This window comes from Lissotriton vulgaris, chromosome 6, assembly GCF_964263255.1.
Source record: "Lissotriton vulgaris chromosome 6, aLisVul1.2, whole genome shotgun sequence".
Taxonomy (NCBI): domain Eukaryota; kingdom Metazoa; phylum Chordata; class Amphibia; order Caudata; family Salamandridae; genus Lissotriton; species Lissotriton vulgaris.
The window spans coordinates 896,124,566-896,412,923 of NC_141694.1; the positions used below are offsets into that span (position 1 = coordinate 896,124,566).

Genomic DNA, 288,358 nt, shown 5'->3' on the forward strand with positions numbered 1-288,358 from the left:
TTATCTATTCAGAATACATATGGCCTATTTGCAGATGGCCTTAGTGATTTGAAAGTCAAGTTCCTTCTAACTAGCTCCTAGTACCGCCATAAATCTGTTAAATTTTCAGGGGGGCAAACATAGTCCGAAAGGCACGGACCTTCCTTGCTAAAGTGACTGTCAAGTGATACCTAAATGAAAGGTGACTTTGCCAGACTAGCATGGCAATTATAGCAATAAGGAGGGTCTCTAACAAAGGTAATGAAAAATGGCAAGAAGAGCCTGGTGATTAGAATTGCCTTCCCCTATGAAACTTACGTTTGAACCAACGAGCATGCTATTCTTATTCATGTCCTGCAATAAGGCAGGAGATTCCCAACCACACAACAAAGAAGGTAAAATCTTGGATATGGTAGAAGAACTGTAAGCACAGCAAGCAAATAACAGGTGACTTTCATGGTGAAAAAAGGAGTCAGGCGGGGGAGAGTGGGGGCGGGGGGTGGTATAGAGTGTCATGCTCCAGCAAGCTGGGGAAATAAATCCATCATTTTCAAATTTTCCTACCAAAGAATCTTACTGTAGACCAGAATGACAAATCAAATTATCTGCATGGAATTGCACTCTGAACAGTAAAGATACAAAGAAAGAATGAAAATTCAAGCTAGTCATCCACTGAAGCCTACACCTTGCCCAATAAAGCAAAAACAGAGTTGCCACAAAAATACAATTAGCCAATTGCTTTGATAACGAAAACCTGGTTAATACAGTGCTTCCCTAACTTTTTACAACCAAGACCCATTTTTTTGAATGCCAAACATTTGCGAACTACCTAGCTTTAATGGACATGAGGCTGTGGCTTTTTTTATGTATTACAAACAATTGTTTGTAAAACGTGACAACACTAACCATAGGATTCGGTATCGGACTGTGGCCAAGATTTTAATCTTCCCATAAACGTGGCAAATGGTAAACTGCACTGAAGTCTGGAGCTGGAACACTTTTTAGAGTGGGGTGCTGATCTGTGACACCCATTCACTATAATCACAAGGCTTATGGAACATCTTGGTGTTGATATCAGTGATTTTAGCAAACTTGAAAAACCTCATCTGCATCAGGATTTGGAGGGTCGGGGGAGGGGTGAGAGGCTTAATGGCTTTGTGAAGTAGAAAATATACCAATACCAACAACACTGGAAGGATCTACCAGATTCTTGTTTGGGAATACTTGAAAGGGTTTCTTTTTAAAACGAACTTATAGGCACTGTTCAACACCTTGCACTGGTGCACCAACAGAGCTAATTGTTTTAAATAGTACTTACATATCGATCAGGACATTAGCGACCTACCAAAAATCGGCTCCCAACCCAGTCTGGGAAATGCTGGGTTAATACCCTTTCAGTGATGGAGTTCACCACTATCAAAAGTCTCAATGGGCCAGTGTGTGTCTTGCATATCCGGTTACTAAAAAAACTGAACTGCATTCAAATAAGAGCAAAAATGCCCTGTTCTGCATATATGCGCAAAGGCAAGCAGTGATTCTCAGCTCGCACCACAGAAACAATAAACATACACTTCACTAAGCTGGGTGGTCCTTGTACAGGAGACAAAAGCTAAGGAGTGTAGCAAAGGTAAAGTGAGACAGCAAACATTAATGCAGTAGCAAGATAATGAATCCACAATCAAGCAAAGCATGAATCAAAAGAAAAACACATGAAAAGTAATCTCTTGCATATATATTAGTTGAACCAAGAAATGTTCTTTGGTATGATTGGAGAATAGTCCAAAACACTTCTATACCCGATGGTGTTGAGTATGGCAGAAGCTTAGATGAATATATATTTCCTAGTTCATACAAATGCCTACTCACTGTGTATGTTAGGGAAGCCTTAGAGTAATAAAAAGGTTAATACCAGCTTGTCTTCAATGAGGTATGATCCCTTCGGAACTATAGGCAAGCATTTGCAATGCAATAGGTCTCGCATTTGAGAGAGTTTAAGCTACTTGCATTGTAAATTCAATACACATACGTAAAAGGCATTGTCATTTACAATTACATCAGTTCAAACTCATATAAATGCAAGACCTATTTCATTACAAAGAAAGCGGCCGCCATTGTCACAAACTACTTGGAAAGTGAAAGCGCGCATGGTGCGCTGAATGTTGCAGGAAAGCATATTGTGCCTGAGGTAGGAGACACTCATTAAAGAAAATAGTGCTTACAGACTAAATAAGACATACTGTGTAACAACAGAAGTAAAAGAGCCAGTCCTCATGGGAGGTTACAAATGAAGACAAGGCAGGGCTAAGGAGGGACTAACAAGCCTAATAACGAATCATAAGCCAGCATTTACCAAGGACAATGACACAAGACAATGACAAATATGGGCGGAGAGTGGGCGGGCTTCTAGACCATACTCGAATACAGCATGCCTCGCAGAGCAGCGTATGCGCTGCACTGCCTAGACCTAAAAATGTTGTATCCCAAAAGCAAGTCATGAAGATTTTTTCAGAGCACTGTTTAGACATTGAACTTTGCGCATTTTCAAACTTAAATCTCAGTCTGTTGTTGAGACTGCATGGGACAAGTCTTGCACGCAGCAGGTGACTGTGGTGCCTTTAAGGTCTTGAAAGTATGCTTCTCAACCGATGTAATAGCAAGTGTTAGTACCAAACTTTAATATCTATAAAGCAGAAAATTAATAATTAAGTGTGCATTTTGATTAAAGAAAATATTTTGGTGCACGGGTAATCCTGGATGCCATTAATTTTAGCAATGACAAAGGCGTTGAGATGCATACGCTTTTCGTGGGTATTTGTGGAATGCACCCTAGAAAAGTTCAACCAATACTTCCTGCACATGGTAATAGCAGCTGCTTATATGAAGAATATCTCAAATGTTGCCCAGATTTAGGAAACGTTCTTCACTTGCTTGCCAGCACGGCAAAAAAGGAATAGAGGGTAGGCGTGTTTTTTTTCTATTTTAGAAGATAAGCTGAGACCCCCAATAGCTAGCTTTGTTGGTGCAACTCGATAAAAGGCACATTTTTGTGGCACCTTGCGCAATGTTCTCGTCACTTCTATAGGAGGCTTCCGATTCGCCATCTAGCAGACGGGCTAATCAAATGCCACTGCTGTATGTTAAAGGATGTGAAAATATCTGTTAACAAATTTCGCCCATGCCATAGATGAGACACAATGTCAGGAATAACCCTTCCCTTCACCTCCAATTGTAACTACCTGAACCCGTGCCAGGCAGGGATACCTGGAATGTGAGGAAATTCAGATCCTGAACACTACAGATCAACAGAGGTTCAGTCACAAAGTTATTTTCAAAAAAGAAATAACACAGATAGGCATCCTCTGGTAACCGCTTGCTCTGGTATTGACTGAAGGAAAAAAAAGAAGCTTTGTGGCATGACTGTGTCAAGATGGGTTCAAGTAGCAAAATGTATATAAGAATGAAAATCTATTCTGAAAGCTTGTCTGCCCAATCCAATATTTATTGGGTACCGCTTGCTGGCTGGCTCACATGAAACATAAGTACTTTGATGCTTAGAATTAAAGGGAAGCACTTATTGTGTACACAATTTACACTTGAACCAATAAGAGATCTGATAAACAGAGGAATATAAGAAAGGTCTAGAGAATCAATGTATTGTATTGTAATTGCATTTATAAAGAGCTTACGACCCCTGACGAGGCGTAGAAGCGCTTAATATTAAATCGTGAACTATGGGCCAGATGTAGGTAATCCTAATTTACCGATACTAAAATACAGAATTTTACCAATTCGGTATTTTAGAATCGGTAAATGCTATGTAGGAAAAAATTCGGTAAGTATCGATTTGGTATTTACCGATTCGGTAATTCCCATTCATTCCTATGGGCCTGGAGGCCCATAGGAATGAATGGGATTTACCGAATTAGTAAATACCGATTCGGTAATGGGGGAACACATTCAAGGGTGGCAGGGTGTCACATTGACACCCTGTTGCACCCCTGAATCGTGCATGTGTGCACATGTGGCACACATGCATGCCCTAAGGGCATGTATTTCTGCCACATGGCACTTTTGGAAATGCATAAAAATGCTTTTCCAAAGGTTTTCGATATTTACCACCAACTTTAGTATTCGGTAATTTCGGCCGTTACCGACCGGTATTAGGCTACCTACATCTGGCCCTATATCTCTTAACCCCTTTTTTTTTTTTACATGAGACTATACCGTTTCAGAAGCTGAAAGAGGAATTTTCCTTGTAGTGATCATTAACCAGTTCAGCCAGATTTAAAACAGGCTGCCAGCACAAAATGGGATAGATGGTCATTGGAAGCTATCCTATACTAGTAGCCCTTTAACCCTTTCACTGCGGCGGCTATTCCGCCGCAGTGCTAAGGGGCGTGGGGGCCGCACGGCGCTCCCACGCTGGTGACGGAACCGCTCCGTCATGCCCCTCAGGTGAGCTGTGCTTGTGACGGAACCGTTCCGTCACTGCCCCGCCCGCTCAATAGAACGCACCGCGCAGGCGCGAAATCAGCGCTGCGCAGGCGCGGCGAGTGGGCCGTGACGGAACCGTTCCGTCACCAGCACAGCCCACTCGAGGGGCGTGACAGAACGGTTCCGTCACCAGCGTGGGGGGGGGGGGGGTTAATAGACGATGAACAAAGGCAACAACAAAAGAATGAATGCCTGCTAACCTCTGGAATACTCAAATAGATGAACACGTAAAACATGCTAGGCTAGAGCTTCTGGCCAGTACGCAACTGTGTACAACAAACAGTATTTTTTCTTAGTGGCTAAAGCAATGATAGTCAGAGTTTCAGAAAGTCTAGGTCACATATTGCTTCACATTTAAGAGCTATGATTGTCCAGGTGTTGGGTTTAGCAGAATTAAGGCAAGTGAATCTTCAGGCACCCGAACAGTGCATGTGTGCATAGGCTACATATTCTCTGTAGATTAGGGATAAGAGGCCTTTGGGTCAACACCAGGGCGCAGTTGCATACTTGAAGTCTGGTACAAACGTAGTATGGTAAAGACAGAATGTGGAGTCAAAATATCTGTATATAAAAGACAAAATACTTTGAAAAATGGGAAACCTGGCGATCCAGTCAAAAAACAACATTGTTCTAGTCCTTATTCCACAAACCAAATGGAAAACATGAAAAAAAGCAGAGAATGAATAAGTAGAAGTCCTTTGATAATGCGCTACACCTGCAATCACACAATAACATAACCGCCAAATCAGTTCTATAAGCACAACTTAAGGCGAAAACTGCTAAACTCATCAGAAATATGAAAAAGTTTGTTCTTGGACCTGGCACCGTCATAATTTGCCCATCGAAGATTACAATTTTAATTGTATTTGCAGCTACAAACGTAAACTATAAACATTGCGGACACCAACTACTCCAAAATGTTGCAAATGGTACAGTGCCATAACAATCAGTGGCACTTTTATTAAGAAAAAAAGCTAATAGTTGACAAAATAATGCAATTAAGTAGTGTTGGTAATTGAAGGGTATGACTGGACGTGTGCAAACCTCAACAGTTTTTGGTCCCTCCCTCTCTCTGGGAAAGCAAACACCCACATAGTGCCAGTGAGTCCGTAAAAGAGCTTTGAGTGTGCTATTCACAAAAATAGCATTTACCTAATTACACTTCAGTTGTCAAATACCTCTAAAAGTACACAGGCATAGATAGGTGTGCATTCCTGTGCACTTCTAATCTAAATTGGCACTTCATGGATCAACAACAGCTACGTTATTTACCTCCTGACACATGAGCTAAAATGCTCATTCCAACAGAAATCATTGTCTCTGAGCAAGCAACATGACGCACCATGTAAATGGTGCACAAAATGTCCTGAGTATTCATCTGCCAATGGCAAAAAGTCAAGATATTGTTTTCAAATTATCAGGTCCACAACTGCACCAATCAAAGCCACTGGAAGACTATCCCTAAAAAATATAATTTGGGATTTTGCAAGATTGGCCTCAGCATTTGTTTGATTTTAAAGTAATCCCTAGAGGGCATCCTCTGCTAATCTTACTTAGTTCTTGGAGACTGACTGAGAACACTGATGAGCCTTGACCAAAGAGGCAGGGTAGGTTCACAGAGATGGTTTTGAAGGCACATGGATAATTCAAAGATAAACTATGCAGTGCCCGATCTTTGTGCTGTGCACTATTTGCTGCTCGTCGATCATAGTTTATTCCTAAACTCAGTGGAAAAGCAAAAGTAGACAGAATTTAACTAAAAGGGACAATGTCAGATAACAGAAAGATAAGAAAGTATGCCAGTGATGAAGACACTGCACTTGCGTGGTACAGTGTTGCAAACTGATCTACGATAAAGTCATCAATAAAAAAAACATAACTCAAGAGTTAAATAAGCTGAAAATAAATATAGACAATTCGATAAGAGATACAGCATCAAAGAACAGTAGACTGCATTAATTACAGAATTTAAAAATGTACAGTATTTACAGCCTATAAACTTTACAAATTGTTGAAAAAAACAGTGATTCTTATTTGTATACAAAACTTACAATAAAAACAGTTAAAGATGAAAAGGCGAGCAAAAATGCACAGAGATATTTGGCTCAGTTCATATAAAGAAAATGGACTAAACTAATAAATATGCATATCTACAATTGCTGAAAATAGCCCCTTGATAAAACTCCTGGAATTCATTCTCTTTTATTTAGAGCATCGATATTGTTTCTTAATTACCCAAATAAGATACTACATAAACATAGTTTTGGCTTTAAACTGGAAAAACAAATGTACAATTATTAAGATAGTCTTGCAGACTATAGCTGAAGACTAGCTCTGGCTTGTTTGTGTGCCTTAATGCTCATCTGTTTAATCACAACCTAAAACCCTAACCCAATCTCTTTCACATAAATAAGGAAGGCACTTACGTGCAGAAAGAAGCTAGTATGATGCCTAGTTTAGAATTCCCAAAGGAAGTGGTTGGTTATTTTGTTTCCGAGTGGTCAATATCTAGATTCTATGATCAACATGTTTTTGTTTGAAAAAAAGGATGTGAGGAACTAGGCGGAAAATATTACGGTGGGCATGCTCATCTCACTAATGGGGACAGTCCTGATCGCTTTAAGTCAAGTATTGAGACTTTAGTTTTTTAGCAAGCTGCTACAAATAAGACAGTTTACTAGCAGAGTCCAAAACAAGTTGGAACAAGCAGTGACTAAGTCAAATCGGTCTGACCTTAATGTGTGAAAGCATGCAAAGAGCATTTGTGCATGTCTGGACATATTGGTTTTGCCAATGCTGATTCATCCTGTACAGGAAGTGCTCCAGCAAGCAAAACAAATAACGAGGTCTGGCTAAAGCATTAAAAAATTAAGCACAAGGATTGCTTTCTCAAACATAGCATATATGACAGAATTAGGTGGATGGGTGGAACTGTACTTTTGAGATGTAAAATAGTCCCTTATGCACTCTAATAAAAAGTACTGAATAGTGAGTGGAATGATCCAACAAACAGTCAGGTATGGGGTGCGGGACAAATACTCTTCTGAACAGACTCAGAGCCCACCCAAAGAATATTTTAAAGCATTTGTAAAAGTAGATCAAAATACAACTGGGTCAGATCTAAAAATAGTTCTGGGGAGGATAGGAAGGTTCCACAACAGAGAATGTTTTCTTTGGTGGAAGTACCTCTTTAAATGAAAGTGTGTATACTCAATTAATGAGTCACACATGTTTAATTTCTCCCTTACTGGCTGTGATATACCTAGCACAAATATTCCATAAACCTCAAACTTAAGTCCGAAGTACTGCTCTGGTGAGTGGTGTATACTAGCAACATAAGCAAATCGCTTGGAAGGAACCTAAATGAATAGTGTACCCACTTTACAGTGAGAAGATTACAGGTTTTTAACAGTGTGTGCACCCACACATTCCGGTAAACCTGCTTTTCCAGCCTACCTGTAATTAAGAGAATGTAATTCCAGAAAATTTATGCTGACACACTGATCTGTAGGACTACTGGCAGGCCCAAGGGTGGGACAACCCGTGCCGACCAAGGGAAAGTGCATACATGCAAAAGTGTAGAGTAAACAATGGCAAAAGAAGAGTGCAAGTGCATCAATGCCAAATCTCAGATTTGGGAAAAGAAGCACATGAAAGACAAGAGGAACATTACAAACTACAATCCAAATCCACTCCACCACCCTCCCCACCAAACAAATATACTCTCATCCAATGTACATGCTCAGAAAAAAAGTTTCATATGAAAAGCTACAAAACACTTTTTTCCATGATTGCAGTCGGCAGAGTCTTTGTTTGAGATCTAGATCTTTCTGTTGGGGATCTACCTGCAACACCAGAGAACTCTTTAAAGTGCAACCTTTCTCTGGATTTGCCACAGATTTCACATTCCACAGTCTGAGAACAGGAGAAGGAAGAGATACATGAATCCTCTGCAGTATTGGGAAAGCCAAGCTCGGGGGGTGCATGGAATCAAGTGCATTTTAGTGAATTAAAACTTACTCCAACCGTTCGACAAGAAAGATTGTTCTGTGGGCGTGTGTCGGGAAAAGATGGTTGCGCACACCACATACCCATCGTAGTATAACATAAAATTCCACCGTTGGTGGGGCATATTATGCAATCCAATCAATTTGTACCTTTGAAAGAAGAGCATATGAAAGCTGTAGGGTTTGCTAAAGATTCCACAGCACAGAAAACACTGTTGGCATTGTGACAAGTAGCAAAGTATGCCCACAGACTGGACAGGAGCATCCATGAAGGATGTCAAGGTGAGGAATTTGTTCAATGCAACATAGCCCTAGTAATGAAAAACTAAATTAAAGATATTCGGAAGTCAGTAACAATCCAAGAGTGGAAAAACTCCAGTAGACTTCATCCATAACAATGTTCCTCTCTGGCTTAATACCGGTGATGAATATTAAAATAGACGAGTACCACGACCCAATGGCCATGTGAGGAAAAATGACGATTTCTATGTTTTGACTGTAAAAGCAAAGGCAGCTTGCAGAACAGTTGGCTCAGTTTACACTGCGAGAGACGCTCTGTCCCTGTGATTCTCCTACAGGTGTTTTCCTTTTCCAAAAAACGCATGCTTTTTAACATCTTTTTTACAATTTTAGTTTCAACATGTTTTTTTTTAAAAATACAGCTTTTGAAAATCCAATAGTAAAAGAATTTCTATTAACAAAAAAAAAATATTTTGCAAAACCATTTGTGGTGCCAAGTTTCGGGAGATGAACTATGGCTTACAGACTGCACTGTCTCATGGCGACATTCAAAGTTCAAGTCTGTTCAGAGGCTTGGTGATTTGTCATCCCTGCAATCCTTTCCATGTCTTGATTGAAAGAAAAAGTCCATCTGTTGCATAGGTAACTTTAAGGCTGCTCCTCGTCTGGAGGCTTCCACTAAAGTCAGTATCAAAAGTTCCCTTTGCGAGGGCACCCAGTCACTGCATCCTCCACACTAGGCGAAGGATATATCGAAGCATGTGAAGAAGCGCAACTTGGTAGACTGCGACTCCAGGCTGTCCACCCAAGATTCCCTGCAACAAAAGAACAGAAGTTGAACTAAAATTCTCAGTAGTAAAGAATATAAAAGTTTATATAAACAATAAAACCGGCAGTGGATTAGCATGTCATGCTAGATCGGTGGGGTAGGGAAAGAAGAGCCAAAGACTTGCAGTGTCTTTTATGCCTGGGGGAAAAAGTGATTTCAAAAGCCTAATAATTAAATCATTTTCTGGTGTTGCTGTGTTTAACCCAGGCCTGGGCGGAGTTCGCTGGGTTCCGCACAGAGTGCAGTTCGAACTGCCGTTCATGCTGATCTTCATGTCGCTTGAGTAGAAATTCTACCCGAGAGGTAGCTCGCGCTCGCCAACTTACCGCTGGCAAACGCGAGCAGGGAAAAAACTCCGCTATACTATGTTGAGCGGAGTTTTCTGCACTCCACGAGCTCTGCGGAGCGCAGGAAAACTCTGCCAACGGAGCGGAGTTCACTGCCCAGGCCTAGTTTAATGCTTTCACTGCCAGGATGTTTTTAGAAATTTACGCCAGCACATTCCCAAAATGTTGCTTTAAATATTTCATATAGGCATACCTCTCTTGTCTGCTTGCGCAAACAATGCAATTGTTGTCCCTGGCAACGTCAAGGCTATACAGCTCAAACACCAATATATACTCGCAGGCTGAAGATCTAAGGTTAATGTGAACTGAATTTGTCATATTTATCAAACAGACACACATAGGTCCCTACACAGTAACTAAAGAAATGCTATTTCTCTCAATACCGTGAGTCCACCCTGTGTGGGTTTTCGTAGGGGTTATTGTATGGTACAATAATCATCTTAACATTAATGAACCGGCCACCAGAATTCTTAATCTGTAAAACCTCTGGAATCAACTGGTAAAAATCACCACTCCATCACCCTCACTGACTGGTCAAGAGTGGGGAACAAGCATATTATGGAGTAGAATTTATCCAGCTACCCTGCAAAAATTATTTTACGTAAAGAACATTTTTCCTCATGTTTATTCATTTGGATCTTCTACTTCTGGAAACATCAGACATGTATGGGTTTTCAATGAATATCGATTTGTGGAACTCCATGCTTCAGTTGCAGATTTCAGAAACCTACCAAACCCATATTTTCAACACTAGCAGACCTGAAAGGAATTATTTATTATTCAACGGGTTGCTGATTTTTATAGCCCTGATTGGCTGGCTGCCTGTCGGACTAGACTTTGCAGTAAATGACATTTTTAGATTATTTTACATAACATTAAAAGTTTTCTTTAGCCGTCTTCCCACAACAGAACATCGATGACAAAAGGTGAACGATATAACTGGTGCCCTAGATCCACTCAGATCAGGTATAACAGCTCTATATGGGGTTTGAATGGTTACAGGTGCTCACAGACAAACTGGGTGCTGTTCTAGTGGTCAATCTCAGAATCCACTGAAGCCCAATTGTCTTATCTGAGGCACTACTCCTTCGGTCCTACATGCTAACCCTGGGTACTAAATGAACCATATTTTCAACATCCTCACTCTCAAGAAATCAGCGTGCAACAGGCCTATATTTTCCTAAATGGTTAGAGTGGAGCCCTTAAAGAAAATTAGCATTTTGTCTTTCCAATAAATTTCACAAACTATAGGTTTTTATCCTCTGCCTCCATTACACCACACCATCATGCTAGTGGGGAGAAAGGCCCATATTTGGATTTTCCTTCATCAACCAGACACGTACAGGTGCCCCAAGGAGGTTTGGTGTGTATTACACATGACTGGCTCTCCTGAAAATTCTTCAGGACACTACGTAAGCCCTACATCTTATCCGATTGATGGGATATTACACCCCTGACCTAGAGAATCAACAGGTTATCTGGCTGGGCACACCAAAAGGATGTGGGTGAATATCAGTCCATAGTCAGATTCAGCATTAGCTAGACAGGAGCCAATGCTGAATCTGTCGTTGTTATGGCCTTTTGTCTAGAATTTCTGCAAAGCAATTATTTCTATTAGGGAACCCTCCTGCCAGAAAATGTTAGCACTGTAGGTTAGGCCAGAACTTGAGCCCACTTGGCATGTCACATACAGTGCAGCACAAGGAAATAAATGCCCCAGTGGACCACAGACTTAAAGATCAAAAGCAAATAGAGCAGTTTCTCCTGGAAATGCTATCCACAGAAGGGACGGAGTTTCGGTCGGCAGAACAAGTGCCAATGGGGCCACCAGCCCAAATTAACTTCTGCAGCTCTATATTCTCTGGTCAGTGTTCTGTCTCGCTGATGCATCTTATAGTTTCTTTCCACCATCTCATTCATATTATGGATTGGTCCTCTCATCACCTTCATGTTGTAGCTGCCTTCTTTCAGATATCTTCTTCCTTGTGTCCTAGTCCTCTTGTATCTTGCCACACACTCCCCTCCAGCTTCTATGTCGCTCTCCTCTCAATCTGAGTTTATCTAGAGATTATCTCTATCATCAGTCTGTGCATTGTCAACACATCGAGTGCTCTTGCCTTCTCCCATTGGCTTATCACCCTACTCACCTCTGATTCAGCTTCTGTGTTATTGTACTCTTAGTCTAGTGCCTTAGACCCTTCTATCATCTATTGTGTGCTTTGGTTCACACATTCATCTGTCTTGTATCTTGCGCCCCCCCCCCCTCACCTGCCTCAGACTCCCTCCTCCTGCTTAGTCTCCTTCCCAAGTATTTTGCCTTGCTTACCTCTTTCATGCCCTGCATGACTCGATGTCTCTCTCATCCGTATTATATCTCACTCACCTCTCAACCAGTGTACCTCCACTTACCCCTTTCAGAGACTATACATTCTCCCCTTCAACTGTCCATGCAGCTCTGTTCTTTCATCCCACTTGTCTGGATTTCATCACTCGCCTGCCTTGCTGCTTGCTGTCCTCTCTTGTACCTTGGTAGCCTCTCATCTTTCTTGTACCTCTTACCTCTTGCTTACCCATCATATGCCGGTCTAATTTTCCACTTTGTTAAATTCTCTCATCCATAAAGTGCCTTAGTTTCCCTTTCCATTGGGTGCCTTGCACCTGCCATATATCAGTCATGTGCTTCTTCAACTAATCCACCTCATGTCTTAAACCCCTTTTTATCCATTATGTGTTTACTCCATCTGGTGACCTGCTTGCCTTTCCTCACTGGTGCCATGACCGCTCACTCACTGGAGTCTTGTCCCGCTACTATCTTTCAGGCACCTTGTCCATTTTTGTCCTTGCTCCCTATCCCTGCCACTCTGTTGTCAATTTCGCAGTTGGGTTTGTCTTGTCAACAGTAAAATGATCAACAGGATGGTAGTGTACACAGCATAAAAAACATGTCTGTCTCGTTCTTCAATGGATTGGGGGTTCTAGGGCCAATGAAGTTGCATGTTCCCTCTAACACCCATACAAGCATATTTGACCCCATCAAAGAAATAGCCTATTAGGACGTAATGGTACTACTTGTAAGGGGTAAGAGGGTGTGGTGGGCTGCCCAGTCCCTCTTAACTCTGGCCTTCTCTATTTGTTTCATCAACAAGGATCCGAATCAGCAAATGGGAACAGGAAACGAAGAGGGAGTGGGAACTATCCTAAATTGTTCCAAACCAACTTTACACCTCCCCTCCCATTGTATTACATCAGTGGATGCAGTGAGACGGAATGTGGGAAGGAATAGATAGCCCATCCCTCCTCCTCCTTTTTTACTTCCTTCCCATGTCAATAATCGAAGAAACGCTATGGGCCAGTGGTGGCAGCTAGGCAAAAGCTGGGAGCAGTAAGGAGCGATTATAACCATTGCTATCAAGGTTAATTCTGGTGTAGTTGTTGCATTGAACGGGAATAGAAAATCCCTCACTGGTACTCCTAAAACATGAGAAATATCTGGATAGTTGTGTGGCCCAGAAGAGGGCATATAGCAGCATCATTAAGACATTTACCCACAACCAAAAATAATTGCCCAACCCCCCTCCACTAGGCTGCAAAGTGGATCTAAGTAATGAGTATTTTGCTTGAGGGGGAATACCAAGATATATATAAACAATGAAACTGGGAGTCTTGGAGACATTTTTTCATAACACGGACAGCCCTGCCAAGCACCACGCATCAGGCGTTAGTCTAACACATTTTAGTGTGGTGGTCCGCATAACTGCACTGAAATGCAAAATCACTCATTATAGCACCTCCTCAGCTGGTAAGCGGGCTCTGCTATAACGCATGACTGAACTACAGTCTGGCAGAGCACGGTGCTCCCGGCAGGCTAGGTGCCTAGCTTAAGATCTGCTCGTAGCCGAACTCTGCCTGCTACAATGTATCTAGTAGTAGTCAGACACACCCCTGGGCCCGAGTTGGCACACGCATAACTGTCAACCTCACTGGAGTCAGTGCCTATTGGCTTGACTGCTAATGAGTGAGTGACTTAGAGACACAGTTAGGTGGGGTGTGAGTCACAGGTTCCGTTGTCCTGCTGAGCTCCGCTGCTGCCAGCGGTGCGAGCAGGTGGCATATTCATAAAGTTTGGACTGCACTTTAGCCAGCGCTGAAACTTAAGAGTGCATGGCAACCTGGGAGCTAGCTTAGAATTATTCACACCTTGCCACGGTGGGGATCGTGAGGAATGGATCAATTCCGGCTGACTCCTGCCACCCAGGGCCCAGGCAATGCTGCCCGCAGTTGACTCTCATTATCAACAAACTTCTAAGTGCAGGGCAAGGTTGGGAGCTGCTCACAGTGGCATAATGGAATCATGGATGGGATCCCAGGGACTTGACCCACCCCAAGTCCACCTGCGACTGACTCAGTGAGGCAGGCCTCCTGAATCGCAAAACATGTGCAAAAATATAAAAGTAGCTGAGCTGCTCGCGTCTCACGCCACAGTACAGGTGCAGTGGAGGTATCAGTCACATCCACGCAGGACCCGGTCACAACCCAGCACAGGCAGCCGGGCTCAGCTGCCGCAAGTCATTCATAATAACCAGAGATTAAGTAAGTACCTGAGAGAGAGTAAGAGCAGGTATGTCCTAAAGTAAATGCTTCTGTGCCATATGTGTTTTTTAGACTACTCTTAGAGCCTGCTGCATGATACACACTGGTGCAAGTACTCTCACGTTATAGCACGGACAACACACCAGACCCCAGCCAGAGGCAGTCGGCCACTAAGCTATGTATGATTATTACTGCTCAGTGTCTCAGAAAGTGTCTTTTTGAAATAATACAGCTTAGAGCCGGGCTGTGACCTAAGCTATGGATGCCTTGGTCAGCCTCCTCTCCAGAAGTTTGCCCTGACCCTTGACCCCCAATCAGGTCTTATTCAGCCGTAATGTTAGTTGCTTAGACTATAATAACCACACAAAAGAGGGGTGGAGACAACAAACAAAACAAGCATAGACTCAACACCCAGGTGCAAATGTTGGCACACTTTTGGGTGGTGAAAAACTGCCCTCACTCACACACAATGTGTGTGACATGCTTCATCATCGGGTCTGCTGCGACGTCCGAGCGTAGCCACACAACGGACGGAGCATAGGGAGGGGGGAACAAACAAAATGTAAAGACACACACACAGACACTGGACGTGACCCTCAGGTCCACATACAATGACTCGAGACTGGATACAACACAAGACAACTCAAAGTGCAATAGGTGATATTAAAACTGACTCATGGATACCAAAACCATCTTTATTATTAGGTTCCACGGACAGGATTAAAAAATGGTAGGGTGGTGGTGTTATAAAGGGTTATTAAGACCCACTAACACCCCACTCGCACTACTTGCGTCAACATGTTTCGACCCTTAAATTGCCCTTAATCAATGGGTCACCTGGGTCTTCGTCAGGACGTCTAGTTGTCCCAGTCTAACACACTACCCCTCTTACCTCAATTAGGTGTTGAGAAGGGTGTATGTCACTCTTACCCATCAATAATGAGCTATGTGGAGGGAGTTCCGCCAACACGGTGACATTACGAGTTTACTAGAAAAAGTCACTTGACCTGGCACATGGTGGGAGGAATCCCAAAGAACACAACTGTTCCGGAGGGAACGTCCTGCCCAGTAGCCCCTTCTACAATGTGCCTGCTTAGACTAGCCATGCAACTTACTCTCAGCCTCAGGTTGATAAATGGCCGGGTTGTGACCCCTAGGCTATGTGTGTGACCTTCCATTTCTGGTGCTTTGCAGCAGTTTTAATATCTTCTTAGAGTTTCTCGTTGCTCAAATTATTATAATTTCTGATATTTATAGGTTTCCCTCATCTTCATTGCATGGTTTTGCTTACGAGAAAGTGTCACTTATAGTTCTTGAAATGACACTCTGATACCTTCGGGTCAAGTTCGCCCTATATAAAACGCACAAATAAATGAATACAAATTACAGTGAAATTATGTAAATGTCACACATAGCAATCTCAAACTTTGGCAGCTATGCATGTACACCACTCACTGGACAGCAAAGGGGCTAAATTGGGTACTTGCCAAACATTCTAAAAACTATCAGACAATATGCAAGACTGACGCAGCATTCTTGCAGCAAAAACCATTGCAGGAATGTTGCAAATTATTTTTAAGAAATGATGTTGAAATCACTAGGATTCATCAAGCGAATATTTACGCTTCAATAAAATTAAATAGCTTCCTTAGAAACAGAAGCTTGAACTTTCACCGACATAAGCAACTTCCTCTTCCTATTGACTAAAATGAAGTTTGCTTGTTGTGGTGGTGTGTACCCTGCAAGAGTTGAAAAGGGAACGCTAGGGAGCAATAATCCAGGAGGTTAGGCAGACAATGAGTGGAATCTCAGAATGCATGCACTCAAGAGAATAGAGTATTGTGAAGGTCAACAAGTATTGATGAAGAATATATTTTTGCGAAATACAGTCTGTGGTTAAGCAGGAATCCTTAATGTGCACACGTGTTTTGGTTTCTTTGGTACCTATCATATGAACTGCAGTAAATTAGAACAGATTAGGAGCATCGTCACCCCCTTTCTAGCGGGCTTCAAGGAAGTGGCCGGTCACCCGCTGCGGTTGTTGTACATTTGTAAAATGCCTTCTGGCTTGAAGTAATATTGAACTTGCACCACTGATTGGAACAAATGTAAATGAACAAGTGGAGTCCAAAAGTGAGCTTAGAAGACTTTTCTCAAACTCCAGGACAGACAGCAGAGTGATACTTCTCTTACCATCGATTTAACATTGGTCAGAGACTCATACTACGAATAGTGTATGAGAGAACATCGGTGCACCTATTAATCATCCAAACCACATGACTTAATTTCCGAAACATATTTTCAAATTTCATTGGTTGCAGACAATTTGTTTAACTTTTTTGTTTATCCTCAAACACCTTGTCCACGTCACTTCAGAGTGATTTTTGGAACATACAATAAATATAGTACAAAACATTAACACAACAAACAGGAGTTGCCAGCATTATGAGCACTATGAGGCAGACATCTGTGAGGAGTGGAGATGCTGAAGGATCCCAACCAGCTTTTTGTGTCAAAGGACTCAATGGCTCCTCAGTCAAATATTGCAAACACTTATCGAAATTACAAGCTACTAATTTAAGGACAGAACATTAAAACAAAACTGCAATGCTCTCCCTCTCACACATACGTATAAATAACATATACACACACACATTCATATAGAAACAAATAGGAACCTGCTTTGTTCCGCATTCATGTGCAGTCACCATAGTTTAACCAGGATCACAACTGAATAACCAACACTGCACTCACTTTCAGTGCCTACTCACACCCCCAGCTCAGTTTTCTCAACCTAATCCTCTTAGGTCCCCACATTTACACTCACTCCCCAGTTAAGTAATCTCGCACCTCACATCCACATTAGCAGCCTGCATTTACTTGATTTGCATCATCATCGGAAAAAAAAATCGCCGACCGACACTTTATAAAAAAAAACAATTATAATATTACAACACCAGGGTAAAAAAATGCCTTGTAGAATTACTTCAAAGGAAATGGCTTATAACTTCCTCCTCTCTCTCTCCTGCATGTCATAAGACTGAAAAAAATCTCACACACAGGTCAAAATGAACTACAACATCCTATTTATATCATTTTAATCATTATCTTAATCTGTGTACTGTTGCTTTTGCTGGCTGTCCGTCACAGCAGTTCTTCAGAGAAAATGTCTATAATCTAAGAGTTTTATGGCCTTCCTCAATTGTTCCAGAGTAGGTCAAACGATAAACTTAACTATGTTTGCTAGCAAAGATTTCAGGGGCGCTCATCATTGTTTCTGGACTAAAATAAATCAGTTATCAGCTTAAACTAGAAATACATAAATCCGCCTCAAGCAGAATATGTAGACTACAAAAAGAAACATGACTATTTCTGATAATATGTTTTGGCAAAGCCAGCAGTTCTCAGCATGACATCAACTGGCTTTGCCAATGCCCCAGTGGCGTCCACCTTAGAGTAAATATTCTTAAAGTTAAAAAAATAAACAAAAAACAAACATTCTACAATGGCCACCGTTAATGTGCCAACATGAAATGTTTTTGTTATGTTTTAAGAAAATGATCCACCATTGCTCTTAATACGCTAAAATATGCATAATTAACAGTTAACATTTGTGGTATTACAGTTTTTAAACTTTATTCCCAGATTATGAAACAGTAGGAATCAAGTATGTGTGCCAAATGTTTCATACAAGAGGGTATAAAGCTCCTGGGCGAATGCGAATGGTGCATGTTTAACCAGTAATGCTACAGTTGTAGATGGTGCATGATTGTACATAAAATGGGAGATACGTGTGAGATTTCAAGATCTGAATTAGTGGCTCAATGTTTAACACAAGGAGAGCTCATACCGCATGCTCACAGCATGAATCACACACTAACCATTTTTATCTGCAACACATCCAGAGGAACTCCCTCCTGCCAGCAATTCCAACACTTGAGTGAAGAACAATGAGCGGGACACACAGAATATCAGACCATTCCACGGTTTCCTGACCTTCAGATGTTTCTCCTATGATAGATGGTCTCTGGTGACAGAGTAATGTTCACCAGGTTTTATTCTGTAGATATGAAAGAACCCTCTACTGTTTTTTATATTCATTAAAACTTCTCTCATTCTTCGTGATGAGACAGATGAGCAATGTGATCTTTCCTTACATTATTGCAGCCTATATTCCATGACCACAATCAATCTTGGGACTGTGCAACTCATTTCCTTCACCACCACATTCGCTCCATTTCTCTCATTGACTTATTATTCATTAAAGAACGCTTTTCCCCACACTCTCCCATCCTCGATCCTTCCAGACAGGCTTCCTGTGGATCCATTCAGATGTCCTGGGGATAGGTTAAGAAGCAAAACTCTTCTTCAGACAGTATCTTTATTTTCGCCTGAAAGAATAACGTCCCTGATTCTCTTAACCCTTTCAAATAATGTACGCTACCTAGGGTTTTTAATTCGGAAATATCACAATCAATGCATTCAATAAGGTGTTGGACCAAGGTTACAACAGCTGACTTGCCCCCATATCTAGATGACTGGATCAGGCCACAGAGCTCCCATAACAGAACTCAGACCAGCCCAACCAACTTCAGCACCGTCATCCTGAACAGATCACAATGCTCACCTTCGCAAGGATATTATAACGATGACCATGAGTCACGTAGACCCTTATCCAGTTTCCTATCCCATTTTCCAACTATCCAAGCAATGTCAGCACCATTTTAAGACTGCTACTCCCTCAACTGTCACATCTGCATTCCTCGTCTATGAATCACGTTCTACAGTAAGCATTCACCCTTACGAAACCCCAGAACCATCACTACTTTATACATCACTATTACACATCTTCTGGCTGTACTAATTAGCCATCACATACCTGCACTTCACATTGACCACTTTTGGTTGCTTGCGTCTCACTGATCCTTACTCCCTCATCAAACTATCTACTTTACCATTTTAGGAACTGGTGAAATTAGAACACCACAAATCATCTCAGCCTAATTACACTGGATGGCCGCCAATAAAACCTACATTGTGACCATTTAAAACTCGCAATTCTACTCTCTATGTCCAAGCCAAAATACAGAGAACGTTTTAACCACATCCAGAGATCTTCACATCAGCTGACTAACAGACTAACTTAACAGTTTGACTAACACACTGAAGGTCAAATGCTGAGACAGTGTAGTTAAGTACTTAATTAACAAACCGTATTGCTCCAAAGCAAGGAACAACACAAACCACAATTATTCTTCAAACACATCTCTCTCCTCCACCTCCCTCTCACCTTCCAAACTCCACATCATCGTCTACAGTCTCTGTTCCTGGAAGAATGCTCTCCTGAATCTAATACAGGACCGGAGGCTTCGTATTATGCTTTCTCTTTCATTTATTGCTACACACAGCAGCCAAAGAAATTTTGTATGACATATCAAAAACTACATTTCCCATGATGCAAACAACACATCACATCCTGTCATAGCCCATAAGAGCCAGCCAATACCGGGGGAAGCAGCACATGGAGAGAGTAAACAAACACATGTCCTCCTCCCACGGACTGCTCAAAGACAAAGAAAAAATAGTTCCCTTATGTGAGGAGTGGAAGGAAACAAGCCATTTAATCAAAACCTGGTAAAGAAGCAGAGCGCCAGGGGAGGAACAAACACAAGAAAGGGAAGGAAAGCCTAGATTTTGTTTTAAAACTCTGCCAGAGAGCTGCCTTCTCTACAAGTTTTTATGCTTGCTCGGATTTCACCACCTCTTCAGCTTCCTCTTTCACCACCTCGTCAACTTCTTCTAACATAAATGGCATCATCAGAGCTTGGGCCTTTGTCCTAACGTAGCTCATGGTTGAGAGAGCAAACAAACACATGCCCTCCTCCCACGGACTGCTCAAAAATAAAGAAAAAATAGTTCCCTTATATGAGGAGTGGAAGGAAACAAGCCATCCAATCAAAGCATGGTAAAGAACCAGAGCGCCAGGGGAGGAACAAACACAAGAAAGGGAAGGAAAGCCTAGATTTTGTTTGAAAACTCTGCCAGAGGGCTGCCTTCTCTACAAATTTTTATGCTTTCTGGGATTTCACCACCTCTTCAGCTTCCTCTTTCACCACCTCGTCAACTTCTTCTAACATAAATGGCATAATCAGAGCTTGGGCCTTTGTCCTAACGTAGTTATAGTTGAAACTAAAGATTTATTTTATAATGCTGCAGAATCATATTGTGAATGATTTTAGCATCTGTAATACGGGCTTTTGTTTCTGCCTGAAAGTTACTTAATTGTATTCTTTACTGTTTTCTCCAGTGCCTGCCGAACTAAAAACCTTACCGAATATTCACTCTCTTCATACAATTTCTGCATATAAGCTTAACCCAACACAAATCTGCTCATACTAGCTGCATCGCCTCTGCCTCTTTGCTTGCCTAAGATCCAGATAATTAGTATTTTATGTTGTAGATAGGTATCACACATTTTTTTCAACCAACGCTCCAGGTCTCTCTTTCTATGTCTGCAATTCCTCTTATCTGATATATTTCATGGGGTTATATATTGCTCTAATAGAAGCATTGAAAGCATCTCATATCACCTCCAGGCTTGTGGAGTGGAGTCTTCATTCTGTTGAAAAAACAGCGATCTCTCTATCTCGATTTCTGAAACTCAGGATTCTTCTTTTAATTTCAATTTATTAAAAAAAATATACGTGCTGATCGAGTGTTTCTAATACCTGGAATATGCTACTCAATTAATTTTTGATCTGAGAACTCATTTGCATGATGGCTGTATTGTCTTATGTTAAAATCAGAGGATATCAATTAATAATCCATACCTGCTGCTGATTTATATCTAAAGGAAAACACAAGTCTTCCGAAGCGACAGTCGCGCTTTATAAATACCGATTCCAATTCCAATTCCAATTCCAAGTGTATTTTCGCTGATTTGGGAATTTATCCCTCCAAGGACTAAATAAATGTAAACTTCTCTGGTATGTCTGCAATACTTTAGCCGTTCATGGTTTGTTTTGTCAACAGGTGGCTTCTGAGGTATCTAACCACAGACACTGATAGAAGTTAAAATCACCTCCTAAAATCACTTTACCATGAAAAATCATAATAGACAAACAGATCAATTAGAGACTGTGGCTGTTCTTACATAGGGGCATATACTGTAGCTATTGTAATTCATACTCCATCTATTTGTCCATTATTCCTCGCCCATTTACCCTCCTTATCTGTTTAACAACCACAAATATCCCACTTCCATTACTTACTAATACATTTTGCCACAGCCCTATGAGCTTCTCTTGAACAAAAAAGACATTTTAAAAAGTCCAGCATCTTATCTTGTTTGATATGGGTATCGTGATTTTAAACTATATCTGGTGAATAGCTCCTTATCCATTCATCAATGGCTTTAGCCTTGCGCTTATTATTTAGATTATAATTGAGCTATTTGATTTTCAATTTATCCATTTCTATCTTTTGTCATCATCTTCCTGCCTAGAACGCAGTTAAACTGTACAAATTATAGGGACTGCTGTGTAACCAACTAGCTTTCGGATATTAAATATATGATGTGTATGTGCAAGTTTTCTCATAAAGATACATGAAAACAATATCCATAAAGTGCCTACCCATCTAAAGTGCATAAAATAATGAAGTGCATAAATGCTTATAGAAAACGTACAATGAAAAGTAATCCATATTTCCTTCTCCCACAACATACATATATATATATTTACTGAAAAAAAACATAGGTTTCAGGGACGTTCTAGTTAGTTGGACATTTCACTCGTACAAAATCATGGAAATTCCCCAGTGATGTCATCAGTGATGTCACTGACCATGCCATGAATGATGTAATATGTCATGTCATCAGCAGTGCATTGCGGGGGCGCAAGTTATAGTTAGCTGAACTAACTATAACAGGAATTTCTATGGTTTTGTACGAGTGAAATGTCCAACTAACTATAACGTCCCTGAAACCTATGCTTTTTTCAGTGAATTTCTAAGGTTTTTTAAATGCTACTTTCTAACTATAACATGCCTGAAACCTTTGTTTTTTTCAGTGAATTTCAGTAGATTTTTAAATGCTTATTTTTAAGTATGCCTACAAAGGTAGGACATGTGAAGAAAGAGGAGGAAAAGCGCAGAAAGAAGCAAGACAAATGCTGAAAGAGTCAACAGAAGTCCATAAAGACGAACAAAAGTGCAGGAAGAAGCAAGAGATGTGCAGAAAGAACCAACAGAGGAGCAGAAAGTCCTCCTCCTGTGGCCTCAACTTTTTTACTGACAGGTACTGGTGGTAACTGACTCAGACTAACCAGGACCGGAGCCAGTGCTATGGTAATTATTATTATTATTAAATTACACTTGTATAGCGCTATCTACCCGGAGGCCTCGTAGCGCTCATTACGCGGTAATAGACAGTTAGAATACAGTGAAAATACCTACATACACTAGAGAACACTATGCGTTGGGGTACCCCTGTGATTAGCATGACCTCCTCTGTATTTGCCATGAGTTAGTGCCTGGGTCATTGCATAAGTACATGGGTACTGATTGGATGATTAGAGTACTACAAGGACAGTGCATGGGGAATTTATAAGTGCCTGGGTTTTGGCGGAGTGATTGGATAAGTACATGGTGCTCGCTGGGTGATTGGAGGAGTGCATGGGTAGTGACAGGGCGATGGCTGGACTGCATGGGTACTGCTCAGGGTATTGTAGCAGTGCATGAGTTAGTGCATGAGTGCATAGGTAGTGACTGGATGATTAAAGAGCTGCAAGGAGAGTGCATGGTGAATTTATAAGTGCTTGGGTTTTGGCGGAGTGATTGCATAAGTCACATCAGGCCCGCCCCCTCTCTTCACCACTATGCAAGCACGCCCCCTGGCGGGTTTTAAGTTGGGGAATTAATTCCCCTTGAATCCTGAGGGTCCCTGGGGGGCAACTACCCACCAGGTACGTCTTGCGTTGCAGAGAGGTGTCAAAAGGGGTGTGGCCCCGGACCACCTCTCTGCAACGCAGCTCTGTGGCATTTACTGGAGGTACCTGGTGGGCTAGTTGACCCCCAGTATTGAAGGGGAATTAATTCCCCATCTTAAAACGTGCAACATGGTGCGTTTGCAGAGAGATGCTGGGAGGGCGCAGGGCCTCCGGCACAATGCCGGTCTTTTTATTTAAAACATTTTTAGGAGTGGGGCTGTGTGGCCCCCCTTCTTTTTTGAGGTCTGGGGACCCCATCCCCCCGGGATCAAATCCCCTTGAGTCCTGAGGGTCCAACTAGCCCACCAGGTAGCTCCAGTAAGTGCCACAGAGCTGTATTGCTGAGAGGTGTAAAAAGGGGCGTGACCTTGGACCAACTCTCTACAAAGCAGCCCTGTGGCGCATATTGGAGGGACCTGGTGGGCTAGTTGACCCCGAGTATTGAAGGGGAATTAATTCCCCATCTTAAAACGTGCAACATGGTGCGTTTGCAGAGAGCTGCTGGGAGGGGGCAGGGCCTCCGGCACGATGCCGGTCTTTTTATTTATTTATTTATTTATTTAGAAGGGGGGCTGTGTCGCCCCCCTTCTTTTTTTGAGGCCTGGGAACCCCATCCCCCCGGGACATGGCCACATTTTTCTTTTTATTCAAGGAGGGGGCTACGAGCCCCCCCTCCTGAGGCCTCCATTGGCCCTGGGGACCCCATCCCCGGGGGCCGGCCTTTATTTTTTTTGGGGGGCGAGGGGGGCAGCGTGGCCCCCTCCTGGGCCACTTCTGGGCCCGGGGACCCCATCCCCCGGGGCCAGCCCTATCCGTTGGGGACTTTAGGGGGAGCCCCAATGCCCCCACGGTCCCGCCAGCTCCTCGCCTCCTCTGGGAGCCGGCAATGCTTTTCCACACGGGGAGCTGCTGGCATGCATCTCCCCATGTGGAAAAGCAATCTGGTTTGGATTTTGGAAGCGAGAGCAGGAAACCTGCTCTCGCTTCCAAAATCCAAACCAGTGTTTGCTACGGCTGGACGGGAGCCGGACGGCTCCAGTCCGGCCATAGAAAACACCAGTGTCTCGGGGTTGGGCATCCTGGGACACTGCACACAGGCCCCCCCACACAGGATTATTCTTTATTTAGAAAACTAGCCCGGGGGGTGGCGGTCCCCGGGGCCGAGGGGGGGCCATGTGCCCTCGCAAATAATAAATAAAAGCCCCAGGGGTGTTGGTCCCCAGGCCTTCGGGGGGGGGGGGCTTGGAGGCCCCCACACATATAAAAAGAAGCCCCGGGGGTGGTGGTCCCCGAGGCTACGGGAGGGCCGAGTGCCCTCTAAGGAAATGATTCAAAAACCTGCAGACTACTTTTCACGAGTACCACTACAGCCTACAGCATTATTGCACAACGTTCAAAGTGGCTGAAGCCTACCTCAATTTCATAGTAAAGTCATGTACTCCTGCAGCTCTTTCTATTGAACAGATTCTAGCAGCTACTAATACTCACAAAGAAATGCTTAAACTCAATCTAATAATTATGACACAATCATGGAGGAAGCATACTTGTCCTATCACAAGTGGTGTTGAATACCAGAAATACAAAAATGCTAGTGAAGAACTTTGTTACACATGATGGTGTCATGATGGAGGGGCAAGAATAGTTATCCCTGCAAGCCTGAGGCAACAAGTTATTGAACTGGCCCACGAAAGACATTGTGGGATTGCTGCAACTAAAAGAGCCCTCAGGGATCGAGTGTGGTTACTGCATCTTGAAGAATGAGTTAAAAGGAAGCTTAAAGCTTGTCATCAATGCAAGTGCCTGCCTCCCAAAATGACTTAGCATCCATTGAACATGTGCGATCTGCTTAAGCAAGCTTGGGAGAGAACTGCTGTTGATTTCTTCAGACCTCTCAACAGCGGACATCATCTCATGGTAGTTGTCGATGAGCACTCACGTTTTCCTCTCATGGAAAACTTATCATCAACCACACATGACCGAGTCATCGAAAGGTTGAATGAAATTTTAACAACATGAGGTGTTCCCTCCAGTCTCAAATCTGACAACAATCCGCCCTTCAATAGCAGATAATCCAATTACTTTCTTAATCCTTTGAACATCAAACATAAAAAAAAATACACTCCTCTGGCCACAGGCAAATGGCGTTAGGGAATGATTTAGGAGAACTTTGAAAAGGGTGGTTCAACGTGCTGCAATGGAGGGCATCAACCTCAAATCTGCTCTGCACCCAGCCCTTCGTGCCTACGGTTTCACTTCTCATTCCACGACAGGAGAAAGTCCTGCCACCTTGCTCTTCAGGAGAGATCTTGGAAGAAAGAAATCTCAAAGGACTGCTAGTCGATCAATAGACCCTGATGAGAATAGTACCACAGATACATTTAGCAAATGTGAAATGAAGGCCTACACCGAAATGGGAGACACGGTTTTCAAGTAAGGAGACCAAGTTCTTGTTAAGCAAAAGAGGACATCCAAGACATATACACCGTTTGCTCATCACAGCTCTTAGCAATCCAGCATCAAAGGACATATCGTAACTGCCCAGAGACCTAGAAAATCCATAACCATAGACTCACCATACTTTAAGCCTTTGCCTCGATGTTCATCAGCTTCAGACCTCACAAGTGAGATAAGTACACCTGAGTGCCCAAGTCAAACATCTGGCTCTTCCCTGGAGATGCCAGATGAAGATGCCCCTTTATCTCGTACAACTAGACCGGAAGGCTGGTGCAAGCATGTCGGCGACTCATCGAGGAGTTGTAATGTGTATATGAATATATTTGTTCATACTTTATTTAACAAAGTGGGAGAAGTTGTGTCCTGTCTTTAAGTGCCTGAAGATTCTAGTGGTCCTCAGCAGACTACTTAAATGTGTTACGTTATCTGATGGGTGCGGTTAATAAAGTTTATGACGCAGTGCATTCAGTTAAAGGTTGCATGCTGAAGAATGAAGACGTGCAAACCAGAGCTCGGTGTGTGGTGTGGTCTGCTATATGCTCCGGGCTGAGGAGGACCCTACAGGTGTCTCCTATGCCACCTACTCTGCCAGTATTTATATTCCCTTGACCTCACCGCTCGCTATAGTCGGTCATCTCCTGGTTTGCATCCTGAGCCTTCTACAAAGCTCCAAATCGTAGAACTCAGCCTCCAAATTGCTGCCTTGAGCGGCTGTGCTGCTATTCACAATGAGAGATTTTGGCTACTCTGAGGTACAGTCTCCATCTCCAGCAAACAGTTACAATGCCACTTCCGAGTTTCCTCATGAGCAGCGCTTTGCTCTGCGTCATCCCAGTGCACATAGCATCAGGAAGCTGGAGGAGTAGGAGATTGAAAGCAGGAAGTTACAACTGTCTCTTCTGGACCTTTGATTCAACACATATTGAGACTTGCAAAGCATATACGGTGTGAGGTGGTTAAGGGGTGTGATCGCTGCCCACCATGCACAGTGGTGTCAATGATGTCAGTTCAGTTGTCATCAGTAATATTGTACGGTAAGGTAAATTTGTAAAGCACTGCTTGTCACCCATGAGATTAGCAAGGCTCTGAATTATTATCAATGATGATATTATCATAATGTCACAGAACATGTCAGAGTGTTGTAATATGTGAGGTCGTAAGCAGTGCATGGTGAGGGCGTGAGTTATAGTTACTTTGAAGTATGATTTATAGTTATTTAGATAACTATAACTGGAGAATTTCAGTGGTTTGTCAGTTTAAAACAGTAATTTTTAACTGACATTTTCACTAAACTATAAAAGTAAAATATAATTACAATTCCTGATTATAATGTCACTTTAACCTTTGTTTTTTTCAGTCAATTTATAGGGATTTTGTTTTAACATTAAGTAATATTTTATTACCATCTGTAAAGCCAACCTCTCGCCAAGCTCGGCATTTGGCCATGCACGGCATGGGGTTGGCTGCAGGGCTTGACCTCTGTTGGGGGGCTTGTGCTGGTGAGGGGTTAATCGCAGTGCCTGTCACACAAACCCCTGCAAGTGTGCATGAATGACTATGTGATGTTACAATATAACCTATGTCACTTTAAGTATGGTGCACATACTGACTTTGTCAATTTATCAGAACACCAAAATCTAAAAGGCTGGGCCTATTGGCTTAAACAAAGGGGTAGTATATCAACATATATACAGCACACCAATTGTTTTTGTTAACAAAATGACCAAAAATATAACCAAATGTATGTTTCATTCATTCACATAGTGTAATAGGTATTAAAGAATGTATAATCACAAAAGATAATAAAACTTTATGGAAAATTTTAAAAAACAAGTCCTAGTCTTTTTTAAAAAAAATTCCAATCTACAAGATGCAGCTATCCAGCCAAATACAAGGGGGCTCTGCACTCCAACTGAAGAGCATAGTGCTCAAGGCTAGACAAGCTTCATAAAATATACCCAATCTCCTGGAATCCTGGATTTAAAGACCCAGAAGACTTACTTTTTTTTTTTTACTATTGCCGCGGGGCTATGGCACTTCCTGTCGCTCCCCCCACAGCAATAAAAAGAAATGATTGGAGGCGAAAGGGATAGCAACCACAATGCAACAACAACTTTGATTAGGAAGTGGTATTGGATATGAGATGGCACATAAGATGGCCTATATGAAATGTGGAGTGCAGTAAACTTGCCACAATCTGGGGAAACCTCCCTGGGAAAGAAATCATGAAAGGTGACTAAGTACGAGGAGCATACAGTTACCAGTCACTGCACTGGAGCAGCAGCGACACTGCGAGACCAATGCATGGTCACGCAGCAGCACAGTCTAATGAAGGACAGACCAGAAAAAGAGATGAGTCCTCTAATACACACTTAGGCCATCAGACTGAGAAGTCATATGAACTGTTACCCAAGTTCCCTATGAGGCAGCGCGAGAGCAGAAAATACAAGGGGGCTTGAAACACATACAGCAAAGCTAGCGGAAGACTCTGGCCAGACTCCTCCCCCCGTTTCTTGCATCATCACTTCCCCTACCACATTCCTACCTCTCCCCTCAGCAATTTCAGCCCACCCCACTACATAGATAAAGAACCCAACCCCTGTACTAACCTTAAGGTGTACCGGTCCAGGGGTCTCCTCTCACCAAGTGCACCCTCCTCTCTCTTCTTCTTATAAGTTCTCCTGATAAGTTAACCCCACTCTTACTGCACATAAATGGTTGTCCAAATCAATCCTCCTTTTAATACTCACCTAACTAATGTAACTCAAGACTCAACTCGAACCCCGGCGACATGTCTACATGTGCCCCCACCCCTCCATCCTTTTTGTGGGGAGAACAGGCCCAATAACGTGACAAGTCGTGGATGCCTCTGATTTAATATGTATTGGGTCGCTCTACTGGAGCACTAAATGTTCAGTAGGAGTAGTTTTTCAAATGTTTTTAAAGTCTTATGTTTTGCTTTATTTGTTCTGGTCATTCCAAGGCCAGTTTCAGGAGAATGGTAGTACTGTGAGAAATACTTGAATATAAAGCTAAAAAGTTAAGTTGTTTTAAGAATCTTCCATCAAATCTGCGATCTTTGGAGATGCCTTTCTGCAGCATAGGGTAAGAGCTACTTTTGGTTTCTGTCAAACCCATATTCCTTCACTCTAGTTTCCGATTCAATTATTCCATAAGACACCAGTTGCTTGCTTGATTGTTCTAAATCACTAAATGTATAAACCCAAATGTGGAATGCCCTTGGCTGAACTGGCCAGCTGAGACCCGAGATACCTCAAAGGGCATAGGGGCCGGGGAGGGCTGACAGATCAATCCATGTCACAACTTGTGACACTGCTACTCGGCAGTCTAGAAAGTCGGATATTTAACCTGCACTGGGGGAGATAAGGGACACAAGATAGGGGTTTCACATTTCAGATCAATTATTACGCTGCACAGCTGCAACATGTTGTCCCTTGGTTCGTTCGGGGTCTGCAAACTGGCAAGATATTTCTCTTAATGCATTTCAAAATGTTTCACGTCTGAAGAAGGCTGACTGCGCGAGGAAGCCGCTCTGAGGGCCTCATTTATGAGAAATGACGCATCGCTACGTGAAAGCAGCGATGCGTCACTTCACAGTGCGCACTCCCTGCGACATTCCTGATGCGTCATATTTAATGTATGACGCATCATGTCGCAAGGAGTTACAGCTACGTCAGTATTTCTGACGTATCTGTAAGCGCAAAAGTGACGCATTGCTGGAGTGTGTCACAAAAGTGACGCAACTCCAGCAATGCGTCCTTTCACATGGGGCAAGCCCCATGTGAAAGGGCCTGCGTCAGTCTTACGCCTGCTGTGAGGCAGGCGCAAGATTTTGACGCAACGGCATCCTAAAAGTGACGCAGTGAAATCTCATAGATTTCACTGCGTCACTTCTACGACCCTTCTTTGCGTCAATACGCCCCCCTTGCATACATTATATCTGGCGCAGGTATAATGTGGCGCAATAATGTGGTGCAGGGGTTTACAAAGTGACGCATCTGCTTAGATGCGTCACTTTGTAAATAGTGCGCAACAGGAGGCATGTTTTACGCCGCCGATGCATCACAAAAAGTGACGCATCAGAAGCGCAAAACTGACGCAAGGGCTCATAAATGAGGCCCTCAGTGTGAATGTTGAAATGAATCTTAAGTTTACCATAAAAAAATGGTATAATGCAATATTTGTCCTTGCTCAGTCCTGAGATGCAATTTGTACATTTCAGAAAACACTTAACTTTAGTAATGCAATACTAAAAAGAGCTGGGATAAGCCCCACAAGAAAGCTGTAATTAGAGGGGTGTTTTGAGCGTCGAACCACTGAGACCCAGAGGAAAAATAGGAAGGACCCTTTGGGTTGCTCTGCGTTGTTTCCGCCGTTCTGTCAAATGCAAGGATCGGATTTAGCAGAAGCTTAAAGGAGGAGGAAGACACCAACAACACAGCAAGCGGTCGACTATAACAAGCACTGTTTAAATTACTGACTCCGACTACCATTCTCCAGGGAGAAACATGGGAGCTGTAATTTATGTAAGAAAGCAGTAATTCGGTACAATTTGTGGTTAAAATGGCAACACGCAGACCAACGCCAGAGAGGGATGAAATTTGAACCTCTGCAAAGGGGACGTCACTTCGGAGCCATCAAACACAGGTCAACACTTGGTGCAAACAATTGTAGCAGCAGAGGTATTAAATTCACACGTGTCAAAAACCCTCTTTAGATTAATATCAGCCAGCTGTTTTTGGAGAGTGAAGGTACGTACTTAACGTCTGTTTTGTTAACATACCGGTCATATCTACCTTCCTGGTTTCGCTTCACAACTATTGCAGCCTCCAGAATGCGGGTAAGCGAAGTGTACTTTGTAAAGCAAGTGCCCGGATGCTTTCCGGAAGCCACAGGTTGGTTCATTAAAATCGAAACCCTGTATGAATTGGTCAAGGTGGAGCTAAGCCAAAACAAACATGAATACAAACGCCAGGACCTTTATGCAGGCTTAAGTTCCTGGTAAAAAGAAACACACCTCGGAGGGCAAACTGGTCGCATATTCGCTGATGGACTATATATATATACCCTAATGTATCGGACTCCAGGTTCTGATCTGGAAGTCTTGAAGCTGTCAGGGGCAGGTGGGGCTCAAACAAGAAATAAGATGCGTTTTGCTGAGAGCACACCTGCAACGTTAATTTTGTCCCCGACCAAAGGTTACCGCCCTCTTTCTACAAAACAAAGAAGTTGACCAGTTACAAATGGTTTCTACAGGGTTGAGCTACTTGCATATGGGTTCTGTATATCTAATGGCCGGCTTTGGAAAAAAAACAAGTTGATTCCAGCTGCACCATGTTAACAAATGTTTCATGTCTAATGGTTTCTTGGCACTTTTTTTTTTACAAATAATCAAATGGGGAAGGATCACTTGTCCTGCATGCACCAGGGTATTCAGGAGATAAACAGTGTCTCCGATAAAAAAACCTCATGCACGTGTTGGGAAGTATGGGTAGCAGTATATCTTGGTTCTCCACACTTCATACATGTGTGTGCATAATAATAGGGTTAGTTTTGGTATGCAGCCTCCACCAGGAGGATCTTACCCATGGTTAAAAACAGTAGTGACCCAGTGATGTGGACAGTGTTCAGTTAAAAATACCCGTACAGCCAGATAATTATCTTAATTAGGTCTGGGTTCGGGTAGCCCCTGTAGGGGAATGCTCAAAAATAGTGCGTTCTATTGAAAAAATTAGGATTTCAGAACGCTCTAGCATTTTAGTGAATAATAAAAAATGGCCGACATGTTTCAGCCCTATCTGCCGGGATTCGGACTTAAGGGATTTCTTCAGGACCAATCGTGGTAAGTGAAAGTGGTGCAAGTTTACTAAACTATTGCAAACAAGTGATAGAAAAAGGGAAATGTTCAACCTGTTTCTTCTTAAAGGTCTCAATGTACCTGAAGTGTAGACAACTTACACCTCCTTCGGGTGTTACAAGGGCTTCAAGGGGGCTAATGCTCCGCTCCTCACGCTCGCATTACGCTGAAGCTGCCTCATTAGCCCCCTCAAAGCCCTTGTACCACCCGGTTCATGCAGGACAAGTGATCCTTCCCCATTTGGTGACTTGGATTAAAATTAGGAAACTGAAGGATCAGGATTTCCTCCTCCCCCTTTTGATTAGTAGACTTTTTTTTTACTACATGTTGAACTGCCTTTCTTTTTTCCAGTGGACACAGTCTAATATCTAAAACCTCATCTGTATCCTAGGGACAGCCAGCAGGGGATTTTGGAATGACAGTCACATGGGTACATTTTAGCTGGGCACAAGGTGGCAATGACTTTAAAAGTTATTATATCTGCTCAGGGTCTCAAAAGCATGTGTAAAGGCCTGAAGAACTTTGGTTTGTGGGGTGGATGCTTCAAGGTGCATGCCTTTATGGATGCAGCTCCCCTGTGAAATCTGTATATAACTTATATTTGCATCACACCAAGGTGTGCCGCTGAGGAAGCCTTTGAGCGTTTAGTCTCTAAGACCTATCTCCCGCTCCCCTTTAGGGGGCATTGAGAATTAAGATGGATTCTTACACTGCTTTATGTGCACTAGTAAAAGGCATCCAATTGGGAGCGAGGACACTTGAAGCAAACTTACACCATTCCCTGAGATAATTCCTCCCACTCTTATTGACAGAGGTAAAAGGTAATAGTGGTGTTGCGGAGGCCTGCAGAGTCAATTATATAAGAAACCTATGGCACGGAACTCTCTACTCTCATACCGGAGTTTTCACCCACAGTCACTACGTGACAACTTGCCTGTGGGTCAGTTTCTGAGGGTACGGCGAAATTGTTCCTCGAATCACCTGTACGAACAACATGCGAGAGAATTATCATTGAACCTGAAGGAACGTCACTACCCTAATCATTTGATACGTCGGGCGCACAAAAGAGCCTTTAATAACAATCGAGAGGCACTGATTGAACATCGTCAAAGCAAGACACCGTCTGATAGGATTACGATGGTGCACACGTTCAGTACCCTATCCAATATGGTTAAGAAAACAGTACTGAAACATTGGAAAATCCTCAACACAGCTTCTGGTGCAATACCCAGGCCGTTGTTCGCCTTCAGAAGAGGGCCCAATATCAGAGATAGCCTGGTCCACACAAGACCTAAGACACAGAGGAGAGAATCCATCACTACTCTCGATACCATCTGGAATACCACTCCGGTCCAGGGGCACCACCCATGTGGCAGCTGCACTGTATGCCCACAGACTTGTAAGACCCTCTCCATTGACATCGGCACATCTAGACCTTGGAAATTGATCAAGCATACGAACTGTAACTCGGAGAGATTGATCTATATGATCACATGCCCTTGCGGTCTGGCATACATTGGACACACCACCAGAAAAGTCAAATTGCGTATCAGTGAACATAAGAGCACGATACGATGTAACAAACAGTCCACCTGCCTGACGAACCACTTTTTGATTAAGAAACACAAAGCAGATGATTTGAGGTGGGTGGTCCTAGAACAACCCTTCATTCCAGCACACATAACAGATGTCTCACGGTTTCTATTTATCAAGGAACAACGTTGGATCTTTAAATTGAAAACGGATGTGTCAGGGTTGAACGACAACATCCCATGGGTATCCATCTGACCATCTGGGATTCACCATGGAAGAATATCCTCCATCTAGTGTCAACTCTGTACATTCTAAGCCTCTATATAAGAAGGTTCTTTCTCTGTACATTATACCATTCAGGTTCCCTCAAATTACCACACACTGTGTAGCACACACAGGAACTATTTAATATCACTCCATCATTTGAATGGACACAGTGAGTTAGCACATTCATTTTTGATGGTGTCACCTACCTCTTGCCTAGTGTAACGTTCGCCCAGTTTATTAAGGACCACTATCCTACATTTCATGTTAGCAAACACACATTGTTTGTTGTTTTTCCTTAGTATCGGTAACTTGATCAACACCCTCTTAGTGTATGTGTGTTGTACATCCCTTATACATTACCTCTACACTTGATTGACGACATGGTAATCTCCTGGGAAATACTGCAAACTGTGGCGCATAATGCGCTACATAGCGCTTGTGTTTTTATGTTCCACGCTTTGCACTCCGTGTCATGAGAACGAGGATGTGCTCCGTTCCTGCTTAAATATTATCTTGCCATTTGTAGGTCTGCAGAAAACTAAGCATGCGCTGTGTTCATCATGTATGCCACAGTTTTTCGCTGTCCCACGCCCCGTATACTTTATATATTTTTATTGCAAGAACGAGGCGTGCACTATTTACACAGGACTAGCGTCTTGTCAGAAATGAAATGACTGAGCATGCGCCACGACGTAATGTATTCCAGGAACCGGAGGCATGCCCTCATCTCCTTGGCGCATGCCCCGGTTATCGACCACAGTACAACTGAAAGCGACTCACCGGCGCGCATGCGCAATGATGTTGACACGCGCACACCTTTAATGGCGAAAAGACCACAGCTGTTCGTCATTGCATACAACGTCTACCAATCAGGTAGGGTATATAGCGCGTGCCTCGCCTCTCCCCGTTGCCTCCCCTTCGGCTTTGGTTTTAGCCGAGAGGTACCGACGGAGAGGTGAGTGTTTACGCCGCGTTATGCTTTAACTAGTTCTATTCTTTTATGCACATTGTTGGACAAGTGTAGCCTTCCCTGGACAAAGCAGTAATCCCAATAACAGTTACAGGAGTAAACATTGAATTATTGCCTCACTGTGCTAGTGGGGCTGTAGACATTGTGGGTGTTTTTTCTTTCTTTTGTAGCCAGACTTCTGGCTGTATTCCCACTCAGCTACACCATCCCTGCAATTTTATTGCTTGAGCGCTACAGCACATCTCCAACCAACAGCTGTATGCGTATTTGAGTGTTTACATATAAGAATCAGTGCTAATGGCAAGCAGGGGTAATTGTTAAGGGTGTACCCTGGCAGTCAGTATTTTTTACTAGTTCCAACTAGCACCTATGCCTTTCCCCTTCTCTAGTTCTCCACGGGATCGTGATCACAGTGGGCAATCAAAAACCAGTTGTTTATATGCACACACTTTAGAAACATAGTATTGACTTAGGATACTTTCTAGATCCTTTTAGTCGCCCAGGCTTACATGTTTACCTCTATTTTTGTGCATAGAGCGGGGCCTCAATCTCCGAGCCGTTGCCGGGTGAGGTGAGGCTTGACTCCCACATATTGTTGGGTAAGTCTTCTTTACAGCTTTCAATTTTTGAATTCAGCAATACCTGTGGTTTATTTTAAATGCAACCTTTATTTAATTGAGTGGCCGTCCTAATCGGGACTGGCATGGCTGAGTTTTGTAATGGTCCTCATAACATAATAATCTTGCAATGTTATAAGAACACAAAGTAGTTTTTGTTTTTCTGTTTTTGTTTACAGGACTGTATCCTATATCAACAAATGGTTCAAGAGGATACGGTAGGATGGTCCGTGTGACCACTCCATTATTCTGACAGTCCTTTATTTTATTTTTGGTCTGTCATCTTCACTGTACATATTATTACTTGAGTGTACCTTTGCAGTAGCAACATCTCATACAAGTGGCCCTGAAGAATGCCGGTGTAGTTTCACCTTTTGGCAGAAACATGTTGGCCTATTTAACAACACAGCAAAGCAGACAGTGATTTTGTCACACTGTCCTACATTTCTTTTTAATCTGGCGTCTTGGTGAATATTATTAAAGTTTTTCTTTTGCCTCGACCGTCATTTTAACATCACTCTTTCACTTTCTTTGTTTGCACTGCACTTTACCAGCACCGCCCAGTGGCATGGACACTTTGACTGTATGAACCAAATTTGTGTGCTGTCTAGCCAATTCATCTAGGCTTGGACACACCATCCTGGTTCTAGACGTCCTACATGACGAGGCTCCGCCAAATGGGTGGTCTGATAGGATATCTATCATGCGTTTAGTGTCTTATGACCACTTTGGTCTGGTTCAGTGCAATCCAAAAGTGTAGTTTTCTAATGAGGACTTTGTAGACTCGGCCTTTTTTTCACAGACCCTCCAACTCCTCTTGTTCTTCACAATAGTGGTGTTGCCCCAACATTTTGAGGCTTTGTGACAAACAATTAAGGATGACGTTTTTGCTCTAACAATTATGCCCTCTGACCAGATACTGCCTGATCCAATGGCTTTCTTGCTTACAGCAGCTTCCACTCAATGACTGGGATGAAAGGAGAAGCAACCTCTCCCTGGCCACCTGTTCCAAGAAACTGAACAATCTGAAGAATGCTGGCACAAAAATCATTGCACTTTTCAGGATACAAATATATTATTGGGGCTGTGAGTCTTTTTCACGTTCTTTATTAACAGACACTTAAAAAACTTGGACAAACCTACTTTTAAGGAAAACATCATACTTTGTAAAGGTACATAATCCGAAACGTATTAGGAGTGCAATGCAGTTGGGCTACTTTAAATCATGTAGGAAAAGACACTGAAACAGGAGGACATTTATTGGAAACATGTTAACTATATATATGAAAGCAATCAAGGCAGCAAAAAGCGGCCCTTAATATCGAATTCAGTGGAACGATCAAGATAAAAGGTTAGCAAGTCATAATCGAAGCCCTGCAAACGTACAGGTTAACAAGCATTAGAAATGCAATAGGTCTCGCAGCATTAGAGTTAGTGCTTTTAGAATTGTTTATGGGTTTTTTTGTAAATCTTTAGCATGAGGTTGAGGGTGAGTGAGGGTGAGTGAGGGTGAGGGGTTGAGGGTGAGTGAGGGTGAGGCTGAGGGGTTGAGGGTGAGTGAGGGTGAGTGAGGGGTTGAGGGTGAGTGAGGGGTTGAGGGTGAGTGAGGGTGAGTGAGGGGTTGAGGGTGAGTGAGGGTGAGTGAGGGGTTGAGGGTGAGTGAGGGTGAGGGGTTGAGGGTGGGTGAGGGGTTGAGGGTGGGTGAGGGTGAGGGGTTGAGGGTGAGTGAGGGTGAGGGTGAGTGAGGGTGAGTGAGGGGTTGAGGGTGAGGGTGAGTGAGGGTGAGGGTGAGTGAGGGTGAGTGAGGGGTTGAGGGTGAGTGAGGGTGAGTGAGGGGTTGAGGGTGAGTGAGGGTGAGTGAGGGGTTGAGGGTGAGTGAGGGTGAGTGAGGGGTTGAGGGTGAGTGAGGGTGAGGGGTTGAGGGTGGGTGAGGGGTTGAGGGTGGGTGAGGGTGAGGGGTTGAGGGTGAGTGAGGGTGAGGGTGAGTGAGGGTGAGTGAGGGGTTGAGGGTGAGGGTGAGTGAGGGTGAGGGTGAGTGAGGGTGAGTGAGGGTGAGTGAGGGTGAGTGAGGGTGGGTGAGTGTGAGTGAGGGTGAGTGGGGGTGAGTGTGGGTGAGTGTGGGTGAGGGATTGAGGGTGAGGGGTTGAGGGTGAGGGGTTGAGGGTGAGGGGTTGAGGGTGAGTGAGGGTGAGGGGTTGAGGGTGAGTGAGGGTGAGGGAGGGTGAGGGGTTGAGGGTGAGGGGGGGTGAGTGAGGGTGAGGGGTTGAGGGTGAAGGTGAGTGAGGGTGAGTGAGGGTGGGTGAGTGTGAGTGTGGGTGAGTGTGGGTGAGTGAGGGTGAGGGATTGAGGGTGAGGGGTTGAGGGTGGGTGAGGGGTTGAGGGTGAGTGAGGGTGAGGGGTTGAGGGTGAGTGGGGGTGAGTGAGGGTGAGGGGTTGAGGGTGAGTGAGGGTGAGGGGTTGAGGGTGAGTGAGGATGAGGGGTTGAGGGTGGGTGAGGGTGAGTGAGGGTGAGGGTGAGTGAAGGTGGGTGAGGGGTTGAGGGTGATTGAGGGTGAGGCGTTGAGGGTGAGTGAGGGTGAGGGGTTGAGGGTGAGTGAAGAATTACAATACAATACAATACAATATACCAAGCCAGCTTCTCACACTAACTTTGAGGAATGTTTACAGTCTATAAAATACACAGAGTGAAGATAATGTATTCCAAATACTCTAAATCTGCTGTTCTGTAAACTATTAATGTATGATTTTGCCAGCATAACCAGTTAGAAGCCAGGAATGGCATTACAAGCAGGCAACGCACACATGCAGTACAGAGGCAAAACTCAGCCATTGCACAACCTGCACTAGCTAGAATCCAGCCAGCAGTTAACCAACCAACAACCTACGTGCAGCGCGGGCCCGCGTGCACACAAACACACCCACATAACACATAGAGTCAACCAACACACAAACAGACATCCAGCAAAGACTAAACACACAAGCCAACACACCCGGCACAGAACCGGCAACAGACCAGTAGTTTTAAATACAGTCGGCGTTTGGTGAGTGATTGGGGCACCATTTGGAAATGGTAATCTAAAATGGGGTACCAGCGTTTAATAATTAACGGCGCACTGCGTATGTGGGTGTGGAGGGGTGCTACCACGGAAAGTGGGCACATTCAGTTGCTTTCTCTCATAACGACATATTCGAAGGGGTGGTGAGCTTTTAGAATTTCACATGAAACATTTTTTTCCTGCAGCTCTCAATTAATTGGAGGAGCAAGGGAGAATCCCTGCAGCTTTCCAGTCCAAAATCAATACCAATAATTCACTCAGATCAAAGAGAGATGGGAGCGATGGCTGAGGGAGGAGGGGGAGGGCGAGGGGAAAACGAGAAGAGGTGGGGTGATCCGCGGGGGAGGGTAGGGGAGGGGAAGGCACACGTCAGAGGACATGGTGGGGAGCTTTTAGAATTTCACATGAAACATTTTTTTCCTGCAGCTCTCAATTAATTGGAGGAGCAAGGGAGAATCCCTGCAGCTTTCCAGTCCAAAATCAATACCAATAATTCACTCAGATCAAAGAGAGATGGGAGCGATGGCTGAGAAGGGAGAGGTGCGACACGGCAGGATGTGACCGTTGCAGGTTTAAGACAGATTTGCATATAGCTGGGTCCAAACTGGAATGGCACGGTGAGCAAAAAAACGATGGATTTAGGTCCAGATGTAGGACATTGTTCTGCATTTTGTCCATCAATTGTTCTTTTTGCATAGTGGCATTATAAGGCAAGCTAATCTCAGAAGAATCTCTAGTGATGAACCCCTTTTAATCTTAAGTCAAAGAATTGGAGGTGCCAATTCTTGAGAAGGCTGCTGCCGGCAGATTTTCCAGAAAGAGCTGAATGCAACTCTCTCCAATACTCAGGCATTCAGGGTTCAGTACTTCAAGCTGGAATCTTCTCTTTTGCTTTAAGACCTTCTCTCCTTTGAGTTATAGGTTGCAACCTTCTAGCTTACAAGTGTATACCAATGTTATGTAAGTCTTTCCTAGGGCATGTACAACAAAACTATCCAAGTTACATGTACCCATAAATCAAAATTACTGCCCGTGTCAACTGCACAAAGTTCTTGTTTCTCCTAGCTACTGCCACTCTCAAAACTGTGACCTTCTGGTTTGTGCTCATTTGAGAACCTGAGTGCCACACCAACAGCTTATTCCATACTCACGAGTCAGATATAGGGGCATCAACAAGCATCATGGACAACACATGTACAAAGATTCCACTGCTAATGTCCGTATTGCTAGTGGAAGCTGGGTAGCATCAGCGCAGGGAAAGCATGAGGTACAGCCAACCAACACGCAGGGCGAACTACAACTCCCAGCTCGTCCCACTTCCTGCAGCTATTTGTAGCTCATCAGAAACTAACAGATGTATTCTATTAGTGAGCTCACAGTGCAGACATCAGATACCTACTCAACAAGAGATTTGTTACAAAGAGACCCTACCAGTATACAACTTGATGAATTTTGGTGTACAATTTAAAATATACTGCTGCCAGAGAATCCTGTGCATTTCTTTAAGAGACCCCATTAATAGTTTCACTCAGATCAAAGAGAGATGGGAGCGATGGCTGAGGGAGGAGGGGGAGGGCGAGGGGAAAACGAGAAGAGGTGGGGTGAGCCGCGGGGGAGGGGAGGGGAGGGGAAGGCACACGTCAGAGGACATGGTGGGGAAGCAAAGCAAATGAGAGGAGCAAGGGAGAGAGTGGGGTGACAAGGGAAGAGTGAGGCGAGTGATGGAATGGGGTTACAAGTAGAAAGACATTGGCGAGGAGAGGCAGGAGAGAAAGAAAACAAGACGGACGGACGGAAGAGAGGGGAGGGGGGAGGAGAAATGCGACACGGAGGGAAGGGGAGGGGGCGGAGCGGGTTAAAATATACAAACCAAAAACAAGCCTTTCACCGTAACACGGCGGGCAGGGGAGGGGGCGGGCAGGGGAGGGGGCGGAGAGGGGAGAGGTGCGACACGGCAGGATGTGACCGTTGCGGCGGTGTTACGCGGAAGGAAGTTAGACGGCGTTAGACGGAAGGAAGAGAGGGGAGGGGGAGGAGAAATGTGACACGGCGGGAGGGGGCGGAGCGGGTAAACAAAGACGGACGTGCACGCGCACGCGCTTTTAAGGTCAATGCGCATGCGCATAAGCTCAATGCGCATGCGCATTGACTTTAAAAGTCACGGGCACTGCAAGGAATCGCCACGATTCCTTGCAGTGTAGATAAAGAGTGGATAAGTCGCAATACTCTCGCTTGCTCGATGCGCATGCGCATCGACAGGCGAGACCTAAAAAACAACTAACCACAATATAAACTCAACCATTTGCCATCTGACCAGAAGATGGCACACTTCCAACCATTGCCCAAGTCCAGCATTGGAAAAAGAAAACAAATACTTCCCAAGTGCCACGTTGCCACTAAAGGTTTGTACACCTGGGTTCCTCTGTGTCAGGTTCAAGAAACCCTATACTAACATACACACACGCCTTGGAAGCAAAATTAAGCAGATTCCAGAATGATAGTTACATCCCAACACAGATATCAAACTGTAGGTGCCTGGAGGGACCCTTTCCTCGCTTGGCTTAAAAGGGCAGGGTTCTTAAAATATCTGAATGGCTGTGCACTGCATCCTATACGACAGTTTTAGGAAGATGGTGATAGGCAGGTTTAGCAGGAATGGGAAACTTGTAGTGAGCACAACCACCCCCTAAAACGCCTCACAGTTTATCCTCAGCTCTAGAGATCATTTGGGTCGTCTGTTTTACTGCAGTAATCGTCCTCTCTTAGGTCAGGACTAAAGGCTGTGGAGCATGTCTTAAACATTAGAGAGAAAGAGTTATATCCTGTTTTCTACAATGTGACAGTCCTCTTTTTCAATTTACTGGGAGGAACTAACATTCATCAGAAAGACGAATGGCAAAGCATTCTGCAACTGTGTGGGGGCAGTTGTGTCAATATCAGTAAATGTCAACAAAGATCAGCATAAATTCCCCGCCTCTGCCTGTCTAGGATGTGTAGATGAGACCTAGCTGTATGCTAATTACCACTGGTCCTGCATCTGGGCAAGATGGCTCCTAATGGAGCTTGATCAAGGTTGGTTTACATATAGCTCGGTGCAATCTGAGGTGGCATTGTGTGAAAAAAAACCCGATGTACTTAGATGTGACCACGAGTAATTTTCACTGGATGTAAATAATTCACGCATCCACCGCCCATCACTTTTTTGTTCACTTCAGGGATCTGAATAAGAGCAGTGCTCCTTTACTGGGGAATAACACTTCTTTGGGCCTACACTGACGAAAAGGGGCGTATTTGAAGGACATTTCCTCCAAGACATATTTGCTGGCAAATTCCTATTTAAAAGAATTGAAGTGCAAACATAGCTAGATTAAGAAGATGGCATTGTAGCGTCTCGTCCTGCCATGTTCCACTTATAAAAGCTGTTCTACCAAAATTCATAAATGTCCCCAAAGGTCTTGACGTCCTTGAAACTATTCATACACTGTGCTGAAAGACTCGTGGCCATACAGTAGGTATTCTGGAGCTGTGAAGTCAAGCTCAAAGATGGTAAACCACAATGCTTAAGCCCTTCGCTGTGGGGGGTAATTCCCCCGCTGTGCTGGGTGGCGGGCGCGCACAGCACCCCCATGCGCGCTGGTGCTCATGACGAGCTCAGCTCGTCACAGCTACACCCGTTCCCGTGGAATGCTCAGCACAGCAGGGGAATTATCCCCGTGTGTGAGCGTTCCACGGCTCATGACGAGCTGAGCTCGTCATGAGCACTGGAGCACTGTGCCTCATGACGAGCTCAGCTCGTCATAAGTATGGAAGGCGTTAATGCTTACGTTCGTAATAGACAAAATAAGCATTCTAGACAGCAACCTCAAGTTCACATATACTCACAGAAGAACTGGAAACCATCACTGATAAGGCCACTATGGGTCTATGAAGCTCAACTTTACTTCGAATTCCTTTAAAAGAAGCAGAACCATCAAAAAGTGAAAGCAGAAAAAGGCTTAAAAAAAAACATACAAATTAATCAACAGAATATTCCTCTAGCAGTTTTGCTGTTGGTGCAGAAATCTTGCCTTTTTTCTTTTCTTTTTTAAAATCCAACTGCCAAGAGGCATGTCGGCGGAGTCTATCAGACTCAAGCTTTCGACTAAAATATCAAGAATGTGTATAACCCGTCTGGTATCTTCTGGAAAGTGGCATGTTTAGCATGACTGCTGTTGTGTTTTGCACAACCAGTACATGTTTGCCAGAGAGAGCTAAGGACTAGACAATGAGAAGTATTTAAGAAAAAAATTATTTTGGGATTTGTTATAAATATGTAGATACCCATATTTTTATGTAATATGAAAATGAAACTGGTGGTAAAAAAGACTCCACTCTAGACTGGAACACGCATTATCTTGTACTTAAATGCTAACATCTTACCTATTATGTTGCTTATAGCAGAGTATAATACACTTTATAGAAAATATAAGTGAATAATACATGCACTCATGTACAGCACAACATATTAAATGGTGTGGCGTATCACCAAAAAACATGTCCGTCTAGATTATCAGTGCTGCAAGTATGAAAGCAGGGCTCGAGTCGGGGTACCAACCAGTGGACGGCATCCCCCCACTTATTTTAACGGGAGCTCAATAACTATAAACTGCAACTGAGTGCAAGCCATCTTTTGTGACGTCACTTCCTGTTGTGACGTCAGCGCCCCCCCACTTCTTTTTTTAGGACTTGTGCCCTGTATGAAAGGTATTGTATGATTGGCCAAAAATGGTACTGGCGAACTGAGCAAAACTATTTTTTTTTGCCAAAAATCAACAGTAAGCTAATTTCAAAATAGGAGAATGGAGGGATGTGTCCTGGATAAATCTCTGAATTTCTAATAGGGAGGTAAAATGGTGGCGCAAAATTTACTCTTTAAGAAAAATAAAGCTGTTTTTTGTGATTTTAACGTGTTATCTTTTTATCTGTTCATGTGGAGGAAAAGACTGAGCCAGATTAAACTTTTGACTTTTAACAGCTCTCTCGGCCGAAAACATGCCCAAGGTCCTACCCATTGACAGAAATACTCCATGCTCTTTAATATCATGAAGATTCCAGGATGATAAAAGTCCCCTTCCCCAAATGCACTACCGGATATGGCTGATCATTAAGCAGAGTGCCATGGGTAATCACTAAGCAGAATAGGAAGAAACTTCAGAATGTGATGAATTTATATTTGTTTAATAGCTCGTCTTCTTTTTCGTCAGGGGCTACTATTGGATATTTGTAGCTACTTCTCACTGAATCATGATGTACGATAATCGACCCAAGTGCACGATTTCCATTTGTTTAGGGCCATCATAACACAGGATACTGTGTCAGGGGCGGATCCTCTTCAGAGGCTTCCTGGCATAGTGCCGCCACTGAGGCCAAGTAATTCACAGAGCTGCTGCACAAACTTGCAATAATTTAATTTAGCAGTGTTCGTATACACAACTTTCGTGGAACTCTGCAGTGCGCAGGAAAGACTTCTCAGTCTCTCCACCAAGCTTCTAATGACAAGAGGGGTAGTGGTAGGGGTGTTATTTAAAAACACAGCACTCTTTCGATGGAGGTCTGGATTGTACATATGGGTCGCAGACTCGCAGTTGAACTATGATCCCCTACCTGACATAATCCATTTTATTTAGCAGACGTACTGTGCATGCCTCAGGCAGCACTACATAAATGCTAAAATGGGCCTGTCAGAGTGCACATCAGTGCATCCCTGAGGCCAATGAGTAGCCACATAGCAGACAGGATCCCCAGAACTGTTCCAGCTTCTCATGGGGCTGTGCTTCGCTTTCCGTTCTCTCGGGAAGCTGCGAGAGGGCGGAGGGGGGGGGGCAGGGTGGAGTCTTCCTCCTAAATCTGGGTATGCTGCTCTGTCTGGCTCCCCTAGGAATCAGGGCTTGCTGGATCCAGTGTCCAGCACCCACTTCCTTTTCTGCTGCTGTCACGGAGTGTCTGAGTTGCCGGCAAAGGTAACAAGTAAGTACAAAAATAAACTGCTGCTTCTCTGTGCATGTGTGAATGAAAGGAGGGTGTTGGTGATTAACTGAGAGAGGATGACATTGAGTGAAAGGGCGTGTTGGTTTCGAGTGTTTGAGATTGTCAATGAGAGCGATAGTGAGAATCAATTAATATGAATAAGTGAAATTAAGTGACTAAAGCAGTGTGAGCGAGTTAAAATGAGTGAGGGGGGACTGTGAGGGAGTGGAGTGAGCCAGTGGTGCCTCTGTCAATGATGTGTGCTACATAAACAAATGATGGACAGAATGCTGAATAAATCATGCATTCACCCCCCAGTCAAGAGATCTGGGTTAAATCAATCATTCTTGTCTCACAACGCCACCCCAGTTTAGACCCACCCATATGCAAATCAGTCTTGACCCTGTTCCCCATGGGAATTGTCCAGCCCGAACAGCCAGGGCAGGTCCTCCCTGGACCGGAAAAAAGCATCCTGGCGCCAGTTTTGGGGTATCACCCCTCACCAGCTAGTGGCACAGCTAGCAGGGGGCCCACATCTGGGCATACCCATCTCACTTAGGGCGTAAACTACTTTGCAAAACCGGAACATCACAAATGGAGCCAACTAATTACCCAGAGTTGTTTGATTTAAAGCTAACTTTTATCCCCGAATATGTAACTAGGGGGCCACAGGATTTCTTAAATCGAGGCAACTTGTTAAAATTGCTTAGCGAACTACCGGCTTTAAAAGAAATCAGTTCCCAGGATCTCAACTCTGTTGAATTTCAACAAAATGCTAACAATGGGGCGATTGAGGAAACAATTACAACTTGGGCCTCAAAGGATCTGGTAGAAAGAATATATCTTGAAAAATCGCAGTTTGAATCATGGGGAATATCTATAATGAGACACAAGCGCCCAAGGTACCCCCATCCCCTACAATCAAATAAAACTGTTCAAGACAAGGGACAGGGGAGCAGAGGTCAAAACATCTCTTGTCTACGTGGCGCCAGGGCCTCCACGATAGAGCCATCAAGCGAAAGTTGTAAAGCGCAAAGAAACGGTTTTCACCACGCTGATAGAACGGATTGGTCATGGATACCTAATGTCCTCGGCAATAAAGCTACCTAACCCAGATCCAAACTTCCCCGTAAACCAGCAGAACGAATTGCTCCCCCAGAACCTAACAAAGAACTCATCAGTTTCAATTTGTTCATGGAACGTGCATGGTTTTCGAGAAATGGCCCATGATAGTGAAACCAGAGGCTTTTTCCAACAACAAGACATAATTCTGATTCAGGAATCTTGGAAACTGCAATCAACCCCAGTCCAAGGTTTCCATGAACATCAAATATATGCAGAAAGACTCTCCATGCACGGCCATCCCCGTGGTGGACTATCAACTTACGTAACCCATAAATATAATTGGGTATCTGAGGAAATAGACGTTAGCCTGAAGTGGGCCCAAGTGATCAAAATCACCGAAGTATCGCCACCGGGGACTGAACCATGGAAATTGTTAATATTTAACGTCTATATCCATCCAGACAAAAAGGTACAAAAAGAAAAACACGCAACGTTATTGTCACTTATCAAGTCCATGCAAAGAACCTACTCGCAATACCCAATGGTAATTTCCGGGGACTTCAACAACGCCCTTATTGATCAAAACAAGGCGAAGGTGAAGATGACGGGAAATGATAGCGTAAAAAAATTTGCATCCAGATTAAAAGACTATGGTCTGGCGATTATGAATGGCAATACTAAGGGGGACATGCCGGCAGCAGTTACATACCTGAGCGGCAGGGTACACTCAATAATCGACTACTCCTTAGTAAGTGACGAATTAACTCCTAACATCAAATCATTCCATATAGAACATCGGGTAGAAAGCGACCACTTCCCACAAATACTAACCTTGAATATTGCACCAAGTATGGCGCTAACAACGACCGCCCTTCTGTATCAGGCATCAAAGTTCAACTTGAAAAAATTGAAATGGCACGGAGAGGGGTTGGGCAAAATTACGGACACAGTAAAATCACATATAGCCAATTTTGGAATTCAAAATGAAGAGGACCTCGTAATAAGCTGGGAGCAAATGATTCGAGTTCTGCAGCAAAAGTTCCCAGCAAGGGAAGGGAAGTACAGTAACTTTAACATCAAGAAGGAGCCCTGGTTCAATATGGACTTAAGAGCCAAAAAAAGAAAGGTCGCTAAGGAGGTTCGGGCCGTCGCAAACCAAAAAATGTCGGGGCTAGTGGTAAACAAATCCAACCTGAGGGGAGCAAGGAACATCTACAGGAAGGCATTGAGAGCCGCAAAGTATTCATACAAAGAATCTGTTTGGAATAAACTGCTAATTGCGGGAAAACAACCTAATAGCAGGGTCTTCTGGGGCATCATAAACGAGCTTAACCAAGGGGCAAAAATCTTACAAGAAGCCGGGGTTGGAGCAGAAACCTGGATCAGACATGTGCAAACCCTATATAGCAATACAAATACAGGTCTCGTTAAAGATTCAGGGGCAGTTAAAGCCAACATGGAGGAACCAAAAGGAGTGACGAAGAAGGACAATTGGAAATCCAACCAGGAAAAACCCCTTAAGGGGTCAACAGACCCGGCTGACTTAATCACCAAAACTGAATTAAGAGGTATAATTTCAAGACTAAAGTCAGAGGGTGCAGCAGGACCAAACGGTCTACCGAATGCGATATTTAAGCATGACCCGGATCTGTGGGCAGAAATTCTAACGCCACTGTTCAATCGAATATACAATCTCGCAGAGATACCCGCCTCTTGGGAGGGAAGTATCATCCACCCAATTTTTAAGCATGGCGATCATCGCAATCCTGCAAATTTTAGACTGATATCCTTACTAGATGTAGAGGCCAAACTCTACGCCTCTTGCATTCTACGTGAATTACAAGTCTGGATATCAGAAACAAAGATCATGCCAAAATTTCAAACAGGCTTCAGGCAAGGAATGGGAACAACAACTAACCTAACCTGCCTGTCTATCCTAACGGACCAAGCAATAGCAAATGGCACTCGCTTGTATGCCTGTTTCATAGACATCAAGTCTGCCTTCGATCGGGTAAACAGAGTGCGCTTGTGGAGCAAACTAGAGAGTTGGGGGATGCCTTACCAACTCCTAAGAGCCATCAAAGCTCTTCATTACCATACTTGGGTAAGAGTAAAGTTGGGAAATGGTGGCAGTACCACCAGTAGCATCCAAACGCCCCAAGGCTTAAAGCAAGGCTGTGTACTAGCCCCTACCCTTTTTAACCTTTTTCTCTCTGACCTCACAAGCGCGATCGAATCAGCAGACAACCATCCTCCATTTTTGGCAAACAATCCAATATACTATTTACAATATGCCGACGATATTGTATTATTGAGCAAGACACCTATTGGCTTACAAAGAGCTATTAATAAATTAACTCTGTACCTAGAACGGGAAGGCCTAGCACTTAACAAAGAGAAAACTAAAGTGGTCCGCCTAGTTGACCGGCAAAACCTAAAGTACAAATGGATGGCCCAAGGGGCACCAGTGAAAGAACAAGAACACTATAAGTACTTGGGCATTACAATAACAAAAGGAGCAAATTATAAGGACCACAAAATAGCTATCAAAGCGAAAGTACAATCTTTAATCTTCGCGTATCGCTCTCTAAAGGAAAAAATGGACTGCCCCAACTACAATCATTTATTAAAAACAATGGCTGCACAGATTATGCCCACTTTATCTTATGGCTTAGTCACGTGGTGCGGTAAGGAGGTGGACCTTTTGAATGAACTACAAATTAAAATTTATAAAGCGGTCTTCAATCTTCCCAAATCTGCTTCAGCCGCACAAGTCAGGCTCAAATTTGGACTGCAAAATCAGAAGTTCCGGAGCATGAGCGGCTTCGTGAACTTCTGCCACAAACTTAGATCTGCAGATCCAGACTCCTTGGACTGGCTAAGCTGGGAGGAAATTAAAAAACGAGGGGAAACTGAATCCATGAACAATTGGGGAAAGTATTTGACATTCTGCGTGGAAAAGTTAGAGCTAGCAGTCGCTTGGAAATCAGGGACAGATAAAGTAAGTCTAAAAAAATCAGCCAATACGGCAGCAAAATGGAAATCTTTTTTTTGAGGACAAAGAGTTATTGGCAAAACGGCGGCATGCCTGAACCATCCTGAACAGCTTCACAACCCCAAAAACACACACATATCTAACATCCCACTTCAGTGGTCACCTAAAAAAGTCTTTTACAGCCTATCGGATGGGGATGCATGTCACAAAGGATTTACTACCGTCCTGGAAATCATCACACCAGACGAATCAATGTCGCCTTTGTGGGTACAACACCGAAACACTTGTCCACCTTTTCTGCTTATGTCCGGCCCTGATAAGTCAGAGACGACTCTTATTGAAACCCATCTTTAATGCTCTCAACATTCGATCCTGCAGACACGCAGTCACAAGCTGGCTCGGTGGTTCCAACATAATCCTAGTATGCCGTGGAGTCAAATTCTTGGCAGAAGCAAGAAAACTTTTAGACCTAATAGAATATGAGGACCATCCAGTTCGTGGGCAAACAGGGCAAGCTCAACCCTAGGACCTCACAAGCCCCGCCCCCAAACAAAACAATAGCCGAGAGACAACAATTTTAGTAATTTTTTTAATAAATTTTGTATCGTTATTTTATTATGCGAATTTTGTAATAATTTTAACTAATTATGCAAATAAAAAACCTTTGAACCTTAGGGCGTAAAGTGCTACAGCAACAAATGATGGACGGAATGCTAAATAAATAAAGCATTCACCCTCAGTCAATGAGGCAGCAAGTCAAGTCAAACTATTGCTACATATAGTTTAAAACAGCTCTGTAGAGGGGGCGTGGCCAAGATGGCGGCAGCGTAGGACGTCTTTCTCGGTCCCTCCGCTGTCGCTCCTACAAAGCTTTGATTTGGCACCGCAGGGGACCTGGCTGCTGTCTCCTCAGCGACACCGGCAGCCTTGGTGACGATCTGGTAGCCGCGGGTGCGGTTCCTGGTGCTCCAGCCCCGGAGAGGCAGACGCGACGCTGGGTGGCGGAGGAGCCAGCGCGGCACCTGGAGATTGTGGTTCGCGCGGCCGGCGCGCTGTCCACTGTGGGCCCCGGCTCAGCGGCCTGCACTGGTGCCGCATCGCGCGGGCCGCCATTGCTGTGGTGCCGCGCCGCAACGGAGGGCCGCCGGAGGCTGCAGAGACACCCGCCGAGGTACTCAGCGCTGCAGCTGGTGGGGCAGACCCGACGAGGAGAGGGCGGGAGTGTGCCTGAGGCCCGGCCAGAGTGAGAAGGCCCACGCGGCTCCGTCCTTCATCCCCTCCCCCCTCCCGCCTGGGTCGGCGGGGCACGGCAACCGACGGAGACGCCCAGCAGGGGGCACAGCGCTGGTCCCGGGGAGACAATAGCGGCACTAAGGGGGCATTGACGTGCCTAGGTCCTGGCCGGTGAAGTGAGGCCCGCGTGGCGCCATCCAGCGTCCCCTTCCCCCCCCCGCCTGGGCCGGCGGTGGAAGGCACCCCACAGAGACACGCACCCAGCAGGGGGCACAGAGCTGGGCCCCGCGAGACAGAGGCGGCACTACAGGGGCATTGACGTGCCTGGGTCCTGGCCGGTGAGGAGAGGCCTGCGTGACACCGTCCAGCATCCCCTCCCCCCTCCCGCCTGGGCCGGCGGTGGTGAGCGACTGGCGGAGACATTCAGCGTGGTGCACCGTGCTGCGCCTGATGACACAGAACCGGCGCTGTGGAAACGCTTGTGTACCTGGGCCCTGACCGGGGAGAGGAGACCCGCGTGGCGCCATTCGACACCCCCTCCCCCCTCCCGTCTGGACCGGCGGTGGAAGAGGCGCAAACTCTGCTTGTGGGGGCGGTAGTCCCTCCCCTCACCCCCGGCTCCATCAGCCTGGCCAGAGCCTCTGGGTGGTGAGCCCCTACTGAGGACGGCGGAATTGACGTTTGCTGGCCCCTGGACTGCACTGTTGCCCGGGCGCACTACGCCTGCGGAACCTACTACACGCCCGGCGACTGCACGGAGGCGCGCTTTTGGCGCCTGGGAGCCCACCGCCGCCATGGCGGCCAACAGAACCAAAAAGGACAAGGAGAAGGAGAAAGCCCTGAAGGAGGCTTCGCTGAAAAGCTCTCCGCCGCGGTCGTCGACGGCGCCTGACAAAGCGGCGGCGCCAGAGGAGGGGGAGGCGCCGGCCACCAAGGCTTTTATGCGTGACCTCTTTGCGGCCATCAAGGAGGACATACCGGAACTCCGGACGCAGCTAGCCTCGGACCTCCGGGAAGTACGCCGAGACGTCGACGCCATCGGGGAGAGGGTGGCGACCCTCGAGGAGCACGACGTGGACACGGCGGGGGACATCCATGGGCTCCAGCAGGAGATCCTTCGCCTTAACACTCAGCACCTCGACCTGCAATTACATACAGAGGATCTGGAGAACAGATCCAGGCGCAATAACATTCGTATTCGTGCGGTCCCTTGGAAAGGCGAGGGGCCGGACCTGCGCGAGTACATCGACGGCTTGTTCCGCCACATCTTACAAGACGAGGAGCTCGGCGAGATCCAGCTGGACAGAGTCCACAGAGTCGGCTTACCCCGAGGCTCCAACGCACCCCCCCCCGGACATCCTGGTGTGCGTCCACAACTTCCAACTCAAAGAGAGGATCCTGAAGAAAGCCCGTGACCATGACCCCCTCCTGTTCCGTGACCATCGCCCTGTGCTCTACCAGGACTTGGCGGCCACCACCCTGGCCAAGCGACGGGGCTTCCGGGAGGTCACGGCTTTTCTGAAGGAACAGGGTGTCCCCTACTCCTGGGGGCACCCCTTCAGGCTAGTCTTCCGATGGAAAGGGAAGCTGATACAGGTGCGCTCAGTGGAGGTGGCCCGTGACCTGTTGGGAATGGAGCAGGCCGACCCAGCCGCGGAGCACCCATCGCCCTCTTCGAGGTCTCGCCGCCGCTCCGAGGAATGGCACACCGTGGGCAGGTCGTCCAAGCCAGTGGGTCCGGACTTGTCTGTCAGCCTACAGGAGCGTGACGCCGCAGTGGCCTCGGTGTCGAAGGTGACTGTTTCGCCCGAGGGGCCCTGAATGGTTCGGCTGAGCTGCTTCCCCTGGGCATCTTCGCTGGCTGGCAGTGGAGGGACCGAACTACTGGACACTGATGGGTAATGTACTGACACGTTCCCCGTGTATATTGTCCTGTATCAGGATCTGGGTGGCTGGTGGGAGTAAGTCCATGCCCCCAGCCCTTGGGACTTCACTGACAGACTCTTGTTCCCCATTGGTAGTTCTCTCCTGGGGTCCATGTCGGGGGTTGTTGTTGTTGGGGTGGGTATGTTTTGGGGGGGTTGACTTGGAAGGTTTCGGGGTGGTTGAGGGTCCGGGGAGGGGGGGGGGGAGGGAGGGTGGGTTCTCCGCATCAGCCGCTAGTTTCTCTCAGCAGAGTGCTTCTCTGGCTTGCTAGATGGGGAGGGATTTGAAGGTTGTTAGCTTAAACGTGCGAGGTCTCAACAGCCCTGTCAAGAGAGCGGCGATCCTCTCCCTGTTGGAGGGGTCAGGTGGCGACATCTGTCTCCTGCAAGAGACACACCTACTCGCCAAAGACACGAGGCGGATGAAGGACAGACGCTTCCCCACCCAGTTATGGTCCTCCTGTGGCACTAAGAGACAGGGGGTGGCGATCTTGATCAGTGCGAAAGCCCATTGTAAAGTGCTGTCCCAGGTGGTTGATATTAGAGGGCGCTTTCTGGCGGTTAGGATCCAATGGGGGGACTCCCAACTCACAGTAGGCTCCATCTACGCCCCCAATGTGCAACAGGAGACCTTTTTGACCTCAGCGCTCGCGGATGTGTTGGCTTCTCCTGATCCCGGGATCCTGGTGGGTGGTGACTTGAATGTGGTGATGGACCCGGCGCTCGATAGGTCTGAGGCGCGCTCCCACGCGTCTGGCGCGCTCTCCAAAGGGGGTCTGCTTTGGTTGCAAGAGGGGGGGCTCCATGATGTGTGGCGGCATTTGCACCCGGCTGAGCGCGATTTCACCTATTACTCTGCTGCGCACAAGTCTTATGCGCGCCTTGATCACTTCCTTGCCTCCTCTTCCCTGCTTTCCCAACTCTCTTCTGCGGAGATAGCGCCGCGCTCCCTCTCTGACCATGCGCTTATCTCGGTTATGTTGTCGGGCGGGTCCGGGACACGAGCACGCGGGAGCTGGCGGTTGCGCGACTCTCTGCTTAACGCCGCCTCGGTAGTGGAGCGTTTGCAGGACACGATCAAACACTACTTTGACACCAACGACACCGGCGGGATGCCGCTTAGTTCGGTTTGGGAAGCTCTTAAACTGGTGGTGCGAGGGGAATGCATCGCGATTTCGGCCTCGTTGGGGAAGGCGCGCAAAGAGAAGCGCGAGGAGCTCGAGAGGGACGTTCGCGGACTGGAGGCGATACATAAGCGGACCGGGGCGCAAAGGGTCTGGAGGGAACTGGAGACGAGGCGGCGCATGCTGAAACACCTTGACCTTGACAGGGCCGAGTACGCACTCCTCCGACTGCGGCATAAATTTTATCTTAGTGGCGACAAAGGGGGTAAGATGCTGGCGCACCGCCTGAGGGCGCAAACGCAACAGACGATGGTGTCAGCCGTCAGGGACGAACATGGGGTAATACAGGTGGCTGACGCACACGTGGCGAACAGCTTCCAGCGCTTCTACCAAGCTCTCTACTCTGCTGACCCCCCGGACCCGGACAAGGTGCGAGCATACTTGGAGTCTTGTGACATCACTCCCCTGTCGCAGACCTCGGCTGCGTCACTAGACGCCGAGATACGCATTGAGGAGGTCATCTCAGCGATTGCGCGCCTGAAGGTGGCGAAGTCGCCTGGCCCTGACGGCTTTACGGCCGCCTTCTACAAAAAGTTTTGTCCCGCGCTGGCCCCCTTCCTGACGCGCCTCTTCAACTCCTTCCGAGACTCGGGGAACGTGACGCCGTCCATGGCCGAGGTCGTGGTCACTGTTATTCATAAGGCAGGCAAGGATGCCCAGGAGTGTGGCTCCTACCGCCCCATTTCGCTCCTGAATATAGATATGAAGTTATTTTCGGGCATCCTCGCCGCTCGCCTCAGCCCGTTTATGGACGGTATCATTGAACCCGACCAGGTAGGCTTTGTTCCGACGCGTCAGGGCGGAGAGAACACCAAACGCCTCCTGCATCTGATGGACTTGATTCGCCGGTCGCGTACGCAAGCATGCTTCCTCTCCATCGACGCCGAGAAGGCTTTCGACCGTGTTGACTGGTCGTACATGTTTGCGGTCCTGCGTAAGTTCGGGCTGGGGGACTCGTTTGTTAGCTGGGTCCGCTGCCTCTACGCCTCCCCCCGAGCCGCTGTTCGAGTGAACGGCTGTCGGTCGGATTATTTTCCGATTACCCGGGGGACGAGGCAGGGGTGCCCTCTCTCGCCCCTCTTGTTCGCGCTCTATATGGAGCCTTTTGCGACGATCCTTCCCCGCATCCTCTATCTCTTCCAGATGCTGCCTTTGCGCCCCCCCCGGGAACTCTACGGAAGCTCCAGCGGTTGCTGACCACTTTTTTGTGGAACCATAAGCGCCCTCGCATTGCTATTGACCGCCTCATGGCGCCGCGCGAAGACGGCGGCCTTAACTTCCCGTGCGTAGAGGCGTACTACCAGGCGGCGTGCCTACGTTTCATTCTGGAATGGAATAGACCGCTGTCCAGCAAGCACTGGCTCTTCATGGACCAGACTGTGGCCGGGCGCAATATCTGGCGCGAGCTATGGCTCCCACGTAGGCACAGGTCCTGGGGCCTTTACTCCTCCCCGGTGACCTCCCCGACCCTGGCGGTGTGGGATCGTCTAGCTCTCAGGCGTGGCTGGACCACTTTCCCATCCCCACTGACGCCCATCGTTGACAACCCGGACTTCCCCCCCGGGTGCGCCTCGCCGGTCTTCCAGCGTTGGAGGGAGTTGGGCTGTAAGAGAGTGGGTCACCTCTTTCAGCCGGAGGGGCTGATACCGTTCACCACTTTGCGCCGGGAGTACTTTGAGCTGACCGTGGCTGACGCCTTTCACTACTCGCGGGTAGCGCACTGGGTGACGCTTCCTGATAACATCGCGGACATGTCTCGTCCATTGACACCTCTGGAACGCTGGGTGGTCTTCAAGAAAGACGATCGCAAGCTTATCTCCGAGCTGTACGCCTTCATTATGAAACGCCACCACCCGCAGCGCTCCAAGGCACAGGTTCGTTGGGAGACGGAGTTGGGCCGCCCCCTAACGAGTAAGGAATGGGGAAAAATTTTCTATCGCGCGCACCACACAGCGGCGAATGTGGCGGGAGCGGAAGCGGCCTTCAAAATCGTGACTTATTGGTACCACACACCGGCGAGGCTCCATGGGTGGGATCCCAAGTGCTCGAAGCTTTGCTGGAGGGGCTGCGGCGCTACAGGCACTCTTTCCCATTTGCTCTGGCACTGTCCCAAGCTGGTGCGCTACTGGCAAGCAGTTTTAGATGACATAGACAATGCTTTCGGTATCATCTTTCCCAGGGCTCCGGAATATGTACTACTGGGCCTCCCTCACCCTAAGGCGTTTCCCTTGCGCTCCCCTCGAGGTAGACAGATTGCGCTGGCGCTCCTGGCGGCTCGCCTGGTGATCCTCTCGAAGTGGCGCTCACTGGACGCCCCTGACCCCAGGGACTGGATTAGGCGCCTATGGCTGCTTCTGGGGATGGAGAGGCTTTCCCTGTGTGTGGATGGTAAAGGGGACACGTATGCTAAGCTTTGGGCACCCTTCATACACCTGTTGTCCCGGGACTTGCGGGAGGTCACGTGCCCCAAATTCCTCCAGATTTTACAACTTATTCCCTTGGAACCGCCTGGGGCTGTGGCATGATGGCATGATTGCTGCTAGGTCGTCTTAGGACAACAACGGGGTCTCTGACCCTGGGATTCTGAGGGTTTTCTGAACTATGCTGATGCGGAGAGGGTGGGAGGGGTGGGGGGGGGGAAGCTAGAGTTGGTTGGGTATTGGGGGGGCGGGAGGGGTCGGTTTCTTTCGGGTTGTTTTCCTTTCTGGTTTTGACAAAAAGCAGCCTCGCTTACCTACATGGACTCACCGCCTGGCTGTTAGCCCACCTTCGCCGGGTCGCCCTCCGGGCTGTAGACCCTATGGCTGTGTTACTGTGTTCTGTGCAACTTGACTCCGCTCTGCCGGCCTGTGGATGTAGGCAGCCCAGCTGTGTTCACTGCTACGTGCCTGCTGAATAAAATTGTTTGATTCTAAAACAGCTCTGTATTAATCCATCACCCACTACAAGTACACGGACGTCAGGTAAGGCACCCTCAACCCACATTTCAGTCAACCCCTTATTAATACCGCAAGGATGATGTGCAAAGTTCCTTTGAGTTTCACCAACTCTCAACTGGGTGTCCTTTGCCATGCCCAGCTAAGTTGATAAGACCTTCCGGTCACCCTTGTAGGAGTACCAGGTTATTTTTAGTTCCCCATCAGTTGTGTGCAAACCCTTCACCAAGGTCAGTCATTTTTATTTTTTTTAAAGAGTTTTATATAACGCAAACTCGACTCAAAGATATCAGGTATCAGAGCGCACCAGTTTCGTTACAGAGGGACACATTCATTTTTGTTAGGCGCCGGGAGATTAAGGGATTCGCCCAGAATCACAGGATGTTGAGCGTCCCTGCCGAAACTCGAACCCGATTCCTAAGCTTCGAGGTTGACCACTGTAGCCGTAATGCCACATCCTCTCCACTAAGTGGTAAAGCCGGAGAGTGAATCCTTCCAACACTATTATCAGACCCTGGAATTATTTCACTTCTACTAAGTACAGTATATTGCCCTTACCATTTCAGCGCACTCTCGCTGATTCTTACGAAGATACTGTGCGTGGTCAGCTGACTTTATGGGTTACTAACTTTTAGAGCTATAAAGTTTAGCTAAAGACTGGCGTACAAACTGATACAACAGAAAACAGATACCAGGTTTTTTTAAGTACTGTAATCACTTCTGTCCACTTCCTCGTATTCAGCCAAGAAGGTGGCAGAATATAGTTACTGTGTTTTAAGGAACTCCATGCTCTATTAATCCCCTCCCGTCTGGCGGCCAAGGGCATGACCTTTCCAATGCAATCCAGCAGTCCATGCCAAGACGCGCGTTTGTCTCCACAAGGCAGGTTAACTGGGGTCATCCGGACAGCAGCCGCTGAATGAGACGGGATAGGGGAGGGGGAGGCTGGCGGCTGGGTGTAATCAAAGAAATCGCCCTTTTCTCAGCTATTCTGGTCCATGTTCTGAGTAATGTGCTGGATTTAACGACCTCGGACTTTACCCCGAGGCGCTATTTCCAGAGTAAGAGGGGGCGCTTTTGTTTTCTGCTGGTTTAGTGTGCATGAGCACCCCTCCAGGACCCCGACAGTTAACAGAATGATTTAACATGTCCTTACGTCACACATAAATTACATTACACAGAATATAGCTGGTTCAGTGTACAACAAAGACCAGTTATTTTTCTGCCGCGTATTTTACTCTACACAACCAATATGGGCAGAGCAGATACAAACAGATATTTTACACATTGACGTCTCATTGCAGATTTGCAAATACTGCAGACAAGCCACACAAAAATACGGCGAAGCAAGGCAAAATAGATGGAGGGCAAAGAAATGTGTGCATTTCAAAAGCGCTAACAAAGTCAATCACTTTGGCTTTTGAATAACAATCAACTTTTCTGGGTTTGCCAAATGAGCAGAGGAGGGCGTACTTGAGGAGAGCGAACGATGGAACAGTGTGCGGCGAGCAGCCAGGATAGCTAAAGCGGCACTACAACACTCACGGTGCTCAAAAACCGCGCTGCACCACTCTTGAAGCACTTCCATTTTGGAAGGCAACGCTATGTAGGGCGTAAAAAGATGAAGAGATTAGTCAAGGATGAATATCATCGAAATCCATGCATGTGGAAGGCCCAGAACGCTACTACGCCAATACACTATCATGCAATCCGTCACAAAGTCATCGGTTGCACTGTTTCTTTAGTGGCAGGGTTTTCTAGCTTTACAAAAACACAGAATGTGCATGGCATCATACATGGCAACACTGTAGAAGAATGTGGCAGATTAAAAAAATATATAATCGTAAGAATCTACTTCTATTGAAGCAGAAGTTATTTCAGGGGGGAGACAGACAAAATAAAGCCAGTTGCCGATAAGTGGTGCTGTGTGGCTCAGTGCTGGTTCCATACCGCTGCATAAATTACAGTGCAGAGCTGCATAAAGGTGCAACCCCTGCGCAGTAATGTCAGTTTATTTCTTGACATTTTCTGCAACCTCATACGGGGAGTGTGAACGAATGCGAGTACTGGTGAACTAAGTACTTGTAGCATTTTCAATGGTAACAATAGGCCACTACACCGAACAAGGAGGTGGGAGCAGCAGTAAGGGATCTGTGTCACAGTAACCATTAGAAATTGCATTACTTAAGGTGACCAATTGCTGGATACATCTAACTGCGGATTCCTCACCTTAGAATAGACACAAATGCAGCACCTCCCCAGTTGAAGGGTCCGTGGAGTGGACTCCGACCAAAAAGTCCTCCAGGACACAGAGAGCAAAATGCCCTTTCAGCTGCACCTAGCAGTCAAGACAGTAGTGCTTTGTGAATGTATGCGCGGACACACACGTCGCAGCCTGGCAGATGTTAGAGACGGGCACTCAATGAGCCAATGCAGTGGCAGCAGCCTTAGCCATGATGGAATGACACGGTTCATGTTGGGGCTGCTTCTTGGCCAGAGCATTGCAGATTTTCATGCAGAGGTACAATGCTTTGTACAATCAATGTAAAAGCTGAAAGCCCTTTAGGGTCCAGTCAAAGGAGCCTCTCATTCTTTTATGAGGGATGAGGGGAAGCAAAGAATTCTGACAGAATGATAGACAGCAAAACGTGACAGGGAGAAACTACTTTTGGCAAGAATGCCGCCCAAGCCCTCAACACAAACTTGTCTGGGAAAAAGGTGGTAGATGGCAGATACACTAAAAGTGCCTTCAGCTCACTCACCTGACAATCCAACATAATTACGATGAGGAAGACAGTCTTCAAAGTTAGGAGATGAAGCTAGCAACTATGCAGCAGCTCACAGTGCATACACATAAGAAATGTCAAGACCAACTTAAGGCCCCCCTGTGGCATCAAAAACGACTTAAAGGGGAACATGTGTGCCAATCCTTTCACAGAACTCATCACAATAGCTCATTTAAAGAGACAGTTTGACTGGTAAATGTAAAAAGGCTAAAAGGTTGACAAATAACCTTTACTAGTGCACACTGCAAGGGCCTCCCAAGCCAAAGATAAAATATGCAAAACATCAGAAAGTTTTGCCTGCAAGGGATCAGTCTTATGAGTGCCAGGTCACAAATATGTCCCAGTGCATGGCATAAATGGATTTTGCAACAGGGTGCCTAGTGGCAGGGATGACATCCACTACCTCGGGCAGCAGATCAAAAGCAGTCAGTTGCTGCCATTTAATCTCCACGCTTGTAGGTGGGCTGGGATGCGGACTGGGTAATTACCAGTGGCTGAGATTATTTTAAGCATTTTATCCATCACGTTTCTGTATACTTTAGTTTGTCACCCTAAGTCAAACGGTTATGCTCAGACGTGGGTACCATGCACACAGTCACTGGAACCAAACTATCCCATCTGATAAGCCCATTAGAGGAGTGAAACCAGTCCTGGGTTGCTTGTGTTCTGGTTCTGGCCGGGCAGTTCGGTCTGGGCTGTTCCCACTGGAGCCTGGTTCAGACTGCTTTGCACATGACTGGGGTCCAAACTGAGGTGACATGGTGAGTCCATGACCAGACCAAACCGGCCCGTGGTAGCTTTTGTTCAAGAGGTTAATTCAAGCATGTCAAGTATCCGTTTTTTTGCATACAAGTCTGTCACCTTAAGTAGGAACGGGAATGCCAAGACGTGAGTCCCATGCACACTGTGTCACCAGAATCTAGCTGTATCCGGCTGATAAGCCCTAACTACAGCAAAACCGGTCCTGGGTTGCTTGTATTCCGGTTCAGGGAGGACCTGGCTTGGCAGTTTGGGCTGGACTGTTCCATCAGGAACAGGGTTAAGACTGATTTGCATATGGCTGGGTCCAAACTGAGATGACATAGTGTGCAAAATAACGATGGACTGGGATGCGGCCTAGCGCAATTACCAGTAACTGAGATTAATTCAAGCATCCCTTCCATCACTTTTTGTATGCTTCTATTTCTTTGATTAAGAATCAATCTGCCTAATGGCTTACAAAGCTCTTTTGTGCTATTAAATCTACAATAATGAATTGTAAATCAGTGGTCAAACTCTTGTTTCAAAGCATCGAGGCATGGGTCAGGCTCTGCGTTAGCAATACTGTCCTGTATAATTCAGTTTCAATATGCAGCATAAGACCATTAAGGAACAAACTAAACAAGTACTTACAACACAGACATCCATAAAGACTAAGGGCCAGATGTAGGTAATCCCAGATTACCGATTCTTAAATACCGAATCATACCGATTCGGTATTTAAGAACAGGTAAATGGGATATAGGTAATTTTTCCGAAAAAATTACCGAATCGGTAAGTTTCAGAAATTACCGAATCGGTATTTACCGATTCGGTAATTGCCATTCATTCCTATGGGCCTGGAGGCCCATAGGAATGAATGTTAATTACCGAATCGGTAAATACCGATTCGGTAATTGGGGGAAACATTGAAGGGTGGAAGGGTGTCACTTTGACACCCTGTTGCACCCCTCAATTGTGTATGGGTGCACATGTTGCAGACATACATGCCCTAAGGGCATGTATGTCTGCAACATGGCACTGTTGGAAAAGCAAAAAAAAATGCTTTTTTAATGGTTTTCATTATTTACCACCAACTTCTAGTTGGTGGTAAATAACGAATCCTTAACTGAGGAATGCACTAACTTGAGTGCTTCCTACATCCTGGATTCGGTATTTTACCGAATCGGTATGTTAAGAATTCGTATTTTACCGAATCCTTAAATTACCGATTCGGAAAAATACCGAATTCTTAAGAAATGCCACCTACATCTGGAAAGCCCAATACCGATCGGTAATTTCGGCCGTAACCGACCTGTATTGGGCGACCTACATCTGGCCCTAAATATCTATGACTCCTGTAACACGCTCTCCTACTTCCCTCTTACCCTTCTCACAAGGGTACAACAATGAATAGACCCTCACATCTCCACAAAGGAAACACTGTCATGACCTCCATCTTGCCTAATTTAATGGCCATAAGATATTTTTCCAATTTAGTTTTTTGAGATTGTCTGCTTTCTGTTTCATGCCTTTTAACGAGATATTAACATCACTGTTGATGCAGGCATTTCTGGATGCGGCTGCATCAACAACAGAGACACGTTATTTGTTGACGTTGATGTACATCCATCGATGTTGGTTCTTACAAGCTTGAAAAAGCGTTTTAAAAAAAATTAACCAAGCAGTGTAATTTTTATAGATTTGTATTACTACGACTGTTGTGTATGTCTTATAGTACTCATAGGTATGAAATTAAAAAATAGAAACTGGCAACAGAAAAGCACCTCGCCTAATTATAACAGTACTGAATAACCTGGTTTTCACGTCGCACTTCATAACGCACTTCTGCCATGTAAATCACAAGTTACTATTTTTCCAATGAGATAGCACTGAAATTAGCTAACTCTGAAGGGTAAATTGGGCCATACTAGGATTTAAACTCGTCAAGAGCAGCTCAGCGCATGTCTTGCTATCCAAGGACCCCTACTCTGAGGGAGCCTTTATTCGCTTGTCGCAGCACCCTCTTTTCTATGTGGTCCAATAGCTTTAGGCACTCGTTTACTTCTCATTGAGTCTCCCTGTAGGCAAAACACTTCGTAGGAAAGTGGGTTGAGTGGGCGGAAAGGGAGAAACCACAGGGCTCTGGGCAAACCAAAGTACTCCTGAAAAGCAAAATCATGCAACTCCAACGATTTCTTCAGTAGACAGTGGCAAGTTCGCGTTCTCGAAAAAAAGTCAGAGCTTGTCGCTTTTGCATGTCTCTAAGCTTTAACGCCTGGAACATCATTGGTGCCACGGTCAGAAGGCAATTCGACATTGCAAAGTGAGTCACTATCATGCTGTCTGAATAAGTGCTGCTTGAGGGTACACATGAGGTAAGGGGCAGGTCTTAAAACCACAGCTCATTAAATGTGCATGTCCTAAACCCCAGGAAAATGAGGGATACAAATGATTCAGCAGAAAAGGAATAAAGAAAATAAACCATAACCTACAGAGAGACAAACACATATGGGCTGTAGAAGGGACATTCCAAAACTGGGACTTTGGAGCAGGGTCCTGCCCTCATCAGAAAGCAAAATAATTGGAACTAAAAGTATGGTTTTTAGCAGGCGTGGAAAGACATCTTTGGAAACAATGGTTTTAATCGTTACCCTGTGGGTCACGGCAAAACAGGTCCTTTTTTGCATTCTTACGGCACAACCATGCGGATGGAAGCAGAAGCTGGGAGGTTAACAAATGTTGCAGCTACCTTTTAATTATGGTACAACAGCATCAGTATGTTAACCAACGACTAACGTCTGCACAAAGACGTCACAGAGCAGAAGACAAGACTGGTAAAAACTAAATAACGTAATTTTCGATAGGAGAGAGAATAAATCTAGGGACAGATGCATCGGGGTTCTTGGGCTGAAGCACAGTGATGCAGGAAAGCCCACTGAAATGTGGGGTACCAATATTACACACAATATTCACCCTTTCTGAAACAGGTTAGATTTCCCAAAACCTACTTTTAGAAACATTTGTACTTTCAGTCTCTGAAATACCTACTTCCCTTTATGTTAACAGGACATTTCAATGTGAACGTGAAATGCTAAGACAAGCTCACTCTCGACACTTACACAAAAACTGACCGATAAACCCACCCACAACGAGCTTGGGTAGGACAGGGAATTACTCAAGTGTTTCCACGCACCTCACATCCTCAAAAGTGTCGAGAACACCCGTGCAACATTTGGCCCGTGCCTACTCCAGCTGTATCCTACTAACAAGGCTTGTATTCCTGTTCAGAGAGGGCCAGGCCTGGTAGTTTGAGGTTAACTGTCCCAATTGGAGAAGGACCATGGCTGATTTTCATACTGATGGTTCTTATCTGAGGTGGCATGGTGGGCAAAACACAAGAATGACTGATTTGCAGCCCAGAGTAATTACCAGTGGTTGAAAGTAATTCAAGAAATCCACCCATCACTTTTGTAGTCCTCAAATCATCCCAGTGACGATCTGGGTATCCAGCATCGTTACCCACCGCCCTGCTGCTGCAATTATTAGGCATGTTAATTTAGTAGTACCCAATGAACACCCTCACACCCCTCCCCAAAACACAGCACGGTCTATGCATCGGGTGTTTGTAAGTGTAGTTTCTGATTTAACAGATTCTTGCAAGATGGTGGTGAGGTGAGAATGAAGCAACAAAAAGGAAAGAAAAAAGTCGGCAAATAGGAAACAGTGAAGCACTCAAGTAAAAAAATAAATAGAGGATAATGTAACAAACAAAACAACTTTTTATTGCACTCAAGACTAAACCAAATGTCTACCATTGCATCAAAAATTGTTTTCTCAATCTAACAATCAATTCAGTGACAATCAGTAAACAAAGAGAAACTTTACCTTTGCAAAAAAAAATCTGGCGCGGTGACAATGCTAGACTAGAAGGGGCCAGCTCCTGAAGCCTGTTTTAAGTTGTGTACAATTACATCTTGGCTACAGTCACTTGAGGAAGCAATTACCGTGAAACAGGAGTCAGACAGGCACAGAAAACTCAGATGACACTGCCGGTGCTCTGCTGAACTTCTATAAAGTTTTGGATCACCGACTGTTGAAAAAACCTCAAAATTGAAGTCTGCTGGGAACAGGGCATCAGGTCGCAGCAGAGACCATGATTCAGTTAGCATATAATTTCAAATTCAGACGAGTTGTTTCGGGATTTCAAAACCACACACAAAACAGTATGATTTTAGAAAGACTTAAATAACATAACTTCAAACTGTAAACAGTCATCTTTCGAGCCAAAACATTCTCTACTCCAAAGTGGCAGCCTGGATACACAGCAACTACGATTAATGAGAGAAGCGGGGCAGAAAACACATCACAGCATAGAAAAAAAACATAGCAGGTAAATCATTTAAAAATACCCTCTACTTTCAGAGACCACACTGATCAGAAACAAGCAACTCGTGCATCTTAGTGCATAAAAAGGGAGCAAGCACCCTATAACTGCAGAAAATAGATAAAGATAATAAAAATAGGCCACAAAGTGTGCTTTGAGAGACTTGACCAATGTGTTAATATTTAGAAATCAGGGCAAGGACTGTTGCTTACTCTTGCAAAGGGATGGGAAAGTTATGGTTTTCGAAATCATCATGTTCAATAGTAAATGGAAAAAACCCCGACATTTTAAAGTGTTGATGGAGAGCTTCCAACTGAGCCAGAGGAACTAAATTTAGTTCACACAGAAGAATAATGAGGTACAGCCTAAGGCCTTTGGGATGATAAGTGCTTCTCGAAGAACACATCTGGATGAAACAAGAGAAAAACCTGGATCGCTGCCTCGAAACACTGCTGTGGCAGCAATCTGTTTAACAGTCGGCCTTCAATCCCATGCTTAAGTCTTGCTGTGAGAGTGTTTAAACAACTACAGATGAACAGTGTTCAGGCAAGTGCGCTTTTTAGGACTTAACCCTTTCTTGCGAATATCAGCAGGATAAACTAAACTAGGAACAAAAGGGAAAATGCCATTGGTTGCTTTATATCATCTAAGACTATTTCAGCATTTGACTTTGTTGAGAAAGCACGTCCGTTTTGGAGCTTGAATCATGGGATAAATAACTAAAGTCATGTTGACACAACTCAAGGGACGAAGAAAAAAAAATTCAAATTTATCTTTCAGCGTATCCAGAAGTACTTCCAAGATGCTATTTCTCCAATGCAACAAAAGGGGGAAAAGTGTGTGATCCCCTTCTCAGTGGTGTCAGAACCTGGTGGTTTGTGTACCAAAGGCAAATAAGGTGAAAACAATAAACACATCATAGACAAAGTAAGATGTATGAGAAGAAATAGCAAGTGTAGCAATTGTTCTACCCTCAAGTGTGCTTTCATGGGGGATCGAAGTCTTAACTTTTGCCATCCACATGTAGGGACTTGGGGCACCCCTTCAAAAAGGGTTGTTAAAACCAGGTTATCTCGCCCCTCCCCTTATAACTCTGCCATGTTGCTGATAACGTTTCACAGTTCCTTTTCTGTGCATCCATTTCAGGACTGTAACCACAGAGGAGAATCAATCTAGACAGAGGCCCAAGATGTGAGGGCACCGGTCCATGAAGTTTGCTGTGAAATTCTACATGGTGCTTAAAACACAAAATAGAAATAGATGGATCTGTGATCTTCTATCGTTCAATTTCCCGCACTTCTACACTAGCTGAAATGGGCGAAAGGTGTCGTATGATGAAAGATAAAAGGAAAACACTGGATTAATTGGGCCAATCGTTTTCCCTAAACCTCAATTTGGTGGGTCCGTTCCCTTGATGATCAAAGGAAGGATGCTTGAAAGCTGGAGTCACTGACTAAACGCTCTCCTCAAAAGCGTGACCTTTTGGTGAATCTCAAAAAGTGTGTCTCAGTCCGAGCGAGAGATTGCTTTAACCAACTTTTTTGCATGCTTTAGTCACAAAGCTTGCTTGACCAACTGGACCTCTGGAATTGAGCACGGTGGGAGACCGATTCTGAAGATAGCTTCCCCAGAAGGCGTTATGTATGGTAAAAGTGCTCACTTCTTTGGTCTAATGGGAAATAATGTGGAGTTTTTAGGACAGGTTCTGTGTTTATCTAGTGTAAACCACCTTTGCTGGTGTGTTTTCTATCCCCTAGAGTTTTGTTATCTTTTTTTTTGGGAAGGCCTGCTTAAAAAGTGCTCTAATACTCCTAACATGGAACATTTGCACCCTGATTAGCTCCACACAAATTTAATATGGAGCTTGTTAGTATAATTCTCGCTTTGATTTGATGGTTGAAGAATGACAAGTAGTCAAAGGTAATTCCTGGATTCCCTACCCCCCCTGTTTCGGAAAGAAGAATGTCAAAGTGCTTGGGCCAAGAGGATGACAATGGGGCCTACAGTCTGCCCTCGGCAACGTTACAGTAAGTCTAACCATCCAAATACACGCATTTTATCTCTGAATATTTGTCAACAAGAAAACCTGAATGGATGTGCTTCTATGCCACAAATGCTCATCTAGCATCAATAGACCTTTTGATTTAACCAACATTACATGCATTATAAACTTACTTATATGGGCTTAGGGCTAGCTCACTTTATCCACTGGTCTGTTATTGTGTCATTCACATTTTTCTTCCGTGTACTACAGCATCTAACATGGAACAATGGGTCAGCCCACTTCAGTCATTGGCTTTCTGCACTATTAAGTGATGACATTCTACCCTTTCACAAGGAGTACTTTCACACACAAAGTAGTTTTGTGTGTGCCAGGGACCCTTATAGCAATGTGGGCCTGTTAAGGTAAAAAAATGAATAAACAAATTGCTTTTACCCAATATTTTTTTCTTTTTTGTGTGATTAACGATGGTCTGGCAGCTTTGCTAACAAGCAAGTTTTACAAAAAATATGACAAAGCAAAATAAGCCAACAATTGAGAAAACCGAAAGGATGATAAGGAGCCGAAGAAGAAAGCTCCCCTCTCATACACCATTCATAGTCCTCTAACAAGATCATAAAGAGCCTCTTCACTTGAATTAAGCGTCGTAGTGCTATTCCAGATTACACTTTCTCAACAACAGATATTTAACTTGGGGAAGGTTAAAAAAAAAAGACTACGTTTGGACTATGTCTGCTACAATTTACCACAAGGGGTGAAAATTGCAAAAAACACAGTTGATGGACAGAATGTAGAACAATGTCATACATTCACCCCAGTACAAGAATCTGGGCCTAAATCCATCGTTTTTTTGCACTCCACACCACCCTGGGTTAGACACTGGCTACATGCAAATCAGCTCTGACCCTGTGCCTCATGGGAACAGTCCAGTCCGAACTACCAAGCCATGTCTTTCCCAGACCGGAATCAAGCATCCAAGGACCGGTTTCTGGCTATCAGCCTTCATCAGCCTGGATAGCTTGACTCCAGTGGTGTGGAGAGCCTGGGACTCACGTCTGAGTATACCCAGCACACTCGGGGTGAAAATTGTAAACAACACAGTTTATGGACAGAATGTAGAACAATGTCATACATTCACCCCAGTACAAGGATCTGGGCCTAAATCCATCGTTTTTTTGCACTCCACACCACCCTGGGTTAGACACTGGCTATATGCAAATCAGCTCTGACCCTGTGCCTCATGGGAACAGTCCAGTCCGAACTACCAAGCCATGTCTTTCCCAGACCGGAATCAAGCATCCAAGGACCGGTTTCTGGCTATCAGCCTTCATCAGCCTGGATAGCTTGACTCCAGTGGTGTGGAGAGCCTGGGACTCACGTCTGAGTATACCCAGCACACTCGGGGTGAAAATTGCAAAAAACACAGTTGATGGACAGAATGTAGAACAATGTCATACATTCATCCCAGTACAAGGATCTGGGCCTAAATCCATCGTTTTTTGCACTCCACACCACCCTGGGTTAGACACTGGCTATATGCAAATCAGCTCTGTCCCTGTGCCTCATGGGAACAGTCCAGTCCGAACTACCAAGCCATGTCTTTCCCAGACCGAGTGTGCTGGGGATACTCAGACGTGAGTCCCAGGCTCTCCACACCACTGGAGTCCAGCTATCCAGGCTGATGAAGGCTGATAGCCAGAAACCGGTCCTTGGATGCTTGATTCCAGTCTGGGAAAGACATGGCTTGGTAGTTCGGACTGGACTGTTCCCATGAGGCATAGGGTCAGAGCTGATTTGCATATAGCCAGTGTCTAACCCAGAGTGGTGTGGAGTGCAAAAAAACGATGGATTTAGGCCCAGATCATTGTACTGGGGTGAATGTATGACATTGTTCTACATTCTGTCCATCAACTGTGTTTTTTGCAATTTTCACCCCGAGTCTGCTGGGGATACTCAGGCGTGAGTCCAAGGCTCTCCACACCACTGGAGTTAAGCTATCCAGGCTGATGAAGGCTGATAGCCAGAAACCGGACCTTGGATGCTTGATTCCGGTCTGGGAAAGACATGGCTTGGTAGTTCGGACTGGACTGTTCCCATGAGGCGCAGGGTCAGAGCTGATTTGCATATAGCCAGTGTCTAACCCAGGGTGGTGTGGAGTGCACAAAAACGATGGATTTAGGCCCAGATCCTTGTACTGGGGTGAATGTATGACATTGTGCTACATTCTGTCCATCAACTGTGTTTTTTTACAATTTACCACAAAGCAGAGTTGCTATGTACCATGAGGCAAACTGTTGCGCAGCACTATAATACATTTACTGCAGTCGTCTGCCTTTTGCTTCCGATGCACATGGGATCATAACTGTGAACGGAAGAATTAAGGAGAAGTTCTTGACTTGGTATGTTTGCTGCCTCCATTGGGCTCTTCTGTAGCTCCTTGCAGTGTTACTGGCTTCTGCAACCCAAAGTTCATTTTCAGCATGACTAGTAAATCTCTAAGTGTTGTAAAAGCCTTAGGGGCCAAGTTTGCTAGTATATTTACCAACTGCAGTGCTGTTACCCTACGCCCAAGAGGAACCTCGCACTACCCAAACAGCGAGGTCCCTCAAAGTGAAGGACAGAACATCTTTATTGAGGCTTCCACCAGACTCTAATATGTGCTAATCACCATACACTAAAAGTTAGGCAGTCCTCCAGTCTGCCTTCAGCAGACAGGCCCTGGGGCAGAATGACTACACTAACTGTACTAGTCATCTGGGAAAACGAGACGGGTGCAGCGGATCCACCCAGCCAAGCCTGTGATTAATCCGAGGCGGGGATTCATCTGGTTCAGACTCTTTGTAAAACAAATTAAGTGCATACCTTGCAAAAACTTCATAATAGGCTTTGTGCTATTTGACCCTACTCTCACACTGGACCCATTAACAAATGCACTTGTTTTAACGGAATGATGGCTGGAGACTGTTCCCATGCCGAAATTTACCATGGTTTTCAAGCAAGGGTGCACAATTATTCGAACTAAGCGACCCATTTGTGCAAGGGGGTGGTGTTACTCTGGCCTTTAAGGCTGAACTCTTTGTGAAGACCCTTCCACCCCCTACTAAAGAAACTATTTGTGATTATTTCCTTTTTGGCTTTGAGCTCCCTTTGCATCCTTAATTCACCCCACGAGCTTCGCCCAATGCCTGCATCGCCTAAACATTCAGAAACGGTACATCATGTACTAAATAGTATAACGAGATACATTGAGATAAGTATATAAACAAGCAAAATTTGAAGAAAGTAATCCCCCTCCCTCCACGCTCTGTTTTAGTATCATTGTGTGCAGCACCGCATCCACGTGCCACAGTATCAAGGCTATAAAGAAGAGAGCCCTTTACCCCACCATCAGTGCACCCAGCCCCTGCCAGAGTGCATATAGTGTGGTCACTGTGTTTGTGTTCAAGCAATAGCAGTGGGTTCCTCCTACGTCACTTCTCCTGTAGCTAAGGAGGCATCAGCGTAGTTGTTGGTCAAGTCACGAACCATGGCGCCCCCCCATGCAATTAAATCAGCAACCAGCAGCCTATCTTCACGTCTCACCTGTTTCATTTGGGTTTCTTCCGCCCCAGCCCATTCCGTGTTAGGTCTCTCAGCCTTTTAACCAGAAGGGGGGGAAGGGGGGGGGGGGGGGGCAGCTATCTAATGGTTATGCGTCGCTCAGCCAGAGTCAGCCCAAACATTACAAAACTTATGCTTAGTTTCTTTTGTTCTTTACAGGCCCAGCAGAAATTGTTTCAGTTCTCTTGGGATCGTCCAGCCGGTGGCCCTGTGTAAGTGTTGCAAGATCTCCTCCCAGAAAGGTGTATATTCGGTATCACTGTATACCGTTGAAAGGACAACAAAAACCAAAGAGCCGGTCAACATAAAATGATGATGTGCAAATATTTCCGTTGCCTTGACTCTCTAGGAAGAGCTGGCAAATTATTTTTCTACTAAAATCCATGTAATTTTAATATTTTTTCCAACAAAAGATGTGCATGCCTGTGTTGAAACACACAGAAACACCTCCTTCAGTTTTTCTGAACGAAAACTAGGGGACAGCTGGCTGTGCACACCTTCATTTTCCCAATATATTTGTGCTCAGATGGAAGTCTTGGTTTGACGTAGACGCCATCCTTGAGTTCCCGCCGATTCCATGGCCCCTGACCTATGATGCCTGTGCACAAAGCTTGACAAACTGTTTGCGGAGGGACAGTGTCTGCTTTAACTAATGTGACTACTGGGTGTTACCCAACTCAATAGTGCCAAACTCCACCCTGTGACTAAACGCTCTCCAGGTACTTGGACCACATTGTTCGCTGGATTTAGAGACAGACCACAGGGCTTTAGACTGCAGCTCGAGATTCTCACGCAATAGACTTTTTAGTCTATTAGATTCAGTGCTAGGTCGACTGGCTTTTGAAGACATCTAAGAGCAAACTCTTCCTTTATTTTTCTAGCGTACTGAAAGTCTTATATGTCTGCAGCCTCAAATGCTTACTTTTGCATATATGTATTAAAATCGGTCATTTTATAACTTTCAGAGTCAATTTTCACCTTTCAAATCTATTGAGAATTCCTTCATTTTGCCAATTTTCCTTAAAGCAATGGAGTTATTTCTACTGCTAAATGAATAAGGAACTGGTGATATTCAAGTTATGCCCACATCTAGCAGAAGGCCTGTGATTCATGCTAACACAGAGCCAGGTTACTTGCGGCCCTGTATGCTGCAGTCTTGATGTAACATTCGCCAAGTAAGCATCTCCAACAGACACAGAAACAAAAATCGAAGGTTCCATTAAATCTCTTGCCTTTCTGCTAAAAGCCAATACATCTATTGTTTTGCTAAAGATTTTGTTAAACGTTAAACCACGGAGGTAAAAGAAACATTGATAAATGTAATTTCTAGGTGACAGCGTGAAAGAAACCCCGTAGGAAAGGGTATTTACCAGTGTCTGAGGCCAGGGATATTCAAAGAACGGGGGGAGAAGAAACATCGTTGCAACTTTTCTGTGATTTGTTCCTCTCAATGTACAAGAGAGCAATCTACCAAAATCACGGCAGCTTCTGACAGTCACTTATTAAGATCTGGCTTTACAGAGCAGCTGTCATGAGACCTTTTGTTAGCAATTCTTCAAAATAAACACAGAATCGGATTCGGCTCTGCATTGAGAGCTATTCCTCCCCAAACCTATGCTAATGGCTGTGTATGTATATCTTTCCACCTTCTAGGCAGTGTTTCAAGTGGAATGGATGAATACTCCGAAAAGTACTCTCAATAATCACACTGTAGCTGTAGCACATTCAATTATTTATTTCCTATTCGCATTCTTTGCAAAAAAGCAGTCTTTTTGCTCTTTTTTCCCCAGCACTAGCAAAGATAACGAATCTGGTTGGCATGAACCAAACAAAATGTGTGCATACTACACATGCAAATAGCATTTGTACATACCTGTGTTTACATACTTTTTAGCACATTGATGCCAATGCGTGTGATTTTACAATGTGGGTAATTACTTTTATTGTGCATGAAAAGTAAAAGCTGGGTTTTAACAGCAAGCACATTTTAAATGTTTATTTTTTAGTATTTTCTCTTATGTGGTATCCCTGCACGCGCTGAACTCCCATTTTGTAATTCTACGACAAGTATAAACAGTTCACCACTAAAGAAAATGAAAATATGCACTTTTTTAGGATAACACTGCAGGTCTGACCACAGCCATAAGCTTAATCACAACGCCTCAATGTCTTCAAATAAGGAGGGTAAATGTTCCCAGCATGCTCGAACCGTCCAGTGAGGATCGGTGGGAATCAGTATGAGCTCAATTCTGACCTCATGGCAAGGTTTCTACAGCTAACCAATCAGTAAGAAGGGCAATCGGCGTGCCCTGTCAAAATATTGATTCATTGATGAGAGTAGAGTTCAAATGTTATGCTTCATTGATTTTAGCCGGCCTCCAGGATAGGGTAACAACACATCATAACATGATTCCTTTGTGTCAACGAAATGAAATGCACATTTATAAAGCGCACTACTGCCAGGAGGCACCTAAGCACTAACCAAAACCGGAGAAAAAAAAAACAAAGCAGGAAGAATTAGAACAATACGTCGACCTATTGGTTGAAAAGCTAAACAAATTTTGAAACAAACAGCTGTTCGCTGGACAATATTATGGCCCTTTCTCACCTTGCCGAAGATGCACTAAAAACATGAAAATGAGTGCATGTCTGTTTTACTGATTTTGAAAAAGCATCCGATAGCATCGAACGAGGCCTCCTGTGGGCCAAACTGGTTAAGTGGGGTGACACCGATAAAATATTAAATACAATTATTCCTCTGTATCCCAACAACTGGGTGCAACTGAAATTAGACAGAGAAGAAACACAGAAAACGCAGGTCAATAAAGGCCTCAAGCAAGGCTGTGTACTTGCTGCCCTCTGTATTTAGTTTATTTGTTGGGGACATGGGGGCAGCAGTTGCTTATCCCAGAGCATGCCCTCCCAAGATTAACCATAATCAGCTAAGGATTCTGCAATTTGAGGGCAATATTGCCATGTTAGATTTCACAACCATAGGGCTTTAACACTCACCAAGTCACTTGTATAGCTATTTTCAGTGTAATAATCTTGACATTACAATAAAACAAAAAAGTCCTAGCTTTCACAAAGAAAAATAAAGCTAAAAGTAAATGGTCGCTGGAGGGTAATCATATTTCAAACACCTAATCATGCAAATATTCCAAGACGGAATCTGAACTAACATGCCAATACAACGCTCACATGCAAGAGGTAAGAGAGACACAGGTGTTTTGCATTTTCAAAAATAGCACATCATTTGAGCGGTCCAACAGGGCAACAGATACATTTGTACTACATGCAAAATTCTTGATCTCATTAACCTACGGACTGATTGATTTTCCACTTAAATTCGATAATTGGCTAAACAAGGTACAGACCCAATTATATTGCATTATTTTTAAGTAACCTAATTCCATCAGTCAAGCTCAATCTGACTTGATTTCAATTACAAGGAGCAATCCCTAAACCAATAATCTGTGTTATTGAAATTTTTAATTCAAACAAGTGGATAAAGATATATTGAAAGCTAAGGAGTCAATACGGGCCTCATCTATAAAATTAATTGAGTACACTCCAGATGACACCACTCTGGGATTCCAATATATCCTACAAGACATACAAAACATTCCACCTGCCGAATTAGGACTGTGGCGATTGGACTGCCACGCAACCGCTGCTGCCGCCAGGGATCCACGATTGCCTTTCAGTGGGACTGCCAAAGAACTGCCCGTCAGAGAGAAAATAAGCTGTGCTCCGACAGGTGGTCTTTAGTGGCTTTAGCGGTCTTGAGCGGGGCAACAGCCCCCCTCCAAGACCAACAAAGTCATAACAAAACCCTTAAAGACCAAACTAGGCATCAGGGTAAATTTGTGGCGGAGACTTACAGCAATAAGGCTACATCAGGCTACTTGAATCTCTCACTGCCATGGGCAGCAAAAATTACTTTTTTGAGACTACAGTGCAAGCTAGTCAATTTGGGTTAAATTCATCAAATTTGGAAATATTTTAGAGTCAAGCATGCATGTTGGTTCCGCACGTCTCAGAGAGTCATTAGCCCATGCCATTTGTATTTGTCACATGTTTGAAGTAGAAAGAAGACAGCTTCTACTACTGAAGTTTCATGAGCAAATGGTAGAACATGTTCCAAAGCAATTACTGTGTGCTTTGTTAGCAAATATGGTTTATCAGCAGATTCATAAGGTTTATGAATATTTTTTCAAAACACATTGGCAGCCTACCGAAAATAGTGTAAAGAATGGAAGCATCCACCGCGGCCATACACCACAGCAGGTGTCTACAAACAAACAATCGCAAGCTACCAGTAGCTCGTTCGCACCCTCAAAGTAGTTTACAGCCTTAAGTTACATTTTTTTTAACGCACAGGGTCACATTTTTCATATAGAGTTAAGGGAAGGCTGAGCTTATTTTACATTATTTTCTTGAGGCTGCAATTAGCAGGGCCTGATAAAGAGCAGTGCTGGAGTCAGATTCATGACCCAGTGCACACAGGTGAAAACCTGAAGCACTGATGTATTTAACTCCTAAATAAGTCCTTGTTAACTCAATATAGGAGTGTGAGAACAAAATTATTTTTGAACGCTTTTAAATGGTAGAAAATGACAATGAAAAGTTACCTTAATGATTGAATTAACTCTTCATTAACATTTTCTCCCAAAAGAAAGTGTCACATTTACAAACAGCATGCCTCAAGCTCTCAGTAGCCACTGTGTAATATTTATAACTGAAAAATACAGTCTTCTTTTTTTAAAAGGGGAAATTTAATGTGAAGAAAAATATTTCTATGAAACATAAGTCTTAATGTTCTTCTCCACTTTCAATTCAACCAATTACATCTTAATGTTTTATGAAGCAAGTTTCTTCACTTTAAATTCCTCCTATTTAAACAAATTGCTGTATCTTTCTGTTATAAATGTAGCACTGTGTCTACAGGCCATTAGGAGCAAGATGTCTGGGGTTTGTAAATGTGACACTTGGAATTGGGATCAAAATTAATTGATAGTTTTATGGAATCCATACAAACAAAGTTAACTCTTCAGTTAAATTTTCTCCCATTACAAAGTGTCAACTTTACACACAGCAGGCATCTTGCTTCCAGTGGCTGGTAGACACTGTGCTGCTTTTACACACAGCAGGCAACTTGCTTTCAGTGGCTGGTAGACACAGTGACATATTTACAACAGAAAAATACACCCACTACTTTAAGTCTGAGAAACTTACAGTGCAGAAAAATGTTCCACTTCATGAACATTTTTGCAGAACGTTTTCTGCACTTTAAATTTCTTCCATTTGAAAAAATGGTTATAAGTTTGTATTATACATGTAACTGTGCCACATATGACTAAAGGTATTCCAGTTCCACAAGTACATACGCCAAAGGCTCTGTCACCCACACACATGTATTCCATTCATACCCACACATGTTCATACATCCCTAAAGACCACACTTTCACTGACACACATGGTAGTCCTGTCATAGTGTAGTGCCCCTAGTCAAAATATTTTGTTTAAACTACAGTATCTGGTTCTATTGACATTATGCTTAAAGTCAATGGAGCTCGGTGTGGGGGTGTGTGGTAACAACGCGTGTGAGTTGCTCAGCCTTCAGCAGCTCACAATGATTTTCACTGATCCGAAGTAGCTCTCACTACAGAAAAGGTTGGAGACCCCTGCACTACAGAGACGGATTTGCATTACGTTAAATATATATATATATATATATATAGTGTCAGCTTAGAGCATCATAATGTTTGATACAAGAATGTGCTGGCCTGTAGGGCAACGAACTGAACTAAGCCCATTGTTTTAGAGCCCTCCGTCACTTCCCGGTCAAAGGTTCAAATGACTGCAAGAACAAGGCAGTCTTTCATGCTTTAGAGGTCGAAATAGCATGCACATGATAGTATGTTAACAATAGAATGTACATGTCAATCCCATGTAGTTTAAAAATGTTAAGTGTAAGACACCTTATTTATAAACCCCAGAGAAGCACAGGAAGCCACAATAGATCGAACAAGAGGAAGCTTTACTTTCAACACGAGTGTACTCTGAAGCCATAAAAAGTATTTTCCGTTATTTATTCATCATAATTATATAGTGCGTTTGCACAACTAAAGGTAAAAAGTACAATATTGTGGCTATTCTGGTTTACAAGTAGCGAACCTTTCAGAATTGTCTTCAGTCAAACTGTCTACCGAGATGAAAAAAAAACTTTAGCAGGAAAGCAAGACTGGCACAATATACTTTTAGAGACCACCTCTCCACACAGTGCATGTGCCCTGCTCAAGAGGAGACCAAGGAACGGTGCCAGAGGAGATGTTAGATTTGGGGTATGAAAGGAAGGGTAGCACTGACACTTTTCCCAGCAGTCCGCGATCATCTGTACTAGCTTACTAAAATTCTATTTTAAAAACAAGCTCTGCGGGTTTTACAGCAAGTGGCTCCGACTGATTGCCCAATCTATGACACTGCTGTGATGACATGAACTTTACAAGATTCAGTGTGGAGAAAAATAAAGCAAGCATAATGACTCAGATAGGAGACAATTATTTGTGGTCACGAAACTGAGTACGAAACAGTAAATACACTGCAGTAATACAAGCTGTGGAGAGTACACAGCTGTTAACCAATCCAACAGAAAAACAAAAAAATAAAAATAAAAAAGAGAACACGGACTAGTTGACTTAGTCGGTAAAGTCAGTTTCTCCCACAACTATAGCGTTCAGTGATTCCACGCCCTTCTAGGGTGTACTTTAGAGCCTTTAAGGGAAAAAAAAACGTTCAACTCGATGTCCATATAGGTTTTAATTAGAAACTGTATCTGAAGGTTGAGAATAAATATTTCAGCCAAAATCCTGCTCAAGTTAACTCTCCTTTATTCTTACAATGTCCTTACGAGGGGAAGTTCTTGTACGGCCTTTGTAACACTTGTAGGAATCATAAAATCATATATACAGTACATTTATAAAAAGTAGATGCTTGGAAACTAAAGAGACCTAAAGTTTAGGGTCACGTTGAAGACTACCCATTGAACTGGCCTACCCTCTAAACCGGTCCCTAAACCAGTCTTCACCAGAAAGTTTGTGCTCGAGTTATTGCCACGGGAAAAAAAGATGAAAATGAAGTCCTTTGGTGGAAGCTTGTCCTTGTTGGTCGTAACAAGTCGGTCTCACTGAGTTTTCCACATTAATTACAGTGGCCTGGACTTTGCGTTGGATTTCTGCAAAGCTAGGAGCCACAAATGTACAATCTGCAGCATTAATAATATGCAAGCTCACCAGTCAGGATTTGTGAAAACAACTAAACTGGATTTGGTGAAAACTGTACACTTTTTGAAACCAGGAGCCTGCATGAAAACTTAAAAGTTAACAAGTATTTGGAAAGCCAGATGGTCTCATCAATGCGGACCTTTTGGTTTTGGCAAGGCTCTTTAGAATCAGCAGAAAAAACGAAAACAAGGATGCATACACAGATATTCATCATCACGGAAGGGGAAACAAGGGAGAGGGGGTCAGTGGTGTGTGTGTGTGTGTGTGTGCATGTAGTAACAAATATAAAGAGACAAAAGACTGTAAGACCGGAGGAAGGGAAAGCAGCGGACATACAGGGGGCAGAACAGCAACATGGATACCATGGGGGAGCCGAGGCAAATAGCACATGAGAAAGAGAACAAGAAAACACATATACCACTAAAAAAGAAAAAATGTAGTTCCCTGAAAGTAAATAGTGGAAATCTATAAGTCGTCCAATCAAAAGGATGGTAAAGCTATGCTCCAGGGGAATGATAAACACAAGAGAAAGGACAGACATCTAATAAGAAGCAATCAAATAAGATTGACAAGAAAGGCAACCAATGGCATATGAGGGGCTGACCCAAAGCCCACTAAGTATGGTATTGTCCACAATATGTCTTAGACAACAATAGTTCAAAGCTGTCTGCGTGCAAGACCTAAAAAGTAGGAGCAATATTCGAACAATCGCTCATGGCATTTAAATGAGTAGACATTCCTTAAAATAGACCACCATGTAAGTACTGATGTAGAGCCCCAAAAAACACATCCAGTGAACCAGTGTCCTAAAGCACAATGTTGGTATGATGCTAGGAAGCAAGGGACAAATTCTGTGACAGTCTTCTGAAAGGGCCCTTGGGTTTTGCCACTGCCCTGCAATATTTGAGAATAATATCCAGAGTGAGAATATAACAGAACAGAAATATGGACTCTGTGCAACAGAATCTAAATATTTCGGAAAAAAGAAGGAATAAATATGCAACACTGCCTCAAGTCAAAATTAAAGAAGGTACTCAAAGGAGAACTCACTCACCACAATAACATTGCTCCTTTTCCTTAAAGGATACAGAAAAAAAAGAAAACACAAGTATTTTTTTAATACAAAATCTCATTTTGCATTCTGAGAACCCAAAAAACATTTCAAGATGCAAGAGTGTCAAATCAGAGTTCTCACACACTACAAACTTGTTGGGGGAAATGCATACCAGAACGCACCTCGAAGAAAAAGGCAAACCAATGACAACACTAGATGAATCTGATCGGTGATTGAAAATCTATGAACTGAAAACTAGTGAGATGGCACCTGCTAAAGTCAGAACCATCTCAATAACACAGAGGCTACAAAAGTGGGGTCAACCTTTCAACATAAACACTTGTCAACCTTCTCATGCAAAGTAGCTGCATTATTAAAATCAAAGTGTGGCCCCAAATCAATATGTTAAAATGTACAAGTTACAAGTGTAAACGACAGGTAATCCGCATTGCCAGCACAGTGACAGCAGCCTCAGTCTTGGTGGAACTGGCCCTCAGTCCTACTGGAAGTTGCTTCTTGGTTAATGCACAGCAGTCCTTAATGCATCATACTACTCACCTTGACAGTGTCTTTTTCTGCACTGGTTTGCCTTAATTCCTGAGAACCCCACGAAAAGCTGATCGTCGCCCTGATAGTTTTCCGTGTGATTGATAATGAAGCTCACATCTCTTTTTGGGTCCAACTGTTGGAGTCTCTCCTTCGAGGCATAAGGGAAAGCTGAGAACTTTGGGAGAGTGATGGATTACCCAAAGTGATAAGTAGCCACAACTTTTTGCAAAAAGGCACCCTGGTTCTCAACACCACTTTATCTGGATAAAAGGTGGTGCAAGGCAGTTGCATCAAAAGCACTTGGAGTACACTAACACAACAAGCTGAAGTTACCAGGACTAGGAACACTGTCTTTATATGTAATGGACAGCTGTGCATTTGTTTGAAGGGAGTGCACATGAGTGAACCAAACTATGCCATCATATAGGGTTGGGGAGAAACCTATGTGTCAAACCTTGGAGAAATCTCATCAGGCGACTTGAACAGGAATGGCTGGTCCAGCAACCAAAAAATGCCAAAAGGGCTGACAAACAATGTTTAACCATCCCCAATGCAATTCCTTGCTGCACCAGAGACAAAAACAAACATCAAGACACCTCTCACTTTTGCCTGAAAAGGGTCCACATTATGTATGCAACATCAGGTCATAAACCTGTTCCAGTGCCCAGCATGAACAGACTTTGTAGAAGGATGCTGAGCAGCAAGGATGAGGTCCACAACTTTGGAATGAAAGTCAAACGCAGTCAACTGCTGTCGCTCAATCTCCATGCATGGAACTGCAGATTGTGACGGTTTGGGTGCAGAACACTGCCCTGCTGCTGTGACAGAAACCCCTCCTCAAGTGGTAGCTTGATTGGAGGACAGATGCTAATTCCCAAAAGGTCCAGGAATCACAATTTTCTTGCCCAATCTGGAGCCAATCGGATGACGTTGCCTGGTCATTACTGATCTTCCTCAGAACTTTCTGCAGGAGAGAGAGCAGCACAAAGGCATACAGGAGTCTTGTGCATGACTATCTGAAATAGAATGAGAGAGAGAGAAAGCCTTCTTGGAAACTCCAATGCGCAAACAGTTTGATACTGTGTATTTTAGACAGTGGTAAAGAGATCTATCCAGGGTTCTCCCCTTTGCTGGGAGACTCCCTGTGCCAACTTGGGATGTAATCACCATTCCCGATCCAACAGCTAGTTTTTCCACCCTGGCTTCAAATATACCACCAGGTTGTTCACAACACGCCTCATTACAAGACGGTGGAAATCGCCTGAACCCCCAACACTAGTGGCTTGAAGTGCTTCTTTACTCCTATGCATCCAGACAGAAAGTGTAGCGTTACACTGGGCTTTCGCAAGTATCCAATAGCCTCTTACTGGGGCACTATCTCATCTGTGTTTACATCTGACTTGCAAGTACACACCTCTGATTAATTATGATCGCATTATAACATTATGTACAATGCAGCAGCATTTCTCATACAACACCTGAGACACACAACTCCCCTTATTGTAAATCTCGGTCTAAACACTGAAACAACTTTACAACAGTAGCGTAACTCAGTCTGTAGACATGACAGGTGGGGGACATCAATGGGTCTCTTCAAGGGGATGTATTGCAGTTGTTTTTCTTCACTGTTGTAGTTTTGTTTTCTTTAAAATTCGATGAAAAAATGTCACTGTTTATTAACATCACCCTGATTTCTATCAGACAGTGGACTAGTTGATATATTGTAGTTGTATTGCACCAACTTCACTGTTGATTTTGCAGATGAATGATGACTTGCTGTAACTATACTCGACTTTCTATTTTTGTTGTAGTGTTATTAAGATGTAAAATGTGAAACTCAAACAGATTCAAACAAAAAAAAAGGGTCTCTGTCATTTGGAGGTGATCTGCAACTGAATGCGGTGAGCCCGCATTTAATAGCCGGTCGTCGAGTCAGGGAAAAACTGTGATTTCCATCCTTTGAGGTTGTGCAGTGACAATCGCTTGTGGGAATATCCAAGGGGCAATAGGGAGGCCAGAGAGGTGCATGGCAAATTGAAAATGCTCTTTGCCCACCATAAACCACAAGTAGAGTCTGTGGGAATGCAGGACAAGCACATTTAAGTCGGTGTTTTATAGGCCCAAAGCCATCATCTAGTTGCCTGGATCCTGTGCAAACAGGACCTGGACCAGTATGAGCATCTTGAATTTGTTTATCTACAAGAAGACATTCAGAGGGTGGAGATCTAAATTTGGATGAAGGCCTCTGTACTTAGTCATGAGGAAATAACTGGAGTTACAACCAGTCCTGATTTCGGAGGAAGGGACCTTATCTATGGCTACAATGGCTGAAAGAACCTGCACTTCTTGGCACAAGATAGACAGGTGGTACCCTGAAAGAGGCTCTGACGTAGGTGAAAGATGCAGCAGGTCAAAAAAGAATAAGAGGGCATGGGTTTGTTGGTTGATCTGTAGGATCCACCTGTCTGATGTCATATTTTCCCCACCCTCGGAACAACTGTATAATCCTGCATTCCACCAGGTGGTTGTGTGTTGCTAGAGGAAAACTAAAGCGGCTTGGTGGTTGATGTCAGCAGGACTGGGGACAGGAAAGTCCACAAACCTGGTGGTCTGAACATTGTCTGCTCCAGAAAGTACTGGGGTGCCTGTTGTGAGAGCAGTGGGCAATGGCATTGCTGGTCGTCAATCCTCTTGAGTAGCCCCAAAAGGAGCAACATTGTTGAGGGCACTGACTCTCAGGGGTAGAAAGGCCTTTGGAACGTGCCGTGGCCCAGCTCTTCTTGAAGTGTTCCAATGCTGAACCTGTTTTCTCTCCAAACAGGCGAGATCTGTCGAATGGCATGCCCATTAAAGAGGACTGCACATCCCTGAGAAACCCATGGATCTCACCCAAGCTTGACGCTGAAGCACCATGCTAGTACAGATTGTCCTGCCCAAGCTGTCCGTGATGTCCAGTCATGAACAAATGATGCGTTTGGCCGCATCCTAACCACCCTGGAATGGGCTGAGCTAGGTTGACCTGGAAATTCCTAAGAGACTTCTAGCACGATCTTATCAACCATGTCCCATAAAGCATGATAATATTCCACCCAGCAACCAGCTGGCACTGACTGTCCACAGGGCTAGATCAGCTGAGGAACATGCCCCCTTTCCAAATGTTTCAATGTGTTTCAACTCTGTCTGTAGGAGAAGTAGGAAATTAACTGGTGGTTTACCCCGTTGGTGGAAGATTGAACTACCAAACTTTCTGGTGCAGGGTGTTGTGTTAAGAAGTCAGAGTCACTAGGTGCTGGTTAGTGGTGCCTAACAACCTGATTGCCCACCAGCAGGCAGGAAGAAGCCTTAGACCAGGCTCCCATTAGAGTGTCTGTTATGGTTTCATTGAACAGTAATAGGGGTTAGGAGGAGGTCTGCCCAAGTTGCAAAACTTCCATTAAGACTTTAGTTTTGCCTTCCACCTGTAGAGGCTACTGGGCCTGTCCGTGGTGGTTGAGGCCATCTGTAGGTCCAATACATTCAAAGGCCGTCTCATCACAACACCAAAGGAGATACTCTTCTGTTGATGGCCATGGGTGAGAACACAACTTGGTGTCTGGGGAAGTGTCCAGCCCACTGATTTTCTGTAAGTGCATGTACAGGATGTCAGCATCATAGCGTTGGGAGAATACCGAAATAGTTCATGAATAATCATGTGGGATGCACTGAAATGCTTGTTTGTGGCACTCCGAAATTGGAAATGAACGGCTATAACAGATGTTAAAAGTGTAAAAGTAATAAAACTTGAAAAATACCCACATATAAAGGTATGTGCATGTTTGGGGGAAAAGTAAGCAAAAATATGATCAATTGAAAAAAGAAATAAAAACATGAAAACAAAAATTGGCACACCAGTCTTGGAATTGAAGTGAATATTTTTTAGCCAGGTGTGCACATGTGCGAGAGCAAAATGCAGTCACTCATGGTGAAAACATACAATGGTGGATGTGGTGGTGATTCACTGTCCCACAATATTTTGGTAGCAAAACGTGAATGGTGCTTGATCCGCCCACTGGATGAAGAGGGCTGACCAAAAGCCACTTTTTACACATCTTATTTCAGACCACTTTTACTGAAGTTTACATATTTCTAAAACGCACAGAAATGCATAATAGAAATAGGAGCACTTCAGAACTTACAGCTAGATTCATCATAGTGCCGTTTTGCGAGTCCTTAATAGCGATTATTAAGGAATCGCTATTAAGGACTTGCAAAACGGGATTCATGCAGGAATCGCTACATAAATTGCGATTCCTGCACATTCCTTATTTGCGATTAGAAAATTGCTAATCGCAAAATAAGGAATAACTCCCCATTCATTCCTATGGGCCTAAAGGCCCATAGGAATGAATGGGGAGTTATTCCTTATTTGTTATTAGCAATTTGCTAATCTCAAATAAGGATGCAATTTCAAGGGTGCCAGGGGTGTCCAAAGGACACCCTGTAGCACTCCTGAAATGTAATCTACATTGGTGTTGCGCACACACATGTCCAAAGGACATGTGTGTGTGTAACATGCAACTTAGAAAAATGCATTTAAATGTTTTCGCTATTTACCACGAGGTTTGAGCACGCGGTAAAGATCGGCCAGAAATAGCGAATTCGCAAATAAAAAATAGTTAATGAATTGCATTTAAGGAATCCCAAATAGAGATTCCTTAAATGCAATTCCTCGCAAATATGCGATTTTGCAATTACCGATTTTTACATTTGGGATGATGAATCCCAAATGCAAAAATTGCGCTCGCAAAGGGCCAGATTCGCAGAATCTGGCCCTTTGCGAGCCGATTTTTCTTTCATGAATCTACCTGTTAATCCATTACCACTAGTTGACAGTACATAAGTTGCAGCGCCTTCAAGCAAGGACAGGAGTGTATACCTCAATAATAAAGGAACATGAAAGACTGAACAGTGAGATGAACACAAGTGTGATTGTATGGAATAGTATTACAGTATGCAATGGTACAAAATAGGTAATTACTAAAATTGTTTATAAGGTAGATACCTAACTGGAGAAAACCTGGTAGGCTGGGATGACATTCAAGAGCCATCAAGGGTGTCTAGCTTGGGATATGTAGACCCTCTAGACCTTGGGAGCTGGTAGGGGAGAAGATGGGTGGCTGTGGTAATCCGAGGAATGGAAATAGGTGTGGGCCACTGCCGAGATTGGGGTAGGGACATGGTAATGGGGAGAGCATGTGTGCCTAGGCAAGGAGAAAGGGAGCTTAACAGGCTGATGGGGCCCCATCACTCAGGGGCGCCAATGAGGGTCAACCATATTGCATTTGCTAGCCACCAATGGGGCATTTGCGAAAGCTGCAGGCTCCACCATGCAAAGGGCAGCCCCCCACCTCCTGCTCAATGTAGCAGGTGTCTACCCCATTTATTCAAGGAAGGAGACAGGGCAGCCCTTCATTTATTAGTGATGGCTAATTTTGCCAACAGGAGTGCCAATTCGAGGAATCACAATGCAGTTTTTGCAGTTTTTTGCTGCTTGCAGATACCCAACACACATGCCTCTGTAGTTTAATAAGGCACAGTAGGTCTGCTATTCGAGAAAGAACTCCCAAAACAAAAAGATGACAACATGGAGCATCAGTTTAGCCTGTGAATAAAATAGCAGACACAGTGGGCACAAGCACTGTCGGCTGCAGGAGAACAGGCAATTGATTTCGGATGGGGGGGGGCATATCCTCTATGCAGAATCATGATTTGTATACATTTTAAACGGGCGTTGTGTGAAACATAGCACAGATATTCAAGGGACCTGGCCAATTCTTTTTCGTGCAATGCTCTATGAAGCTTAAGTTCCCAGGTGTCCCACAGTGTTTGTAGCAGGAATTGGGCATGGGACTGGAAGGACTTAGAGACAGCTGACGGTTCTCCGCCCATTTCCCACTGCAAAGAAGGACTGCACCAGAGAGTGGGCCTCTGATTCCGCATCAGTGATCGCCCACCTGTCATGAAGGGTATGTAGCACATGTCAGAAATTGGCCATCTTGAAACACAAACTGCTCTGCGAGTGAGTGGAACGAAAGAGGCTGTCTATCTAGGAAAAGTCCATCTAGAGACGTTAATACATTTCTTGTCCCACTGGCGCAAATCCAGGCACGTAATTCAGCCCAGGAATGAGAGGAGACACAACATGGGTACTGTAGGAGCACCTATGGGTTTAGTAATGTGTATGCTTTTAACAAAGCACTGGTGTGTGACCCTTAGGAGGCAGGCCCCTCGTGTGGTAACCACACTCTCAGGCCTATGAGGCCCTAGTGACTTCAGGCTGTACCCTGGATCGACAGTACATCAAAGTCTCTTCTGGTGAGTCAATGAGATAGCCACTGCAGTTGGCAAACTAGGTAGTAGTGATAAAACATGGGAGTTCCCAGTCCTCGTGGTCGACTGGCAGCTCAGCTTAGCTTTTTGTACACGTGTATGTAGTTTATTATGATATATTTGGAAATTTGAGGCTGGCAAGACAGCTAATGCAGTTTGTATGCCAGACCTAAAAAGGTGTGCTGCAGTTTGCATACAATTGTAGTAGAAAGCCCTTTTCAGGCCACTGTAGGTAAACCATTTGAGCGCCACAATGATCCACTAAGCACAACCTTACACTTCAAGTCTCAAATATGGCTGCTGCTCACACAAAGGCCGATTTAAAGCAACCATTACATGGGCTATGTGATTCAGTGAACACTAAAGCAATCAGGAACCAAACAAAATAAATGATTATCCATGTAGTATTGCAACTCTAGCACCGATTTCTCTTCTTCCACTCATAATCCCCTTTGCATGTGCTGTAAGATCAATATGGGCAAAATAATATCGAAGCAATCGGCCATTTATTAAATATGATTACTTACAATGTACACTACTTCTTCAACATAACACTTTTTGGACTGGTGTTGGGGGAAAAACACGTTGAAATACTCCAAAAAAAGTCTTTCAAAAATGAAACTTTGCTCATGAAAGCATATTAAAACCTAACTGAAACCTATTGAAAATTGAATTTCAGAAAGCAAGGAAGTGACCAGTGACTTTACTTTGAGTGTAAAGCAGCTAGATGTCCTGACCCATACTTAGATAAAAAAAAACATCTCTTTTCTCTCAGAATCTCAAGCTCCAGTATGATTAGATGTGCTCTATGGGGCCAATTGCACCACTAAGTAGGATACTATCATTTCTGGTCTTTGAAGTTCAATCGGCAAAGGAAATGGCAGCCCTTTTTATTTTTATTTTGATAATTACAAATGACTGTAAGAAAGAACCGGTTCCTTTCAATCATTAAGAAATGGCCATGATAGGAGGGGGGCTGAAGTTATGAAGCAACTGTGACCCTCCACTTCTGCAGTTAAATCAGCAGTTGGCGGGTACTGACTTGGAAAAATCAAGTAAGGGTGTCACAATTGGTTAGGAATCTTCTTTTAAGACCGATTATGGCCCCAAGATCATACAGTTGAAGAATGGTACTCCTATAAAATTATGTTTAGATGGGACACAATTAAGGACGAAAGAGAGGAGATTCCAAGACTCAGAAGGCTGGTTAAGACGTGTCAAAGACATTCTGAATTCAGACCTGCACCTCCATAGCCGATGGAGATGTATATATTTTTGGATAGCTGTACTTTTCTTATTGGGAAATACCTGATGGAAACAAACGGGCTGTTTATATGTTAAGGGAACATTTTTAAATTATTACATTTAGGAAAAAGCAGCATTTGTGGACCATATCAATAAAACAAATTGGCTCACACCACTAGTTTTCATCTCTTCAATAAGCTCTCATATTCTTGCAATGTCACAACATGATAACATTTGACTGTCTATTCAGTAGCGAACAAAGTGAAACTTGTAGTACTATGATCAGCAATTAATCAAACCATGAAATGCAAGAGGTGAGCACTCACCACCAAACACCCTGGTCAACATCAGAAATGATATCACATTAAGGTATTACCCTTCTCGGATGATACGAGGCATTGAACTCATCACCGATGCGCCGCAGCTCGTGTGCAATCCATATCTCAGGTCGCATATTTTCAGGCAATGATGGTGACGGACTTTGGGATGCTGCAAAGGCAAAAGATCCAATTGAGTTTGTTCTGGGGTATAGATTTAAAACACATTAAAGACTAAATGAATACATATAACATTAAACAGAATGCTAGGCAGCTTTGTATGAGGGTGCTTGCTTTTACTGGAGTATGCCACATGGACAAATTACCTCGGTGCTAGTCTAGGATTCTTTTTTTCCCTCATCATCACATTCACTCTTACTTAAAATAGCTGTATCTAACAGCCTTGCTTGTGTTGGCTTCATGCCTCCACTGCCATTAGTCAGTTTTTCAGTTTTTTATAGTCTTTATTTCGAAGTTTTCCTTCATAAAAGACATAACATACATAAAAATTCACAGAAAAAAAACAAGAGAATAATATTAGTCAAAAGCAAAAATTTAAAAAGAATAAACCTTAATATAAGCAAATAACCACTTAATACATTTTTTCCTTTAGCAGTTATCAACAAGAAACCATACCAACAATATCTGGAACAGTTTCCATTATACACAATGTTAGAACCAACGAATATAACAGGCAATATGTCCCAGAACATAATCAGTCAATTTCAGTTTCAAAATAATCTAGATAAATTAATAATGGACGCTATTTGCTAGCTTCTTTGATATACCTTGCACGGATTACCCAAGCCCATCCAAGAAATTTTGCCAAACCAATAGACACCCAACTCAGCTGTATTAGTTTTTAAAATGTATATTGCTTCTTTACACACCCGTGTTTTTGTTCGTTGGCAGACTGGTTTGAGCCACTTCAGGCGGGGTGCGCGATAGGCATGACATTCGAATAAGAAATGGCTCTCAGTTTCGTTAACTTCTAAACAAAAGGGGCAATACATTTTCAGACTATTCTGCCATTTATTAGTAAATTCCCTAATTGGTAAGGTGCCTACTCTGAATTGATGATAGAGTTTTCTATCTAGGCCTTTGGTGATGTTATCCCAATACGTCTCAAGTTGGGGAATTACTTTGTAAAGCAAGAAGGAACTGGTAAGTGAAGAACCAGCTGAAAGTAAAATCATATCTTTTTTAACAACTGACCAGAACAACTGTTTAAACTCATTCTTTGAGGGAAAGGTTTGATTACCTGGATCTGACCAATGTAATGGTAGACCCATCTTAAGGAGGGTTGCTTTGATACTTTTGAACCAGGGTATATATCCTGAGCCAAAAGATAGTTGAACCTCCCGAAGCTCATTAGCAAACATTATCAATTCTGGGGTAGACCAAATTCTTCTCCATAAAGCAACCATTCTAAATAGGGCTTGATTTTTAAGAGAATGGCAGCCCATGTCGAGCAATAGTGGGATTGTTGGGGTTGAGGGCGGTAAACCTACCAAGCTTCGGAAAAATTTGTTCTGTAGTTTATCTAGTGGTGCAAGATCAGCATGACCCCATAGATCAGAGCCATAAAGAACTGCCGAACTAATTTTGGCTTTATAGATTTTCGTGGCAGGAAGTACTCTTTTCGTGAGGGAGCAACGCTGTTCCTTCACGAGACACCCTGATAACCTAGCTAGTTTGAGGCACATAGCCTCAATCTGTTCTCTCCACCGCAATCTATAATCAATAGATACGCCGAGGTAGGTCATTACTCATACTTGCTCTAAAGATACTTCGTTCATGGTAACATATCCCCTACGTGGTTTACATTTTGAGAATACCATAAACTTGGTTTTCGAGACATTGATCTCCAGATCATTTAAATTACAAAACTCCGTGAATTTATTAATGGCAGTTTGCAACCCCACCTGGGTTTTGGCCAGAATCAGGGTATCGTCGGCGAAGATTAAAAGTGGGAATTTAGTCCCTCCCAATACAGGGGCATCAGATGAAACAGACGAAAGGAACTCCACTACCTGATTAATGAAAAGGAGGAAAAGGGTTGGTGCCAAGACGCACCCTTGTCTAACTCCCCGCGTAACAGGGAATGACTCCGTTACTTGGCTTTGGGATCCCCATCTCACTCTCGCAAAATTATGATTATGTAACCTAATCGTTAAGTCTAATAAATCAGGAGGCATTCCCATTTTACTAAGTGCCAACCACATCTTATCTCTAGGGACCAGGTCGAACGCAGATTTTAAATCTACGAACGCAGCGTATAATGTACCTCCTCCTAGATGCACCGTCTTCCAGTAAATCATGGTGAATCTGACTACCTGGTCGATAGTGCTTGTGTTGGCTCTAAAGCCTGCCTGTAATGGGGACAAGATATTTTCTTCCCTCGCCCATGCCTGTATTCTGCCTAACAGCAATCTGGCCATTACTTTTTGTAGTGCGTCGATAAGGCTAATGGGGCGATAATTCGCCGCACTAGACTTATCTCCTTTCTTATGTACTGGGAGGATCTCTGCCCCTCTCCAAGATACCGGAATATCTGCTCCCAAAGCAATGGCATTAGCCAGGGCAGTAATATACGGGACCCAATTTTCCATATCATGTTTAAAAAGGTCTACTGGGACACAGTCCATCCCGGGTGCTTTGCCATTTTTACTTAATTGTATTGCTATCTCCGTCTCACGTTCACTAAAAACCACATGTCCGCCATTCACCAACCGTGGAGGAATCAACATTCCCTCCTCGCTAGGATTATCATTTATTTGCTTACCACAAAACTGGGCTGAAAAAAACTCAACCCACGTATCCGCAGAGACATGGTTAGTTGGTGTTTGCTGATCACCACATCCTCCCCATTTAACTACCTGCCAGAATTTCAATTGATTACCTGATAGACTGGCCTCATAAAGGTCCTGCCAACGATTATCATCCCATATAGTTTTGGCAAGTTTTAGGGTTTTTCTGTACTCCGCCCTCGCAGCTTTAATTGTCTGAGTATCCCTAGTTTTAATTACAGATATCAGGTGATTACGCGCCTTCCTACAGCTCGCATCATACCATTTTGCCCCCAGATTACCTTTTTTTTTATGTTTAAGACCACCTTTAAACGTAAATTGGGTTTTTATTGTAGTAAATAATGAATCATGAATTGGGTCTACCTGATCAAGAGTGCCCCTATTTGCCAGTATTAGCTCCAGCTTTTCAGTAGCCAATACGACATCTTTGGAGATCTTAGACAGAACTCTAGGGTCTTCCACAATCATATCCCAACGAAGCCTACGACAATCGTTACTAAGGACTGCATTCGCTGTTGTATAGATATCAACATTTTGTTTTCTAACTATGTCCAGTTCCATTTTTAACGTGATTGACAAAGGGTTATGGTCACTTTCGGGACGTACGATTACTTTCATATCTACCAAAAGATTCCAGTACTCCATTTTAAATAAGCAGTAGTCAATACGACTGTTACTATAACCATTGTCGAAAGTGGGATTTCCTACAAGGTCAGACTTGGACCTCCCATTGGCTGCCCTCAGATTCCACTCTAGACATAGCCCAAGCCAATGTAGCACTGCCTCTGTAGCTTTAGTAACTGGTGGAAGAGTTAGGCTGGGAATGTTCCAAAGCTGGTCTGCTTCCTCATAGCAACCTTCATCCATAGACAAAATGGGCTCGATTGTACAGTTCAAGTCACCCAGTAACATTACACAATTGTCAATACCAATGTCATTTAACAGGAGTTCAAGATCATTCATCACTTCAGGGCATTTTCCCCCAGGTCTTCCCCTTGCATAAACATTGATCAAGAATAGATCCCGAGTTCCAGCCCTAGTCAATTTCAAACCCATGAGATCATCATTTGAAGTTGGTAACTCATATATCCTGACATTTAGCGATTGGCGAACCCAAATTACAAGCCCCCCAGACGGCCGTCCCCTTGGGCCTTTGTGAGCTGGTTTATAAAAGTTCAAAAAGCCCACCCGGAAAAGTGCTTCCATTGACCAAGATTCTTGAAAAACCAAGACATCGTAATGCTCTACAAAAATCCCCCAGTCAATCTCAACCATTTTACCCCTTAGCCCTGCAATATTCCAGGACAGTACCTTTAAGCAGTTTCCAGGCTCACATGGGGGGTCAGTCTGTAAAAGAACTGGTAGGTCTAATAATTCAACTCGACCTTCACACGACATATTAGACACAATAGAACACATACCCTCAGTAAATTCTTCTACCATCGAAACAACAGGAGAATTGTGATTCAAGTGATCGTCCAAAATTTCCACCACGTCAGTTCCTGGGGAGATGACATCTTCCACTAGCTCCCGTGTACAATTTAGAATTGAGGGTGAAATAACCTTTGTCAAACCTAGATGTCCCTGGTCATTAATCATTAATCCACTATCATGTCAATCTACTCCATCCAGCCAACTAAGTGGAGCAAATCGATTCGTGAGGTGAGGCCGGAATAAAGGATGGATGGACACATCAGGAAAGAAACAATCTCTTGAACCATTCCCAATAGGGAAATGATTGTGGTTTGGGACAGTATTAATTTTTGGGTAAAAATAATGTAATGATAGGGTCTGTACATCACCAATGCGACCAAATCTGGGCTCTCTGCAAATACGTTCAGCAACCCAAGGTTCTCTAAAACTAATAACAATGCAGTCACCCTCTAAATCTTTTTTACTATATCCAACCCACTCTACTCTTCTGACATTGAGTATAACTGCCTTCGTGGGGTGCGGTAGGGGTCGGTTCTTATTAAGCCAATAGTTGACTTTGTTACGTAATTCGTTATAAGATTCCTGTTTACCTACTTCCAAGGGAGCCACACCAGTTAAAATAACAGTATAGGGTAGTGATTCCGGAGGAAGGTTCACATTACGCTTAGTACTACCCGTTCCAGGCTTTTTATTGGCTGGATTAGTTTTAGGTACAGGCTTGGGGGTTTTAGGTATAGTACTGGGAACGGGAATGGAATTGTTTGCAGTAGAGGGTTTACTATTTCTATTTACTACAGAAGCCTGGGTATGTCCAGAATTAGTTGCTTGATTAGAAGCACTTGGGGCAGTTGATGGCCCAGTCGATTTTCTTATGACCCCATCAGTTGCGTCCTTAACTTGCTCAGGGGGAATTACTTGTGGCACTACCAAGACAGAGCGGTGTAATAAATTATTTGAAATGGACATATTTTCTTTAATTAATGTTTCCATTAGGTCCATTTTATCATTTAGGAGCCTTGTTCTTTCAAAGATAGGTAGTAGCAATGATTTGACCAGAAACTCAATTTTCCCCAATAAGGTGGCTTCAATGCCACAATCAGCAACGTTAATGCTCCCTGGGGGTTCTAAAAATCTAGATGGCAAAGAGGGTTGAGGAATGACAGCAGGGGTTGGGCTTTTCGGATGCGGAGTACCCTCACTATGGATAGAATCCTCTCTTTTCCTTTTGCTCGTTTTACAAGCGGACTGGTTCTCCAATGACTTTGGGAGAGGATTAATAACAGAACCAAGTGTATTGTCAGGGGGCTGGTTTACTAGTTCGCTAGGCTTATGCACAGGAGAATGTCTGATGGAATTACTTCCCAACGAATTGTCAGACACTGAGTCAAGGTCCCCAGTATCTTCTACCAATACGACATCCTGATTAAGTGTGGTTGAAATAACATCTCTAGCATTTAAACCAACATCTGTCAGGTCAGTTAGTGGGACCGGGGAACGGGCATTATGGATCGGTCCTAGTGAGGAACGCCTACCAGTCACCAAGTCCAGCGATAGGCGCTTTTCAACCAGGGCGATTTCTTTTTCCAAAACGCGAGTAGTGCGCTGGAAGAATTGATCTATGGTGCCAGTAAAAACCCCATTGGAAGTAGACATCTGCACTTCCCTAACTTTACCAGAGCGAAGAGGCATATTAAAAGGTGTGGGAGCAAGTAGAATAATATACAAATATTAAAATACAAGAATAAGAGATATACCAAAAATAATTGGAATATCATAAAATACCCAAGATCACAATGAAAATCGTCAATAAAACAGTACAATTAATAACCTCAGGAATTAATTAAAAACAACAAGCATTTGCAATGCAATAGGTCTCGCATTATTTAAGTTTGAGCTATTAGCATTGTAAATGGCAATTGTTTTTTGCTTTATGTTATAGTTATGTTTTTACATAAAAAGCTACATATAAAATATCTTTTATTAAAGTTATTTATGCAGTATCTAAATTTTCTTTGCATAAAAAAAGTATAATAATATCTTAGTAAAAAAGTCAAATATTTTAATGGAAATTCACCAAATGTTCATTTATGTGTTGGTTTTGAAAATAGCTAAATTAATAGCTTTGTCATTTACAATGCCAATAGTTATAACTTTCGCAAATGTGACACCTATAGCATTTGTAATGCAACATTTGTATTTACGTGACTTAGATGTATTGATATTACAAATAACAATGGCTTTTAATTTTTTTTAATACTTAATAAAAGTGATTGTAATTTATAATGGCAATAGCTTAAACTTTTGTAAATAACTTTTGTGAAGATTATGTTCAGTGTATTTTATTGTAACGAAATCCAAGAAAAGAAGTGAAATATGAACATCTTTTTGTGACATTTGTAATAAAGCTTGAAACATTGAGAGAACATATTTGTGCTGTGGTGGTTCTGAGTGATAATGTGGTGGTGCTGAGTGACTGTACTCACTGTCACTCTGCACTCACTGTCACTCTGCACTCACTGTCACTCTGCACTCACTGTCACTCTGCACTCACTGTCACTCTGCACGCACTGTCACTCTGCACGCACTGTCACTCTGCACTCACTGTCACTCTGCACGCACTGTCACTCTGCACGCACTGCACTCTGCACGCACTGTCACTCTGCACGCACTGTCACTCTGCACGCACTCTGCACGCACTCTGCACGCACTGTCACTCTGCACGCACTGTCACTCTGCACTCACTGTCACTCTGCACTCACTGTCACTCTGCACTCACTGTCACTCTGCACTCACTCTGCACACACTGTCACTCTGCACGCACTGTCACTCTGCACGCACTGTCACTCTGCACGCACTGTCACTCTGCACGCACTGTCACTCTGCACGCACTGTCACTCTGCACGCACTGTCACTCTGCACTCACTGTCACTCTGCACTCACTGTCACTCTGCACTCACTGTCACTCTGCACTCACTGTCACTCTGCACGCACTGTCACTCTGCACGCACTGTCACTCTGCACGCACTGTCACTCTGCACTCACTGTCACTCTGCACTCACTGTCACTCTGCACTCACTGTCACTCTGCACTCACTGTCACTCTGCACTCACTGTCACTCTGCACTCACTGTCACTGCACTCACTCTGTACTCACTGTCACTCTGCACTCTGACTCTGCACGCACTCTGCACTCACTGTTTCTGCACGCACTGTCACTCTGCACGCACTGTCACTCTGCACGCACTCTGCACGCACTGTCACTCTGCACGCACTGTCACTCTGCACGCACTCTGCACTCACTGTCACTCTGCACGCACTGTCACTCTGCACGCACTCTGCACGCACTGTCACTCTGCACTCACTGTCATTCTGCACGCACTGTCACTCTGCACTCACTGTCACTGCACTCACTGTCACTGCACTCACTCTGCACTCACCCTGCACTCACTGTCACTCTGCATGCACTCTGCACTCACTGTCACTCTGCACTCACTGTCACTCTGCACTCACTGTCACTCTGCACTCACTGTCACTCTGCACTCACTGTCACTCTGCACTCACTCTGCACTCACCCTGCACTCACTGTCACTCTGCACGCACTCTGCACTCACTGTCACTCTGCACTCACTGTCATTCTGCACTCACTGTCACTCTGCACTCACTCTGCACTCACTGTCACTATGCACGAACTCTGCACTCACTGTCACTATGCACGCACTCTGCACTCACTGTCACTATGCACGCACTCTGCACTCACTGTCACTATGCACGCACTCTGCACTCACTGTCACTCTGCACGCACTCTGCACTCACTGTCACTCTGCACGCACTCTGCACTCACTGTCACTCTGCACTCACTGTCACTCTGCACGCACTGTCACTCTGCACGCACTGTCACTCTGCACGCACTGTCACTCTGCACGCACTCTGCACTCACTGTCACTCTGCACTCACTGTCACTCTGCACTCACTGTCACTCTGCACTCACTGTCACTCTGCACGCACTGTCACTCTGCACGCACTGTCACTGAATTCACTCTGTACTCACTGTCACTCTGCACTCACTCTGACTCTGCACTCACTGTTTCTGCACGCACTCTGCACTCACTGTCACTCTGCACTCACTGTCACTCTGCACGCACTGTCACTCTGCACGCACTGTCACTCTGCACGCACTGTCACTCTGCACGCACTGTCACTCTGCACGCACTCTGCACTCACTGTCACTCTGCACTTACTGTCACTCTGCACGCACTCTGCACTCACTGTCACTCTGCACGCACTGTCACTCTGCACGCACTGTCACTCTGCACTCACTGTCACTCTGCACTCACTGTCACTCTGCACTCACTGTCACTCTGCACTCACTGTCACTCTGCACTCACTGTCACTCTGCACTCACTGTCACTCTGCACTCACTGTCACTGCACTCACTCTGCACTCACTGTCACTCTGCACTCACTGTGCACTCACTGTCACTCTGCACGCACTCTGCACTTACTGTCACTCTGCACGCACTCTGCACGCACTGTCACTCTGCACTCACTGTCACTCTGCACTCACTGTCACTCTGCACTCACTGTCACTCTGCACTCACTGTCACTCTGCACTCACTGTCACTCTGCACTCACTGTCACTGCACTCACTCTGCACTCACTGTCACTCTGCACTCACTGTTTCTGCACGCACTCTGCACTCACTGTCACTCTGCACTCACTGTCACTCTGCACTCACTGTCACTCTGCACTCACTGTCACTCTGCACTCACTGTCACTCTAGCCATGCTGTTCACACAAACACACCTGCTGGTTCCATAAACTACCATGTAAAGACTACATCTCGCTCCAACTACACATTGTGGCTAGATTTCTACGTTTTTTAAACATTTTTATAGTGCTACTCTACCCAAGGGGATGTCAGAGCACTAAATAAGCAAACCGAGAAACCCTAGTCTGGAGAAACACATTTAACAAGGAAAAAACATCGTCTCAAGAAATGCACGTAACAGGAGAACAGCAGCAAACCAGCAAGTAACATCACAAAATGCAGCAAAAAGGAGTGAGGAGACACGGTAGACAAAGGATGGTGAAGAGGGCATAGGTAAACATCGGAGAGAAAAGACTAGAAGGGAGAAGTATAGAGAAAAGATGGAAAGATTATCTGTTTGCATAGCTGAGATGTAAAACATTACAGGCAGGAAAAAATAAAGCACATTTGAACATTCCCGCCGCAATTTATTTTAGCACTAAGGCATTGACATGGTCAACGTAAATTCCCCTTCACGTACTTCGCTTAAAATCAAACCCCATACATGTCCACTGTGGCCGTCATTTTACTATATATGCACTCCTATAGATTAAACAAGACGTGCTTTGAGGCAACATTTCTCAGACAACCCTGCATCCAGTACGGTAAATAAATACCGCAAGTCACCGCCTTCCGTCACTCTGCCGGCCTGCGACCAGGAAGTCAGGCAGGCCGGCGCGACAACAGGAAACAGGAAGTAGGAGGGCGGGAGCCTACCCCGCCTCCCACGGAAGAGCCGCGATTGGATGGAGCCGCCGTGTTTGGAGCACCGGAGCAGGCAGGAGCCTACCCTGCGCCCCGGTGCCGAAGGAGGGAAGAAGAGTCCTGCTGCCGGGCCCTGCAGCTGAGGAGAGCCGCCGCACGAAGGAAGCCGGTGAGTGGGTTGCTGAGCGGGGGAGGGGGGAGGCGGGGGAAAGCATGTGCGCGCGCGAGTGCGGGCGGGCTTTGTGTGCGTGCGTGTGACTGTGGGGGAGGGGGGTGTGTGTATGTGTGTGTGAGCGAGTGTCTGTGTGCCTGCGTGTGTATGCGCTCGCCTGTGTGTGCATGCATGCAGAGGGGTGGGGGCTGCCTGCCTGCGTGCAAGGGCGGAGGGGGGAGGCGGGGGAAAGCATGTGCGCGCGCGAGTGCAGGCGGGCGGGCTTTGTGTGCGTGCGTGTGACTGTGGGGGAGGGGGGTGTGTGTGAGCGAGTGTCTGTGTGCCTGCGTGTGTATGCGCTCGCCTGTGTGTGCATGCATGCAGAGGGTTGGGGGCTGCCTGCCTGCGTGCAAGGGCTGTGAGTTACTCTGCGCATGCGCGGGGACTCAGCGCATGCGCGGATCTGACGCGCGCTCCCGCGGTGAAAACTGCGAGCTCGTAACAGATTGGTGTACCGTTTTTCGGCATTCTCACTAACGGGCCACAATAGGTCTGAAGCAGACACCCCAATGCTCACGCATTGAGGGTTAGGTCTGCTCGACCTAAAAAAGAATAAGGAACCAGAATCCAAAAATAAAAATGTAAAGGGAGTAGCCCTGCCCGGCCTCGATCGGCCTCGGACGGCCGCTGACGGCCCCGCCCTTGTCCCGGGCTTCTCCCGCGCGCTCTCCCGCGCTGCGGGAGTACTAATGGCCGATATAGATTAAACACACAAGAGGTGGGAGGTGTAGGAGGGGTCGGGGAGAGCGGCCCAGGTGTTCACAATCAGGGCTGGCGGGCGCTCCTGGGAATTGCAGTCCCAGTTGAGGCACACGCACTCGCTCGCAGCCCCAGGGAGTCACTGTCTTCGCCGTTCCCTCCACAAACCTTCAGCTGCAACAAAGTATCTCTGGCGACGCGGGACCCGCGAAGCGGGTTCCGCGAGAAGTAAAGTTAAAAGCGGTCAATCCCTGACGGAAAGTCTCAAATCAGCAAAGCGTCCCACACGCCGTCACAAGGGAAAGTGCTTAAGAATCCTCGGTGGAAGGGTAGGAGGGGTCGGGGAGAGCGGCCCAGGTGTTCACAATCAGGGCTGGCGGGCGCTCCTGGGAATTGCAGTCCCAGTTGAAGCACACGCACTCGCTCGCAGCCCCAGGGAGTCACTGTCTTCGCCGTTCCCTCCACAAACCTTCAGCTGCAACAAAGTATCTCTGGCGACGCGGGACCCGCGAAGCGGGTTCCGGGAGAAGTAAAGTTAAAAGCGGTCAATCCCTGACGGAAAGTCTCAAATCAGCAAAGCGTCCCACACGCCGTCACAAGGGAAAGTGCTTAAGAATCCTCGGTGGAAGGGTAGGAGGGGTCGGGGAGAGCGGCCCAGGTGTTCACAATCAGGGCTGGCGGGCGCTCCTGGGAATTGCAGTCCCAGTTGAAGCACACGCACTCGCTCGCAGCCCCAGGGAGTCACTGTCTTCGCCGTTCCCTCCACAAACCTTCAGCTGCAACAAAGTATCTCTGGCGACGCGGGACCCGCGAAGCGGGTTCCGCGAGAAGTAAAGTTAAAAGCGGTCAATCCCTGACGGAAAGTCTCAAATCAGCAAAGCGTCCCACCCGCCGTCACAAGGGAAAGTGCTTAAGAATCCTCGGTGGAAGGGTAGGAGGGGTCGGGGAGAGCGGCCCAGGTGTTCACAATCAGGGCTGGCGGGCGCTCCTGGGAATTGCAGTCCCAGTTGAAGCACACGCACTCGCTCGCAGCCCCAGGGAGTCACTGTCTTCGCCGTTCCCTCCACAAACCTTCAGCTGCAACAAAGTATCTCTGGCGACGCGGGACCCGCGAAGCGGGTTCCGCGAGAAGTAAAGTTAAAAGCGGTCAATCCCTGACGGAAAGTCTCAAATCAGCAAAGCGTCCCACTGCCATTAGTCACAAAGCCACAGTTAAGAGAGTCTACAAACAGAAGCCCAATAGTAACATTTGTAGAGTATCAGATCTGAATCATTTTTGCTCCACAATGATCCACTAAGCACATCCTCCTCATACCCCAAGTCTCAAGTATAGTTGCTGTTCACACTAAGAGCAACTTAAAGGAACCTTTACATTGACAATGTGATTCAGTGAACCAATATAAGTAATTCTCCATGTAGAGAGTGGACGCCCAGCACAGATTTATCCTGCATGTTTTGAAACACCTACTGCCGTTTTAGACATTTCGTTGCACTATAAACATGCTTTACTTCCACCAAAATAAGCAGTAGGTATTTTATTGACCTTGGAAGGAGACAGAGTCAAGTCGGCAATGTCAAACTCCCAACTTGTGTCTATTACATTGCACATGCAGCTCGACAGTAAGCGATTAACTCACTGAAATGTTGCAACAATTTCAGTCACCCCAACGTGACAGCACAGGCATAATCATTGAATGTTTGGCTACGCTTTACACAAGATATGAAAATCGTGGTTGGATCTTTTGCATTTCAGATAATGTTGCGGTCAGAACACCTTTCAGGGGGCCGCAGCGCACGCAGGACCTACTGGGCCCAACCGTGGTGGTTGAAGCCTTTTACTACTGATGTACCAGGGCTCAACCTACTATGGATCCGAAGCAACTGGGCCAAGTACCACTTCTAACCTGACTCTCGACTCATACCTCAAAGTGCACACCGCAATGTCAATAAATCAAAGTCCAGTCAAATACTTGCTTTTATATGAAGAAGTATTTTATTTTTAACTCTACACATGCAAAGGAATAACGACATTTGCAAGCAACAACACAATCTCCTTCAAGTCAGGGCACTATTGCTTGTCAGGCAAATCTCTGTACCACCCTCTTCCTTGTAATGAAGTCTGGATTATTTCCCATAAAATGGTTGCCGCATCCAGGGAATGCTCACTAGTAGGCCGTACTCAAGAGTTTCTCTTTGACTCTTAAGAATTAGTCAAACGTGTCTAATGTGCTGCAGCACCTTCAGCAGGGAGTCCTCCAGAGCCCAACAGGCCAGATTCAGGTTGTTCCTGCTCCAGCAGCACAGATGAGTTCAGCATGTCAGTGAGGACTCTGACCGCAGTCCCTTTCAAGCTCTGATCCTGTTCAGCGAAGTCGACCTGCTCACAGTACAAGTGGCAGCACCACGCAGATGCAGGCTCTCTCCCGAGCAGTGCTGTCGGTTTTCGGCAGGGAGCAGTTACTCCCAGTCAGCTTTGATGCAGTAAGACAGTCTTTGCCACATGGGGAGGGGTTGGTCTTCCAGCTTCTGACCGGAACCTAGCTACGGTGCACCGTTTTCTTCCAAGGTCCTCAGGGGTCAATCAGGGGCAAATCTCGATGCGTAGGACTCAACCTGCTGCTTGCAGCTTCACTCTTGTCAGGAGAAACAGCCCAAACTATTTGGTAACTTAGTACTGGCATACGGGGCTGCAGCAGAACCTCCAGAAACAACGCAGACTCCTTCGGTGCAATCACCCACACCACGGTGGGCCCTCATTAATTTTATTTTTTTATCAAACCGTTTTTATTGCAGATCCAATCACATAATATAGCAATCAGGAGAAGTATCATTAGCGTGTGATCCCCTCTCCCGTTACCATGTTCCCTGCTATTGCACACAGCCGTTCAGCCCACAACCCGGAGGTCAGGCGGCAAAAATCGCATCTCGGTGCAGTCCTCACAATCGGCAGTCACTATACGGTGCATGCGGGGGGATCCACTGTTTGCTTTTAATTTTACCCCTGTCCACCCCCCTCCCTGTAACATCTATAAATGAACATCTCGACTACACTACTGGTAAAAGATTCCCCCTGCACCCTTCCTAACTTCCCTCCTCCCCCCAAGTGTCACCAATCGCTCCTGGTCAGAAGTGTGGGTCTGTAAGGCTGCAAGCAGGAGGTGTTAATTGTCTACTGTGTGAGTGTGACCGGTGCTGGTGCTATCACCCCGTGGTCGCTGGTAGCATCCTCTGCCGAGTCCCTTTCATCCTCCTCCCCATCTAATGTGCTATCTCGCAGTGCCTGTACTAAGAGTTCCCACTCCATAGCCGCCTCCAAGGCCCGCTCGTCTGCTCTTCTACGTGCTAACTAGTATCTAACCGTGCTCTCGCTCGTCGCCCATTTCAAGAACTCAGTCAGCCACCTCCGATGTGTCGGGCCCGTTTTCGATTTCCACCCCTTCGTCAATTCCTGTTTAGCCAAGAGGAGGCCCATATCGCAGGTCACACTCTCGACCCCATCTTCACCTCCAGCAACCATGTCTCCTTCAGCCACACTACGGATCTCCTCTGGACTGACCACAGCTGCGTTCATTTCACCTACAACAAGCCGAAACCCACCATCCACCTCCAACCAACTCTACAAAGAAACTGGAACAAAATCACCACAGAACAGATCTCCACATCGCTCCTTCAAACCTCCCCAGCCCTCTCTTCTAACGCCAATGAAGCCGCCTCCAACCTCACCCTTTGGTTATCCAACACCGCCGACAACTTAGCACCACTGAAAAAACGTCAACACAAACCTGGCATCAAAAAGGCCTCATGGTTCAACGACGACCTCAAGAAGTCCAAGAAACTGTGCCGCTCCCTTGAAAAGACCTGGAAAAAAGACCCATCCACCAGCAACAAGGACGCCTTCAAAAGCGCCATCCGTACTCACCACCAACTGATCCGAAAAGCCAAGAAAACAGCATTCAAAGATCGACTTGACAACAACGCCCACAACAGCAAGGAACTTTTCAACATCGTCAAGGAATTTTCCAATCCCTCGGCCAACTCCAACGACATCACCCCCTCTCAAACCCTCTGCGATTCCCTAGCCTCTTTTTTCCACAACAAGATTGCTGACATCCACAATAGCTTTGACAACCAACCCGAAAGCCAACCCACCCTACCATCAGCTGACCATCTTCCCCCCGCTAACACCCTTAACGCCTGGAACCCAATCTCCACTGAGGACACCATCCGCCTGATGAATTCCATCCACTCTGGTTCCCCCACAGACCCATGCCCTCACCACATCTTTAACAAAGCAGACTCCATCATAGCTCCGCACCTCCGAGACGTCATCAACTGCTCCTTCAACTCCGCTACCTTCCCAGAAGACTGGAAACACGCTGAACTCACCGCCCTTCTGAAAAAACCAACAGCAGACCCCACCGAACTCAAAAACTACCGCCCCATCTCGCTTCTTCCATTCCCGGCCAAAGTCATCGAGAAAGCTGTCAACATCCAGCTCGCCGCCTTCCTCGAAGCCAACAAATCACTCGACCCCTCACAATCTGGCTTCCGAGCCAATCACAGCACTGAGACCGCCCTCATCGCAGCAACAGACGACATTCGAACTCTACTTGACAATGGAGACACAGTCGCCCTCATCCTCCTCGACCTCTCTGCAGCCTTCGACACAGTCTGCCACAGCACCCTCCTACAACGCCTCAGAAATATCGGAATCCAAGGAAAGGCACTGGAATGGATCACCTCGTTCCTCACCGGAAGAACCCAGAGAGTTCGCCTCCCACCATTCAAGTCCGAGGCCTCTGAAATCATCTGCGGCATACCACAAGGATCCTCACTCAGCCCCACCCTCTTCAACGTATACATGAGCCCCCTTGCGGCCATCGCTCGCCAACACAACCTCAACATCATCTCTTACGCGGATGATACTCAACTGATCCTATCCCTCACCAAGGACCCCAGCACCGCCAAAACTAACCTACACGAGGGAATGAAAGAAGTCGCTGAATGGATGAAACAAAGCCGTCTGAAACTGAACTCAGACAAAACAGAAGTCCTCATCTTAGGTAAATCCCCCTCTGCATGGGACGACTCTTGGTGGCCGGAAGCCCTCGGAAAAGCACCCATCCCGACAGACCACGCACGGAACCTAGGCGTCATCCTGGATTCTTCACTCTCTATGAACAGACAAGTCAGCGCCGTATCCTCTTCCTGCTTTAACATTCTTCGCATGCTCAGAAAAACATTTCGCTGGATCCCCTCCGAAACAAGGAAAACAGTCACCCACGCTCTGGTCACGAGCCGACTGGACTACGGAAACACCCTCTACGCAGGTACCACCGCAAAACTCCAAAAGAAACTACAACGAATCCAAAACGCCTCAGCCAGGCTCATATTAGACATCCCACGCAACGAACACATCTCTGGTCACCTTAAAGACCTCCACTGGCTACCCGTCAATAAAAGGATCACTTTCAGACTGCTTACCCACGCACACAAATCACTCTACGACATCGGACCAGAGTGCCTCAACTCTCGACTGTCCTTTTATACCCCCTCCCGCCAACTTCGCTCCTCCAGCCAAGCCTTCGCCACTGTACCTCGCATCAACAAGACCACCATGGGAGGCAGATCCTTCTCATACCTGGCTGCCAAAACATGGAACTCTCTCCCCGATTACCTCCGCCTCACCCAGAATCACCTAACGTTCAGAAAGCAGCTTAAAACATGGATATTTGACAAATAATCCTCCTCCCCTTCCTAAGCGCCTTGAAACCCTCTGGGTATGTAGTGCGCTATATAAATGTTATGACTTGACTTGACTTGACATCTTATTTTTGGGTGTGTGCGGAAACCAGTGTAAAACGCTGACGGCCGTAGTATATTGAAGGTCTCTGTCTGCAGCTTCATTCAAGGTGTTGCCAATGTCCCTCCAGTATTCCTGCAGATGGGGGCACTCTCTGAGCATGTGTGTCAGATCTGCTCCTAAGGTATTACAGCGTGGGCAAGCGGCCTCCTCCGCCCCAAAGTATTTCTGTATTTTACTCGGAGTAAGATAGGCCCTGTGGAGAATATAAAAATGGATTAGCTGGAAGCGTGCGTTCCTCGTACTCTTCCTAGCCCATCCTACCAGTTGCATCCACGTGGTGTCAGGGATATCCAACTGTAGGTCTAATTCCCATTTGGCCTTCAAAGTAGTCAGCGGTTGCAGTGTTTCTCTTAGCATCCTCGAATAGAGGCATGTAACCGCCTTAAAGGTGCCTGCCGACATCACTGTGTAATGGCAGGCCTGGGCTGTCGGCGGTTCCTCGAGCCCCGTACCCCAATGCCTCTGTACGGCTCGCACTACTGCTGCATGCAGTAAGTAATCGCCTCGTGGGAGGTCAAAACGCTCCTGCAGCGTCTGATAGGAGACCAACCCTCCATCTTCGAACAAGTCTCCCACCACCTGCAATCCTGCTTCCTCCCAGCCCTGCAGGTGCGACCAATCTCCCCCATGCGGGAGGGCCGTCACCATGCCCAGAGGGATCTCAGGCGCGTATGGGTGTTTAATCCCCGCGCGCCTTGACGAGCGGTTCCAGCACAGGCGGAGAGTCCTCTCTTCTAAGGACAGGTCTCTGAGTGGCAATCTCTGTCGCAGGGCTATAAAGGCTAACACATGTCGGGGGATGCCGCTGTCTCGGTCTTGCTCCGGCCCGCGGTACACTCTCGCAATTTCTTGCGTCAAGGTCTGGAGCTGGGCCGCCAGGTAGTAGAGTTCAAAATCTGGGACAGCCAGACCTCCCTCGTCCTTCGGGCGGGTCAGCGTGGACAGTGCGACTCTTCGTCTGCCTGTGCCCCACAAAAAGGAGATAACCATTGACCGCAGTTGTCGAAAAATCGCAGCTGGGACCCAAACAGGCAAGGTCCGAAAGTAGTACAGCAACCGGGGCAAGGCTATCATCTTGAGCAGAGATATGCGGCCCGTTACTGATAACGGTAGCGTGGCCCAGAAGGACATATTGCCTTTTAAAGCACTGATACAACGTCCGACGTTTCCCCCTAGGATGTCTGCCTCTTCATGGTAGATATGCACACCTAGGTACTCCAGGCAGTCAGGCTCCCATCGGAGTAACGGTCGGAGGAAGGGCTGGATCTCATGTTTACGTAGGGGAAAAAGGCAGGTCTTGGCCCAATTAACCCTCAGGCCAGACAACTCTCCGAAGCGCGCAAGGAGTCTTTCCGCTCCAGACACTGCCTCGTCGGCGTCTTCCAGGAAAAGGAGGAGGTCATCCGCATATAGCGAAATAAAATGGCGAGTTCCATTATGAGCCAGGCCTCCATAGTAGACGCCCCTCCTAGCCATTGCCGCAAGAGGTTCCACCGCCAAGGCGAACAACAGCGGGGAGAGCGCGCAGCCCTGCATAGTGCCACGGAGCACTTCGAATTGGTCCGATATCAGGGTGCCTACTCGCACTCTTGCTTTCGCCTCAGTATATAGCACTTTCGTCCATCGTATGTAGCCTTCCCCGAGCCCAAAGCACCGTAGCACTCTATAGAGGTATTCCCATTCCAGGCTGTCAAAAGCCTACTCTATATCCACTGCCAATACCAGGGGTGCTTTTGCCTCTGGCGGTGGGCTGCCCATTAGGTGGGTCAATCTCCTGATATTATGGCTGGTATTGCGCTTGGGAATGAACCCGGATTGGTCCTTATGGACCAGTGATTGCATGTGTTGCAGTAGCCTGTTTGCCAGCACCGTGCTCAGAATCTTATAGTCTGTGGTCAACATTGACAGTGGACGGTAGGACGCAGTGTCGGTACTCTCTCTCCGCGGTTTCAGTAGGGGAATCATTAAAGCTTCGCGCATGGAGCTTGGCAGTCGTCCCTTAATCTTAGCTTCGGCATAAATGGTTTGAAGCCGCGGGGCTAGTTGATCAATGTATCGCCCATAGAACTCAATCGGTAGTCCGTCCAGACCTGGGGTCTTATTACGGGCCATTCGCTTTACTGCACCTCTAATTTCCGTTAGTTCTATCGGGCCACCCAAGGCTTTTGCCTGGGTCTTGTCTAGTCGCGGCAGCTGTAGGTCCTCTAGGAAGGCAGCTATATCCCCCTCTCTGTCACCGAGTTCGCTCTTATATAGTTGTTCATAATAGGTCCTCAAGCTATCTAGAATCGCCGACTGTGTGGTGCGCATGCGGCCTTCCCCCTCTGAAATGGCCAGAATCGGATGGCTGCGTCTGGTGGGGTTGGCAAGCCAAGCCAATAGGGTCCCCGCCTTGTCCCCCTCGGCATGCGGTTTCACCAGGTAAGACTTATAATCATAACTGCGAAGGCGTTCCAGCTCTACAGCCACTGCCTCTCTCGCCGCGCAGAGATCTCCCTGAAGGTCAGGCCGGTCTGGGCTCGCTAGCTCAATCTTCCGCAGCTTGCGTTCCGCTCTATCCAAGTCCTGTAACAACGTTTTACGGGCTCCCGCGAATTTTCCGATGCAGTGCCCTCGTATTACCACCTTAAGGGCGTCACATTCCATGGCTCTGGAGTCAGTGGACCCTTCATTCTCCGCAAAATATTGCTCAATTCTGTCCCCTAAAGCCCCGCGGAATGGCAGGTCATCTAGTGTGTCTGGTCGGAGCTGCCATGTCGGGACCTTGGAGAGTTCAGTCATCCAGTCAAGCGATAATAGTAGGGGGTTATGATCCGAAATCGTGCGGGCCAGGTATTCGGTGTGCGCCACTGCAGGGAGCACAAGCGACGAGCACAAGAAGGCATCTATACGAACGTGGAGGTCCTGGAGGCTGGAGTGGAATGAGTAATCTCGCCCCAAAGGGTGTTGTGTGCGCCAGGCATCAGTTAATCCCCATTGTTCCTGCCAGTCTAATCTGCACTTCGCTAGTCTGCGTACTGGGGACGAGTGTAAGGGAGGGTGCGACCTGTCTAGGTCAACATCTGCCACCGAATTAAAGTCTCCCCCCAACAGAACGGGGCCTGCAAAGTAGCTAGCCAGTTCCCCAGAAAGCTGCGCAAAGTATGCAGCCTGGTCTACATTGGGTGCGTATGCGCTGCAAAGCACTATGTGGCGCCCTCTGAGGGTTCCTTCCACTGCCACAAACCTCCCTTCTGGGTCCACCACTTGCTGTGTGATTTGGAACGGGGTGCCTGCCCGTACCCAAATAAGGCCCCCCTAGCGAAGGGCGAGTATGTAGTATTAAACAAGTGTCCCCTCCACCTGCGCTGCAATGCTATTCCCTCCCGCTTCGTCAGGTGCGTCGCCTGCAGCAGCGCTATATGAATCCCCCTGCGAACTAGGTAAGCGTGTATCTTGTGTCATCTGGTCATGGTGTGCAGCCCTCTCACATTCCAGGTCACACATTTTATCATTCCTGTGTTAGCCATTATCCCATGCAGTGTGGTATTGTACAACATAACTGAGTCCACGGTCGCTTATGGTGACACATTCCCTCAATCCTGCAGAAACAACCCCTCTCCCCCCACACTCAACTGTGCCTCGGGCTGCCCCAACTGCCTCAGGCCCCCCTCCCTCTCACAGAACAGGACCTAACTGTGCCAGAGTCGCTCCCATCCAAACCATATGCAGGCAACTGTGCCCTTTTCCCCACTTAATCCGCAGTCTGCACTGCGGAGGCCTTATGGGCCCTAAGAGGCGAGAACTGGCTACGGGTACTTGAACCTCAGTCCCGTTCCCCCGCCCCCAAAACAGTGCTACTCACAACATTATCGTCCAAGATCTGTCTGCTCCGGCCGCTATGTCATCCAAGTCTCATCAGCAAGGGGTAGTACTGGGACGGCAGAGCCCTCTCAGCCTTCGACAATTTCCCCTGAAGTTTGCGGCGTGATCTCCGGGCCTTTCTTGCTGCCAAATTCTGACAGTTCTGTTTCTGAGTCTGTTGCCCGGGCCTCTGAGCCCGAGGCCCGCTCCGATTGAGTCAGGACAGCGCCCGATAAGTCAATAACTGCTTGTAGTGCGGCCTTCCGTTCACTCTCCGTCTGCGAGACCGTAGGTTTCCCAGTCTTTCGTTTCCGTCCTCGCACTCTCCGAGATCTTCTCAACGGTTGCTGCAGCCGCTCTTCCTCCTCCCTCATCCGTGCCCCATCTGCTCCAGCTTTGTATGTGTCCCACCAGGCCCAGGCGTCCGCCGAGGTAGTAAAGAACAGGGATTTCTCGTCCACGACCACCCTCAGCCTGGCCGGAAAGAGTAGCGAGTACTGCAGGCCCTCCGTCCTCAGTTCCTTCTTGATGGATAAGAAAGAGGCTCGTAATTTCTGGGTCTCGAAGGTATAATCCGGGAATAACGTCACTCTACAATTGTCCACTTGGAAGGGGCCCGCCATTCTCGCTCTTTGCAGCAGCCAGTCCCTGTCCTTGTAGTGTAGCAGTTTGATTACTACTGGTCGAGGTGACTGTCCCGGACTGGGTGGCTTGGCTGGTACCCGGTGCGCCCTTTCAATGGTGAAGAAAGGAGAAAGTCCCTCAGGTGCCACTGCCGTCTGCAGCCAGGTGGTTAGATAGTCCACAATGTCAGGGCCCTCTTTTTTTTCGGGAAGGCCCACGAGGCGTACATTGTTGCGTCTGCTGCGGTTTTCCGCATCCTCCGCCTGCCGCTCGAGGGCCTGTATGCGATCCAGGGCGTCCGTCAACAGGCCTTCCACGGATTTTTGCGCAGGAACCAGCTCTTTCAGGGTTGCTTCCGTGGTCTTGACCCTATCCGACAATTTACCATGGTCCGCTCGCAGTAGACCCAGGCTCGTGGCCACTTGAGCTATGTCCTGGTGTAGGGCGTCTTTTGTGGTGGCGATAGCTTCTAGGATTCGGTCCTGCATCTGTTGTAGGTCCTGTGGGGTCGGTAGAGTATCGTCAGGAGCTTCTGAGCTAGTGCCCCCTTCTCCCTTCGGACCTTTGGGTTTCCCCATTCTGCGTTATTGCTCGCAGTCCCAGGTCTGTTCAACACCAACGGCGGCAGTCGGCCTGCGCTCCTACAAGGTAAGCAGTTCGCAGCTAGCAGGGGCCGGCAGGTCAGTGCACTTAGGAGTGGCGCAGTTTCCCATTCAGGGCCCCGGCCCTATCGCAGTCCCCAGATAACCAGGCCCAGGCGTCTTGGCACTCTCCTCTGGGCAACGCCCAGCACCCCCCCTATTAGCTCGGTCCTTGGGGTTGCCAGGTGGTGTCGCCTCCGCACCCCCACCAATGATGTGTGTCCAAGGCGGTAGTCGCGGGGGCAAGGCTGCGTTCCAGGTGTGTGCGCAAGTGCCCTCTTCCCGGTGGCCGCCGCGTGCAAGTACCGGGGTCTAGGCCCGGAGGGGTCACCAGTATGTCACTCACCGGTTGCGACTCTCCGCCAGTTCTGCCAGTCAGGTTTGGGCTCCTTCAGTAGCGGCCAAAGGAACGGTGTTGTCTGCGGGGGCCCCGGCGCCTTACAGTTCGCAGTTCCCAAACCGGGCTGTCACTCAGGACAATACTCCCACCGGTGCCAGCCTAGCAGACGGGCGTCCTCTCCTCCAAGCGGAGACGCGGTGGGCCCTTCGCTCCGTGTGCGTCCTTCGCAGCGGAGCTCGCGTCCGCTCGGTGGGGCCGTTAGGCCGGGGTCCTCATTGTTTCCAGCCCCAGGTCATGGCAGTGGGCAAGCAGATTTGAGGCTGCCCGTCCTCGTAGGTCTGTGCACCAGAGTTCCGTGCCGGCGTCTCACTCCACTTGGCCTGTTTTGAAGCCCCCACTCGGCCCCCTCCACCCCCGGCCGCCTCAGGCCGCTGGAAGCCGGGGCGTCAAGTCATCAGATGCCCGGGCGGTGAGGAGTAGTGCTGGTGCGTCCAGAGGGCGCGGCGCCCGCCTCAGATCCGGAGCGTCGCCGCAGGCGGGGGCCGCCACTCGTAGTCGGAGCCCTCGCAGCCCCCGCAGCTCAGTGCCCCCCAGGCAGCCAGCGGACAGGAGGAGAGCAGCCCAGCCCGGTCCCCGGTACCTCCGGCCGTTGCAGGCCCTCCAAAGCCGGGGTGTTGATTTGTCCTCCTCCGGGCGGGGAGGAGCCTCACTGGGGCCGCGAGGCGATGACGTGCTCAGCTCCGGGCCGGGGCTCCAGTGGCAGTCGCTTGCGCCTCCGGTCTTTGTCAAGTGCCGGATCAGCGCTCGTAGGCAGGGCTCAGGGGCGGACGGCCTCGGGATCGCCGCCATTTCGCGATCCGGCAGTCCGAGGCTCCGTCGCTGGTCCGACCCCTTCCAGCGTCGGATGCAGTGCGCCGGCTCGACCGGAGAAGGCACAGGAGTATCTTCTGGGTTCCCCCCGGTTTCGGCGGGGATCCCAGTACTGTGGCAGGATAAAAGGACGGATTATCGGGCGGGGGGTCGGGAGCCTTGTTAGGCTGCGGCCATCTTCGCCAGCTGCAAGCCCTGCCTCCCACGGTGGGCCCTCATGGCATACAGAGTCGCTTTAAGGTATTCATGAGTCCTGGTACGCTGGTCACACAATTACTTCAAAGGTGGCCCACTCTGGCATATGGGATCAACTTAAGGAGGCAGTACAGGCCAGGTGCTCCCCGCACATCGCTCAATGCATGGCTACGTCCACAGCGTCCCTATCTTGGCATACAGGGGTTGCAGACTCAATCCTGCACACATGCAATGACCCAATCAGCTCACAACTCAATCAGTGCACAACTGTATTCTCACTCCTCAGACAGGGAGCCACCTTGGTAGGGCTCAAAACTGGACCGCACTCTCTCCAACGTTCTCCTCTTCCTCACAAGGCACACTGGTCTTGGAAAGCAGGCAGGGACTGGTGCTCCAGGCTTAGGTGGTTTGGTTTTTCTGATTAATGTCCCCTCACCCAGCAGGGAGACTAGAAAGCCTTGGCCCCCAGCCCTGGTGACAGGAAGGAGTCTTGCAGCGCGTCCCCTTCTCACACAGCCCATCTGGCTGCTTGGCAGATTACACCATTTTGGGTCTCAACCTCCCCCTTCTTATAGTCTATTTGAGACACCAAATATGATTTAGGGTACGAGTCATTGAAGTTTTATGCTGGGTTTCTGTTTCTTTTGAAGTGTACACTTTTCTTTCTCTTCTTTCCTCTTGATAGGCTGTCACAGCAGGAAGAGACTTCGAAGTGAATAATCCCCCAACACAGGCCATGGGACTGACTGAAGTTCACGCTTTGATGTCAGCCACAGTTATATGCAAATCAAAATGTTAATCCCGGACTCCCAGCCCCACTCTTTAGGATTCCCTTATCAGCCCCCATCTCCTTCCTGAGATGTGTGCAGGTCCCTTCCTTGTGATCTATCACTGAATCAAAGGAAACCCTTTTGAAGTGTAAAGGGAGAGTCTCTGTCTCCCTTCCTCCAGTTTGTCCCACCCAGGTCACAGGAATGGAGCAATACCATAATTTGTTGGGGGTATTCCTCTACTCCTCATGTCTTCAGCAGGCAGGCCCGAGCTTCCCAAAATGGAACCCAGGGTCCTCCGTGTAATGGACCATTGAAGGCACACTTGCATGCAGTGTACATACACAGCACACATACTATTCAGCACCGTTGATTCCATGTATTGTGCCACAACAGTCACATATACATCACCACACACACAATCTACTTGCACTGTTCAGTACTGTGGCTTATCTGTATTGTACCGTGGCGGGCTGTTTGCGAGCACACGTACTGCCAGCACATACACTCACCATGTGCGCACGTACATCCCTTCACACTTCATGTATCACACTTCTCGCAAGTACACATACACCCAGCAAATGCTTTAATTGTGCATGCACACACTGCACAGCACTACATCTCTGATGTATTGCATTCCCCACAGAAACATATAAGCTAAGTAATGCACTAGCCATTTATGCACTGCACAGCACTATTCCTGTACTGCACCCTTCCCAAGCACACATGCTTCCAGAGCAGTCACTACTCCTGCACAGCACTCCAAATCTACACAATGTAGGCCAAAGGTGAGTTAAGCGCACATCAGCGGAATTTTAAAAAGGTGAGTGAGGCTGGAGGCCTCACTCCAATGACACTGGGTAAAAAAAGACCTGCTCACTCCTACTAATCACTACACGGTATTCTGCCACCACCGCACTCGTGCTACTTAACTCTTGGTGAAGGTGGTAGCCTTCCACCACTATGAGTGTAGCGCTTTGGGTGCCCCTCCTGGTCCAACAATACCACAATCCATAAGACAGGCCTATGTCACTGCACAGACACATGATCCGTGTAAGCTTAAGACAACAAAAATCAGCAATAGGGATCCAGGCAACAGTGCAATCGGGCACTTGGAGAAGGGGTACACGTCTTTTACCATGCAGAGGACATTTCCCTCTCAACCCAGACTTTCTCTGGGAAGAATATATGCAAATTGCACATTTCTGGTGCGTGTTATTCTGCTCTTTTAGCTTTTAACTTTGACAGGACTTAACTTTAACTTGAAAATCGAAATTAATTAAGTAAAAAAAATATAAAGATGGGTCGCACAACTCTTGCTATTCATTCAAGGACAATCAGTAATGGAAAAAGATTTGCAGAGAAAAAAAGAGAAGAAAGTGTGCACAGAGTATCTCCAAGACATAGCTGCTTCCTGTGCAATTAACATCGCTCAATGATATTAAATGTATACGTTGTTTGGATATAAATAATTATATCAATACTTAGCTTTTACGTAGCACACATAATAAGTTTAATTATGTCTTCGGGCTTAATGGTAGCTGTTAATTTCCTGTCAACTGCACAGTAATTCTTTTATAGATGGTACAAAATAGTTCGTTTGAATTTGCCCTTCATAGATTAAAATGATTGCTGTACCTGCTGCGTGCCAACCTTTGTAATGGATGTGCAACTCGTCTGAGCCGTCTTACCAGGGTTCAAACAGGAGATCTGAAGATTACAAGCTTGCTCTACCTCAAGCATATCAACACTGAACTATATTATGAAGATTAAACTGTGTGAAATGCAGATTGCATGTACAAGAAGCCCTTTAACCCTAAACTACACCACCAAAGGACAGGAATGGCCGAATAGCTTACGCTTAGTGGAATAGTGCTCAAACTGCAGCAATCTGTGGGCAAACAGAAGTTCATAGGTTCAGCTCTCATTGTGGCCAAGGCAACAACCTATCTCCTAAAGTTGAAAATGTGAGCACCACGGAAATGAGCTATTGAGTAATAGCACTGCTTAAAAAAAAGAATTATATATATATATATATATATATATCCTGCACACCGTTTGTCTCCTAGCTCGCGCAACTCGCACAGCCAGCAAGCAGACTCCGGACACGGACCTCGAGGTGTATCAAAAATCTTTATTCGGCAGAAAGAGTCACCGACGTTTCGGCTCAGCGGAGCCTTGATCACATGACAGCGTTTTCTATGCAAGGTACACCTTTTAAAGTGAAAGCAAGTGGTCAACTCATATCACCTGTGCAAACTTATTAGTAGACATAGAAAATATACTATGTAATGGCCCCGACTATATTTGTATGTCAATTTTCTAAATAGATGTAAAATACATTTATAACAAACCCATATTTACAATTTTTTATACAGATTCAATATTGAGTGTGACTTGAATTATAAATAGAATTCCTAAAAAAAGAATATCTAGGCAGCTACCAGACTCTGCGCTTTAAATAAAGAACACTTAAGCATCCAGAAGCAGCCTGCGTGTTTTCTTCGTAAAGGGAGAGACTTGGATCGAGATATATATCTACAAAATGACAAGGCTGTTTTAACAACCACTGTGTCAAAAAATAAGTACAAATAACTGCACGAGTATGCAACGATATATGCATATACTGAGTGTGAAAAGGGGTACTGCAAAGTTACAGTTTGCTGTTCACGAGATTGGGTGTATCAGTCAGGACTGGGTTTAAATAAAAATATTCCTAGTTCTCGATTCAAAGTTATGTAGTAAGAACAAACGATCTGATGTAGGGAGACCTGAGAACAAGCATTGGCATAGCCAATAGGTCTCGCCTTTGGGGCCTTATAAGTGTTTAGAGAGAGCTATTGGCTTTGTTAACGTTTTTAATATGTGTTGCAGAGAATTGTTAATGTTGTGCAGCATGTTTAAAAGTTATAAGTTATAATTAAAAAAGTGTTATAGCCATTTGTCACTTTATATATAACTTAGAAAACATTATATACAACTGAAGTATCCTAATAAAAACCAGAATTAACACCAAAAATGTGTTCTAGTTTTGTTGTTTATGCAAGGAAGGGGGCAGTGGGGGGAGTGGGGAGTGGAGGTGTAGGGAGGGAGGAGTGGAGAGGAGGTTCAGGGAGGGAGGGCATGTGAGATGCGGGGAGTGGAGGTGCAGGGAGGGCGGGGTGGGGGAGAGGGTGAGTGAGGGAGATGGAGGGAGTGAGGGGGGAGTGAAGGTGGGAGAGTGGAGTTGGAGGAAGAGGGAGAAGGGAGTGGAGGTGGAGGGAAGTGGGAGTGGAGTTGAATAAAGGCACAATTGATGAGCTAGTGTGATATGCCCTGGGCAGAAATTACAAACTTTAGGGTAGGTTTGCTTGCCAGGTGCACCAATAAGGAGCAGTATTGCTGAACTTTAGTGAAAGTGGACGTGCCCCGAACTGGAGTAAGGGCAAAATTGAGGAGCTGCTTTAGTGTGGGTGGGTGTGCCCTGAGCAGAATTAACGAATTAACAAACATTAGTGGGGCTGGGAAATCCAGGGTTGGAAAAAAGGGTGTTGCAGGGCAGAATTGAGGAGCTTTGTGGAAGGTGGGCGTGTCCAGGACTGGAGTAAGAGGATGCAACAGGGACGCTCGTGGGGCGCTGTAAGAGATGTGCGTCAATGGACGGGTTGGGAGGATTGATTCATGTTTGAAGGGCAGCCGCCTATGGCTCTTGGGGCAGGAAAGGGGGCGGTGCAGGCCCATCTTTATTAAAAGAAAGATGTCCGGGCGCTGAGACAATATTTCAGAGATTAGACAGAGGGAAATTCAATAAAACCGGGTTGGAATCGTACAGCAAAATAGCTATGCAATACTGAAATAAAAAGAAAGGCACAGTGTTGTGTCAATAGAACCCTCAAGTGACAAGAAAAAAAAAGGAGAAATGGAAACATCTACAATTTTCCTGCAACTATACCCATTCGGAAGATGTAAAAAGAAGGTGTCAGTCATAATAACAATGATAAAGCTCATGGTCACCATTGTACTGCAACGTTTTAGAACCCGCTCCAACATTTGCTGTACCATAAAGTAGCTATCATTTAAGCTGATTAATGAATAATGTATTAACACAAGTTCATTGCAACAGGAGCAGCAAGACTTGCTGAGATAAAAAGGACTCGTGAAATGTGAGGAAATGTGACATCTGAAGCGCATTGCAACAGGAGCTGCAAAGACTTGCTGCGATAAAACGGACTCGTGAAATGTGAGGAAATGTGACATCTGAAGCGTGGAGATGAGACGAGACAATGGTGCTAGCCAGGAGGGGGCACTGCCATGCCAGCAGCAGGGTGAGGCTGACGAGCACGTGCACATCTTCTGTCTGTCCGTACACGTGCACATCTAGCTGCGGAATCCGTATTGATTCCAAAAGGCCCTTAAATGGCGAGAGCAGCGCATGCGCGCTGCTAAAGCCAGGCGAGACCTAAAAACACAAGCATTTGCAATGCAACAGGTCTCGCATTTACGCGAGTTTGAGCTACTGGCATTGTAAATGACAATGGTTTTTATTTATCTTTTGGTTTTTGAAACATAAATAAAATGCATTGTCATTTACAATGCTAATAGCTTAAATTTGCGTAAATGCGAGACCTATTGCATTGCAAATGGTTGTTTTTTATAGTCATTGCCCAGAATGTGCATCCATGGTAGGTGGCCACCATGATACACTCAGCAGCGTGTGCCATAGACAACTGACCATATGGCATTCACGTAGAATGACTCTGCTCCTTCCCTCCAACTCTCTCTTCAGATGGTGAATCACAAGTAAATGATTAAGGTAAAACAGTGCAAGAGCTAAGACTGGTGACGTGTGATTTAGGGCGACTGCAGACTACATTCCTGGGCTTCTTTTGGGCTTGCCACTGTATCTCTCCTATCAGAGATCCTGATTTTTGTAGCCCCGACCACATAATGTTTAACGTCAGTCTTTTTTTCCTTTGCCACCTACTAGGACAGACAGCAAAATTGGGATCCCTACAGCACATATACAGCAACGCTCCTAATTTACGTAGGTGCCAGCTGGTTTTAAGCTACAAATCAAGTTACTGTAGCCTAATCCCCTGAGTCAGCAGATGATTAAAACGTCCATGAAAACCAGTGCCCATCAGGGTTGAGGTGGGAGGGCATATGTTTAAGTACCCTTATTTTAGACAGAATACGTGGAAAGGGTTTTAACCAATTTCAGTGCAAGTGAAATGTAATGAATCTGATGCGTAAGGCCGCACTATCCCATAAGAACACCAAAAATCCTGTTGGAGAGGAGTACCGAAGTTACATTTTATGTGTCAGCTTTCACACCATGATCTGTACATCAGATAATTTACAGAGTCGCATAGCAAGCATATTCTGTGGCAAATATCTGAATTTAACTTGACAAAAATGGATTCTGACAAATTTATTTTGTCTAAACATTGGTGAAAATATTTATTTTAGACTGTTTTCAGGAATTACAACGGCTGCGCTGGTTTTAAACAATACGCTGTGGCTGTCAGAAACAAAGGCCCAGCACGGTACCGCGCACCGCACCCGTCCACCGAGCGCATACTACATAAACATTATCAAACAAATGTGTTCAACAATTAGAGTTTGGTGACGTGAACGCATATGCAAGCAGCCCTACACGCCTTGAGTTACTCTGAAAAAGACATTATCAAGCTGGGAGGGTTCTTGTTTATTTATAACAATATTTCATTTATAATATTACGCTCCTTTTAAGAAACAAATTAACATTTTATATACTGCTTCAAAGCACTTTTGGGAGGTGAGATGAGAGCTGTGCCTGTGTGATGAGAATAACACTGTGCGAAAGTTGTGTCTAGTTTACAATGAAGTCTACTGGTAGCCCACAACTATCCACATAGGTGCAGATGAATAATGCATTACCAGCCCAAACATCTGCCTCTCTCTGTACAGCCATGCCCCCGCATGGAAAGCATGTTTTGCATGGCAGATTTAGCAGTGAAAGAGGTGTGGAGAACAGGGAAGTCCCTACAGGAAACGCTGTGTGCCACCTTAAAACAATTAAAAGCAGCTATGTAAATCACTCCTTTACGACTGGTTTTTAAATACCTCTATGCATGGAATTCTAAACACTGCAGAAGATAAAAGAAAGGAAGCGAGGCGGTTTTTCACAAGACTGGTGCAAGCACGACGGGTGACCCAAAACTGCAATTTATCTGCAGTCCTAAAAATAGGCAATAGAGGCTGCGTGGAGGAGGGGACTTTAAAAACTGGCGACACATCTGCTGGGCATTCTCCATACCGACATGGCAGAGGCGGCGACCACAACGAGAAGTAAAACCAGCAAGAAATGGAGCGGGTGCACTCGGTGGGGCTGGACGCTCGCCCCCTCGAGACTTCGCCGAACATGTTTCCCAGCCTAGAAAACAACTGTACAATACAAGCATTTGCAATGCAACGTGTCAATCCATGAAAGAAAGAGGAATTGTTTGATTGTGGAGCAAGCCGGGAAACAATGATGGAAAATCGTGACGTGAGGAGGCACCACTTTTTAAAAGCCTCATTACAGTAACAGCTTACTGCTGTCCCGTTCTTCATTCTGTCCTGGGCTGGGCATGTCCACGAGGGGGCTGTGCGCTGCACGGAATAACGAGGAGAGGTCGCCGTTGCTCCACTCGGGCTCCTGCTTAACGGCGGCCCAGCCCTGCGCAGCTCGCCAGCAGAGTGGAGAGTGTGCCCGTGCCGCAGCTCGTTAGCAGAGTGGAGAGCGTGCTCATGAGGGAGTCCGGATAGGCGGAGCCTAATGGAGACAGGGAGGGAACATAAAAGCCTCACTTTCAATAGAAAGCAAGGCTTTAGCATAAAGTGTGACGCACGCCAATGGAATGCATGGGTGGCGCTTCCAAACAACTTCAGAAGTTGACTTGACGATAAGAGATCTCGCAAGAGCTAGCAGCGCATGCGCTGCGACACAGGCGAGACCTAAAAATTATGTTTTGCCCATGTACGGTAGGAGGTTCCGGGTACACAAACTGCTGTCTTGTATAAAATGGTGCTTGTGTACAGAAGGGTCTATAGCTGAACGGTATGACACTTAAATTCAGGCGACCGGAGTCTAGCTTTGCTTTGTTGTGTGCAGCACTAAACATCCACAGGGAAGAAGTTCAACATTGTGGCCAAAAATACTGGAGGTGGGTTAGATCAGTGGAATAATTACACCTATAGAGCAGTGGTAAAAAGGGCAGGTGAAGAATGGGGCAACAGAGTGACTATACATTACACAAAATACCACAGATTGTTAAGTAAAATTTTATTCATGGCTCCCGGACGTAGAGAGCAAGGGAGGAGTGCAGACGTCCAGAGGATGGTGTGTAGTTACGGCTTGGCACTTAAAAAGCAAATCCTCACCCCAAGATCAGGGCTTAATTTGAGCCTGTGGTTTCCGGTGCTCAATACCAGCACTTAATTGTCAACACCAGGGTTGTAACAGTCAAATGGTGGCACTGTCTGTCTAATTTAACGATGAGCACAGCAGTTGTTTATTAATTCAATATACATTAGAAATAAGTATTTCCATTCCTATAGCTCTGGGGGCCTGGAATAGATGATGGTATAGCCTGGATGCAAGGAGATCCTACCTGGTGCCTTGCTAAACATGCTGTTATTGGAACTTATGCAGGGTACAATCGGCCACTAGTTCTGTATCCATTCATGTATGACTGCTAGTAGAAACATGTTTTTGTGTCATAGCCCCTGCTCAGATTAAAAACACTCCACAATATTTGAGGAATTCTGTCCACTTTGATGCAGGAGTGAAATTGAGTAAAACCATAAAAATCTGTCAACAAAATAAGTGACAGTTGGCATTTTTTTTTATAAAGAAACTAAAACCACCTGCAATTCAATCAGAAAGTGCACTGTGACGAATCACTGCATCCACCAAATGTTTGTGTGTGATAGCGCAGCCCACACAGCCTGATTGGATCGGGTAATACACAGTGGGGGTGGTGAATGCAACCATTCAACAGGCTCTGTGCACGGTCTGAATGAAGACCAGATGATATAAAACAAGCATTGTCAAAGCCTTTAGGTCTCGCATTTACGACCGAGTGGCTTTACCAATGGCTTAGTAGCCAAGCTGCACAGCATCCTTGATGCTGTGCAAAATGGCTAAAGTATTTTTTTTAAAACACACTTTTACACAGAAGCACACCATTTTGTACAAAATGATACAGCGACTTCGCTTGTTTTCAGTTACCGATCGGGGTCAAAGCCAATAGCTCTCGTAAAAAAGAGCTACTGGCTTTGGCTATGTCTTTTTGCCATGTTGTACACCAGTGTGGTTGCTGTTTAGCATGGCTAAAAGTTAGCAGCATGGAGTGTCCTAGAGTGGGGGGTGGGGAGTACAGTAGCGTAGACTGGATTTGTTGCAGTACAGTGTCCGAGTGGAGTAGGGGGGGTAGAATGTCATAGGGTTGAGTAGAGTGGAGTTCAGTAAAGAGTCTTATAGAGTGCCGCGTCAAAGCGTAGAGTGGCACAGAGCCGTAGAGAGCAGGGTGGCAAAGAGCAGGGTGGCACAGAGCTGTATAGGGTGGCATTATGACGAGAGGCGCATAGTGGCATAGAGTTGAATGGCATGGCATAGACTGGCATTACGTGGAGTGGTGTGGCACCGCGTGGCATAGAGTGGAGTAGCACAAACTGGAGTGGAGTGGCGTAAAGTAGCTTTGTACGGAGGGGCATAGTGTAACAAAGAGTGGTGTGGCACAGAATGGAGAGGTGTGGTGTGGAGGGGTGTGTTGTGGTATAGAGTAGAATAGCGTGGAATGGAGGGGCACTGTGTGGAATGGTGTGGTGCTGCGTGGAGTAGCACCGAGTGGACGTGGAGTGGCATACAGTTGACTGACAAGGAGTGGAGTGGCGTTGAGTGGCATGGAGAGGGGTAGAATGACTTTGTATGGAAGATGAGGAGTGGAGAAGAGTGGAGTGGCTTTGTGTAGAGAGATGAAGATTTCATAGAACAGAGTAGAGTGGCGTAGAGTACAGTGGCATAGAGTCCAGTGAAATGGAGTATAGTGGAGTGGTGCTGAATAGAGTGGTGTGGCACAGAGTGCCATAAGATGGCATTGTGTGGAGTAGCATATATTTATTTTTATTTAGAACGCTTTTTATAGTACGAGCAAGACTCATGAGGGTATCCGAGCGCTTTACAAAGGGGTGCGGGGTGGATACTTAGTACAGGCCAATAATACAGAGCATTTACAACAGAAATATAAACATAAGCGAGTATTAAATCTAGAAGCGCAATTTCGTTAGGAACTCAGATGGAGGTGCTCGAGATAAATAGAGTAGTAGTTCAACAGGTAAGTTCGATCGATATATAGTATAGTGACGACTTTTAGTCTAACCATTTGGAAATTAGGAATTATTTAACCACTGATTTGAAGCAGTAGAGTGAATCAGAAGAATTTGCTTCAGAAGAGATGCCTGAGAAAGCTCTGTTGCATGTTTTCTTCTTGAGGAAAATCTGTGTTTTCAGTAGCATGGAGCAGCTGCTACACAATGTCCTACATCAGCCAGATAGGTCCAGCTTATGTGCTAGGTATCTTGGGGTGAGGAAATGTATGACTTTATGGGTCATGCACATAATTTTTAGATGAATTTGTGCTTCGTATGGGAGCCAGTTTAGGGATTTCAGGTCAGGGGAGATGCAATTGTTTCTTTTTGATCCGGTGATGAGTAGTCTGGCTGCAGCGGTAATGGAGGCCCGTAAAGGAGCCAGTCTCTGTCTGGGAAGACCACTGAGCGTGGCGCTTCTGTATTCAAGCTTCGGGATGATTGTGCTTAGACCGTGGATTTCAGATCATCCTGGGGGAGGAAGGGTTTTAGTTTTCTTAAAATGCTCATCTGGTGATTTTCTCCTTTGGTGGCATTGCTGATGTGGTGCTGCATGTTCAGATGTTTGTCCAGTATAATTCCTAGCGATCTCGCAGAGTGAACGTAAGCCAGTTTTTTGTATTCTGTAGAATATTGTTAAGGGTATTAAGGTCATCAGGAGAGGAGATTTTCAGGTACAGTTGTGTGTCATCTGCATACATGTGTTGAATGTTGGAGGATGATAGGGAGTCTGCCAAAGGTTCCATGAATAAGTTAAAAAGAATGGGGGAGAGGGCCGATCCCTGTGGGACTCCCAAAGTAACTGTAGAGGGTTTTGACAGAGAGTGATTGACCTTGAATCTTTGGGTTCTGTTATGGAGGAACGAAGTAAAGCATTGGAGGACCGATCTAGATAGACCCATCCTTCTTCCAAGTAGTTTTAGAAGGTTGACGTGTTTCAGTGTCAAATGATGAGGATAAGTCAAGGAGGATGAGAAGACAAGCTTCATTCTGACCCAACATTGATAGGACATCATCCACTATGTGTGTGAGTGCTGTTTCTGTGCTGTGATCGAGGCGGAAAACAGACTGGTGTTGGTCTAGGAGTTGGTACTGATCTATGTGATTGCAGAATTGGATCTGTACACATTTCTTGATAAGCTTCGCCAGAATGGGAATGTTGGAGATTGGCCGAAATTGTTTAAGTCTGTGCAGTCGGCCATTGTGTTTATTAAGGATGGGGGTTACCTGACCTACTTTTAGACAATCGGGGATGATGCCATGGAGGAGAGAGGCATTTACTATCTTAGTGCATAGCGGGAGGATAGACAGTTTGAACTCTTTAAAGATGGATGGAGGTAAAGAGTTGATGAAGTGCTTCAATGGTTTCAGTAGTGTGAGCAAGTATAGGATGTCACTTTTATTGGGGGTAAAAGTGTGCTAGGAGGCATTGTTTTTGGGGGAGAGCTCAGGGTAACCGATAGGGATAGCAGACTGTGATGGATAGTTAATGGCGGGGAAGTTAGATGGTATCATCTCCTTCATTGTCTGTAACTCCTTTTCAATAATGATAGTTTTATCCCTGAAGAAGGAAGCAAATTCTTCGCAATTTGGAGGCTCATTGGAACCGGTATTGGGAAGGAAGGGATGGTTGTTGGATTGTTGCTTGACAATTTCAAAATGTTTTTGGGGCTGATTTCTGGCTTGGTCCAGCTGCGTTCTGAGGAAACTGGCTTTCGAGTTTCTGATTCTTTTGTTGGAAGTGTTTCTCTTGGATATTAGCCTTTCAAAGTTATTCAAAGTAGATGTAGATGATCTCCAGGCTCGTTCTACCAATCTCAAATTGCATCTTTCATTGTTGAGGTTTTCGTTGAACCATGGTTTAGAAATTTTGGTGGATAAACTTTTAGTTGTAGCGGAGCGATCGAGTCACAGATGGTCAGGTTGGAGGAATTGTAATGCTCTGTTCTGTCATGGACCTCCACCATGTCCACCTTGTGGGGGGAGGGGGTCAGGTAGTTGTGGCCAAGGGCCGATAGGTCGTCTAGGTTGACGTTCTGTAGATTTTGCTTCCAGTGTGTTTGTTTTTTAACTCTGACATTTTTTGGGGTCACATTAGTATTGATGAGGAAAGTGATACGGTAATGGTCTGTACAATTGCAAGGCAGAATGGACTCCAGTGTAGTGGCGTCACGTTTTATGCTGATTTGGTCTAGGGTCTCGCCATTATTGTGGGAAGGGCGGTCGCAGATTTGGGTCAACTCGAGGACTTTGAAGGTGAGACTAATTGGTCATTCAGGTCATTCCAGTGAAGATTGAAGTCTCCAAGGAAGATCTGAGTAGTTTGTTAGTCAGCGTTGTTTGAGATTATTTCCATGATTTCAGGAGGGTATTGGAGTGGGCAGAGACAGACCGATTGTGGAGTGGTGTAGAGTGATGTAGAGTAAACTGGCATAGTGTGGAGGTGAGTTGAACAAAGTAGAGTGGCATAGATAAACATTTTATGGAGTGGAGTGGTGAAGCGTGGCACTGAGGAGTGGTGAAGTGGAGAGGAGTAGAGCAGTGAAGGGGCGTGGAGTGGCATGGAGTAGAGTGCCGTGGTGTAGAGTGGAGTGGATCGGAGTGGAGTAAAGCGCAAGAGTAGCAGCATTGTTTGCAGTGGAGAGGCACTGAGTGGCGTACAGTAAAATGGTAGATATGTGGCGTAGAGTTGAGTGGAGTGGAGAAGAGTGGAGGGGCGAGGAGTAAAGTAGAGTAGCATGGACTAGCGTAGAGTTGAGCAGCATAGAAGTCGTGTGGTGAAGACTAGCATATAGAGGTAGAGTGGAGTGGCAATGAGTGGAGTGGCTTAGAGTGCTGCAGAGTGGCTTTGAGGGGAGTGAGATGGAGTGAAGTAGCATAGATTGGCACTGTGGGAGTGGTGTAGAGTGATGTGTGGAGGGGCATGGAGTGGCAGAGAGTAGAGCAGAGTGGCATAGAGTGGAGGTGTACATAGTGGCGTACAAGGAATGGCATATAGTAGTACAGTTCTGGGTGTATGTAACTTAAACAAGAAACCAAACTTAAAATTAATGCAAAGATATGAGGCATAAAGGGAGTGGAAGGCTGAAAGTCAAGGAAATAGGCGTGCAGCAGCAAGCATCACAAAAGTGTAAAAATGTGTCTGAAAATAGAACGAATGAATAAAGCAGCATGAGGACTGGAATCACAGCAAGTGTCCTGAAACATGTACCTCAATCACGGTGTGATGATCAGATGGACACTAATTAAGTTGAATCAATCTGCTTGGTCCATGCTCCATCGAAAGAAAGGCAGTTACCCCCTGCATGCACTGGACAATTAAGAGTCATAGGAGAGTGCTAATGAAGCCAAAAAATTGTGAGAAATGGCCGAGCTCCAAGCCCGTTATTTTAAACATTGCCCCAAGCAAGCGGGAGAGCATGCAGCGCACGTGAGACCTAATAAATAAATCAAGCCAGTGAGTGTGTCAACAAAGTCAGCTAATAGCAAGCTATGGATGGGCTCTAAGCACACTGCAAGCAGAAAATAGGTATTTGTGCACAGAGGCAACTGGTGCTGTCTGGTAGAAAAGACCTAAAAAGAATGTCTGGAGTTCCAATAGGCTTTACTATCTGGTATTATATATGGGGCACACATTTCCCTTGAAATATCTTGCCAAGCAACCACTACAGCTGGTAATGCCTCTCCCTCATAAACTAGCTTTACATGTATGCACTCGTATTACAGGCTCACTGCATTACTTAACAGACTCTCATTGCACTAAACCACAAGTTGTTTTAATAAAGGCTGTAAGCACTGCCCTTTTTAAAATTGTTCACTACAAGAGGCTAACCAGCAAACACCCGAACAACAGTCAAACACAAACTATTACCAGCTGTAAATTTGATACAATGAAAAAGCACTGGACGCTGTTAAAAACAAGTGGATAGGTAATGGCCACCCACCACCAAGCAACATTAGTTTATAAAAAAACCTCAAACACATAAACTTTGCTGCTGCTCCATCCCCCGCCACATAATTTATGCATCATGCCTCAAACGCACGTGGTGAGAAGAATGCGAACTGTGGGTGAAATGTAGAGCACAATATTTAAAGAGTTTCCATCTTTTGCTAAGAAATAAATCGAGGCCTGGTGCATTTGCATTGCTGGGACTGTAGAGAAAATGAACTGATCGTGTTTACCTGTGATGCGCTGTTTAGGGACAACCAGGAGTGGTGACCTTAATCAGTGTCTAGAGGAAGGAGGAACTGTACAAGTTGAGCCAACAAATACTGTGAACTGGGCTACTGCCAAGTTGTTATGAAAGAAGATAAGACCATGCCAAGTTGAGATGAGGAAGTCAGTCCCTGTGAAGGGTATGTAGCTCAAGCGCAGATCACAATCTCATTTGTATTTCTAATGCAGTACTGTGCTGTTTGGGGTATAAATAATTTTTTTAAAGCTAAAACACAATGACGAGGTATTCTGCTGTAAGATTATTCCTCTGCAAAAATACGTGTAAGAAAAAGATGCCCAAACCATTCCACATTTACATAACTATGGAACACGTTGCAAACTAAATAATGGCCCTCTCTACGAAAGTTTATCAATGGAAAATAATTAAACAAATCTTTGCAATTTCCCAAAAAGATTACAGTGCAAGGCAAAGGAGGAAGCCATAGATGGTCTAAGAACTGACAAATTGGTAGATACTCCATGCAGGATATCCACCATTCCAAGATCAGGGAACAATGGAATCGGGAAGTCGAACAGATTATGATCAGTCCAGTGTTCGTTAGCAGAGCCCTGCCCTGGAAGACTAAAAAGCGAACTTACCAAATCTTTCTTAGATGAGGGCAAAGCTTGTCAAGAAGAAGGTACATATGGGCTGGCACATCAATAAATGCCGCATGGAGCAGGATATCAACTTTGGGCTGATGTCACGTCCTAATGGAAGACTTCCACAGAGCGGCATACCGCACACATTCATACTGTATATATTGTATATCACACAGGCCACCACACAGACACATAGGAAGCGAAAAAGCCCAGATCTGAGAATTTTCAATGAGAGGGTCGGCTGGGAAAGAGGATGGCATTCTGTTGGAAGACCCTTGAAACCTGCTGCCACCTACCATCAGATCTCACCACAGACTGATTAGGTGGCAGTTATTAATGTTCACTATTGTGCTCTGGTGAAAGAGCAAAAGAGAAACATTAATAATCCTCGATGGGCTTGTAGATTTAAAATCTAAACTAAATAACATAGGGTTAAACAGGAATAAGCAGGATAGAGAAGCTTAAATTCAGGTAATTTCAGGTCTACCTCAGTATTCTGGACATAAGAAGTGTGATGTTGGCAAAGCAAATACTGGGGCTGAAAAAGGTTCTGGCTAATATTTTAAATAAGGCTCTAGTAAACTTCATGAACTAAATAACCCAGAAACTAACTGCTCTTTTTAATTAATCCCCTTTCGAGGTATACCAATGTTACAGCTAGACATGGAATAGCAGGAGGGATTTTTCTAAATGGCTTTTATTGAGCTTTTACTGTAAAGTCATTCCAAGTAGATGGTTGTTCACACAGTGATTCGATTATATCACAAACCAAGTATGATACAAATAATTGTATTCACTTCTGTTGAAGATCGATTCTTAAGTTGAGAATTGAAAATGTCCCTACAAAAACTTCTGTTCAACAGATGTTATGCATACAATTTTAAAATAAATCACCATTTATGGCGAGTTAATAAACCAAACCCCTTACTGACAGCTCAGGGCCTTACATTTGATGTGCCCAATCGAGTAAATGGCACCACAGATATTAAATTACATAAAACATTTAGTCCAAAGTAGAAGCTTCAAAACAATGTAGGTAGAAGGGTGCGTTAACATTAATTATTAAAAGATGCCCTCATACCTATAAAGCTGCCGTTAAAAGTTGCAATATCACTGATCATTTACAAGATTACCTCATCGTTGTATATAGAGTTGCATGGTTACAACATCACTGGTACCAAGAATGCTCACATTTTCGAAAATTATCTTGGGTGCCCAAATGGTGCTGTGTTTGGCACACAATCTTCAAATTTAACATCACAAAAATTACAATATGTCCCTACATTGTGAAATCCCATTTTAGGAAATATAAATATATACATTTTTTAACTACAGTCCTTTTATTGATAATAACTATTCGAATGATATAGCTTTATAAGACTACAGCCCTTTTCCCAACCGTGACATAAGATATCGCAACAGTATAGTGGCATTTCTGCTCTCTAAAATCTCAGCGAGGACTGTTGGTAAGGATCAGTGGTACCGCAGCCTAACATTAAAATGTCATATTTACTAGGAGAACAGTGATTTTACTTATGTTATCAGTTAAATAGAAGGATGTCACCAGACAAGTGGCTGAGGTAATGTGGGTCTGGGAAGACATGTATGGCAGCTATGTGAAGAGGTCGTGTAAGAGGTGGTGAGCAATGCACTGGGAAAGAAGAAGGTAGCTATACAGTCAATTTCCAGTGTTTTTTAACAGTCATGCCCTGCTGGTTTTCCACTGTTCCACTTTGACAACGGTTTTAGTTTTTCTGGTTACCAATAATTTCACTTGTCTGAGAAAGAATCCCCTTTGGGTAATATCACACAGTCATCATAGAATTTATCAAAACCATTTATACCACACCAAAGATAATGAAAATGAACAAAGAGGAAATGTAAAAAATGAAATATTAAAAATATACAATTTATTAAAAGTGAATCGAGCACACATTAAAACATAATCTAACCCTGTCATCAATACAATTCTAATCAATTAGAAAAAACAAAAAACATATACAGAAACAATCTGAAGTAATGGAAGAGTTTAAAGTTTAAGTTTATTGCACAGTTAATTAAAGCCAATGCGATACAGTAACACAATAAAAGAAGTTAAAATGCAGCATAAAAAAAAGACATGCGTTTAAGACCAATGCTATACAATAGCGAGATAAACATAAATGATTCAACATAAGAGTAATTTTGCTTGCAGACCGTCTACATTGGGCCGTACTATACTTCCCATCCACTTTGTAGGCCTGCTAGTCCGTTCATGTTTTGCATAAAATTCATGAAATTTTGCGACATGGATAGTTTCCACAATATAAGTTAGGACTGATGTCCTAAATTATTGTGTTTTCATGGGTCAATCTTTGGTGATTTTTTTTTTCCACTGCTTTTAAAAATTTCACGAAGCTGCAGCTCAGCTGAGGGTCCTGTACTGAGAAGCAGGTTAGCACTGCGCTCCTTCGTGTGCGTACCCCCTGTAGGATAAAATGGCGTTTCAGCAGGAGCTTCCTTTCTTCTTGCAGTTCCTCACACGAGCATAGCAGGTGCAGCATATCTTCTGCCCCGGTGCTGCATAGCCTACATAGTGTTCCTGCTTTCGATCTCAGCCAGTGAGGAAGATGTTGAATGCATGGTAGCAGACCCAGTCTATATCTTAAGAAGGTCATTTTGTTTGTTTTTTGCACAACCCAGACCGAAATAAGGCTGGGAGGCTTGTGTTTGGTATGTATTTAATACCATCCATGCGTGAGATCTTTTTGATAGGATGGCTTTGTCCTGGACCCATGACTGTAGCTTGATCGATTTCTTTACCAGCTTGTTAAGTGATTTATGGTCTGCAGGGGACGCCCAAAGCTCTGCCAGCCCGGTGTTCACTAAGCTTCTTGTCAAGTATTTTGCTGCTGGTGAGTTTTGGGTCTGCTCTAGCTCTTTCCATAAATATTCATTCACGGTTCCTTCGGTCGTTTTTCTCACTTTGTCCCATGAGCAGATATATGCGCCCTGTCTTGCCAAAAGCTGTGACCGAATTCCAAATTCCAATCTAATCTGTGCTGGGGAGGATCGCTTTGGGAGGCTGAAAATGATTCTGTATGCTAACACGATTGTGCTGTCAAGTGTCATCGCATCTCTGCCACGGTGAGCCTCGCTCCCATAAGTTAGTGTTGGTAACAGTTTGGCACGTATGACGTGTAATAAAGGAGTTAGAGAAGGGCCGGTGAGGTTGTTGTTTAATGTTTTTAAGGTAATTGCCAGCGCGAGGCCTTTGCCTCTTATACTGGCCCTTTGTGCGCTGAATTGGCCACCACTGTCTATCTTCACACCTAGATATTTGTACGACGAGGTGTCTTTGATGCAGGTGTTATTCCAGAACCACGAGAAACCTTTCTTCTTTTTGTTCTTACTGATTGTCATTGTTTGCGTTTTCTCGAGGTTCGCTGTTAAGTCATTTGACTCGGAATATCTCTGGGTCGTATTTATGAGGTTTTGGAGCCCTACTCTTGTATGGCTTATTAGCACCAGGTCGTCTGCATATAAGAGGCATGGTAGATTGAGGCCTCCTAGTTTTGGCGAGTGTGAATTACAGTTGTTTAATAGGGGCACCAGATCCCCCAGGAACAGATTGAACAGTGTGGGGGCCAACACGCAGCCCTGCTTAAGGCCGTTGTTGGTTTGTATCCGCCTTGACAGCATTGAGCTGTCCCCCACCTTGATCTGAATCCAGGTATCTGTGTGTAAGTGGATTAACAGCTCCAACAAGATTTTTGGGATGCCCCAGCCATTTAGTTTCGTCCATAGTAGATTGCGGTTGATGTTATCGAATGCCGCTTTGTAATCAATGTAGCAGAGGTGTAGGGGCAGTTTTTGCATCTCTGCCTTATCTATAAGCATACCCATAGTCAGTATGTTTGTTGTTGTTCCCACCGCTTTGACAAAGCCTGTTTGATTGACAGGTATAAGAGATTTCCTCGTGGCCCATGCCTGTAGTTCTTCCAGTATGAGCCCTCCGAAGTACTTCGCGTCATTATCGATTAAGGCAACTAGCCGATAGTTTTGAGGGAGGCCCCTGTCCCCTGCTTTGTATATGGGGGCAATGATGGAGCCCTTCCAAGTGGCTGGCAAGATGTTAGTGTACCTGATCTCCCAAAAAAGGGGTTCAAGTGCCGCTGCCCAATAGTCCATATCTTGTTTAAAGAGGACAGGTGGGATCCCATTTGGACCCGGCGCACCTTCCCTTCTTCCTTTCTTTATTTGTCGCTTGATTTTGGGTTGCAGTGATATATGATCTGTGTCACCCACCGTATCCTGGTTGATTGTGCACCATTGTAGCCTGTTACCAACGTCATGGGCTTGTCCGGGAATATGTTTACTCATGTTCTGATTAGCCGACGGATCTCGGTTAAAGTGGTTATCGAGATAAACTGCCCAGGTTGCCTCTGTGATGTTTGATGTGGTCTCCATTTTTGCAGGGTGCATAAATGAATTTATTGTTTTCCAGAACCTTGCCCCGTCGTTCTTTTTTATGTCCTCATGAAGTGTTGCCCAAAGTTGTTCCTCTATAGTTCTGTTTGCTTCCCACTTTAATTTTTTTAATGAGGCTTTTAATTTAGAGAGTTGATCCGACATCCCTTTGTTGTTGTGGTCCAACTGTGCAGCTTTCATTAAGTTAGAGCTTGAGATTTTCATTTCTTTTATTTTCCCTCTATGTGCTCGGGGAAGGGTGCCCAGATTGTTCATCCTTGTGCGCACTTTGGGCTTTGTTGCATGTTGCCCCAGGGTGGTAGTAAACTGCACCCATTTCGCTACTTCGTTGAGGCCTGTACGCTCTATATAATGTTGTTTTGCCAGTCCTATCAAGATTTCACCCGTTGCAGCCAAGTACTTAATTTTTCTAAAGTTTACAGTGTAGATGGACTCTTTAGGGGCCGTCGAACGCTCGTAAGTTGGTTTAGCAAGGTCCATGGTGATTTCCTGAGGGCAGTGATCGCTATCTGTTTGATTTCCTATCCGATAGGATATTATGTGTTGGAAAAGTGGAAGTGACATAAAGGTATAATCTAGTATGCTGTTCGCTTTTCTTGAGTGGAAAGTTGAGGCTGGTGGGTTATCCCCTGCAAACCTGTCATTTAGTGCCCTGATATTGAAGTTTTCTAATGCCTAGAGTACCTTTTTTCCCAGTTTTGATTGTCTGGCTGTTTGTGGCATTCCTTGTTATGGTAGGGCCCAAGATGTATTTTGTGCCATAATTCCCTCCTCTTATGTCATTCCCATGAGATTGAGGTTGAAATCCCCAGTGAGTACTAGGTTCGCTGTTTTTTCCCCCGTGATGCACTCTTCTATGAATGCATATAAGTCCTCCGCTGCTTTTTTCTTTCCTTTGGGATGGATATAAGCGTTGACCAGAATGCAGTTATTAATTGCTTTGCCTGGGCCTGTTGCCAAAGTCAGGTTAACTGCGTGCAGCTGTCACCAAGGGCCCTGTTTCTTTTGCCATCACAAAGCTAGTTGTAGCTACATATATTACCAAACCTCCTCTTAGATGCCCGAACTTGGCTAAGCTCTTTGCGCCAGAAAAAAAGCGGAGGTACCCCTGAAGATGCGGGGGCTGGGCAAGCCAAGTTTCTTGTAGCGCAATTAAGTCAAAGGATCGAATATAGTCTATGAAATCCAAATCCAGCATTTTGGCTGCTTGGCCATTTATATTCCAGGAGCATAAACGCAATTGATTCTGTGGGTGCTCTGTTATTATCCGTTCCGCATGTCAGTTACTGTTTGTTATGGTTCTCACGAACCGTCTTTGTTCCTGCCACCCGTTTGGAGCTTGTCTTCCGTGTCGTTCCCCGTAAACAAGTTCGATGAATCCATTTCTGCCAATACAGTTTGGCCCGGCAGCATCCCTGAGACCCGAGATTTTACTGCCTTCTGCGTACTCCCTCGAGTTCAGGCTTCTCTCAGAGCACAGTACATCCGGATAGCCTGGCTTTGTGAAGGGTTTCATCGTGATGCCCCAGTTTTTAAAGGTCTCGGATTCCGTAAGGATATTTTGTGCCAGGTCTACCGAATCCCAAGTCACCTTCGTCGCCTCTTTACCTGTGCCTTCCGCAGCTATAAATTCAATAGATTTCAGGTCAGAGCTTGCCACGAAAGACAGTGAGGGGATGTGGGCCAATAATCGCAAGATATTGCCTCTATTAAGGATGTCATGACTTCCTTTGGATGTAAAGTCTGGGGTGAACCATGTGGCATTCAAAACTTCCCCTTGGTTGGTGGCACCCCTAGATACGCTGTCCGTATTTAGTATTGCTGTCCACTTCGCACCACTTGTTGCATTTGCTGATGCCGATAGCCCTCTCGGTTGAGCTCCCATGCTGAGGTTTGATCCCTTGCACCTATGATTGAACCAGAGGTTTCGCAGCGTGGTTGCTGTGTATTTGATATCAGGGCTACGGGGGCAATTGTTGTCATAATCTGGTCCGCCCGTAGATGAGTTGACACGGTTGCTTTGGTAGAGGCTAGTGTTTGATTTTCAGTGAGTCCTAGGTCTTGTCTTCCTGTTTTTTCTCCCCTTGGGCTGATAAAGGCTTTTGGGCTTCCCACGGATTTTGTACAAGGCTGGGTGTTGTGTGTTTGCCAGTTCCGTGACCCAGAGTCAGCCGATGAAGTGATGGACCCAGGGAGTTGGGCCAAAGCAACTTGATTGCTTTGTGGATCAGCTGCTGTTATCGCTGAGCTTGTGTTTGCTAGTTGGACGTTATCTTTTCATTTCATCGTGATCACGATTTGATGTTGTTGCTTCCAGCGGGTTGCTCATGCTTTGTTCTGCGGGGTTAGTTTGCCCGAAGAGTTGCCTAAAGCCTTCACGTTTCGAGCAAAGCTTATATTTCCTCCCTTTGCGTTTTTTCGCTCGCCTTTGTTTGGCGTTTAATTTCTGATTTGTGTTAGCGTCGTCTTCGGTGCCCGCTGATAGAGGTCTTATTGGCTCCATCCTATTCTCCCCTATGTCCTGGGTTGATTCTTTCGTCCTGGGGTGCTCCTGGGTGCCAGTCATCGATGTTTTGCCATGCCGTTTGACAGCAGTGTCCTTGCTGAAGGTGGTGTCAGCTTCGGCCGCCCCTGCTCGTGCAGTAGACACGTTACCGAATCCGTTTGATTTTGGGCACCCCAGTACGTCAATGCTGATCTTCTGACTTTGTTCGGCAGATCGTTTGAGATGACCGCATAAGTCTGACATTAATATTGGCAGGGTGGCCAGCTTGTCGATGATTGGGCCACATTCACACTCAATACCGCTTCTCCTTTTGGTATCCTCAAGTTGGTCAAGTTTGCTCTGGAGAAGTGAATTTAGCGTGCCCAGCTTACCATCTATTGCAACTACAAATACTGCCAGCGTGTCTAATAACGTTAGTTGGGCGTCCATTTTCTCCGATTGGTAGTGTGCTGCATCCACCAGGAGTTGTATTGTATTGAGCAGACTGGGCCATGCGCTTTCTTGCTTGACTTGAGCTGGAGTTGTATCCTGGTTTCCGTGATTCTCTTTAAGCCCCGCTTCTTGGGACGTGGGTGGCTCTTTAAGGGTTTGCGCTATTTTTGGCCCACCCGTTCCTGCTGTATTTGTCTGCATGTAGGCCGTTCTGCTTTTTGATGTCTCGCTGGCCGTCCTACTTATGCTCAGGTCTTTGGGGTAAGCCGCTATGAGTTCCTCCCACTCCTCTTTCCTTAGGTAAGAAGAGATTTCGATCACCTCTGGGGTGAGATTCTTCTGGCTTGTGTCTTTGTTTCGCGTCCCTTCTGACGCCTTGGGTACTGGTGTGGGTTCGTTGTTTGTAATGTCAAGAACTGCTAATGAGGGTTCCATCTCTGTTGGCCGTGCTGGTACGATTGCAATTTCCTCTTTCCTCATGCCCTCTCCGTTATTGCTTATGCCCCCGTGGCCACATTCTTTACTCGTGCTGACGCTCTCGATGTTACTGTTGATGTTGAAGATATACTCCTCCAATTTTGATGGCGACATGTCCTTGTCTTCATTTGGCCAGTGTACTTGAAATGAATTGGCGCCTATGGTCGTTTTTCGTCCTGCCGGGGTGCCTGCTGTTTCAGGCTTTTGCCCCGGTTTGATGTTATTATGCTGAGGTGTTGATGTTTTTTGGGGTGATGTTATAGGTGTTATGCTTTTGTCTCCTTTACTATTACCGATGCTATTGCTATAGCCGTCAACCAGTCGGGGCTGCTTCTCGCTGGGCTGGTGGTGCAGGGTTGATTGGAAAGGTTCGAGAGGCGATTGGAGGCCTGATACTTTGTTGATCTTTAAGAATAAAGCATCCCCAGGGTTCTTAAGAAAGCAGAATTTTGTATACATTTTAGGCTGTACCAAAGTTATGTTCATTTTATTTCTCCCTTCTTTGTTCATCGTGATTCTTGTTTGTTTGATTGTGGCAGATTGGTTCTGTATTGACTCCGTTGACTCCGTTGAGACCGTTAGGTCGATTATGTCCAGTAGGGGGCTCTTCACTATAGCTTTAGATGCATCTGTGTGAGCCTCAATCTCCCCCTTAGATGGCTTAGAATTTTGTTTTCGCTTATTTGGCCCTCCCTTGTTCGTTTGGTTCCCTCGGATCATTCCAGATCTCATAATGGGCTATTTGGCCCTGGGTTCCAACGGCCGACAGAAGGTAGAAGGTGGAAGCTGGGGAAGCTAAGGGTGCACACTGACCGGTGGTATCACTGGTCGTAGTTTACTGACACGGTGGCAGATGCACTAGTCCTTTGGCACCCTCCCATTCGCGCCCCACACACCAGCACAGCACTCACCGGCTTAGTCCTGGTGTGTGCCTGGTGCCCGGTACCACCCGGTCCTGTCCGGTACTGCCGGTACTGCCTGGTACTGCCTGGGGATTCGTAGAGCGCCAGTCAGCCGCTGAGGAGGCAGCTTGGGAGGATCAACGGGTCCACGGGAGCTGGTTTTGCCAAGTCCTGCAGTCCAGCAGTCACCAGTATTCGGCGTGCGGTATTCCAGGAGAGACCGGTGCAGAGCGCTGCTGAAAACCTGACCAAACACCTGTGGCTGTAACTCCCCGTAGGGAGGGGCGGGAGCAGGAGCTGGCTCCCAGACACACTCTTCCGATTCTCCAACCTCCGATTCTCCGGTACTTCAACCTCTGCACGCCCTCCGCTCAAGCCGCGAGCTCTGCAGCAACTCCTGCAGTGACAATGGCAAGGAGCCTGCAAAGAGCCTGCAAAGGCCCACTCTGCCCACGCAGCCAGCCGATGTGCCCTGCTGTGCCCTGATACAGCTGACGGCTTCCAGCTCGTAGCTTCAGAGGACTTCAGGAGATTTTTTTTTTTTAGGACGCCGAACAGACCGCTGCTACCTCCTCTCCCCTCGAGGCTGGTGTCCACGTTCTGTGGCTTGTGCGTATCTCTCCGCTCACTGCTGCTCTCTAGCGGCTCCCGTGTCCGAAGTAATGAGAAATGGGAAAAAAAACATTAAGGAAAAATAATTCCTATTAGGAAAGGGAAAATACAGTAGTCAACACAGAGATCAATTCTGATTTAAATTTTGAATTTCATTGAAAATGATTGTCTCAACAGACTTAAAGTACATCCACTCATGTAGGCATCGACGCCTTTCGGTGGGCAATAAGTTTAAAGCCAACACCTTCTTCAGGACAAAATATTTCTTTCCCACTTTAACATATTGTCATCTTAACTCCTGGGGCTGAGGAGTCCGCCAGTGTTGAATCTTGTATTATAAATAGTCTGTTAATATCTGTATCTCTAACAAATTTGCTGGTCCCGCAAAAAATCTTTAAAAGCGATCCCTCTACGATCTTTACATCGACTGCCTTGTATTCAAGTGCAGTCTGAAATCGCGGAGGAAAATACAGAACACATAATCCAAATTCCTTTCGTGTAGTAAAAGCCTTAATATTGCGATAATGGGTTAAAATACAGTACCCCCAGCGGCCTGTGTGAATAGACGTCAAAACACAGGGGGCATCCGCCTCCAGTGGTGAAATAAGCGAGCAATAATTTCCACTTTGACAACGGTTTTTGTTTTTCTGCTTACCAATAATTTAATATTGGAATTTCAATGGAAACTAACTTCTGGGAAACCTTTTAATACTTTCTGCTTTACCAAACAGCATGCACATTTCCAAAAGCATACTTATGTAGATGTATCTCATTTTAAAAATGCTTTTTCTACAGCTCTATGCAGTACGAATACTAACTGGTACCAGGAACGAGACATTGCCCTTTGTGCGCATGGTATATAATGGTACCAATGTAAAGCTCTGATTGAGGCTAATAAAGTTACATCAATGCCTTCTTGCCAGATATTTGCCTCGAAAGAAACACATGTGCGCCTTGTTTGTGATCTATTTGCACCTGTATCTGAATTGACTTTTTCTAGAAGAAACACCCAATTCAATTGGACGATTTGCGGGCCTTAACCAACACAGGTAAATCAGGCTCTTCTCCGAACCCTGCCACACCTCATGCCATTAATAATGGCATGTACATCATCTATCCGCTTTTAACCAATCTTAACCTTTCGATTTCTATGGCACAGATTCTACCTGAATGGGAACAGCTGGTAGTCATTCCACTAGTTAAAAAACCTACCCCAGATGCAACCAAACTCGAGAACTTTTGCCCTACCAAGATCCTTGAACAATATATCAATCGAAAACTCTCTGCTTACCTTGAATCCAACAATCTGCTCCACTCTTCTCAGTCGGGTTTATGCCCTTATCATAGTACGGAGTCTGCCTTATTACCAGTTTCCAAAGAACTTGATGGACTTTAGATGAACTTAGGATCTCTTGGCTCAGTGGCTCTTACTCTTTTGATTTGAGCACTGAGTTTGACAAATGTCTCAAAGTTTGCTACTACGGAGACATCCACATCAGGGCTGTGGGACTAACAACAAAGCCTTGGAGTGGATTGTTTATTTTCTAAAGGACCATTGCTTTCGGGTGTATGATAAACTGATTTCTCTACCTCTTTGCCAATTTCATCTGGAGCAACTCAGGGTTCTATCAAGTCCAACCCATTTTAACATTTGTGTCCGCCCCTTGGCAGACAATGTGGAATCTTTTGCATGATCACTTACGTGGACAATTCTATGTTTATCTTGCTATCGCCTTAGCAGAGTAGTATCTCTGGGTAGTTAGGGAAGTGCCCTTTAGCGGTGGCTGCAGGATGGCTCTCAATTGCTTTGAGTTGAATGGCAGAAAAAATAAAGTGATGGTAGTAGGGAATCTGCCCCTTTTTAAACCTCTGCTTGGTGGCCAGGTGTTCTAGGTTCATTTTCCCAACCCAGAGACATCAGTAAAAATGTTGGTTGACTGAAAGGATGACAGACTCACTCTAGAACGCCAGATTAAAAAGCTGCCTGGCTGCTGCTTTGTGCACCATAGGACCCTCAAGAAGGTACTATGGGACCTTTCTTCTAACACCCGAGAAACAGTGGTCCAGTTGATTATAGTTCATCAGGACAATGGGAATGGTTTATGTTTTGGTGTTGCTCAGACTTATTAAAACATCTACAAATTATACAGAATGCGGCAGAACATTGGGTTCCACATAGCCACACACGAAATGGTTACTTACCAGTAGGAGTATTTTTGCAGCTTGGAGAGTTTTCTGGATTCACATGCTGTGCATTATTCCGCCATCTAGTGGTTGGGTCCGAATATTCTTTTGTTTTTTGTTCTTGCTTTGGGGCGTCGTCGACCACCATTTCGTACTAGGTACATCTCTTGTGTGACGTCAGGCGGTTGCCGGAAGTTCCTGTGCGTGGTAGCCATCTTTGGATTCTTTTTTACATTTTTCATTTATAGGAATCCTTCCAATTCTTTAGATGCTACTTCTTTGGTTACTGTGTTATAACTTCCCACCTGTTAGTATTCCTCGTTATAGGGGAGGTGGGTGGGTCGCATGTGAATCCACAAAACTCTTCAAGCTACAAAACTACTCTTACTGGTAAGTAACCATTACGTTTTGCAGTGTGAATGCTTTTCTGGATTCAAACAAAATCTTATCCTAAGCAAATGTCTATTCCAAAGTAATTCCAGCAGTACGTAGTTATGGTAATTTCTTTGTTTTTATTCCAAACGCCAGAATTCCAAATAGGTAATATCATAGCCAATCTGAACAGAATGCAGCCAACATGTGCTTCATCTCATGGATAATTTCCACCGACTCCATCAGGGCTCCAAAAAATAACAACAACCACTTTTTCATTCGCCTAGTCCCACTAAAGTTAGTAAAGTTGTGAAAAAGTGATTTGTTACTGGTTGTCTGTTTTTTTCTAGGACTCTTTCTAATAGAGGGACTGGCAGAAAAGTGCATGCAAATGTCCCTGACTAGTTTAGTGACAGGGCATTCCCTTTTGATGGGTGGAGATGAAACCTGGAGGAGAAAAATTGGCAATTCTTGTTCTACATTGTTGCGAATAGGTCTTTCTCTAGGGTCCTCCGGAGGTTGAAGATGTGCTGCAGGGTACTCTGTTTCATTTCCCACTCGTGTGAACTGCTGTTTTGTCTGCTCAGTTGGTCCGCTTCTGTGTTGTATTTCCCTGGCAGTTGTATTGTTTGTATGTTGATTTTCCTTGAATTGGCCCATTTCCAAATCTCTCGGGCTAGTTTGTTTAGTGTGAATGACTTTGTACCTCCTTGTTTGTTGAGGTAGAACATAGTTGTGGTGTTGTCTGGTTTTCTTCCCTATGTGTGCTTGGAATGCTTTGAGTGCCAGGAACACATCTCAAGGATGTTGATGTGTTTTATGGAGTCTGGGTCGTTCCATTGACCCCATACTTTCAGGTGGCCTGAATGTGGTCCCCAACCCTTGTGGGGCATATTAGTCGGTGATGGAGTTGGAGTCTTGAAAGGTCTGCCTAGTGTTATGTTCTTGGATGCCCACCATTGTATTATTGGCTGAACTTTTTGTGTCACAACCACTAGATCTTCCCAACTCCCTGGGCGACCAACTGCTGCAAAGCCACTCTTGAAGAGGGTGCATGTGAAGTTGTGCATGAGTGATGAGGGGAATGCATGATGCTATCATGCCCATGAGTCTCATGATCCTCCTCGCTGTCAGAGACTGACACCTCTGGTACAGGCGAGTTTCTTGTTTGAGGCCTCGTATTCTCTTTTGTGTCGGGTATGCCCATGCACGTTTTGAGCGTAATATTGCTCCTAAGAACGTTTTTTCTTGTTCTGGCATTGTGGATGATTTTTTGTGGTTTATTAAAAACCCCAAGTTTTGGAGTGTGTTGATGATCTGATGGACATGTGCGTAACATGTTTTTTCTGACATTGTTTTTATTAGACAATCGTCTAGATAGGGGTAGACGTGGATCCCCTCTCTTCTTAGGGATGCGCAACTGCCGCCAGGCATTTTGTGAAAAATTGTGGTGCTGATTTTATACCGAAATGGAGGACCTTAAATTGGTAGGGAATGTTCTCATGGAAGAACCAGAGTATTTCCTGTGGGCTTGGTTCATAGGGATGGGTAGATAGGCGTCCTTTAGATCTATTGTTGCCATGTAGTCTCCTTTTTGTAGTTGTGGGATAATTTCCTGCAATGTTGACATTTTTAAATGTTGCATGCGAAAGAATTTGTTTATGAACCTGAGATCTAAGATACCCAAACTGCTGGTTTGACTGCTGTCCGTTGCCTTGATTTTGTTGTTGTTGCTGGCTGGCTGAGAAGACTCCCCTTCCTGTGGGTCTTCTGGTGTTAAAACCTCCTCTTTTGAAGGTGCCTCTTTGTTGTACAGCTCCCATAACTCTGACCGTTTCATTATCTTTCTTTTTCAGTTGTAATGACTCATCTACTTCCTTTCCAAAGAGGACGTCCCTTGTGAAAGGTCTGTTAATAATTGAGGCTTAGACCTCCTTCTTGAAGCCTGATATTCTTAGCCAGGCGTGCCTTCGTAACGACCTGTGCACATTTGTCTGTTGGCTGCATCCGCTGCATCAAGGGCTAATTTCAGGCAGGTACTAGCTATGTTTTTACCTTCTTGTACAGTGGATTTTGCTCTTTTCTGTCTTCTTTTGGGAGCTTGTTCATGAGTTCCTCAATTTTATCCCATTGTTGATGGCCTTACCTGCTAAGAAAAGCATTGGAATATGCAATGCCCCATTGTGTTGATGCTTCTTTTTCCATTTTGCTACCCAACATTTTCCTTCTCTTGCTCTTTTTTTCAGGGGGTGGACCAGTGGCAGAGTCGGCGTTGCCCCTCCTTCTTGCTGTGGTGACAATTATTGAGTCAGGCACTGTGTTTCCCTGGATGCATTTAGGGTCTTTTGTGTAGGGTTTATATTTCTTTTCAATTTTTTGGCGATACTCCCTTGGGTGAGGCACTGTGGAACTGCACGGTCTAATCTCTTTATCCCACCATCTAGAGGACAACCACCTCCTACAGTTCAACCAGGCAGGTTTTAGGGCCCAACATAGCACAGAGTTGGTCACGCTGTCTGTGCTGGAGAACTAAGACTGAGGGCCGACAAGATAAAGCCATGTGCCTTGGTGCTGTTGGACCTATCCGCCGCATTTGACACGGTCAACCATGACCAACTCTTGTTGCGGATTTCAGAACCCGGCATCCAGGGCACGGCCCTGGCATGGCTTACATCTTTTCTCAGGGGTCGCTCTCAGAGAGTACAGCTATCTGACCAGACGTCCGATCCAGGCTTACTCACAAGCGGGGTACCACAGGGCTCGGCGTTGTCACCTCTCCTGTTCAACGCCTACCTTAAGCCCTTAGTAGCCGCACTGAACCGCATGGAGTGCCAGATCTATAACTATGCTGATGATACTCAAATAATTATCCAGATAGATAGCTCCCCAACCGCCCATACAAGAATCCAAAACATCTTAAAATTCACAGTCAATTGGATGACGGCCAGCTCCCTCAAAATTAATCTTGATAAAACTGAGGTTTTGGCCGTCACCACGAACACCAACCCGTAGAGCGATTGCTTTTGGCCGCACGAGCTGGGCACCTACCCGGAACTGGCCCGGGCCTTAAAGAGCCTGGGCATTAAAATTGATGTTAATCTATAAATGATCCAACAGGTGTCGGCAGTAGTGGGAACATGTGCGGGCACACTGAGACAACTGAGTAAACTTGCCCCCCTCCTCTCCTTTGCCTTTCTAAGACTAGTGGTATCTGCTATGATACTGTTGCGGTTGGATTACGGGAACTCCCTGTATATCGGCCTTCCGGCAAAATCACTAGCCAGATTACAGGTCATTATGAATGATGCCACAAGACTAATCTTTAGAGTACCTAGAAGAGCCCACGCCACCCCACTTCTATCCCAGCTGCACTGGCTCCCGGTCAGGCAGAGAATAAAGTTCAAAGGACTTAGAATCGTACATAAAGCCATTTATGGCTAGGCCCCCCAATATATCAAAGATTGCCTAGTCAACTACTCTCCTAGCAGGTTGCTAAGCTCCTCAGAGGCATGGATGTTAGCCTGTCCCCGCTTCAGTTTGTCCACCAAAGGGGGGAGAGCCTTCTCCATTTCCATCCCCCAAATCTGGAATAATTTGCCGGAAACTCTACGTAAGGAACATGTCTTCCTTCCGTTCAGGAAGAAGTTAAAAACTGTCCTTTTTTCAGAAGCTTGGGGCATTATTTGACTGTGTTCACCCCTGGTGCAAGGGTAGGCTCTGATTTACAGTGCTTAGAGACCTGTAGGTGATAATGCACTTTATAAATACCAATTACAATTACAATTGGTAGGAGTCAAAGTTTCAAGGAGGAAGCATTAGTCTCCTTTTTCCTCCTCTAGGGGGGGGGCGAAAGTGTTGGCTGCTCTTTTGATGAGGCTGTTGTAGAAGGCTATGTCATCTGGTGGTGAAGCATTCGAAAAAATAGCAACAGATCTCCTCTTCAGGTCTTTTTGTGTCACGGTCTTTCCATTATTCCTCGATTTTCACCAAGGCTTCTTCTCTTCTGATGCATCGAGCTCTTCTTCAACGTCTTCCTCGCACGGTTCGGGGGTTGCCGGTGTTTCAAGGATGTCTTCAGCGGCTGTCACTGTGATACGGAATCCCTTTAGCGTTTCGTCAAACTCCTTTTTTCTTTGAAGGAGTGCCGCCATTTCCACTTCGATGCGTCTCTTCTTTTTTTCCATCTCAAGGACCTTTGCAGCATCTGCGGATGGGGAGATTCTCTTCTTAGGTTTGGTGGTTTCCAGCTTGGGTGAAGTCTTGCCTTCGTAGGTTCTTGCTCGACCCTTGCCTTAGGCATTTTTTACGACCTTCCCACGTCGGTATTCCTGGGGTGGGATCCATGGGTTCTTTTGATCGTTTGCTGACCCTCGATAGTTGTTTTCTTTGACACCTGGGCTGCCTTTTGCCGTGCCTTCTTTTCGTGGCCCTTGGGTTCCGATGGATGTGGGTTTCTTACCTTGTCCGTCTTTTTCTCTGTGTCCTTCGCCGCTTTCTTCAGGGTATGCTTCTTTACGGCACCTCCTTCGAGTATTTCGATGTCCAAGCCACCATGCGTCGATTCTGTGGATACACCTTGTTCGTCCTTGTCGATTGAGAGGCCTAAGTCCTTGAAGGAAGGTTGTTTCTGGCTCTATAACATGGCTGTGTAGTGGTCTTCTCTCTGCTTTCGGCATACCTTGAGTGTCTTCAACACTAACACCGCACAGGCCTCACAGTCCTGATCTTTATGATCCTTTGTTAGGCAGAGGTTAGAGACATCTTGTGGATTTCGCTGGGCAAACTTGTGGTGGCACTTAGGGCTGAATTTGAAAGGGGTATTGCCTCTACCTCGCCCTCTCCCCATCCATGTGTGTTGTTGTCTCATCTGTGTTGCTCGAAGGGAAAAATGGTCTCCAGAGGTTCTTTATGTTCACCGGTGTGTTCCTAGTCGATGATCTGTCGTATGCAGTCAAATTCGGTGATTCTTTCAGGGATTTTGTCCAAATCTTTAGTGAGTCTCCCGTTGCTTCCAGACCCAACGTCGGAAAAAGATCTTGAAGATGGCTACCACGCACAGGAACTTCCGGGGTGCCGTCTGACGTCACACAAGGGATGGACATAGAACCAAATAGTGGGCGACAATGCCCCCAAACATGACAAAAAAAATCACTTGATCTCCCGCCTGGGAGACCTTCATTTGCTGCCAGTTAAAAAGCAGATCAAATTTGAGGCTCTTTGATTTGCATTTGGTGCTTTTGATTACTGTGGCCTCTGAGGTCCTCTAACAAACACTGGCCCTTCTACCTAGGTTCTACAGAGACAGACAGGGCTTTGTCACTGTTCTAGTGAAGTGAACTTTAGAAAACAATCGTTTTGGAATTTTCTATCTAGATGTTTGCTCTAGCATTGGGGAAACCTGGTTGGACAGCCATGCTCTATATAAATGTTAAACATAACTAAAGCTATTTTGAACTCTCACCACTCCTTGGACTAGTGAATAGCATCAGGAATACTCATTCCCCTTTTCACTATGTCCCCAGTATAGTTATTTCTAAAAAGATGCAAGCAGATTTTAGAGTAATCATCGAATATGATGCAACATCCCAAAATATTTATGGGAGCAAAAAATCCAGATTACATGTCCATTGAAAAAAATCTGAAATCTGAGACTGTTCACAAATCTTTTGCCATTGTAATCCAGCTATTTAAGTACTTTATTTTTTTTAAATTACATTAACGCTGAGGAAATTCACCTAATTTGGAAAAGAACCCACAAGAATGGCCTGCGTGTCTATGTGAAATTTGGTGGCATACTCGTCAGGTTGTTTGTGGCACGTTAAAGCCAAAAATTATCAAGGGGATTTGGAAACACCCTTCCATTATGTGGCCCTTCTCTACCTAAAATATTTGAACTTCTGTATCAATGTGCACAAAACTTTCTGGGATTTAACAAAAATGTGTAAAGGTTATTTTATGTAAAATTATCTGCAGATCAGTCAGTGCAACAATCATTAGCAAAACCAAAACTCTATTGCTCTGCATCTATTGATCTATCTATAAGTACTGAGTGGCTAACTACCAACACATACACTAGCTTTACCAAGCTTTGCGCAGGGTCAGCTTTAGGGCAGTGTGACTAATGCGGCCGCACTGGGCACTGACCTCAGGGGGGCGCTGTATTTAGAAATAACTTATGATTGGAGAGATGAGGGGCACTTATGCCCGGTGATAGTGAGAGAATCAGAGGAGGCGGTCACGAAGTGTGAGGCGCCAAAAACAATTGCCGTACCGGGCGCCACCAGCTCTAAAGCCAGCCCTGCGTTTGCAATGTTTTGGACGTCAATATATGCTGACCTCACAGGTTGCTTTCCGGAGATCGTGGATTTCTTAGTGGGCAGTACTACTTACAACATTCCACATGTACACCGGTTCGTTTGTCACACAAATATATAGAAATGTTGCATAGCAACAATTCTATTAACAAACCTAACTGTGTCAAGAGCTCACACAGCTCCCACCCAAGTTGACAATCTTCATGGTTAAAAAGGAAGCCTTTCTTGATTTTAAGACCATCTTTACACCTACTGCTGTTTAGCTTATCTGGGGATACAATAATGCCTCACTGAACCCCTAAACATTATTCCATTCCAAAGACTTTTAAATGATAGACGAAAAAATCAAGCATGAGCGTTATCTTCTGGCAGAGTTACTGACAAATCCTGACATTTGAACTGTGAGATTTAAATCAATTTTAAATAAATTGAAAGAAACAGGTGACTTTAATTTCAACATAAGCAAAGAAAGCAATGGCTCGTGTGGTGAAAACCAAGTGAATGTGCCTGGCTCCAGTTTTGCTGGAAAGTTTTATTCTGAGCCAGAGCTCGTAGGCTTGGAAACACTACAGTTTTGGATGCGAGACAACTGTAAGTGCTTGCCACGAAGGAGAGATCTGTCCAAGACTAGTGCGATATTTATTTATTAATATCAGTTGCTGGCAGACAATTCCCCACTCAGCAAAGTCTGCCAGATACTGGAGAGATCCATTCGTGCAGCGATTTACACGGAGGGAAAAGAGCACAGTCTTTTAAATAACTCATGCATACAGGCATAAAAGCAGATATAGAACAGTACACATTTACCACCACACTTACAGGCACCCCTCACACAAAATAACACACAGACCTCCATGCACACACCCAAACCAAACACTTTACAAAAGGGCCTACACTGTTGTGTGCATCAGGTGAGCCCAGACGATGTGTAGTTTGGTCAAGGAAAGTCAGGTGCACAAGGTAGTGCATACTGATGTGCATCAGGAAGACTCCATGCTAGGCATGTGCAGTTTATACAGTCCTATATTTAGCACTCTGTTATGGTTCTCGCAGAATTCTTCTCCATTATAAATGCAGGATGACAAGTACTGGAATGTTAAAAAAATCCTAACTGGATATAGCACTCATGCCCTTTGGGAGACAGGTTTTTCAACAGGTCTTGGAAAAGCACTGGAGTTACTTCTGCAGAGGGCCAGAGAGTACATCTTTGGTTTAATCCCTTGCCTTTAACTACCATCTTTCGTTTCCTAATCCCACCGAAAGGAAGCATACTTCTCTCGCCTCCAACAAGCCTATTCTTCCGCAAGCATTAATTAACCTTTGTATTTACCACCTTTAGGGCCATCCCCTCCTAACATCACCCACCCTGAAGTGAGATATACTGGCACACTAACTAGAACACAATTTGTAAAGGTTCGAGTTATTTATATTTTTTTAAGCAATCCAAGTTCACTACTCGAAGAAAGGGCATGACCAAAGCCATTTTAAGGTACCAGTTCTCAATCTATCACTGGAAAGTAGAGCTGATATCACAGCACAGCGAGTTCAGAAAATTGATATAGTGGTTTAAGTGGTTGCTTGTGAAATCAACTGAAGGGTTTCGGAAAGGGCTTGAAGGGAGATTTACAAGCAACATAAGCGTGTCAAGTCATAATTTGCTGAACCAAGCCACAGTCAGAAAACCCACAACATTTATTTCAACACGTAAGAACTAAAAGTTCACAAGTTGAGCTTGTACATGCACATTTCTTGCAGTCAATACATCCCATTTTGTAGCACGTCCATCCCCCTTTTAAATCGGCAGTGCATGCATTATAAGCACACATGCCAGCCTGTGCCAAAAAAGTTAAAGCGCCAGTAATCCAACGACAACAGTCCGAAAAGGCTAAAAACTGGCGTAGAAAGTCCCTGTCTGAACTCGGCACCGCCAGTTAATCATCTCTGCACTCCAACGCCACTGCAAATCTACTGATGGATACAATCCATATTTTACGAGTTATGAACTAGCACTGTAGTTCAGGCACATATCTCAGATAAGAAAAGCGACAAAACAGCCTAGGCCTCCACCACGGTCTCGTTCACCCCGTTGCATAACTTCAAAATCATGACTCTTGGCCTTCTGCGATTAGAAACAATATGTTCTGGCTCTCGGCTGCGGCACATGTGCGTGACAAGCCCGGGCAGCAGCAGAGCTGTGTTTAGAAACAGCTGCTGCGAGGAACAGGCCGCGAGGAAACCGAGCCGGCCAGCGGTTTCGTCCTCCGAGGCCCGGAGTGCACCCGTCAGGTGCACACCTCGCACTGGTGAGTGCGTTCAGATTAGTCATTCGATGTCGCGCGCCCACCACCTCCTCACCTGCCAAAGCAACCTCAAACAGGCGCGAGGCGGCACGTCTGGCAGGTTACATTTACAACATGCAAGACCCTGCACCCTAAACTTCGAATGGTTTGTTCTAAACCTTGGGCAAAACTACGCATCACGCCATCACAAAACTAGTTACCCAAATAGTGGGCGAAAGGCTGCTTTAATGTGACAGTACTGAGTTTACAAACACCGTTTCGACTGTTTTGTGAACATAAATACTACCCTAGGAGGAAAAATACATGAAATACTATTAGCCTGCCTCCACTACTTGCCTACCTACCAGTCCTCTTAAAAGTAAGCCCACATGCATCGTACCTCATATGCCCCCTGCCCCCAACCTCTCTCACCAAAAGAATTACGAGCTGCTTGACAAAGAGCTCTTGAAACGAACAGTCCTTCGCAGCTTTGACTTATCAGTAGTATTTTCCTTTCTTTGAACAAGTCCATAAACGGAACAGCATTCTAACCCGTTCTCTCCCTATGTGAAGGCAAATACAACCAGAAAACAAGCATTGGCAAAGCCAATAGATCTCGCTTATGCTAGAGCTTTTTGCTTTGCCAATGTGTTTTAGCCATCTTGTACACTAGCGTGGCTATTGCTAAAAGTTAGTGGCATGGAGGGACATAGAGGAGTGCAGTAGCGTGGAGTGGAGTGTTGTAGGGAGGAGTGGTATAGTGTGGCACAGAATTGAATAGCAGAGTGGAGTGTGGTAAAGTGGAGTGTAGTAGAGTGTAGTAGAGTGGAGAAGAGACCAGAGAGGAGGAGAGCGGCGTGCTGAAGCCGTGGACTTCCAGAGTGGAGTAGAGTGGCGTGGAGTGGCGGGGAGTAGAGTGGTGTAGCAGGGAGTAGAGTGACATGAGCCAGAGTGCAGTGGAGTGGACCAGCGTGGCATGGAGTGGAGTGGAGTGGACCAGAGTGGCGTGGAGTAGAGTGGCGTGAGCCAGAGTGCCGTGGAGTGGACCAGAGTGGAGAGGACCAGAGTGGACCAAAGTTAAGATTAGCCAGAGTGTGGTAGATTGGACCAGAATGTCGTAGAGTGGACCAGCGTTTCAGAGTGGAGTGGACCAGCGTGTCATAGAGCGAAGGAGAGTGGAGTAGTGTGTTGTCGTGTGGAGTGGCACAGATTGAAGTACAGGGTTGTATAGTGGGATAGAATGTGATAGAGTTGAATCTAGTGTCACAGTGAAGTAGAGTGGGATGGAGTGGCTCAGGGTGGAGTATAATATTGTAGAGTGAAAGAGTGGGATGCAGTGCTGTAGAGTGAAGTGATGTGAGTACAGTTTTGTAGAATGGAACTGCCTGGAGTGTGGCAGAGGAGAGTGGTGCAGAGGTGAGAGGGGTGGTGCATGGGTGAGTGGCGCAGAGGGGGCAGAGCAGCGCAGAGTGGCATAGAGCAGAGTGGCGCAGGGTATTGTAGTGAGGAGTAACGTAGAGAGGCACTGCGTGGTGTGACGTAGCATGAAGTGTCTTAGAGTGGAGTGGTGGTGGGGCTTAGACAGGCATAGAACAGAGCAGTGTCGTAGACAGGAGCGATGTAGAGGGAAATGGATTAGAGTGGAGTATGCATGGCGTGGTAGCACACTGTCATTACAGACAACATGTTTTCAATAGAAATGCCCAATACATTTGCACAAACATACAGTGGGCTTCTCCTTTCCTTCCCCGCCAACTCTGTGGCACGAAACTCTTTTGAAGTTGTCACACTGCGGACAGAAGTACCATTGTTGATGCAAGTTGGCAAAAACAGATCCAGCTTCTGGATTCTTATCCTCTGATACAATTTCCCCACGTTAGTGCTCTACCTATCTTCCTTGTCTGTTTAGGGAAGGGAGTTGGCCCAAATATGTGCTTCATTTGTGCTTTCTTAACTTTTATATATTTGTATAGTATATTTACCGCCATTTTTCAAAGGAGTACAGAATGTTTACTACTATGAACTAGCTCAAGGGAGACAACTGAAAACACGTACGTTCACAAAAAAGAGAAAATAAATAAGTTCTCAGAAAGAGAGGGACATCATGGGATCCATGCAAATCACGCCATCCTTGATTCCCCAGTGTATCTAGTTTTCAGAAATGTGTGTGGCTTTGGTAGGTTTACCTAGGAGGTGGATGCACTTGGGCCCAGTTAACGCAGTTACCCCCACCCCACCATCAAACCAGGTGAGTTTTTTGACAGGAAATGTGATGACTCCACGTTACGTTTGGGGCTCTTCCTGTTGTGGACGCTAGGCCCACCCATACAAGAAGGATATTGTTTTTATTGGAACAAGTGGGGAAATGCTGGGCCGTAGGATTTTTGTGCTTCCTGTAGATTACAGAAGTGTACATCACATAAATGCAAGTAAAATGCATGATTTTAGGCAGTTTGTGGTATGCAGCATATTGTGGACAAGAAATCAGCATGGGACCAAGGCAAGGCATACAATCCTGGACTCCCTTCCTCATCTAGTTTTCTGGTAGTTTTCCCCTAGTTGGGGGCCTACCCAAGCCCAAAAAGAGTAGTCATTCACCATGGCAAGTGGAACAATATTGTGATTTAACCTCCCTCTTGGCCCATACGTGAAAATAACACCCAAAATAATAAAATGTCCTTTTGCTTGCCATTGCAATGGAATGTTTTAGTCCGCAGGGGAGCAGAAAGACTGCTGAGGCAGCTTTACGGGTGAGGGTAGGGCATTTTGAAATCCCTGTTGCCTAGTAGGTTTTCTGCCCTTCCCCCCCCCGCAATTTGAGGGCACACCCTGGCTGCCCCTGTGTGTGAGGGGCAGGAGGGGAGAGGCAGGAAGACTTGTTTGTCCATTTTGAGGTAGGGGTATGGCCAATACCAGAGTGCAACATCTGCACCCTTTTTGATCCCAAATGCGAAAGCCACTTATCTGCCCCTACTAGGGCAGGGGTATGGCTCAATTCCAGCCGCCAGCGTAGGCCCCCCATTCTTTTGTTTGTTTAGGTGCCTCTTTTGAAATACCTGGTGTCAAGTGGGCTTTCTGCCCATGGGGCAGGGGGGAGAAGCACAGGCCAATGCTGGGGGGGGCTATTGCCCAAAAATAATTACTGCATACTGCAGTCCCTGGTGTGTAGTGGGCTTTCTGCCCCCACCCCGGGGCAGATTGGAGATGAATGTCCCTATCCGCCCGCTGGGGGCAGAAAGACTTTCACTGATTTCTGGGGTGGGGGTATGGCCACACCCATGGGTGGCAACCCCCAGCCCGATGATTTTGTCCAATAGGCTTTCTGCATACCCGTGGAGGCATACTGGGGCTAATCACCCCCATCCTCCCTGGGGGGGATGGGCAGAAAGACTGACATTTTTGGGAAGTTGGGTGAGCGCAAACCTTTGCCTTAGGGGCAGCTCTGACATATCCTCGAGGTCTTGTGTGTGGATCCCTGCTTAGGGATTGCTCTACTATGGTGAGCTACAAGCAAGGATCCACTTGGCAGAGATACCATTGGATAGGAGAGACACTCTCCTTTCCAATGATACCTTTCCCAGGCAATCAGTGCTCAGGGGGCTTAGATAAGCCCACAGAACAAAGATGTAATGAAAGTAAAACATGCCCATTGGCTCGTTTTATTGCCACTTTGCAGTAATGACGTCAGCGTGCCCTGATTGCCCATACCCAAAAAAAAGCCTTGGACTGCCCAAGCTACAAATAAAATAAGGGAATCCCTCTGGTGCTGTGCAGAGGATCCTTCATAGTACCGCCCACATGTCGGCCACTTGCCAACAGACCTACTGGGGAGGGAGTGCAGGCTTTGGCCACTGGCAGACGCCCGCACTAAGGGGGTTAACTTACAGACCCGCAGTCATACCAACATTGATTTCTCCAGTTGGAATTGCCCACATTAGCTATTCTATTTTTGTTTTGCAATATCTATTCACAAGTTCTAATATATTCAGGATATAGTAAACCTATTAATTAGGCATTGGAGTTGCCTGTACCCTGGTGCCATCCACAAACATGAGCACCAACATTTATCATGTCCCTTTTTTTAAATGAGCCTATGTTTAGCCTCCTAACCTCAGATTATTAACCAAATACATACTGAATGGAATGGGCATAGGCTACCAAACGTCCCATCCCTGTACCACAAACCATAAAAAAAAATGTCCTTGTATGGCATCAACCACGAGGGCTGAGCAGCAGCAGCGTTCATTATCCATTGATAATCTGATATTCCATCCCTCAACTCACTCTCTACCATCCCCACAAACTCCTGCATCCCAGGGGGTCTGTACCTTTCAAAAAAACCTGCAAAATGGTCATATTCCGTCACCTTTTCCAGTCCACAATCCTTTAGCTTTGAATCTGGATCCAAATTGTGGCATTTCAGAGGAACCTTAGGTTTCGTTCACAGTGTTTATTAGCAAACCAATATCTGACAAGTATGGGGTCAACAAATTAACAAAGATGTATCAAGTCATCTTGTCCACAATCAGCCAAAGCATCACGTGCGGCAAACAGCAGAAACTTTGCCCTTTATGGCAATTCAACCAATTCATGGAACCACAATTTGTTATGAATAATTAGCAAAAATTGCATTAACTCCAAAATCCCACTCAGAGGCAGTAATCTAATTCCATTTGATTTTCTCAAGGTCCCAGAGTTCCGAGTCATGCTTTTTTTACTTCAGTTAAATCAGTAAGCTATGGTCTACAGAAAGATGTGGCAAGCAAATATGTGCAATTTTTGGATGCATGTGCCAGTTTTTGTGTAGGAAGGCTTGGTCTCTGCCCCAACTACATATAGCTCACAGGGTGTTTGCCTGAGGCGTCTATTAGGATAGTAGTAATTGTATTACTGCATTAATTTAAAAATTCATTACAATTAAATTAAAATCAGCATTTACATTGAATTTGATTTTAAATTATTAAAATTAGGAAAAAATAGAGGAAAGTGTTCCCTCTTGGCATTACAGCCCGGCTAATTGTAAGGAATGCAGGTTCTGGCTCGAGCCTGTTGGCCACTTGGAATTCATATAACAGTAGATTTTATTTTGTCCCCACTTGGTTGCCCTGCTGTGGGTGTTCCCAATGTTTCCTTCCAATGGGCCCCAAAGCCGGTCATGTGTGTGATCCAGAAATGTCGTTAGTTCACCACTGAAGGAGTTGGTTTAAATGTGAAGCAGGTTTTAATTGTTTTTTATAATAGTGCATTCGGATCACTCTCTAAATGGTGGTAGTGAATACTTTTATCAAAGATTTTGAAGTTTTGGACAGATGCAGACTAGATGTACTGAGGTTTCTTTATGGTACATACATAGTCTACAGGATTTGCACAGAGACATATGTTTGGTCCACAAATCTTCAAATTGTCGAATAGGGCTGTAAAGTAGGATAGCAAAAAAAAAAAATATTTGGTCCTGGTCTCTAGAGTTGACACGAAATACAGTTATTTAAGATGGAAATAAGTGCCTTGAAGATATTCTGCGTGGTTTGTTAAATCAATTAGGCCCCTTACTTGGAACGACTCATGCAAAGCATGTTTTGTAAGCAATTTACAAGCTCCTCTAGTCAATTTGGATAACTGATAAACATTCAGTCCGGTGTGTTATTGAATTGCAACTGTTACAGATGCTAGGCTATTTAAAGAGTGGTGCTGTAGGCACATTGTTAGTTCTTCATTAATTAAGTTTCATGGGAGATCTTTCCACCAAAGTACAGACGCTGAACTAACTGATCATAGAGCATGCATTAAGATAATTAACGGGAAGAACATTAAGTTCTATGTGAACTATATAAAAAGAAGTCGAGGAACGAAGGCTGGAACTATCAGACTATAAACATTGATGCCTAAAATTATTGGAACTTTTAGCGTTTTAGAATAAATAAGGCACAAGCCAGAAACGGCAGGAGCCTGGGGTTCAGAGCAAGAACTGCTGGGCTAATTGCTCTCCTGCCGTTAAGTCTGAGCAATACTTTATCGATTTACTTATGATGTTAGCCTTGGTTTTCAACTTTGTCATGAGGGGTTTTGCTGATAATTTGGCGTCCACATGTGACCTAAATATGCATAAGATTTCACTGTCACGATTTTGTCATCTCAGATTCCAGTGGAGGTGTTTCTTCGGAACCTTAAAAATTGGTATTTTCGAAATAATTACATCAGTCCAGTCATTTGAGGCATTTATGTAGGCCTATTGGTAGTAGACAACTGATTACCAAGTTATCAGTGTGGGTAAGACTTACTGAATGAAAGCCTAGCTTAGGTGGAAAGAAATCACAGTTATAGATACAAGTCAGTATATCAGAGACGTAGAAGGAAAATAAAGGGGTGCCAATACCCACGCTTGTTTTAGACTCTTTTTGAGAAACACCTTGAGGGAAAGCCCATTGCTGTCAGACAGTTTGATCTTAAGCTAGGTGTCTTTGTGAAGAGCCATTATAAGATGTAAAAGAGCTGGGTCTATAACAAGTGGCAAATCTTCAGCCTATAAACTGTGCCTATTAATTTTCCCAAATGCTGCACAGCGTCCACTAAGTATATAATCATATACTTAGTGGACACATAATTCTTTCCCTTACTTCTGTGCCTTCTCGGCTAATATAGTGGGCTATAATATCGTCTGCTGAGCATCCTCGGCCGAAGCATGCTTGATCCGCTGGTAGCAGATTATTGCCTTATTGCCGGTTACCCACCGTGTTAAGAGATTTAATAGGTATTTAGCAAAACATACCAGTAGAAAATATGCTGGTTTATTGTTGAGTGGACTATTGATCCTTTCCATGACTGTGAGATTTGACCTAAATGTAGAACACGATTAAAAATTGGGTTGAATACTCTTGCCCACAACACTCGGTACTGTTTTATAATTGCTATTAGGATTACATTTTGTCAAGATATATATGAATTTCTGCTTTGTTTCAAAGTTAGAACTTTATCCCTGGTGATTGATAGGCCCTTGTTGCTATGAATCAGGGTTGGCAGTGGGTAGGAAATGGGACTATTACGATTTTGTCTTCCCTGTCTGCCGATGGGATCATGTAATCCATTGAAGGTCTGTGGATTAAGGTTCCTGTACAGAGCAAAGTCTAAAATAATGTACCTGTGTTGTTGATGGCAGTATGAAAATAGTCTAAATATCTCTTCTGTATGCTGATTTCAATTTCTTTATTAAGTGGTCGAGTTTCAGGCTTTGCGTGCGTCGCAGGATAGATCTCAGGGACCGCCTGAAGGTCAATTTTGCTAAAGTCTTATGAGGAAGTGCCTAGTTCACTTTGGGTTTTAGGAGCGCCCTCTTTTGTTTGTGGTGTTGCTGAAGTTAAATTTGCTCTTCAGTAAAGATTCCCATGTTAAAAGTCATTTGAAATCTCCAGTTGTAGATTGATTCAATTCTGATTAGTAAGTGATCACAAAAGGCTGATCTTTCACTTGTAGTAGTTTTAAATCCACGTAGCTGGTCCATAGGAGTTTCATCCTACTTGCATACAGTCCTTCGATGTTATATATCCTGGACTCTGTGAGGGTGGAGAGTATGTAATTACTTAGGGGTTATGATCTTTCTTTTCTTGTTTTTATCTCGAGCAACATTTTTGCACAAATTGAAATAAAAGTAATGTAACAGGGGAAAAACAACGGTGGAACCCTGTTGATCTGCGGTGATGGCTAGTTTAGCTGGCTAGCCGCTTGGAAACCGATCCTTCTGAACTCTTGTGAGGAACCCCAGGAGGAGGAGCGTGAGGGGGAACAGCAAGTCCTACCTTCAATAACTGATCGGATACGGGAAGGAAGAAGCTGAAGAGGGAAAGTAAAGAAGGAGTCTGTTGTCCCTCACAAGAGGAAGAACAGGGCATGACAGACTCCACGGACCAATCAGAAGATGTCAGAGAAGGACGAAAGCTGGCCACCAATCATTGTGAGGGAGACGATTGGCGGCGTGAAGATGAAGAAGCGCAGATTGGGCTGGAGGACGCAGAGACCGGAGATACGCCAACGCATTGGTCGGGAGACACCGCTAGGAGACTGTTCCGAAGACGAGGGTCCCAGCGAACACCACGGAGCCTGGTTCGAGGAGTGTTGGACATCCTCGGAGGGGACAAGGCCTCCCGCCGCAACTCTGGAGAGTTGCGTCAAACGCAGTACGCGAGTGGGACGGAGTGTATGTCCCTCCCCCCTTTCCTTTGCTTCCTTTCCTCCGTTTCTCCCCACAACCTAAGAGAGAGAGAGAAGGGCCATAGATCCCTGAAGCTCAAAACGTTTTTTTCTTTTCCCTCCTTTCTTTTTTCTCTCCTCTCTTCTTGGTTCCTCTCGTTGGAGCTTCCTTTGTCACAACCTCAGGGGTGCTCCTCAGACCACCGTAATTGGATTCCTTTTTTTTTTGCAATATCGTAAAGCGTGTTTCTAAAAGAGAGTGACTATTTAGGTATCTACCCAGCTTTACCATGTACCCTGCATCTATTTCATTACGTAGACCACTCAGTATCCACAAAACCCCACTATCCTTTAGGTGGGTGAAGGGGTCTATCTTATATTTGAAAAGCCTAGAGAAGAGACTCATACATACCGCCACTTTCATTTTTTTTCTTTTGAGTCTCCGAGTGGCCATACCTTGTAAGGAAGACTGAAGGCTGAAGACTGAAGGCATAGAAGAGAATAAAGAAGAAATAAACATTGTGCAAAAGAGAAAACGGAGAAACCTAACCCCTTTAATCCTTTGTTCAATAAACTTATTCATCATCAAAAAACTTGTACAGCCTCCTCGCTTCTGTTTCCGCCCATCCCTACCACAACTCTATAGCTAGATTCTAACAGAAACTTTAAGAATCTTTGATTTTGTTGTCTGCTTCCACTGCGATTATTGGAGATAGGAGGGGTGATGCCTATAATTACGTCAGGCAAATCTGGGGATGCACGAGACTGATAATTATTATTATTAATGGAGTTTTGTTAAGCGCATACTACCCGGAGGCCTCGTAGCGCTATAAGATTTAATTAAAGTCTCATGTTATGATGACCGAGTGTTACTATAACATTCGATGGTGGTCGAAAGTTTATCTACAGTTGAGTATTATTCTGATATCCCCTTTAAGTTGGAGGAAAATAGATGTTTACAAATTAATAGTTGTCCTGATCTATGCAGATACAAATTGGTGCAGTATGGCGTGTTCTTGAAACCCCCTTCGTTTGGACCACTGAAGAAACTTCGAAAGCTCTGATCCATAATACTTAGTAAGGAGAGTTTTTTTAATGCAGTGGTTGATGATAGGTGGATATTGAGTTTTTTTCAGATTAAAGTATTGTTGATTACACCGCCCCCGCACGCTATCAGTTGTTCTTGCTTTGCCCTGATGTTAGATGAAATTAACTCTGATGCCCATGCCTTCCTGGTATATTTGGAATGACGTCTGGGATGAATCGTATACTCCTAAGAGCTTCTGTTGATGTACCTGCAAGCTTTGGAAAGGATCCTAGGATTTTCAAGAAGTTTTGAAAAATTAATATGACGTGGTTACTTCTAGGGTGTACAACTAAACAGTCTATACTAAATTCTTGATCTCTATGATCTTTTTCTGAATTTGGGTTAGTTGTGACTGGGGCTTTAATTTCCAGGGGGTTATACTGTCATATGGTACAGTAGTTCTTGGCAGCTGAGTATTAGTAAGGTGAGGACCTAGAACATAATAAGACAGTTATTGAGTCGGACACATGTCTTCTTTGTGCTCACCAGCCACACAAAATGGATAGATGAGTTGTACAAGGGCTAACTCAGGTTGGTGGTCCGTCCAGTTTTCATTGGAAAGTATTTTTACTAAATAACCACGTATTTTGGATTTCAGCTGTTGCGTTTGTCCTCTCATTGCCACTGCTGTTGAGTGCCACAAACAGGTCATGGATTGACAGTTACTCTAGATTTTTAGCGTTCAATTGCGGGCTAGTTATGGCTATTCTTTGATGAGATAGAACTTGACTGTAGGTGGACTTTATGAGTTCTGAATCTTGTTGAACACGTTACTTACCTTTGGTAATGTTCTTTCTGGTAGAGACTAAGTAACCACAGATTCCTTACTTTTTAAATAAACCCCAGGCATCAGACTGGATCTGGAAACTTGAGCAGTAACTCTGCTTGCTGGTAGATGCCACTGTGCGGCTCTGTACTGATGCAGTTTCCATCGGGAAACAACGTTCCTATATTGGTGCCACTCCCACTTGCTGACATCAGTTGCTTTCGAGGCTGTCTGTAATCCCAGAAACAGAGCCCTAACAGAAAATTGGCTTTAGCCAGTGTGCAGATTCCTAGACTTGGGACCTTATTAATGGGTAGAGGTTAGTTCATAGAACAGGGAGGATTGATAAGGAATCTGCGGTTAGACAGAGTCTCTACCAGAAAGAGAATTACCGAAGGTAAGTTATTTGTTCTTCTGATTGATACTTCTAATAATGGCTGAATCCTCACCTTTTGAATAGATGCCAGAGCAGTAACTTGTAGGAGGTGAGTCAGTAAATTGGCTCAAACCAAGAAGTCTTGCAGGACAGAGTGGGTGAAATACCCTTCTCTGCGAACCTGGTTGTCTAGACAGTAGTGATAAATGAATGTATGGAGCAACGTCCATATAGCTGTCTGGCAAATGTCCTGGACAGGAACTCCATATGCCAACTCAGTGGTAGCAGCTACGGCCCTGGTGGAATGGGATTACCGACCTTCTGGAGGCAGCTTTGTGGCCCTCTGAATGGCTTTGCCTTTTTTCACTGCAGTGAACAATAGAGTTGATTGCCCCCTGCTGTTCTTTGGTATGACCTATGTAAAAGCTCGGTACAAAAGGGGGTGGTTTTGTACCACTATGTAAATGCTCAACGCTCTATTGCGGTCCAAGTAATGGAGTCTCTCTTTACCTTATACCCATAAGGCAGGCATAGAATGCCTGCACGGTGATGGCTTGACCAACGTGGAATGGCATCACTTTGGTAAGAAGGATGCTGGCATCCACAGAATCAGTTTGTCTTGGAAGAAGGTGGTGTATAGCAGCCTGAAGCTCACTCACCGCACCAAGGTGATGATGACGAGGAACATTGCCTTGAGGGTGAGGAACCACACCGGACAACTGTGAAGCGGTGATAAGGAAGTGTACATCAAATATGTGAGAACCAAGTAAAGGGCCCACTGAAGCTTGATGAAAGAAGAGGGAGAAAACAAGTGTCGAAGACCTTCAAAAACTCATCACAAACAGTGACTTAAATAACGGGCTGGTCCAGCAACCGTAAAACGGCCGAAAGCGGAAAGGTACCCCTTAACTCTGCCCAAAGAAAATCCTTGCAGGCAAGAGACAAAACAAACAGAACATCAGATAAGTGGCCACGAGGTGGTCAATCTGGCATATGCCGTACCAAAACACAAATCTGTCCCAATGACAGGCATATACAGCTTTTGTTGAGATAAGCCTGGCTTCCAAGAGGGGATCAACCACCTCCGGCGGAAGGTCAAAGGTGGTCAGCTTTCAATGCTCAATCTCCATGCATGAGGGTGAAGATTGCAAACGCTCTATTGTTGCGACTGCAGGTCCCCATGGAGGGGCAACCTGATCAGAGGACAGACGCTGCAGCCAAGGAGTTTGGACACCATACTCTACATAGAAAAGCCAGGGCTACTAGGATGACCTGGGCCCGGTCGTTCCCGGTTTTTTATCAGAACTTGGGGCTGGAGTGGCATCGTCAGCAATGCATACAGGAGTCCCAAGTTCGACCATAAGCTGAATGCGTCCCCTAGCAAGTGATGCCTTGGAAATTCCTGTGTGCAGAAATGCTGACCATATATTATTGGCAGTGGTGTATGGATTGAGCCAAGGTACTGTCCATTTATGAAAGAGACTTTGCCCCACCTCAGTGTGAAACTACCACTCGGAACCTGCTAGGCGTTGAAGACTGGGCTCATCCGCCCTGGTATTTATAGGCGCTGCCTGGTGTTTGACCGCCAGAAAGATCCCTTGGTGGTTCAGCCATTTCCAGAGGTGTAGCACCTCCTTGCACAGGGTCCAGAACCCCACACTTCCCATCTTGTTGCAATACCACATGATAATGGTGTGGTCTTCAAGCTCCTGTACCAGCCTTCCTCTGATGGGTGGAAGGACATCTTTCAACACCAAGAAGACAGCCCTCAGCCCAGAAGGTTGCTATAGAGCCAGGCCTCTGGTCTCCATATCTCCCTGATGGCCACCCCCAACCCAGAACTGAGGCATCAATCACTACTGTCAACTCTAGGTGGTGTTTGGGAGAGGGGTCTGCCGCTGCCCATAATCGTGCCACAGCAACCACAGATGCTGATCTTTCTCGGTCTTCTTCGAGAGCTGGTCATGGTCGGAGGGGTCCCCTTAATGTTGGGCCCACTAAGACTTCAGATTGCACTGCAGAGCCCACATATGCCACCTGGTGTGCTTTACCAGCAGAATACCGGAGGTCATCAGTTTCAGAATCAACCTCACTGAGATCAAGGACAGAAACTGAAAGATCAGGATGATACCCTGAATGCCCTGTGCTCTCCTTTATGGGGAAAGACTAAAATCAAACCGTTGTTAGTGAACCTAAACGTTGACAGGAAGTTCGCCATACAATAGAGGTGGTTGACAACTGCCTGGGGTGAGCCCGCCATCAAACATCTAGTTATCAAGACAGGTGAAGACTGGAACCCATGACCTTCAAAAGTGTGCTGCAACCACTTTTATCACTTTTGTGAACACGTGTGGGGCACTGGTGAGACCAAAAGGGAGCACAGAAAACTGAAAATGCTCCTGTCCCACCATCAACCGCAAGTAGCACAGATGGGCTTTCAGGATGAGTATATGGAAATAGGTGTCCTGCATGTCTAACGCCACCATCCAGACACTAGGGTTGAGGGCAGCCAAGACCTGGGCCAGTGAGAGTTTCTAGAATTTTTCCATCCAGAGGAAAGATTTGAAAGGGTGTAAGTCTAAAATAGGATGAAGAACTTTGTCCTTCTTCAGACCCAGAAAGTAGTTGGAATAACAGCCATGACCTGCTTCTGGTGCAGGCATCCTCTTGATGTCCTCTTTAGCCAAAAGGTAAGATGGTCCTACGTCATTCATTCCTTTTGGGCATTATGAAAGGTGTGGCAAAGAGGCAATGAAGGTGTATTCCTTCCAGACTATCTGCAGGACACAACTGCCTGATGTGATGGACTGCTAACTCAGCAAGAGTCGCTGGTACAGCTTCTGACCGGGTGAGTATGCTCCATTAAGTGCACACTAAAGCAATTTGGCAGGTAGGTCTCGGGGAGGGGCCCATGGATTAAGTGGCTTGCTGGCCCTGATCGTGGGGGCAGTGGGTGATGCCGCCTTGGCTGCGAAACTACTGGGCACCTTGCTGAGGCAAAATTGTTTGACTGCATACAATACCATAGCCAAAACCACGTAAGGAACAGTGGGGCCAATGTGACAGGCAAGGCCGTACAGATAAGTCTAGCTAGTCTGTGCTGTGGTCCTGCTCCTTGAACCACTCTAGAGTGGAGTCAGCCTTGTCCCCAAACAGATGCGACACGTCATAGGGCATATTCAAAGAGACGTTTGAACATCACCTGAAAAAACAGTAGACCGCAGCCAGGCAAATGGGGGCCAATGGAGACACTGGTGCCAATGGAATTGGTAGGTCCAATATACAACAAATTGTGCACTTGGTCGCATCACGAGCATCTTGTACGGCTTGGATTAGGACAGGTAGAAGGTCATCTGGGACACCTGGGAAGACCTGAGCCACAGAATCTCAAAAAGCATGGAAAAAGTGTCTGAGGAGGTAGCTGGCATTAACAGATCTAAGGGCCAGGCTAGGGTAAGAGAATACCCTCTTCTCGAAGGTCTGCACATGTTTTGACTATCTATTGGGGGAGGGAAGGGCCAGGAAGCGGTAGTTTGATAGGTATTTGGGGTCACCAGGCTTGTTGATGCCTGCACTATCAAGCTTTCATGGGAGGGGGTGCTGAGACAAAAAATCTGGGTTGCCTGGAGCAGAGCCGCGCCATCTTGCAACCTTGTAATCGACTGGAAGGCCCAAGCCCCCAACACGGTATCTACAAGTGCCTCATTGTAAGGCAAGAGAGGCTCAGCAGAATTTTACCCCGGCTGAAGCACTCCCATTGAACATCAATTTTAAACTTTAAGGTGGAGAGCTGGTGGCCAAGAACTTTGGTAGCCTTACGCATGACCATGGCACACAAAGTGCTCCCTTCAGTGGCAGGATCAGGGGCTAAGAAAAGTCCTGACTCCGTGGAAATATGGAGGCCACAGGCCTCTTGACAGTCATCATACAAATTATTCTCTTGGTATGGTTGCCCAATTTAATCACCCGCACTGCATTAATTGTCTGAATCCGTGTCAAATAAAGAATGCAACATATGTGTAGCTCCTTGTGGAGGTGACTAGTCAAGTGGGGCAGGTGGTGCCTCAATAGAAGGAAAGCACAGCCTTAGTTGAAATCGTAGCTGTGCTGACTCAAAGTCAAAGAGAACAATGGGTACCTCTTCCGGGGTCTATGGAATCTGCATCCGTTTCTCAGCTCAGCAATCTAGCGTAGAGCTGCAGGAGGAGACGAAGATGGAGCCAGAGGAAGTCCCGTGGTGGATCTGGCACGTCCATCTGGCACCAAGGGCAAACCCACTGGTGGTAAACCAGATGGAGGGCCTCTCAGCTCTTTGGGACCTGGAGGCACACCAGAGGGATGTGGTACGGATCTTGCAGACAGCCCTGGGAACTTGTGGGTTCCAGGACAAGTTGCAAGATGGGCTCCAACATTAATCTACGTCAGGAGTGAGATCGAGAGGCACAGTGATGCCTTCTCAGGAGTATGTGAGTAGCAGGAAGGGAGCTTGGATTTTTTTTGTTTTTTCTTCAACTTACCCGAAATCTTGGAGCGAGACACTGGCCAACCTCAGAAACAACTACTGAGACTTCTGGACCAACAAAGTGAATGGGACCAACCCTTTGACTTGGACTAGTCTCATCACGGAGTCTTTAGGTGCTTGACGATAAGAGTTTCACCATGCGGTCTCGTATGGCCTTCTGGTTCATCGATGTGCATTCACTGTAGGCTTTACAGTTGTGGCTCGACCCCAGGCAATCCTGGTGAGGAGGCGTCCTCTTCCTGTAGCTACGGTGACGTTTTCCAAAATACCACTATGTTAAAGGAACGATGTCTGCTTAGAATGGACACTGAAACTGATAAAAAATTATAAAATAGTAGAAAAGACATCAGATGAAAGGGGGAAGAAAACAAAAGGCTGAAGAGAGTATTAAATGGAAGTGAAAAATCTAAGGGACCAAAAAGGATATACACGCAGGGACTGAAATCGCTGAAACATACCGACTGGGTTGCGATGTAGTGGTGAGTTCTTCAAGCCTTTTACAGGTAAAAATTGGATTTTGTACCTAACCAAACCAGCAAATGACATGAATAAGTGTCTGTAATCTTGGATTATGATGGTACTCATACTTATTAATGTGAAACAAGCATTGGCAAAGCCATTCGATCTCGCCTTTCTGACCTATTGGTTTTGCCAATGGTTGTGGTGAAGCAGTATAGTATTCCCAATGCTAGGAAGCATGATAAAAGTGTAACAAAAACAAAAAATGGCACATCTGCAGCAGCCATGTCATTTTGCATGCACGTGCATAACATGCAGGTGCATGCCTACCCAAGTGAAGTAGGTTTTTTTTCTTAAAAATGGACAAAGTAGTGCGTAATAAGTTAAGAAACCTGTCTGACAAACAGTAGTGCAAATTACACGCAGACGTTCATGCATAACTTGTGCTTAAATGAAGAGGAAACGGTGCCGAAGCTGATTCACACGGGCAAGGGAGGCAAGTCCAAAGCAGGTTTGACGACCTGAAACGCAAGATCTTCTACTGTTTAGGCATGTAGGTAAGTACTCGTTCTTCAACCTCCACAAGACAGGGGTGCAAGGCTGGAAAAGTTGATGCCAGATGTTGTTTCTCAGATTTTACTTTTCCATCTTTCCAACTGGAAATTGGCTACGCAAAAAATATATATATATATATTTATATATCCGCTCCAACACTCTCTCCTGTCCGGAAAAAGTACTAGCACTTGCGGGGTTAAGTTTCACAACCTTGTTTTAATCCAGTTTACAGCGCTTCAAAACAAATGTATTTCGGGGTCTCCCTTCCTCAGTGTTTGCGTTCCACACTGAGAGGCACCATTTTAAATAGGATGGGTTACGAACAATGAAAACAAAGGACGGTCACACCTCTACATTCAGAGGCACCATCTTGGAGTGTACATATTTACACGAGTTCATCAGTAACAATCATGAATACAATATTTACAAGATTCTCAATGCCACATGGATCAAATAATATAGTATTAAACAAATGTCAGACGGTCGCTATAATATTAAAGCGCCATTTTGAAGTACATTCCATTGATATGGTCTTTCATTATAAATACATATTTACAATGTTTCCAAAGATTTATATTCACATATCTATTTTATCGTACTAATTCGTCAAATTAACAAATCATGGGCAGTGTTTATTGCAATCTTTGCTAATCCTATTGGACCATGTGTGAGATGTTATTCTTTTGTGTTTATCTCGCGGTGTATCGTCAAATGGCAGGCCCTATATTCTGGCCTTCCCAGGGTCCTTGTACTAAGTCTCCGTTGTTCGTCTCATTCAAGCCAGGTATCGGCTAACTAACCATTTCATGTTACAAAAAGAAAAAAGATAAAAGATAATAAAAGGACGCACAATATCTTTATCATACAGGCAAACAATTATTTATGTTGATTAAATTCATGTGGGTGTTGCTCAAAGAACGAACATTATGTACCTTATCTAGATCCCTAGGTGTGAGATTAATTCCTCTCCACTATTTAATCAATTAGGAGTCTTCGTTTGTAGGTTGATAATATAGCGTGACTCTAATCTCCTTAGCCCTGCTACCCTGTCTCCTCCTCTGATTGTTAAGGGGCACATGATTCAAGCTGAAATACTGTAGCAGGTCTCTATTGCTTTGATGTTTCAAAGCAAAATGCTTGGCAACAGGATAACTCAAATCCTTATGTGCTACAGCCCGCATGTGTTCCAGCACTCTCACTTTGACGCTATGTATCGTGCTGCCAATATATCTTTAGCCACAAGGGCACACTAGGCAGTAGACAGCATGATTTGTTTGACACATCATAAATGTATTGATAGTTTTACGGTTCTTTAGTCCCTTGATCTCATATGTTAACACTCTTCTGCTGAAAGCGCAAGCCTTGCACTTTCCGCATGGATAAAACCCTCTCATTTCACTCAAAGTTCCTTGACTGGTAGAAATCAAATCTAAGTGGCTATGGACCAATCTGTCTTTTATTGATCTAGCTTTCCTGAAGGTTATCTGTGAAACAGGTGGGATATCCATCCCAATGATCACGTCTGTTTTTAAGAAGTGCCAGTTCCTGCAGAGAATTTTTCTTACTGAATCGGCATCCTCCGAGTATGTAGTAATTACTCGGAATTTGCCTTCATCATGTTTATTTCCTCTAATGTTCTTTTGTATGGCGCCTATCAGTTTCTCTCTTTTAATGGTGTTGACTTTTCCTAAAGTGTTCTCTAAAAGGCCCAAATCATACCCTCTGGCTAAAAACCTTCCCAAGCTGTTTCTGGCTGCTATGTTAAAAATCGCATTTTCTAGAACAGTTCCATTTTAACCGCAGGAATTCTCCATATGGTATACTATTTTTTTGTTTTGCCGGATGACTGCTCGTAGCGTGCAACGTACTGTTGCCCGCTGTTGGTTTGTGATATAAACTAGTCGAAATTTTGCCTTGCACAATCTCAACCTTAAGGTCCAGATTGTTCACTCTCACTGAACTGATCTCTCCTATGAATTTTAAGTTAACATCATTTTTGTTGAGAAGTTGAATATATTCTCCTGCTTTCTCTAGAGACCCCCTTCATATTAGGAAGAGGTTGTCAATGTACCTATACCAGGTGACTATGTCTTTGGTCCAGATCTCATTAGTGGGAGACCAGGCCACCTGCTCCTCCCACCAGCCCTTGAATAAATTTGCATAGCAGAGGGCGAAGCAGGTGCCCATAGCGGTCCCTGAGACTTGTCTGTAAAGGTCCCCCTGAAATAAAAAGATGTTATTCAATAGGCAAAATTCGAATAGCTCAATCAACATGACATTATGTTGCATAAATGTGAGTGGTCTTTTTCTCAGAAAAAAGTCAATCGCCCTTAGTTCATGTTCATGGTTAATACAAGTATATACACTTGTAATATCAAGTACTATCAGGTAAAATGATGGTCCCCATTTCAAGGTCTCAATGTGGGTAATGAAATCTTTCGTGTCCTTAATGTATAAGGACAATGGTGTCACTGATTGAAATAAGAAATGATCCACAAACATAGATAGGTTTTCTGTAAGGCTCCCCAAAGATGATACTATGGGCCTTCCCAGTGGCCTAATCCTATCTTTGTGTATTTTTGGTAAATGGTAGAACATAGGGATGGCAGGATTGGTGATTCTTAAAATGAGATATTCTTCAGTCTCTAGCATAGACTTGTTGTGCCATTTCTTGATTAGTATTTCATACTGTGTGACACTGTCCTTATACTCTTTTTTCAAAGTTAACTCGTAGTAGAGGTTGTCTGTCAATTGCAGAAGGGCCTCCTCAACATATTGTTCCCTCCACATCAGCATGATATTGCCCCCCTTATATGATGGCTTACAAATCATCGTAGTGTCCTTTTGTAAGTTTGCAAGAGCTTCTTCTTGCGCTTTTTCTTTCAAAGTTGATTTTTCGTTGTTTTCTCTAAGTTTCACCAGATCTTTAACTACTGCTTCCGAGAAGGTATCAATGGCATCTTGGGGCATCTGTGGTAAAAATGCTAAGTTGGTTTAAATGGGCTGATGGGGGCCTCTTCTTCAACCCCTACTTATCTTGTTTGTTGTGTGCTAGACTGCTCCTTCTTCTCACCTTGATTTTTATGCCCCTGTCGTATTTCCTCTAATAGTTCCAGTGTCGTTAAATCTTCTACAGACAAGAGATCTGAGTCTTTAATTCTGCCCTTAAGTTGTCTGGCTTCCCTGATGGTGAGCTTTAACTTGAAGTATTTGTGTAATTTAAGTTTATGTACGAACTTAAAAAGGTCGATCCTGGTTTGTGTAAATTCAAAACGAGTCTGAGGGCAGAACGTTAAGACCAATTTCAATACCGATTCCTCGGTCGTTGTCAATGTTTTTGATGTTAGATTTACTATAGTTAAATTGTCCTCTTCATTCACCATCTGCCCCCTCTCTTGCTGCGGGTAACTCTTGGTGTGACATTGCCCTTTCCTCTTCCTCTTCCAGCCGCCCATCTGGTTTGCCATCTTCTGACTCGGGAGGTTTGCTCTTGCCCCCTCTCAGGCATGATTGATGGATTATGTTGAACTCCTATTGAAAAGAAGTAGTTTTTTGTCCTCCAGAAATGCTTTCCAATTCGTCTTCTGATTCCTCATGCTCTGTGACATCCGATTCAGAGGTTTCAACTCGGACTGGTGCCGATGTCACTTTCTTTTTTGACATCTCTTTCCTTGGTCCGTCATATTTCTTTGCAAATGTCAGTACCCTGCCCATTGCATAATCTCTCTCGTCACGTTCAAATTTTTCTAGTTTTCTCTGTCAAATTTTTATTTTATATTGCTGCAGACGTTTCTTCATGGCTTCTCGTAACTCCTCTTTTCTGTTTTTATCCGTGTCTTTCATTATATTGTTTTCCAATGTTTGTATCTCTGCCAAAGCCTTTGTTCTGTCACTCCATGCGAATCTGACCAATATTTCCAGCATAACCTTGCTGGAAAATGCAATGTGTTCAGCCCATTCCTCTAACAATAATGGGTCCGGGTTTTCATACACTGGACTGTGTAGGTGCGCAATCCCCTCGGTACTCTCGCCACTTCTAAGTAGTTCTGGAGGGAGGTTGCCTCCCACCACTTGCGCATCTCGCGCTCGTATAGTCGCTTTAATTTGGTAAATTGAGTCTGTACGGTGTTAGGTACATTTGTATTCCCACTGCTGCCTGTTTGTATTGTGTCCATTTTTTTTTTTTAACATGTCAGCGGCTGCCTCTCGCGCTGATTCACTAAACATGTTGATACCTTGCTTAGTGAGAGCTCCGATCCTGGACTCCTTCGGATTTAAAGTTAGGTTGTTACTACCACCCCTCGCCAAGTCCTGGAGATTATCCACTCGCTTGCATTCTTCAAACACACTGCTTACCGGGCAGTCGAAGGGTCAAATATCACGTTGACTTTACGTACGTATTCCGCCGTGTGTTTGGTGTGAGTCTGGTCGTTTCCAGGACGGTGCTTCCATGTCACAATTGCTACTCCTCTGCACCTTTGGTAATCGGATCACTCATATGGCGGGTGCCTTTCACACAGTGGTGCCCCGTGTTTGATATCCGCTCCAACACTCTCCCGTCCAGAAAAAGTACTAGCACTCGCGGGGTTAAGTTTCACAAACTTGTTTTAATCCAGTTTACAGCGCTTCAAAACAAACATATTTTGGAGTCTCCCTTCCTCAGTGTTTGTTTTCCACACTGAGAGGCACCATTTTAAAAAGGATGGGTTACGAACAGGGAAAACAAAGGACGGTCACACCTCTACATTCAGAGGCGCCATCTTGGAGTGTACATATTTACACGAGTTGATAAGAACAAATCATAAATACAATATTTACAAGATTCTCTATGCCACATGGATCAAATGAAATAGTATTAAACAAATGCCAGACGGTCGCTATAATATTAAAGCGCCATTTTGAAGTACATTATATTGATATGAGGAATTAGCAAGTTTTTTTTCTCCAGAGTTTTATATAGCGCGAACGAGGCCCGAAGGTATCAGGTATCAATCAGAGCGCTTTATATGAGCACCAGTTATGTTACACAACGACACATTCATTTTTTTGTTAGGAACTGGGAGGTTAAGTGATTTGCCCAGAATCACAGAATGTTGAGCGTCATTGCGGTGACTCGAACCCAGTTCCCCAGATTTGAGATCGACTGCCCTAGCCGCTAGGCCACATCCTCTCCCCTACTTGCATGAATAACAAAAACAGTAACCAACTGTTAGAACTAAATGTACAGTAATTACTGCGCAAGCTTCTCGGGGCAAACAAGGGCATTGGGTGGAGAGGTTAAAGTAGGGGCTCTCTTAAGGGATATGACAAGGTATCCCGTATGACTTCCACTGTGGTTCTTCGGTGTGGCGCTGAAACTGACCATTAAAAACCTATTTCTTCTGAATCTTAAAAGTTGGAACTGACTAGCATTTCTATCCCTAGCCTTCAGAGGATATGAAAAAAACTGAGAACTCATAGAAATAATACCATTTAATTGACACTATAAGTGGCAGTGATAACTTGTTTTTGAATAAAATAGGTCAGACATTTATTACACACTTTGGGTAATCTTAAAAATAATCCAAATGTCAGAGGTGAGTTCATCCAACAGCACCCACCCTAAGGTTCACAGCAAAATCCTACCATAGAGTTAATTCTCAAACCTCACAAATTGACTACTAAACATAAAGCAGGCAGAATGATAGATAGCAATCAACGATGTGTAAATGGTTCTTAATCTTTGATGTAACTTGGATTTACATGATATCTAGATGCTTAGTACCAGACGAGAACAAGTTACTCAAGTGTAAACAAATGCAAACATAGACCACAACTTACTATGAAAACAACACTCGAGTATGAACTGAAAGCAATGTTGAGTGAAAGAGGGGTGGCGGTTAGGGTAGGAAGGTTGCAGTGGTAAAGCTGGTGAGGGAAGTGGTGGTGAGCATGGTGGTAGTAGGATGGTGGCGGTAGTGAATGGGTGGTGGGGATGGGGTTGAGAGTGGTGATGGTGGTTAGAGTAGTGATGGTGGCGGTTATGGTAATTATATTTGGGGGTGTAGGGTAGGTTTGGGTGGTAGTTTTTAGGGGTGTTGTTTTTTAGGGTGGTGGTGGTTAGGAGGGTGGTGGTTGAGTTGGGTGGTAATGGTCAGGGTGTTGGTGGTTAGAAGAGTGGTGGTAGTATGGTGGTGAGGGTGGTTGTGGTTAGGGTGGTGGTTAGGTTCATGGTGGTTGTTTATGGTAGGGCAGTGGTTAGGGTAGGATGGTGGTGGTCAGGGTGTTGGTGGTTAGGACCGTGGTGGTGAGGGTAGTTGTGTTTAAAGTGGTGGTGGTTACTGGGGTGCGTGTGGTGATTAGAAGGATGTGGTGGTGGTTATGGTAGGGCAATGGTTAAGGAAGGATAGTGGTGGTTAGAGAGGTGGCGGTACTAGGGTGGTGGTGGTGGTTATGGTGGAGTTATGGTAGAGTGGTGGGTAATGGTAGGGTGGAGGTTAGGCTGGTTAGGGTTTTGGTGGTGAGGGCTAGAGTAGTAGTGAGGACAGTGATTAAAGTGGTGGTAAGGAGTGGTCGTTTTTAGAATGGTGGTGAAGGTGCATAGTGTGGTGCTTTGGGTGGCAGTGGTTGAGTCAAGTGGTTGTGGTTAGGGGGAGGTGGGGTGGTTGTAGTTAAGGGGAGGTAAAATGGTGTTGGTTAGTGTGGTGGTGGTTCGGGCTGAGTGTTGGTGGCTTGGAAGGTGGTAGTACTGAGGGAGGAAAAGCTGGTGGTGGTTTGAGTGCTGGTTAGGCTAAGGTGTTGTTTAGGCTACAGTGGCTGTGGCTAGGGTGGTGGGCAGATGATTGGTCGTTAGGGTAGCTGTTGGGTGGTAGTGGCAGTGCTGGGGTGGTAGTGGCTAGGGCTAGGGTGATGGCTACAGTGATGGTAGTGGTGGCTACAGCGGTGGTTAGGGTTGTGGTGACATTTAGTGTGGTTGTTAGGGTTGTGGTAGTGAGGTGTGAGGGTGGTGGTTATGTGTTGTGGGTAGGGTGGTGGTTAGTAGGATGGTGGTTAAGGTAGGGTGGTAGTTACAGTAGGGTAGTGGTTAGAGTATGGTGGTGGTGGTTAGGGTAGGATGGTGTTGATTTGGGTATTGGTGGTGGGTAGTGGGCAGGGTGGTCTTCAGGGTAAGGTGGTAGTTATGGTGGTAATAGGGGTAATGTGGTGGTGGTAGTAGTTAGGGTGATGGTAGCGTGGTGGTTAGCACTGTAGTGATGCTTACTGTGGTGGTTAAATTGGTGATGGTCAGGGTGATGGTGGTTGTGGTGGATAGAGGTTGTGATTAGGTTTGGGTGGTGGATTTTACGGTCAGGAGTGGTAGTTAGTATGGTGGTACTACGTAGGGTGAAGATGGTGGCAGTGGTTAGGGTGGTTCTGTTGTTTAGGGTTGGGTGGGGAGTAGGGTGGTGGTTAGGTTAGTTATTAGAGGGGTGGTGGTGATGGCAGCGGTGGGGAGGGTGGTGATGCTTAGGGTGGTTGGTAGAGTGGTGAGAAGGAGGAGGGAGGGGTGGTGGTTAGGGTGATGTTGGTCATGGTTTTGATTGAAAATGTTGGTCAGGGTTTTGATTAGGGTAGAGTGATGATGGTGGTTTGGTTGGTAGTGGTTAAGGTGGTGGTTAGTGTAGGGTGCTGGTGGTCAGGGCATGGTTGGAGATGGTCAGGTGGGTGGGGAGATGGCAGGGGATGTTAGAGGTTAGGGTGGTAGTTAGGGTATTTATTGCTGTGGGTAGGGTGGTGGTTGTAATAAGGGTTGGGTGGTGATACACACACAAACTCAAGGGAGGGATGGGGGAGCAAGCAATAACAAGGACGACAGGGAAGCACAAAGAAAAAAAGCAAGCATTGGCAAAGACCATAGGTTTCACCTATGCAAGATTTATTGGCTTTGTCAATGGTGGTGTTCTGCATGGGCTGCTGTGTAGCATGGCTTAAAATAAAGAAAAAAGCACTATGACGTGCCCAGCGTTGACCACATTATCGTTTTTTTTGTCTTTAAACCATGTTGCACAGCAGTCCACGCGGCTGTGAAATATGTCAAACAAAGCGCGACTGGGTCAAGTCAAATGAGGGGGGGGAGAGGGGTGGAGGTGAGAGCAACAGACAGCTGGAAGGGGGCAAAAGGAGGGAGATGAAGGGGAGGGAGCAGCAACAACAGACAGCAGGAAGGGGAAAAAGACATGGTGCAGTAGAGAACATGTTGCAAAAGGGCAAAGATCCCACATGTTTGTCCAGCAAACATGCCAATTTTAAGAATGGCAAAATGGCTTTAGTGAGTGTTTATCAATCCCACCATCCCTCAGTGTATGTGTGATCCAAGCACTCGTCTGTGGCAACCGCAGCCTCCTTTGGGAAGGGAGAGGTGCAGCTTGGTAGCATCTAGCTCACTTTACAACATTTCCAGCAAATGATAGATATGTGTCTGCCTACACATTAAACTACAGTGGATGTCAAAAAACAGCCAGCAATCTCACCCAGAGGCATGCACTCACATAAAGGTTTACAGCCATACACACTGGTCTGGTACATACAGAATTTCATATGGGCGGAAATGGAGTACATACATCAGTAGTAAGCAGATGCAGCGCCATAGACTCAAAAGCAGCATCCAAACCACACATATCAAACTAGGCTGATCAAACCAATCAGTCGGTTTCAGCACTTACTAAATACAGGCAAACTCATGATGAGTTTTCAAAGCTCTTAGATACAACCACAAGTAGATACAAACTAACAAACACACATACAGTGCATTCACAGATGAACTTTCTACATACAAATTGCATGTTTGTAAATCTTTGAATACACATTTTTTACTGTCTTTAAAGCCAACTGTGGTAAGCCCTGGTAACATATCTATCAATACAAATAAGCATTATTGCCAGTAACATCAGGGTAATAACGACTATCAATGACCATTTCTGTAAATCTGTGCCTGAGCCGCAGGTGAGTCCCCATAATGAGAGGATGATAATTAAAAGTCATTGCTGTCTTCCAGGGGCCCGATTACATACAGGGCACACTTTTCCTGTTCGTGCTACGGTGCACCTTCAAACAGGTGCCCCATGTGCACACAGGGAAAGTGTGCCCTATTATGTTGAATGTACTCCCCTCAGGGAAGTTGCAAACTCGTGCTTCCCTGGGGGGCAATGAATTCCAGTGAAATATTCAGCTGCTACTTCATATCCACTCTGTGTTTCACAGAGCAGGTAGCAACCTGAATGCCCTTTCAAAATGCCCTTTATATGTCCCCCTTAGCAGACCTGGCTGAGGAGCACGAAGCGAAAATCGTTTTGTACGCGGACGATACGCAACTACTCTTCACGTGCGGCAGAAAGTCAGATTTCAGTGGGGAAGCGATAAGGGCCTGCCTCTCTGAAGTATTCGCCTGGTTCCAATTCCACCAACTAAAATATAATCCCGACAAATCGGAAATCATCCTCTTTGGTCTTCCTCCAGACACCGCATGGCGAAATTGGTGGCCCCAGGACATGTCCCCCCATCAGCCTCAGTTAAAACAGTCAAGAATCTAGGAGTAAGGATGGAGGATAATTTATCTATGAATTCCCAAGTACAAGCCGTAGCAGGTTCTTGTTTTGGAGTACTCAAAATGCTCAGGCAATTTCTAACCCTCCTGACTGTCCCGCATAGAAAGATTGTGGTCCAGGCACTGGTTCTTTCCCGGCTGGACTACGTCAATAGTCTTTATTTGGGAATCCCGAACTACCTGTTGAGAAGTCTACAGGTGGTACAGAACGCAGCAGCAGGGGCAATCCTTATGCTCAGGCCTAGAACACGCATGTCCAGTCACCTGAAATCCTTGCATTGGCTTCCAATCCGTAAGCAGATTATATTTAAGTCCATGGTCCTGGCCTTTAATTCTCTTCATGGGTTGGGAGCCCCGTACCTCAGGAAGAGAGTGCAATTTTACTACCCGCGCCGTGCTCTGAGGTCGGCGGCATGCCACCTAGTCTGCATTCCCAAATCTTCTCATGTGCGAATCGGAGGTCGTTCTTTCCAAGTTCAAGCAGCAAAAATATAGAACAGTCTCCCATTGGACCCGAGACAGATGCAGGACCTCTTTCCTTTTAGGAAATTATTGAAAACCTGGCCTTTCCTACAAGAATGTGACAGTTGTTAGCTGAGTACCTCTTTAGCCCCTCTCAGCATCTGTAGTGCCGGGACACTCTTATGAATAGCAGGGCGCTTTATAAGTCCCTAATAACATAACATAGCATTACATAACATAACATAACAAAAGGGATTAATGATCCCCTTGCATGTGGGTGCAGTGGGTGACCTCGAGACGGTTGCCCTCAAGGGGCATACTGACAGTATGCTATCTTTTTGAGGCACACTGAAATGGCGCTGGTACAGAAGCAAAGAGATACCCTCATTTGCATGGGGCCACGTCCCCATCTAATTGAGGAAACGCCCTCTTGAGATAGCGTCGGCGTTACATGTGCCCCAGCGCAATCAGTATTTCAGATGGGGATGCACATGTGTCTGCAGCCCCATCTCTAATACTTAAGTGCCCAGGGGGCGAACAAAGTGGGTGCACATACCTGTGCCCCGAGGGCACTGTCTGTAATACAGCCCTAGGTATGGGCAATAAGACTATTAGCACCCCACACCTCTCCCTTTCTTAACAAGATTAAAAGACACTGATCCATTCTCCCACAGCAACATCTCCTCCTGCCCCCCTTCCCGAGCCTTCTCAGTAACAGCCAATTTCTCCAGGATCCTCTCTTTGATTTGTCTAAGAAACCCATTCAGCAAAAAAAAAAAAAAAAAAAGTTTCCAAAACGTTTGTTTATGTTTCTCAACTACAGAGTCCTGTCAAAGGAGTCTAGTATAGCCTATTTACAAGAATGGCCCCCAAAATGACCCTGCCAGAGCTTTTGCGTGTATGCCACATGCAAGTCATTTATTAAGGTAGTCCGTACATACCTCGAAGACTCGATAATGAACGAAAATTAATCTCACAGCATCTTGAGAGACCACACTGTGGCACAGAGAACACTGTTAGGATTAATGCTAGAAAAGTATGTGATTAAGAAAAAGACAATTTGAATACATTGACTTCAGCAACACTTTCGCTGGAGTATATTATTTTGCCTAATGGGAGAAAATAAGATCATTGCGGATCCCCAACAGGTTATTAAATATACGAATGGCAAATAGAAAAGAGAAAAACTGCAGAAAGGGATACTTGAGAGCCGCACCACCACGTTATACACAAAATGTAAATCTGCTCAGAGTTACATTGCTCACCTCTATAGTCCACTGCCAATGGACCCAACAATTATGAAACAATACCAAAAGCACAGAGACTCAACACATATGTTATCAAGGCATAAATGCACAACACATAAATTGATCAGGACTCTTCAATGGATTCAACAGGTGATCCGTTAATGGCTTCTCAAACCACTAGTGAAGGTAGAATACAGCCGACGCGTTTCGCCCCAAAAAGGGGGGCTTCTTCAGGGCAAATTTTACAGCACACAAATCTTTATATCGCTCACTAGCAGCCCGTCCCGACGTTGTCCGGGTATGAATTGCTGCCGGCCAGTAGTATATTGTTTTGTAGGATTTCGTTTTGATAGCATTTCTTATCGGCGACAGGCCTGTGAAATGCTCCGATTCACAGTGCACTGCTCATGCACTTAAGAGTGCGCGTTCAGTAGTGTGTGAACTCGAGTTTCCCTACTTTATTTTTCCTTGCAATATTATATAGCGCGAACTCGACAACATGGCATGAGCACAATTTACATTACAGAAGAACACATTAATTTGTGGTAGGCACGGGGAGACAAAGCGGTGGAGAAGTGTGGCTCAATGATTAAAGCGGCAGACCCTGATGCAGAGGTCTAGCCCGGGACCAGGGTTCAATTCCCCGCCTCGGCGGGTCTTGGGCTCAAAATTCCACGGACCTGATAATTCTCGCCTCGGTGCCTATTCCAATCATAGAGCCCCACTCTGCAACTCTGGGCAATAGCTTGCTTAATCTCCACAACGGCCCCCACAACGCTAACGATGTCTGGCCTTCTCCCTGGGGGTGTCCAGGAGTGGACGCCTCACAGGGAAAGCCAGGACGGGTTCCACAGCAGTATTCGTACAAGCGCCTTGAGACCCTTGCGGGTGAGTAGTGCGCTATACAAGTATCAATTTACATTTACAAAGCGATTTGCCTGGAATCATAGGATGTTGAGCTGATGCAGAGATTCGAACGTAGCTCCCCGGCTCTAAAGTTCGCAATTCTAGAACTTGTGGCGGGAGGTGTGTCTAAAAGTGTATATCGGTGCTGGCCATCAATGAGAGAGACCTGTGCATTTTTCAAATGGGTGGTGAAAAAATATGAGCATGTTGCTGGAGATGTGGGCCGCCGTGCCACCAATGTACTTTCCGGGGGAGGGTAAACACCCATTATTCCGCAACTTTCTTACCGCATACCATCATTTCGCATACTTTCATTACGAAAGTATCTTGACTCCACAATGCCATTATAACGCATGGCATTACATTTTATATGCTTTTACCACGCATACATTTACAACGAAATTCGTTGTAAATGCATGAATGGTTAAAGCATGTTTTTTTTAATGTTTGGATAAGGTAAGTATGGGTATAGGGGTATATGTTTTGGGGTACTGAGGTATATGTTTTGGGGTGTTTGGGTATTTTAAGGGTTCAGATATAGTTTTGGGTTATGGGGTACAGGGGTAGTTTTAGGGTTTAGGGATAGGTATGGGTTTTGGGGTATAGGGGTATTTTTAGGGTTCAGGGGTAGGTTTGGATTTTGGGGTACAGGGGTATTTTAAGGGTTCAGGGCTAGGTTTGGGTTTTGGGGTACAGGGGTATTTTTAGGGTTCAGAGCTAGGTTTGAGTTTTGGGGTACAGGGGTATTTTAGGGTTCAGGGGTAGGTTTGGGTTTTGGAGTACAGGGTTATTTTTAGGATTCAGGGCTAGGTTTGGGTTTTGGGGTACAGGGGTATTTTTAGGGTTCAGGGGTAGGTTTGGGTTTTGGGGTACAGGGGTATTTTAAGGGTTCAGGGCTAGGTTTGGGTTTTGGGGTACAGGGATATTTTAGGGTTCAGGGGTAGGTTTGGGTTTTGGGGTACAGTGGTATTTTTCGGGTTCAGGGCTAGGTTTGGGTTTTGGGGTACAGGGGTATTTTTAGGGTTCAGCGGTAGGTTTGGGTTTTGAGGTACAGGGATATTTATAGGGTTCAGGGGTAGGTTTGGGTTTTGGGGTACAGGGTATATTTATAGGGTTAATATGGGTTAGTGTTTAAGGGTGTTGGGGTATTTTAAGGAGTAAGTGTGGGTTATGATTATGGGGTGCAGGGGTATTTAAAGGGAGCAGGGTGGGATTAGCACACAATATGAGACATGGCATGAAGGGCGGAACGTACCACACGCCCCCAGTGTTTGTCGCGCCCCCAGCACACGCCCACAGCACAACGCACACACGCCCACAAGGGACTACTTTGCTGGCACGGTTCTTTTACCTTTTAAATGTATATGGTGGGCGTCTGCATAGCCTATGTCCTTCTGCTGCAACTGCCCTTTCCTTTTTTTTTAAGGAACATAATTTGATACTACGAGCCATTGAACTTTCTCATAACATTCATAACTGAAGTGCACCCTTTATATATTCTCTTAAACCTCCTTAAACTCCTTAAGTAGGTTATCCTTCTGTTGACAGTATTTTCCCTCATGTGCTGCTTCTTGCGTCTACCAAGGTTTTTATCCCTTTTATCCCCCAATGTGCTGCCCACCCCTTTAAACCCCCACCACCCTGAAAACTCACCCCCCTCCCTACCTCCCCCCTTCCCCCCCCCCCTTACCGAGGCTTTAGGACTTATGGTCCTTTGGATGTGAAGCCTCCCGTGGTCTCCTACCAAACCCCACAGGGATACTGATATCCGTGAATAAAAATTAATCACCACAATAACAAATAGAGAAAGCAATATCTACAGTCCCATAACCCTGAATAACCCATCAATACCAAGAGAAGGCAATTCTACAATCCCATGAGCCTACATAGCCCATCTACCCTACACCGCCTGCAAAGCATGTAAGTATTCTTTTGCAGCAGCCAGATTAGAGAAATAACGAGTATTTTCTTTATGAACTACTTTTAGTTTAGCAGGATTCATTATATAGGCTTGCGCCCCCTTACCCTGAAACTGTGTGACCAATTGACGTAGCTGCCATCGAGTATCCATCGAATACTTACAAAAATCTGGCGTTGCAAAAAATTCAAAACCTTCCCCTTTACTTTTCTTATTGGGCCGAGTATTCATAAACACATTCTCCTTTGCAAGAAAACGGTTGAATGCTACAAGAAACGGCCTAGGTCTAGTATCGGTTGCCCCAGGATGTAAGCGAATATTAAAGGGATATCTATGTGCCCGCTCTATTTCTCTATCCCAGTCCCATTTTGTTATTTCTGGAAAGGCATGTTTAAATAACTCTACAATAAATTTGCGTGAGTCTTGACCCTCTTTCCCTTCTGGGATCTGCATGAGTCTCAGAATATTGCGACGAGCGCGGTTTTCAAAATCCGCCATTTTCCATTGAATGCCCTCCTTATGAGAGCTCAATAATTCTGTGGCAGTCTTCTGTTGGGCAAGTTCATCTTCAATATTAGAAATCCTTGTTTCTGCTTCAGTAAATCTTTCCCCAAAGTCAGATTGTGATTTTACCAGACGCCTTATTGAATTCTGTAACTTGCGACACAAATTCTGTATTCTCTGGCTATCTTTTTCAGTCTTATCCATATGCGATAGGATTGTTTGATAAATCGTATTGAGGGTAATCTCCTCCTCTGCCGATACCGCTGTTTTGCCACTGTCAGCCCCCAATAGGGGATCCGTACCTTCAACCCTGACCTCCATCGATGATTGTCCCCTTCCCCGTATTGTTGCTGGGCTGTCTGCGAAGTCTGTGGAGTCTTCTAATTCAAAATAGTACAAAAAGGAGGACCCCCTCTGGAAGTTACTTTCAGGCCAGGGAGTAGAGGGGAGAACAAATACCAAGACAACAGAAAAAGCTCCCTCTTGACCTATAATTACTTATATCATGGGAGTTACCTCTCAAATATAGGGCATACACCAACAATGTCTACACAAAATGTAAAATTTTTCTCATTTTATTTCATTTTACAGTAAAAAAATCTATTTTTCCTTTTTTTTGTTTTATATCATATTTTTCAAATACAACAGTTATAAAAAATATATACACATTCTGCACAGAGGCTTCAGGAAAAACATTTTGCAACACAGTAAAGTTATGAATATATATCCTTAGTTCTTCAAATTTATGTAGAACACAAAATCAATTAAATGTGCACATCCAGGTAAAGAGCCACACATACAACACATACATACTTCCTAAACATCCATCCCATCACAAAAATAACAAAAAAAGGTTTCCTATAGCGTTGAATCTGTAGTCCAATTAATGACCAGTCATTTAGATTTAAGAAAAGAAGAAGGGTCGACGCGTTTCGGTGGCAAAGCCGCAGTAGGGACCACCTTCATCAGGACCAATCAGAGACAGTACGATATATGATCTCTAAACCTGGGGTGCAGATCTTTCTAAGACATGTGCAAGCTTACGGAGATGCTCCTACTGGATTTCAATATTTTGGCACGATCTGGAAGTTTGTTGAAATCCGCGGAACCAGATTTGTATTTCTTTTTTTTAAAGTGGATAAGGCAGCTGTATGCTGTAGAGTATATAGGAGAGCAGAACGCAACAGAGAGCGACTTATTGCAATCTCTAGCCTTGGCTTATTCTTCATTAAAGGTGTGGAGGGGACGCCACATTTTTGAGTATTTTTTATAGTTGCCGTATAGATGTCACCTGATCACGATAGTGCGATGTCTCTTAGAAATGCAGATGCGCTTTGCACAGTACGGAAGTCCTAGTCCCCTTCACAAGCCGCCTCTGCCATCGTCCGCAGTTCGCCCCATACTAAACCTTTTAATTCAAAATCACTGTCATCAGCCATGTGCATATGTCTTGAATACTGCGCAGTTAAGTCATCACGCGATGAGGCCAACTCTTCAGAAAGGGAATAAAAGTCCCCAGATTCCCCATCTGTGACAGATGATTGTAATGTAGACATTGTTTGTACTAATTGAATTTGTGCCTCATTTTGTATGTGATTATTGTTGCTAGGGGGCTGATTAATCCGGGATTGCCTTAGAGCTGTACCTGCATCTGTAGTAACGACTGCAGCTGTGTGAATAATTGCAGGCATATCATGTTCTGTAGCAGCTGTAGCAACTTTATCCACCAAAGTTTCCTCATTTCAACTGCCCTTTCCAACGCTGTATTGGGTGTTGTGATTGGTGCTGTGGTTCCTGAGATTACCCGCCTCAAAGGTTTGGCCTCTCTCTTTATTATATTAGTATGGATATGGATTTCAATCCCAGGATCCTCTCAACTATACACTTTAAAAAACTGTGAGGCAGCAATCCATTGGTGTACACGTATCCACACGGAAAACTCTCAATAGATCTCCCACTAATACATCTGCTGAAGTGAGCCATTTACCCAGAGTCCTGTCCCCAAGGTTCTGGACCCTTAGCTAGAGTCAAAGGGTACTTCTCCTAAGTTTCCTGAAACCAGGAACTATAAGTTTTTGCCAACTTTTTGCCCTTTGAACCAGTGTGGGACTGGAACCAGCCTGCAAAGCTGATCAACCGAGGCTGGTTTGTCAATGGGATTAACTTCACAACAGCGCCCACTACATTCTCCTCCACATCACAAAATCCAATTCAACAGGACCACCGTCAACCAAAAACTGACGGCGCTGAGCCCTCTTTGGCCACAGCCTGCAGCCGTACCCCACTGAGGGAATCCGAGCTTCAGAAAACTTCCAAATCCAAATGTAGAAAACTTCACCGGACCAAGCCACTGCCCGCGTCTGATCAACATACAATCTAGAAGCTTTCCTGCCTTCATCGACGGCTTCACAAAGACCTTAGACTGCAGCACCTTGTTGTGGACGAGCCGACCTTCAGCCACAGCCTACTGCCTTCCTCCGCTGAAGACCTTTTGCTCCAGAAAAATCTACATGAGCAAAGGTAACTCGTTGACCAAGATGAACATGGTCCTTGTCTCCGACCTGCGGCCCAAGGGAGTCAGCCTTACCTATACCATGTCCTGGTCAAACAGAACCAGATGACCGTGGTTGACGCTTAATGCTTTTTGAAGCTACCTTGAACCTTAAACTTAAAAGAAATACAAATATAGCCCTGGTTCTATTAAGTTAGTGACACTTTATTAACAAGCATTTGCAATACAATAGGTCTCGCATTAGAAAAGTTTGAGCTATTGGTATTGTAAATGACAATATTTTTATTTATGTTTTGTTTTTGAAAATAGCTAAATTAATAGTTTTGTCATTTACAATGCCAATAGTTATAACTTTCGCAAATGTGACACCTATAGCATTTGTAATGCAATATGTGTTGTATTTACGTGACTTACATGTGTTGATATTACAAATAACAATGGCTTTTATTTTTTTTTAATAATGAATACTTAAGTAAAAGTTATTGTAATTTATAATGGCAATAGCTTAAACTATTGTAAATACCTTTTGTGAAGATTATGTTCAGTGTATTTTATTGTGACGAAAATCCAAGAACAGAAGTGAAATATTTACATCTTTTTGTTACATTTGTAATAAAGTTTGAAACATTAAGAGAACATATTTGAACCAGTTGTTGAATGGTTGCACAGATTGATGCTGTGGTGGCACTGAGTGATGTTGTGATGGCGAACGAGTGATGCTGTGGCGTTCAGTGATGCTGTGGTAGCACATAGTGATGTTGTGGTGCCCCTGAGTGATGCTGTGGAGGTGCTGAGTAATGCTGTATGCTATGTTTTATTTTGCTATCCTATGTTTTGTTATGCTATGCTGTGTTTTGTTATGCTATGCTGTTTTGTTATGCTATGCTTTGTTATGCTATGCTACGTTTTGCTGTCCTATGCTTTGTTTTGTTATGCTATGCTTTGTTATGTTATGCTATGCTTTGTTTTGTTACGCTATACTATGCTGTGTTTTGTTATGCTATGTATTGTTGTGTTTTGTTATGCTATGCTATGTTTTTCTATGCTTTGCTATGTTTTGCTATGCTATGTTTTGTTATGCTATGCTATGCTTTCTTTTGTTATGCTATGCTAAGCTTTGTTTTGTTATGCTATGCTATGCTTTGTTTTGTTATGCTATACTATGTTGTTTTGTTATGCTATGTTTTGCTATGCATGCTTTGTTTTGTTCTGTTATGCTATGTTTTGTTATCTTATGCTATGTTTTGTTCTGCTATGTTTTTTTTTGTTATGCTATGCTATGTTTTGTTATACTATGCTATGTTTTGTTTTGCTATGCTTTGTTATGTTATGCTATGCTTTGTTTTGTTATGCTATGCTTTGTTATACTATGCTATGTTTTGTTGTGTTTTGTTATGCTATGCTATGCTTTGCTATGTTTTGTTTTGTTTTGCTATCCTATGCTTTGTTTTGTTATGCTATGCTATGTTTTGCTATCCTATGCTTTTTTTTGCTATGCTATGCTATGCTGTGTTTTGTTATGCTATGCTATGTTTTGTTATACTCTGCTGGTGAGGGTGGGTGAGGGTGTGTGGGTGTGTGAGGGTAAGAGGGGTGTGAGGGTGGGTGAGGGGGTGTGAGGGTGAGGGGGTGTGCGAGTGAGGGGGTGTGAGGGTGAGTGAGGGGGTGAGGGTGAGGGTGTGTGAGGGTGAGTGCGTGTGTGAGGGTGAGGGGTTGTGAGGGTGAGGGGGTATGAGGGTGAGGGGGTGTGAGGGTGAAGGGGTGTGAGAGTGAGGGGGTGTGAGAGTGAGAGGGTGTGAGTGAGGGTGTGAGGGTGAGTGGGTGTGTGAGGGTGAGTGGGTGTGTGAGGGTGAGTGGGTGTGTGAGGTGAGTGGGTGTGTGTGAGGGTGAGGGGTTGTGAGGGTGAGGTGGTGTGAGGGTGACGGGGGTGTGAAGGTGAGGAGGTGTGAGGGTGAGGGTGTGTGGGGTTTTGAGGGAGGGTGAGGGTGACGGGGTGAGAGTGATGGGGTGAGGGTGTGGGTCTGTGAGGGGGTGTTGGAGGGTGAGGGTGTGTGAGGGTGAGGGTGTGTGAGGGTGAGGGGGTGTGAGGGTGAGGGTGGGTGAGGGGGTGTGTGAGAGTGAGGGGGTGTGTGTGCATGGGCGCATGCCAAGCTTTACTAAATGCTACCCATGAGGTTATTAAAAAAAATAGCAAAAGAAGTTTGGAACCAGGGAGGTTTCAGATATGAAGGCAGGCAATCGAAGAAGTGATAGAAGACATTTAAGGAGAAGAGAGGACAGAAGGTGGCTTAACTGCTAGAGCAACAGATTTTGAAATTGGGTTCGATCCTGCCTGGAAGCTTGAACATCCTGTGATTGTGGGCAACTCGCTTAATCTCCCTGTGCCTAAAAAAATGAATGTGTCGGTGGAATGCAACTGGTGCTCATCGTGTAAACGAGCTCTGACACCCTCGGGTCGAGTACGCGCTATATAAAACTGCACAAAAATGTTTAACAAGTATGCTGCTGCAGTCTGGGAAATGCATTTTGCAGGGCGCTGTACTAAATGTACAAAGAGCTACCCCGGTCGCTAATAGAACAACAGAAAGAAGCTTTGCTGCTCGGAGGCATGGCATTATCTTGGCATCAGATGTTCTCTTTCAGACAAAGCTCCCTTCCTTGTTTCACTATATATTGCTCGAATCACAATGGAAAGCCTGTCGGCCATTAACTTGAAAGGTCCACACATGGAAAACCCCTCAAATATCTTACATGAGTGCATCAAAAACCCTGGGGGCATGCCCATAATACTGTAGGAGAAGGATAGTTACCGGGAGAATGTCTTCTCAGTTTGTGATATGAATAGCCATTTTTCTGGATTGTTCGAAGAGGAGTCATTTCCCCCCACAAATCTGAGTATTTGCTGCAGACTGAGATGAGGACTTAACCAGTGAAGCTAAGAGCAGCATAACAAGGGTGACGCGTTAAATGCCGGTGAAGGCACAGGGTCCCTAATGTGGGCATTATGCTAACAGTCTCACCTGTACATACTTGAACATATTAGTAACATGCAGACACAAAGTGCTGTGAGTCTGCACTAATGTTTGTGCTGTGTTACCACATATCGCATACGACAGTGATTCTTCAACTGTGGACTGCCAGCAGTATATTAATGAGGGGGTCAGCGACTGTTTAAACAAGGTTTGTGTGGCAGAAAATGCCCCCGGAATCCCGCCGCGGCCGCACCGGAAGTCAGGCAAGGTCGCCTGTGACGGGGGCGGGCCGCGTTCGGACCGGAAGAGGAGGCAGGAGGAGTAAATCCGTCTTGCGGCCCGGGTCTCCTGTGAGCGGTGGAGAGCCCCGAGGCCGCCAGCAGGAGGTTGCGCAAGTGTTGCGGGGCTCCCCTGACCAAGTGGGAGCCCCGGGAAAGGAGCTGGCAAGAGCTGCAGCGGGAACTCTGCGGAGGGAGCACGAGGCACATGCCCGGTGCCTGCCGCGTGCTGAGAGTGGAGTCCCCCGAGATTGGCCCGGTAAGTTCAAAAGGGCTGGGGGGGCCTCAGTGCACTTGTGTGTGTATGTGTGCGGGGGGTGTGTCTCTGTATGTATGTGTGTGCGTGCATGGGCGCTCGTGTCTGTGTGTATGCGGGTGTAACTGTGTGTGTGCGCATGTGTAGCTGTGCGTGTGTATGTATATGTGTGGCTGTGTGTGTTAGCTGTGCGTGTGTATATGTGTGTCTGTGTGTCCCGATGCATTGTGCCTGCGTGGATGTATGTGTGTGCGCGCATGCGTGAGTGTGGCTGTGTGTGATTGAGAGAGGCTGTGAATCAGAGGCAGGGGATGTGCACGGCGCTGTGCGCGCCCTCGAGGACAAATCTGAGACAGCAGAGGCGCGTGGCCGAACGCTGTCTCAGATTCCCAGGAAAGTGAAAACAATAGGTCTTTCGCTGACGCAAGACCTAAAAAGTACTACATTTTTCTAAATTGATTTGGGACATTTTTGCATTGTGTTTTGCCTTCAATACCACTTCAGTACTGCATAAATACTTTACACATTGCCTCTAGCCTGTCTACTCTGTGCCGCAGCCACCAGGGGGGGTTGAGCTCAGGTTAATTTAGTGAAGTTAATGGGTCACTCTGGTTGTGGTTATTATTTTAGGTGGTTATTCATCCCAACCTCAACTAGTACCCCAATTTCTTACAAGTAATAAAGTAAAATGCAAAACAATAACAATTTCAAACTGAATTAGGAAAATGGAGTACAATGTAATAAATAAAATGACACCAATAGCTTTTAGGGCCTCGATGCTGCAGAGACATGGTAACGTTAATTTTCTTTAAGCCCACCTTTTAAATACCATGAGCCCTACTTTGTGGGCTACAAGGCTTACATATGGGTAATTTACTCACGGTTTTTATATTTTAAAAAGGGGTTGACAGGTTGCTGTGCATATTTTGTACTGTTACAGTCAGACTACGGTGTCAGGCTTGGCACTATAGCGGGTTAATTGTATAAGCTCATATCTAATGAACATGTGAAGAAACCATTTGCAACACTGCATTGCTAACTTGAGCATCGGCACGTTTAAAAAAGCAACATCCATAAGCCTACAGAGTACTGATAATCAACTCATCTGTCAAATGGTAGCATTTATTGAGATAGCATTTAAGCAACTTGACAAATATAATGATAGATTGCAATCCGTAGACTTTATAGTAATAAGTAACAATTAATATTCAATAAGAAACTACCATAAAAAGGATCGGTCAGTAAGTTTTTACACGGAGACTGCAGTTTTGGGTGAGAAATTATAGCCGTAATAATCTTTGTGTTCAATCATGAGTAATATTTTATCTTTTGATCCAATGACTATTGTGAGCCCCCGTTTTTAATGTCCTCTATTTGTAGCAAAGTAATTAGATACCAACTAAATGGCCTGATTGGAGACCTAAGAAACAACATCATACTCAAGTTAATGCAATGACAACACTTGCAGTTAAAAACACATCATTATGCTGTAACAATGGTTGACTGGTTAATTGTTTCATTGTCTTTTGATCTAATGACCACTGCGTAGCCAGTCTATTTTTTTAATGCATTCCATTTTTATTTGGTAAAGCAATTATACAAATCATACATTTTCACACGGGGCAAATCTGTGGAATAATATCACACTTATTGTATGGCAATGATTGCTCTTGTAAGTAAAAAATACACTACTATGCCCCGCTAATGGCTAGCTAATGAGCAGCGTTTTATTCGTTCACACAGTACGAACAGATGAGTATAATAAAATAAACTTAGGTGATATGGCATGGCAGTTTGTACATGTTCTAATGACGGTAATGACATATTGTTAAGTATTTTATCTAGCAAGTCTATAGTTTACTACTAACATTGGGATTTAACAGACCATACTTGTGTGACCATGAATTTTGAGATGTGAAATTTTTGTGTTGCTAACACCTGTTTTTTGGAAGATCTTATTTGTGTAACTAGTACTCATATGACATAGAATGTAAATAATGATTAACAAAGGTAAACCTAAATTAATTTTTGTAATGATTTTTATCAATCAAACAAATAAATACGTTTATGTTACTTTAGTGGATAGCACAAAAGGTGTTGCTGTTCACTAATAGCATTTAACTTCCAGGCCCTGCAGTATAATTTGTACCATACACTAGGGGCCTATTGGCAGGTTAAATATACCAATTAGGATTCTGCCAATTCGACCATGTTTAAAGGAGAGTGTTGGTGAGTAGGGGGTAAAGTGCAAAGAGTTCATTAAAAGGCGAATACTCTGAAATGACTACACAGACAACGGCGGATTTCATACAAGTTCAATGCAGTTTTCCAATCATTGAGTAACTCTGATATTCAGGCACAAAGTTGTACGTGGTAAACATCCTATCAAGGTACTGCATGGCCTTGAGTCCTTAAACATGAATACGGCAGGGATGGAGGGAAAGACTGAAAATAAATTGCAGAAGTTGTATTTGAAACAGAGCCTCTCTGGCTGGATTTAGGTTTGGTGGGCATAGGACTCAAGTAGCTGGCACAGATAGTTCATCTGTTGGTTTAAACATACACACCGTGTCACTGGGTCTATGTACATAGATTCTTTTTCACAAACTGGCTACTGATTTCAATGCCACCTATACGTTTTTCAAAACTGGTAAATCACTGAAGCAGTGACCACTAAAGAGGTAGTGTTCAGGAAGAGCTTTTCAGGATTACTGAAATCTTAAATTGTATCAGTAAACTAAAAAACTGCACTGATAAAATAAAAGTACATATTTTTCCACGGTTTCCACAGTCACTCAAATGAAATTGAACATGCGTTTCCAAAATGTAATCCGATGTTAGGATTCTTTACATAAACTTCACAATGGGCAGGCTTTCCCCGTATTGTAAAACCTGGGCCCAGAGCCAATTCACGAGGGCTACTTGTTTTGTTCCCGTCAGACTCGAATCCTCAATTAGTTTGCACTGGACCGGCCATCCAAAGAATACTGTTTTTAAAAAAAACACAATAGTTTACCTCACGCTATAGATAGCTGTTCTACAATTATTAATGAAGCAATGAGTTTACGGTTTTATCCATTTTTTAGATTGTATAGGTTTTTAAAAACATTTCTAGAAGTCTAAGCTTTCAAAAGGGTTAAGTTTATTCTCTTGAATTCCAATAAGTTATATATAAGCCTGCATGTCTCCCTCAACACTGGAGCTGAAGACATACCTGAAGATAGGCGGGGTTCTGAAGTATGGCAAGCCTTTTAGCAAACAAGATGCCTCGAGGCTTTGCTATGTCTGAAAATATATGGAGAGTGCTTCTGCTGAGACCTCTCCCCTGTATGGCAGATGGTACCGATGGGGACTGGAGCTCTATGGATTACAAATGAATGTTAAATTATCTGAGGAATCTAAGAGAGCAGCAGAAAAGAACGGTTCAGAAGTTGCGGCTAGTCTGCCCAGCGCATGCAGAAAAAAGGGGATGCCATTGAGATCGATCCTTAAAGAGTCTGACAACATAGAACTGCTGAAGAGAAACCACGACAAGGAAAAAAACTCCACAGACTACCACCTTCTCCTGGAAACTGCCAGAGAGGTAGTATGTGAACTAGTCACCTTACTTCAACCAACAACAACGGCTTCTGAACATTCCAAGCAAAGGAAGGGTGTGAAATTTAGGGACTGAAATTTACAGTCCAGCTCGAGGCGCAGAAGCTGAAAAGGCATCACACACCATAGACTGTTTCCGATGACAAAGTAAACCCCCTATGAACTAAGTGAGGCTGAAGGGCATTAGGATTTGAGCGCACACCAGTGGTCATCACACTCACTTCAATGCTAATAAAAACGGGTTTACCCCCATTATTTAGGAAAATTGAAAGGTTCTAGGCAGAGGGCCTGCTAAAACTAAAACTGATACACAGGCTACACAGAGGCACATTGCCATATTTTCGTGTTTTCAGCAGAAGAGGTTAACAAAAAATAACAACCACGTTCATAGACCAAAGGTCGTTCTTTCAAAAGGTGTTAGTTTGGTTATTGCAATGCTGAACATCATTGAAAAGACAAAAAGGTTAAAAAATGTGTTGCACATACATCATCACACTGTGGAGGCAATGTTTGCTTACTTTTAATTTGGTCTCTTCAGCATGACAATGAATATGCTCAGGTGTTACTCTCCATGAACAGGTGTGCACCGCGATACCGTGACTAGTGGGGCAGGTGAAGCAAAAGAGGAGCTGGGGTGAGAAACACTGAGAACACCTGAGGAAGGGATGGGAACTCAGCACATAAGGAAAAGAGACCTAAAACACCTGCACTCCCATCGAGTATTGAAACAAAAAGAAAATCCATGTAAGGATACAAGTAATCAAAAGGATGGTAAAGACACTATACTCCAGAGGAGGGAAAAACGCAAGAAGAGGAAGGAAAGCCATTAAGAAGCAAGTAAAGTAGATGGTCAAGAAAGCCCATCAATGATAAGCAATGGGCTGATCCAAAGTCAACTAAGAATTGTCATTGTATGCAATAGGTATTTCGAAAACATATAGCTAATGGTGTCGTCTAGGGAAACCTAATAAAATAAAAAGTAGTTTTCAGGCTGCTCATACTTAAAGAGTCAACGTTTTGTTTACCATAAAAATAGGAGGTTAACCAGAACTATGCTTTGCTTGCCTCTAAGAATCTGGCTATCCCTAGCACAGAGAGGTATCCCAGCACGGGGGTGGAAAATTTGTATCGTCAGCCAAAGCAAAAAAAAAAGTGCAGATGTATGCTGCTAGGGAACTTAGAAAATCTTAGGACAATCTTTTGAAAGGGGCCGAACACTTTTAAGACATGTTGAACAAGCAATTATAAATAGTAAATCGGGATGAAGATGCCTCAAGAGACAATGAATCTAAGGAGTTCAGCAATTAAATGTTTTTTGTAATGGTGGCAAAGTTTTTCTTTCAAAGATTCTTGGTTAATACTGAACAGCACATGGGCCTAGTCTTTGCTAACACAGAAGCCACAATGTCTGCTTCATGAGACATCTAACTACAATACTCAGACAAGGCCACTAAGCTACAATTTCGTAGGACCATGCTGTGAAATATAGGAGTTTGCCAAAACTGGCTTCATACTGCGCATGTGTTGATTCTGCACCAACATTCAGCTTGATGAACGAATAGCAGACGTTAGTCGAAAAACCTTTACTCCACAGTTGCATTTAAAACAGCTGCCTTTATTCCTCAATATATACTGGCAGTCGCCAGAAGGTAGTTATAGTTAGGACCTTGTTTCCATAGGAAAGCATCTTTTGACTTGCTTATAACGTTGGCACAGTTTGACGAAAGCTTTACGAGATTTTCCCAAAAAAGTGTCCTCCTGATTCTAGTTCTGCATGGAAAGCTTTGGGGTGATCCATCAAGTGGGGGCTGAGTAAAAGAGGGGTGGGTCAAAACAACTGTATTTTTTATGAGCAGAAAGAGGGAAAATAAAGGTCAGCAACAAGCAGAAAGAGGCAAACTAGAGGCCAGCAACAAGCAGAAAGAGGCAAAATAATAGGTCAGCAACAAGCAGAAAGCGGCAAAATAAAGGTGAGAAACGAGCAGAAAGAGGCAGAATATAGGTCAGAATCGAACAGAAAGAGGTAGAATAAAGGTCAGAAAATAACAAAGAGGCAGAATAAAAGGTCAGCAACGAGCAGTAAGAGGCAAAGTAGAGGCCAGCAATGAGCAGAAAGAGGCAAACTAGAGATCAGAAACCAGCAGAAATAGGCAAAATAAAGGTCATAATCGAGCAGAAAGAGGCACAATAAAAGGTCAGCAACAAGCTGTAAGAGGCAAAATAGAGGCCAGCAATGAGCAAAAAGATGCAAAATAAAGATTAGCAACGAGCAGTAAGAGGTAAAAAAAAAAAGGTCAGCAATGAGAAGGAGGCAAAATAGAGATCAGCAATCAGCAGAAATAGGCAAAATAAAAGTCAGAAACGAACAGAAAGAGGCAAAAGTCAGCAACAACAGTAAGAAGCAAAATAGAGGCCAACAATGAACAGAAAGATGCACAATAGAGATTAGCAACAAGCAGAAAGACGTAAAATGAAGGTAAGCGATGAGCAGATAGAGGCAAAATAGAGATCAGTAACCAGCTGGAAGAGGCTAAATGAAGGTCAGAATCGAGCAGAAAGAGGCAAAATAAAAGGTCAGCAACAAGCTGTAAGAGGCAAAATAGAGGCCAGCAATGAGCAAAAAGATGCAAAATAAAGATTAGCAACAAGCAGTAAGAGGTATAAAAAAGGTCAGCAATGAGAAGAAGGCAAAATAGAGATCAGCAATCAGCAGAAATAGGCAAAATAAAAGTCAGAAACGAACAGAAAGAGGCAAAAGTCAGCAACAACAGTAAGAAGCAAAATAGAGGCCAGCAATGAACAGAAAGATGCACAATAGAGATTAGCAACAAGCAGAAAGAGGTAAAATGAAGGTAAGCGATGAGCAGATAGAGGCAAAATAGAGATCAGTAACCAGCTGGAAGAGGCTAAATGAAGGTCAGAATCGAGCAGAAAGAGGCAAAATAAAAGGTCAGCAACAAGCAGAAAGAGGCAAAATAAAAGGTCCGCAACAAGCAGAAACAGGCAAATAGAGGCCAGCGATGAGCAAAAAGATGCAAAATAAATATTAGCAAAGTAAAAAACAAGTGCAGATGTAGGCTGCTAGGGAACTTAGAAAATCTTAGGACAATCTTTTGAAAGGGGCCGAACACTTTTAAGACATGTTGAACAAGCAATTATAAATAGTAAATCGGGATGAAGATGCCTCAAGAGACAATGAATCTAAGGAGTTCAGCAATTAAATGTTTTTTTTAATGGTGGCAAAGTGTTTCTTTCAAAGATTCTTGGTTAATACTGAACAGCACATGGGCCTAGTCTTTGCTAACACAGAAGCCACAATGTCTGCTTCATGAGACATCTAACTACAATACTCAGACAAGGCCACTAAGCTACAATTTCGTAGGACCATGCTGTGAAATATAGGAGTTTGCCAAAACTGGCTTCATACTGCGCATGTGTTGATTCTGCACCAACATTCAGCTTGATGAACGAATAGCAGACGTTAGTCGAAAAACCTTTACTCCACAGTTGCATTTAAAACAGCTGCCTTTATTCCTCAATATATACTGGCAGTCGCCAGAAGGTAGTTATAGTTAGGACCTTGTTTCCATAGGAAAGCATCTTTTGACTTGCTTATAACGTTGGCACAGTTTGACGAAAGCTTTACGAGATTTTCCCAAAAAAGTGTCCTCCTGATTCTAGTTCTGCATGGAAAGCTTTGGGGTGATCCATCAAGTGGGGGCTGAGTAAAAGAGGGGTGGGTCAAAACAACTGTATTTCTTATGAGCAGAAAGAGGGAAAATAAAGGTCAGCAACAAGCAGAAAGAGGCAAACTAGAGGCCAGCAACAAGCAGAAAGAGGCAAAATAATAGGTCAGCAACAAGCAGAAAGCGGCAAAATAAAGGTGAGAAACGAGCAGAAAGAGGCAGAATATAGGTCAGAATCGAACAGAAAGAGGTAGAATAAAGGTCAGAAAATAACAAAGAGGCAGAATAAAAGGTCAGCAACGAGCAGTAAGAGGCAAAGTAGAGGCCAGCAATGAGCAGAAAGAGGTAAACTAGAGATCAGAAACCAGCAGAAATAGGCAAAATAAAGGTCATAATCGAGCAGAAAGAGGCACAATAAAAGGTCAGCAACAAGCTGTAAGAGGCAAAATAGAGGCCAGCAATGAGCAAAAAGATGCAAAATAAAGATTAGCAACAAGCAGTAAGAGGTAAAAAAAAAAAGGTCAGCAATGAGAAGGAGGCAAAATAGAGATCAGCAATCAGCAGAAATAGGCAAAATAAAAGTCAGAAACGAACAGAAAGAGGCAAAAGTCAGCAACAACAGTAAGAAGCAAAATAGAGGCTAGCAATGAACAGAAAGATGCACAATAGAGATTAGCAACAAGCAGAAAGAGGTCAAATGAAGGTAAGCGATGAGCAGATAGAGGCAAAATAGAGATCAGTAAACAGGCTGGAAGAGGCTAAATGAAGGTCAGAATCGAGCAGAAAGAGGCAAAATAAAAGGTCAGCAACAAGCAGAAAGAGGCAAAATAAAAGGTCCGCAACAAGCAGAAAGAGGCAAATAGAGGCCAGTGATGAGCAAAAAGATGCCAAATAAAGATTAGCAACAAGCAGTAAGAGGTCAAATAAAAGGTCAGCAATGAGGAGAATGAGGCAAAATAGAGATCAGCAACAAGCAGAAAGAAGCAAAGGTCAGAAATTAGCAGAAAGATTTAAAATAGAGCTGAGAACTGACTAGATAGAGGCAAAAAAAGTCAGAAAGAGGCAAACTAGAGGTCATAATATAAATCAGAAATGAGCAGAAAGAGGCCAAATAAGAGCTCAGAAAGAGTCAAAATAGAGGTCGGAAACAAGCAGAAAGACTCAAAATAGAGGTCAGAGACGAGGAGAAAGGTAAAACTGAGGTCAGAAACAAGCAGAAAGAGGCAAAATAGTGGTTAGCTACAGGCAGAAAGAGGCAAAACAGAGATCAGAAACGACCAGAATGAGGCAATATATGGTAAGAAAATTTTATTTATTTATTTATTTTTATTTTAGCGATTTCTAAAGCGCCTGGTGACCCAAGGGCATCCCCGCGCTATGTGACTTGAAATCCTGTTGAGGGGAAGAGAGGGGGGGGAGAGTGACAGAAGGGTATTATTTAGGGAACAGATGGGTCTTTAGTTTTTTGCGAAAAGCCAGGTGGTTGGGTTCTAGTCTGAGGGAGCGAGGGAGTGCGTTCCAGCCCTTAGCCGCTTGAACGGAGAATTGTCGACCTCCTGTACGGGTTCTTTTGAATCTGGGGGTGCTGACTAGGTTCTCATTCTGAGATCGTAGGGATCTGGTTGCTGTGTAAGGAGTGATCATTTTACTAAGAATCGCTGGACCAGATCCGTTGTAAAGCTTGTGTGTTGTACACATTGCTTTGAAATGCACCCTTTGGCGCACAGGGAGCCAGTGCAGGGCTTTGAGGGCTGGCTTGGCGGACGTTCTGGAAGGAGTGTTAGTAAGCATGCGTGCTGCCGCGTTCTGTGTCCGCTGGAGTTTCGTGATGGTGGACTCGGGGGCTCCCAGATAGACCAGGTTGCTGTAGTCCAGGCGGGACAGCACTAGTCCCTGGATGAGAAGCTTCCTGGAAATAGGTGGGAGTAAGGGCAGGATTTTACGGGTCGTGCGCATGAGCCCGAAGCAGGTGCCCGAGGTTTTAGTTGCTTGGGTTTTCATCGTGAGCTGTGGTTCAAGCCACACCCCGAGTGTCTTGATTTCACGTTTTGGGGGGGGGATTTCTCCGAACACATCGGGCCATAGTGTAGGAGGGATGGTCGTCCATTGCTTTCCAAGTAGCATCACTTCCGTCTTTGTCCCATTCAGTTTTAGTGATGAGTTATTCATCCAGTTATGGATTCCTATGAGGCAGTTGGTCAGATTTTCTGGATGGTCAATCAACTGGGACAAGGAGACGACTAGTTGGGTATCATCAGCGTAACTCACCATTTTTATATTAAATGGTGTTACCACGTCCTCGAGGGGGGCCATATAGACATTAAAAAGCGTCGGGCTCAGGGAGGAGCAGAAAGAGGCAAAATAAAGGATCATACTAATCTTAAAGGAGGATTTTGACCCAACCATGACAGAACATTTTGTTTACCTCCGAAGTACTTTGGATACGTTGAAAAACCAATGACACCATGTCTTCACTCGCCTTCCCCTCTCAAATGCTCCAAAGACTGCCCCCGTCATCAAATAGCCATCAGCAAATAGGTATTGCTTTAAACGGGCATGTAAATACAACCATTCACAAAAGCTACATACATGGGTTAAATGCACAAATGCCCGTTGGTTTAAAGCCTGCCATATGGCTTATCAATGCTGGGAAAAAAGTAACAAAGGATTGATTTTTACTTAGAATGCATATGTGATAAACATAACTGTTTTGCATCTGAAAAGTACAGCAATGTTATGTCTACTTATATGGCACGCATATCACCCGGTAGGGTATCCTGGCACATGACACCGTTGGAGCTGTCCCACCTGAAGCCAACTGCAAGAGACAGGTTTTCAACTTCATGCTGAACTCAGTGATGGAGCTGGCACCTTGGATGTAGCTGGGGAGATAGTTCTAGGCTTATGGGGCCAGTTAGGACACGGTACGGCGTCTGTCTCTGGCTCAGTTGGTGCATGGGACGTGGGTGAGAAGGTTCAACAAGTGGAGGAGCCTGGTAGGTGTGTGTAACTGGGTGTGGTAACTGAGATATGTGGGGCCTTGCTTGTGTCGTGCCTTGTAGGTGAATGAGGAACTTGAAGAGGGCGCATTTGTGGATCGCGAGCCAGTTGGGCTCCTTGAGGAGCTTGGATATGTAACAGTGGAATAGGAGTTTGTGAGTGAGTCTGGATGCTGCATTCTGTATGACTTGGATTCTTCTGGAGTCTTCTGGTGAGTTGAGAGGTGATGACGACTTACATGGTGAAGTAGTCCATCCTGCAGGTGATCGGGGGGGGGGGGACAGGCCACTGGTATACAACAAGATCCATATTAACACTTCTATGAAGAGTTTGAGCGAGTGAACGCATGTGGTGATGACGTGATCTGATTGGACATAGAGATTTCATCCCTAGGTCCTGGCGAAGTTGGAAGGGCTGGCTTTAGCTTTGATTATCACCAGGCAGAGTACTATGGAGAATATAGTCCCCCATGCATCTGAATAGAAGCACTCCAAGGAAGGCAGAGTGATACAAAGGGCCAAGAGCATGAGGCAAGACAAAAATATTCCTCTCAGTGGAGCCAAACACCACTCTTGATATATTTAAAAGAATTAGTAACAATATGCCTAGCAGGAATCTAGTTTGTCAGAGAAGGCCTATTAAATGTGATGTTAAATACTCAGCTGCACACAAGTTTACTATATGAGCCATGTTACGAGAAGAAAAGGCAAAACAAACGAACAAGGTAGTGAAAGCCTTATCTATTTTATTTTAACAAATATCTAGAAGTGAGAGTAAGATAGGATACGAGAACCAACAGAAATAGTAAATATTAAAGCACCTATTCCTTTCCAGAAACCAGTGTTGACGTGTCAATGCCGCAAATGAGTCAAAGCATTAGACGGTCAAAGTAACGAAAGACAGACGACTAACAGCATGACTCCCACACTCAAGAATTGACTCACAATGTTCAAACCACATTGCATCAGAAAGCAAGATAATTCATGAAGGAGAAGGACAGTGTGCCCTGCCACAGAAACAGTTCAGGTTCACAGAGAAAATTAGCTTACAAATTCAGATGTTTGCCAGAAGAATTATTAACTTCTAGTCATAAACGAGGCTAGATAGGATTTAGACTAAAGACTAATTATCATAAATATTTTTTTTAAAAGGCACAGGAAGGACAGCATAATGTTTAAGGAATCTTAGTTAATCACAAAAATTCTGAATAGCATTCGAAATTAAAGAGTTTATTCAGTGCAATTAATTTGTTTTATTAGGTGACTTCACACTCCGGTGTGAATGTTTGAATAACAAAGGATAGGATCTTCACCTATTTATGTTAACAAGATCAAAAAAATGTGAAAAGACATTAAATCACATGATCAGAGCATGAGGTGGTGTGCATAATGAGGGTTGTGAAGGGCAAACTGGTTATTGAATTCATTTTTAGGTCTCGTGGCGTTGAACCGCGCGAAGCGCGGTCTCGCCAGAGACCTATTGTTAGGGATTCAGCTTTCCAGGAGAGGGGACAGGAGCTGGCCGCGCGCTCGGAATTGAGCGGGCCACGCGCACGCAAACGCGCTCGCTGTGGCCAGCTCCTGTCTCCTCTCCTGGAAAGCTGTACCACACAGCCACACCTCCCCCTGCACGCATGCGCACACACATAGACACACAGCGCACATACACACACGCACGCACACATACAGAGACTCCCCCCCCCCCCACCCCCCGCCGTCGCACACAGAGACACACACAGGAGCACACACGCACACATACAGAGACACCCCCCGCCGTCGCGCGCGCACACACACACAAGCGCGCGCACACACACACAAGCGCACCGCCCCCCCCCCACCCAGTCCCACTTACCGCCAATCCGGTGTTCTGTAGTCTCCGCGGGGCTCTCCCTTGGGCATGGGAACCCCGCGTCACCGTGAATTATGTCCGCTCTCCAGCGCGCAGAACATCCGAGGCCAGGGCCAATGGACTCCGAGAACGAGGCTGACGTCACTCCCTCGCCCCCTCCTCCGACGCCGGACGACGGAGACTGCGGCTGCACGCTGGGCAGAATGAATCATTCGTAAACATTCAGGCACAGGAAACCTCACTGTGAGGTACAGAGAAAACACTGCTGCTTCCGGTGAGGGATAGGGTTGTATCTGAGGGAAGTAACTCAGAGGATAGCGCTGCGAGTCAGGCGGAGGAGCACTGTGAGGAAGAGAAAGAAATGAAGCTCCCCTGCTGTATGAGATTTGTATATGTAGGAGGAGCTGGGAGTATAGCGCTACGAGGCAGCGCAAGCCGCTCTGTACCTACCGGCAGCGGGCATCTGAGGTACGGGAGAATCTTTGTCAGGTACAGTGAGCAGTGCTGTGAGGTACAGAGAGAGGAGCGCACCCTCCAGTGGGAGTCTAACTGGTTCATGGAGGAGACGCCCAGAGTATAGCGCTGGGAGGCACAGCAGAAGCGCACTGTGAGGTACAGAGGGAGCAGCAGCGCCAGGTGCAGCTAACAGTCCTGTGAGGTACGTACATAGAACAGCCTGTGGCGTAGATGTTGCTGCACTGTGAGGTACAGAAAAAGCATCAAACCCTTCAGCAAGTGTCAAAGATATACCTCGAAGAAGCGCGCAGATGATAGCGCCGAGAGGCGCAGCTGTATCGCACTGTGAGGTACAGGTAGCTGGAACACGGGTGCGAGGTACATGCAATACACCTGTGACGTGGCACAGGGAGCCTGTGTCATATATGGTGCAGCTCTGAGAGGTACGTGGGTAGCCCAGTGAGGCGCAGGCTTGAGGTAGAGTTGCACATGGACGTATACTCAGAGGACGACGTTGAGAGGCGCTGCAGGAGTGCTGTGAGGTACAGCGGGAGCAGCAGGGCCAGGTCCAGGCAGCTGTCCTGTGAGGTACGTAAGTGGAGGAGGTTTTGGATCACACAAAGCGTGGAAAGCGAGTAGCACCGTGAGGTAGAGATGGTAACGAGGCAACCTCCAGGGAGGTGTATGATAAAGGCTGAGTTGTGTAAAGACGAATTACGCAGAAGATAGAGCCGAGAAGCGCAGCAGTAGCACGTTGTGAGGTACAGCGGATGTCAGGTATATGCAATAGTCCTGTGGGCTGCGCACAGGGAGCCTGTGCTGTGATGCACACGATGCAGCACTGAGAGGTACGGTGGGTAACACTCGAAGGATAGCGCCAAGAGGCGAGCAGGAGCAGCGCTGTGAGCAGCAGGGTCGTGTACAGGGGCAGCACTCTGAGGTACAAAGGGAATAGCGGGTGAGGTACGTACACTGTGCAGCAAGGAACACAGGGTGTGCGGCACGCAGCCAGTAGCATCTCTGGGCTCTGTGAGACCTGATTTTAGAGCAGCAGTTGGAGCCTTTGTCAGTCTATCTGGAGCTCAGTCCGTGTGTCCATCGCCTTATCTCTTACAGTCACCTCTTTTTCTTTACCTCCCATCAATCAAACATCGTGCTCTGGGCCCCCCTCTCTCCTCTTGTCTCTGTTGGAAACTCTCTCTGAGCCTCGCTCTGTCTCTGCCTCTCCACCCCGTGGACTCCTCTGTGTGTCTCACTACCTCGGGCGCCCCCTGTCTCGCGGTCTTATTTACCATCTGTGCCTCGAGCTAAAGCACCCTGCAAACACACCAACACAAATAACATAACGTAACCTAACATAACATGCGTATTTGTTAAGTACACGTTCACCCTTGGTATCTTGGCGCTGATAACAGATGTTTATGGTTACCCAACTCAATGAGACTCATTTTATCGTCCTCGGAAGGATGAATTGCTGAGTGGACCCAGTCTACTTACCTCTGTCTGTCGGTGTCTGACAGTGCTGTGGGTCTCTGAGTGTGAGTAAACTGACAGTGTCTACCTGTATAACCGTGCCATGGGTCTCGGAGTGTCTGCAAACTGTCCAGTTACCTCTGTTTGTGTCCGACCATACTGTGGGTCTCAGAGTATCTGTAAACGGTCTAGTAATATCTTCCTGTCTGTCTCCCCCTGCTGTGTATCTCAGAGTGTCTGTAAACTGTCTAGTTACCGGGATCCGTCTGTGTCTGACTATACTCTGTGTCTGACTGTGCTGTGGGTATCTGAGTGTCTGTAAACTATCTTGCTACCTTTCTCGGTCAGTGTCTGACTGTACCGTGAGTCTCGGAGTGTCAGTAAACTGTCTAGTTACTTACCTCGGTCCGTCTGTGTCTGACTATACTCTGTGCCTGACTGTGCTGTTGGTCTCTGAGTGTCTGTAAACGGTCCTCTTTAGTTTCCACTGTCGGTCTGTGTCTCAAATAACGTCAGCCCGCCTTCAGGTGTCTCTGTAGCACCTTCAGCCATGCCTCCTTTCCTCTTTCTATTCTTGCTTCCTTACACTCTCATCCATTTCCCATCCTCCCGTTCCTTGGTGCATTTCTTCCTTCTTCCTCCTTCCTCCTTTCATTCCATACTTTCCTTTTATCCTGGTCCTTCCTTTATCCCTTCTTAAATTTCTTCTTTTCTTACCTTCAACCCTTCCTTCTGCTTTTCTTCCTCATTTCCTTTCTTCTTTCTATTCATCCATCACACATCATCCACTTCCTTTCCCCCTCATTCCTTCTATCCCTTCATTTCTTACTTTCACAGTATTTTCTTATTTCCTCCTTCTTTATCCATTACTCATTTAATTCCTCATTCCATTACTCACTTTCCTGCCTGAATTTGTTGCTGTCTTCTTTGATGTATTCCTTCCTTCATACCTTTCTTTCTTTTAAACAGCACAGTACAAGCACATTCTCTAGTGTATTTATGCATTTATTTAAGTGATGCTTTTTGTAAAGCACCTATAGCTCCTGAGCCTTTTTTAGACCACTTAACTGACTTGGGAAATGAATATGCTCAGTCAGTGTTTCCAATGTAGTGCCTATCCAGAGAGTCTTCAAAATGAGGTTAGTGTGCATGCTGTACCTTAATTCCTCTGGGTGTCATGTCCTCCGCCTCCTTCTTTTTTTTACCTGTCGCCTGCCCAAAATCAGGAAGCAGGCACACCGAACCGGCACCTCCTCACCACTTCTTGTCAGCCAATAGCAACCCCCATGCCCAGCATACACAGAGAACTACACTGCTATGGCACAGCACTACCAACTGCCTGCCTTCCTGCCCCTACACTGTTACCCCGCGGTGCAGCCACAGGACAGTGGCTACATTGCCTGTGTCTGCCCCCCAACACGTTGTTCCTACCATGGTGGTTTCCCACAGCTGGGTGCAGTTAATAAGTACAGGGACCCAAAGATATGTGGCATCGCAGAATAAGAACAAACGTGGTACAGGTAGGCTTTTTTTTATTTATTTATTCGTTTTTACTTTTATATAGCGCAAACTTTACCCGCAGGTATCGGAGCGCTTTAAATCAGCATGCTTATAACAAGCAAGACTAGCACTCTATATTACTGCCAACTTTGCTTAGCATAAGCTAACAGCAACAGCTAACCATTCACAAACAATGTTTATATACCAATTGCAAATACAAAAAAAATTAATGCAAAGCAGTCATTTACAATGCCAGTAACTCAAACTTTAATGCTGCGAGACCTATTGCATTGTAAATGCTTGTTGTATTTAGAGGCTTTTTTTTCAGTGCCTTCACTAAGCAACGAAAGAAACAGTGCATGCCAAGAATTAGGATATATGTTGAGCCGCCTTTCAGATAGGTCCTTTCTGGTGGTGGTTTCACCTGGCACCCATTAAATGACCTTCTAAAAGACTTGAAGACAAGAGAACACCGTCTATCAGGGTAGATTTATTTATTTATTATTATTTTATTTATGAATTTTGTAGAGCGCACAGCTACCCCCGTCGGGGGTGTCCCGGCGCTGAGGCTGTCAGCAGGAGGAGGAGGATCTATCTAAATAGATGAAAATAGCCACGTTTTCAAACGGCTACGGAACAGTGCTTCGGATGGGGCAAATCTGAGGTCTAAAGGTAAGCTGTTCCAATGTTTGGCAGCAAGAACAGCAAAGGCTCTGCCGCCCATTCTTGTGCGGCGGAAGCGTGGCACAAACATGAGACGTAGGTTGTTGGAGCGTAAGTCTCTGACTGAGTGAGATAGTATCAATCTCTTCCTTAAATATTCTGGTCCGGTTCCGTTCAGAGCTCGGAAAGCAAGAGTGAGCATTTTAAACTTAATGCGGCTGGCTATAGGAAGCCAGTGGAGCTCTTTGCGAAACGCTGAGATCGGGTGTCGGAAAGGGATATTGCCAATCAGTCTTGCTGCCGCATTTTGAACTACTTGAAGGCGTTCAATTTGATACAAAGGGGCCCCCGCGTATAGACTGTTGGCATAATCCAAATGGGAGGTTATTAAGGCCTGAGTAACTGTTCTGCGAGCGTCCATCGGCAGAAATGGGAAGATCTTTCTCATCATTTAGATGGCACTTAAAAGTCAATCATCTAAGGAGTCCATGTACATAGGACCACTTCTTTAGTTATTAACTCAGCACAATTACTTAAAGATGGTGGCACCCTGTACAAGGATCAACAAGCCAAAATACAAACAAGACTTGGAAGACATTTCCACTAGCTTAATCATCCGGGGCATGTTACCAATTTTGGACTTAAAAGGGTGGGCGATGGGAAGAGCAAAGTTATCTGCAACCAAAACCCCAAAATATTTTTTCTGCACTGTGGCATTCTTATGTGATCAGTCAATGATGGCAAATCCTGCTTGTATGAATAATTTGGGATGTCCTGTAACTGTGCTGCACAGAAAATTGTTTGGAACTTTTTTATGACTTAATACCAGCGTCACTGTCATGTACGTAGTTAACCTGACAAATGTAAATCACAGGCAATCCCAGATATGTATTAATCTCAATACAAATTAGTGTACATAATTTAATACAGAAGCCATCTCTGTAATCCAACGGTAAACCTGGTCGATATACTGTTTTAGTGTGCTTTTTTGTAGCAAAAGGTGTGTGAATTCAGTACACTTGGAATGTACACTTTACACAGGAGTGAGACCGTGCGGGCCAATACGCCTAACAAAAGAGGCATTAGCGTGGCTTTTTAATTAGCAAGAGCGAGGCGAGGAAGGAGGCTAGAGACTGGCAAAGGCCTAGCAGTGTAATCCCTTTTATTTCATTACCGTGAAAAATGTATTGTACTACCAGAAAATCCAATGGGATGTGGATATGTTCACTGTAAGCTAGTAAGTTTTTCCGAGGGGCCACTTCCTAAATATCATATAATTTGTAGTGGAGCAAGGGTATAGTTGTACCTCAATAAGATATATGTAGTTTTGATGTCTTTTCCCTTATTTTTGGCAGCTTTTTGTTGAACAAAATGAGTTTTAATGCCTGGAAGGACAACTGCTAAAGACCTACTACTTTTAGCTGACAAAAAGACCATACCAGGTTTATGAAAATCATGTTTAATTTTTTTAAGGTAGTGTAAAACAGCTTTCCAGAAAGTTAAAACTATGACAAAAAGATGGAAAGGTACTTTGTCCAGACAGCAATTAGATGCTCATCCAGAAAATTGTAATATACGGTCATGTGAAGGTAGTTGTTTCATCCCTAATTTGTTGATCCTCAAAAGCCTTCCCCAGGCTCTGGTGATCCCTACCCGAAAAACTATTCCTTTGTCATAAATAAGCAAAATATTTTTTTCCTATTGGCATAAATCAACACAAATATGGTAAATAAGAATAATGCACAGACAGTAGGCTGTTCGTTAAAGGCATTATACACATGTCAGATTGCCAACATTACGGTGCATTTCTTTTATCTAAAAAAAATAGACTCAATACATAACTTGGCGAGGTACAGACATTTACATTCTAGTGCAGATCCTAGGCTCCTTATGCACTAGACTGTTATTCTTAGACAACTTGCAATACTTATGCTATTGCTGTAGACATCTCTGAACGTAGAAAGATCAAATAGAACTCTGTAGTGTGCTTTGATTTTCAACAGATTTCACCTATCTTGCTGTCCAGGTAGAGAGAACCTATACATACAATTGTAGTGGTGCTTAAAACTAACAGACAGCTGTGCCTTCATACTGTGTGAACTGTTAGTGTAAATATTGTTGTAATTTCTAGACCTCCGTTAATGGACACAATTTCCCTAAAAAATAAAAAGTTGGGTGGCCTCGAAGAATTTATGGCAAAAAGCATGCCAGCCTCAGGAAGATTCAAATATTGGTAGAGGAGAGTAAAACATCTTGTAAAAAAAAAGTATTTTAACCAAGTGCTGGTGCAGAAGTCCCAGCTATTAAGTGCTGTTTCAGTTGTGTGGGGCTGCTTGACTGTCTACTGCCCAAGAAGCACAATGTCCCCAGAACCTCTCCTTTGGTTGTTCCAGAAGTGGAAAAACTGGCCCTATAGTATTAAAAAGTCTGGGTCGTGAACAAAAGACCTTGGTTTCAGGTACTCAACAGAAGGTACAAGCGGTCAGGGAAAATTCTTACATTTTAGAAAGAAATCTGCTCCAAGATGAAACTTGACAGTTACAACAGAAATGTTCCTGCCAGAAAGTGAGTAATAATGCAATGGAGAGAAAGGAATTATTCATCCAGGCAATGAAGACAGAAAACAGGCAGCCTATGGTCCCTACAGCGGTGCCTGGTAGGCACCACTGCCATTTCAGGAATAGGGAGGCTCTCTGCTGAACCGGCGGGCTCAAGGAGCCCATCGGATGTGTGGTGGTCAGAGTTTCTGACCGCCACAGTACCACCCGCCACAATATTATAGCAGGCGGAAAATGGCCTCACGATGGCGGTGAACCCGTCACTGACAGCCTGTCGGGGTGTGCTCACCGCCATCATAATCAGCTCCTTAATTTCGTAGTTAATTTTATTGCATGGTTAATTAAAACCTTAACAAACAAGCATAAAAACTACAAGTGTTCAGCAAACAAGACGTAAAACAGCCCAATATTAGGAAATACAGAACAATATTCAGCACACAAATATTAAAACAGTCCATTGTAAAGACTGAAAGGCCAATACAAAATACCAAGTGCAAAGCAGCATCTTTAAAAGGGTCCCATATAAATTGGGGGAAACTTTTTAGCTCAATCAGTCGAGCAATGAATAAGCCCAATAACAAAATAGACCGGGAGTATATCACTTGCTTGCCAAGGCCAAAACCAATCCATTTTAAAACACACAGAACAACGGAAATGAAAAAGAAAGTTTAACAGCTCCCAAACAGACTCATTGTAAAAGCAGAAAATACAATTTAAAATACTGAGTGCAAAAGAGCAATTTTGAATGATGACACAATGTGAAAGCAAACGGAACAACATAAAGTGACAAGTGCAAAGCCGCACTTTTAATCGGTGCCACATAAATCGGGCAATCTTTTTGGCTCGCTCAGGAGAGCAGTGTGCAAACATCAATAACAAAGTAACCATAACCAACCCGTTTGAAAGCCCACCGGCCAATTTCAAAGCACATGGTACAATAAAGAGTGCCATATTCAAGACAAGGTTTTTGCACTGTGTCGTATAGTTGGGGGGCTTTTTAAGCACAAACCAGCCCATTATAAAACAAGCATTAGAAATGCAATCGGGCTCGGATTTATTTGAGTTTGAGCTAATGGCATTGTAAATGCCAATGTCTTTTTGCCATGTGTTATGGAGTGTGTGCATGTGGTGTGTAGTGGAAGTATGTTGGTTGAATTGTAATTTTACCAATGGTGGCATGCTGTGCTTTATATGAATATGTTTAAAAGTAAAGTGTACCATACTGCGATTGCTTGGTGGAAAAGTGCACTGCCGGCTGGAGGTGTATGTGCCTGGTGGAAGGGTGCACTGACGGCTGGTGGGTGTGTGCTTGGTAAAAGCGTGCACAGATGGATGATGGTTGTTGGTGTTTGTGCATGGTGAAAGCATTCATTGACGGCTGGGGGTGTGTTGTTGTGTGTGTTGTTTTCTGTGTGCTGGTGAGTGTGTGCTGGTGAGTCTGTGGGGGTGAGCCTGGGGAGTGAGTGTGGTGGTGACTGTGTTGTGTTGAGTGGTGACAAGTGTGTGGTGTTGAGAGACTGAGGTGTGTGGTTTGTGTGTGCGTTATGTGTGTGTGGTGTTTTCTGCACACTCACACACTGCCCCGTAACATTCACACACTGCTCACCCGCACACTCCCAATGTCACCCTGCATAGTCACACACTGTTTACCCTGCACACTCATTCTGCACACTCACACAATGTGCACCCTGACACACTGTCTCTGCAGTCACTCTGCACTCACTGTCACTCTGCACTCACTGTCACTCTGCACTCACTGTCACTCTGCACTCACTGTCACTCTGCACTCACTGTCACTCTGCACTCACTGTCACTCTGCACTCACTGTCACTCTGCACTCACCGTCACTCTGCACTCACCGCCACTCTGCACTCACCGCCACTCTGCACTCACCGCCACTCTGCACTCACCGCCACTCTGCACCACTCTGCACCACCACTCTGCACCGCCACTCTGCACCGCCGCACTGACACTCTGCACCGCCACTCTGCACCGCCACTCTGCACCGCCACTCTGCACCGCCACTCTGCACCGCCACTCTGCACTCTGCGCCGCCATTCTGCGCCGCCACTCTGCACCGCCACTCTGCACCGCCACTCTGCACTCTGCACCTCCGCACCGCCACTCTGCACCGCCACTCTGCACCGCCACTCTGCACTCTGCGCTGCCACTCTGCGCCGCCACTCTGCGCCGCCACTCTGCGCCGCCACTCTGCGCCGCCACTCTGCGCCGCCACTCTGCGCCGCCACTCTGCACCGCCACTCTGCACTCTGCACCGCCACTCTGCACCACCACTCTGCACTCTGCACCGCCGCACCGCCACTCTGCACTCTGCACCACTCTGCACTGCCACTCTGCACTCTGCACCGCCACTCTGCACCGCCACTCTGCACCGCCACTCTGCACTCTGCACCGCCACTCTGCACCGCCACTCTGCACTCTGCACCTCCGCACCGCCACTCTGCGCCGCCACTCTGCGCCGCCACTCTGCACTCTGCACCTCCGCACCGCCACTCTGCGCCGCCACTCTGCGCCGCCACTCTGCATCGGGTATTACTAGTAGCGGACAGGAGAGAGTGCAACCAGCGATGGCAAGAAAATAGGAGGGGCGGGGGGAGAGTAGAAAAGAAGGGAGGAGGTGAGACGAACTAAGAAAGGAATGAATTGCACACTTAGGATGGCGAGTCTCTTTATACAAGCTGCAGCCAAAGTGCAAAAAAAGGAATGTCAAGGATTTACAACGAAGTGCAACATTAAAACACACACAATGTGTTCACAGCCTGTGTTTTTTGCAAAGTTCGGTCTTGGCCTCAATTACGAAACCAAAAAAAAACCAATACCCTTAGGTTTATCATTGATTCTGTGACCATGTACCAACAGGTCAATGACATCACCACATACTTTGTCACCTAAAATCTCATACGAGTAATCGATCTATCTGGTTCCACCCAATTAGAGCAGTTTTGGAGAAAATAAAAGTCCGCCTTCATATTCCAATTAATTACAGCAGTTAAAATGGTGACCTGGTGTAGACAAACAAACAGTTCTCCTTCCTCAGTCAGTCCTGCATCACTAACAATCACCAACAATAATCATTCTAGAATGCTGCTTTGTCTGATGATGTCAGCTTGCGCTTTGAGACATATTTTGACATCATTCACCGGATGTGGAACACATCACACCTAAGTACCGTACCTTCACACCAATCACATTATGACTTAAATTACATCCACACCTGCCCACCTTCCCAATTGGTCATAGCACGTTAAAGAGCATTTTTTTCAATCATCTTGAGCACTTTCCGAGCCACCCGGGATTTGATTGAATTTCTAAAATAAATAAAATCATAGGGAATGTGGCATTGATTCAGCATTAAATAGACAGCACTTAAGTGCCTCATTCACACCATTACTTTTAAGAGCGTGGACACATTAATATTCCTGCCGAGCTGTGAATTGGAAGCTGGCCCGACGCTTTTCGCAAGCTTTCAGAAGGTGCTTGCGCTCAATCTATGACTCACAGATCCGAACAAACTCTGCTCACGATGGACTGCCGAAATCAAAAGCATGACTCACAACAAACTCGGACAGGCTAGAAATATGAAAGCGTGAGATAAAAACTCCACAACCAAATGGACGTTTGGCCACGAATTTCCACCGTATTCAAGCTTTTTGGACCAAAATGGGATACACGTAATATAATAATCTGCTGTAACGGACCAATCAATGTAGTCCGTGGAATGTAATGTAGCATGGACTTGAAAGAGGCGCGGTCAAATTTATTAGAACAGGAACAATATTGAGACTATGAAAGCAGTCTTACGCTTGAAGCCTGCAGACTAGGCACTGGCCACGCTGCACGAGTGAGCATATATATTTATTTGTATTCTGGTCTGAAGTATGGTGATGAGTGAGGCTGATGAAGCCCTTTCCCGGCCTGGCATGCAGCAGCTGCGCGCTGAGCGCTGCTGAATGGTGAACGCGCCCGGCCATCTGCATTCACTTACGGAGGCACCCTGACAGCTCCTAATTATAATTAATGTACTTCTTTGCGCGAGCACGAACGAAATATGCCCAAAATGGCGGAACAAAACTACATTTACCCTATCACTTCAAGCCTATTAAAACGACAGCACAACGAACACGAATCACTGGCCAGATGACAGAACACGCAAAGGAATGTGTGGAATTTGTCTCGGCAAAAGCCCTAGGAGATACTTTTTTTCTTCTTTAACATTAGTTCTCGAAACTCCTCCCACTTTACAGTGGGGAGGAGTCCGAGCCCTAAAGACAATAACTGATTACACGAAGTATTAAAAGTTTGGTTTGTGTCATGCTGAGGGAAGAAGTGCAAAGTCATGTAAGAAGTATGGATAAATTACAGCACTTAGCATCTTGCAAATTAGCCGCTGCCATCCAGGGGAACTTAACAGCTTTGACATTTAATACAGTGTTGGTAGGATGCAGACTGGCTATTAATGCCTGCCGGCAAGTGCGAACTCCTAAGCGAACAAAATCACTTCGGAGAAGAATTTTGCTTTGCTGCAACAGGGAAGGACAGATGCATAAAATGTGAATTAAGATTCCTTTTTCTGGCTGCAGAGACGACATCTTGTGTCGTAGAGTTCTGGGGGAGTCATGCCATGAGGTGAGCTCGCATATTCTACTCTCCCAGTCTTAGTGCCACTAACCTGGCCATTATCTACAGATGTATGTGCAGGGAATACAGTTCAGTTGTTAGCTAGGTGTAGGAGTTGATTATTAACCATGCACGAAGTGCTTGCTCAGTGTAGCCATATCATCTAGAATTAGCACTTAGCGATTTTGCTTAAAATTGTAGCAGTTATACTAGCTCTTGTTTTCCCAAAACATGAAGTATATGAAATGCAACTGTAAATGTGTGAAATGTAAAGAGTTTATGTAATACCAAACTGTAAACTCCACTAGATGTACACAAGCTTGTATCTCCACCAAGCACCCTACATCCCTTGCTCTTTAGCCAACTCTGCGCCGTTTAATTAACAATATATGCATATAGTGAAAGACTGGGATTGATCATTTACTGTTTTATTCAAAGAAGTGACTTCAAATCCTGAGATCCCTATGCCAGTTACATCTGTACTGTGTAGATCGCAATAATCAACCAAGATATTTTTTTAAACCATCATTTTATGACATTGCTATGATCTTAATGTTACTGTTTCCATTGAGCACAGCCTAAAGCTCTCAATTCTTCCCCATGTATGGAATCAGCCCTTACTTTACACTGCTATCTTAAAAAGTATCCTCTATATTTCTAAAGTTCAGCATGAAAGCTGACAGTTACTCAAAACTTCTGATTGTCGCCTTTCCATTTCTCTTTCAAGTGACCCTTTCCTTAACTCCATTCTTCCCATGCCACTCCTCCCTGATCACAACCCATGTTTGCCTTAATCTTCAATAATGTATTTTTGCAAGTTGTCCACAAACTCAGTTCAAAAACAACCTCTTCTTTCTTGAAAGTCATGCACCTGCAACCAAACAGATCCCCAGTCTCATCAAGAACACCAATTACCCCCACCAGCCATCTGCATGAACATGCCTCCTCTTCTGGTGCAACTAATCGGCACACTAAACTCGTTTTTATTTAATCTACCGCAAAGAAACTGGAGTGAATGCGTGGAATGGTTTTCTTGAGTGCACCAAACTAATCCCTATAATCCACAATAACCACTGGATTATGCACTAACCTTGGGTTTCAGAGCAGGATACTGTCCCGCTTAAAGCACGTCAATGCCTCATGAGGGGCAGCAAGCACTATATAAATAAAATTACAAAATGATTTTGCCAAGACAATCTTTTGTTTCAAAGTGGCAATTGCCTAGCTACAAAGTAGACAGCCTTGCCCAGCCACGCTACTCGTAGTGAGCGACGAAATACATTTTTTTTTAACCTTTGTGGGCAAAGCGCCTTGTATGCGGTCTTATGAGAGCTGGGGTACGGTCTTTATCCTCACCCTCCAACAGCTCAAATTGCATCGTTGATTGGGAAATGCGAGAAAGGGGTTGTAACACTGCAGAACCAGTGTTTTTCCTTTGATACTTTTTTTTATTTTCAACAAGAACTGCTCGATAATGCTAACCAATAAAATTACACACGGCCTAGGTACATTGGCCTAAGTAAAGCACTTCCATGCCTCATCAGGGGAAGTAAGTGTTATATATGTGCAATTACAAATGCATTCCGCTGGATAAACATGACAGCTGAATGTTTTGAAGGGAGGTACGTTGAGAGTCTAGCTTAAATATACTTAGTTTACTGTAGAGCAGTACACAAGTCTTAGATGTGGTGAATAAAAATGTACAAAATTGTGCTGAGCTCTGATCGACATCATTAAGCGGAGTCCAAATCTTGGCATCCAGATGTGAAAGTAACAGCCCTTCTTTGATTGGAAAAGAAGTGGAGCAGTGGCCCTCTAGAGTCAGTAATATTATCAGCACACATTGAGTGTTCCCACTTTAGTTAGGATGAGTTAAGTATTGTTAAAATAAATGTCAAGAATTCATGGTGGACACACTATTTATTATATACAAATTCTCATAAGACAGAGTGAGCTTTAGTTATTCTATCCTGGAGGGAATAACTATAGAAGAAAGACTGCTTGGCGCCCCAGTGGCTTGACGGCAAAGAAGGAAGTATATTAAAGCACATTTTGGACATATTTGGCATCAGTGCACTAGAGATACAAGATGATCAGAGCTAACATTGGCCGCAGCCTCACGCCATGGAGCGGCTGTGCCGGGTCACTCACATTAACAGCAGTTACACTGCCACATGTGACAGGAATGCCGGGCCAAGCCATCATTTGCCAGCAAGCTGCTGCCAAGGACCTGGCAGTGATCCTGTACTCAGTTTCTGCAGACAATTGGAATCACAGTCAAACAAATAAGAAGGCTATAGAATTCGGCGTTTTTTATTTTGTGTATCTAGAACAAAACTTCTGCTGCATGCATAAGGCAGAATAGCTCCTGGTGAGCATGAAACAGCAGCTGATAGTGCCATACAAATTTTCCATGAAAAGTCTACAGCAGCGGTCCACACCGCTGCATACAGCAAACATTTTAATACAGCCATCTGCAAAGAAACTATGCAAACTGTCTTAAACAAATGGCTCTATGCTTTGTTGTCATCTACTGAGGCATTTTTAGGTCTAGCCTAGGCAGCACATGCGCAGTCTCTTCGTGACAAGCTCTATCTACCCTGTGGGCTTAAAGCCCGCCCATCGTTTTTAAATTGTTGCTTTTAAATTGGTTGCTTTGCGTGTCCTTCACAAAGACTTGCTACACTGTGGTCAATGTTTGTTATATGTCCCTCCCTTTTTGTGTGTCGACCCTTCCTATGGTGCATTCCCAATGACTTGTACTGTTGTCCTTTTATACATGTAGGTTTGTTTAAGCGCACTAAATGTTTCTTTTATTTCTGCCAGTGTTTTCAATACGTCTGCTTTTCTTCCTGTACATGTTTACCAGAAGGTAGTTCAGAAACGATTGCCATTGTGCTAATAAAACGTACACATCGGCATTTGTCATTTTGTGGCTATTCCATATTTTGTTTTCAATCTGCATTTTTCGGGGTTTTGCCATTGTTTTATTTTGTTTAAGACAGGCCGAGACTCAAACCTCGGCGCTTGAGGTACATTGCTGCTTAGTTTACATTCTTCAAGCCCGGAAATCTTCTCCCACCTCTCTTCTCGTCTAAACTGGTCAATGTTTTCGTGTAGTGCTTTGGTCATGGGATACCCTCTTCTGAACAATTTCAGTTTATACACATTAGAGAGCAGTGGTTCAGAATTGCTAACTTGAAAAGCAAACTTGCTTTGCTGACCGTATTCATTTTGGATGCTGTTCTCTTAATCACAGTGCTTCTTAATGGGTTGTGCTGTCCCTGGGTATAACCGTTGCCACTGATTGGTCAACAGCTTGTAAAGCTCCCCTGATACTGGATGACTAGCGCTCAGTTTCTAGTAGAGGCTTGTTGGATTTACATCTGCATTACTGCTATTTGTCAGGATCTTTGCCTTATGTCGTCCATCTGTGTGAGGTAACTGGATTCTGTTAAGGAATGTGGGGATGCTGGAAAATCAGTGCAGTTGATGCAGTTGGAGGGTACTGTGCTGTAAATAATAAAGCTACTATCTTGAATCTACTGCCTGGCGTTTATCTGAATTTAACAAGTGGCGACGAGCAGGAGCAACACCTCTTACCCCTTTCACTAGTACAGCACAGGAGCGGTGTTGTCTCCTACCGAACCCGAAGTTCTTCTCTACAAGGGATTATTTGGAACTGTACTGTGTGTCTTCTCGGTTCCAAAATTTGGAGGAGCTGTATTGGTCACTGGTACTGTATTTTACTCTTATTTTCACCAAGAGAATGCTGTTACATGTGCTGGCTGGGCGTTTGGGGGCAGTTTAACTTTATGCGGCGGCTGTTTATTCAAGGATACTGTGCCTTTTCCTTGTGTGTGTGTGTGTCTATGAAGTTCCACGCTTGATAGAGCGGCTTCCTGCTGGTTTCTTACAACTTTACACAGTTTTGTATTCGCTGTTTTTACGTCATGTCGGAGCCACGACCGTTGGTATAATTTTTCAAATTACCCCTTGCGCGCTGGCACTCTTTCATGTGCTCCACAACAACGCGCCTCCTTCTGCCATTGTTCTCGAAGAAGGCTGTGAGCTCATCACTCTCACTCTGCGCTCTGAGTGAAGACTAGTGCGCATCCTGCATTGTTCCGGTGTTCTTTAGGATTTCCTTCACAGTCATCAAGCTCTACCTGCGATTAACTGGAGCGCTTCCCGAAAGCAGTCTTTTGGTGGTTTCCTTCAAACATGTGAGGACATCGAGTTCACTACGCGTTTCTCTAGAAACCAGAGAGCATGGTGCGTCAGTGATTTGCACACTTGCAAGATGCAGATCGTTTCTGTGATTTGCACACACACACTAAGTGCACACATACCAAGTGCAGATTGTTTCACTGATTTGCACACTTCTGAGGTGTGGATCGTTTCAGTGATTTGCATACTCTTGTTTTGTGCAGATTCTCGTGGTTAAGATCGTTTCAGTGATTTGCACACTCTTGTTTTGTGCAGATTCTTACATTGATTTGCACACTACTTGAAGAAGAGTTTGTGTTTCCACAGTTCATGCACCATTCAGTGATTTGTACTCCCTTTTTTATGCATATTCTCACAGTGATTTGTACATTACGTGATTTGTGAATTGTACGTTAACTAAATATTGCGGTTTTGTGTCATTCGTCTTCAAACATGCAGTTTGAGCCTCCAACTAAGTTTCTGCAGAACAAGGGGGATCCACCCATTCCCTGGATTCGTTAGCAACAAGAGTTCTTGACATATATGAAGCCTATTGATGATGATGATATGTCTAATGAGCGCAAGAGAAATATCCTCCTGTGTTCTTTGGGTTCAGAAGGACAGTTGATCGTTCCCACTCTACCACAGATTCCTATGGAGCGGGAGGGTGATGATGAGGACGTTAATGTTTTTCAGGAGGCACTGTTAAGGTTGGAGAATAGGTTCAAACCGACAGCTAGTGTGGCTTTGAATCGGTTCAAATTTTACACCAGAGCAAAAGGGAGTGAGGAGAGTTGATGCGTTTCTAACTGCTTTGAGGGAGTCATCGTTACATTGCAATTTCGGAGTGATAACTGATGAGATGATCAGGGATCAAATTATAGTGCATGTGAAAAGTAGGAAAGTGCAAGAACAATTGTGGGTCATGGGGGATGTAAAGCGGCAGGATGTGATCTCCACAGCCAAGGCATTGGAACAATCTGAAAAGTGGATGAAATCTCTGCATACGTCAGAAAAAGTCAACAAAGATGGCGTTGATGTGGTTTGTGCAGTAGGTGCGGATGATGCTTCTAAAACCTGTGGGGGAGTGGTTAAGAAAAGGTATGACGAAATCAATAGAACTACAGCTGACAGAGGCAACAGGTGTGAAGGAGAGAGATATATCAAGGAAGACAAGTTTACATGTTATCTCAGTGGTAGTGCACCTCACATTGCTTCCTCACATCCTTGTCCTGCTATTGGGAAAACGTGAGTAAAGTGTGTCAGAATAGGACATTTTGCCAGGGTGTGTCGTGATTTGAGGAGAAGTAGTAATTTGGGTAATAAGAGTAAGGTATTGTACCTTGCAAGTGGAGGTGTGTGTGATGAAGGGAAGTTGGAACATGTAAGAGGGTGTGTGAATGAATGTGAGGGAGTCAGAGGGGTGGTTGTGTCTATTTCTGAAAGGGTAGCGGATAAAATGGAGGGGGTTAAGAATTCCTCAAAGTGTGTTGTGAATATTATTGGTGTTTTAAGAGCCAATGGCGGATTCTGGGTCACCATGGACGATTATCACTACTGAATATTTCCTTCATATATTTGGACATGTATGGAGCGTGGAAACCTTCAGACATCATTGCTGAGTGCTTAAATGGGAGTGTTGTTGACATTGTTGGCTATGTTGATACTGAGATCCTGTTTAAAGGAAGGGAAGCGGTTATAAAATTGTAGGTGGCACCTAAGGGAGTGAATTTCCTTGGTTGGAAGGATCAGTGGAATTTGGGAAGAATTCTCAACCCAAGGAATCGGGAACCAGTTTTGATAATAGAAGGGAAGATTGATAGAGGTAATGTGGAAAGTTTCCCTGAAGTTTTCATTGAGAGGGTGAGAAATTTGGAAGGTTATTTCCTCATAATCAAACTCAAATCGAATGCTAAGCCTGTTATGCAGAAGTTACTCAATATGCCCATCAATGTGAGGGATGATCTCAACAACATGTTGCTGGGAATGGTGAGTGAGGGAGTGATTGAAGAAATAGAGTTGTCCGAGTGGGTGTCTCCAATAGTTTGGGCAGGTAAATCAGACAATTCTCGGACACTCTGTGTGGACAAAACTGCTGATATAAATCAGGCTTTTTAAAATATGCCATTAACAAAATGCCTCTGGAACTAAAGTAGCCCAAAAACTTCAACAAGCAACTGGCAAAATTATCTAAAAATAACTAGGATGAAATGAGGTCTATATCGCTTACTATGAAGTGCATGACAACTCGGGCTGTCTTTTCTAGGGGTGGGTAGTTTTTCTAGCCATTCATAGGATTTATGGACACCAAGGCTTTCCTATTTATTTCCTGTCTCCTAGCAATCATTATAAAACTAGCTTTCCGATTTTATCCTCTTAGCTCACTTACTGAAGTTGTAAAAAGTCTACAGGAAGGCAAAAGCAATTGGATTTTTTTCAGCACATTCGGGATCCAGGAGGCAAGAGTAACATGTGGGAATCTCCTGCACGATTTTGGTCTGTTGGCTTGTGCGGTTTTTGGTCAAGGGCTGTTTGCTGGTATTGCAGCATCTCTGGCAATTGAGGCGCTCTGAAGTTTCTTTGATCATAGGTACAAGCAATAGCCAGTACCTTAAACTTGAACATTGTTATGTCTACAAGAGTGAGGATGTAGCACAGACCACAACTGGAGGAAAAGCGGTGTATACCAAGCACATAAAAGGGTGTTAAGCGTGTTGTTGTTTTTCCAGCACTAATTGGGACATCCCACTGATTTGGGATTTGGGAGCGAAAGAGTCCATTTTACAGAGTCTATATTTTTGGAATAATCCTATGGCTCCTCTGATTTATGGAAGGTAGCTAAGGGATCGGACCGCATTTAATAAACATACTGTCAGTGCAGTTTTGCTTGTATATTTGCTCTGAACACAGCAGAAAGCATTAGCAAAGCCAATATGTGTTGCCTATTCAAGATCTATTGGCTTTGTCAGTTTCTGTAAAAAATATTACCAAAGACAATAGATCACGAGTAGGTGAGAACTATTGGATCTGCCAATGCTTGTTTCTTTTGCCGCTTCTACTTGCAATAGAGGCCCTTTCCCTGCCCTTCCTTTGTCTATTCCTTCTTTAGCAACCATTACCCCGGGTCATTTGTGAGTCATCCCCACTACTCCTCATTTCTCACATGGTTTCCCAGGAGAAATATCATCTGGATTGTGTATAGTCAGAATAAAATTGACAAACGGGTAGATAAAATAATCTGGCTATTAATATGTTTGTCACAAGCTTTCCAGAGAAATTTTCACTTGTTACTCATTAGACACCCAGACTGGTAACACACTCCCTATTTCACAAAGATGTCATTTCGCCATCCTTATTCATTTTTAAACATATTTTACAGCACTGCGTGGCACTGCGCGGTGCAGCCACAAAACAGACAGGAACTGGCATCTGTGGTTTCTAGAGAGTAGCAAATGTTAGGCAGCAAGTAGAACACAGTGTATCTCTGGGGCATAAGCAGGCTGCCAAGAGAACAGGGGAGATAATCTCTGATCCTTTGTCTCACCTAAAGTACAATACAACACCAACAGACATATCTCCAACCCACAGAAACCCTTCCTAAAGTAAGTCAATACCATTGCTGTTCTTTACGTGATGGTTCTTCTCATCGAATTTCGAGTAAACTTTTGAGGCGGGAGAATACTTGCAATCTAGTCAATGAGTTGTACTAACTCTCTTGTCCCTATGCATCTTGTGTGGTCTGTTTGGGACGTCTAGCACAGTTCACATGCGTTTTGGTACTAGAGGTGAAGACAGCATAGCTGGGTGGTTGCATGAGTTGCCAGTTTTAATGGAAAGGTGTGCCCGAAGTATAATTAAAAACTGTATTAGTCAGTCTGCCCCATTAAAATACACACAGAAATGCTTAAACTACATTTTACAATATGAAAAACAACTGCCAGGTCAATATCTTACATTGCATGTTAATTTTAAGTTTCTTTAAAGCTTCCTTGACACAGCTTTATATTGCACAATTCGTATCTGTTAATTCCACCAACCAGGAAAACTTGTGTGTCTGGTAGTGATTTACTATTTCAATAAAATAGGTCCTATATTTTACTTTTTAAGGTTATCATAACGATGACATAGCAGAAGTGCACTTACTTTTAAAAGCCACCCAGAATGTCTATAAACAATGTTTCTTGCAAATACTTGCACTTCCAATCCTTTTTCTGAACACAACTCAGATACTCCCCTTTTCAAATGCCTTTAGAATCTTAATGTTTAACTAGCCACCCCTTCTGAAGCTCATGATAATCTTCACTCTGATTGATGTAGCATTCCCTACCATTTTACAGTGAAGCTAAGAGGACACCAATGGAAAATCAAGTAGCACATAGACCAAGCAAGAAGAGAAACGAAAGCTATTTGCTTATTTCAGTAAGACAGTTTCCAGTACAGCTCTGGACGTCAGATGAAAACATGCACCACACATCACGGACTCCATACATATCTTACCATCAGTTTGCTTACCCATTGCACACAGGAAGTGGTTGAGTGCTTGACAGGGTGGGCTGGGCGTCTGTGTGGATTTGTCACAGCTCAAAGGCACGGGGCTGCGGTCCGTTTCAGAGAAATAGCCACTAGAAGAGTTTGAGAGCACAGAAGATCCCCTCATGAACATGAACAGTGGTGATCTCGTGGCAAACGGACCGGGACTGCTTGGTGGCCCTGGCGGGCTGAACGGGTCACCAGAGCCCAGAACATTACCTGGGGGCAGGTTCTGTAACGAGGGCGGGGCCACAGCTGCAAGTCGCCGCGACCTCGGTGGTGGTCGATGGTGGTCCCTTTCTCCACTTTCATACACCGACTTTAAATCCGATGGTGGCTTTGCCATTTGGTCGAATATTCTGAAAAGCAAAGGTGCTGCGTCAGATATCAGATGAAAAGCAACAAGACTCAAATGTGTGACATAAAGACATACCAGGAAACACAAACAGTTCCTTGGGCTGGCCCAAAATAGGGCCATGAACTTTTCTACAACAAATTCTGCCCCCATACATCTATAAGATTTACAGAGCGGGCTTGTGGGGGGCGAACTTCCATAAACTGGCACCTATGTCAATCTCAAAGACAGAAGCAAACAACTCCACTTTGCCAAGACCTTTACTGCCGGCAGTCTAGTTCATGTGGGGAAGGAACTACTTTCCTGTACAGTGGCTTAGCTACTGTATGCTTGTTTATGCAAACGGGAAAGCCCAAGACCACAAAGCTGGTACAAACTCCTCTTACCCTCGTGTGGACGGCTGGGATCAGAAGCTGTTCTAGAGTTCTTCACCTAGATTGCATGGTGGTGCACTGACCAGCTGCAAAATGGCACACTGTTTTGCCATTGCCCCGGTAAGTAGCTTCCATTCAAGACCTCTGTTTGGCAAAACATTACTTTATAGCAGCTGTCGCTTTAAAGGGGCTGGTAACAGGCAGACACTATAGGCCTCATTCCGCATTGATCATGCAAAAAGTGTTGAAGAAATTGGTCTGTTGTGGCTTTTCATAATTAGAAGCAGATGTCTTTTAGTCTCAGATCGTTAAAAAAAACTGTCTCTCTAACTCTAAAGTGATAGAAAGTAGAATTCAAACCTGCAGATCACGGGTTACGGCGTAAAACATGTGTAATCTCACCATACACACTGTCAAAGCTATGAATGTGATGCTTATAAAGCGCTGTTTACCAGTTGGTTGCACTGTACTCCAGCAAGAAAAGAATAAAAAAAGGACAGAACAAGCTACTAGAGAAAAAAAAAGCTGTACAAAAGCGAGAGCATTTCATTTCACTCTTCTGAGAAGGCACTAACAAATACTTGTTTCCTGAAAACAACGGAGCTACGAGAATGGCTAGGCCATTCTGCAGTACCACGGAAACGCCGGAGTGCCAGGGCCGGCTGCAAACCTTTAGACCGCCGCAGGCTTGGGTTTTCCAGTTACAAATTTCAGACAAATTAACCAGTCCAGCCGGTCAGGAAGATGCTGCCAGAAGCAGTGCTAGAGTGGAGACGTATAGTAGCGCAGCATGCGCTCGATACACTTCATTACACTGCGATGATGCTGTTAACCCTTCACGACATCATTAACACCATTGAAATAAATGACAGTGTTATATTCCAGGCGTCAAATGAGCTGTCCCTCAGTCCTAAATAAACATCCATCGCGGGAGGGGAAAAGAGCCCAGTTATTCTGAATAGAATCGGCGAGTAAAGTACACCATGTCTGCGTAAATACTGCACACACACTAATGTATGTTCATGTTCGCTCATCCAAAGCGGGTTGAACAACCTCAGACCGTCACATGGAAGGTTAGTCCATGAAAGAAGGAAGCCAGATCATTTAAATGTCTTAACACCAAATCTGTCCCTTTCCAACCTTCAAAAACTGCATCGAATCCTTCCCCAGCTCCCCGGCCTGCCTCGCAACAGGCATTAAATGTGAAATTGGGAGAGACTGAACAACCAACAAAGCGCCTAGAAGATTGACTAGCACCAAAAACAATAGCCTGAGACTTAGCCCTGGATCGATAAACCCAAGCACTTATGCAAACAATGCACATCCTTGGATGAATCATCACTTACACTGACAACAACCACACATACGACCCACGATCACACCAAAACTGGTTGGTGGATCGTTTTCCTTAGGAGAGAAAAAACACCGGCTGCTGCTGGAAAAAACTCAGGACAGCGCAAACACGCCAGCCCGCGAAAAACACTTGAGCAAGGGGGGCAACTCTGAGATAGTAAGGAGAAAAGCAAGACAGAGAAGGATCCCAACAAGCAGAGAAAAGACTTAGCACACACCATGCACCAGCAGCACATCACTGGCTCAAAATCTGCCAACACTATTATAGCCATGCGCACACAAGACACACTGTTTCTAGACAGTGGACAAGCCTAAACTCCCCTCCCAACCATGAACATATTCTAGTCTGGGACAACCCACTGTTTGGCAATACTGAGCAGAATACTCCAGTTCTATGAGAAAATATACCCCTTGGACAGCACAACTCCGGGCCATAAACATGCAAAGCAAAAAACAGAGCTGTTAAAGCATGGAGATCAGCGAATTGCATATTCTACAGCAACACATTCTGTGGCAGGTCATGTGATCACTCATTAATCCACATGTCCCATGTCCTTTGCGTGTATCTTGCCACTGTTATATTTTGCAAAGGAGGAACGGATCATGTGATCACTCATTAATCCACATGTCCCATGTCCTTTGCGTGTATCTTGCCACTGTTATATTTTGCAAAGGAGGAACGGATTCAAAGTGGACAGGAGCGACAGATATTCCCCGAGAGGGAAATAAAGCGATCCCTGTAGGGAAGCTCGAAGAGTCATTGATCGTGGCGGGTCAGTAATCCAGGGGAGGAAAGGGGAGCATGGGGATGAGGCAACCTCTCCTAAAAATGCGGGTGGTGGGAAGGTAGGGGGCATCGGCGCGTAAATGGTGCCAGGGGGACAGCTTCTAAAACGGAGAGAGATACACAGTGTGAAGGAGTACACCAATTCTTTATTCCCATTGAGAGGGGCCTCGTGATTGCCAAGGGGGGCGGGTATGGGAGCAGGAATAGCTGAGGGTGATTGATACATGTAGCGCAGTAGTCGACACCTCTTCTTGTAAAGTTTAAATCCTCACTTTAATCAAATAAAAAAAACATCCTTTACAAAGTGATGAGAGCTACTTTCTTAGATCGTGGCATTAAATGCTGACCATGAGCGGTGAATCCAAGGGGGTGCTGACTTCCAGAGGGCAGCAGAGAGTTCAGTGAGTCCGATCCAGGTGTTGACCATGAAAGAACCAATCACTGGGAGCAATGATTCCGGCGGGGCGGAAAGTGATTCTTGGTTGAAGTGGGGAGAGATTCCTGGAGGTACAGCGACTCCCGAGGGTGGGTTGGTGTTGAGTATCCTGCAAGACCACTCCCACTAGCCTCCCTCAGTAAATTTGCTGAGACAGCAGCTCCGGGTCTCCGCGAAGTCGGTGTTTATGGCAGAAGTAGACGACTGCAAACCCGGCCTGGGCAGACTCTCGAACAATGGAGCGCGCGCCTCACGCAGCAAGCGTCCCGTGCTCCTCTGTGTCCCGTAAAGATAAGACGCAACTTACGTATCCAACTCGCGAGCCCATCGCACGAGACACAACAAGAAAATGCCGCCTCCCGAGGCGCGAGACAGAAACAATAACAAGCTACAGGAAGCGGCGCGTGAGGACAGCTCTGAGCGGAGATGGGCGGGGGCTCTCGACCAGCAGTGACGTCCACGCAGCTCAACCAATCAACGCTAACAGGCAGCAACCCTACACGACCGGCCGTGCTTGCAATTGGTCCTAGCTGTTCGTTACAACTGTCAGGAGGTGGGACCAGTAAAATGCCTTGGTCAATCGGAGGAGTCACCGTCGGGCAGTCGCCCCGCCTCCCCCGCTTTCTGGTTTCGCCGGAGCCCATTGTTTACAAACTGTCCTCACACGCACTTGGCTGGGAGTCGCGCGAGAGTCAAGTCCTAGTTTGTTTCCAGTAACCGGCCGCGCGAAATGTTCAGAGTCAGAGAGGAGGGAAATGGGGACACCAAAAGGACGCCGAGCGGGGCTACGGGAGGCGACGTTAAACGCTGAAAGGACGAACGTGAATCACAGCTGTTGCTCTGCAGAAAAGTCGCGTGGAAGGGGCAATTCCCGGAGTGGAAGCGTCAATAAAAACAGATATAGGTTACATAAGGGAACTGTAAAGTGTAAAATAACCCGGGTACAACCTCCATATCAGATTTTCTAGGCTCAAACGTTCCGTCTGCCTATGCTCAAAAGAGCAGTCAGTCAACACATACGCAGTTCTCTACATTTCGCGAGTACAGTCTCACAACCAGTATAAAACACTGCAAGGTGGGTGAGACATTTTCACGAACATAACACAGGTCCCTGGAGCTCTTGCGGTGCAGGGGGTCCCTAGCCATTTTGGGGGCCCTCAATCCCCCCCTCCTTCAGCCCAAGACCAATGAATATCTGTGAGATATGGGAGACTAAGGGCCCCGCCTCACAATCTGTGAGAGCATCATTTTTTTCCATTATGCCACTGGAGATTCGGTGCACTGAACGTGATCCTATAGCCTTGTTGCCCGTCATAGTGGGCTCTACCTAGCATTAAAGGCCTGCTCCAGAATGAAAGGCCTGAGCTGAAGGCGAGGGCTTTTAACAAGAGAGCAGGCCTTTAATGGCCTATAGAGCCTGCTATGAAGAATGCTCAGAATTAATTAAAACAAAGGCTTCACGAAACCTGAGGGGGTTGAAATCCCCCCACCCCGCTCCATGAGGCCTTTGTTCACAACAACAGCTGTGAAAGGAATAGATTTCCTTAAACCGTAAGAACATCCATTCAAACGTACACAGCAAGCGGACTTTTGGGGCGCTGGGGTGGGCAGGGAAAAGCATTGCCATTTCCAAATGGTTTCACAGGCGATGCCTACTTATTTTGTCAATGTGTGTTATTTACTTTCTTCATTATGTGACGTTGTGATTGATTCAATCAATTACAAGGATTAATGATGTTTATTTCAAGTAAGTGTCTGTAGCAGGAAAATGAAGCAGATGGTACAGTTGGCAGATGTGTCAGTGGTCAGAAGCAGGTTTACCTAACGTCAATACTCGCAAACTAGCAAGGCTGTTAACTGTGCTATCTAGCCAGGCTTCTTATTGTATATTGGACGTTAACCCGGGCTTTATTTGTCGTTACATACCTCCTCCACGTTTAGGTTTTAACCATATGGAAATTAATGTGCACTAGAAGGTAACGCTCACGACCAGCTTTGGGCATGGGCCAGTTGGACCCAGGCCAAGGGCGCCAAATATTCATAGGACGCAACAGGGAGCTACTTGACTTAACCTCATGCAAATAGCAGTTCGTCCATCCCACTTCATCAAACGGAATTGCCAAATATAACCCACGCACGCCAAATCAATGATCATTAAAAAAGTGAAAAACAAAACTGATTAACGCCGAAACTTCCTGAAACAAGTTCATTAAAATGTAGGAAGTGCAAGTGTGTTTCATTCCAATGCCCATTTACGCGCCCTTTAGCCGTGTGTATATCTAACCGTGTATGTTTGTTTTCTAGACAGCTTAGACCTTCGTACAGAAACCTACCGGAGATGTCGAAATCCCATGCTGCCCTCTTGTGTACGCTCTCGGATCAGCCGCCTGTGCTCACTTTGAAACTACTTCCAGTTTCTTAGGAGGCAGTTTATCTCTCCCTGCCTGCAGAGTTGCCTTTGTCCCCCACGCATCCTGCTGGGGACTTTTAAGACCTACTGGCCTGCACCCCCCACGCTCATGTCAGGATTGTGTTTACCTGTCACTAAGTGAGCAACGAGAGAGTGAGTGTGCGTGTTCTTGTGGCCGGGGATTGAAAACGTAGCCCTTGTATCAGGCCCTTCAAGAGTCGCGTGCCGTTTTAGTGTGCTATCTTAAAAAATTCCAGAGTGTCAGCGCACAGCTCATCGGCGAACACTAGAGACCGGCTAAAAACGGCCATAAATACCCCCTCACCCATCCCCACACACAAAATACTATCCACCGCTAAAGCTAGTCGCAATGTCTACTGATGCCAAGTTTCAAGCGTGACTAGTTGAGCCGGTCCCGTTTTTTTTCTTAGAATTCCGGAACGTGTAGTCTTATTTAACCTAGTATAAAACCGCAAGACTGCACGTCACAGAATTCTAAGTAGAAAGTGAGGCTGAATAATCCATTGCAATGACATGACCCTTACGCTTGTTCACCCGCCTACATTTTAAAGGAGATAAGGCGTCCATTGACTGATAGCAAGAATACCTTTACGAGTCTATGTTCCAACCTGCTAAGTCGCGTGGTTTTCATTTAAAGGTGCTGTGCATTCTGGGATATGTCGTCCTTGTTTGCTATAACTGGACTGCATTACAGCCTATAACGGGTGGTACTATAAAAGCCGGTGGTGGACAGGTGGTGTACTGCCAACCTAGCGAACTTTGGTACCTAATGTTCTTCAGGCTACCCATACATATATTGTGAGGGGTGGCCTGAAATGTGTTCTAAATGCCATTGTTGCCGACGTTGATTTTTGTAAACCACGTTTCGCATTTGACTGTTAATCGTGCGATTCTTGGGCAATCGTTCAACCCGCCATTGCCTACAAAAGCAGATATGAACCCAAAATATGAAATTCAAATATGCGTAGCGCCGCTTGACCGTAAAGCGCTCCGTTGCTCTCCACCGTGGTTCATTCTTTATACAACTCGCCGATCCCCTCACCCTGGCCGGTATTCAACTACAAAACAACTCATCTGTAGCACCTTGGAGTAATTCCGAAAGTCGCGAACGTCACAAATGTAACACTACAGACAAACAACAAAACTGTTTCGCATAAGGCGGGTGCTGCCGGGGCTTCCGCTCTATGCGAGAGCAATGACGCTGTGTAATAAATAACACGCTCTTGTCATTCTTACGACTTATTCAGGGCTGCGCGAGAAACAATGTAACACTTTGGGAAACACCGTACCATCGGGACAGATGTCCCATGCTAGTGGCCTAGTGCCATGACAGGTGCACAAGTCAAAACACTGACTATAGATGCCTGAAATGTGCAATTTTTCCCCGTTTGAAGATGTTTATTTGGTAAAAAAAAAAAAAAAAGGAGTTGAACTCTTTCGAGGGGTCATCTTTCGCATTTGTATTCCATCTAGATCCCCGAGGTACCCGGCCGAAAGGACATACGTGGCGAGGTATAAAAAAGCACCACTCAAAAAATACAGAATTACATTTACAGCAGCGGACCTGTTGTCCTTTGTCTCGTGCTTTCGGTGCGCTTTTACCGTCTGTGCGAGCGTAGGTTGGAGCAGGTGCAATGTGCGTGGGACTGAGGGTGAAAGTCACTGATATCGGGCCGATGCCGGTGCAAAAGGTACTCATTTCCTTCATGCAGAGAAGCTTGCTGGGATCTGAACCTGCGACATTCAAGCAGTTCTCAGCAGTGAGTGCCTCACACACTGCGCATTTATTCTGCAGTTTTACATAGAGCGAACTCGGCCGACCCTTTACATTACACAAGTACAGATTCTGTTTTTGTAGGGGGATTAAGAGATTGCCAGAATCACAAAATGTTGAGTACACACTGAGACTCGAACCTGGTTACCTAGCACCAAAGTCGTCGGCTCTGGCCCTTGCTCCACATCCTCGCCCGTCACAACTCCTCTCCCAAACATTGACAAAATAATAACAACCCCAGCTGCCCAACATGGGTATGCACAGGAGAAACGTACACAATATGGGCAAACAAACGCCTACCAGAAAACTCCACGTGTGATGAGTAGTAAACAGAACCAGTGCTTCATTTGTGCCGGTGGTAACACGTGTTGGGCACCGGTACTCATTTTTGGTGGACAGTGACTTAAATTCATACACAGACCCCAGAACAAGAGAAACCTGGAATTCGAGATGAAGAGAAATACTCGTAAACTGCGACTAAGAGAAAAGAACCAGCACGCACGAGTGAGAATAGACCGGAAGCGAAGGCGGTGAAAGAAAGAAGTACAAGTTGAGCTCAATAGCCAGTGTGATATTCGGCAACCCCATGGGCGGGCTTCTACGAAACATCCTATTATGAATTTGTATTTTTATATAGCGGGAACCTGACCCGAGAGTTAGAGCACTTTACAACATAACTGGATTACCTTACATGTTAAAAGAGAACACAAGTTTGCGAGATCGGCCCAACATCGCAGGATGTTGCCCCGATATTCACGCCTATTCCAAAGTCGGCAGCCTTAGACAGTTGAGCGCATCTCCTCTTCGCAGTTTATTTTTTAACCCATTCAGCAATGCCACCCTCACGAAGCTTTGAACGTACTTCCAAGAGAGATTTTTTGGTAATAAATGCCTCCTCCTCGGCGGGGGATAGTGGATATACTGTAAAAGATATATATATATATATATATATATATATATATATATATATATATATATATATATATATATATATATATATATATATATATATATATATATATATATATATATATGTATACATATCTTTACAGCTCCGCAGAGAGGTCGCGTAAGCATGGCAGCATGACTCATCTTCCCTCTGGAGGCTGGAAATGGTGACTTAGCAGACGGTGGCAGGACCGGCGTCTGGCGGGCGGGCGGGTGCGTGCGGGCACTGCCGCCACAGAGAGGCTCTGCTGCCCTCTTCCGACGCAGGGCCTGCTGGGTCCAGGGCCGGCTCAGCAGCGAGCTCCCTCGCCCCGCAACCTCGGGCCGCGCAGAATGCAAAATCCGACACAAAAGTTCCGAAGCCCCTGGTAGACGCGTCTGAAACTCCTCACACTGGCGCCTGCCCTGTGCCTGACCCCGGCCTCACCTGCTGCTGGCTGCCGCGCGGACCCCGGTGGGGCATGTCTGCTCCGCTGGCTGAGGCGGTCCCTTCTGCAGCCTGAGGGCGGGAGGAGCCCGGGCAGCGCAGCCCGGGGACGGGGAGGAGGAGCCGCGCCGGTGTCAGCAGAGGTCAGGGAGGCTGCAGACTTGGCAGCGCTCCCTCCGCCCCACCCCCTGCGCAGTGTCTGTTCCCACTCCAGGGTCTGCCTCTCTCTCCGTCTGCACCACAGCCCTATCCCTCGCTGGGACAGGCCTTCTGTGCACCTTCGCCAGAGCCCCCGCTCCAGGACAGCCATGCCCACTCCCTCCACGTGACCTCGGCCCGCTCCTGGTACTCTGCCTATCACCTGCAACATCTCTGGCCACTCTCAGGGCAGTCCGGCCCCGTGCACGCCTCCACCTTCCTTCTTGTGCTGGCCAGCCTTGCCCACTCTGCACCACGCGCCTCTAAACAGCAGCACTGCCCACCGCTAGGGCAGCCTGCGCATTCCCCACCCCCACTTTGCCCACTTTCAGAGCACAGTGGCGCAACGCAAAATGATACCCCCCCCCCCCCCCCCATTCGTGGAAAGCGATATCCCCCCCGCCACCCCAGTAGCCAATATCTCACAAATATTCATATTGTTTGGGCTGAATGGGACCCCCTCAAGGATCCCCCGCCCTCACCACAGGGGTTTCAGGGTCCTGTGTTATGCCCTTGCCCACCCTGCACAGCAACCTTTCCCACTACTTCTACTTCAGCACAACTGCCCACTCCAGTGCACCCCTGCCCGTGTAGACCGCCTCGAGTTTTCCCCCCTTCCTGTATCTAGTTTGCTGTAACAAGAGACCCGCAGCCTCTTCAAGCCCACCAGCCTTCGGCTGTTGGTGACTACACCACAGCCGGCAGCCCACCTGCCCACCCAGAGCAGAGGCATCGGCTCTGAAGTACAGCCCGAGAGATGAGCGTGGCGAGGCATAGGGGTACAGCTGCGTCACACCTGCCAACAGAGCACTCTCCAGGCAGAAGGGCCGGGGAGATGCCTTCAGGTCAACGGAGGAAACTCCTATAGTTGTCTGATGGCGGCTTCCAAAGAATGCAATTATATTCAAACACACGCAGGCATTTCATATTTAAGAAAGAGTGAGCATCGTTAAAAACAATCACTGTCAATTCCAGTGCTTGTTTTGTCTGGGCTTCTTATAATTCACAAAGCCAACCAAGCATGGTACATCAGGGGTGCTATTTCGTAGACAAAAGCCTCTCAAAACATGTAAACATAAATTGGCAGTATGAGCTCTCATAGTTTGAGTGACAATTTGCAACTTGTTGGTTGGTGCACGCTTTTAAAGCTTCTGCGACGTATTTATAAAGTGGAAAACGCGCATAGGTTATATATATAACCCGAGTGTAGGAGGTAAGCAGTTCATCCATCGCCCTGTTGAAAAGTTTGACATAAATTGTATTTTATGTGAAGGGAAAATATAGTGGTTGAAAAGGAAACAGAATCATACAAAGTTGATGTCTACAGATGAGTGAATTGCACATTTGTGGGAAGGGAAAACACCTAACACATTATTACGCATTCACACGTATAACCACAATCCACGCATGACAAAATCAACTCACGTTTCTTAGAATCTGCACCCCTTTGGGGTGCTCTTCGGTTGGCACTCATGATTTTGTCACAATATTTTCGAACCTTTTCTTTATATAAGCCTACCTGACAAAATCCTGTTCACGACGCTCTTTAGGCTGCTTGGGTGATTTTTTCTTTTTTTTCTTCTTTGATTGGTTGTGTCATCAGAAAATACTGTTTTTTTCAGCCAGGAGAATGGAATTCAGTTTGGTGCAAGGGCAACCATGAAAATACAATTTTAAGCGGGACACCGACGCAGTGGTGTATGCCAAGCCTGAAACATATTTTTCGCGATTCCTAATGTTACCCCTGGACAGATATTAGCGGTGTGGTCATCATAATGTGTGTTAAAAGGAACACAGTTCCTGCAGGGTTTTTTGACGTTTGCCTTTCACCCTTTTCGTCCCTTAGGCTTTTTCTATGACAGCAATACTTTTCCTGCCACATTCTCTCAAGCCTGAAAAACGTAACTTTAAAGTATAGACAGAGATGATATACATTTCTTGTGGACAATTATGGCAAACTGGTGCACAGATAGGTTACAGCGCACCTCTGGACGAGGTCTGGAAGTTACTGTGAAGATAATAGAAATATTTGTTCATAGTTTTACGGCTGCTGGGCTGAAGTCCCGGGACTTGCAGTGTGTCAACACCTGAACCCGACCACGGAGACAGCAAAGTATGGCGCCATCTTAACCGCTGGGTATAAGTTACGCAGTAGTAAGCAGATGCTTAACGACACATTTCGCATCCTAGAGAAATGGTAAATAAAATGTTATTTCAGTTAATGTTTTAGTGTGCGTTCTGTTTTTTTTTTTATTATATAGCGCGAACTCGACCTGAAGGTATTGGAGCGCTCTACCTGAGCGTCACTCACATTATGCAAGGACTCATTATTATTTTTTTGGTAGGCACAGGGAGATTAAAGTGATTTGCCTAGAATCACCAGATGTTGAACCGACGCCGAAACTCGAACCTGGTTCCTCATCTCCAAAGTCGGCTGCTATTTGTATGTTAACCCCAGTTCAGGTATAACTGAACATTTATATAATAGAATTTGCAAAACATTAAACCATATTTTTTTTGTACAGGCGAGACTGTGTGTGGTGGGGGGGGGGGGGGGGGTTGTTCCCTGACTGCAGAAGGGTAGGACCAAATTATGCGGTAGGCATAACTAAAATATGCGGCAAGGAAAACAAATGACTTTAGGTGTATATTTATAAGTGTTGTCTGCGCGCAATGTTGTTTGAATGTACTTTTATTTGTTAATTTTTAAATGGTATATATGTTGTCATTTATGTCAAGCGTTCTGATGTTGACAGTGAGCTCCTCCTCTCTTTTTAAAACTTCAAATAACCTGAAATAACGTAGAAACGCATATCCTCATGGCCTTGGTTTGCCAGTCAGAAATAGTTAGGAAAAGTGAACTTTTCGGTAAATATAAACATGCAGGGGTTTTGGGTCTGCCCTCCTTATCCATTGATTTGTACCACTGTCAATCAGATTTTGCTCCCGCCCACTACAGCATACAGAGCCAGTCGGTTAGCCGAATTCGGCCACTGGCTGTCTTGCAGTTCGAGTGATGGAGTTTTACCTGATGACAAGGACACATCCCCTTAAACATTAGTGCTCTTTAGTAGGGTTAGAGTGCCACGATGAGGGGCCAAGTACTGTGCTGGTTCATTTGTTACTTTTTTTTAAACTTTGAAATCATATACTTACAACCTTTAGATCGTGCCAAATTTACTTTTGTATTTGAATATTTTTAATCTGTGCATTTTAATCTGTTAAATTCAATTGCATATGCTTACAAAAAATAAAGAAACTAGAAATAAACGACTGCGTGCTTGCCAAGGCCTGACCTATTGGCTTTGCCAAGGCTTGTTGTCTTAGTTTCTAGTGGGTGAGGATTCTAGGCAGAAGTGTCCGGTAGGAATGTTTATGGGCAGAAGAGGCTTTGAGTCTGAATGCTGCTTTAAGCTCCCAGTAGGGTCTCCCCGCCTGGGATGAGGAAAGCAGCTCTGACAGGTAAGGAGTTTTCCAGCTTTAGAGGAGTAGAGACATAATTTAAAATGTATCTTAACTGGAATTGAATGCCAGTTAATGTTGTGAAATGTAAGGTCGGTGACGTTAAGTTTTTCAGAGGCGATGGCGAAAGGTGTGAGAAAATCAAACATTTCTGTATTTTTTTCTTGTTTGATCATCTGCATTCTGATAACTAGAGCTCAGCTACCTGGGTGGGTCAGTGAGTTGAAATGTTTAGGAGTTCGAATCCCAGCAAGGGAAACTCAGCCGTTCATCCTTCTGGGGTCTGTACATTGAGCATTGTAATTCGATAATAGTAACACCTGTTGTACACTGCTTAAAAAAGACAAAAGTGCAATATACAAAACGGTATAAAAAACAAATTATCTGGAATAGGACGAGCAGAACTACTCGTTCGATAATGCAATTGAAAAATAAGTCTGGGTTGGCTACTAATAACAGTTATAATTGCTCCTGATTGTGTATAGCGCTTAAAACTGCACTTCTGTCATTTCTAAAAGCTATAAATGACAAGTAATCTGGCGCCGAAGCAACATTAAATGTGAAGTGATACTTGTGAAGCGTTTAAATCCATGATAACGACATCGTTGCGCCTACTCCACAGCCCCAAGCTGGATCAGACGTAAGCCTATTTGCTGCCACACCTTTCCTCTTTGCATTCTGGTACTTGTGGTCCTGTATTGTAATGGACACAAACACAACGACACGCACCAGAATACAAATGGAACTAGATTAGCAACTGATGTCGGACATCGGGCAACGTGAGACTCTGGGAGTTTATGATATGTATGTTTAATATATTTGGTTTAATGAGATGCCGGGTCTGCTGCTGTGCATTGTTTGTCACATCGCTAGTAGCTGCAGGTGGCTTGGAACCCGTGGATACCATCTAGGCCTGGTGTGACGTCACTGCCGGTTCCGTGCTGAGAGTCGTTTGGTTCCTAGTGGTTCACACAGGCAACATAAATATGAAAAGTGGTTTAACTTTTAAGATGTTGTAAATATTGCGCTCGTGCTTGTCGCTGGTATGACTCGTTCTGTCCTTTGCCTTCCCTGTTCCGCATTGTGCCCAGAGAGTAAACGGTGGTTACGTCACACAGTAGGCGTTAACAGCATTACATTACCGCTTTCATACACAATCTAAAGGTCCTTTATTGCGGATATCACAGCGAGCGTTGTCGTCTCTTGGTCGTGCTGCAGGGTGACCAAGGATTCAGTCCTGTCCCCAAGTAGCGGTGTGTACATATCCAGAGGCAATACAAATCTGTGGCGCAGTTTCTTTTCCAAGTGCATCTTCCTGCGCAGGTTACAAATCGCCTGCAGATTTTGCAGACCACCCAGGAATCCTAAAAGGGCTGTATTTAAGCAGGTGGAGGGCCCCTGAACTCATTTTTGGGGCCGGGACTTTTATCATCCCCTGGCTTTGCTCTAGAGTGAGAGGGTGGAATGCAGAAAACTGAGAAATAAGAAATTAAATAATAATGTGAAAAGAGTGACCAAGAGAGAAAGCAGTGCTGAAAAAAGCACCTATAACAGTGAGATAAATAGGCAGGAAGTGTAGGGAGGTATCAGAAATACACATGACGTGGACGCAAAACTAGGTAGCCTTGGTATTCAGCAACCATGCCTTTCGGAAGTAGCTCCAAAGAAACAATTCCGACTCGATGTAGTAATAATAGTTGTTATAAGTTATTAACAAATGTAAGGAAGTATCCCGTCAGAAAGGAAGGAGGCATGCCAGGGGCCAGAGAAGAGGGCTGCTGTAAATATAGACTACCCCTGCTACCGACACTGATTGAGGCGCCATGATGGCCGCTCAGCTGGGGAACGCTGGGCCGGACACAAAGCACCTCAACATAGAGAACTCACACTGAATCACCGGATGGTGTCAGTGGCAGTCACGGGTGAGATCCGTGGGGCACTTAACTGAGGTACACGAGGGTACAGAGCCCCTTGTCTCAGGATAGACAGTGTGTGGGTTCGAGAGAGCAGGAGATACTTTGCTATCAAGACTCACAAAGGGTGGTGGGGGCTAGCTCAGGAGGTGAATGTGCGTGATACAGAGCCACTCACGCCCTTGCTCTGTAAACATTCTGGATAATTATACTTACATATAAAGAGCACAGTTTAATCATTATTCTTAAATATAAAGAGCTCAGTTTCATTTTGTTCATTAGCTTGGAACTAAGCTGATAAACTGCAAAACATTTTCGTTTTCACTTCCGCAATTGTTTGTTACAGGTTATCCACAACTTTCTAAAATCACGTTTCTGAATTTGTTCTCATATTTAGAGACAGTTCGACTGCATCTACATATACCTATAACACAGAATAGATGGCGCCTCTCAAAATAACGTGAGCGCTTGGAATTGCTATATCTGGGGGTAAAGTGGCGAGTCCGCATTTGCCTGCCTGGATCTAAAGTAAAAGTGTGCGGTGAATAAAAGACGCTAACAATTCATCTGGCGCACCCGAGATTTTTTGGCAGCGGGAAAGCGCTACCTCCCAACCGAAAGGCCCATTTATTTCTGAAACCTTGTCAGGCTACTGCAAATTATTAAATAAACCAGGGTTGTAAACAAACAATTATGAAAGCGGAAATTCCGAGTAGAGGTGACTCAGAGCAAAACATTAGAAAATATAGCGAGCGCTCTTAAATGCTGACTGGCGCCAAGTATTCTGACGTTCTGTGGGGACTATAAACAGTACTTAATATGTACAATATTATTACGTGAAAGCGCCCACGTATTTATTATGCGCTCGCTGCTGGTGGCTATCGAATTCCGGCGTCGCAGATTATACCAGGACTGTTTCCTCTTGATGACTCATCATGACTCTTTCTTCCAGCTCTCTACACGTCCCGTCTCTTTATTTTTACGCATGTTGGTTCCCTTTTAATCTTTTCTTTCACCATTTCCTACTGTTTTCCTGTCTTTGTATTTCCCATACGTCCTTTCTGCCTTTCTCTCTATGGATGAAGATCCTATTCTAATAAATACATCCGGAACCGCCGATGACCACCACCTCCAGCCACTGGCGCAAATCAAGCACTGGTGTTTGTAAACAACAAGGGGCAGATTTACAATAACTGGCGCATCCCTGCATATCAGCAGGGATGCGCCAGTTATTGTGCGTTACGGCTACGCCACCATGGATGCGCTAGGGCAAAAATGGACAGATGCGTGACGCATCTGCTGCCGTAAAGGCGGCGCATTGCTGGAGTTGCATCGCAAGTGCGACGCAGCACCAGCAAGGCTCGGGGGTGCCCTATCCTGAAAATGCTGCGTCAATCCTTACGCCTGCTTCAAGCAGGCGCAGGGTTTTGACGCAGCATGGTCTTAAAAGTGACTGAGTGAAATCTTGTAGATTTCCCTCAGCCACTTTTAGGAGGCGTTCCTGCGCCGGAACGCCCCCCCCCGCGCCGGAACGCCTTCATGTGGCGCAGGGCTTTACAACGTGATGCATCTCCCAGATGCGTCATGTTGCTGGCTTTGCGCAGCCACTGCATCACAAAAGTGACGCAACAGCGGCGTAAAAGGCGCAAGGGGCTTGTAAATCTGCCCACAAGTGCCTTGTTACCCAACACAGCAGTACTCATTTTATCATCTGCAGAATGTAAAAATGAATCACCAGGACTGGAGCCAATTACCTGTAATGTGAACGGGATTCTCTGCAGCGCGCAAATGAATCCCCCACATAATTTTATGATTACAGTAAAGGAAAGAGAAGAGTGGCTTGCTATCAAGTACATTGTACTTTGAGTTGAAAACCCAAAGAATATTGAAAAGGAGCATAATTATATCAGAACAAGTTTTTATATATATATGCTCTATTGCAAGCTACATTTTTTAACAACATAAGCCAGAATTCCAAAAATCAATCCAATACGAAGAATTTGACAAAATGAATCCCCTAGGAGTCTTGCACATATGTTCAGAGTTCAACTTTTATTTATGTTCAAGATAAACACATTTTTTATTCATCCCAGCCAATGCGTTTCTTCCCTTTAGGACTTCATCAGGGCTGTGAAATAAAAAACAAAAAACATACATCACTCGTGTGTCATACAATGGTACTCAGATGGCGTAGTGCAAAACGTGCATACATATTAACACAATAAATACCTGTTGCTACATACCCCTAAGGACTCCCTACCCAAACACAGTATACATTTTCAATCTATGGTGTATATTTACAATTTGGATAAACATTATTGGAAAAAAGATATTTTTTTATGTACACAATAATTTTCTTACTATTGCACAACACACCAGTATAACATGATCACCTGCCTATATACAACCTAAAACCATTGACTAAAATGGATATAATATTCTCTTTAATCACTTTCAGCATGTCATCCATAACCGCTACTTAACAGCATAATCCCAAAATAACTAAGCTCATAACTACACAATATATCCATCTAGCATGTGTTCAAATCACACTCACTTTGGCTTTTTCATAGATATTTTATTGGCGTAAAGTGGAACCGCAGCTTCAATTTCGTTAATTGTCATCTATTTTTCTCTTGGGTGGTATAGTACTCCCTATTTTATCTAAAATTTAAGAGAGCATGACAAGATTTAGATCACAGAAAAAACTTTTCTCTAAAATCAAATCTTGTTAAATAATCCTAGTAAAAGTACAATATTGGAATTCTCAAGTAATGTCCATCTCCTTCTTTGTAATTAGAGAATGTATAATTTAGAAAGGGCCAGTCTTATTATGTTACTATCCTCCAAATAAAATGTTTTCCTAAAAGACTACAAAATAATATTTTTTCTCTATCTTCTGATTTTCTTAGTGTAACCTAATTTGTCCCTTACTCCCCAGTTCCCACCACATGGCTACTGACTTGGCTCTTTCATGTCCTAGAGCGGAATGCCACAGGAAAAGCGCATGTAACCTGTGTTATCCTGTGTTATCCTGTTAGGAGGCTTTTAAAGCAACAAGTAACCACTAAATGATCAGCTTTTATAGTAATACCTTTCCTCAACCTAATGTGAATCACTTTGGCCAATCTCATATCTCCATGCCAGAATCCGACACCGCTGTCTCCATTGCGAACCATCGGGATTATCCTTCAAAAGTTTATGTTTTAAATAATACATGATAAACTAGAGATCGCTCTACCTGTTATAAGGTTTTTCATATCCTAAACCTGCTCCTTTCCTTTACGTTAAACGATCGGCCAATCTGGCATGGATATGGCAACAAAATCTTATGAAAAAACTGGGGGGTCTCTCAAAGGGGCATGGCCAATGTAATTAAGGGTGTGGCTTAAAAACATGTATGCAAAAAATCTGTGTTTAGCATTAACCCTGGGCGGTGAACTCCATTCCGCTCGCGAACTTTGCAGAGTTTCTCGCACTCCGTGTTACACGGAGCTTGCAGAGTTCCGAAAATCTCAGCTTCATGGAGAGGAGTTTTTTTCCTTGCTCAAGTTCACCAACGTCAAGTTGGCGAGCGCGAGTGGGGAAAATCCCCCTCCCGGCGAGATTTTTCCTCGTTCGCGATCGCCAACATCAAGTTGGCGAGAGCGAGCGTGGAAAATAAACCTACCGGCGAGATTTCTCAACGCGGGGGTCAGGTTTCACAATGCGAGTGGTCGCATATGCTCGCGAAAGCTCGCGTTGAGAAACTGCCCGTTCGCATTGAGAAAGCTGCCGCTTGAGTACAAATCTACTCGAGCGGCAGAAAATGTAAGCTTGCACTGTGCATGGTGCTGTTCGCAATGATTGCACAGTGCGGACAAGCATCCGGCACTGTGCAATCAATGCGAACAGCATTTTTCTACCACACTCCACCACTCTCGGAGCTCCGCGTAGTGCGGTGGATTTTTTTTGCACTTCATGTAGCTTCACGTTGTGCAACTCCGCAAACTCCGCTCAGAGTTAGTTAGCATAGTGTGCCACCCGAGTAACATTACACCTACAACAAGTCAGGACAATTGGTTTTATCAATGGTTGTTAGTTGCAAAAGATAAAAAGCAGCAACTATGGCTTGCATATAATATTGAAAAAGCTTCCACTTAAAGCCCTGTTAACCCCACAACAATGTTGCTGCTCCTGATTTTCAAAAAGGGAAGGGAATCTAGAGAGAAAATGCCTCTCTTTAAAGGATTTCCCTTCCCCTATAACTCTCACCTTGCATGACGTCATGCCGTAACTGAGCAGTGTGCCTGATGTCTCGAAACTAGTCTCTATTGGGCTCTGTTTTGTGCCCAGACATAGGCGGTCTGTTTTTTTCAAACTGTAATGACAGCAGTCTGCTGTCACTGCAGTCTGGAAAAAAGTGCCAGCACACAAAACAGAGCCCGATAGGGATCCGTTTCGAGGCCCCCTTTAAAAAACTGCTTGTTCTTAGCACTGGTGAGACCCAGCCCACTTAAAGCCCTGCATGTACGTCTGTTTTCCAGCCAGAAGAGTATTCCTAGCTGGTCCGTCCAGGGTTAACCAATCACAATGCAGTACAGCAAATTCAGAAACTGTCAAGCAGTGGCGACTCCTCCACTAAGTCGGAGGAGTGTCCTCCCACTACTTTTAAGCAGTGTAACAAAGAAAAAATAAAATGATCATAACTGAATGTTATTATAATTTTATTTTCTCCTGCAGCTGAGGTGGGTGGGACTGTTCCGATGGCAGGGCAGGGAAGGAGTGGTTTGCACACTCCTAAGTGCACATGACTGTTTGGCCTGCCCTCTCTGGTTCCGTGATGGCCACTACTACTATGGGAATTAACATGGGAAATTCGCTTTTTTCCACCCCCCCTTTTTCTCGGCCCCTGCTTGACGGATCACCCCCAAACTTTCTGTTCACAACTAGAATCAGCGGCGGTATACTTTTTGGGGAAAAGTTTGTGAAGATTCGTCAAACGGCACCAAAGATATCAGCAAGTCAAAAAATGCTTTCTTTATGGAAACTAGGTCCTAACTATAACAACCTACTGGCGACCACCAATAGGTAATATGTATACACCTATAAGTATAGATACATACATACATGCATATGGTGTTTAAGTGATTTAGCACATGTACTGTGTTGTTCTTATAATGATCATATGTGGCCCCCCTCCCAAGCCACTTTTAGCCCCGCCGACCCCTTCCACGGGGGCCGGCCCTATCTGTTGGGTACCGTGGGGGAGTCCCAATGCCCACTTTCCCGCAGGCTCCTCGCCTCCTCCGGCAATGCTTTTCCACTCGGGGAGCTGCTGACATGCAGCTCCCGTATGGAAAAGCAATCTTCTTTGGATTTTGGAAGAGAGAGCAGGTTTCCCTGCTCTCGCTTCCAAAATCCAAAGCAAGTTTGCTATGACAGGGCGGGAGCCATAGCAAACAGCAGAGTCCCGGGGGTGGAGTCCCAATGCCCTCACTTTCCCGCAGGCTCCTCGCCTCCTCCGGCATTGCTTTTCCACTCGGGGGGCTGCTGACATGTAGCTCCCGTATGGAAAAGCAATCTTCTTTGGATTTTGGAAGAGAGAGCAGGTTTCCCTGCTCTCGCTTCCAAAATCCAAAGCAAGTTTGCTATGACAGGGCGGGAGCCGCACGGCTCCCGCCCTGTCATAGCAAACAGCAGTGTCCCGGGGGTGGGCACCCCGGGACACTGCAGGAGCCGGCCCTGGTCGGTGGTGGTCCCCAGGACCATGGAAGGCTCCAGGGGGGGCCGTGCAGCCCCCCTCCCTATGTGATTGAAGCTCCAGGGAGGTGGTGGTCTCCGGGGCTCGGGGGTCCGTAATGGACCCCGTATTTTCAGTATTAGTGCCCGGGGAGGTGGTGGTCCCCTGAGCATGTGGGAGGTCTTGGGCCCCCCCACACAAGTTTATATGTATTTTTTTAAAACCCTGGGGGTGGCGGTCCCCGGGGGGAGCCGTGTGCCCCCAGCGAATAATTAAGAAGAGCCCCAGGGGTGGCAGTCCCCGGGGCTTGGAGGTGCCTTGGAGGCCCCCCACACATTAAAAAGGAAGCCCCGGGGTGGCGGTCCACAGGGTTGCAGGAGGGCTGAGTGCCTTCCCGCACATTATTCAAAGCAAGCCCGGGGGGGTGGCGGTCCCCGGGGCTGCAGGAGGGCAGAGTGCCCTCCTGCACATAATTTTCAGCAAGCCCCGGGAGTGTCGGTCCCCTGGCCTGCGGGAGAGCCGCGTGACCTCCCGCATATTTTAAACATAGCCCCAGGGAGGTGGCAACCCCACCCCGAATTTCACCGAAATTAAAAGAAAAATGCTTTTATTGGCCCTGGGGTTATTTGTGGGACCCCCTGAGCTAAGGGTGTTTCTACCCTGCCCCCTTTTCTTTTTTTTCACCTTTGTTTTACTGTTTTCTTGTGACTCGGTTCTACAGAGTCACAAGAGGGCTGCCAACACTTCCTGGTTTGGAGTGTTGCCAGCCAATTAGAATAAAGCTTGTGGTCGGGAGGGGTCGCGACTCCACCGCGCCCATAAATAGCGAAACTTTTATTCTTTTAATTTCTCAGCAACTACTGAACGGATTTACTCCATTTAAAAACAAGGTCGCTTTCTGAACCAAGCAGTACCTTTTTGCCAAATATGGGGTAATTCCTTTCAATAGTTTTGGCTGTAGCCTTGACTAAATTTTCCTAGGGGAAATTGTTTTTTTGACTCCTATTTTTTGAATTTCTCAGCAACTACTGAACGGATTTACACCATTCAAAAAAAAGGTCGCTTTCTGAACCAAGCACTACATTTTTGTCAAATTTGGGGAAATTCCGTTCAGCAGTTCGGGCTGTAGCCTGTCTCAAAGTATCCTATGGAAATTAACACGGGGAAAACGTGCTTTGGGACCGCCCTTTTTTCTCAGCCCCCGCTTGACGAATCACCTTCAAACTTCTAGGATAGGAGCTGACCTGAATAGAATTTTCTTTGGGAGAATTTCACAAAGATTCGTCAAACGACGCCAAAGTTATTAGCAAATCAAAAAATGCTTTTCCTATGGAAACTAGTTTCTAACTATAACTACATACCTGCGACCGCCAGTAGGAAATATATATATATATATATACATATACATATACATATCCAAAACGACCTCCTCCATGAAAAAGAAGCCAGAGGATACAGCGGGGACCGTTTGGGAAGCACTTTAATGACTGTTAGCATTGGGCATAATGCATTTCGGCTCTCGCCTTCTTCAGACGCCACTTGCTGCACAGGAAAAACTCCTCCTCTCTTCCTTGATATCCTGTACTCCTCCTCATGTGGGGAGGTCAGCTGACTTCACTGATCAATTGCAGCTGCAGTTCGACTGGTAAACTACCACCCCCAGAATTCAATGCTCAGGTGAGTAATGTTAATGGAGCCACAATACTTCTAAAATAGATGCTGTTGTACTTGGCAACGGAGGGGGCCTTTGATGGCACGGAGAGACCCTGAAATAAAAGCCCAGTACCCCCCTTGGGTCCCCTACATTCCAGCCCCAACATCACAGAGCTAACCGGACCGTGAAACTGGGGTGTAGTGATCCAGTTTCCCTCGTGAAATCACGGGCTGTTCCTGACAGCGGCCGCTTTTCAGATCTGATCCAGGGGCGGTCCTGCGCAATCCGATCCCTCAGAGACATATATATATACACACACACACACACACACACACATACACCTCCACTGCAATTGTAAATCCACAACAAAATGAATGCACCCAAAAAGGGGAAATTTTTCTGTGATTGTTTTGGTCAGGAAAAGTGATCCAACGTGTTTCTACTCCTCATCGAGTCTTTATCAGGAAGGTTGCTATCTTTACTAATCACGTGTTATATATGTTTAAAAAAAATCTTTTTATTAGTTTCAATTTGAAAATACAGAGTAATAAGGAACGAGTAGTAAATAACATAACATCAAAATTGTCTTCGAGGGTGTAATACAGGTACATTAAACAATCTCAGGAGAGAGGAAGGAAGATTAGCAGAGAATCCCGATAGTCCAGGGGACAGGAATGGTGGTGGCGTTTTACAATGAGAAAATTGTGAGAATCGTAGATGGTGAGCTAGAGGCGGGGTGAGAGGAGTTTGTGTCTTGACTTTAATTGTCCAAAGAAGGGGCCCCTAAGGAGGTATGGGGGAAGCAGAGGGAGAGTCAGAAGATTGTGTGAGAAGGTACAGTCCATGGGATTGCCAAATATCTTTAGGGTGTGCAGTGAGGGGCAGTAGGGATGAATATACATTGCTGGTCAAATCGCAGAAAGTCATGCTCCTGAGCCAGGCCTTCATGGTGGGGTGCCCCAGCAAAGAGCAATCTTGAGCCTAGTCAAGTGTAAGACCATGGCCACAAACCTACAGGAGGCTGTGGGGATGGGGAGGACATTACCCAGAGGGCCATTAGTAGGGGGGATTAACCGACACTGAGATAATTTTGGGGAGAGTCTGAAGAACTTCATTCCAGAAAGAAGCCACCGTTGGGTAGGTCCAGGTAAGATGGGGAAAGTCTGCGTTAGGACCATGGCATTTGGGGCAGAGAGATGACCTGGAGGGGTAAATGCAGGCTAGATCAAGAGAGGAAGTGTAGGCTCTATGGAGAAAGCAGAGTGTGTGCCCCAGGTCATTCTCCCAATGTACGTGTATCCTTTATAAAGGCACTAGTTTCAAGGTCAGGCATGCACAATCCAGTTTGGTAATGAGATGGGTGCAGTTGGGATCTGTTATTGGAAGGGTAAGCGGCATGAAGTTGTCATGGGCGAGTGGGTAGGATGGGATCTGGGAGCCTAATGCTCTGCGAAGGAGATTAAAAATGAATCTTTCCATAAATGGGGCAGGGGAGCCTGTAATGTCGGGGTTGTTAAATAGGACATGGTCATTTGGGAACATGTCTCCCAAAGTGCGAAGGTTGTACTTATGGACAGTACGTTGCACTAGCAAATCCCAAAAGTACCCACAACATCAAACTTTTTCGAATCATCTAGAGGGAACGGGCTGCACAGCGGAGCCCAGTGCCCATACTGAACAGAGAGTTTCATGCATGTAGTAAGTGGGCCGGACATTAACAGTGTAGTGTCAAGATGGATCATGGCGGACAGAAGCCATGAACAGCCAGAGTGTCAGTCTGTCCGGGATTAGTCCCTCAACCAGGAGGAAAGTATTCGGCACTTGCAGGAATGTCATCATCCTGGGAGGGACGAGGCAGCATTTGGCCACCAGAGGGGAGGTAGCAGGGCCCAGTTTCTTACAGAATGTGAGAGCATCCACCGGGTTGTCAAAGTGCCAGTGCTTGCATTGACAAGTGACTCAGAGTCGAGCAGGGTAGAGCATGCTATATTTCACCCCACGCTTATGGAGCAGCGCCTTGGAATCGGTGAACTTGCGACGGGCATCCTGCCTGGCTACAGTGAAATCTGGGTAGATGAAGAGGGTAGCTCCCTGGTACTGAAGTAGTGAGTGCTCTGGAGCCTGTTGAAGCACCGCGTCCCTGTCTTGGCAGGGTTTTTGGCTCTATTTAGCAGTGATATAGACTTTAATCTTGCTCACATCTAGGATAGGTATTCTTAGCTTGTGTTGACCCTTTTAAGCCCTTTTTTCCAGACCTAGAAGAGGATAGCTGCTTAATATGATGATAGATCCCTTATTCTTGACTCTAATCTGTCTATTGCGTATTGGCTTTGACATACTTGCTTATAGTAGAGGTTGGATCCTGTGGTCCTAACTTTATATTACACATTGGTATAGTTTATGTAGGTATTCTGACAGAGCTAAGGGGTATTTCATCCCTTTCAGGCCTACAGGCCTAGAACTAGAGGGACTCCATCTTGATGGAGCTGAGAGGCTTTTTAGAGTAAAGGTAAAGTTTATAGTTAAAGCTGTTGTTCGCCCTAAGCGAACCGGAGAGAACCGGCCAGAGCTGAATCTAATCAGGAATTGTTCCCGGGCTCAGGTCTCTAGACAAAACAAGCAGACTGGTCACTGTGGGAGCGTCTAGCGCAAGGAGCCTGGTGCATGGGATTGGTGGGAGGAAGCTGCTGGCTGGAACTTTCCATGAGGAAACAGCATTCTATATCAGTGAAGTGCAGAGGCGGAGTCAGTCAGTCGAGTTGAGTTGGAGGAGCGGTGAGGAGTCGAGTGGAATTGGAGGAGTGGAGAGGAGTCAAGCTGGAGTGGTAGAAGAGTGAGGAGCTGTTGGAGTAGGAGAGAGAGAGAGGGTTCAAGCTAGAGAGAGCTGAGTTGAATTGGAGGAGCAGAGAGTGTTGGTAGAGTAGGAGGAGTGGAATTGCAAGAGGAGAAGAGACAGGACATGCTTGGAACAGAGAGAAGACAAGCAGACAGTCAGTGAGCTGGAACTGAAGGAAGCAGTTACTTATCAGGAGGAGGTGTGAATAGCTGGAGTCTGAAGTAATGCCTTTTAGAAGAGACGGAGGAGAGATCGTGGATTAACCTGTGGGAGCAGCTGGAGTTAATTGGACATTGGCACAGAGACATTTAAAACAGAGTGAACAAGCTAGTGGAATGAAAGAAGATCAGAGCGGCAGAAACCATTAGGCTGAAGCTAGAAGGTGGAGAGAGTCCGTGGGGGAGAGAAGTCCAGTGCAAAGTGATCAGCGCAGAGGTGTATCCAAGAGTGCAGGAGAGAGAGAGTCTGAGATGAGCCAAGGCACAGACGAGAGAGGAACCCAGATGACAGCTAGAACAAGACTTCACACTAATCAGGTGATATCGGTCCTGTCATATTAGTTTACTTTACACTTACATCTTAATCTTGTCTTTATTCCCTAGGCTATTGTATTGCTAATCCTTTTCCTTGCAGCGGTGTGTTCTATCTATAGTTTTTGTCAGTTACATGTGGATGTGTCCATTACAATACAGATCTGTGTAGGTGTTTATATTGTTAAAATAAAAACAGCCCTAGTTCTTAGTGAACTGAAATGTGCCTTGTATTCTTGTTCAATTGGGGTAAATGGAGTTCCTAGTTGAGAGTTGTTTGCGTGAACGGATGTGAAATCCCGATCAGGTAAGTGGTGATCAAATAAATAGGGAGCGAGTGGACCTTTGATGCCAGGAGCAGAAGGCACATATTATTAATTGGCTAACTCCTAATATTGTAGTAGCAAGCCCTTAGTGAATAGGGAGAGAGACTTCCCAACATATAACTGAAGGTGTTCATAGGAAAGTGGTCGTCGTTGATATACGGCGTTAATGAGAGCGCTGGGGAGGATTACCAGCGTGTAGATCTGCCGGATTGTAGATCGTTTGGAAAAGAGAGCATTGGGTTCTGCAGGCCCGTGTGTAGACACACCGGATTGTGTGTCATATCTGCCCTGGGGTAGATCAGTCTGGGTCTGAGTGGCCGCAAGACTAACTGATGTGAATATGATATGGTAGAAAACCTATGCATGTTTATTGCTATTTCCCCATCCTTAGGTACGACTTGTACATATATATATATCTATATCCATTGTGAATACGTTCTAAGGAGGGAGGTGAGTACGTTCTGGCTGGGTTAGAGGGGCCCCCAGGGGCTGAGCAGAAAATCCGGCCATTACAGTCCCGGTTCCTGTAATTCAGTTGTTGCGCTAATACCACCCGTGGTGGCACCCCAGGCGGTGGACTGAGACCTAGAGATCTGTGCGCCCTCCCAACAGCGAACATGGAGGAGAAATGCAGCTTACTGAACAGTTCCACCAATACCAATTCAACAAACTGCTCCAGACTGCCCATGTTGGTGGTCTTTACCAAGCCCATGAAGCCAATTTTGTTGTGCTGAGAGTCCGCCTCCAAGTCTTCATTTTTTATGGTGACTGCCTTCAGGAGTCTCTCAGTTTTTTCCAGGCGCTTGTAATAGATACTGTGGAGGCCTCAACTACACAAATGTGCTCTTCAACTGTGAAAAGGCATGTGCAATGCTGATGAAAGTGTTGGTCCATAAGGTCTAGATGGGAAGTGAGGGTGTCATAGCACTTCCCAATGGCGCGGAAGCCAGCAGGTAGCTCAGCCTGAGGGAGGCCAATCGCTCTGAGGGGATCCAGGTAAACCCTAGAGTCTTGATTGTCGTCTGTGTCCAGGGGGATTCAACCGACCTGTTGTCCCAGATTGATCAAAAGATAATTTGCATTGTTTGGGGCCGCCCGCCCCATATTCGAGTATCTGCAGCAGGCCCCAGTCACGGTAGGCGGGCGCAGTGTAAGCTCTGTGGGTCCCTCTAAATGAGGGGAACAGCTGCTGGTCTAAGGATGGATGAGGGTGTTGGATCCCCTCAGTATTGTCCAGTGGTGCCCCTCTCGAGGAGAAGTGAAGCAGGACAGGCCGGGCGAAGCAGGGGCAGCAGCGTGCGTCAGCCACTAGCAAGTCTGGACCAGAGGTAAGCAAAATCATTGGGGGTGGGTGGGAACCAGATGGACAGGCAAAAGCGGGATCTGAAAGGATCTTCAAGTCTGGGCTTGCCCCCCGGCAGCAGGTCCAGGAGTAAAATGTTGAAGCCCCCCTGCTTGCAAAGGTAAACTGACGCAGAGGCGACCAGGCACTCACCCCCAGTAGCTCAGAGTCGGGAGGAGGTAAAATGTAGGCAGCAGGGCAGTTCCCACAGTGGTGTGGCCTCTCCTAGGCACCCGCAGCGCCTCGGGGCCAGCCGTCACCCGCCAGGTCCAGATGATCAGGCAGCAGTCCCGCCCTGGGTCAGCCACCTCCTCTGAGTCAGTCGGGCAGCAGGACGACTGGGATGGAAATGCGAGGCCGGGCTGCACCTGGTCGAGATCTTTATGTGCTGAGGCGCCCGCCACTCCACAGCTGAGTCCAGCAGGTGGTGCCCCAGTGGTAGGCACAAGCGTAAGGTCGGGGGGGTTGAGGCCCAGTGAAGGTCCACAGCCCTGGTCTCAGTCTCACCCACTGCCCCCGTTCCAGTGGGGACTCCGAGGCGGAATGGGCCTCGTTACCCTCTCCGCAGCTCTGGACAGCAGAAACGCACCATCCGATGGCCCCGACAGGCCCGGGGGGGGGGGGGATTCCTCTGGCACACCGACCCCCTCTGGCAAGGGCAAATGATGCAAGGATAGTAGTGGGGCCTGGAGTATCTGGGCCTCGGGCTTCGGAGCTTCACAGCTATGCGGCCATCTTGGTCAGCAGCCAGGCCATGCCCCATTATATATGTTTCTTTGGCAGTGTCATGATCAGAATAAAAAGTAAAGGAAAACCATAAAAAGCTATGAAATCTATAAAACAGAAATAAACTCAAAACTTTAGACTTTTTTCTCCCCTCTTCATTCCAATATTGTGATAGCTTGAATTCTCATAAGAGAGGATATCAATAATATTGTCAACAAAGTATTGTCAAGTCAAACACCAATGGGCATATCGATTGCATGATTTATATGAACTCATTTAATTACGTACATTTCAATGTTTAGATCAATAAACCAAATGAAGTACTAATATCAAAATTATACTCCTTCTTTCGTTCCTACCAATGTTTTTCTACTGTTCATACAGAATAGTAATTCCAACTGTATTGGACCCTTGCCAACAATATCTCTTCCAATCCAGCCCTAATGGGCATATCTATAACAAAAATGTATAATCAATGTTGTTGAAATGAATTTCCATATCTACAGAAATAATCCAAATCAAGTGCTTTTATCACAGTTCTACTTCCCTTTTATTGCCTCTTCCAATCGTCGTACTTGTCACATGTACCATAAATTGTCATTCATTGCCTATCAGCAAGATTATGATTCATAGTTATTCCAAGTTGGAAATATAGATTCATGCTTCAAAATCATTTGATGATTGTAAGTTTAATAAAGGCTGAATGGTCATAGGAAGAAGAGATAAGGGGAGAAGAAGGGACGAGAAAGAAAAGAAAAGAGTGAGGGAAACTAGAGAGAGAAAAAAAATGCAAAAAAAGATGAGGCAAACATGTTAAAAAAAGTTTAGACAAAAACTCGCTAAACAGTAGTTTCATAGGCAGATATAATCATCTTGACAATTCTTATACAGGTCGATGTACATATAATCTCCTCCTCATTTAAACCTTCTGGCTCACACGATTCTCAATTCGTAATGTAATGTGACTCAAGCCTCCTTAAAGTATTCTTTCTGTCCCGATCTATGTCTACTTTTAGAACTCTCTCTATTCTATAGTATTATGCTTTAGTTCAATCAGCATTATGATGTATCTCAAAATGTCTTGCTACTGGGTACTTATTATCCTGATTAGTCATTGCTCATGCATGTTCATGAATGAGCTTTTTCACAAGAAAAGTTGTGCTGCTGATGTATCTCTTTTTACATGGCCATGTAATGGCACTGAGAGGTCAGTCTGATTTACGTATAATTCTTTTATTGATGGGATATTTTATTTTTATTGTGAACTTCATACTAACCTTATCATTGTGCTTACAGGCCTTACACTTCTTACATTGAAAGAACCCACCATTTTCTTCAATCCATGTGGGGACACTGGTTTTGTTCAAATTGCTTCTTGCCACAATATCTCTATGTGTGATCTGAGGTGTAGTATTCAGAAAGTGGTGTGACATGTTATCAACAAATATTATCCCCCAATCCTTAGCACTCATTTGCTTAATAATGTCGGATTGCATAGAGAATGCTGTGATCAGTGTGTGGGTTTTAGTTTAGAGATGAGATTAAATCTTCTCTAAATTGTCCTTTGCCCTTGTTCTCTGCCAGCTTTAAGCTTCGTCCAGGGTAACCTTTAATTCTGAACCTTGAGATCAGCTCTACCGTAGCGGTTTCATATGCCTCTTAAGTCTAATTCGTTTTACTTATGGAATGTTCTGAGTTGTGGATAACTGATGGCAACTTTTAGCAAGGCGGACACTGCTCTCAGACATAAATTTTCTAACTGGTGATGTATGTCATTTGTTGTTGTATATTTTCACTTTTAAATCTAGGTAATTGACACTATCATTGCCACATTCCATAGTTAATCTGATGATGTAGTTATTATGTAATAAGACCTGAAAGTCCTGCAATTATACAGGACCACTATTCCATAGTAGAAAGAAATCATCTATATAATGTAACCATAGTGTCACCATCTAAAGATGATACTTTTACCTCTCATCAATGAACACCTGCTTCTCCCTCCAACCCATGAGTACATTTGCACATTTTGTTGTGAAACAGGTGCCCATAGATGTACCTGTTAATTGTTTATACAACTCCTTCCCAAACAAAAAACACATTCTCAGTTAAACATATATATGATCTGTATTACCATTTCTGAATGTTCATATAGAGTGAAAGTTCTTGTATTGATGATATTGTTTACAAGCTTCCAGCCCGTAGTGGGGGTGAAAGCTAGTATACAGACTATTCACATCCATAATGACCAAAAACTGTGTGACACTATATAAAAGTTATTGATTTGTATGTTGAAGTCTGTACTGTTCCACCAATTACTAGGGTGAGTTTCTACAAGGAAATCAAAAAGTCCTCATTTTAATTAGAGGTCTTCTCAAATAGGTTCATTATAAAAGAAACCATAAGCCTGCCTGGAGGTTTCTCTAGATCTGTATATATATTTGGCAAAAGATAGAGAGTGGCAATGTTTCGGTAATCACTTTTCAAAGTGAGATATACTTCATATTCTAGGGTACCTTCAGCCCTCCACTACCATACATTTCTGTGTATCTCTTCACTAAATATGTACATAAAGATCTTTGTCCCTCAGTTGTGATTTTGCTTCCTTAATGTATTCTTCTTCAGGCCATATTACAACATTGCCACCTTTGTCGGATGGTTTTAGGACCATTTACGGATTACTACTCAATTTCTTAAGGTAGCTATAAGTCACTCCCACCATGCACAGTCTTGTCATCGATTATGTCCTTTCAAATGTTGCATTCATGCTATCAATGATGTCATAGATCATGTCATGAGTGATGTAATATGTGGGGTAATCAGCAGTGCATCACAAGAGTGCAATATAGTTACTTGAGATAACTCTAACTGGAAATGTTCAGTTTTTAAAAATGGTAAAATATAGGTTGCCATTGAAATTTTCACCAACTATAACGCTACTTTAACCCTTTTTTAGTGAATTTCATTTTTTTTTTAAACATAAAGTAATAATTTATTACCATACATAAATCCAATCCTGCACTACAATGGCCTGCTACTAGTCCCTGCGTCTAACTGCCAGCAACCCTGTGCTGCATATGGCCAAGGGTCGTTCGTGGAATTGGGTTGGTTGCAGGGCCTGCATCCAACCCCCTGCAAAAAAGCAACCGCATACCATGAACAGCCAAAGGCACGCATAGTGTGCAGTTGGTCACGCAGGTCCTGGCTACACTCAGGCAGACTTATTGACTTAATCAAAGTATAAAACATGAGTCTATAGGCTTTATCAATGGATGAGCATAGCAATATATATATATATATAAAGCAGATCTATCACCTTTCTCTGAAAATCACCAATATTTGTAATCAAATATTTATTTCAGTAATTCACACAATACAATGTTTAATAGTAGTGATTATTATCTATGTATATGTTTAATAAAGGTTTAATAAAAATAACATGGCTGTGAGTCTTTCTGTTACCAGTTATTATTATTATTGCATTTTGTTGGAGTAAAGACGCAGAGACATATTGTTTAGAAAAAAAACAACAGGTTTCTGAGTCTTTCTTTCAACATTTATCAGCCCACAAAATGCAATGATAAAAACAACCACAACAGGGACTTGCACTCTAGCTGAAGAGCAGAGCACTTCAGCTGGGAGTGTTTAAAATTATATATGGTAAGCTTTCCTTGGGTAATGGATTTAATGGCCCAGGAGACTTACTGTTTTTTAATGCTGCTGGGAGGCTGCTGTACTGCCTTCAGCCCCCCACAATATTAAAAAATGGCTTGGTGGTGCCACTCCCTATTCTATGGGCACCACCAAGCTAAAACAATATAAACATAAAACTCATTGCAGGGCTTTATGCTGTACTCCTTCAAGGAGAAGTGAACAATTGAGTGGCTACTGTCACCAACTTTATTATTCATGATTGTGTACAGGTGCCCATTGAGGAGACCCTTTTTTATTATTGAGGAGGTGGATGTACAACTCCCCTCCCAGTGCCTTTACAGGCCCCAGGGGCCCCATCCCCTGGGTTACTTTCATTATTATTGGGAGGAAACACACAGCTTCCCTCCCTGGGCCTTAGCAGGCCCCAGGGCTGTATTATATCTAAATGGGAGTTGGCGTTCCCCCCAAGTCACAAAAGGCCTGGCAGATTCCATTCCCCAAGGCCTTTTCTTTTTACTTATCCCGTTCCGTGCTCGCGCCGGCCAACCGCTGTCGCAAGCACTACCCTGCTAGTGCTGCGCACGTCCGTTGGCCGACGCAGCCCCGCCTACTCATTAGAACTCCAGCAGTGGAATTTGCGCAGTGGTTAAGGAGTTAAGGAGAGGGGGGACACACAGACCTCCTCCCAGAGGCTTTACAGTCCTGAGGACGCCACCCTCGGGGCCTAACATGGGTGCCCGGGTGCCCACCAAGGGCACCGACAACAAACAACATTTGGGGAAGTAAGGGTCCCTTGCTCGCTGTGCCACTGGATTCAAGCTAGCCTGGCTGATGATGGGTGATACGTGAAACTGGTCCTAGGATGCTTGTTTCTAGTCCAGGGTGAACCTGGCCTGGCTGTTCGACCTTGCCTGTTCCCATGGGGAGGAGGGTCAAGACTGATTTGCATATGGCTGAGTCCAAACTGGGGTGGCATTATGAGCAAAAGAACGATGGATTTAACCCAGATCACTTGACTGGGGGTGAGTATCTGAAAAGATCAGCACTCCATCCATCATCTTGTTGTGTTGCTGTGCATTGGAAGCTGGCGGGAGCAGCTGTTTTTGCATGCTCCCACTTGAAGGAGGTAATCTGAGTTTCCCTGCCCACAAGAACATGGACAGTGAAACAAATGTCTGCTCCCACCCGGCGGTTGCATCTTTAAAGCTCCCCCTATTGCGGGCAGGGAAACAGTGCCCTGGGACTGAGCTCCCCGAGACACCAGCCTGGAGCCACCTCTTTTCAATGCTCTGGAAGGGCAGTGGCATAACGAAACTAGAGAAGGCCCCCCTGCAAAGTACATGCAAGGGGCTCCCGATGCTCCTGATCCAGTTCAGAGCTCTCAGGCCAAAGACCTGCCAAAGAGGGTCCCCAGAGCTCGAGGGCCCCCTTGCACCGCAGGGCTATGAAGGCTTTTGTTGTGCCACTAAGCAAGGAGAACAATGTGCCTTCTTCAGTTTAAATATATTTATTTTGGCCCCAGGGGATGGCCCCCCGGGCCTTTCAAAGCTCGGGAAGAAGGCAGCATGTTCCGTCCCCATTAAATATACAAGTTGGCCACTGGGGATTTGGTCCCTGGGGAATGAGAGGGTTGGAGAGGGGGGCTGCAAGCCCCCTCTTCAGTTTATGCATGACCCTGGTGGATGTGTTCCACGTGGCCTCTAAGAGTCTCACCCCCCCATTAAAATGGTTTATGCTGCCCCCCACCCCCGAGCACTGGCCCACACCAGGGAGTTAACATTTTTGAAGTGCAGGACTCTACACATTTTAAAAAAAATTGCTGCAGATCCACCTCAAGTCTTTGGCAAAAAAAACGGATTGGTTCAGGGGTGTGGGGGGGAGGGGGTGGTTCCTCTAGGACCCCCACCCTCACCATGCCTGGGGGACAGGAAATCCATACTCTGCCCCTTTATATATATTTATTTTTACTTTTCTTCAGAACTCAGGTGGCTGCCAACACATTGTTGTTGATGTGATGCCAGCCAATCAGATCTCCTCTGAAGATCTAGACAGAGAAGAATGGTGGATTTGCTATTTTGATTCGCACATCAACATTAGTTCTCATTAATCACAAGCCAATTCAATTTCACACACACTGAACAGTACCGAGTGCTGCTTGGCGTTGGATGCACATCCACCTAGGGCATCAAAACGCAACCACCTTCCCAAATGTCAGTTTGGAATGGAGGTCCCCACAATATGAAAAGAACACCAGTGCACTTCCAAAAAAGTCTCTTTGATCCCTTCGCTATTTTAGCGTTTCATCAATAATCCATGTCCTTGGTCAAAAAGTAAATTTCACAAAACCAGAAGATGTAGAAATTTCAAGCCTTTATTTTGCCCACTTTATGGTCCACAGCTGACGCGCGTTTCGCCCCTTCGGGCTTTCTCAAGGCTTTGTATGGTGTAAAGAAGAAGAAGCCGGGTTGCAGGGACGGCGTACACAGCGGATCTACACTTGCGCTGAGATTGTGGAACGTAGCATGGCTCCACATCAAGATTGTGTTTGGGAAGACTGACACTACAGTTCTGATTTGAGAAAAATATAAGGATCCTGCAACAATACTAATGAATTTTCAGACTAAGCTTATATTCTAGATCGATTAGACAAGGGTACATGAGTATCATTCTAATAATTGTATATAGATAATGGAACTAAGATATATCTTTACACCATACAAAGCCTTGAGAAAGCCCGAAGGGGGCGAAACGCGCGCCGGCTGTGGACCATAAAGTGGGCAAAATAAAGGCTTGAAATTTCTACATCTTCTGGTTTTGTGAAATTGACTTTTTGACCAAGGACATGGATTATTGATGAAACTCCTCTGAAGATCTGTCAGCTCTGGGGATTCTCTGCGGCATGAAACGTATAATTTTTTTGTGCCATAAGTGTTCAAAAACTACTGAATGCATTTACACCAAAATACGAAAAGTACTTTCTGGGTCAAGATGTAGCTTTCTGCTACATTTGGTGAAATTCTGTCACACCAAATTCAGTTTTTCTGTCAAATGGCACCAGAGTTATAAGCAAACCCAAATCGGTCTCAAGGCAGCGTGCACAAACTGCTGGTGGTGGCGTTTTAGGCAGACTATCATCCCAACAATTATAGTAGTCGACAAAATTACAGCACTCCCAGGAATTCTGAAATTTATCTTTCATTCAGGAGACACTTCTCAAACGCCACTGACGCCTTTTGACTTCTCGTCTTTCTCAAAGTGGTATGGTTCAAATGTAATAAGTCCTTCTATGCTGGCTATTTATAGCTTTAATTGAAAAGGCATTTTGGATGTTTGAGTCTGAAAATTCTTTCCTTTTTTTTTTACTTTTATTTGTCATTTTCAGAAAAAACAAACAAAACAGTTGCATTACAACAGCACTTAGACGAGTTGTGAGCTCCAAAAAATAGCACCACGCAGAGTGCGACAACATTCCGAACAGCAGCCATCTATGAAACAGTGGGTAGTTAAGAGGCAGCCAGTATGCCGCTCAGGTTGTGATGAGGTGGTACTATGCCAACGTAGTGCCCGCTCCACTGGGCTTGACCAGCAGCCAGGTAGGAGCACCAATTTCATAGATGTAGCTTGACCAGAAAGGGAGAGGGGAAGGGCCAGGCAGTCGCCGGCACCGGTGGCCGCCGCGGGCCAGGGGCCGGCAGGGAGCGCGGGAGCTTCAGTCGCCAGAGGGAAGCGCAGGCAGCGCATGTGTGGAACGGGAATAAATGGGGATATCAGGTAATGGCCGCCTCTGCGGCCATCGTGGACCCGGGGCCGGCAGGGAGCGCAGGAGATACAGCACCATTTGAGGAGGATCGGGAGAGGAGATAGGCAATCAGAGGACCCCAGATGTCAACAGGGCGCGATTTAGCAGGCAGCAGATCTCAAAATTCGGAAAGGAGCGTTTGACTACGGGATGCATCAGCAAGCCAGTCCGCAATGGCAGGAGTGGGCCGGCGGACCCAGCACATTGCCACCCTGCGTCTCGCCAGCAGCAGGAGCATAGCAATGAGCCGACGGGAGGCGTCTGGACACGGCTTGACAAACCAGAGAAGACATAATAGGAGGTCTGGACCTACAGCGGTGCCAGAGATTTCCGATATTGTAGCGCAAGCCTCTTTTCAAAACCCCTGCACCCTCGGACAGAGCCAGGACAAGTGAGTAAAGTCAGCAGCTGGCGCCGAACATCGCCTGCAGGGGTCCTCCGGGCTCAGTCCCAAGCGGTGAATGAGTCTGAAAATTCTTAACACGGAGTCCATTGTTGCACCAAAATTATGCTCTATATATATATATATATATATATATATATATATATACATATATATATATATATATATATATAGGCGGCAATTTGGTCCTCTGGCCATCAGAAAAGTACAACGCGGAAGCACTGCAACAGCTACAAGATAGAGAGTGTTACAGCCGCATAACCCCAACCAGTATCATAGGTATAAAGGAAAAATACCACAGAGCACTCTATGACTGGAGAGGAACTGGGCTTATTACCAAACTTGAATTTGAATATCTACTGAGGTGCCGGGTTTTTAGGAACCCGGTGGTGCCAGGGGATAACACCCGAAGACCTCTGAGTTCTCCCTGTTCCGGACCACAGAAACCAAGAGTCTTCTAGGTGAAGTCAGAGACCAAGTTTTATTGGCTGCAACCAAGTAACATGTGTCCTAGAAGTACGACAGCACGGGCCGTAAGTTCTCAGGAGACTGTTCGTTTTTACAGAAACAGCCTTCTCCTTTTATATACGATATTACACTTCAGGCAAGAATTCTTGAGTTTATGATATGGTCATAGACATATTTACACAATAAAGCAAAGAGCGAAGTCATGACGGCCAACCCATATTTTAGATGTCCAGTTTGTGATAGATGACCCAGCCCAGCCCGGAATTACAATCAGATATCGATGAAACCCCAATAGAACAGGGCACCTCCTTGTCATAAAACTGGCCATAAACAAGGAACATGGACAGGTGTATGTGTGCAGGAAACATGGTCTGTAGGTGGTGAATGGTTTATGGCATGTTGTGCTTTGATGATATCTTACTCGGCCACTGGGCGAGGAGCTGCCCAAACAGGTTTGGCTGGAGGCGGTAGAGTCAGTTCGGCCAGGTCATGGGGAAGTCAGCTAAGGTGGAAGTGTCCTTTCAGATCAAGCTCGACCTTAATCAATTGACTTATATGAGGGCAAGGCATAAGATGGATGCCGTTCACAAAATGGAGTCTGAGGGTTTGGAACGGAAACCATGATTTAAGGGTGTTAGCATCGCCCAATCATGACGCAAATGCACAGGGATAATGTCCTAATCATTACCGGTCTGCCGATACCAAATTCGTCATGGTACGATGATATTTTGTGACACGAGTGTTGGACCTCGGTACCATATTACAGCAAGGTCCGGAATTTCAGAACCACAGACCCTCCTTTTGTCCTCATATTAGGCAATAACTCATGCTAATCTGAGTCCAAATCTGTATTGATGAATTCATGGAGATGTTGCTGTAGCATCATTCTGTTGCTCAATTCGTCCCTCGACACAGGCTTCCTTGCACATGAAGTAGCACAGAGGCCACATATTGCAGGAGCGCACTGCACAAACAGGCAGAACATAAACAGAATGGCTAAGATCATCCCAATGAAGATCAGAGTTTTCCATCCCCAGGCAGATATCAGTTCCCAGAACCACCCGAGCAAGGACCAATCCCCTTTTTCCAAGTGAAGGGAATCAGAGATTTTGTGTAGTTTGGAGATGGCTTGGTACACCGTCGGAGCATTATCAGGGATGAAAATGCAGCAACTGGATTGGATCACTCTACATACACCACCACGGTCTGCGAGTATGACATCTAGGGCAACCCGGTTTTGAAGGGTCATAAGTCGGTCCGATTGAAGCTCGGCAGTCAGGTTACTAAGGGCACCGGCCGTCTCAGTCACGGCGGATTCAACTACCCTTGTTAACTGGCGAATGTTCCTGCTGTTCACCATAGGCCCCCAAAATGGCAGAAAACCCTTTGCGAAGTCCCCAAACTCTTGACTCGCAGTGTCGTCTTGACTCACGACACCCCTAACTGTCCTTGTCCGATGGTAATCTGCCCCGGCCGTGTAGGTGGGTGGCAGCAGAAACGAGATAAAACATGTGCCAGAGAAGTCAGGGGGCAACCATGTGTATGCTTTGTCATGGCAGATGAAGTATGTACCCTTAGCCGCTAAGAATGGAGGGGAAGTTCGGGATGCGAACACATACGTTTCCGTGCATACGCTCTTCCCCAACTGTGCTTTCGGATCCCTACCAATACCTTGCAGACATAGGTGACCTCGGTGGGGTACTACCCAAACTGGGGAGGATTTCTTCGATTTCTGGCTCTCACTTAAGGAAATCCCATATTTGGTGATGTTCCACCTACTGTACGGGGCAAACTCATCTTTGGGAATCGTTCGATATGTGTCGATATCCCTGCTCATATTCCTTACTCCTGCCACAAGTGCCTTGTTGCTGGAACTGCTCCCTATGGGACGCGGTGGATATGGTTCTATGGCGAACAGGAACATTGTCTGGAAAGCCCACAGAGAACCATAATAACTGAATGGCGGGACGAAGTACGGGATGCCCTTATCGGTCGTGTGTGGCATAAGTCCACATATCCAACAGTTCGATGTGTTCATTATAGACTGGTGCTGGTGTAGGAGCTGGATGAATGAGTTATTTACAAATTCTAGTCTTCTGGCGGACTCGTGTTCAGAGTCAGACAGAGGGTGAAAGGAGTGTGTGGGAACAGTAGGAGGAGGTGTGGGCTGAGTGTTATTTACAAGGGTAACTTGGAACGTGGATAGAGTATAGCTAATCAAGAACATCGTTATGCTGCACAACAGTAGAATACATATTATCAAGAATCTCTTTTTGGCCATCATGGTGCATATTTGCCTTTTAAAGTTCATGGGTCTAGCAGGTCTCTCTACCCTCGGGAGCTCCATCCTCTAGTTGCTGCCCGCGGTGGGAGTTTGATTCTGCCAAGAAGTGCGCTCTGTCCAGTCCGGGGTAATTCCCTCAGACCGACCAGAACCGTTGACCTAGGCGTCCAATGAGCAAGTTCCCTGGGCGAGAGAGCTGTAAAATCAAACATAGTTCTTAGGGGAAAGTAAGTCACATAAGTTCACTTTTATTAGTCCTTTTTTCTCGACCTCAGATTATATCGTTGTTTCCCAGGTAAGGTGTGGTCTTCAAACAATGTTTCAGGTTCTGTAGTGTCCAACTGCATTGACGGTGGCACAAATCCTTGCAAAATACGATCACTCTCCTTTTCTGTACCAGTTCCTTTCAGTCGTGCATCGCTGAAGAGTGTAAAGCGAGGTACAGTTTCAGTCTCAGAGTCAGCGATTCCGTCCTGGACCCACCGGTCATATGGAAGAGGCAAAGGGACCCGTTTACAGTGGGTCCCGTGGATCCAGTTCTTTTTTCCTTCCACCCGAACGGCTGATCTTGTGGAAAGAAGGACGAGGTACGGTCCGGTCCACCTAGGCTGCTCGTTGTTTGTGCGTTGAAAATTCCGCACCAAAACCCAGGTGCCGGGTTCAATGGAGTGACCTGGATCGTCAGAGGCTGGCGGAGAGGAACTGTGAACCTGTTGGTATAAAACACGTAATTTAGTTGTCAGTTCGTGTAAATAGTCAAGCAGTACAGGGTGCTCTAGTTCACTGATCCTCCTGGGCCTCGGTACCCCCCATACATTTGCTGGGCGCCCGAACACGATTTCGTGTGGGCTAAGTCCCAGTCTAGAATGGACAATCATTCTGGTAGATAGGAGTGCTAAAGGCAAGGCGTCAGGCCACTTAAGACCTGTGCTGGCTTGGATCTTGGCTAGTTTGAGCTTTAGGGTGCCGTTATAGCACTCTACTAGACCTGCTGATTGGGGTTGGTTTGCAGCGTGAAATTTCTGGTGGATGCCTAGACATTCGCACACTCTCTTCATCACCCGTCCCACGAATTCACTTCCATTATCACTCCAGACCATTCTAGGCATCCCAAACCTAGGGAAGAATTCCTTGACAAGGGCTTTGGCAGTTGACAAGGCAGTGTTGTCCTTGAGGGGGTACGCTTCCACCCACCTGGAGAAAGCGCAAACAACAACAAGCACGTATTTCAGATTGTTGCACCTCTCCATGTGGATGAAGTCGAGCTGCAATACCTCGAACAGGTACGTTGGAGGCGCAAAATGACCAGCAGGGGTTGGGGTTCCCCTACCGGGATTGTACTTCAAACACACCATACAGTTCCTGACCAAATTCTCTGCGCATTTCGGGATACCACTATTCTGCCATACTGGGGCCAACAGTTTACAGATTCCTTTCGCACTGATGTGTGCCATTCCATGGGCCATTGTCACCACTGCGAGTACATATGCGTCGGGTAACAGCCATCGTTGGTGCTCTGACAATTCGATCCAACAACCATTCGCATCCAATCTTCCCTTGCTTTCTCTCCATTCATTCACCTCTCTTTCAGTGACATCCGCTTGTATGGACTTCACACTTTCAATAGTGTCCTCACACATACCCACATCGGGGATCCATCTAGCAGGACCTACAACATACATCCGACTCATTGTGTTCCCTGCAGTCTCTTTCGCAACCTCATCGGCAAATGCATTCCCACGACCAACATCATCTTGAATCTTTCTATGTGCACTGCACTTTACAATCGCAACTTGTAGCGGCAAGGTCAGTGACTCGAGGAGCTCGTTAACTAGCTGACCATGTTGGATTTTTGCACCATGTGACGTCAGGAACCCACGTTCACGCCACAATCGTCCAAAACTATGGGCTACGCCAAAGGCGTATTGGCTATCAGTATACACATTCACTCGCTTTCCTTTTGCCAACACACATGCTCTTGTAAGTGCTATTAACTCGGCTGCTTGCGCGGAATTCTGGGGGATGCGTGCGGTCTCTACAATAGTGTGCAATGTTGTTACAGCATATGCTGCAGTCGTATCACCATTTGGCAACTTGAAGCATGAACCATCAACCCACAAATTATCATTACATTCAGGAAGGGGTGTGTCCTGCAAGTCTACTCTCCCTTTTGTCTCTTCTTCCGTCCTGAAGCAGCAATCGTGTTTTTCAACCTCATCTGTCTCTGCCGGAATAGGTAATAACGTGGCGGGGTTAAGTGTATCACACCTCTTTATGTGTATGTGGCTGGCTAACAGTGTCAGCTCATAGCTGGACAGTCGAGCACTAGTTAAATACTGTGTCTTCGTTCTGTTTAGTAAAATGTCTACTGCATGTGGGACCATAACGATCAGAGTATTATTCATGACTAACCCAGCAGACTGTCGAATACAGACAGCTGCTGCAGCAGTGGCCCTCAAGCAACTTGGTAATGCCTTAGCTACAGGATCTAGAGTCGCGGAGAAATACGTGCATGGGCGCTGTTTATCTCCAAAGTATTGTGTCAAGACTGATAATGCGCAACCTTCCTTCTCATGGACATATAATGTAAAAGGCTTACTGTAGTCGGGGTTGCCCAACACAGGAGCCGAACACAATGCTTCGCGCAACTCATGGAAACTTGTCTGACAATCTTCAGACCAAGGCATAGGATTGGGTGTGTCTTTGCAGAGTAATGCCATCAAAGGTTTGGCCAATAGGGAGAAATTTGGTATCCATTGTCTACAGTGTGATGTAATGCCCAAGAAAGCCCGAACTTCTCTCTGTGTCCTTGGGGCACTCAATCTTGCGATTACCTGTATTCTTTCTGGGGTCAGTCTCCTTCCCTCCTTCGATAAGATGTGACCTAGGTAGGTCACTTCTTGTCGGCAAAATTGTAATTTTGGAAGGGAGACTTTGTGCTTCATGTCACATAAATGACGCAACAACGACAGTGTGGCTTGCTTGCAAATTTCTTCAGTATCTGCTGCGATCAGTAGATCGTCTACATACTGAATCAGAGTTGCACCATCAGACAGAACAATCGTATCGAGTTGTGTTTTCAGAGCCTGACTGAATATGGATGGACTCTCACAGTAGCCCTGAGGAGCGCGTTTGAAGCGGAAGCTTCGTCCTCCTAAATTGAAGCCACAAATGTCTCTGCTCTCCTCGGCGATCGGGATGCTGAAGAAGGCATTCTTCAGGTCAATCACCGAAAACCAAGTGGCTGAAGCTGGAACCATTGTCAATAAGGCGGTAATGTCGGGGACGACTGGAAACTGCGGTACAACGATCTTATTTACTTCTCTAAGATCAATCACGAATCTGTATACAGGAGGCTGTGAAGGATCAGTACGCTTTAAGACAGGCAAAATAGGACTGTTACAAATGTTGCCTGTTGTTTCCTCAATGACATCTTTCTCAATCAGATCGTAAATGATCGCTAACAACGCCTTTTCACATTCGCTAGAGATCTTGTATTGGGGGATACGTGGCAACCTAACATTGGCTTTCAACGTTATGACATACGGTGCTATCTCTAAACAACCTACATCATTAGAACCAGTAGCCCAAAGTATATCCGGGAGGGATGACAATTCAGTCGGAATATCTTCCTTTGACAAATACATTGGGGTAATCACTTTCTTACCAAGGGTAAGTTGTACTCCCGAAGGAGAACAGTACAAAGTCGCATATAATCTCTTTAACAAATCCAAACCTAACAAATTTTCGCCACAACCTGTTGTAAGGATGAGGGGTGATTCTAATTCGCATGGGCCAACAGAAAGGGCCATAGGACTAGAGATCGGGTTTCTAACAGGGGCGCCAGAGAAACCTACTGAAATATTCATTTCGCCAGACAAAGTTGCGCCAGGAAGTTTTGAGTGCATAATAGAACTTTTCGTAGCACCAGTGTCCAGCAGAAATGGCTCTGACACTCCTGATGTAATCACCTCGACATAAGGTCCATTCTGATCTACTGGAACTGGAACAACTCCCTCTCTTTGTCCATGGCTGTCCTAGCAATTATTACCCTCATTCTCGTTTTCTGCGTAATAGTCATCAGCATAGTACTGAGCTGACCTGGAAGACGCATTATTGTGTTGGTCAAAGCTATTCATGGAATTCTGAGGCGGGAAGGAAGTGTTATTCTGGGGGAAATTTCCACGACCCCTACCCCTAGGAGTCTGTTGAACACCTCTACTTCGTGCACCAGAAGCTCCAGAGGCACCATTCAGACGTTGTGCCAGAGCTGGACAATTATTCTTGAAATGACCCTCTTCTTTGCAATAGGCACACTGATTCGGGCCGAATGGTAAACGCTGATGGAAAAACTCGTTTCCTTGCGCGTTTCTCGAATACTGCTGTGGTCGTTGATAATTGGGCTGACTAGGTGTGTGAGGCGGATAGGCTTGCTGGAGAAGAGCTTTGGTCTTTAAATCTTTAGTCTTTTTGATAGCTTTATCTAGCTCGTCCTTGCGCCTATTTTCGTAGTACTGGGCTGTGGCTAAAATCTGTGCTGACGTGGAAACAGCCCAAGCACTCTCTGAATCTTTCTATTTATTACACAGTTCAGGAAGCAAATTATGTACGAATTTGTCTACGAACAATCTTTGGCCACCTTCGGTAGCCATATCCTGACCACTATGATCGACGAAAGTCTCTTCAAATCTCGTGAAAAAGTCAGACACATTCTCATATTTCTTCTGCTTGCACGCAGATAACTTATCCCAATTAACACGCAATTCAGGCATTAAGGTCTTCATGTACGTGATAATTCTACCAGGAAGTTCAGCTATTAAAGGCTCAGGTTTAGAACCACCAACTTGTCTAGCATCCGTAGCAGCAATATTAGCCCAAGAGTCACCTAGTTCTTGATCATGATCTGTATGGCGGATCTTACTCCATAAAGGCTGTGGAACGACGTTCCCAAACAGCATGTCTACATCTGCTAAATTCATTATACATGAGCTGGCAGTCTGTGATAACTCCTTATAATACCCTGCAGGATTTTTACGTGGATCGGGTAATGTCTGCTTGAGTGCTAGCACTTCAGATCTTTTCCAGGGGACATGTACCCATACACGCTGGAAATGAGGTGGAACAGGTGGATGTGCATTTGCATCACCTTCCCTCCAAACTGGAGGAACCTCTCTCATGGGGTACTGTAGTGCCTTTTTACTACCTGACATGTCATCTTCCTACAATGATCTAGAGACATTTCCCTTACTCCTATAGGATAATAACAGGTCTATTGCTTTTTCAACATCGGCACCCACAATCATGCCTTCATAGAATTTGAAACGCATACGAAATAATTCCTGCATTTTGCGTTTGGGATCATTTGTTTCCAAATCTTCGCAAAGATATACACACATCTCTTCGAATACATATCTCTGAGTGGGTGCATACCATTGTCGGAAAACTTCCATAACAGACTGAACATCGTATTTAACCATGTCAGTAACCCATTTACGTGCTAACTCATTCAGCACTTCTCTTTCCTCATAATCAGGCAGTTGACTACGCAACTGTCTACGTCCTGTTTTAGGGGTCGTTTTAGGCGACCCAAAGAAAGGTGAGAACAGACCAGTGACAGTACTTGCCACTCTCTGTCGAACGGAAGGAGAAGCTTGCGGAGAGGCAGATGCGCCGGAAAAGACAGGCTGATGTAAAGAGGAAGTTGAAGCAACAGCAGAAGAAGTCGAGGCAGTGGCAGAAGTAGTATCAGGATAAATAGTTGGAGCAGTAGGCAAAGTTGTATAAGAAGTAGACGGAGTATGTAGCAAAGGCGTCGGCCCTTGAGAAGGCTGCGCCGGAGAAGTAGGAACCAGCTGAAGAGGAGCTGATATTTGTGCAAGAGCTGCTTTTCGTGCGCCAGGGCGCGGTATAACGAAACGCTACGGGGGTCCAGTAATACTCGATGTATATGGGGGTGGTGAATTCAATAAATGGGACATTAATGGATCTTTCTCGGATGTTCCCTTTGAATCTTGTCCTTCATGGGGCAACATCAGGTAACATTTATCTACTGTTAGTTTCTTGCTTCTGAGCATTTGTTCATTTTCCTGCTCTTCCTCATTATCCCTGTATGCGATGGCGGCTTGCACCATCGACATACCTCTTTTATTCTTCTTAGCTAATTTTATTTCTTTCTGTTTGGCTTCTTTGCGCCATAAGCGAAAAGAGTCAAACATCGCCGGCCGGGCTTTCTTCTTAAACAGTTTGACCTCGAGGTTATCTAGAACTTCTGAGTCAAAACTACCATATTGGGGCCATTTTAAAACACCATCCTTGCGGGTGTATTTTATCCATACCTCATTATATGTGATAGGGCCTACTCCGTGCTTGATATATAATTCATATGTTGGAGTTCCAATCGGAGGAACCGGACACGAATCCTCTAATCGGGAATCCTGACTACAACCAAGACAAAACAAGTTTCCAAGTCTGCTAAGACCAGGCATCTTTGCTCACTAGTCTAGCTTCAAACTTCAAGGGATTATCTAACTAAGATATTTTTGTGAATACACGAATCCCTCGGTTTTGGCGCTTGCAAGCTCCAATACAAAACCGTATCTCGAGGATACCAAAAACTAAGAACCAAACTAAGGACTAGGAGACGCTCCACTTATACTTAACTGAAGTATTGAAGATCGGTGACGTCACTTAGAAGACTCGTCTATCGTTTCGCTCTACCAAGGATCACTGGGTCCAAAACAGGGCGATAGTCAGGGCAGCAGTCCTTCGTAGCCGTCGGGACGCAGGGAACCTCGCAGCTTTTGGAACCACGTCGACATACAGGGGTCGCTGAAGTGGCTGGCCGTCCTCTGGAATTTTCACACGAAGCTCCTCACGAACATCTGGCTTGGACCGTCACCGCTTGATACCGCCCCGAGTTGGGCGCCAACTGAGGTGCCGGGTTTTTAGGAACCCGGTGGTGCCAGGGGATAACACCCGAAGACCTCTGAGTTCTCCCTGTTCCGGACCACAGAAACCAAGAGTCTTCTAGGTGAAGTCAGAGATCAAGTTTTATTGGCTGCAACCAAGTAACATGTGTCCTAGAAGTACGACAGCACGGGCCGTAAGTTCTCAGGAGACTGTTCGTTTTTACAGAAACAGCCTTCTCCTTTTATATACGATATTACACTTCAGGCAAGAATTCTTGAGTTTATGATATGGTCATAGACATATTTACACAATAAAGTAAAGAGCGAAGTCATGACGGCCAACCCATATTTTAGATGCCCAGTTTGTGATAGATGACCCAGCCCAGCCCGGAATTACAATCAGATATCGATGAAACCCCAATAGAACAGGGCACCTCCTTGTCATAAAACTGGCCATAAACAAGGAACATGGACAGGTGTATGTGTGCAGGAAACATGGTCTGTAGGTGGTGAATGGTTTATGGCATGTTGTGCTTTGATGATATCTTACTCGGCCACTGGGTGAGGAGCTGCCCAAACAGGTTTGGCTGGAGGCGGTAGAGTCAGTTCGGCCAGGTCATGGGGAAGTCAGCTAAGGTGGACGTGTCCTTTCAGATCAAGCTCGACCTTAATCAATTGACTTATATGAGGGCAAGGCATAAGATGGATGCCGTTCACAAAATGGAGTCCGAGGGTTTGAAACGGAAACCATGATTTAAGGGTGTTAGCATCGCCCAATCATGACGCAAATGCACAGGGATAATGTCCTAATCATTACCGGTCTGCCGATACCAAATTCGTCATGGTACGATGATATTTTGTGACACGAGTGTTGGACCTCGGTACCATATTACAGCAAGGTCCGGAATTTCAGAACCACACTACAAACAGACTACCTGATAACCCCACAACTGTATTTAATACCAAAAATACACAAGAATGCCACTGAGCCACCTGGAAGACCTATCATTGCAGCGATAGGGGGTTTATTTGAAAACACCTCATGATGTATTGATTATTTTCTACAACCAGCAGTGTGTGAATTACCTTTACATATCAGAGACACTGGAGACTTTCTGACCAAAATTTATGATGTGACTTGGAATGATGATTGTGTATTAATGACACTAGACGTTAACACATTGTACACAAGCATTAGACACAGGGATGGGCTGAGTGCATTGAAATATTACCTGGGAAAAAGACCCATACACTTATATCAGCATACTATGATGTTGCAGATGGCTGAGTGGTGCTTGGAAATTAACATCTTTATCTTTGACAAACTATATTATAAACTATTGCAGGGCACTGACATGGGTACTTGCTTCGCCCCTAGCTATGCGAATTTCCATATGGGCTGGTGGGAGGAGCAAGTACTCATGAAGACACAGAAAAGGGCTATGACTGCAAATGTCGCTTTTTATGTCAGGTTCATAGATGATATTTTTGTCCTGTGGCATGGGACACAGGAAAGTAAGAGATATTTGCACGAGAGCTCAATAATAACAATCTGAACCTTTCATTCACCAGCAACACCAGTAGAGATTGTATCCAATTTCTGGACTTAGAAATGTACGCAGAAAATAACAGATTACAATCTAGAACCTACAGAAAGCCAACATCTTGCAATGCTATTTGCATGCAAGCAGTTTTCACCACAATAGAGTCAAAGAGGGTATCCCGCATGCAGAATTTCTACACATGAAGCCCAATTGTAGTATGTAAGAGGGTCTACAACAATCTACTGATTACCTTTTCCACCGATTGGAAAGGAGAGGATACACTACCGAAACCTTAGCTAAAGCGAAAGCCAGGAGCGCTAAATTCACAAGAGAAGCTCTGCTATATAACAACAAAAGCAAGAACAAATGCATTAAGAGTAAAATTGACACCCCTAGACTCATAACAGGCTTTAATGCATACCACACTTCCCTGCGTAAAATACTATACAAAACTGGGGCTCAGTACGTAGTGACCCCATTCTAGGCCCCACCTGCGCTAAAATCCCATCTATAAGCTTTAGAAGGGCAAAATCCATGCGCCAAGAATTAGTGTGCAAAGCACCATCAATTGTCAAAACACCTAACTGGCTGCAAACACAGAAGGGGTTTACCAAATTTATGAAATGTAAAGCCTGCAAACATGGAATAAATACAAAAACAGTCCAAATGCCATTCAGACACACACCATATGTAATACGAGGCAGTTACAACTGTAAAACTGACTTCGCTGTATATGACCTACAATGCACGTGTATCAAAAGATAGGTACATGTCCACCCTGTACATGTCCGTATTCTGCAACACTTGAGGGCCATTTCCAATAATGATCAATCATACCCGGTAGCAAGGCACATAGGGCCAGATGTAGGAAGGCAAATATCGGTCGGTAACGGCCAATTTCGGCCGTTACAGACCGGTATTTGGAGTTTGGGATGTAGGGGCATGTTAAAATACAGATTCGGTAATTTTACCGAATCTGTAATTTTACCGATTCTGTAAAATACCGATTCGGTAAAATTACAGAATTTGTATCTTGACATGTAGGTAGCACTGTAATCAGTGCAACAGGGGTTTAAGAATTTGTTATTTACCACCAACTAGAAGTTGGTGGTAAATAATGAAAACCCTTTAAAAAGCATTTTTTTTGCTTTTAAAACAGTGCCTTGTTGCAGACATACATGCCCTAAGGGCATGTATGTCTGCAACATGTGCACCCATGCACAATTGAGGGGTGCAACAGGGTGTCAAAGTGACACTCTGACACCCTTCTATGTTTCCCCCAATTACCGAATCGGTATTTACCGATTCGGTAATTGACATTCATTCCTATGGGCCTGGAGGCCCATAGGAATGAATGTCAATTACCGAATCGGTAAATACCGCTTCGGTAATTACCGAATCATACCGATTCGGTAATTAAATCGGTAAAATTACCTACATCCCGATTGCCAGTTCTTAAATACCGAATCGGTATGATTCGGTATTTAAGAATCGGTAATCTGGGATTACCTACATCAGGCCCATAGACTCTTGTCATGCTGGAAAAGCCCAAGACCTGTCTTTTTATTTCATTGACACAGTCCCGAAAAATCCGAGAGGAAGGAAAAGGCAACTGACATTAAGAAGATTAGAGTCAAGATACATCATCCTGTTCAATTCGAAAATTCCACACGGGATGAATGCTGATGAAGCCTTGAATGTACATTTATAAATAATTACTGAGTCTTTCATGCACCTGATCCATTCCTCACAGCGTGAGGTCCTCTTTTTTGATTTTTTTATGTCACTATGTACACTCTCATGTTGACTGGCACCAATTCTTAACATTTGTGAGACTTAGGAACTGCTATCCTAGCTCATTATTAGTAAAAGATTTGGATACTCATTTAGTGGGCCCACTGGGGCTTGATTACTCCGCAGCGCATTGTAGCCCCTGCCGATGCCTTAAACATGCACCTTTGCTTCTGCATACCAAACGTCGGCACATCTTTGTTTGTATTTCAGGCACAAATACACGTTTCCTTAATAGGAAAACATGAGGAAATGCGCTGTTATATTTAGGGAGTGAGCTTGTGTATATCGGGTTGCAATACTACTTGAGAGCATTCACACTCACTGTTTTATTCAAACCCTCTCGGAATATTCAAAATTTTTGCAGAGCACACCTTAGGGCACTTCAAAATACATTTAGCAATACAATTCACTAAGCGCCGGTATCAAGTGTTCATTTATCTTAACTTCTATGCCCATTATGTGCTGCCAATTCTCCCATATGTTTTGGTAATTTATTGGTGACCAGATCAAAGTTTTTAAATACACGTTTTTCTTATTTTTATGTTGATTTCCATTGTGATAATTCTAAACATTAGCAATCTTTGATTTTGTGTATATGACGGTATAACTTAACCTGTATGTTCTCTCCCACTGTTTCTGCGCTGTCATGCATATATCAGCTGAGATCTTTTATGTCTACTGCTGAGCTCTGGTTGCTGTAACAACCAAATGAGAGTGACTCACATATAATGTTGAAAATGGCAGGTGTATCGTCGAAATGCGTCTGGGTTCTTGTTGGAATAAAATCTTTCTATGCCAAATTCTCACGGAGTCGGTGCCTGTCTATGGATGTTGCTATGATTGGAAATATATATATATATTTAGAATAGAATTGAGTCAAAGGGAAAAGGAAATACTTAGCCTGGGTCTGTCATATTGCCATAGGAGGGATTTCAATTATAAGAATACAAGGCTAGATGTGTTCAAAAGTACAAGGAAATTGAAACTCAAAAATTACTTTATGGTGAATAAATATGATAAAGGATCAACGGTGCCACCAAGTGATACTACCATAAGAGATATTCAAGTCTCACAATCTACGGAGTCCTTAATGGAGGAATTAGAAGACCTGTGGCAATCTAATTCACCCAAAGAAAGTGGAATAACACAAACGCAACCAGCACAAAATGCCTCACTAGACCTCATACCTGTTATCCAACAGAGAAAATCTCTTAACAAACTTCAAAGCTAAATCCACCTACAATCCAGTCATGCTAAAGGACTCAATAGATCTCCTTCATGATCAAGTCACCAGCCAGTTGAAGGATCTGAATACAAAAATTCATAGGGGCAGGCACAAGTACAACAAGGAAACAGCTGAGTACAGAGCTCTAATTACAAAATTACAGAAAAATCCTAATGTAATCATTCGAGCCTCAGATAAAGGAGGTAATGTTGTATTAATGCACAGAGACATGTACATAAAAGAAGCCCATTTACAATTGAATGATAGGACTTGCTACACCAGATTTTCTGCGGTGGAACTTAAGTCTATGTACATGAACTGTTATAAGAAATTGTCAAAATGGAAGGTGAAGGGCTTAATCACCAGTCAAGAATATAAATTCCTTAGGAATGATTATCCAGTTGTACCAATCATGTACTTTCTGCCCAAGCTCCATAAAAATGCAACAAATCCCCCGGGACGCCCTATCATCTCGACTAGGAGCAGCTGCTTGGAGCATGTGTCGCAGTATGTTGACTTTTTCTGCACAGTGAAGTTAAAGGGCTACCATCCTATGTCAGCGACACCGGGGATTTCCTCAACAAAATTAAGAACATTGAGTGGCACAATTAATATTTACTGATCGCCCTGGACGTGTGTTCACTTTATACCAGCATTATACATTCAGACGGTCTTAATGCTCTGGATTTCTATTTGAAGAGATCCCTACCTGATATGTCGGAACACAGACAGATGCTGGTAGACATGGTAAACATGTGTCTGAACAATAATGTTTTCATGTTTAATAACTTGATGTACAAGCAACTGCAGGGTGCCGCCATGGGGGCCAGTTTCTCCCCCAGCTACGCATGCTTGCACATGGGCTGGTGGGAGGAGCTGGTCCTCATGGTTGAACACTTAGAAGTAATGCGATCACGAGTAGTAATATGGTTACGCTTTGTAGATGACCTATTTGTGATTTGGAGGGGAGATATGACATCTGCCTTTGTATCAGATCTTAATAGGAATAATTTAAATCTCCAATTCACAGCTACTCTCAGTAAAACAACCATTACATTCCTGGACACTGAGGTCTTTATTGAACAGGACAGATTAGAAACCAGATTGCACCACAAAAATACAGCGGGCAATTCTACCCTGCATGCCAAGAGTTCACACATAAAACACTTGGTTAACAGTATCCCCTTTGGGTAGATGTTGCGTTTGAAAAGAATACACAGCAGGGAGACTGACTTGCAGGATGCCCAAAGGGACAGCAAACTGAGATTCCTAGAAAGGGGCTACTCTCACAAGATCATTGATGCTGCCATTCACAAAGCTGAACAAAAAGACAGATCTGAATTACTGACTGAGAAAACACAGGCACTAAGTGATAGTGGGGTTACTGCCATTAAACCACCCGAATTTAGATTTATTGTGCAATATAACGCTCAACACAAACAGATACGAACCATTATCAATAAGAATTGGCCACTTATTTTAAGTGACCCAGTGATAGGGAGGGATCTCCCCAAAAGGCCTTCCATTACATACAGTAGGGGACAGTCCATGAAGGATGAACTGGTTAAAACCAGCCCGGAGATCTTGGAATCATCTGTTTGGTATCAAACACATGCAGGATTTTACAACTGCAAGGTATGCAAAGCTTGCCAGCAAGCAGTAAATAAAACTTGCTACCTCTCGCCATTTGATTGCAGGGAACATAAGATCAATAAACTGTTAACATGTAAGACGGAATATGCTGTCTACGTCCTGGTCTGCCCTTGTGACTTGCTTTACGTAGGAAGCACTAAGCTTCCTGTACACAAGAGAATTTTGCAGCATCTAAGAGCAATAAATAACCTGGACAATACTTACCCTGTCGTGAGACATTTTAAAGCCAAACACAATTCCAAGAGCAGTGGACTGAAGTACTATGTAATAGACTGTGTACAGGCAAGTAGACAAGGTGGCAATAGAGAGGATAAGTTGCGCAGCCTTGAAACACAGTACATACTTGAGCTCAATACCAAGCACCCCTCAGGTCTTAACATCACAGAGGACCTTTACACTTGCTTGTAAACACAAACACTGAGTCCCTTTTGTTAATTTGCACAGAATTTCATAGGATTAGCAAATTATATGTGTTTTAAGTGTTGTTTTTATAAATCATGAATTAATGGTCTTATACTCTGCCATCTTTTAATAATCATATTTATGTGATGGTTTTTAGATACATTGATTATGAATTCATTTTAGCCATTTATTAACCATTTTAAAAGTTTTTATTCATTGGCGTATTTATGAATCCTATGACTGTGTGTATCTATTTATTGACTAACATTGATTGTGATTTGTATATGGACGATACATAACAACATATCTGAAATACATGCGTTAATTGCACAATTACTCATCAACAACAAGAAGGGTGGTAGAATTATCAATTCATGTCAGGGGGCAATAAGGCATTTTACTGGTATTATATTATATTGTATTTTACATATATATATATAAAAAAAAAATCCCCCAGGAGTGACATCAATCAAACTCAAAATAATTGGTAATGACCCCTAACCTATGTGGTGACTTAATTTGCACATCACACTTTACTCTTCTGCCACAGTGCTTATGTATAACATTAGGACATTTCCAACGTACGGGGCTCCATATCGTATCCATTTTATGCACTTGTTGGCAAACTTAATCAATGCCGGTTTACTTGCGTGCATTGTAAATACATTATGAATTAATATGAACATTAAAAATCTTGCTGCATTTTCGTAAAGAAATTATGTCTAAACTTTGGATTTTAAACACTGTTTTATTAATTGCATTTTCACTAATTTTGATGACATGGTTTTTACACTCACACGTTGACTGAAACACTTGTTTTCCCTCTTTTAAGTGCCAAAACTTTCAATATATGCCATAAAAAGGCAAATAGTAATTGATGAAATGTTTTCTGCAGTTTTGGGCGCTGGAAACTTTTCTATGTTTATGTCATTTGTAGGCTTATATAGTCTGTGCCTTGCCGGATTATCCTTGGAATATATATATATATATATATATATATATATATATATATATATATATATATATATATATATATATATATATATATATATATATATATATATATATATATATATATATATATATATATATATATATATATATATATATATATATATATACATATTATTGTAGGCAGAGACACAGTGCACTTTCTCCTCCATGAAAAGTGCCATACGCCTTTCGGGCAACATGCCCTTGTTCACTGGCTTTGCACACACGCCATCACAGCTGAGCTGAACTTATACCTGTTTTAGCCGCCCAAATGGGATTTCTCTTGTTGTTGCATTCTGAATGGCTGCCAACACTTCAAACCAGGAAAAAACAAAGGTTACAGGGTCGTTATAGTTAGAAAATAGAATTACAAAAACCTTAGAAATTCACTGAACATAAAACAAAGGTTACAGGGACATTTAACACCATCACTGCTGCAGCAATTCCCTTGCTTTGCTGAAGAACTCATTATAGTTAGAAAATAGAATTACAAAAACCTTAGAAATTCACTGAACATAAAACAAAGGTTACAGGGACATTTAACACCATCACTGCTGCAGCAATTCCCTTGCTTTGCTGAAGAACTCAGAAAACAATGCAATCATGATGAGCTGAGCTCGTCATGAGCACACGAGAGGTGTACCTCATGACGAGCTGAGCTCGTCATGACCATTGAAGGGGTTAAGTTAGCCTCAGAATTCACTCGTACAAAATTAGTGAAATTCAGCTGTTATGGTTACCTGATCTAACTGTAACTTACTCCCCCGCAATGTACTGCTTATGACCTCACATATTACATCACTAATGACATGGTCAGTGACATCAATGATGACATCTCAGATGAAGCTTTGTCACAGTAATTTGACACCTACCACCCTTAGATATAAAGAACAAACCAAGTGAAAGACATGAAAGAAATCTTCCCCATGTCGTTCTATTGTTGTCCATAATTACCTGTCGGAATTATGTGTAACAGCATAAAAGCTCAGACTTTTTCTTAAGTATTGAGCTACTGAAATTAAGATTATCAAAATGTATTGTTAATGCTTGGTGATAAATCGTTAACCAACACAGAAAATGAAATATTGTCAAACCTTTCTTTGAACAATTCTTATCTATATTTTCAATGAATATGAATATTAATCAATTGATCACCTTTATAACTGATACTTACAATATCATATACAAAATATCCTGTTGCCTAACATACAATAATCAACATGTAGAAAATACGGTCACAACATAAACTGAATACATTTCATGTAATTTATAAAAGATAACAGTGAAACACCAGTGAAGAATTTTTTGTGTTCATGGTCTTCTGTAAATACAGAATTCACCATAAGGACTCAACTATCATAATCTCAGTCCAATATGCCATAGAAATATTTGTGTCAAGTGGGCCACAATAGCCTAGTTATGCAAAATTTCGATGGTATGATGAAAAATAACTGCAAAATGAAATGTAACATTATTAGTGAGCCATATCAGTATCCAAACCCAGTGGGTCTATGAAGGCACGGGTTTCCTCAATAAAAATGACTTGTGACATATCCAATAATTTCCTGACATAGGAAACTATTATATGCAGATGACCATAAATTCCTTAATCAGACAACATTTTTCCAGATGATATTGAGGAAAATCCATCATTATCCTACATGAATGGACAATTCTGCAACCATAGTTAGACCATTTGCGTGCTTGGTCTGTAGATTGATGATATATCCACCATCTTCTTCTCAGAGGAAGTATTGAGCAAAGGGCATATTTATTCTATATAAATGGACAATTTCTCTTTCATATTGAGGCCATTAGGGTGCTTGCCCTGTAGACTGAGGATATGTCTTGATTCCAATTGCCGTAAGCTTTTTTCACTGTCACTTCATGTCACATGTCTTGAGATTCTATCAATGCCAAAAGGAGTAATTTTGTTGAATTCCTGTCATGATTATGTTCAAGGGTTCTTGCTAGAGGGTAAATAGGATCAGTATGTTTTATTGCTCTTAGATGTTACCACTGCCCGAGCAAGTAAATTAGGCATCAGAGCACACTTGACGTTTATTACAAGCATATGAAAAGATATTTGTAATCTATTTTTTATTCTGGTATCTGGATCCCCTGATCATACAGGAATTTACAGTATTAAGAACTCCTCCTTGTTCAGGGGTTGAGTCTGCCCTGGCAGTACTATCTTACCAGGGTGGGATGATGTCGTAGAGGATGAAGCATGTCACCTGTGGATGATGCTTCCTATTTCCGTACACTGGCCTGTCTGTATGAACTTTGCCTTTGCAGGATATTTCTAGATAGGGGACTTGGCTGCTACAAAAATTGGGGTTAGCTATAATGGAGTGTTTTCTCCCTTTATTGCAAACAAGATCATCCCTTTATTTTGTGCTATGTGTTTTGTCTAGGAGGACAAGAGATGGTATCACCTCCATTTCTCTCTCTATGTGATTGATTAGAAATACCACCTTATCCAGTTGGAAGCGTGTCTTTGAAAATCTAAGAGCAATAAAACATGCTGACCCCACTTTCCCTGTAGCAAGACCTTTTGAACATTATTATGACAGAGATCTAATAACATTACTTTTTTGTAGCAATCACAGAATTTAGAGACATGTGAGAGGAGGTGACTGTGAGAAAACCTTACGTCAGTTGGAAATAAGGTACATCATCGATATACAGATCAAGCACCCTAATAGTCTCAATATGTTTGAGGAAGTGGCCATTAGTATAGGATATTGATGTCTTTTGCTCAATATTTCTTTTGAAAAACATCTGGTGGCACCTTCCTCACTGTAATCCGATATTTGGTTATCAGAATAATAGTTACTTATGTCAGGAAATGATTGGATATGTCACAAGCCAGTTTTTTATTCAGAGAAACTATGCCTTCATTGAACTCCTTGGGTTTGCTACTGATATGGCTCACTGGAAATTATGCATTCCATTTTGCAAGTATTTTTCACCAAACCAAGAAATCTTAAAATACAACAGCTATTGTGGCCTGCTGGGACACAATATTTCTATAGATCATTAGACTTAAATGATGGATTATCCTGAGATGTTTCTTTTTATAGAATGACTACTGAGTCCTTAAGGCAAATACCACATTTCCAATAGAGCATACACATCTTAAGGCTTCTGGTGAGACTTTACATATTATTAACTCCGGGCGTCGTACTCTGCTCCGCCAGCGGAGTTTGCAGAGTTTTACCAACTCTGCGCTCACTGGGAATGCAAAGTTGGACAAAGCTCCGCCTCCGTGGCCAGTCCTATACATTTTTGTTTTTAAAAACACCACTTACCTTGTTTTCTGCCTTCACTCCTCCTCGCCACAGTGTCTCCCTTCTTCCGGCGTTGTCCTCCTTGCGTCCCTGTCAGTATTAAGTCATGTGTGAACTGCGTGAACACTGAGGCATGCGCAGGTCACGGAATACGTCAGGGAATACAGGGAGCAACCTGCGATCTGGACCCTGTATTTCTGTCTGATGTTTAATGCCATACTTCATGGCTCCCCCATACCTGAAACCTGGCTTGGGGTAAAAGTCGTCCCAGTATTTAAAAAGGGCTCCCCATTAATCCCTGCAAATTACCGCCCAATCAGTTTGATCAACGTGAGTCAAAACCTCTTTGCACTGATTATTCTTGATCGCCTCCAGACTTGGATGGAGGAATCTGAGATATTGAGCCCCTACCAAGCCAGATTTAGGGAAAAAACATCCACCGTAGACCAACTCCTAAGACTGCAACTTCTATATTGGAAAACGGTGAAAGTAGAGGGTGGCAGCCTCTACTTAATTTTTTTCGACCTCAAGATGGCATTCGATCTGGTACCCCGGGATATTCTGTGGGAAGGTCTGGTGGATATGGGGATCCCAATCTATCTTCTTAATACTCTTAAGCGACTCCATTTAAACAACTTTGCACAGGTCAGAAGCGGTAAAAGGGGTGCCCTGACACCTAGGTTCGTGGTCAATAGAGGAGTGCCTTAGGGATGTGTCCTGGCACCCACCCTCTTCTGTCTCTTTGTTAATGCCCTAATTTCTCATCTCAAAGGGGTCAAAGATATTGATGCACCCAAGTTACGAAATGAGCAGGTACTGGCACTGATGTTTGCCGATGACACCCTCCTTCTGTCCAAATCCCCTGATGGGAATACAGCGTGCCCTAGATAGTTTTGCCAGCTTTTGCGAGAAAAGGGGGTTGGAGATTAACACCTTAAAGACAAAATATATGATCTGCAATCCACCAAAGATCACCCGTTCCAATCCTTCTCTAAATGGTATAATCTTGGATGGGGTTACTGTATTCGAATACCTGGGTATTACCTTTACAGACAACATGGAGTGGGGCCCTCAGATAGCCAAGGCCAAACTTAGGCTGGTACAGACTACAGAAGGTGTTTTAAAATTGCACAGGGAATCCACCTCCAAACCAGTTGCCTTTATTTTAGAAATTTATAAAGCTCAAGCCCGGGGAGCCATTTTATATGGGGCAGAACTGTGGGGTCACTGTTCAACTGAATATATCCTCAAGGCAGAAAACTGCTTTTTGAGATCTTTGCTGTCTCTCCCAGTCAGTACTCCCCTTATCCCTCTAAGACTGGACCTAGGTATCAGACCGATAGACAAAGAAATCGGTCTTCGCCCTTTATCATATTGGCGTAGACTATGGGTAACTCCAGAATTGAGGTATTTTAGAGAAGAAGTTAAAGAAGTTATGGGACTCCCTGGGACAGACAAAATCCAATGGTTTGCATACATAAGAAATGAGAGCAAGAGGTTAGGCTAGCCGTATATTTGGAGCAATCCTGAAGTAGCTTGTATGAAGGTGTCCCGTGCTGATCTGGTGAAAGTTCATCGTAACCATCCGCTGGAGGATATTGTCACTAACTCAATGCTGGGTTCCCTAACTCTAGACTTTGAGTAATAAAGATGAGTACAAACTTGAGCCATTTATGGATGAGATTGTCCCTAGCGAAGCAAGGAAACTCTATGTCCAATTTAGACATGGCACGTTACCATTCAGGGTTTTCTCGCACAAATGGTCTCATAATAAATCGCTAGAATGTCCAGCATGTGGTGTAAAGGAGGAGTCTGTGCCCCATGTTCTTTTTTTCTGCCCATCTTATAAGAATATTAGGCAGCGTTGGCTCATCGGATTGTGCAGCAACTTGGGGCTCAAGCAGTACCGTCAGGCACTCAGAATTTTAAAATGTGATACCTCCCTACCAGTTATATTCTCAGTTTCTTGTTATTTACACACCATGTGGCGGAGGCGCTGGTCATTCATTAACAACAATTCCAGTGGTTAATGTTCTGTTTAGCCTAGTCCGTTGTGTCAAATCTGTGTTATACCTGTATATTATTTTTAGCTTGTATATATCTCCTTCACCTTTTTATCTATTTTTATCTTTTTAGCTTTTATGAAATGTAAATTGTGTACTTTTGTAACAAATGGAGATGCACATAGCTGTAATGATGTTTTTATTGATTGCATTTATGTATTTTGTATCTTTTAAGGTCTTTGACCGAAATAAAGATTACTTGAATGAATGAATGTAGGTCATTAATGAAGTAAAACTATAGGTGTTTATGCTCTACATATAATTCTGTCATAGAACATGGCAATAGAATGACGTTGGGAGGATTACTTTCATGTCTATCACTCGGTTTGTTATTTATCTCTAAAGGTGGTGGGTGTCAACTTACCTTGACAAAGGCACCTCCCAGGCTGAAATGCAATCAGACTGCTATGGTCCTATGAATAATCAAGCATTGCACTTTAAAAAAATGTTTTTACATTGTTTTATATAGCGCGAACTTGAACCAAATCGGGTATCAGGGCGCTTCACATAGGACCAGTTGCATTACATGAGAACACATTCATGTTTGTTAGGCACAGGGAGATTAAGTGATTTGCCCAGAATCACAGGATGTTCAGCGTCATTGCTGAGACTCGAACCCAGGTCCCCAGATTCGAGGTCGACCGCCCTAGCCGTTAGGCTAACTCCTCTCCCTTAGTGCATTAGTTCTGAGTGTCCATCCCTTTATCCTTTGGAACTTTTATATTTAGCGCGGAATTGCACCCAATTGAGGAATCACTGCCACCACTAGAGGAGGAGCCCACACATATATATAATGAAAAAATACAGTTTTTTCAAGTGCAGTACAACCCTTTGCAGATGGCAACAAATGTCTACAAAGAGCGAAACATGGCAGGGGTGTGAGTTATGGTGGACACTGTGCATTGGCACCACTACTGGCAAACTTAAGGGATTTTAATTTTTGGGTTTGTGAAATCATAGCTTTAATTTAACAGTGGTTAAAAAAACAAAGGTTACAGGGACGTTATAGTCAGGTTCACATTTTACCCACACAAAACCACAGACATTCTTCTTCTTTCTTTAAAATCTTTATTTGGTTGTAAAAGCAACCATAAAATAGCACAAAAACACAGCATGTACAGTCATACACATGAAACGTGTGCAACAAATACTAAGATAAAATTGATTATCAAACCGTAATAAGACAGATAAAAGCCCCACAAAAACAATAACATATTAATCAGTCGGACCTGGAGAGCCTTGAACTCAGGGCATCTCGTTAAAAACAGCATAGAAGACATGATCATTAGGAAGCAGCTGCAGGTACATAAGTGCAGGACGTACTTGCGTAAAGTTCAGGGACATCATCAACATGATGATGAACTGCATTCTGGGCATACTAAAATATTGACAAAACATTACAAAATGTAGAGTATCCTGAGGAGACCAACTGCCGCAGCCGCAGGGCTATATGCTGATAGAGTGAGACCAGCCACTGGGTTGTCCCAGCAGATAGTATAACAAATTAAACCTAAACCCGGCCAACACAAATCTGTCCTTTTCATTGGATACATGGGCTAAAGGTAAGGCTCTGTGCCCTGAACTTGTAGAAAGAAAAACACTTTTTAGGGGTTCCCTGATGCACCTGGTCCTTAAACCAACAAAGAAGAGATGGGCACAGAAGCTGGAATATCAAAATAACAAGTTTATTAACCTCACATGAGGGAGACTGCGTCAATACAGTACCCACAGGCTACTGTATGAGACAGTCCAAAGAGTACAGAAACCAAGGGCCTTTTATGGCCAGTTTATTGCTGAGTTAGCATGAAGACTAAAAAGAGGCAGTACAAGTGTGCACACAAATAGCTATTACATATATAAGGACTAACAGAAAATACTTAGTCAACAAAGTAGGAGAAGTAACAGAGTTGCTGACATCAGTTAAAATAGCCAGACAGTTATACACTAAGAGCAGGTGCATTCTACCAGCTAGGCCTTTCTGAGCATGTGCAGTGCTCCGGCTCAGTACTGGAGGAGTTAACTGTAACTGATGACTTAAGCAGAATACAAGGGCAGGCAATAGTAAAGAGGGAGAAAGAACATGGCGAGCTAAATGGTGAACTAAAATGGCTGCCAAAAAACAAAATGGCTTCAGCTGATGCTAACAGCGATTTTAGCTAGTTTCTACAGATGGCCGTTTTAGCATTAGCTTAAGACATCCGCTGTGAATTAATAGAAACATGGAAGTTATCCTGCACATCTATCCTCATAATCCATTAATATCCTGATCCATTGCTAGGTGGGCATTAACATTTGAACATTTCGTTTAACTGGTGAGATACAAGTAGGAATACATGGGGAACAGAGCATTGGGTCATAATGAACACACAGGTAGCAGGAGAGAATAATGGCTATTATTACAAACAAAACTATCAATATGTTCCAACCACAAGCAGAAAGTAAATCCCCAAACTATCCAGTCCAATTCTAAGTTTCAGGGCTCAGATATATTTCAGTGATCATCAATTTCAACTTCAGAATAGCCAACAGCACATGTCTAATATAATATCTTAAAAAAAATAAAACAATTTAATAGACCTTTCCAGTGTTCTTTTTATGAGGGCTAGAGTACCACTTAATACGCTCAGGAGGAGGGACCAAAGGGGTACATTGCTAAAAAGTACTTGAAGAAATAGAAGCCGCTGTACAACCAGCTAGAGGGGAGTCTTTTTACCCTGTGTCCGTCTGAGCCTCACAGGCAGGCTCCTATCGTTCATCAAAACGGTGGAGCTGCACAACTTGCAACTCAAGAAAACAATCACTAACAGGCAACAAGGGCACAGCACCTGTACCCTGAACTCAAGTTCTTCCCTAACTCCTGTATCACTCCACTGGTGCACTGCTCTTTTGTCGAGCCACAGATTGTATCCGGTGTGCTCAGGCATCCCTTGATCAACAAACAGAGGTGCAGACTTGCATTCACTTGGGGACCAGGACTCAGAGGCCTGATGCTGGGATATCTGAAGCAACCCTTGTTTCAGAGGGGTCACCTCAAGCAAAAGCTTCCTTGCCGTCCTTGTCGGTCTATGACTCTCTCAGCTGGGCATCAAAAACTGGATCCACACAAATAATTTTCCATTCTAATTTGTGACCCCGTCTTTCGCCCAAAACAGAGGCAGAGGTACACACGTCTTCCAATCTTCCACCTTCACTGCTGTTATAGTTGCCAGCAATGCCTGTGCTGGTTCTCTTCACCTTTGCTTCAAGCTGGACTGGTGCTGACTCCCCAGGCTGGATCTGATGCCTGGACCCCTCTGGCAATGGTTGTAGGGCAGCAGATATCTATTGGCGGTCAGAACAAAAAATCTTTGGACAAGGTATACAAATAATCTATCAACATAGAGGATACTCTACTTCCAAATACTTTTTTTAGGCTTGGGGTTTGGGCCGTCTCATACGTTAGCAAGGCACCCAAGAACCACTTCATCTATCTGAGAGAAAAAAAACCTTGGCCCTATTACACTATTTGAAGCAGCCAAGGAAGTCTATGTTTATTTACAAAATTCTGAGGGAAAAAGAAAAACAATACAGACATACTCTAAATCCTTACATTTGTGTATTCATATATTTATTTCATCTGAAGAACCTCAACAACAACGCACACAATAGCAAAGAGCTCTTCAACATTGTGAAGGAACTCTCCAACCCTGCTCCAACCCCAAAGACATCCCACCATCTCAAGACCTTTGCAACTCCCTGGCTACCTTCTTCCATCGCAAGATCACAGACATCCACAACAGATTTGACAACCAGACCACCACGACAGCCAACAACACGTTATGCCCCACAACCACCACCCACAATGACCACCTGCTCAACTGAACTAACATCAACGACGACGACACCATCAAAATCATGAACACCATCCACTCCGGCTCCCAGTCAGACCAGTGCCCACACCACATCTTCAACAAAGCCAGCGCCACCATTGCACCCCATATCCGCAAGGCCATCAACATCTTCTTCGAGACTGTGACCTTCCCGGAGAGCTGGAAGCATGCCGAGATCAATGCCTTGCTCAAGAAACCCAAGGCAGATACGAGGGACCTTAAGAACTTCCGGCCCATCTCCCTGCTCCCGTTCCCGGCAAAGGTCATCGAGAAAACCGTCAACAAGCAGCTGACCCGCTACCTCGAGGAGAACAACATCCTGCACCCGTCCCAGTCCGGGTTCCGCAGCAACCACAGCACTGAAATGGCCCTCATCGCTGCCACCGATGAAATCAGGGCACTGCTGGACAATGGCGAAACTGCAGCCCTGATCCACCTGGACCTATCAGCCGCCTTCGACAGGGTCTGCCACCGCACGCTACGCACACGCATCCACAACGCAGGGTTTAGAGACCAGGCTCTGGAATGGACCACCTCCTTCCTCTCCGGCAGATCCCAGAGCATCCACCTCCCCCCTTTCCATTCCGAACCCTCCAAGATCATCTGCGGCGTACCCCAAGGATCACCCCACAGCCCAACATTGTTTAACATCTACATGGCCCGCTCGCCCACGTCACCAGACTGCACGACCTCAACATCATCTCCTACGCCGATGACACACAGCTGATCCTCTCCCTCACCAAGGACCCCCTCACCGCCAAGACCAACCTCCATGAAGGACTGAAAGCCGTTGCCGAATGTATGAAGAACAGCCGTCTGAAGCTGAACTCGGACAAGACGGAGGTCCTCATCCTCAGCTCCACTCCCTCAGCCTGGGACAACTCCTGGTGGCCGACCGCCCTGGGAGCAGCACCAACGCCCATCAACCACGCACGCAACCTGGGGTTCGTCTTCGACTCAACACTCTCCCTGACCAAGCAAGTCAACACTGTCTCATCCTCCTGATTCAACACCCTTCGCATGCTCCGCAAGATCTACAGGTGGATCCCCACCGACACAAGAAAAACTGTCATCCAGGCTCTTGTCAGCAGCAAGCTGGACTACGGAAACGCCCTCTATGCGGGAGCCCCAGCCAAACTGCTGAAACAACTGTAACACATACAGAACGCCTCGGCCCGCCTCATCCTCGACATCCCTTGACACAGCCACATCACACCCCAACTGAGAGACCTGCACTGGCTGCCCGTCAACAAGAGGATCACCTTCAAGCTCCTCACCCACGCACATAAGGCACCCCACGACACAGGACCAGCATACCTCAACAGACAACTCACATTCTACACCCCAAACCGCCAGCTCCTCTCCACCGACCGTGCCCTTGCGACCATCCCCCGCATCCGAAGAGTGACCTCCGGCAGCAGATCGTTCTCCTACCTCGCCGCCAAGACCTGGAACACCCTCCACATCCTCCTATGGCAGACCCAAGACCTACTAACCTTCAGGAGGCTACTCAAGACCTGGCTGTTTGAGCAGTAGCACCCCCCCCACCCAGCGCCTTGAGACCCTCACAGGTGAGTAGTGCACTCTACAAATTCCTGATTGATTGATTGATTGATTGATTGAAAAAAGGGAATTTTTAAAACAAGCATTCTTTTGTGCTTCTTGTCTTAACACGTTTGTGATTCATAAGTCATAACCTTTCACTACTTGTACAGGATTGCAGATACTTCTAAAATGATTTTCCTTACGTAAAAACGCCTACATTTTATGCTTAGGACCATGCTCTCATGTTATAGGCGCTGCAGGAAAATCTAAAACTGCTAATTTAACAAGGATTCTTATTTACATAAATAACTCAACATAGTGGGTACATGAATTTCTCCAGCAGAACCTATTGTGGCAAACCAACTCACATAAAGCAATATTTTCCTTAAAAATGTGTGCTGAGGATCAAACGGGCATCTTTTCTAACAATGTGAAACCTTGTGCATTCTACTTTTCACGATCTGGACTATGTAACATCCCTTTTCAAAGGAAAAAAAACATTCACCAGCTCTAATAAGGGCTATCAGCTCAATTACACAGACTAATAAGTGACTAGCAATGCCCTTGCAAAACTATATGTAGCATGAAAATAACATAAACAATAATGGTGTTATCACCTGAGAATTTTAAAACAAAAACTACCCCCATATAGTTCCCCTTAAAGGTCAAATAAGGGAACAGCAATCTAGACTACTCATCCTTTCATAATTTCATCAGACAGGATGGGCAGCAACATGGCGTATTTATTTATTCATTTTATTAATGATAACAATTTTAAAACAGTATTACTGAATAGCCAATTAAACGTCTCATGCCCGTTCCTAGACAGCTTAGACAGGCCCAAGAGAGAATGGGAAAAAGAGAGAGAGAGAGAGAGAGAGAGAGAGAGCACATAAATCAAGGAAAATGACAATGTGGTACTTAATTTTGCCTACCCTTAATTTGCCCCAGAGCTAATCTCCCTAATCTCCTCTCCCATGCAACAGTAGGTAACCTGAAACACGTTACCTTCTGTCGTCACTATTTACCCCTATTATTGGCAGCTGGGCACAAACAAACTTGTAGGAGGTAAGTAGCACATTGAACTAGCTAGAAAACATTAATAACCAACTACCAATTCCTTTAGCAACTCGTGCAGAAGCGGTCGCTCCCCACGCTCCCTGGTCACCTGGTATCGTAGCGCCTTACTGCTTATTGCTGCCAATACCTTGTGCTCTGCTCTCATTGATTGGAATTATTGTAGTGCCTGATTAAAAGCGTAGCGCTATATTGCATATAGTCCACATTGTGTGCATTATCATTAGTGCTTGTTTGATCCTGTAGCGCTATATTGTAAAGTTCACATTGCCTGTTGATATAATCTGTGCCTGATTGTGCCGGTGCCTCTGCCCACATCATTGCGATATCCCTGCCTGTGCCCCAATCTCATCCTGTTTCACTTTTGTTTTGCTGCCATTTTGTTGTTGTGCCTCCCAGCCTGTCTCTCCACCCCGCTCCCGCCTCCCAGCTGACCCTCCCTCGCTCCGCCCCCCCTACTATCCACTTATGTCAGAACAGCTTACGTGCAGCGTTCATGCGCAGCGGACGCGCCCCATGCGCGCCGAAGGTGCGCCAAAGGTAAGCCCGTCTACGCCCGTCCGCGCCTGGACGGCGCCCAGCGCCAAACCCCCTGGCCCCCGCAAAATCCACTCCACCCGCATAACGTACGACGCCACTACCCTCTCAGCACTCAACTCCGGCCGTCTCCCAGACTGCTACCAAGCCGCCCCAGGACACACCCATGGACCCTTCACCTGCCACTCCTGCAAGTTCGAATGCATCAGGACCCACACCAAATCCACAAACTCCAAACAGAGCTCCGCAACTAACCACCTGAAGTGTATCTCCACCCCGCTCCCGCCTCCCAGCTGACCCTCCCTCCCACTGAAAGTAAAGGTCTGACCCGTCTTCTACAGCGCTGTGACCGTCCTGACTCGTGCAGAAGCGGTCCCTCCCCACGCTCCCTGGTCACCTGGTATTGTAGCGCCTTACTGCTCATTGCTGCCAATACCTTGTTCTCTGCTCTCATTGATTGGAATTATTGTAGTGCCTGATTAATAGTGTAGCGCTATATTGCATATAGTCCACATTGCGCGCATTATCATTAGTGCTTGTTTGATCCTGTAGCGCTATATTGTAAAGTTCGCATTGCCTGTTGATATAATCTGTGCCTGATTGTGCCGGTGCCTCTGCCCACATCATTGCGATATCCCTACCTGTGCCCCAATCTCGTCCTGTTTCACTTTTGTTTTTCTGCCATTTTGTTGTTGTGCCTCCCAGCCTGTCTCTCCACCCCGCTCCCGCCTCCCAGCTGACCCTCCCTCGCTCCGCCCCCCCCTACTATCCACTTATGTCAGAACAGCTTACGCGCAGCGTTCATGCGCAGCGGACGCGCCCCATGCGCGCCGAAGGTGCGCCAAAGGTAAGCCCGTCTACGCCCGTCCGCGCCTGGACGGCGCCCAGCGCCAAACCCCCTGGCCCCCGCAAAATCCACTCCACCCGCATAACGTACGACGCCACTACCCTCTCAGCACTCAACTCCGGCCGTCTCCCAGACTGCTACCAAGCCGCCCCAGGACACACCCATGGACCCTTCACCTGCCACTCCTGCAAGTTCGAATGCATCAGGACCCACACCAAATCCACAAACTCCAAACAGAGCTCCGCAACTAACCACCTGAAGTGTATCCTGCTCAATACCTGCTCGGTCCACAAACACGCAACTGAACTATGGAACCTACTAGACACCACAACACCAGACGTCGACTTTCTTACAGAAACCTGGATGAACGCCTCATCAGAGCCCGACATCGCCATAGCCATCCCGGACGGCTACAAGATCATCCGAAAGGACCGCATCAACCAAACAGGAGGAGGCATCACCATCGTCCATAAGAACACCATCCACATCACGACCAGTTCCGACGACAACCTCGCAGCCGCCGAACACCTTCACTTCCAGATCCACACCGACCCCAAGACCACACTCAGAGGCACCCTCATCTACAGGCCACCAGGACCCGCACACAATTCAGCGAAAACATCACTGACTTCATCACGCCCTCCCCTCTGAGGACTACATTCTACTGGGAGACCTCAACTTCCACCTGGAAAAGAATTACAACAGCAACACCACCACCCTTCTGGACAACCTCGCCAAACTCGGACTCAAACAACTTGTAGACACCCCTACCCACTACGCCGGGCACACGCTCGACCCAATCTTCTCCTCCAGCAAGCACATCTCCTTCAATCACGCCACAGGACTCCACTGGACGGACCACAGCTGCGTTCACTTCAACTACAAAAAGACCACGACCCACAACCACCCACAACCAATTCCCCGCAGAAACTGGAACAAAATTACCACCGACCAGCTCTTCACATCGCTTCACCATAACCCTCCTGCCAAATCGTCGGACCCAAACCAAGCAGCCATCAACCTCACACAATGGATCACCCACAGCGCTGATGAATTAGCACCCTTGAAAAGCCATCAAATCAAGAAAGGTAGCAAAAAAGCCCCCTGGTTCAATGAAGACCTTAAGAATTCCAAGAAGATCTGTCACACCCTCGAGAAAGCCTGGCGAAAAAACCCAACCACTGACAACCTGGCCACCTTCAAGAACGCCACCCGCAAACACCACCAACTGATCCGATCCACCAAGAAATCTGCATTCAAGGATCGACTCGACAACAACGCCCACAACAGCAAGGAACTATTCAACATTGTCAAAGAGTTTACCAACCCCACCGCCGGCACCAACGACATCACTCCCTCTCAAGACCTCTGCGACTCGCTAACCTCGTTCTTCCACAACAAAATCGCTGACATACATAACAGCTTTGGTGACCAGTCCACCCCACCCACCTCCGAACCAAAACCCCCCTCCAACAACCTCTGCGCATGGAACCCAATCACCACTGAAGACACCATCCGCTTGATGAACTCCATCCACTCAGGATCGCCAACCGACCCATGTCCCCACCACATTTTCAACAAAGCAGACTCCATTATCGCACCCCATCTCCGAGATATCATCAACTGCTCCCTCAACTCGGCTACCTTCCTTGAAAGCTGGAAACATGCCGAACTCAGCGCCCTCCTGAAGAAACCCACAGCAGACCCCACTGAACTTAAGAACTACCGCCCCATTTTGCTCCTCCCATTCCCTGCCAAAGTCATTGAGAAAACCGTCAACAGTCAGCTCGCCGCCTTCCTCGAATCCAACAGCTCCCTCGACCCATCACAGTCCGGCTTCCGAGCCAAACACAGCACCGAGACCGCCCTCATCGCAGCAACAGACGACATTTGAACTCTACTGGACAACGGAGAAACAGCTGCCCTCATCCTACTTGACCTCTCCGCAGCCTTCGACACAGTCTGTCATAGCACCCTTATACAACGCCTCAGCAACGTTGGAATACAAGGAAAAGCATTGAACTGGATCATCTCGTTCCTCGCCGGAAGATCCCAAAGAGTCCGCCTCCCTCCTTTCAAATCGGAAGCCACTGAAGTCATCTGAGGCGTACCACAAGGATCATCACTCAGTCCCACCCTCTTCAACGTATACATGAGTCCCCTCGCATCCATCGCGCACCAACACAACCTCAACATCATCTCCTACGCAGACGACTCCGTCACCAAAGACCCAAACACCGCCAAAACCAACCTACACGATGGGATGAAAGAAGTGGCCGAGTGGATGAAGAACAGCCGTTTAAAACTGAACTCGGACAAAACGGAAGTCCTCATCTTAGGATCATCCCCCTCCGCTTGGGACGACTCATGGTGGCCACCGGCCCTGGGAAACGCACCCAAACCAACGGACCATGCACGTAACCTGGGCTTCATCCTGGACTCCTCCCTCTCGATGACCAGACAAGTCAACGCCGTCTCATCATCATGCTTCAACATCCTACGTATGCCTGTTGTGTGACCATGCATGTAATGTGCGGATGCTCACCATTGTCGGTGTTGTCATTGGTGCATGATGACATATAGTGTGTGTAGCATTATCGTTTTGTGTTTGAAGGTGCATGTGTGTCTGTGATGAGGCTTGTACACATTTGGGTCCTTACACATGTCTTGTTGGCAGTAATGTTGACATGAGACTAAGTTGCATTGTACATGTTGACACACATCATGTTGCTAGTGGCTGCACATTGTTCATACGGCACTCCGTGTTGTAGTAACTTTCAGAGATGTCACACATATGACAATTGTCCACAACATTTATCTTCTTGCTAGTGTTGGCTTACATGTGATGGAGTTGCACAGCCATGCGTTGTTTGTAAATTGACTTCTATTACATCTACTCCAACACAGGAAGGCTCCAAATGTCCATCGCCCATACACTGTGCTGGAGGATATGGTTGACGAGGAGGTGATCAGGAAATTCCGGCTAGATCGACGTAGATTGATGGAGCTTGTAGACCAATTGTCTCCTCATCTGCAGCTACGAAGAACGTATACTGGTTCCATTACATCCACAGCAAAGGTGATGGCGGCACTACACTTTTTTGCAACTGGCACCTTTCAGTACACAGTTGGACATGCCGGGGGGATGTCACAGTCCATGTTCAGCTTGGTACTTCCGGATGTTCTAAAAGCCATGATGCTGTACAAGGATGACTACATCCATTTCCCACGGCCGGCAGAGTTGGCAGCAGTCAAAGCAGACTTCTATGCACTGGGCCAGATACCACACGTAGTGGGTTCCATTGATGGCACACATATCGGTCTCATTCCACCACGGGCACATGAGCCGGTATATAGGAATCGGAAGCACTTTCATTCGTTCAACGTGCAGGTGGTGTGCCTGGCCGACAACATCATATGTGTGTGCAAGATTTCCAGGCTCCGCACATGACTCCCACATCATGCGGAGCAGCAATGTCCCCCAACTGATGGCAAATCTGCGTCCAGAACGTGCGTGGCTTGTTGGTGAGTATGCTGTGGGGACAGTTGTGTTTTCAGTGTGGCATGGGGTACCCACCAATTCTGGTTGTGATATTTGTGTCTGTCATCCCCCTACATAGGCGACTCGGTGTACCCAAACCAGCCTTGGCTGCTGAGTCCCATACGTAATCCAACTACAGTGGGTGAAATGCGATACAATGATGCCCATGGAAGGACACGTAGAGTGGTGGAACATACTTTTGGACTGCTAAAGTCTAGGTTTCGGTGCCTGGATAAGACCGGAGGGGCCCTGCCTTACTCACCAGGCAAAGTATGCAGGATCGTGATTGCCTGCTGCATGCTCCACAACCTGGCCTTGGGCAATAACATTGAACTGATCTTGGACCCTAAAGACCAACAAGTTCCTCGGCCTCCCATCCCACCCATGTCGACTGATGAGGATAGTGGTGAGGAGGAAGGTGTGGACCAGAGGCGTCAGCTCATTGATCGCTATTTCCCTTGAATGTGAGTGACTACCTCTTGTGCCGGTTGACAATGCGTTATGTATGTTTGCTGGTGGTGTGTGGATGTGGTGTTCATCAGGTGGCTGTTCTGGTATGTAATGTTTGCATGTGTGTGTTTATTTCTTTGGACATGCAAGTCTCCATGATGTGTGTCCTCTCATCCACTGATTTTGTGATGAGTGTGGTTTGTGGAATGTTGCACTGCAGTGTGTTGTGATGGGTGTGATTCAGTTTCCTGACGTGTGTTTGCTGTCTCTGATTTTCCCTAGGTCACTCCCACAGCGGCATGATTCAGTATGACATGGATCCCTGCACCTGGTAACGTCTGTTTCTGAGACAATCATGTGAATAAAACATGAAGGCAACACATAATTGAGTGTGTAAGTGAAATTTATTTACAGGTTGTGCATTGGTGCTGGTGCATATTTACAAGTAAGTGTTGGGTGGGGGAGTGTGAGTTGAAGGTCATGGTAGATGAAATGTCCGTGCTGACACCACATTAGGTGATGTCCGGCTAGTCCAGCAGACCTGTGCCATTACTTGGCGTAGTGGGACAGGATAGTTTGCGGGTGGATGGCAGCCTCAGGCAGTGTTGGAGTCATTGTCGGCCCCTCTTTGAGCGTGTAGATGGAGCATCCCCACTGCTCTCACCTACTTCCAGCCTCGGACGGCCCCTCCGTCTTGGAGCCGGAACGGAGTCAGCTTGGGGGGCAGGTTGCTCAGGGGCCACATCCGTGTCCAGGGGCACAGGTGGCGGTGGTGTTGCTGACCGTGGCGGCTGGACACTTGGTTGAGGGGGGGGGGTGTTGCAGCCTAACCATTCCCTCTACAGTGATGTCTGCTGGCCCATGAGGTCCACTATTTGGCCAATGCGGCTGTCAATGGACCGCAAAAGATTGTTTTTTTCAACCGAGTCCTGGTGGGCACGATCAGCCTGTTCCTGCCCACGCTCATAGGAAGCCTGGACTCTGGCTAGGGCTTCCAGTGAATCAGCGCCAGGATGGGGTGGGTGTCCTTCCCCAGCTCGCCGGTGTGAGGTACTCCTGCTTGGGTGATGTGGCCTCGGCTCTCTCCTTTCCCGTCCACTCTCCCTGCTTGGCTGGGATGTCGATGGCCCTGCGTCGTGCAGTGGGTCAGGCAGGGTGGCACAGGCAGGAGTGGTGGTACTGGTGGTGGTGGAGGTGGTGGTGGTGGCTCATAAGCTCACTGTGGCAGGTGTTGCAGGAGTGACACAGGCCACGGTTGTTGAGGCAGGGATTTCCAGTGAGCAAGATGGCCCTTGAAGTGTGCTTGGGCCCGCTCCATCCTCCGCACCGGAGCTGGCTGTGGCATCGTCCCTAGAGAGTCCTGGATGTGAGTGAGGTGAGTGTTGCGGCCAGTTGCTGGTTTCACCAGTCAAATTGCGATCACCTGATGGACAAGATTTTGATGATCAATACTGTGCACATGACATGTTTTATTTTCCATACATTACATTCCAGTGTCCTGTCGCACACACCCCACCCACCACCACCACCCACCCTGTGGACATGGGGGCCTGTTGGGAGGTGTAGTAGTGACCTCTCACACACCCCACCCACCACCACCCTCCCTGTGGACATGGGGGACTGTTGGGAGTTGTAGTGCTGGTCTCTCACACACCCCACCCACCACCACCACCCTCCCTGTGGACATGGGGGCCTGTTGGGTGTAGTGGTAGTGACCTCTCTCACACACCCCATCCACCACCACCACCCTCCCTGTGGACATGGGGGACTGTTGGGAGTTGTAGTGCTGGTCTCTCACACACCCCACCCACCACCACCACCCTCCCTGTGGACATGGGGGCCTGTTGGGTGTAGTGGTAGTGACCTCTCTCACACACCCCACCCACCACCACCACCCTCCCTGTGGACATGGGGGACTGTTGGGAGTTGTAGTGCTGGTCTCTCACACACCCCACCCACCACCACCACCCTCCCTGTGGACATGGGGGCCTGTTGGGTGTAGTGGTAGTGACCTCTCTCACACACCCCACCCACCACCACCACCCTCCCTGTGGGCATGGGGGACTGTTGGGAGTTGTAGTGCTGGTCTCTCACACACCCCACCCACCACCACCACCCTCCCCGTGGACATGGGGGCCTGTTGGGTGTAGTGGTAGTGAACTCTCTCACACGCCCCACCCACCACCACCACCCTCCCTGTGGACATGGGGGACTGTTGGGAGTTGTAGTAGTGACCTCTCGCACACACCCCACACACCTCTCGACACACACCACCACCACCCTCCCTGTGGACATGGGGGCCTGTTAGGAGTTGTAGTAGTGACCTCTCACACACCCCACCCACCACCACCCTCCCTGTGGACATCGGGGCCTGGGAGTTGTAGTAGTGACCTCTCACACACCCCACCCACCACCACCCTCCCTGTGGACATGGGGACCTGTTGGGAGTTGTAGTAGTGACCTCTCTCACACACCCCACCCACCACCACCACCACCACCCTCCCTGTGGACATGGGGGCCTGTTGGGTGTAGTGGTAGTGACCTCTCTTACACACCCGCCCACCACCACCACCCTCCCTGTGGACATGGGGGCCTGTTGGGAGTTGTAGTAGTGACCTCTCGCACACACCCCACCCACCTCTCGACACACACCACCATCACCCTCCCTGTGGACATGGGGGCCTGTTGGGAGTTGTAGTAGTGACCTCTCACACACCCCACCCACCACCCTCCCTGTGGACATGGGGGCCTGTTGGGAGTTCTAGTGATGGTCTCTCATGCACCCCACCCACCACCACCACCCTCCCTGTGGACATGGGGGCCTGTTGGGTGTAGTGGTAGTGACCTCTCTCACACACCCCACCCACCACCACCACCCTCCCTGTGGACATGGGGGCCTGTTGGGAGTTGTAGTAGTGACCTCTCACACACCCCACCCACTACCACCCTCCCTGTGGACATGGGGGCCTGTTGGGAGTTGCAGTGCTGGTCTCTCACACACCCCACCCACCACCACCACCCTCCCTGTGGACATGGGGGCCTGTTGGGAGTCGTTAACATTTTGCTGAGTATGTGGCCCACATGCATGGGTTGGGGCCTGGGAGATGTGTCTTCTCAGTTGTGTGAGGCAGACCATGTTGGTGTGATCATGGTGCTTGGTTTGTACTTACCAGCCTCTTCTCCTTCCTCAATTCCTTCCAGGCTCTCTGGGTGCAGTATGCCCAGCACCTTTTCCTCCCAATCAGTATAGGGTATGGGCTCCGGGGGTGTGCCGCCGCCAGTGTGCTGTGCTCGCAGATGGTTTTTAGCACGGATGCCTTTGACCCTGGTTTTTAGGTCATGCCACTGCCTCTGGATCTCGTGCTTTGTCCTTGGCACGGTCCCTGACGCATTCACCCGACTTAATATCCTGTCCCACATGTGATTTTTGTGAGCCACAGTGGTCTGCTGGACTAGTGTCCCGAATATGTGGGGTTCAACACGGATGATTTCATCCACCATGACCTTCAACTCTGTCTCTGTGAATTTTGGGTTTTTCTTGGGTGCCATGGTGTGTGGTGCTCAAGGTGTGGGTTGAGTGGGTTGGGAGGTGCAGGTGTGTAGTGTGTAGGAATGGTGTGGTGGGTGTTTGTGTGGTGGGTGTGTTTGGGTGGTGGTTGTATGTGTGCAATTTGTGTCTGCTGTCCGTCGTCTAGGGCCTCTTGCTAGCAGCTATGCTGTGATGCAAAGGATTGTGGTAGTGGGTGGGAGTCATTTATAGTCTGTGTCGTGGTTGTGTCCCAATGGTTGTTGGCAGTCAGGTGCTAGGGGGGTGTGTTGACTAGTGTGGATTAGTAGGTGCTTGGGTGGGGTGTCATTGTGGCTTGTGATTGGTGTAGGTGTTTCAGGTGGGTGGTAGTCCTGTTTTGTGTGTTTTCTATTAACGTCCGTCAGACATTTTGTCATTGGTTTGACAGTAGGGGTGTTGTTCGTGTTGGCCTTCCGCTGGGATGCACCGTTTCTCGTTGCATTGTTTCCGCTGCGGCGGTGGATTGAGGTGAGTTCCGGGGAACAGGCGGTGTTATCCTAATCGCGGCCACGGAGCCTCCGCAAGTATTGCGGTGGATGTGGCTGTTCCCGCGGTCATGTTCGTCCGCGGCGGTCGGTGTTTCTTAGGTTCCGTCCGCTTGCGGCGGTCTCAGGTGTACTCAGTTCGCCGCGGACGGAGTTGGATGTGTTCCGTCCGCTGCGGTCGGAGTTTCGTCCCATTTTTATCCTAATTGCTACGGAGGTTTATCCGCGGAGCGGTCCGGAGTATCTTGGCCACTTCCTTGGCGGACGGAACCCGTTTCCGTCTGCGATCCTAATCGGCTCCTAAGAAAGGAAATGTGCATAAGATTAAAAAAAGAAGAAGATGTTATAAAAAATCGCAAAACTTACAAATACTTCAGGGATAAAACGGACTATGAAACAGGACAGATTTTTACTTTCTCCAGAAAATTTGAGGTATTAAGGAAAAACAGGCAAGCAGGAAAACAAGCAATCGCCAAGACTGTAACTACAAGAGTAGAAAATACAACAACTGGATCATCTATGTCGGAAGACAGCTCTAATCCTGACAGTGACCAAGAGAAGGATGAACAGGCAAGGGCAGCAGGCCCTAAGAATACACTTGACGAAGAGATAGCCCTTTTTTGCGAAGACAGAGGACAAACCTTGCGCCCTAGGACAAGGCAACAGCACTACGCCGCGCAAAAAACTGCAAACGAAGAGAGTGGAGGAAAGAAAGCAAACGCAGGGGCAAATTGGAAAAACAAAAACAAAAAGAAAGGGGGATGGAACAAGAATCAGTAACCCCCATAGACCTGGATAAAACGGTCGTTAACCTCGCAGGAATAGAATTGAACCAAAAGGAGAAGGAAATTCTCAGCCTGGGTCTAACATACTGTACCCGAAGGTATTTTAACTATGTAAACACACGGTTGGATGTCTACAAAAGTACAAGAAAATTGAAACTCAAAAAATACTTTATGACGAATAAACTTGAAAATGAGCAAATAGCGCCGCCAGAAACTAGAGATACCAATGTCAGCCAAAACTCTCAAGCCACAGAAGCCCTAATGGAGGAACTTGCAGAATTGTGGCAATCCGATGCACCAAATGAGAGTGGCATGATGCTTACCCAACCGGAATTAAATGATGAATCTGGTAGCACACTGGCTAAACAACAGAAAAAAT

At 45.2% G+C, this 288,358-nt stretch overlaps 1 protein-coding gene across 5 annotated transcripts; it reads right to left on the reverse strand.

The window, feature by feature from the left end:
- Positions 1-6,401: 6,401 nt before the first annotated feature.
- Positions 6,402-222,403, reverse strand: BCL2L11 (BCL2 like 11). Of its 5 annotated transcripts, none has more exons than XM_086926885.1 (4): positions 222,084-222,403; positions 213,181-213,557; positions 85,985-86,097; positions 6,402-9,535 (listed from the first exon to the last, which is right to left on the reverse strand). In XM_086926885.1, exons 2-4 carry the CDS (start codon positions 213,542-213,544, stop codon positions 9,440-9,442), a joined length of 573 nt encoding a protein of 190 aa, XP_086783011.1. In that variant the 5' UTR covers positions 213,545-213,557; positions 222,084-222,403; the 3' UTR covers positions 6,402-9,439. The 5 variants fall into 5 exon arrangements, with proteins under 5 accessions (XP_086783011.1, XP_086783014.1, XP_086783013.1 ...); XM_086926888.1 differs by having other exon boundaries at positions 213,418-213,557; positions 222,084-222,357; XM_086926887.1 differs by lacking the exon at positions 222,084-222,403 and adding an exon at positions 216,415-216,888 and having other exon boundaries at positions 213,418-213,557.
- Between the last annotated feature and the right edge of the window lie 65,955 nt (positions 222,404-288,358).

What these genes read in the sequence shown, in the direction of transcription:
- BCL2L11 (XM_086926885.1), bottom strand. Translation starts at nt 213,544, where the DNA reads ATGGCAAAGCCACCATCGGATTTAAAGTCGGTGTATGAAAGTGGAGAA. An exon ending in CCACTTCCTGTGTGCAATGG is followed by an intron (nt 86,098 to 213,180) that starts GTAAGCAAACTG and finishes TTGCCTTTGCAG; the next exon opens with CATCCCAAAGTCCGTCACCA. An exon ending in CCTCGTATCATCCGAGAAGG is followed by an intron (nt 9,536 to 85,984) that starts GTAATACCTTAA and finishes CTTTTGTTGCAG; the next exon opens with GGAATCTTGGGTGGACAGCC.